This window comes from Haemorhous mexicanus, chromosome 1, assembly GCF_027477595.1.
Source record: "Haemorhous mexicanus isolate bHaeMex1 chromosome 1, bHaeMex1.pri, whole genome shotgun sequence".
Classification (NCBI taxonomy): domain Eukaryota; kingdom Metazoa; phylum Chordata; class Aves; order Passeriformes; family Fringillidae; genus Haemorhous; species Haemorhous mexicanus.
In genome coordinates this window covers 123,863,559-124,151,916 of record NC_082341.1, presented here as the reverse complement: position 1 = coordinate 124,151,916, position 288,358 = coordinate 123,863,559, and the positions used below count along the sequence as shown (strand labels likewise).

The following is a 288,358-nucleotide window of genomic DNA, read 5'->3' as shown; positions in this document are numbered from 1 at the left end:
CTGATCAGGCTGGACCCCCTGGTGCTGAGGACCAGACATTCTCTACATTACACGGGTCTGGGTGGGTTTTGCTTTGGACTGGCTGATCTCATCCCACAGACTAAAAACTGATTTGTGTTTGGGGTGCATTGGATGTGCCCAAGAGCATCCCTCAGCTTATGTTCAGTCAAGTTCATGCACCCTCAGACCACACAAGCCCAGAGGCTGTGTCACAGTGAGAACCACATGAGTGTGGGAAGGGACTCTCAGGTTCACTGCAGAAGTGCACTTCTGATCTGAATTAAAAGGTTTGTGTAGCTTCTCTCCCTCCCCCAACACTAGTACCTAAAGAATAAGGTGTCTGAAATACTTCAGCTGTTAAACAGCATGTCTGCAGCAAAGGCTTCTTCTTCGCCATCACTTATCATTGATAAAGATACTGAGGTTCTCTTGGAAGAGAATGTGAGACTGCTGTATTTGTGATGTCTTGTTTTTGTAATTTGTGGGTATAACAGGGAGTAGTTCCATCCAGAGCAATCCAAGGAACCCCTTTCTTTGCACATTTTTAAAAGTTTTACTCAGCCGTTGGCTCCTTTTTCAGAAGAATGCTTTCACATTGTAATCAGATTTGTATTGCGTAAAAATGAAGTAACTACACCACACCCAACACAAAAATAGAAAAGCAGGAGCTCTCAGTACCCATTTCTTCCTTTAATTCATTTGCAAAGGTGTCTTTTGAACCCCTCCTTTATGGAAACCAAGATGTCAATAACAAGAAATAAGAATTCTCCAATAACAGGCTTTCACTTATGAAATTACTATAAATGGAGTCATATTACCATGAGTGGGTTTAAGAAATGCAGGGCAAGTCCCAGCAGCCCTGGAGAGGTTTCTGAGACTGAGCTGAAGATTTAAGAGGAGGCACCTGCTTGTCTGCCCGTGGCATCTTCCCTTGTAGTAAACTGAGCACAGCTGTCGCAGCTCCTTGCTCAAGGGCAGAGGGGAAAGCAGCCCCTTCCACACCACACCGTGGTAATCTCCACACTACCTTGGCTTTCTGGTTTACTGAAAAAAGGTGAACAGAATCAGTGAGAACAATTTCAATGTTTCAGCAGCACACTGCTCCTCCTTGTGCAGGTGACACTGTCCAGCCAAGTATTCAGCTGGCTGTCACCTACCACAGGTATGTCTGGCTACTTCTGGGTGAGAAGACTGATGTTCCAAAACAGAAGTGCTCTGATAAAGATGCTTTGATTAAGGTAACCACCTTTTGACACGTACCAGCTTCAGAGAATCTCAAAGCAATTTTATATTGGATATGCTTTCTGGAAGCACTTCAAGAGGTATTTTAGGAATTTAAAGTGCTTGAGGCATGAAGTAAAGGCAAAGAGAATTGTCTTGCTATAGGCATCATGACAAAAACAGTTGCTGGAGGCAGGAAGCTGTCTCTGGTCAGGGCAAGTGGGATTACTGCAGATATCTGAGGTTCCTGCACTACAGCCCTTCATACAGCACCACTGAACACTTGGTTAACTCTGTAATGCAGTTGTTCATTTAATACGTATTTGTACTATGTGTTTCTTACTGTTCAAGACTGTACTCCTTGAGCTAAAATGCTACCTCAGACTTTTCTGTTTACAAAAACAAGAAAAAAAAGCACTGGTTTTCTCCTTTTTTTTTAACATTGTTCAGTGGTTCCTTGTTGTGCTGGGACTGCCTTACCCAAGCTTCTACTTGACATCCTTTTGGTGTGAATATTTTAATCTGCTGCTTGGATGCATTTACTGTGCTGTTTCCCAGTTGAGTAGTAATTTGGAAAAAAAGCTTGGAAATCTACTACTAAAGAAATATTTCATTATTATTTATTTTATATTTATGTTGTCTCTAATTATAATATTAGTAAGATTTATTAACACCATCTTTGCTGCTTCTGTAAAAAAATATTAAAAGCAGATTATCTAGCATACCAATGTAATTTATTTTTCTGTACAGCTGGCAAAGATTTAGAAAAGACTATCTTAACTTCCACCATTTTTCCAAAATCAAAATGTGATAGATGAGCTATATATGAATGGTGAGATCTGAAAGTGACCTTGTTTTTTCTCCAGCAAACAGGCAGACCTGAGCAGCTTAAATTGTAGTGCTCACTACAAGCAGTTTATGCCTGTATTAACAGACTACATAAAATATGTAATTACCATGTTAAGCACAGCAATATGAATCTGCTAGGAATGGACTACAAATTTGGATTATTCCAACATTCAGAGTGTAACCTAATAATTGCTAACCATCACTGATCTTGCTACAGCCTCTTTTATGAGAAGTCAGAAGACCATAACTCATTTCATGCAGACCACATTAGTGTGGTTGATTCCAATTCTAGAGCCCCTTTCTGCCACAGAGGAAGAGAAGTTTCAAAATAAAACAGAACAGTGAAAATGAAAAAGAATCCTTAAAATACACTGTATTAAGGATGTTTAGGTGATGCAGTAAGCTCCCTTCACTCTGCCATTAAGCCCAAACGGGAGATTCCACATGCTGCCTGAGTTATCTCCATGCTAATTTGGGCTATTGACTCTTTCTGTTGGATTTACTTTTGGGTGGTTTGCATTGGAAGGGACCTTAAGGATCCTGTAGTTCTGACCAGAAACATTTTACTTTTCTCTCCATGCAGAATGGGAAAGTTTTCTGAGTGTCACATAATTTTCACTTGTCCACACTGTTGTCATTGTCCAGCTGTGTTTCAGGTGTAGACTTTTATTTCAAAGTGCTCCATCTCAGCAAGCCTTCTGGTACAGTGGGGAGAACTTTGATATTGGCAGCTTTTTTGGGTATTACAGCAACTCACCCTACAATCAGGATATTTTTAAATAGACCAAAAAAAAAAAAAAAAGCCATCAAGATTGAAAATGTTGTTGTGAGGATTGTACTGCAGAAAGATTTATTTGTCCATATGCCCATGCCAGGTAGGTATATTTTAAACAGATACCAATAATGATCTTTGGATTTCCAGGTGATAAACATCCTGCAATGAACATTTTGCCCCAACATCTGCAGAGCACAAATGTCAGCAGATAAGAAAATTCATGATCAGTTTATGCAAGCTGGTGCAACTCCGTTGACTTGAATAAAACAAAGTGTATTAACGCCAACAAAAAAAAAAAGAGAAGAATGCCAAATGCTTTTGAAAGGTATTTTAAAGAATAGTTTATTATTTAAATATTTAATATAAATCTTTCTCTCTCCAGTCGTAAACACAGCTTGCCTTGAAGTTAAATATCAGCCTCTCAACACAGCTATAATTTATGGACAGCATTTATTCCTTGGTGAAGTATTTTACCTCTCTTTAGTTACATAAATAACCTCTCCAAGACCTGTTAATTTATTCATTGCCTGTTAATCCTTATTTGTCACCCTTATTTTAAAAATATACATTTATCTTCTGCTAATGAGAAACAGGAATAAAAGTCATTCTCAGCTGGTTCAAGGAAGCATCAGATTGTGCAGAGTGGTTAGGTTGGTGTGCAAAGCTCAAAATAAAGTGCTCAGTCATAGCCCTGGAATCAGAGAACAGCAAATTTGGGAGGAAAACAGCAAGAAAACAGAGAGCCTTCATATATATAAGGTATTAATATAAAATATAAATAATGGAATATAAAATGGGATAGGATATGAATAGAATATATAGTATATGAAATAGAATATATAGTATATGTAGAGATAATGTAAAACAGCTTAACTGCATTGGTCCTTACAGAAATATTTCACTATATAGATGATGCAGAGAGGGCTTCTAGGAGGTGATTTGTGTCTTTGTCAGTCTGAATAGTCTTGAGATGTCCATCTCTCACCATGGGCTGTGTCAGGTGAGGTGGCCTGGCATGATGTGGAACAGGGCTGTGCCTGTACCACAGGTGATGCAAGCACCTGCTAGGAGATGGCTGCTGACCATGTGCTTTGCCAAGACACCAGTGGTTATCATTTTGACAAAGTGCTCCCTCTCAGCTGTACAGAATTTGGTTTTGTGCCTGGTCTGTTAATGAACTCATGTCAGTAGAAAGGGCAGTGTTTTCTTGTGTGCCCACAAACATCTTCTCCCCTGTGTCTTCAGGCTGCCATAATACAACAGAATCATTCTGTCAATTCACAGCATCCTTGTAGAAGGTGTGGGAGGGTTGCAGCTCTGCTCAGGGAAGACCTGTGGAATTGGCCTCCTTTTCAACTGGTTTGAAATTGTGACAAGCTCAATAGGTGCAGTTAAACTAAACATTATTCTCCTAACCAAAAGCAGAATTTTTCTTGGAGAATTCTTACTGTGGCATGCTGCAAGGTCAGGGTATTAACAAACTAAGAGGCACAGAAGTTTCTGTAGAATTCCAAATTGTCCCACAAAAATAATTATTACCACAATAAAGAAGTAAATCACAAGCTTGCATTTCCAGATATACTCAACACATATCTCCAGCATCCCTGAAGTCAGAAGTGATTTTGTAGAGAACTGACACAGCTTTAATCTAGTGGAAAAAAATTATTTCTCAAGAAGCTTATAAAAATGAGAAAATACAATTGCCTTAATGGCTGGTGCAGCTGCATTACAGGAGCTGTCTTCAGAGAATAAATAATTTCATTGCCACTAAAATATTTATATCCCTCTCCAAGCCTTCAGTTTGATTTTGTTTTTTAAACAGTATTCTGCATTTGGTGTGCTTTTGTTTTCTTCAGCACTATAGGTATCAATTTTCAGTGACAGGATAGCAGGTCAGTTTTGTGTAAGATATTCAGGACTTGTTTGAAGAACAAGAGGTAAAGAATTTGTTTTAGAAAATCCAGGTCAAAGGAGAGTCTGGTTGCACATATGCATATCATGACTAAGTTCAAAGATTCAGACCCATCAAATTATGCACAGCTATCCAGTTTGTTCGTGTGGATGTGTTATACTCTTCCTTCCCATCCGTGCCTTGCTGTTAAGTGAGACTGCAAACTTGCCATCGAGTATAAACATGTTTAAATGTCGTATCCTGACATTTTTTTCTCAAGATGTGTAGCTGAGTGATTGCAAGAACTGTGATGTATGTATTACACCATCATTGGGGATTAAGGCTGTCCTTAATCTGCCCCTGAGAAACCTTGTGCCAGGTTGGAACCTAAATTTATGGCTATGAAAATGCAGAACGATGAAATGTAATATCCTGACGGGCTAGACAAATGCAAAGGCATTGGGAGTCTTGCACAGCCTCTATAAAGAGAGCCCCAAGTCCAGCAAACTGAGTTTGGCTGGCTTTTACACCCCAGCTCCTAAATACAGCTGACCATGGGTGTATCTGAGAGGCCCCTGATAGTACATAAAGCCACTTCACTTTTATTTGATGGGAAAAAAAACCCCAACAACCAACCCTCCACTTTGTCACTTCCCTGAAAAATAACTGAACAAAATTCAGTGTGTTCAAGATGGAGATTTTCAAAGCAAAAGCACCTCTACATACCCATTGGGCTTATGTTCCCAGCCTTTAAAATCAGTAATGAAGAAGATCATTGTGGTGATCACATCAAAATTTTTTTGGCTGTTTTTGTTTTCAGTTTCCTGATATATACAAATGCCTCCCCGTGTTCGGATCCTGCAGGCAATTAGTGTACTGTTAATCTTACTGACGTGTAAGGTGACTTGTACATTCACATGCAGGTCCTAGATGTGGTTCCACATATATTTTCTGTCTTTATTCTTATCTGTCTTATCTATGCTTCTGACAAAATATTGATAGAAGTGCTGCAAGCAATCATCTGAGGAGCTGCTGCTCTGTGAGGAGAGAGTGTGCCAGGGAGGGCTGGGAGCACACACCCAAGCTGGCAGCATGGGCTCTCCAGAGGGGCTGGTTCCTCCCTTTGGGCAGATTATCAAGGAACTCGTATGGTATGAGAAACTAATGGATGTAACCTCTGTTTTTCCTAACAAAAAGGCTCAAAAAAAAAAAAAAAAAAAAAAAAGAAAAGTTACAGAGCCTGAAAACAGTTTAAATGTATCTGTTATCAAAAAGATTATAAATAGCATCCATAAAGCTGCTTGGAGCAGCTGGTTAAGTGTTTTCCTTTTTGTGTGCTAAAATTGTCCCACCACAGAAGGTTTCTATACCTTGATTGTATAAATTCATCACCATGGAAAAGTGGTCCTTAGGAGAGAACAGTCTGTGAGTCATCATAAGCTTTCTTGTTGTAGAACTACATCTAGTTTCAAAGGGTTGTTTTGAACTCTCATATAAAAAAAAAAAAAAAACAACAACCTTTATCTGAAAATCATGAAAATATCAACATTAAAAATCTGTTATACTTAGTAAAATAAAACTCCTTATTGCAGGCACATGTGCACTTAATTTGTTTACACCTAACAGGAAATTGGATTGCTATCTGTAAGGAAAGATGGGTCAGTAAATACACTGCAATTTTAAGTATATGTGGTGTAGAATTGTAGCTGCACTTTTCAGTGCATAATTCTTAAAAGTGAAACAAAAAAGTTTTCATGGAAATTACTTTTCTCTCCTTCTGCTTCACACATTTGGTTCCCATGTTCACTGAAAATGTAATTAAACAGTTTTATTTTCAGATTTATTCCGAAAGATTTTTTGAAAGTTGATTTAAATAAAACCCATTGCATAACTAAGCATCCAAAAACACCTCCAATTTTTTCTAAACAAGTTACTGCACAACACCTGACAGTGCTAAAAAGCAAAGTACATTTGTTAATATTAGCTACCCAACAGTGTAGGTTGCTTCCAGGGCACACCCAGACACGGCTCAGCAGTGTGCACCCTGCATCCTTCCTCAGGTGAAGATGGTTGAACACAGGGCAGTAGAGTCACACAGGATTCAGCTGGAAGCCAGCTGGAAGTTGTGCATTAAACTGGGAAGTTCTCCCAGGTGCAGTTGTGCCTTTGCAGGCTCACTGCTAGGTTTGTCTCACTGCTCTCTTTATTCAAGGCAGATGGCTGAAAGCAGAAATGACACAATGTGCCAGGGGTCATGGAGACCAACCATCCAGCATTTCTAATTCAAAGACTGTACCATACATCTCTGCTTCATATATATTTAATCTGCTCCTTTCCTGCAGTATCATTTCTCCTGGGAAGATCTCCTGTTTGAAGAGAAATTTGCAAATACCATTTGACCTCAGTCTAGGTGTGCAAGGTGTCCCTTTGCTGCGGGACTCTCCTCATTGCTGTCCTCAGAGACACTCTACCTGGACACAAAGTATTGCATCTCAAGTCAGCACTGTCACCTTGCTCATGTCCCTGGGGGGAAATCAGAGAGCTCCCTGTGAGACTCAGAGTTGTGGCAGTATTTAGCAGGTAGCATCATGTGTAATTTTTTCTGGGCTTAGTGTGTGCAGATTTACAATTTCTTTTTCAAAATAGCATCTTGAATGATGAAGAGTTCAGCACCCACATCTCTATTATGCTTATCTTAGACACAGGAATAGCTAACTGTCCTGTAATGGGAAAAAAAAAAAAAAAAAAGCCTTCCTTTTCTCTTTCTTAACCCAGCAAGACTCCATGGAAATCAGTGGAATTATGCCGGCCTATTGCAGTAACACCAGCAAAAAGAGAATTTCTTTACAGGATTTTACTCATTTTTTTCAGTAAATTTCCTGTATTCCCCAGCTTTGAAACCTGCAGATCCTGTCCTTCTGCAAAATTGTGGAGAGGCATTGTCCTTTATTTGGATAGTGACACAAAAAGTGAACTTTCCATGAATGAAAAGATATAATCATTATGTGGAAGCAGACTAGGCAAGAAGTGATGATAGAATAGTTTGGGGAAACTTAGCATGCTACAGACATCTCATGCAGCAGTATTTCACACCATAACATTTTTTACTCCATAAATATTTTCATCTTTCTTGCTGTAACTTGCATAAATGAATAAATGCATAGAAAACACTAATGATAAACCCTAAATTAAATCTAAGCTCACCATCTTGACATTTACTTTTTAAAATATGTATGAAGCAATTCCTGTGATCTTTTTTTTATACACTTACATGCTTACAAGTTATTTGGGTTTCAGGGCTAAGTACAGTAATGAGTAAAGGCTTCCTCCTCCTATTGCTGAAAGACTTTTTACAGTCATGAGGGCTTGAGGATCAAGGTTTTAAATTGAACTCAAGAGATTGTCTATCAGGAATAACCAAATCCTTCCAAACTTGCTCCCATTCAGCAGCAGGAATTGCTATATGCCCTTAACCCTCATTCTCTATGCTTTGAATGATCATTACCTGCAAAAAATACAGCGTTTTTCTTTATTTAGAGTTATTTTTTGAAGCTATTTATTCAAGAAAGATTCAAGACATGTTAGGAAAACTTGATGGACTTAATGGCTGAATTAAAAGAATAGGGTGAAATGCAATAATTCAAGTTTAAGATCATACATACAGGAATTTCTCCTTGTTACTGCAAATCCTTTGGTTGGATCAAGGAGAAAAACCTGCAATGTAGCATTCAGCCACAGGATGACTGCGATTTTCAGTGTGTTAGGACCACAAAATTGAGTTTGTGTGAGAATTTTCAAAGGAGTAACAAAGCTTACACAGTGCTTTTGGTCGATGTTCAGAAGCAGAAAACCATGAACAGGTGCAGAGAAGAGCTACAGGGATATCTGATGAAATGATCTCCAGATAGCTCATCAACCAAAATTCTTCTCTATTAAATTATTTCTCCAGAGATGGAAATAATTTTGGATTGAATATTTTACATGCATTATATGTATTATAATAAAAGGAAAGAGTACAATTAGAAAAGACCTGCTGGTCATAAGGTCTTCCTCTTTGCTGTTCAAGGAAATTATGTAATAAATTTGGCAAGTTTTTTTTTGGTTTTTTTTTCCCCTGGGCCACCTATAAACATTCTGTTAAAATTAGAGGAGAGAAAAAATAAATTTGAAACAAACACAAATTTAAGTGAAGAACACAACTTATGAAAATAAAAGTAAGATTTCTTCTTCTCTGTTTTTCAATGATAGAAATATTATCTGATCCTTGAAAAGAAGCCATCAGGGCAGATGAATTACATGCCCCATTCAGTGGTTTTCACACAGTTGGAAATGTGCAGGTATTTGACTGCTGTGGCAAGTAAAGGTCAAGTAAAACTATAACTTATAAAAAGTGGAGTCCAGATAGTTTATGTTCTATAAATTAAGGATTTTCTATAAACTTCAGGCATTCAAAAGGAAGGGTTGAAAGCTTATACAGCTATGTAGTAAGCTATTTATTAGTATCAGAAAAATAGCTATTTTACTTACTTTTGGGTATATGGAATTTTTAATATAAGCACACTTTTAAAAATATCCATTTTAAAGTGTTTTGTTCATGGTAGTGCATACTGAACTTGGGCAATTTTATCAGAATACCACCAGTTTAAAATTTTCATTAATGACAGTAGAAGATTGCTTTCATTGAAAATATACTTTATATTTTCCAGGTTAGTAGCTTGCCTGGACAACCAAAAGTGGGGGTTATTTCCAGCCTTTGAGCATATTTCAAAATTCCACAGCTGTCTCCAAAGCAAGAGAGCATGGACACCTCTTGTTTGAACTCCAAAGCAAGAGAGCATGGACACCTCTTGTTTGAACTCCAAAGCAAGAGAGCATGGACACCTCTTGTTTGAACTCTTTGCTGTTATTCTGCAAATATCAATACACCAAAAAAAATATGAGATGTGGAAAATATTCTATTATATGAAAAAGAAAAGGGTTTTTTTTCAACATCATTGAGGGCTATGGAGCAAATGCAGAATGATTCAAGACTTAGGAAGAGTTGTAGAATTTTGTTCTATGAAAGCTGTATAGAGTGCTTTCCACCTATGGTCCCTGCCTTGCTCCCCTTACTATGGCCAACAGGAAGTTTAAAAGCCATGGGTTTATTTATGTCTCCATACCCTCACAAGTTTAAAAGATGAGATCATCCCTGTTTATAGGGGTGGGGAGCTGAACCATGCCTGCCCTGCCAGCTCTGCAGCCCAGCCTGTCCATCAGGCTTTGCAGGCAGGTGTGTGCCCAGTCTCAGGCTGGGTGCCAGGCTTTGGCAAGTCCCTGTGCTCCAAGCACTCCCACCACAACAGAGCCCAGAGTCTTGCTGCATCCAAACCAATCCAGCACCAAATGTCTCTAACCAAATACAGGGTCTGTGGTTTTTACACATGAATGGATGCAAAGCATGTGGAGCTCAGCATAAGGAGCCTTCTGCCAAGCTGGCACTGAACCTCACTGGAAGTGATCTGAGGTTGTTCAAGGTCTTACAGGAAGTCTAGGTAGAAAAATGCAGTTCTCTACCATTGAACCTTCACCCTTCCACTCTTGGTATCTAAATTCTCTAACAACCTTCTGACATATTTGATGTTCTTTCTTTCACTGAGGCCAAAAGCAAATCTGCTGTACAGAGTCCTGAGATACTTAATTTGGAAATGGTTCCTGCAATTGTCTCAAAATATACACGGAGCTTAGAATGAACTGAAGCATCTCTGAAGCTCAGAAAAGCCAATGAGCTTCTGTGTGGACTTAAAATGATGGCAGCTGCAGGAATGTGCAGGCTCTGGCCTGAAGTGATCAAGACATGGATAAATGATGGAATATGACAATGTGAGAAGCTGGAAAAAAATTCAGAGAGCACTGTCAAGTACAGCTGGTTCTTACAGAAGGTAAAGGAGGAGGTGTTTGAGAAAAGGTTGAATTTCACAGGTAATTGAAACGGAGTACTGGGGAAGTTTTTTGGGCAACAATACCTGGGTAACCCTACCAGTGATGCCACGTGAAGCTGAGATTACCTAGAAATGCCAGATTTGGGAACCAATACAGCAAAGCTGGGACCAACTGGGGGAAAGTAATTGGGTAATGGTAATGGGTTGTTTATTTGAGAGGAGGTAGTGAAAGCAAGGTAGAAGTGTGGTGAAAGGAAGGATGAAGAACAAGAAAAAATGTATGCACCTGATGTAATCAGATCTGCTCTGGACACTGGCTGGGGAGTAATTGTTTGCTACAGTCTAATCAGGACATTAAATCCAGCTTGTCTGGCCCCACCACACAAGTTCAACATGCCTCTGCAGGATGAAAAGGGGAAGCTTTCCTCTTTGGGCAGAGGAGCACCCAGATAGACAGATAAACTTTCTGGTCCTGCCAGGCCTGACAGCATCACCATCTACTCCTTGCTTCCTTACAAAGCAGAGAGCAACTCACTTTATTGTCATAAGCCATGGCAATAAAGAAGTAGATGGGGTTATAGCAGAAGCTCCTTTCAATAATATGTTACCAGAATGATGATTATCCTTTCTTTAAAAGTAGCAGTAGTTCAAATAATATGTCATTGGAAGGATTGTATCCAAGTTAAACAATCATCAGCTGTTTCATGCAAATATGTTATTACAGTATGTTTCTCAGGAAATTAATATGGATGAGTATCCATGCTGTTTCATTTAAGCAGATTACTGCAGCCTCCCCCCCGGATCTTAATCCTGCACAGTAAGCACAATATTTCCTTGTCATCTGGTTGCTTAATTTGGTCTGTTTGTTTAAGTGTTTATTGGTCTTGTTACTTCTTATTTTATTTTCTGCCCCGAATCACTGCCTTCGTTCTCTCTTCTTTTGCACATGACTGGATGACACTCGATGAAAGCAAGACAGCATTCATTACCATACACAGTTCATTTTTCTTTTTTGAGACAGAGACATGCACTGAAGCAATTGGTTCCCACTTCTTGTGTTTAAGCTAGGTAGCCCTATAGCCAGTGTTTATGAGGCATGGGAGGCCGGCTTTTATTGGAAAAGCTTTGTTCTTTAGTTGGAATGAAAACTGAAATTTTTGCAGATACTAACATTCCCCTACCGTATGTCCCTGAAATGAAGCTGTGCAGAGGAAGACTGCTAGTAATACAGCATTGCTTTAGTCTGTAAAGTTTCCTGCTGGGTAAAGAACCCTTTTTGCACCTGAAAAACATCTATGAAACTCAGATATTCCATGCTTGGGAATTAGCATGTAAGTTCAGCTTCCCAAGAAGTCATCTATGCTATGCTGATAAATATAACACAATAACAAACTTTGCCTCCTCAGCATTTCTGCCTATTTTGCCTTTCCCAAGCACCTATTTTTTGTCAAAATGAATAAATTAGCTAGCTCTTTCTTATACTAGGAATGGTCTCAGTTTTCCTGCCTTAATAGCTAAAAGGCAGAAAATATATACATTGCTATTTAGACAATAGAAATGGTGTTCTCTTCTGTTTGGATCAGCATCTGCTGTAATACAGAAAACCATAATGAAGGGCTGAGGAAGTTTTGTAAAGTTCCCTTTCCAGATGTACCCACCAGGTCTCAGGAAGAAGCCCAGCCTTATTTGTCTATCTTGATTTAGTAGCACTGTTGAATCACAGTTAAAACTCTTCATCCCAGAGAGAAAGAAAAGCATTAATGTTTTATTGTTTCTTAACCTCTTGACTATCAGAATTTAGTGGAGAAAAGGGAATGAAGCAATTGATCTTTCCTCAAAAATGAGATCTGATGGCATATTGGGAGTTGACAAGAGGCTTTCATACTGTAGATCTTTTCAGATGTGTCATTCAGCCTTAATGAACCTCTAAAGTGCAGCAACTATGGCAGCTTGTTCTCAAGAACTGTAATCCCTCCTCTGCTATTAGGAATGGATGCCTGTAAGTGGGGATTTATTTTCTTTCTTATTTTTCTATACGTATTTGATTTATAGCATATCACTTCTTAAACTGTGTTTAAAATACTTGTAAGGCCTTTGCAAACATGCTTTTATTAAAATCCTGGGGAGAGCAGAGATCTATTAAGGTTCACATTAGTCAGGAGAATAAAACAATAAAAAGGATTTTCCTGAAGGAAATGAGGAATTTACATAAATGCAGTTCATGCCATGTGACTTCATCAGGAAAGTTTCATGAGAGAGAACTGCTAATTCCATCAGTAAAGAAGTCATAGATGTGCTGCAAAATAGTTTCTTTGGATCCATCTGGCCTGTTCATAGATGACTAAAACTATGAATTAAATGGGGAAAAAAGTAAATGAAAAAGCCAATGAAATAAACCAAGAATTTCAGTCCCCATTGGCATCAGGAAGTATTGCCCTTCCCAGGGCCACGTAGCATATTCTGTGTTTCCAAAGCAGCTGTGTCATTTCTCATGCTGTTCCTGAAAAATATAAGTGGGTGATGAAGGGAAAAAAAGAAGTCATTGCATGTCAGTGCTGGCCAACAGCTGGTCACCCATTTTGCTCAGCCATAAGGCTGTCCCTGGGGACATCAGCTGTCTGGCTTCTACTCTGCTCACCACACTCATTCAGTCAGTTCATTTACTAAAGCTTGTGTTCTGCTCTTGGCAAAGGCTTTCAACACAATTTTGTGTTTACACAAAATTTGAAAGATCTCACTAAGTCCTAGCTTTAAATTCCATTAGCCTAATTGCTAGGGGTAAATTGAAAGTTTGTCATGGTGGATATAAATTTCTACACTAATTTATACAAAATATATCTCATCTTGCTGTTTGTTTAGAATTTTTTTAAAATAAGGTTGAAAAAAAAAAGATTTAGAGGCATCATGGTTAGAAAAATAACCTTACCTGCATAAATCAGCAGACTGCTGACATATGTCTGCAGGCAGCAAAACTTTCCCTAGATAGATAAATATATATAATCACTTGTTTCTTTTTCCTCAACAGCTCAACATAAAGGATGGCAGGGGACCTCACCAGGTCCTGAGTGTTTGGGGTGCATCTGCCTTTTATGAATCACATTAGTACACAATTTGATAGATTTTAAATAGTGGGTAGGTTACTGAATTTCTACCCTAAGTTCAGTGGGTATTACATAGCATTTAAGGTAATAATTGGATTTCTTTAATGTGAAATGTAACCACAAAAAATGTAAATTAAAAAAATGCCCTTAGGACTATGGGTTTTGACTGTAGATACCTGAATTAAAGCTAGATTTCCTATCTGTGCTTTGCTGAAGAATGCATAATGATTATGCCCTGACTAGCCAGCCTACAGAAGTGGGTGTTAGCAGATAGTTCTCAGGAATCCATTGTATTCCCACAGCTTGCATGCACAAAAATTGAAAGGGCTTTGCCATAATGGCTTAACCATCTTTTAATAAAATACTGAAGTTACCACAGTAAATTGCTAAACTGCTTGCTATGAGCTCTCTATCAGCCACAGCTTGAAGCATTTCCCAACCATGTGTCAAGTGATCAATCTGTCACAACACCAATCCTTTCCTCTCCAGGGCAGGTTTTCCATCACTTTGGAAAGAGCAGAGTTGCTGAGCTAATCGAAGGCAGTATGAATTACAGGATGAATTCAAGGCCATACCTCAGTGATACCCGCTCCTTCAAAATTCCATTACAGCTGTGTAACACATGCTTAGCTACTTATTTCATTAAAATCTGGTTTTTATATGTTGGTTGTACCAATCCTTCCAGAAATGTCTGATGGATCTTTATTAGCTACATCAACTTCCTGGGCAATCATTACTTCTTTATTACTTTTTCATTATTTTTTTCTTAACAGCAATTTAGTCCTTAGAAGTGAGTAATGGAAAAGAATATTACTCTTGTATGTATGATAAATTAAAAGCATCTATTTTCCTTTAAAAGATGCAGCAGTTGTAGTACTCTAAGAGATTTATTCCCCTCTGTGCAAGCTCCAAAACAGGAGGTTAAATTTGGCTTAGAAGCATAGTAATTTCTCCTAAAATTTTTGGGCTGCCAAATTATAAGGGGGCTTTCAGAAATCTTTTTTTTTTCCTTAGGCATAAACTATTTGTCCAGTAAGGTCAATAGCAGACAAGGCAGATGGACTGAGGTCCACACCTGTGGGCACATCAGTGTTACTGCAGCAGTAGCCTGGAGTCTAACTGGACCAAAAGCTTTAATGCCACGTGAGAGTTGGAAGGCTTGGGACCTGTCAGCAGGGATGAGAACCAAAACTGGAGAGCTGAGACAGAAGGAAGGATCAGTGGCTAACCAAGGGCAGCAAATGTTGACTGGAGAGAAAAAGACTAAAAAAGAATAGAGGGGTAAGGGAAAATTATTTCTAGAAACAGGTAAGCCACTTGAGAATTCAGAATTTATTAATAGTGTTTTCTTCTGAACTGGCAGTATTTAATACTTACCTATGTATGCATTAAGGATTCTTGTAGCAAAGGTGAGTCCTACCAGAGCTGGAGCTGCAGCTCATCAGAGGCAAGACCTGGTGCCTGAGAGCAGCAGCAGCTTGGGAGCCTTCCTAGAACAGTGAGCCAGGAAGGGCACACTCAGCAGTGGTGTTTCTAGTTGGCCAAATATCTTCTCAGCCAACCTGAGAGAGACCTTCTCAGAACCTTCAGCAAAGTAGGAGAGCTCACAAGATACTTAAGAGTAAAAACTCTCAATGTCGAGGGAAATTCTACTGTTTAAAATCCCCAGATAACATAGAAACTGTAGGTAAAGAAATTGTTTAAAAGGCTCCTGGATGGAACTGTGGAAATAAAGATATGCATGACTGCCAAGGTCTCTTGGAAGAAAAGTGCTGATTATCAACAGTACAAATTAAAAACTCAAAATGTAGGAAAATGCCAGAATTCACATTGGCCACTTAAAGTTATTTCAGTCTTCTTGTGTATGGCTGATATTTTAGTTACATGATCACCCCCTCTATTTTCTGTGGTCTCCAGCATCCCATAGGTCATGGCACATTGTGGTCATTGAAGGGTCATTCAGTTTCTTGTTTCCTGTTTGCAAAATTATGTCCATTGTGATCATAAATCATAGAATGGCCTGAGTTGGAAGGGACCTTAAAGGTCATCTGGTTCCTGCCCCCCCTGCCACAGGCAGGGACACCTTTCACCTGAACAGGTTGTTCAGAGACTCATCCAGTGTGGCCTTGGACACTTCCAGGGATGAGGCATCCAAAGCTCCTCTGGGCAATCTGTTCTTGTGTTTCTCACAGCAAATAATTTCTTGCTTGTATCTTACCTTTCAGTTTCTGTTAAAGAAAGTGAATAAAGTCAGCTACTATTATCTAGAACCTTCTGAGCATGTATGAGCAGCTATTGGCTTCACACAATCTATGTAAGTTTTCATGGGTAAAGCGAAAGGCATGCCCCAATATGAGGATCACCTCCTTTCTCAAGTCATCTCCCCTCTTGAATGCATGAGAACAATGAACTTTTCAAAGTCCATTAAATGTTTAAACATGAAAAAACAATGTATTTTACTTAATCTCATCCTCTGAAACAGATCAATCATTTTGGAAAATGATTTTTTTGTTGTTGTTCTGAGGCAGATGTTCAGTATGGGACATGTCAGCCTGAATGGTTTAACTAAAAAGGAATGAACAAAACATTTGGATGTAAATGGAAGGTCAAGCTAACACTGATCTGTAAAGAGCAAATAATTTCTATGGAAGTGCATAATCCAGCAGCAAGTTTAGAAGTAGAGCTCCAGCTAACCCAGCATTTTCCAGGTGCTGAAAAAGAGCACAATTACAGTAGCTATCTGAACCTAATTACTGTCCCTTTGTACTGCTGCAATGAGTCTTAAAGTGCCAATTCAATTTTCTGTTATTGGCAGTGATAAAGTCATACGAGTTGTTCCTGAGAGCAAGAGGGAAACACAGATCCTGAGGGCTGCATTCAACAGGCTTAAGGTGAGTTTGATTATTTTCATCTTCCTTTTCTGAACTTTTTTGAAGACTGTAGTGGATTCACTGATTTGCCTTTCATTTGGCACTTCAAATTATTTTATTGTCTGGAAAGAAGTCTTTGCCCAATAAATTCCTAATTTACCAATAAAATAGCATAGATATTAGATTCATAATGCCTGACAAATTTAACAACATTTACTTCCTTAAAAAGATACAGGTGCCATACTTGTAAATTTGTTTTCTTTGCTCTTCCACTTCTTGCTAGCATATATAGTTGTTTCATGATCTGCTCAATTGTTATTTAAAACACTGACTTAGTTCAAGTTGTGAACACACAGAGGAACATGAAAAAGGCTTCAGTTTAAGAATCTCTCTGGCAGAATAATTTTCTAGAGGCAGATGACAGAGTGTCTAGGACAGGGAGCCAAAATCTTCCCTGGCCTTTCCCTGCAGATATAAATGAGAAGCAGCAGTGCCACTGCAGCAGTGCAGCACAGGAGCATTCTGCAGCATGCTGCTTTGCTGGCACAGCTTACCAAGGCAGAGGCAGCATTTCCACAGCAGTCTGGCCCACTGTCCCAGAGCACGGGGACTACCTGTAAGCCAGGTCTATAATCCTGAAAAATGGACTGTACCATGCACATGCACTGCCCCCAGGCACTGTGGGAAAGGGATAAGATTCATTGATAGTCACCAAAACAGCCTAACCCAAGCAGAATCAGTGAAGTAACAACTTGATCAATGCTGAGTGCCACAGTATTTGGAGCATGTGCAAAAGCTTTGGGCTGCTCACTACCTTCAACTCCAGCAAACTGTGAGGCAGTCTGTGTGTAATTCTGCCTCTGTTGTTGAAACTTACATAAATGATTGCATTCTCAGTGAGGAACAAATGAAGGTGCATATAATTTTCTAGTCCAATAGTTAACATCTGGGATACAAGTAAATCAAGTCACTGTCTGCATACCAAATAAAACAAAACTAAGGTGTTAGAAGAGCTCTTACACCCTTTCATCTTTCAGTTGTGATGAAGCTCTTTTGCTAGTGTTTTTTTAAAGAAAGAGGACTGAGCTGCCTTAGGTACCTTAGGAGAAGGCTTACTGCTGTGAATACTCCAGCAGTCAAGACATCAACAACTTAGTAGCATTAAGTAGGAAAGCTGAGACTGTCTTCATCACATCTGCCTTTCTTAACGCTGTGTTTGGTTAGTTCCCTGTTCAAGATGCTGTACTTTGCAACCCCCATTCTCAAGACATCCAGCCTGTGCACATGTTGCATGAAAACTTTCAGTGTTCCACAGAGGCAGTGTCAGGATGCCATGGATTAGACACTTTGCACTGCAATGCCCAACTCTCCTAAAGAATATTGTCTCACATTTATTTCTGCACTGCTTATTAAGAGCCTGACCTTCACCTGTGAATGTTACTGTAACACCCCAAAAAGGATACTTGTTTTACTCCCAGTTAAGAAAAAAAACCTAACCATAAACCTGAGCAATACATGTGGAAGCTGGTTTTTGCATTAATTTCTCCCCTCTGGATGTTGGAATATAAAGAGGGAGCGCATGTGTTTTTTTCCTTTCTCCTCATATTGTAAAGCCTGCAAAGCAAAGGGGTTACTCACCTTCCTGTAACTGTTTCTCATTACAGAGCTCCCTTAGGCTCCCAGAAAGAGATTCCTTCAAATGAAAGTGGGAGCAGTAGAAACTTGAATAAATAATTGCATACTGTAACTCTGAGAGCAGGATAATAAAATTTTGGCAAACTTCAGCAGAATCTGACTAGTTAATTAAAAAATGATTGATTCTGATGGGAAACTAAGCTGAGGAGGTTGAAAGGATGACTCAAAAAAGAGAGAGTGTAGTGACACCCAGTTTCATGAGCACAGGCTGGGTTTGGCTGCATGTTGGGTCTCAGGGCTCCTCCATCTGCAGCTGCTCCACTGCCCATCTGCATGGGGTGGAAGAGACACCCAAGTGGATAGCAAGTAATAGACATGTTTAACACTAATTTATCATATTTCCACCCTGCAAAAAAAACCCTCAAATTATTCCCTCATGAAGAAGAGGATCAATAATGACACTCCTCAGAAATGCCCAGTCCTTACAATACCAGCAGAAGTCAGTTGTGGCTGCAAGTCACCAGCCAGCCCCACTGGAGAACCATGTATTTGGAGTTGAGCAATTTTTAAGTCTCCATGTCAGTTCTCCCCTGTCCTTCTCTCACTCCCAGACTTCCAGAGTTGAAATTCAGTGTACAGTGGATTTATGTTCTCTTTTTCAAATATGAGCCTTTAAGCACAATGCTGATTATATGCTCTGGAGAAAATGGAAGACAGTGCACAAAAAAACCCAAAAACCTCAGCAGTGCAAAATAAGCTGCAAACAAACCCCAGATATAGTCCTGTTGGCATCTTAACACAATATGCCTGACAAACAACAGAAATATGAGCAGGAGTGTCAACAGAGATGTATGAATTGCTATAATTACAAAGACTGCACTTTGGATTTTTTCAGTTTTGAGTCAGAAAACCAGAACTAGCTTAAAGACACATCTCCTTTGAAACTATTTTGGTTTGAGCAGTAAATTAATACCAACCTGTGACATTACTCACACATTCTGTTCCTCAAGGGGGAAATAAAGATGGAACCAGGATCTTTTCAAGATATTACAGTTTTGTTATGTACTCGGTGTTGTGCAAAATTCAGTTTTCCACCTGAGTTATGATATGGCCTGATAGTATTCTCTACCATTGTCAGTATTGTAAGAATAAGAAAAGTCAATAAAGGTAAAACTTATTTTTGTTGTTGAATTGAGAAGAGTACATGCACTTAGGTTTCAATTCAGACATGTTTCTCTACCCTGGAAAGTCGGTCTATTAGAGATGAGGTGTATTTCAGAGGGCCAAAAGTTACACTCTCTAGGAATGTCAGGATTAATCCCCATTAGTCAAACAGGAACTGTGGTGCAAAAGTCATCTGGGGAGCCCAGTTTACCCCTGGTGTGATCCATGCACAGCATAAATATTTTGAATAAATTCCCAGGACAGTGCAAGCACAGAATGGATTCTGTACAAATGGATTGTATGCCTGTTGCAGGATTTCCTTGCACAGAACAGACCATCTGTGGTAATAAGGCAAAGGGAACATAATCCCTCCTGTCCCAGGCTTCCTCCTCGCTGTGTCTGGTGGAGGGAGGTTTTCTACAGACTTGTGGTGTTCTGTGCTCATTCCAGCCATCCTTTAAATTGACACTTGTATTGCAGAGTGATTTAGCCTTTTCTTCTGGCATACATCTCATAATCCAAAGAATTATAAGAAAAACTCCTTTCTGTTCAGTTCATATGACACTATCCTTCTGAAGGGCATTATCACAAAGAAGCTTGAAAAAATGATCCTGATGATCCTATTGCAATGTATTTTGGTGTCAGGCAGAGAATAAAGCAAATGCAAAGATACTCCTCCTTATTGTCTACTGATTTGGACAAAGGGAAAAGAACCAAGAAGAAAATAAACCAGCAGTGAAAGAACAGCAATGTGTCATAAATAAAATTTCACTAATTTTATCTGCCAGCTTCTTAATTACTGTCCTTACCACTGATTTTTCCTGAGTAGATTTTGTCATTTACAGACAGAATTGATCCTGTCATTGCAGTTCAGGGAATCTGAGTAGATTTTGTCATTTACAGTCTGTTCTAACACCACAGGGCAGTGGGGAAGGAAGTGGTGAGAGCTCTGCCTTTTGCCATGCTGAAGCCAGTGCCATAGAGGTCAGCAAGGTCAATCCCTTTTGGGAAAAGCACCAGACACCCAAAGAATACTTTCCTGAATAGGCATTTACAGAAACCTATCCTGAGACATCCTTGAGGGATCATCTGGGAACTGGCTATATGTCTTGCTGTATTTGAAGTATCTTAGAGTGTGTCCCCAGGGATTAACTTGGACAGTGGCAGTTGAGCTAAAACAACCCCCAAAATTCATACAAGAGTTTCAGGACTACTGAGGGTTTTTAGTCCACATGGAAACCTCTTGATGTCAAACAGGACTGCTCTTCTAACAATACCTGAGCTGTAAGGTAAATTCACACATTTTCACAAAAGTTGTAGCCCCCAAGAACATCTGAAACCTAGCATCTGGAGCTCCTCAGGAGGGATATTTGCCCTCCTTTTTTAAGGGAAAGGATTTTAAAAGTCCATATAATGCTTGGTGTAACAAATCCCTGAATTCTACCCGAATTGTCCAGGCTCTGCTGCCGTATGAATGCCATTGCCTGTAGTGAGTGAATAATGGACAATGAATGTTTCATTCCACACATTTTACTTTTGTTCATGAATTGCCCAGTGGCAAATCACATTAGTCATAATCACTTACTAAGTAATTTCCACAAATTAGTTTTGGTCTGTAGCTCCATTGCCCACAGTACTTTGTTATTAATCATTATTATAAATTGATTCCTTCATAGGCTGGTTCTGTTAACTTTAAGGTGACAGAATATTGCTTTTTTTCCTTGGTGGGGTGAACATAGCATGTAGATCTGCACAGCCAGTAAAAATAGCCAGCTGTATGGATAAAAATTTTTCTGCTCTGAGTTCTGTAAAATTGCCTGAACGTGCTTGTATTCAACCAGTAAACTCAGCTACAGGAAAGACTAAATATAGAAGCCTAAATATAATGAGTCAGATCAGCTCAAAGCAGAAGGAGAGGGCTCTGGCCCAGACCACTCTTGTCTCAGCCAGGCTGAAGAGACCTCCCTGTGCCTCCCCACCAGCCCCTCACTGTAGGACTACATCTCTCCAGAACAAGTTCTCAGGAAACTCTTGTGCATCATGCACTGCTGGGTATGCAGTTGTTTCTTAGGGTAATATGTGTCTGAGGTCAGAAGAAATGAGCAGGTGGGGAACAGAGAGCCATGCTCTTTTTTAAGGCAGGAGATGGCAGTTTCTGGTTTTCAATGAGTGACAGAGATAGTAGCAGCTGTCAGATGCCATCAGTATGTGTACAGGAGCATCTCTTGTCTCCAGCTTGTTCCTACAGCATTTCTATCAGTCTCTGTGGGGAAGAAAAATAAGACCCTGGTAATTGTGCTTCCTACCAGCAGCACCACCCCACATCCTTAGACATGTTTGGCGCAGACCTTGTGGCAAAGCCCACTGGGGTATGTGAGTGGGCATATGTGAGTATGACAGGGATAAATGATGCTGGAGCTCCTACCTTGACTTTCGTTAAAGATATATAGTATGCAGCTATACTATACATGTATGACAAGTACATAGCATAGCAGTGCTGAGGAACATTTTCATAGGGTTGTTATGGACTAAAATGCAGCAGGTACTTTGACACTTCAAGTGCAAACTCAGGGAATTATTTATTTTCCTAGTTGTACATCACTGTGCAGCTTTTAGATTGGCTGCTGCTGTAATGCCATCACAGGTGCCAGTCTTGAATTTTACACTTTCTGTTGCCATCTTCACTGTTATAAATAATTTCTCTTTTTATATATATGGTACGAACCTTTAATCCTGACTTAGTGTTTAATACCAGAAATACCTTTTTGCAGGTTCACTGTTCCACTCGAATAATTTCCAGATTATTACAGTGAGCAACAAATGAAAGGATGATAGTATCACAGTAACATGAATATTACTGCCCATTCTCTGTCCCCCAGGACTCCTCTTGTCCATCTGCTGTCCCTCTGCTTTGTACACCTCTCCAATGAATGCCTATTTTCTCCTGCTCTTTCTTGTTCAGAAGACAATTTGAGGAGCCTGTTGCTGATTTATGAGCCATTTCATGCTTTTAATTCTGTTGGATCTGAATGACAGAAACAAATGTCACATTCCCAAGTGCTTGCAAAGAAACACACGGGGATTTTCTTGGGTCCTCAGATGCAGCAGATTCTGCTTATCTGCTCTGGAATTTTCCGTTGTAGGCATTATTTTTGAAGCAGCACTTCATTTGAGCCTTGAGTGATAACTTCTACTCCATCAGTGGTCTACAAGCACTTTTTATCACATAACGCCTGCCAGACTGGGATCGGGACTGTTTGTATAGGTAGCAAAGAAGCAACTGCTCTATGAACATTCCTGGCATAATAGAGTTAGACAACTCATTCTTCAGTAGTTTTTATAAAAGAAATTCCTGGGCACAGCCAGGCACTTCTTCAACTTTGGGGGGAGCCAGCCTAGCAGTCCTTGAAGCCCGAACTCCATTCCCTTTTGTTTGTTTTCTAGCCTGTACAGCAGCTGCTTATCCATTGTAATCCCTGAGCTGATCCTGTCATTGCAGTTCAGGGAATCAGAAAAAATGTCTCATAGAGGAAAAGGATCACTTGGCTATAAATCTGATAGTTTACACCTCCACAGGAAAATGCTTTTTAAAAGGCTTCAGAGGACAAAAGACTGTTTGAAAATGCAGTAAGAAAGCCTGTCAGCCCAAGCGGAGTATTCTTATTTGCAACAGGAAAGAACTAGCTCAGCAGCCAGGGCTGCCTGCATTTTACTTTGCACCTACAGCACATGATGCTTTAGATACTTTAGTTTTCAGTCTAGATTTTACCCTAGCTCATGGTTAGGGTTCCAGTCAGAATATTTCAGATACACAAGGAACATCAGGTGACAACAGAGGGTATTCATCGATATATCAAAATACAATTTTGAAAACCACTTGCCAGGCTCAGAAGGAAAATGTTGTTGCAGAAAAACTAAAGTGGGGAAATACAAGATAGAGTAGAATAGCCCAGGTAGTGAAAGTATTGTTCTCACAAGACACAGAAAGCATGGGCTTTCTGAGATGGAAGGAATCTGCTTCCTCTGAGGAAGCCTGAGCCTGAGCTCACCAAAGTCACCAGCACACTCCCAGTGGAAGCAGAATCAAATCTAGGGCTTACTATTCCATTTCCCATTCAGTGCAGCAACAATTGCATTTGAACCAAGCTATAAATAGCTTAACAATAAACAAAAGAAGGGTTTGACCATTCTTTTAAATGAGTCTGTTAAAGACTTTTTCACATCTTTCAAATAGCCCAGTGGCATCTGTACTTGTAAGAACAGATATTCAGTTACTATATAATTGGGTATGAGTTTTATCTCAGTGACTCTCTTGAGGAATAGCCTACAGGTTCTTTTCAATGTAGAGCCCTGTGTAAAATTATACCAGTGTAAATAGAGTGGGAAGACCATTACTTCATTATAGTTCCACAAAGATTTGCAAAATTCAAAACTTCAATCTGTGCATTGTTCATGTTCTGTTCCTGCCAGGTTGTTGCAATCCCATGAATCATTCCCGATTTATTGGCACAATTACTCTTACCAGCCTCACTGAAAAGCAAATAAATACTGAAAAGCAAGAGCCAGTAAAATGTCTAGTGCACTCAATCAGAAACCTAAATTACTTTGCACTGGGACTGCCTTGTAAGTCCTTTCAGAAAGCACAGGGAATTCCACACTGGATTGCCACTGGACCATTTTGCAGCACATAAATGGTAGCTGAACCTGACTGGCAATCAGAACTGCCAATTAAGTTCCTTAATTGGCAGGAGCAAGTGAGCATGAAATCAGTCCTGGTCATGAAAACTTTTGCAAGGTTGAAGACATTTGAGAGGAGCAGTTCTGCACTTTCCAGGTGAGCCAAAGCACTGCTGTAATTAGGCAGCAGTGTCAGAGTGAACAGGAGTCATTCCTGCATGCTTCTTTCTTTTCAGATGCACCAACAGAAGTCTAAAATTCTGTTGCACACTGTACACGTGTGTGTGAGGGGTGTATGTGTACATACATGTATAAGTGGCTGTGTTTCCCATGTATTATGGGATAAAAACTCAGGTGGTCAGACCTCTGATGATACAAGTAAGACTAAAGCAGTTTTACTTCTACTCTCTGCCTTCTACAATTGGATTTATAATTGAAAACTTAGATAATGACTTTCATGACTGTTTAGGGTTTTTATGTGTCTGTCCATGAGAACATGGATATAAATGGGAAACACACATTTCCTGAAAGAGCCCATGAGAACATGGATATAAATGGGAAACACACATTTCCTGAAAGAGCCCATGAGCAAAGAGCCCCCCTGCTTTCATTATTGACTGCACTTTCCCTTTTACAAGAGACTCAGAAATGCCAAGCCATTTCAACTGACAGCATCATAACAATAATTATATTCTGAACTTTACAGTTGACAGCATTTCTCAAAGAAATCCATTCATGGTGATGTTAAGGATAAGGCCAGCTTTAGCACATGTATTGCTGGACACAACTCAGTAGGAATAGAAACTGGAATCGCTAGGTAATAAAACATAAAACAAAATTACTGTCTTCATGGGAAATAGCACAGATCAATCATAAACTATTTTCTCCAGATACTAAATGTAAGTTATGGCAAAGTTATTGTAGTTATTTTCATGACAAACATCAATCATCTCTTTTGATTGATACATAATTGCAGACCTGATGAGAGCACTAAGCATCTTCCTTTCAGGCTAAGTGGAAGAAGAAACTAAACATCTGCTTATGAAAAGGTAGTGAGGGACAACTGGAGGCCACTGCCCAAGAAAATGACTTTAATTTCAAAGACCAGGCTAAACCCCATGGGTTGAAGAAGCTGGGGATTTATTTCAGTGACTTGAATTTAAAAAAAGACTATAGGATTTATGCAGCCATGAGAGTGTTTGTGGGGAAAAACAGTGAGACTCTTTTCTTCCCAGGCTTCCTTTCCATGGGCATGGAATGAGCTGGAGGAAAACTGAACTAGTGAATAAAAATCTTCCTGTTCTTTTTTCTGTCTTGGCAGAGCAAAAGAGTGTTCTGTACACCATTTGTGATATGTAGGATTATACTAACAAAGTGTTTGTATTCTTGGAAAATTATTTGCATAATTTTAACTTTGGAAGAAATTCTGAATCCTATTAGTTAAGCACCCAAATCTCTTTAAAATATTTGTCCTTTTGCTTTGTGCTACTTTTCATCACTGTACTGACCAAAACCTAGAGACATGAGTAATGAATTCAGGGTTGCTGTACCTTGGAAGGTGTCCAGGTAAGAGCTGATAGATTTATTTGAGCTGTCTTTAACACCTCAATTTAAAGAGAAACTGCCTACAAAGAAACCTGGCTTTCCTAAGAAAATATTGAACCACAGGGACTTTAATGGGACAAGCGAGGTTGAAAAAAGAACAGACAGTTAAAAAAGACTACTTTTTATGTAGTTAAAGTTAATAATCGCTAACACTTTCTTTTTTAAATAAAGCAATAATGTGTTTAAATGCTTTGGGAAAAGAGACCTGCCTGTGTGCTCTTACATACAATTTTTTCCTCATAGAAAGCAACAGAATGCTCATGCCTCCAGTGAGATTCTGGGAAAGAGCATTCCCTATGCATCTGGGGAGCCACCACTGTCCCTGAGAACAGGTACTCATGGTCACACTTGAGTGGCAAGTGCTGAGTAATTGGTCTCCTGGTCCCAACTCTGAGCTTCCTGAAAAATCTTGCCTGGGCTCTGCTTATTATCCAGAGGCTTTCAACATCCCAACACCTTTTAAAGGCAACCTGCTGCTTGAAAGACAAGAAAAGATGTGCAAATAAGAGTGTTCTGCAGAGGAAATGAGAGTATTTAGGTTTGCAACATACTCTAAAGCATATTGCTTTTCCTCTAGCCTCAAGATACCAGGTGAATTTTGAGATTCAAATATTTGGCTGTACACTCGGGGAGTTTTGTAGGTTTTCTGCAAAAAAGAAATCTTGTAGCTGAAGAATCTTCCTCCCATCTAGCAAATCCTACCACCTATACAGCAAATAGAAATCATTTGGCACTGGCTGGCACTCCATAATACTGTATAAGGCTCATGTGTAGTGTGTGGGGGTGACAGTACCCCCTCACAGAGAGGGCAGAGGGTAGGACAGCACTCACTAGCCAGCAGAGCCCAGCATGGAAATCCAAGGCATATTTGTGAGAGGAATGGTGTTGAAATCAGAGTGATGACTTCAATAAGACCCTCAGTATCCATGGGAGATGCAATGATGAAGTGTCCTGAAGTTGACAGTGAGTAGAGGATAGTTGCACTTGCTCAGTCCAAACATGCTTGCTCCAAAACCCATCTTCTGTTTGTCAGTTTTTATGTGCTTGTCACACCAAGGACAAGCTGACAGCTGCAATATATATAAGATGTCTGCTGGAGAGACATGTTCCTTGTTAAATGCTTTGTAAGGCAAAATCCAGCCAGTGTCTGAAGTGGTGTTCTGGACAGCACAGGTAACATCTCCCAGAGAATCTCTGACTGCTTTGTTTACATTGGGAAGGATGAGAAGTGGGAGTCAAAGGAGCCAGATTACCCAAACAGGGAACTGAGATGAAGCAGAATGATTTGCACTCTAAATATGGGATTTTTTTGTCTCACTTCCAGGACAATGCCAGGAGTGAAATATTGCATTTTCACTGAAAGAGGATAGTGGCAATATGCCACAGGTTTCATTAGTTAAAAGAAGATTGCTTCTGCTTTTGATATTCACTTACAGGCAATGATGTGAGGAACAATTAGAATACCTCAGATCTTAAAGAGTCTGGTGATGTCATAACTAATAGTGTGAACATTGGTTGGTTTATCAGCTCCATGGTGATGGAGAGTTTCACCAAAATAAATCCTGAGTGACTGTCAAGAACAAAGACATATTTCAGGTGTATATCAGTTGTGATTTGTTGGAGTTTTTTTCTATTTCAGTTTTGTATGCTTAGATATTGCAGTTGGCCAGAGGACACTTCAGTTGTTCTTAGCTTGTATGTAACAATTTGGTTTTATTTTTATGAAGATGGCTCAAGCTGAGCTGATTGATAGACTGTTACTCTAAGAGCAACAAAATTACCCTTTCTGATGTATATTTTTTAGGAATAATTCTTAAAAGTCAAATACACATATGGCATGCTATTTGTAAAAGTCAAACACACATATTAACCATGTGTGAAATTACCCATGTTGAAATAGGGGGGAATTTCACTGGGTGCCTATAATTTATCAAAATATGAAAGCCAGATAAACTAACAAACATAGGGTGTTAGTGCAGTGAGATGATCTTTATTTGTAAGCAGCATTTAGCACCATTTAATTCATGACTTTGGTTTCTACTGACCATCTGTCATAGCTGCTGTCAGCTTCACAAGCCTCATGAACTTTGCCAGTCCTGTGTTAGACTTCAAAAGATGCTGCACCCAGCCACCACTAGGACTTGGATCCAGAGACCATATTGTGGCAGCATGAAACAAAGAGTGGTTTTGGCAAGAGCAAGAAGAGGCTGGCCCTGTGTTTCAGCTCTGCTCCTTCCAAAGTAGCAGGCATTTAATTGCATTAACTGAGCTGAGGTCAGCATTGCTTGAAGAGGTAGCACCAGGTTCAGCATCAGGTGCCCTCCTAGGATACTCTTGCTCAGGGTCATTTGAGAAATGGTGAGAACTAAACCTGTCTCCCTGGAATCTCCCTGTTGCAAGACTGTACTCCACTTGCAAATGAGGTCCATAGCAAGACCAGGTAAATGCATTTGATGTTTTCAAATAGCTTCTATGGCATAAAAGAAGGGAGAAGATTTTAAAGTATAAATTATAAAAATCTTTTAAGATATCTGGAACGCAGTAGACACTCAGAGCTGTATCAAGACGTTCATCAGTGCAGCCTGGCACAGCTGATTGCAACAAAACAGAAAATACAAGACAAAAAACCAAAAGGCATTCATCAAGCATTAATCCTTTTTAGATTCTCTTTAAGAAATGTGTGAACATGTAGTCAGTATCAATTTCCTTCCTTGTATTCGGCTCACAAATGTATTTTTAAGGCCTGTGGATCTTGGCATGCCCCTTTGTTGTGTTGATACAGAGACTGTTGCTGAAACTCCTATTTTTAATCTCCTATGAATATCCAGAAGCTGTGGAAAGAGTTTTGTTGACTTGTGTTCTTTCCACTGTCCTCACACTGGCTGAGGAGGAACTTTGCTCACCTCTGTTGAAGAGTAAGTGCTAGTACACTATTTTATTTCAGGGTGCAGAACACTTAGTTTCAAATCCCTTTGAATAAGGGATTTGCAAGTTTTCTTGCTTTCTTGAAAATTCATGCCCTAAAATTTCCAAGTGTATTTCAGATTTGGCAACAAAATGAAGTAAAAATGGACAAGAAACATCCCTTATGTACGTGCAGATACCGATAGCACAATAGCAACAGTGGTTTGGTAGCTAACATTTTTTACAAGATTGTAATTATCTGATTATCTTAGTTCTGTTATTTTGACATTTAGGATAAAATTATTGTGTATTCATTGTGTTGGTGACCTCTGATCAGCTTATTATCCAGAATAAAGCTCGAGTATATTTCACAAAAACAAGTGGTATGTGCTATGCCTTCTATATCTCTTTAGCATTTTTTATTGCTTTAGTGAACACAGAAAATGCCTTGCAAAATAAAAAAGAAACTGCATAGGAGTTGGGAATGTATAGTAGTCTGAGGAGGTGCATGAAGCTGGAAGTAGCTTTTGTTTTGATCTGTTTGAGGAGGCATATTCTGAAGACTGTTCTCAGTTCCCACTGGCAAATCTCCCAGGAGAGTTGTGGTAAGCTGGACACAATCAACCCTCAAAATCTGCTCCATTAGCACAGGCGTCGAGCTGGACCAGCCCATGCAGTTCTGCTGTCTTTACCATGCCTGGAGGGTTGGCCCCACCTTCAAGCATGCTTTCTCTTGGGCTTCCCCACCTACACTGAATGCATGTGAATTACAGGTTGGTTCCTGCACTACAGGTGGACTTGTGGCAGCCCAGCAGCCCCTTCCACATCGTCGAAGGCGCAGCCGCTGACGTGCGAGTCCCGCAGAACGCCACGCGGAGCCTGCTGCCCTTCCTCCAGCAAGCAGACATCCAGTACACGTAAGCCCACGCTCCACTTCCCGTGCCTCGCTCCAGAGAGCTGGCCTTGGGGCAGGTCTGCACCTACCACGCCAAGAGTGCTCCAAAATACCTTCCACATCCCAGCAATTAGGCTGGCAGACAGCTCGGCATTGCCCAGAAAACAACCGCTTTAATGGCAGAGCAGCAAATCTCCCACAGGCAGCAGCTTTAATTAAATGTCCTCCTTTGGAGTCGAGCTGAAGTGTTTTCAATGTATGTGAAATCACATCTGTTAAGAGAGGGTTGGTAATTACTAATTCTGCAGCCTGCTTTGCCTCTTTCTTTATTTAGCACAAGCAAGGTTTATTTACAAGTGAGCTGCAAATGCAGAGGCAAAACTTCTGCATCAATTATACAGGAGCTACTTCTATTATTCTCCATTCCTAGTGAGCAATGCAAGTCATACAGTACAAATGCAGTACTTTTAGTTTCACATATTATTTATAATTCTCCTTAAAAAATTCAAGGTAATTTTGGAGTATACTTATCCTTTCATATTTATCCATATGGTATACTGGACAAGAGTAATGATCTTGTTTTAAAGCTTTCTCAATGGCATGCCTAAGCATCTGAATAATCAGCTCATGACTTCTCAAACATTTGCTGAATAAAGACCTACATGAGGTTATTTATACTTATTTCTCAGTGATAAAAGGATGGTGTAAATCATAATGTAGCTGTATTAGTGTATACATATGTATAGTACTCATCCAGAATGCCATTTTTATTATAACAATGCTCTCTTCTTAATTAGTTGTTCTAAAAATACAGAAACAAACATAAGGAAATTAAGTACACAAGCTCCATAGCTGCAGTTCAGAGTGACTTTCATGTGGGTTCAGCACTGCTTTGGTTTTGTTTATGTTTAAAACTGAGATGGGGCTTTTTCTAATTGTTTTCCTGTGCTTATAAAAAAATGTTCCCTAATTACTGTGACCCAGCAGTTGTATTCATGTCTGCTGCTGTTTCTGCTCACAGTAATCACCTTCAATGAAATGACAGAAGGACATTTTATCTGTGTTATAAACACTCTCTGTACTTGAAGACCTCTGCTTGGGTTGCAAAGCAATGTGCAAGCACAAGATCTGCCAGAGCAAAAGGTCTCTGCAGTTTACCTCACAAAACATGCTACAAACACTGGATTAATCTTCCACAGAGAAAATCCCTCTGACTTTTGGCACACAAGTTGTGTGTACTTGGAAGGAAACTAAGCAGCATTTTACCAGGTCCAGACTTGTCCTTTTCTCTCCCTCTTATTCTCCTCACTGCCTGTTTTGGATGGTCCCAGCCATTAGGAACAAAACCCTGCAAAGCATGTGCTTGTCCTGACAAGCCTCCTGAGATCTGTAACTACACAAAAGCCAGGAGGATTCACCATGAGAGCAATAACAGCCATAGTCAGGGAGCAGCAGGAGCAAGCTGGCCAAGCACAGCCATGCCCACAGCACAGCTGGGGTGGGGACCACAGCCCGGAGCTGAAGTGCAGCTCCACAGCCAAGATTTTGTACAGCTCCTTTTCACATAGCCGATTTTCACTTTGTTTTAAAAATTATTTTTTCCCCACACACACAACGGAGTCAAATTTCTACATCCCTTTTGGAACTGAAAAAGTCTGAGCCAAACTCCAGGTAAAATTTCAGCTTGATGCAGTGATGCTCACCTAAATTCTAACACATTTACAAAATCAGGAAGCATTTCAACATCCCTAATAATCACCAGCACTTGCCTGTAAAACAGGCTTATCTCTCTTAGGATTTGACTTCCTGACAAGATGGCCATGAAAACAAGCCAGGCATCAGATAATCTCTCTTCACCAACTTGCCTCGGTTGTTTTTTTAGGTGAAGAAGCCACTTACGTTGCAGTCAGACCTGAGGGACTTAAGAGCCTTTGTGTTAAAAGCACACACAGAACATAGTCTTTTAGAAGTAAAAAAAAAATTATCAAATCTCATTCAGAGTACAGATGCATAAGTTAAAAGAATGAGCTTGATTCTGGTAGGTGCTTATACTAATCAGAATTCTGCGAAGCAGTCCAGCATTTTTTTTAACTATTAGATGCCCTAATGACTTGAATAAAAGCACTCCTTTAATCAGCTCTGCAGTACTGGTCCTACAGCATATATAGCACCTCGCAAGTCAAGACTATAATCCTTTAGTTTGCTTAATGAATGTTGCTGATGTAGAACAATGTAATTCCTAATTACACAACTACTTCACTCATGCATTGGAAGATGGGAATAACCTTTACTTTGATTCTATGTGCAGATAGACCTATTACCTTTGAGGCATCTGCTGCAGAGCCTAGTTAGGAGCAGAGTAAATGCCATTTCTTTCCATCTTTTTCCAATCACAGAAGCTAATGCCTATAAAAATGTAAAAGGTTGAATGTGACTGTCTTTTTATGGGAATGGTGAATTAGTGGCATGGTGATTACACATTGCCATGCTTTAGGAGAAGAGGGCATACAAGGATGACTCTCAGTTTTATAGTAATGTTGTTACAGATATCTGTGACAGTATTCCCAGCTTCTGCTACTCTCTGGTGGGATGGATGGATGCTTCTGCTTCTTCATTATAATTATTTTTAGATGTTATCTATATTATAATTTTGTATTTGTGGCATTTTTTATTTTTGCCATAAAACAGAAAAGTTTCGGCTTACACAATTTTTCCTGCATTTTATTCTTAATGCAAAGAACCTCTCACTTTTTATGCAAGTATATTTAAATTTCACTTAGCATTTTTCATATTTTTCCTGAGTTATTTTAACAAAACTGGCAAAAAACTACAGCAGAGTAAATAATGTAAACAACAAAGTCCACTTTAGATTTTTTTCTTGCTGTTTTTTTCTTGTTTCAGACAGAATGATAATGCTACCAAGTTTTTAATTTTTTTTGTTTTGCCTCTACAACTTGTAGATATATGTAATGTTCCATGACACTCCCAAGAGAAAGTGTGTCCATGTTTTCCTTAGCTTACAAAGATTTTTGAAATGATTTGAAATCAGTGTTTGAGGATCCATGATCACATAGTATAATTGAATTATAAAACAAGACCGTAAATATTGCTCCATAAACAAATGAAAGAGGGTGCTTCTTCACATTGGCTACATTATTTACATCATTCTGTTTCTGTCATTTAACAAGCTTATTGTGTTTTTGAAGGCACTGTTACTTTTCAAAGCAGCTGGAGTATTTATTTGGCAGCTTTTATTCAAGTGAGCCTGAAGCACTCTATTGTCAAAATGTAACAGGTGAAGTAAAGTCAGGATGGTTTAACTTCTGCTATATTTCTTTTAGACATGATTTGTTGTTCTGATTTAGATTGTGTGTTCTTCTAGTTTTTCAATAATACCACTATCTTTTTTTAGGATTCTCATATCAGACCTACAGCAAGCAATAGAAAACCAAACTGGAGGGAGGTCCCATAGGAATCGAAGGTCCCTCCCTGGGTATAACTATGAAGTGTACCACTCCCTGGAAGAGGTGAATCAAAATTCATATTGTGCCTCTTATCTGCCACAATGTTGTGTTTAGTAAGGCTAAGGTTTCATTCTCCCTACAAGTTCTGGTTACCTGTCCATCTTCAGGAATATTCTAAGTGTTTTTTCTTCAAAAATAGGCATTTCCTTGAAAAAAAAAACTATTTAATATTTGTATTCAAGGTTTATTTTTACATGTAACTGTCTTTCAGAGCATCTGAGTTTTGTCTTTAAAGTAGGTCTTTTTCTCTGGTTGAATAAGAGATTTGAATGAGTGATTGGTCACACTAAGTCATTTAATTAAGCAATACAAGTAAATGCTCAAGTATTTGCACAGGAGGTACAAGTACTTAAAAACACTTAGATACAAACTCGTTTCTGGGGAATACTACCCTGGATGATGGCTGGGTAAATAACTCCTGTTGATTTTAGTGTGCTCACGTATACAGTTTTATTCTGCACAAAAACAAAGTCACTAGGCTGAGCATGGAGAGTGCTGCACCACAGGATCTGGTGCCCACTAAACAAATACTGCAGGTAGCATTGAGTCCTGCATAGGAGTCTGTTTGCCATTGTGCTCTGGCAGGGAGAAACATGGACCTTCTTTCTTCATGCCATTAATATTTAGTGGCAATGGTGGATTAGCCACATCCCCATATTTTCAATGAAGCGCTTATGTATTCCAGTAATACCCAACAATGAAATGGAAAAAAAAATCCCATGTGAAGGCTGCATCCAGCCTCTGGCTATAGAGCTATGAGTGCCAAATAAAAGTGTGGTTAAAAGTGTGAAAACAAGACAAAAATAAAAACTATAGGGAAATCAAAAAATAGAGAGAGGACAGAGAGCTGAACCAAATAAATGTATTGCAGTTTCTTCCCATGAAATGCAAAGATTGAATGATTTTATTTTTGTGTTTGCAGATCGAGGACTGGATGCATTATCTGAATAGAACTTATTCAGATCTTGTTCACTTGTTCTCTGTCGGAAAATCCTATGAAGGGAGACCACTGTATGTGCTCAAGGTAAAGATTAAATGGTCATTAATGAGACTAAAATCTGGAATCAGGGACAGACACTGTTATTTATGTTACAGCATATACACCAGAGACACAGCTTAACAGTGTTTCCTAAGGGTGAGTTGCTAAAATCTAAGTATCTCTCTGAATGCCATCTTTAATGAAAAATGGAAAAAAACCCTGGAAAACTAATAGCTAAATCCTATTTACCTGGATTGGATGTGCATGGAGAAAGATAACAGGACAAGTTCAATTAGGAGGATTTGGATTTAAGTGGATTGGAAAGCTTTTTGTTTATAGACTACTAGGAGAGCAGTTATGCTGGAGAGAGATCCCAGAGGACTGTGGAGCCCTTCTCAGCATGTGCCACACATGCTGCTTCTTTACCTACTGACAAAATTTCAGGGCTGCGTGCTCTCAACTCACATGATTAGGACCAAAAATTAGAGTGTGTAAGCAAGATGCAAAAAAATCTTACTTTCAATGTATTTTCTTTTCATCTTCTATTGAAGAGTTCTGAAAATTTGATTCACTATCATGCAATTCATGTAGTGTCATTGTTCTTCACCCTACTCCATGTATTCCTCACAAAAGAGGAACTTACAGATCTCATTTCTGCCGCAATTTTTTCCCATAAGTCAGCCTCATTATTGTGGCACACATGCCTAACATTATCCTGGCCATACCTTTTAAAACAGTAAATTTCTGTTCCCTTATATGTGGAAATTCAAAATGGTTTAGCCTCTCTCATATTCTATTTTCTCATTCTTGTGTTTTCACTCATGTGATGCAATCTGTTGGTATTTTGTGAATATTCACACTTCAAGTTAGGTAAAAGATCACGGCCCTACAAGAAAGCTGTCTGGATAGACTGTGGGATTCATGCAAGAGAGTGGATTGGCCCAGCCTTTTGCCAGTGGTTTGTGAAGGAAGTAAGTGTTTCAAGTTTACAGTCATACTGTTCTTGCTGTTAACTTTACATTTTTGCTGTAGCAGATCTAACACACTATTAATATGGAAAGTAACTAGCTATTATACCTCTTTTTTAAAATTATTTGTGGAATAATTAAGTGCCTAATAAACAAAGCTGTTAGTGACAGCCAGACACAGCTAGGCTCAGGACAAAAATGTGCCAGAAACATACTGGCAGAGATATGAAGCAGGATTTTATTCCAAGACCTAAAAGTGTGAAGGTTTTCAGTAATTTTGGTAATTGCCCAGGTAAATCAGTGCCAGTGTGTATTGCTTCAGATCATTTCAGCAGTATCTTTGTTTTAAGGACTTAGTTTAAAAGAGATATTTCTCTTTTGTGTAATTCCATAGGAATAGAAAGATAAAGTCACAGAATCACAAATTAGAATCACAGAATTGTTTAGGTTTGAAAAGACCTGAAAGATCATCAAGTCCAACTGTTAACCAAACACTGCCAAATCCACCACTAAGCTGTCACCCCAAGTGCCACATCTACTCATCTTTTAAATACCTCCAGGGATGATGACAAGCATTTCACTGGACAGCCTATTCCAGTATTTGACAACCCTGTCAGTGAAGAAATTTTTTCCAGGATCCAAGCCTCCCCTGGCTCAACTTTTAGCCATTTTCTCTTCTCCTATCACTTGTTACTTGAGATGAGAGGCTGGCACCCACCTGGCTACAGCCTCCTCTCAGGTAGTTGGAGAGAGCAATATGAACCCTCCAGAGCCTCCTTTTCTCTAAAGACCCTCAGATCCCTCAGCTTCTCCTCATCACATTTGTTCTCCAGACCTTCACCAGCTTCAGTTCCCTTCTCTGGACTCACTCCAGAACCTCAGTTCCTTTTTTGTAGTGAGGGCCCCAAAACTGAACACAGGATTCAAGGTATGGCCTCACCAGTGCCGAGTACAGGGGGACAATCACTGCCCTGCTCCTGCTGGTCACACTATTGCTGATACAGGCTAGGTGTCATTGGCCTTCTTGGCCACACTGGCTCATGCTCAGCTGCTGTCAAACAGCACCCCCAGCTCTTTTCCCAATGGGAATCTTTCCAAGCACTCTTCCCTCAGCTGGTAGCACTGCATGGGGTCTCTGTGACTCAAGTGCAGGATCTGGCACTTGGCCTTTCTGAACAGTTGGTCTCAATCTGCCAAGAATTCATCTACCATGCTTCCACGATGGCAATTGTCTAAGTTTTTCTGCTGTGCAATGGCTTCCAGCTCCTGTTTGTTACCCATCTGGTGTGTATTGGTATAGATGTGCTCCAGTTGGGCTACTGATCCCAATGCCCTCTGCAGGGAAGAAGCCCTAATTCTTACACAATGGGTATAGGCACTTCTGTGGTTTCTAACACATCAATACCCTTCTGGCTTTGCTGCCAAATGGATCTCCATCCCCAGCCCACACTGTGATGGCAGACTGAAGGACCTGTCTAGAACAACATCCCTCAAATATCCGTGTGGTGCCCCCACGTTTATCAAGCCTGGTTTTATTCTCTTCAACCTTCAAATCCAGTTAAAAGCTTTTTCAATGAGACCTCTTAACCTATGATGAAAGATTGTTTTCCCCCTTTGAGACAGGTACACCCTGTCTCACTGGGAAGCCTGCTGTTGTGTAAACCAACCCATGGTCAAAACCCCCAAAATTCTGCCAGTGACACCAGTCTCAGAGCCAGGGATTGATCTGCTGGCTGTTCTTCTTTCTAGATGGATTTCACCTGAAATTATGAATTTCATATTATCTGAAAAGCAAGTGATCCTAATGTTTCTTTGATTCTATCTTATTTGATTTATTCTCCCTTTATTTTTTATGTCTAGTGTTTAGTCTCCATACTTAACCATTTGCAGTTTTCAAAAATGAGAGGTGAAATCAAATGGAATTGGAATTTTGCTTCCAAATTGTCTGGTTCTGTTTTGGTTCTGGCTCATTGGTTTTTTAGGGTTTTTGGGGTTTTGAGGTTGTTTTTTTGTTTTGTTTTGTTTTTCATTTGTTTGTTTGGGGTTTTTTTTAATATCAGCACTTAAACTCTTCTAATTTGGGATTCATTACAGATGCATTATATGTTTACAAGGTTTTGCCAATTCCCCTAGCCAACAAACTTTTGTTCAAGATAAGACATTGGCTGCACAGTGGAGACTACCTTGCAATGTGATTGGCAGAAGTCAAAAGTGGCTTAAAAATACCCCCACAGATATGCTTTAAGTACTTTGCATGCCATGTTTTTGCACAAAATAAGGGTTGCAATTCACTTTTACAAGCTTCTTCCTATAAACACACAATTTTCTAACTTTTCTTCCCACCCATCTCAGTGTAATTCTACAATGTATTAATACCTCCTCTGATTTTGTGAGAGTAAACTTCTGCATCGTCAACATCCTAATGCTGAGATGGTCATATAAGCATGTGTGGCCTTCCCTTGGGAATCCCAACAGTGCATAGGAAAGGTACAGAAATAATGAGGCCACTACAGTTTGGATGAGCCTGTCACTAAAAATAGGCTAAATGAGATTCAGGAGCTGGTCTCTAAATTTTGGTTTGCAGCAATTGTGTGTCATCTTGTTAGGACTTTTGTAATGTGAAGAAGAACTAACTTGCAATTTCTGAGCAGCATTCCTAGCCAGGAGAACATGCTGCAGTAAGGAGAGAAGCTGGGGCAGAAAGGCCCTGGTGGGAAGCCTATTGTTTAAATTCCTCTCTCTTACCAAAGTTTTCCCATAAAGCAGTACAATGTGGCAGTAGGGTAAAAAAATCACAAGACTTCTCTGCAGACCTTATAGCAAAATATAGGCTATGGGTGTGTATATAAAAACCTTCTGGTTGTTATTTGAGATCTTCAGAGAGTAGCTTGTAAGGCTGCTTCTCTAATTATGTAAAAACATTTTCCTGGATTAAAAGTAGTCTCCACAGAGCTCCTTTAGACTACAAGAATGTGTCACCTTTTTCTGCCCATCTCTTCTCAGAGCAGTATTTCAATCCAGCATTAGAGCAAAAAGCATCAGGAAGAGAATACATTATGCTCATAGTGTCCATCATCATATTAAAAACGACTGGCTAAGGAGGAGAGATAAGATGATTAGGTTGCTTGGTTTAGGATATTACTTTTCTCATTGTATGAATTAGAAATTTTTAGTAAGAACTCTGGGAAAACTGAACATCTTTCTGGGCTTCAAACTCTGCAATTCTCTTTTGCTGGCAAACTCCTCCCTTAAGCACCTCTGCAGCCTGGCAGCCCAGTTTTCCATCCTCCCTGGTACTTATGGGCAGTTCTGAGAAAGGGCTGTGAGCTTGGAAACAGATTTTTCCTGGCATATTTGTTGACTCTAAGGAATAGCACCAGAAGTCCATTGATTTAAGGCAAGCAAGAAGTAATGCTGGATTTACATGATGTTGGCTTCTTTTCTAACAGGAACAGCTTCCATGCATCCCTTTACTATGCAGGCAGCCTGAAATGTCTTAGCAAGCTTTCACTTCACCCTGTGATCTCTGACACTTATTTTTATTGAAGTATATCCATGCTCCTGTGTACAAGAAAGCTTTGCAGGCAATTTAGCTTAGGAAGAAAACCCTCCCTGCATGAATGTCACTTAACATTCATGCCTCAATCTGAGTGCCTCAAACTTTACCAAATACTCAAATTCAGTTTGGGAACCCTCAGTATCTGGTTTGCACCTCTAGAAGTGGCAGTCTCTGGGTGACAGTGGATTTGCTGCAAGCAACAGGAGAGCACCTCCAAAGGATGGAGGTGCCACTGTGCAGCTGCTCATGTGTTTTTTCTGGGCATGGCAGCAGCTCCCCGCTGTCTACAGGGAATCTGGAATTGTTCAGCTAAGCTGGACCTGGCTCCCACCTACTTAGAAATGCAAAAAAGCAGACTAAAGCAGATCAGGCTTGGGAAGTGAGGAGGTAAGGCTGGAGCATGGGAAGGCAAGAGGCTGCCTGCTGTGCAGAACTTGTTCTGTATTTGGGCAATTAAAATAATTAGAAAAAAAGAAAATATTAACAAGAGAAAAAATATAGAGAAATTACATATTTAAAAGAGAAAGAGAATGCAGCAGGATATTATGTGATAATATATTTCAAAGTACGAAAGCAGCCTACTCACATTTTGAAACAAACAAAAGGATAGCAAAGACTATGGTTTGGGGAGTTGTGGGTTTTGTTTAGTTTTCTGTGTGTTGTTTTGGTTTTTTTTTTTTTCCTTATAATCTACTCCAGAATGAGCTCTAGCCTTGGCTCTGTGTTCCATAGGTCTGATGTTAATAACAACATCACTGTTTGTTTCTGTGGAAGGCGCCCCTAAAAGTCTGTAGGCTCTCAGCTAAAGATAATCAGATGTTCTGTCAGGATTAGCTGTACTCCTGGCCTCTGGCAAACCCCACCTCATTGTCATTGAATTTCAAGTCAAGAAAGGGGACACCCTGCACACAGGACCAGAATTTTAGGTACCTAAAATTCAGACACAGAGAAGTGTCTGCACCTGTACCATAGAGAAATAGCAGTGAGGTTGCAGTAGAATCCCACCCAATTCAAGCCTTACTCAGCTGGAAAGTGATGGAAAAAGGACTCTGAAAGTGGAAACATTACAAGACCTGTGGTGGAGTATGGAAGCAAGACAAACTGTAAAAGGAAACAGAACTGATTACATGTGGGCTGCTTTGAAGGCAATCTGCAAAGATAAATGAACCCAGAACTTGTGTCCACAGCAAGAGATTCAGGGGAAAAAAAAAAAAAAAAAGAAGAAGAAGAAAGGTTTGTTAGCCTAGAATTTTAGAAAGGGTACATGGGATCTAATACATTAATATGTGTTTGTAAATATTATGAACTGAAAGATACTCTAATACATGTAATTACTTTGTAGAGAGCAGTAGACTTTAGAAAAAAATTCAGATATATAATGCATTTATCCAAAATTAAATAGCCGTCACAGAAACAAAGACATAATACCTATAGCCATTTTGCAAAAATACAATTATATATGTACATATTTTAAGTAAGAATATTTAACTCCTATTCATTGAGAAAGGAGAAGTAGAATTCAGTTATCAAATTATCCCAACCTCAAATTTAGGATTTTACAATTTCATTAAAAGTCTGAAATATGGTTCACAGGCTGCTATTCAAATTAACATCAAAACTAGATTCTGTTTCAGTTTTAGTGAAAGCAGATGAGGATTCCCATTACATCTGGTTTGACTTTCTTCCCTCTAATAAATGCTGCCATTTGATCCATTTCAATGATGTATAACCTTGAGATGTCTTTCATACAATATATTCAGAAAACAGCATAGTTGAGATGTGACTTTGAGTTGTGTTATTCTTTATTTCTGATGCAGTAATTTTTATTTCAAGATTAGAAAATTCAAGAAATGTAATTAAAAATCTTCAAGAAGCATGCACTGACTGTTCTTCTTGACAAAGTGTTTTAAGAATCCAGTGTCACCTGTAAGGTCTATTAAGATCAAATGCATCTCCCTAAAGGAGTGACCTCATCAGGGCCCCAGATGAAGGTGAAAATAGTCTCACACTTGGGAAATGCAGTGACCTTCACCACCTTCTTCTCCCATCCTCAACAATGGTCACAATTATTTGAGTTCCCAGATTATTCAGGATTATGCATTTGGACTTCATCACGCTCCCAGGGAGCAAGCATGTAGCCCCAGAAAAAGAAATAAAAAGGCTGAGGGCAGTTCTCAGAGGTATTTTGTTGTTTGTTGGGGTTTTTTTCATGCTGACATTGGTATTGATTTATTCCAAAACCAGGCTAGAAACTCATCTTTTCACTCCATAATAATGAGCCAAGAGAGACACACACAGACTGTCTAAGAAGCAAAGCGCAACATCTGCCCCCACTATTCTCAGCCTGAGACTGATTTATGAGTCACCTCGTGGGATGCATATGGGATGCATACTGCCAATTAGCCAGCCATTAGGCTTGTGGACCAGGCCCCAGAGAGCAGTCTTTACCAGGAATTTTGCAGCATTCAAGACCTCAGGTTCTTCCTCAAGAATGTTTATGAAGTGTTTGAGTGCAGCCAGCTAAAGGAGCAGCACATAGCCAGAGCTCAGTCAGGACAGCAGAGCACTCAGATGCGGGGCCAAGCAGGAGACACAGACAGTGTTAAAAAGGGTTGGCTCTTCTTCTGCACTGCTCAGGCCATGTGCTCAGAAGGCAATAAAGCTGTAAGTATTCTTACTTTAAGATCTGCTGAAAGCCAGTGTAGCACTTATACTCATTCTACAAAATTCCACAGTTCATGTCCTGATGGACAAAACATCTGCAATATCCTGCATCGACAGTCAGAGCAGCACTCAGTCATTCATGCCAGTGCTGAAGCCCACACTGGCAGGAAAACAGCTTCACATTCTGGATCATTGCTGGGTCTTGCTGAGCTCCATCAAAACCAGCAGTCCTTTAGGATTTAGAAAATTTCTTTCCCTGTGTTATCTGTAACTACTTAGAGCCTTGAAATACTGCCTAATTATCAAATTCAAATATCAGTTTTTTCAACCACTTCAGAAATAGTCTGATCTTGGGGGTGTGCAAGATAATTATGTGAAGCAACACAATAATGTTTCCTAAAGATTATACACATGATCTATCACTTGTCAACCAACTAAAGTCTTTTGAAGAGGTACAACTGAAATGCTGTGTTCCCACATCCCCGGGTTTCAGACTAAGATTAATTCAAAGGATGCTCATTACACCTAAATTTAGTTATTCTTTGGGAAAATGTGTTCCACCCACTGTGACAGGCTTTCCATCTCCGTTTTTTGGAGTTCTCCAAATGGAAATTTTGAACCATAGAGGAAAGAAAGCAAGGACCTGACCTCTCCATATAAATCAGAGATTTGTGCCAGTCCTTTCCTGGGTACAGGTATGCCAGTGTTCCTAAAGTATCTTTGACTGATGGTCCTCAAAAATCTGAAGAGCTTTTGAAAAAGGTTTAAATATTCCAAAGTGAATGAGAGGCATGCAAGGCCAAAACAAACATTATACCTGTAGCTTTTTCCTTTCACCCTTTAGCTGGATGTTCTTTCCCTTCAGCTAAAGCTCTTTAGCTGATGTTGGCTTGATGTGAAATATTTGTTGCTCTTTAAATAATTGCATTTTCTTACTCTGTGAAATCTTCCTATCTGGGTTTTCCTCCAGTTGATCAATTTTTAGTTTACCCTTGGTTTAGGAAAGGCAGAAACTTCCCAGGGCTATTTACCCCCCTGCAGCCTCTTTCACAGGTGCCAGTGGTGGTGGCACCACAAAAACTGGGCTTTTTTCACCTTGAAGGACCAGTCATCTGGTGACAATCTCCCCATGAATGTCTGCAGCTCTTTCAGTAAACACAATACAATCATCGGAGCATAATTTTTATTGTTTACCAGATTCTGGTCTCCCCAGCTGTCTTTTTAGCTGCCTAATTTCAGAAGGAAAAAAAATGGACTTCTCTGAGTGCTCCCTCTATATTCATTATCTGAAGGAAAAAAATCCATCTGTTTCATCCTGCCATATCTATATTTGAAACACTCAGCCTTACTTGTCTTTAGCTAATTCATCCTTCTCTGCCAGGAGCTTCTGCCTGAAACAGTTTGTTTTTTCTCCATCAGAGAGATCACCTCTTCCAGCCTCTTCACTCAGCACTTCATTCATCAGCCTTTCAGCAGCAAGAGGCACTGGTACCAATGCAGAATTTGTTTTATCCTCATGATCTTTTTCCATCCTGCAAATGCTGTTCCTGCCTTTTGAAGTTCATGTGCAGTGTTCACACCTACGTGTAGTAGTTTCTGCTTCTACTCAACGTCTCCCTTCCATTCCACAGCTGTTTCAGTTCTGAATGTGTTTCCTTTTTTTGGCAGCCATCCTATACTCCACTTCTCTCTGAGTATCTGCATCTCTCTAGCACATGCTTGCTACTGAAAACCTGCACCAATTCTGAGGGGAAGGAAACTGAAGTAGCAGTGAACACTATCAACAAGAGTTTCTTGATCTGGGGCCTCACTCGTGATGCCTTTTTTTTTTTTTTTTTTAATGGATAAAATCTAAGCCAATGCCAAAAAGATGGAGTGCAGTACCGTGGTATCACCACAACGAGGCATGTGATGCATTGTTTTAAAGGCAACTGTGGCAAACCATTTTTATGCTGTGAAGTATCTCTGTCTCTTTTGATCCGTGGTGGAATTTCCCAGGTTTTATTCAACAGTAAGACAGTTTAGGGAAGGTTCTTTCCTTTGCTGTTACACCTTCGTGATAACAAATTTAAAAAGCAGTCAAAATTGTTTTCAGTTTTCTAAAAGAAAGTACTATGTTATTTTTGTGTGCACTTTTAGCTACTCAGCTCCATCTTTCTGCCTACCCATGAACTTAAGAAGGTAAAAAGTGCTTTAATTTTGCTTGCAGCTATTAATTTTTCATAATGTAAGTAGATCTTGAAAAAAGAAAAGTAACACTGCAGCTGTGTTGCGCCTGTTATAGGAATTCCTCAATGACACTTGCTCCTGTAAATTCTTATTTAAGTATTCATCACTAGGACATTCAGATTCTACCCCCTGAAGGCTTTTAGGCTGTTGGATATGTTCTTCTTCAAGACATGAAAAGAATTCACATTGTTGTTCCAACACATTAGTTGCCCTAAGGAAGAAATTCTGCTCTGTACTTTAGCAGTCCACTGCTGTATGATGGTACTGAGTAATTAGGGCCTCAGTAAAACTGGTGATATGCAGAAACACTACTGAGCATGAAAAAGGTCTGTGAAAGAAAATTCCACATGTTGGACAATCTATTTGTTCCAGAAATGGAATTACAAGCAATTAAATAAGTATTTAATTGTGTCTCAAAAATTTAATTAAAGCATGTGTTCAAGTGAGTTCTCTTGAGCTTCCCTCAATATGTACTACCATGGAGCACCTCAATTAGGATGCAAATTTCAATAATTACATTTTTCAGAGGCCTATATCTTGGTGAGCACTAATTTCATACAATTACTAGTAAAGAAATCTGTGTTGCTCCTTTCAAAACACTCACAGTGCTTCAGAATAACTCAGGCCTTTTTTTCCCCAGACAGGCAGTCCTTGACTTGTTTGGCATCAAATAGGTTTTTGTTTTTTCCTTTTATATTACCTCTCTGAGTGGCACCAAGAAGTTGTCTCTCCAGTTTCTACTAAGATCTGTGTATTTATGCATCTTCTTTCCCACAAGATCCTGTTCTTGCTTGAGTGGTCCCAGCCTTGCACAAGATTCCTGGAATGGCTGTTTGCTTCTCTAACATGTCAATCCCACAATCATCTCTCTGCCTCTTCTCTGCTTCAGCATCTTTTCCTTTTGCATCCTTAAGGAGCTACACAGTCAAGTCTTTGGGATTCTGCAGATCCTTCTTGTCAGACTCTTTTTATGGGTGTTAAGGAGTAGTTGCAGCACACTCCCCTTTCTCAGTTGTTTCTGGGTTTCTCCTGTGGTAAATGCCTTCAAAGAGGAAGGAGGGTTTTGCATTGTATTAAACAAAAGGGATAAATCAGACACAGTTCAAGCTTCAGCCTTGAAAATTTGACCTTTTGTTTTAAGCCATTTGTTTTTAAATACTCAGCTGTATCTTAGCATTAATAATGGGCTTACTACTCTGCTTGTGATTTGAATGCCAAAGCAGGACACTAGCAGTAAAAGGGAAAACAGAGATAAAAAGCTGCACTGCTTCCAAGAGCAAAGACAGAGCTAATTACTATCTTGCCAAACTGATAAAGTGGCAATGAAGGCCAGAATGGCAGATCATAGTGTCAGCCTGCTAAAGTGTAACATGTGCAGATAAAAGTAAAATATTATGTATTACTGTCAGCAAAGGTGTTTTAACTGATTTCTTAATAATGGCACGGAAGAGTTAATCCTGTTTTGCCAGAAGCAGTTTTGTGCAATTTCTGGCAGAGCAGTAAATGGAGTCAGTTCTTTGGGCTAAACTGTTTAATTCAGTATGATTGTTTAATTCAAAATCAGAAAGAGCAAAAGCTGATTGTTACCTTAAATTTAATAATAATTAATTGTGTGATAGCAAATCCTTATTAAGCTTAATTGGGATTTCAGAGTTTCTCCCAACCCTGTCTCCTTGCTTTGTCCTTCTCACTCAATCCCTTGATTTTATAAAAAGCCTAACTGCATCCTAAATCCATTTTGCACTCTTGCCTTTATTGCTTTGGCAGTTTACAATATAGCTCTTTTGTTTACTTCGTCCCCTAAATTAAATTTCCTCTGGACCATATCCTCAGCCAGCCTAAGCTGCTGTAGCTCTATCAGCAACCATCACTCAGCTGATCCAGATGATGGAGCCCCATGCTGTTAATCCCTGGTGCTTTCCCCACCCCCAGGCAGATTGCTTGCACGGTGTTGGCAGCATTCCTCTATCATCTGTTCGCTCACTAATAACACGATTCAGCGTTTATTGGGCTGCTCTGGCTCTCAGCACACTCAGCAGCAAAGCTGCTATTGATTGCATGATGGGGAAGCACAACCAACCCATATTCTGAGAGCTCTCTGCAAACTACAATGCAGTTAATTCACTAATGGCTCCTGCTCACCTTGCTCGTGTCACAGCGGAGAGAAAACCTTTCAGCACTGCTGGGGCCGGGGCTGGGGGAGGTGGTTCCCATGATCAGAGCTGGGAGGACTTGAGAGCCACGACACAAAAAGCAAGTTGTGGGCTTTGCTCCAGCAAGGACACACCTTGGTAACTGTAAGGCTCCTTGCCAAAGATTATACTGTCTGTGCTGCCTGATTACAAACATCAAATAAAAATACCAGATAGAAGCAGAACAAAAAACAAAGTATTTTCAGCAGAAAGAGTGAATATGATCTCACACTATCTGCTTGCTTTCAAAGAAGAAAGCCACTCTAGATCCACTATATTTTTAATGAAATACTACTCTAAAAGGGTGACAAAGTTATTTTAAAACCCCATATATTCTTTAAAGAACAGAACTGAATGACATATTTGGCTCTAAACCAACATTAAGACCTTCCATTTTGAGGATTATTACTGGGGACTATAATGCTTTCCAAAGTCTCTTCTAGTATTTTGTCAATGACAACAGGCATTAAAATAACATAAAGTCACTATAAAACTTGACATTTTGCTGCCTATATTTTGTTTAGGTTTCTAAATGGTGGTGCTTTCACCTAGCAAGGAAAATATATTCTTCACAGGATTTAAAACATATTGTATATTAAAAAAATCTTTATTCAAATATTTTAATTATGCCACTTTTTGCAAATTTGTAAAGGTTCTGAAAAATATGCAAAATTCATGAATGCAATTTTAAGCAGCGTATTACCTTACATTAATTAATTATCTGTTGTTATTTTAAGGAGATGACTTTAAAAGTGTTTTAAAGATTTTAGTCTTGCAGCATTGCAGTTTAAAACATAGCATATAGCCCAGTGTAACAAAAAGCATAATTACCAATGTAATTGACAGCACACAAAATACAGATAAAAACACATACCAATTTCATCATCACTGGTATGCAAATACTCACCATGGCTACACAACCTGAGCTTAATTTGCTAATACTGTCTAAAAATAGAAAAGCAGTGAAAAATCAAGGAAGTGGTGTGTGGTGCTTTATTTTCTCCTCAGCTAAACTACTTCTCCCTATTACTACTTCTGAAATAAGCAAGATAAAAATGTTCATTTTCTTTAATTCACAATTTGGAGCATGGGTTGGTTCTGTTCCAGCTGTAAGAACAGTTTTACCAGCTTAACATCCATACTTACCAAACAGGCTCCCAATCCTGTCCAGATTTTAGTACAGGCCCAGCCTAATGCACACAGTAGCCCTGTTTACTTCAATACATCACCTGCATGTGAAATAGCAATAACACACAGTCCTTATTTTCATGGTCATTGCTTTTGAGTAACCATTGATTTGAGAAATCAACATTTTGACAAAACTAATTTTTTTGCAGTTCCCTTAACACCAATTTTTTTATCCAAACCTATTTGAAGACTAGATATGGCTTTTTAATACAAGTAAATTGAATTTAAAGGCAAGACCAGCTATGAATTTTTGGGGAATTTCTGGCAAATGGACCAGGGAACTCATGACCTCCTCACTGGCTAAGGCTTTCTCCTGGGCAGTCCATCAAGATTCCCTTCAAAAGCACACTATCATTCTCTTCTCCCCTCCAAACAACATCTCTTTCAGGATCTTATCCTAAGGTGCTATGCTCCACACCACCCTGTCCCATTTCATTCTGTGCTTTGCCTTGCCTTCTGGTTCTCACTGTCCCCTCCCCTTGCCCGGCTGGAACAGAGGAGCTCGGTTTGGAGCAGTACTGGTGACTTGGCTTTTCACAAGGATCATGTGCTGCTTTGGATCTGAGGGGAGGCTGAAGGACTTGCACGTGCAGAGCACTTTGGGAGGGTGAGATGAAGCTGGGCAAGGAGAAAGTGCAGTTAAACAGGGGGGCAGTTAATGAACCACATAGGAGAAGTATTTAGAAGTCCCACTAATCCCCTCAGTAAAGAAAAAAAAAATGTCATACTCCTCCATGAGTAAATTTCAGCCCCAGACTTGTCCAAATGTATGGTTATTTCTTACAGATATTCCACAAAAAGCATCCATCAGCTCCCATGGCAGCTTCAGTAATTCAAACAGCTGCATCGTCAGGAGCCCAGAAGTATTGAATTCCTGTACTTCACACTGTTCCCAAGCATTTGTCAATTGAAAAGCATTTAGCTTAGTTTATTTCAGAGCAAATGTTTCCCTTTGCTCCCCAAACACATGCTACTCTTCAGATCTGAAGGGCCAGAAATACTGCAGAGCAGAAGGCTGTAATCACAGCTGCAGGAGGAGAACAGCCAAGCTCAGGCATCCCTCTGAACCCAGCATCAGTATGATATGCTTTCCACCTGCCACATGAAGCACTGGATTTCTCACCTTATAAAATCAAGACTTAAACTTTGAAGGATGCAGATTGATGCCCAGCTATGTCAAGGGACAGTATTTGCAGGAGAATGTGGAGTATAAGCTCCCTGGAACCAGTAAAGGAGCATCTCTGGCACTAGCAAATAGAAGTGCTGAGGAGCCTCTAGTTTTGCTGCATTTTTCAAAGATGCAGAATGGATAAAAAACCAAAACCTTTCCCTACCTGGACTTCTTTTACTAACCTATACACTAAAGGTTCTCCAAAAATAGAGAGGTGTCTAAATTGTAAGGGAATAAACCGCCTGTATTGATAATTGTGCATATAGTAAGCTACTTTGAATGTAAACAAAAGCTGTGTTGTTAATCTGAGCCTTAAATGCTTCAAGACCTTATCAAATCACCTAGTGGAAACAACAGGGCTGCACTGTCTTACAGGAGCTAAACTCATTTCTTCAACTAAGAATCGGTTCCACTGACTTTCAGCTCTTACTTCAAGAAAAACTTTGCATGCATTTTCTTCTCTGTAATATGAGATGTATTTTCTTGAGTATTGAAAGCAACTGAGAAGGAGAGAGAATAGGGTCTTTAGAACACCTTTTTCACATGTTCACACACTGTCTGAATCACATTTACAGGAAGATGTCAGCCCTTCAGGCACAGCTAGAAGGATGTCTGTGCTGCCATGAGAGCAGACCTCTGTACTGCCAAATGCCTCGTGACTGTCATAGTCCACCACAATACTTAATTGGGAAATTATTTTTATTATGGAAACTATTTTCTTTGGGTTTTCTGCTTTAGGCTCTTCAGACACACCAGACTGATCCTGACATGAGAAAGATGCTAACTCAGCTGTATTTCTATATCATGCCTGTATTTAATGTGGATGGATATCATTTCAGCTGGACAAATGTAAGTAATGGCAGTAGTATTATTTGAAAAATTATTCAGACAAGAAAGATCAAATAGTTATTACATTATTCAAAGGTGACTCTGCATAAATCTGGTCCATCACTTTGTGCCTTGGAAATAAATGATTCCATTTAAGGCAGAATACTGAATATGTTTACCAGGGTTGATTTGTTATGTGTACAAATAGATTTTTGCCAAAATAGAGTAATTTTGCTATTTAAATATTTTGTAACTTATGCTAGGATCGATTTTGGAGAAAAACAAGATCAAAGAACATGAGGTTTCACTGTCATGGTGTTGATGCTAATCGAAACTGGAAAGTGAAATGGTGTGGTAAGTATGGAGATACTGTGGTCCCTCAGTTCAGATTACCCTGTATTTACTTATTCAGCAGAGGTAATTATCCAAGTAGGTTAGATCACATCTGTTGTGTTCTCTTTTTCATAGTTGAAGATTTTTTTTCCCATAAAGCCATAAGCCAAGGCTCAAATCTTCCTAATAACTTCTAAAAAAATAAAAGTTCTCAAACTTGGAAAATCATCAGCAAAAACTTGTCATGGAGAATGTGGCAAATTTTTTTAAATCACACATACAGCTATTCTGTATTTTGGCAATCATATAAATAATTTGAAGCATAACATTGAGAATGAACCATGACTTTTCAAGATTTACCTGTAATCTTACCTTTTAACTGTAGCTTCAGGGAACATTTCAAGCTTCATTTTATTCAATTTGCCATTTCTCTGAAATTATTTAACTTTGGAAATGTCAGACTGACTTTGCTGGCCTCAGTGTCCTTAAGGCCATTATTATCAGTGAGTTAATAAAGAAAGAAGGTGCTTCTAAATTCATGGAGATACAATTTTAAACTCCCAGCAGTTCTATAAGTACTTCATTAAAATTGGCCTGAATTTTGCATAGAGAACGCAGCGGTAATGAAGTAACTACCAGAAGATTTGGAATGGATCCACCAAGGAAAAATGGTATTTTCTTAAATCTTGCCTAAAGATTGTGCAATTCACGCAGGGGTAAGCAGCCCCTAAAGGTTCTAGTGTAAGGAAGTAAGAACACTTAAATACAGCAATATATACCTGCTGACCTGCTGTCCCATCTAAAGGCACTTCCTTTAGCTCCCTGCGCAGCAGTTGCCTCAGCCAGCATTAGCCCACCTTCCTTATTTATATTACAAGCTTGTAAAGACAAGAAATTGGGTTTGTTTAGTGCAAGGGCCCTGCCTTCAGCCCATCTCCTCTTCCTCTAGATGTTTCCACAATACTCTTGCAGTAGGGGTGAGCACTGGACACTCAGGCTTGAAACAGCTGGGTTCTTTAAGCAGAGCTTTGAAAATTGTAAGGCTAAAAGTGATTGTGGACAGATGCATACATCCAGTCCAGTATGGACCTGTGAGATTTGCTTCAAATTGTTTTCAGCTCTACCTGCTCTAAGGAGAGGACCAAGACAGAAGCATTTACAGAAAGCCTGTGTTAATTAAGAAACCTTCTGTTACAGAAGACAGGCCCAGGGCTGCTATCACAATCTTTAAGGCAATTTTATGCTGCAAAAATAACGTCAAAATGAACAAGTCCTGCATCACTGTTACCATGGTTTACTTAAGTGTGTAAGCCACAACTGCAGGTATTTTTTGGGGACACCCATATACTGTTCAGAAAATAGGCACTGGTATAATTGGAATGATCTGTTCTCTTATAATGTGTTGAGAGATGTTAGGTACTTATCAGTGCAAAATTAATACAGAGTGCATTTTCTTTCTAATTCTAATTTATTTTTCTTGGGTTCCTCCTCCCTCTTCCTGCTCCCTAGCCACTGTATCAAAACACATTTTTATTCAGTCCTAAAAATGTTTGCTTAGTTTTAATTTAAAAAACTGTTTTTACTAGGCTTAGTGAAACTGTAACAATACTCACATGTGTTGTGTGCTATAATCCCCTACTTGTTGCATTTCTCCCCTGCACTGACATGAAAGACAGGTCCCCACCCCAAGTTTAAAAAATAAAAATTCTTTCAAGTCTGCTTCTCATCCCAAAAAGCACATGCTCAGCTTCCTGCTTTGGACCCCAAAGTCTGTCTAATTGTCTATTTTAATGAAGAATAAAAAGGTCTTTCATCAACTGGGCTGACTGGTACTCTGATGACCCTGACCAGTCACCTCACCCGGCATTCTCATTAATATCTGATATTAGATGAGTCAGAGAAGAGTCTGGATCATATCACACTTTGAAGCTTTGTAATCATGGTGAGTTTAACATTTAAAACTGCATATGCTTGTAAAAACCTTTCCATTAAGTTCAGTTGCACTTAAGAGTTTTCTGACAGGCTTGAACTTCACGGTGGGGCTTCCAGGCAGGTGTGCTGTGGCAGATTCCAGCCTCAGCAAAGCCACCAAATGCTATCAGCAGTGAGCTAGTCAGTGCTGATAACACAGCATCCCATCTGCTTTCCTCTTTCTTTCTAGTGTAGGACTTTGATGTGAGCTTTATGACTCTCTGGGGACCAAGCCAAGAGCCGTATCACTGCTAGATTTCATGTTGCAGCAACCTGTACTCAAAAGAGTGCACACAAATTGCACACAGGCAGCAAGAACTCTGGGTAGAAATGGTCCTTGAGATGCACACACATGTGCAATAACTAGTACAATGGTTTAATGATATTGAAATAATAGCAACTTTTAAGGAAATAATCAGGTACTTAGAATTAATTTAAGTCATAGGGCAAACCTAGTTAAAGCGGTTGCATCCAAATCCCCAAGACAGCAACAGTAGGAGTTAAAATTTCCAGCACATCCCAATTTTCAGTGCACCCCACTGCTCACTGAGGGCAATATCCCATACTGGCAGAAGTGGGTGCAAGGAAGTTTGAAAATCAAGCTCCAGCTTGAATGAGCTCCAGCTCATTCATCCTACAGTCTTCCTTCTGTACCAGAGCGCCGGTTTTATCAGTCTTGGCACACATTTCTGTTCATTGGTCTCATGATGGATGTTGGATCTTTGTCCTCCCCTGGCATGCTATCAGGTACAAAAACAAGGCAGCATGGTAACATTTTACACAATTCCACTTGCTTCTCATGACTGTAACTTAGAAATGTCCAACTCTTTTTTCATTCTTGAGTTAGTTAAAGAAATTCCAGTGTGAAAATTGAGCATACCCTTACATTATCCAAGGCCACCATGGAAACCTCCTCTTTTTATCACCAGCTAGCTTCTTTTAAGGTAAAGCACTAACTACCTCTGGGATGGTACATGGCTCACCATAATAGGCTGAACAGTTTAGAGAGGTTTTTTCCTTCCCTGGAAGTCTCTAAACTGAGCCATATTTTACCATTGGGTCATTTTATCATTAGCTTGTAGGGATCCACTGTTTATGAACAGTGTTATCCATTGCCATGATTTAGTATACAACACTGAAACAGGAGATGAAGTATCCATTAAAAAAAAAAAAAAGGGGCAAAGGCTTTGGAGACTGTTCAATAGCTCTCCTGCAGCTACATTATCTGATAAGAAATCAAGTGCTCTTGGGATTTGGATGTCTTGGTGGCCATCTGTTCTGCATGGAGAAGACCATCTGCCCTCTCTATAACCCTTCCATATCCACTGCAATCCAAGCACTAATACCTTTGAAATCCCCACCTGTGGCCATTGAATGGTAGCCTCAATTTTTATCTTACAAATGAAACTGCAGCATGAAATTCTTACATTTCTTTTTTTTTTTTTTTTTTGGCATTAGGTTGATTGCATAACCCTGTTTTAGTTGATAGCATTATGCCTTCTCACACACAGCTCTTTTCATATTAATTGAAGGTGGCAGTACTTACTATACAAAGGAAAGCTAATAAAACACTGTTGTTGTAAGTCCCTGATGGCTCCAGGGAAGTTTGCAAGCAAACTATTATTATTCTGCAGGTCAGTCTAAAATGTGTGGTATTTTGAAATTGCAGCAGATAAAAGAGCAGAGTACATTTGCATAAATATTGTTCTTTTAGGCCCAGGCCCTAAACTGTAAATGAGACAATGGCTTAGATCCAGAATTGCTAAATTATAAAGGAGCCACCACCACATCTCCTTTCCTTAGTTTCATCTTTCAGTACCTCATGGCATATTATATGTAGGTTACTCTTGTGCAGCTTGCTGCCACCTGAGCAAGTTGACACAAAGATATCCTCAAAACTGAGCCCCTGCCCCAAACTTGAAGTTAAGCCCTGTGCAAACTGAGGCAATTTCTGTTTTAGCTGACTGAGCAGTCATCCCATGTGGCTTCTCTCTTCTCATCTTTTTTCTTTTTTTTTTTTTTTTCCCATGAGGTTTGCAGGGGTGAAAATAGGCAGTAGTCAGGAGCTATTATCATCTTTTTTAAGATAAATCCTGTTGAGGTTTTCTACCTACCATTACAACCACCACTGTCATAGAGAATACAACAGTAAGTAAAAGCTGTAAAAGGCTAGATTTGCCCTGGGAGTGACCAATGAAAGAGGTATAGCCCTCTGATTTCAAATAGACCAACTGAGACCCATCAATAGTTTTAACACTGCAATGCTGATGCAAAAAGCCAGGAAGAAAATGCAGTGAAGTCAGGTTCTCCTTTTTCATTTGGAAAGAATTTATCCTCTGGGGAGGATCACCTGTAGCTGGCTGATTGGGAGCTTGGTGTGTCTATGAGATGAACAAGCAGATTGCTGCACTGAGGTCCCCCAGGCTCATGCCCATCAGGCACAAAAAAGCAATTTAATTTGTTTATTGCTTTTCACACTTTTGTACGTGGGCCAAAAGAGGCTGAGCCAGAAGCTGACCCCTGGAATTTCTCTGTGATTGTTCACCACCATCTTTCTCTTTCAACCTCTAGATGAAGGAGCTTCACTACACCCATGTGATGACACTTACTGTGGTCCTTTTCCCGAGTCTGAGCCTGAAGTAAAGGCTGTTGCTCACTTTCTCCGCAAACACCGGAAACAAATAAAAGCTTATTTGTCCTTCCATGCCTATGCACAGATGCTGCTGTACCCTTACTCCTACAAATATGCAACCATTCCAAACTTCAACTGTGTGGTAAGTTCATTAAAGCCTGGAGAATGTGCTCCAAGAAGACTTGTTTCTTCAATACTCTGCACATATATAATATTGAGGAGTATTTATTCTGGATCCACTTGCAATCACATTACTGGTTATATAACCTTCACTCGCCATGAGTCAGTGGTGATTTGATTAAAATGGTATCATGCCTTTCATCCATCAGTCCCTTTAAATTACTTTATAGGATAAATCCCTAATTTTAATTATAGTTATTACAATTTTATTTAATTAACTGTAATGGGAATTACACAGTTAGGTCCTTGGGCATCTAGCTGAAATTATGTCTCTTCATGCTCAGAACTTAAATACTAGGAGCACAAAGAAGATCATCTTCAATGTTATGAACAAAATAAAATTGAAACTGTTTATGTTTATCAGTTCAAGGAGGAATCTCTTAGATTTCACCAAAATTAAAGTTTCAATTGCACTATGTATCATTCAGGTCAGACATAGTGTTTTTAACCCTTTCAGACAAGCAGGTAATTAAAATCAGGAGCTTCTCTATATTAAAAAAATAAATTAAAAATAGTTTTTGATGTAAGCCTATTGATTCACAGATGAGTACATTTCATGTATTCCAGGCTCATCCAAATGCAGAGCTATTCCCTCTGCTTGTAGTCTGAGGTCTGTTTTAGCCAGCCTCCTGCTCATAAAACCCCCCTTATGGCTTATTCTCTGAGGGACACATGGCTAAGCTTTGCTCTCTGTTTGCTCCTGCTCACAGACCCACATTGCACCAACCAGTTCCAAGCCTCTTTCTTTCACCCTCAATCCTGAGTAAAATTACATATTCCATTTATCTCCCATTTTGACCTTGAAAGTTACAATTACTTTTAACTTGCTGGTTTAAGCTAGTTTTCTCCAAAGGAGCTTAACTGCACCTTAGATTTATCCTATGCAGAATGAATGATGTCAGTCCCTGGGGCTTCACTGAAGTTTCACTCAGCTGTTCCCTCAGGAGGCTGAGCAGCCCGGACTCCACAAACTAAACTCTCTATCTAGGTTTATTTCTGTTGAGACACTTAATTTCAGTTGCTATTAAACATTCTTCTGTCTGATGCCATTCCTGTGAAACAGAGCAAATTAGAAGTTAACTTAGCAGCCAGAGGAGCTAAAAATATGAGACTTGTGGGGAATGATCACCAAACCCTGTAATGACTGTGGGTAAATTTATGAATTTTTTTTATTATTATTCTACCTTCACATTCTTTTGGGTAATGACAAGGAGAAAGGAATTCCCCAAGTGAATTGATGACTATTTAGTTAGCAAAAAAATCAGACTGGGAATTTAAAATCAGCAGTTCTCATTCCTTTGAGGATCAGCAGGTGCAAGTATATTTTTTTTTAGGAACAAACAACTGAGAAGAAGGTAAAGAGGTAGTGTTAAGAAGAATCAGCAGCTTTTCTGCAAGTATATGATTACTGGGTATCTGACTAAAATGTCCAGAGTAATATAAAGCAATAGCAGATGCTTTAGATGGGAAATTCATTGTAATGAGAAGGAAGATTTATCTGAGAGTTTTTACACATACCAGTATATATTGTTGTTCATGTTGCTTAAGGGATAATTCTATTCTGAGATTGGGCATAACTGCCCCTCAGCTCATGCACATTCTGCCTTTCCACCCATTGCTTTTAGACCAAAGGATCCCAATTTTTGATGTTTAGAAGGTGTTCCTGAGGTTGCAAGACCTTAGATCAGGCTTCTCATCAGAGGGAGCGGAGCACAGACCTAAAGGAACAGAAAAAGATGCTATTTTAAACAATTCCCATGGACAAATGAAAACTAAATACCAATTCTAAATATCTTGTCAGTATTTGAACTTCATACTTCTTTTCATTGTGGTCGATCAAAAACAAGAGAGAGGTTGAAATAGGAAACTGACGTTATTTCCTGTTATTTATAAAGCTCATTATAGGGATCATAGTGAAAATTAAGGGAATATTTGTTGGTTATTTATTAGTGTGCTTTAATACTTGCCTAAAGCCAAAGGCTCCATCACCTGGTGGCTCACAAATATATGGTTTTTAAGTCCCAAAAATGATGACTTAGGCTGAGGTTTTGGATTCTCCAGTTCTCTTGGAAATTGCAATGAGCTGGAAAGTGATAGATCTCTGTTTCCCGACACTGATGGAACGAGCATTGCTGGTCTACGTGGGCGGAGTGCAGTGAAAACAGTAAGACCCCACATGCATAGCAGATAAATAGCTTTTGGTGCTAACAGTGGGCTACAATGAATTTTGAGCAGAAGAAAGGCTGTTTCTGTCGGGGTCAGATCATTCTAGTGAGCTGTCAGTTACCATTTCAATTAAAGTGTTCAATTATTCAGAGCTGCTTTGAAACTGGAGAGCTGTGTACTGATCACAACATGCATATTCTGTTCTAATTTAGTCACAACTCTCTTATTAGCACTCTCCTGAAATCTGCTCTTTTAAGATGCTGAAAATGAAAGTACTCTTTTAGATTGAAAAAAACACCAGCAGAAACACACATCCATCTCAAGAGCTTTAAATTTCACCTGATTTTCATCCTTTTTCTTCCTGTACTGTCATTTGCCTTAGTGTTTGCAGGGAACTTATATGGCATGACTGAGTTTGTGTACATCTCTGCAAAAATCTGGTAATTTTATGTGGTATTTTCTCCTTGAGGGTGTTCAAAGACTGGTTGCCTGGATTTATTCAGGATCCAACCTGCACAGTATGATGCAGTTGAGAATGGTCCCTTGTTGGGGCACATGGGTCTAACAGTGGAAGCCAGCTGCATTCCTCAAGGCTAAGAGCTTCAAGTTCACAGTGCCCAGGGATGTGTGCCCACGTGGTGGACATGGACTTGAGATGCTCCTGGTCTGACCTCCAGATAGTTTCTGCCTCTGCACAGAACTCATTACTGTTGTGCTGATTTTAAATGGGCATTGCCAAACTATTTCTTTGAAAGATTTCAACAGGATTATCTGTTGTCTCATTGCTGTACAGTGTGTAACTCATGCACAGGGAGCCTTCTCATTTGTGGCTATGTTCTACTTGCCATGGTGCCTTTATCAGAACTTTGTTCTCCAGCCTTCTCAGCTCTCCCAGCTGAGCCCTGTCTCCTGTTCCCTTGGCATCAAGCCTCTTGTCAGGCCAACCCAGCTCCTCACCAAGACCCTGAGATGGTAAGCACAGCTGCTTGCAGATTTTGGTTGAGCAACAGTGTCTCGTACTTGGGACAGAGCAGGCACCAGACAACAGCTCCTGGCCGCAGCTGGAGTTCCCTTCCCGGGCCCTGTGCAGCCACAGCCACCACGGTGAACTCACACTGCCACCCCACCACCCCAACAGGGTCCAGCAACTCCAACCCCATCATGGGTCTTGTGAGTCACAACTCAGAAGTCAAGGCATCTGGAGGAAGAGTGCCAAGTGACAGCACTTCTCCCCTCTCCCACAGGACAGGCACTTCTCGTCTTTGGTGTTGGGGTGAATCAGAGGTTACCCCTTACACTGGCTGGCAACCACATCCCAGCCCTGCAGAAGTTCTAGCAACACTGAGTTAAGCAGTCTTTGCCTCCACACACTCTCCAGTGGAGGTGGCAAAAGGTCAAGCTGAAAAGGGGAGAGTCTCCAGCACCATCGTCCTTCTGCGAAAAAACCAAAAGTTCTGGTTGTGCCTAACTAATGTTTGTAATGGAGTAAAAATGTTCTCTTTCATTTGCTAAGAGGAGTTAAAATAAACTCACCAAAGCCCTACCTGCACACCAGGAAGTGAAAAGGAATTTATTTTTGTTTCTGGAATGACATTTAAAGCAGTTTTCTCTGGCTTCTCTACTTGGACAGACAAAGCCTTTATGGGTCAGACCAAGGATTAAGTCAGAATCCCAACTCCTGACAAGGGCAAACAAGTGGAAGGTTAGGAGAAACATACCAATGGAAAGGCAAGTAGAGGGTAATCCTTCCCCAGTGTATTCAATTACTGCCTGATGAATAACAAGGACTGAGTTTATGAAAACTTGCATAAACCAAACAAACCTGTTCAAGGAAATAAAACAACTAAAACAACCATTGCAGCTTCATGCAGTGGTTCAAAGTCCAGAGTTTCTAGCTCCAAAGATAATAATTTCCTGTTCTCTATAAAGAGATGACTGTGTTTTCCCAGCCTGCACTGTAAATTTGCCAATATCCTTTTCTTTGGGGTAATATTCCTTTTCCGTTCTGTGTGTTTCGATGCCTTATCCATATGTGACTCAGAATTTTCCATGGGCCAGGCCTTTTGCACACAGTTTCACAGGACGAACCATGAACCTCCTAAACAGCCTTTCAGCTGCAAGCTGCTGCAATGCAGGCACTGATTTTACCTCTACAGGACTGAAATCACATTTCTGAAACAATGGAAAGAGCTCTCCGAGACTAAATCATCAGGCCCCAGAGAAAGTTAAACCAGCAGTGAACATTTACCTGCTGATCAGAGATTCAGGAGTGGAACTTGTCTCCTTCCTTCTTCCCACTCTGCTCACTGAACCACTGTGAGTGTCAACAAGACATCATTTCTCCTTCACAAGCCCGGCAGAGACAAGGTTTAGTGAACTGGGAAATTCATCTTCACTAAATGCATGCAGGCTTTTAAACTGCATTAAAAAAAGATTATTTCATCTCATGGTCTTACATGTCATCTAAATTTGTTGTGTTGCTAAATTGACATATATACCTATAATTACAAACAACATCTGATCATTCATGGTGCAGAGAGCTCTTTTATTTAATACAAAACCAAGTTTTTCAGGGAATTGCTGTCATTAAAAATAAATAATGCATTTATCCTTTACAATAATTTTAATTTAGCTGCCACAGACTCGTGGAATACAGCATTGTGCCAGAGGTCAATGATCCATTGACTCAGGTTCCAATCACAATACAGTATTTAATTCAAAGTCTAATTTATGTATTTGATTTTCTTCTCCCCAGGAATCAGCAGCCTATAATGCTGTTAATGCTCTTCAGTCAGCCTATGGTGTAAGATACAGATATGGCCCTGCATCCAGCACTTTGTGTAAGTTTCCCTCTGCAGGTTTGTGACTTTGACCTTCCTACAGTAAGAAGGAGAAAACCCTTATTATAACAAAGAATGTAAACACTATTTAAACTGAACTTTGTTCCGGTTTTGCGTTGTGAGGAAGGCAGAAGAAAGTTTTGCAACTGATTCAGTCAGCTGATTGCAGTAAGATTAACTCAATTGATGCAATAAGAGATTAAAACGCACTTGAGAGTCAAAAGCCAGCAAATAACATATTCACATCATATAAAACTGTGGGGTTTTTTAAAAAGAAGAACTAAGATCTTAAAAACCATATCTTTAGCAGATACTGCAAATGCACTGCTAAGTTGTAACAGCATATGTCAGGCAAGCTCTCTGTACAGAGGTAAAAGAAAAAGAAGTTCAACAGGTTTTAACAAGACACTTTTTTTCTTTACTGAAACCTTGAGGTCTGAATGCTGTGGCTAACGATAACAGACATAGAAAAAAGTGAAAAGCTAAAGACTTTTCACAAGTAACCTCCTGCATCTCCTCTGCCATTGCTGTGTTTCAGCTACAGTTCCACTTATCACGGGTCTCCATCTCACAGCATAGTCATCATCTTGTGCTCATTACACTGCAGTCAGTCAATGTGTCAAAGGAAAAGCAGTGTGAATTGATGAGAGAATTGCACAGATTACAGCAGGCCACATGAGAGATTTATCTGTATAAAAATATGTGTCTTGGATAATCAACATATGGAGATAACGAAAGCATAAGCAGCACACTTCTTCCTGAGGAAGGTTTGTTTAAGACATCACCTATGCAAACGCTCTCATTCTGTGGGGAAATGTTGAGAAAGTAAGACAAATTAAAATAATTTTAAAAGCATTTTAAAAAGAAGATGGCAGATTACCAACTTTCCTCCTTCTCACTGCAAATGAATTGCCTAAAAAACCCAATTTAGAGCTAGGAGCAGCAGAAATCTCCAGTGCAGCTGGGAGATCTTTGTGGAAAGAAAGCTTCAGACTGTGTTCACATGGAGTCGGGAACGGTTTGAGGCTTTATTCCAGATATTCAGTTTTATTAAATTTTTGCTTTACACAAAACAGTTATAATATTTTTTCCTATGAAAATGAAGGGACTAATCCATATTATGCTAAGCACATTTCACCAGGTGCTGAGTGTTCATGCTATTCTCTGAAGGGTGTTCAGGATCAGGGCAAGCAACAGCTGGAGTTGCAAGAATACTCACTGAGTCCCAGACACAAAATGCCACAAGAACCCTCTGGGGATTTCAGCATGACCTGCATTTAACATTTTATAATGCTTTCTCTGAATTGTCTCTTTCAGATGTGAGTTCTGGCAGCTCTATGGACTGGGCTTACAAAAATGGCATCCCATATGCATTTGCATTCGAGCTGCGTGACACTGGCCATTTTGGATTTTTGCTTCCTGAAATGCTGATCAAACCAACCTGCACAGAGACCATGCTTGCAGTTAAAAATATAACTCTTCACTTGCTGAAGAAATGTCATTGAGATGGATTTCTAGGAGCTGGAAGTAAACATTTTACTCCTAGTGCTGATGCTTTTCAATGTGTTCAGTTGCCATTCTAAGTTTGGCCACTTCAGAATTCAAGAAGCTAATGGGAAATTTGATATTGTTTCTGCCAAATTACCTTAGTGGAAAATGGAAAAAAAAAAATCATTCAATATCTGCTCTTCTAAAGTCCATAAAGCTGATATACTAACTTAGCTACCAGTTTGGTGCAGAATATTTTTGCAATAAAACCTTTATTCTGCAATTTCCGTGAGGCTGGTCCTAAAATAAAGGACTGCTGCTTCCAGGCAGTTCCAGGCCTTACACCTTTCCCTAAAATGAAGACGTCCCAAGGGGTCTCTCAAACCAAGGGATAAAGTTTACATTCATGTAAATATACCCTGTGACCCAACACAGGCCTGTATCTACAGCAATAAATGCCTTAGAGGGGTAGCTGGCTGCACTGCAAGTGGCAGTGTGGCTTCCTTCTGCATGTATACATACATACATACATACATACGTACATGCATACATACATACATACATGCACTTTTGTGATTTTTTAAATTCATATTATGCAATAATTTGAACCAAGGTTTCTTTTAACTGTTCAGAGAAAATCTACTTTCAAATGTATATAATTGGTGTGGACTCAAAATCAACATATTGTCTTTGAAAATGTAAGTTTCCTAGGATGTGTAAGAATTACAATGAAATACTATTGAGCTAGACAATGTTCTGCTTTATGGAGAGACAAAGCAACTTGCCATGACTTAGAACTTGAAGCTGGCAGTCGACTGCTACATCTGGGCTCTGCTGTAGATAGTGACTGCCCATTTCCACCAGCCAAGGATTTAGCCTTAAACTGTAATTAACTGATGTTTTATTTATCAATATTCTTGCAGTGAATATTCTGTGGCTCTTTGGCCATGTGGCTCTTCTTCCTGGAAGCTGCATTGTTTTGCATGTTTTAAAGGAATTAATAAATTTTTAATGGATTCTTAAGTGAGACAGAGGTGAAGGTAGAAGCCTTACAGCTGAAATAAAGTGAATAAGCACTATGTTTGAAAGAATAATGAAAGCACAGAGAAGATAACATGTTGAGGGATTTTTAGTACTTTTAAAATACTATTTTTTTTATCTTATTATATCTGCAGAAGCATATATTTTACTTAATGATTTTTGAATTTAATCTTATGCCACTACATATTAACAAAAACATATTTGTTAATAAAATGGTCAAAGACTTTTGAAGTATTCTTCATATTTTACTTAAGTGTTAAAACTTTAGTTCAAGTGTGTAGCAATTTTGCCTATCTGTAAAACATTCCTGACACTAAGGATGGAGAATTTAAAAAAAAAAACAACTAAGTTCTCTCTAAATAAGCACTTGAACTTAGCAAATGGGCAATCTTTATAAGTCTTATAAGGGAAGTACTGTATTTAATTAAGCATATCATTGTTTTCAGGACTGCAAAAGGCAATCAGTGAACAAAGATGGCAGAATTGCATTCTATTTGTCTAACATTTTGTTAATAAATGTGTTTATTTTACACAAGTTTCTGAAGGTTTGTTCACATTTGTTTAATTCAGTCTTGAGTAACATAAGTTTCTATTCTGGTTTATTAAATGCCCAGGAGACAGAAGTCCTCAAAATAATAATTTCTAATTGCTTATGACCATAACCATTAAATATTTTGAAGGCAGCAATAACTGTCTTTTGCTATGTACACATTCCTGACCAATGGCCTTAATAGCAGTATAAATGATTAGCACCAATCATTATACATTATTCTGAATTTAGTTGACAAGACTGAACTTACTACAAAGACATAAGAGACTGAAGAAGAGAATGAATGAGGGATGTCTAATTAACATGAGGCAAATTTACCTCTGAATTGCTACACTACAAGCATGGATCAGGAGCAGCCAGATTCTTGTGTGATGGTTTGATTCCTGCTCGCAGTCCAATAGTTCACCATATAAATATTTCAGTTTCATCTTCATACCATTACAACTGCACTGGCAATGAAAAGTAATTGGACTCTCGGAATAAGGAAGGGAAACAAACTAATATCCTCCTTTAGGTACCAAAAGGACCTAACATTTTAGACCTAGTTGACCTTCTTGGAAAGGAACAACTGTAAGTATTCTTAGATTTATCTAGGATGCTTTGACATTTAGAAGTACTTGATATCAAGCCCTTTCTACGAGTAAAGCTACACACTAGTATATGGATGGACACTGCTTGAATACTATCTGTGACATGCAACTGAGAACTCTGAGCTGAGTTGTTAAGACCTGTGCAGGGTAATTTAATGCCCCATAGCTGAATACAAGTGTTAACAGTCTCTGAGCCCTTTAATTTCAGGGTCATTAAAGCTGGTAGAAAGACAGTCACTAGGAAAGAACAAACTCTGTTTCCTGAATTAAATTTTTGTAAGATAATTTTTCATCAAAAGAGTGATTCTAAATGGAGTACTTTACCCTAAGGAAAAGACTAATGGCAACCAGCTATTTGGATATGAAATCATATATCTTTTGTGACTTATAAATGCTACTTCTCAAGAATAGCTCTCCTTTATCTCTATAATTGCTTGCTTCTCTTCCCTTTGTACTTTTCAGCAATTTTTATTAACTACAGGACAACAGAATTGAAAGCTGGTTTTAAGAAAAGTGAATTTATTTTATGATCATAGGCACAGTTTATCATTCAACACAATAAAAAGTACATGAACAGCAAAACACTGTTTTAATAACCAGCAGGTCCATGCCTCTTCAAGTCACCCTTACCAAAAACAAGTATCACAAATTATTTATTACATTAAATCATCATTCATAAATTGATTAAAAAATGCCTTTAGAGATCAAAAAAGTATTGTTGCAAACCTTGAATAAAGACCACTGCTGATGAGTGAAGCTCCTTGTAGATTTTCCAGAAGTTGCTTCAGAAAGGTCAGTGTATTCAGTCACTCGTAACATATAAAGCCTATGGAAAACTGCAGTTCCTTTCTGAGAACTGCAATACCTTTTCTGAAATCTGAATTGGAAGAGTCCAAATGACCTTGAATGCCAACATGCATTTATATGCAGAGTCAGTCTGCTTGTCTATAGGAAACAGCATTGTGCAGATTGAGCTGCCTACTGAAGGACTGCAAAAAATATCCACTGATGGACAACACTGTCTAATTCTTCAGGTTGGGAACATACATTTTCTATGGAAAAAAAGTTAATATTCGACTGCTTCAGTTTCTTTCTGTTAAACAATCCCTTCACATTTTATTTACATTCATTTTAATGGCAATTAAAGAATAAGATACATGGTAGCATGGGTAGGGTAATAAGTACTTTTGTAAGCACTTTGACCTTTCCTTTGGTTGTGCAAAACTACTACGTCATTTCCATAGCTCACTGTTTTGTCTCAGTCACATTCAGTCTCACACAAGCGTTTGTGTTTTTGAATTCTGTGCCTAAAAGCCACATATTACCATCTTTAAGCAGTTCTTCACTGATGGTAAAACACCAGAATATCTCAGATGCACAGAGATACAACTACTGCTCTGCTGTAGAAAACATAATGAGAACAGAAATTTAAATAAATTACAGAAAGACTTTTTAAATATAAACCCTGTGGCATTAGGTATACTTCCTAAAAACATTTTTAAATGCTCGCAACACAAAATAATTTGTAAATTTGTTGGAAATTTAAAAGTTTTCTGTCCACAGAAAATGTAGATTATTTGTCATGTGCTTAATGTATGCCTGACTCTCATAATTACTCAGGATAAAAGAGAGCTGCCTTCTGAGTGACTGCTTTGATAGATTTTCCAGCCCTGTCAGCACCACCAAGTCAGGAGTACTGACACTGTTGGTGGGTCAGTCTTGGAGGAAGTGGAACAACTCCAGAGTGGTTTTCACTTTTCTTGGCTGAACGCGCCTGTCACCCCAAGCATGATGTGCTGGTTGAGCAGCTTGTCAGAAATTCACAGCCCTAGGCTGCTCCTGGTGTCAAAAGGGCCTGCCTTAACAACAAGGTCTTCTGTTAACATCTGCAAGTTTGGGAACTAGCAGTGAGCTAACACATGATTCTCCTTAGAAAATGATGTTTGGGGCAAGGACATTGAGAACTGGGAAATCTTTAGTCCCTGAATTCTTGTCCTTGCCTGACAGGCAGGAGCAGTCAGTCATGCAGAAAGTCTCAGGTCTCTCCACTTGTAAGGTGGAGGTCCTTTCAAGTCCTCTTGTGAGAGACCACATCAAACACATCAGGGCTTGCCCTCGGATTCAGACATCAGGGAATGCACTCATAAATAATAGATTCAAATGTTAATTAAAAAAATCTGCCACTGTCCCCAGCCATGCAGAAAGCATACTTTGCCTGTGTCAAGGAAAATCCATCCATTGCCATAAAAATGTGGGGTAATATATTCCATCAATCCTGCCTGCTCTGAAAGTCCAGTCACTTTAACACTGCTTGGCCTTTTTGAAAAAGACATTTTGCAGAATAGCCATAACAATGAAATATTTTAAACTATCCCCAGGCCTGTAGGAGTGTATACTTTATATAAAATAATAGGTAACAGCTTCTGAAATAAATATTGTGGCATGAGTGGGAGCAGGTTTTAGTCTTTTTTGCTGACTCTGACGTGCCAGGCTATTCCTCTGCATACCAGGACGGATCAATATTGGGAGGAGTGTCTCTTTTTTAACCAATTAATGAAACCTTTTCCCCAATTCTGAGCAGAATAGCAAGTTAGGCTGAAAATACATACAAAAGAGTCGGATAAAGTTGTATTTTAAAAACAGGATTTTCAATTTTCTTGAAAATAATGCAGTTGTTAAAATCATGGCCATAGTTTTCAGGTGGCTTATTGTTTTCAGCATGTCATAACTGAAAAAAAAAAACATTAATAGCAGCCTTGAAAGCTGAGCAGAGATGCCTGATCTACTCACTATTTAATTTCCCTTGTTTCATTTTGCTTTGTTTCTGGATTGAGAAAATCTGTTGATTGGGCTGAATTGATGGAGTGCAGTCAAAAAGCTGAGAGTAAAGGATTTTTCTGTGCCTAATGAGCTAGAAATAGCTACTTAAAAAAAAAAGAAAAGTAGCTTTGTCTATTTTAAGTTCTTTACACAGACTAATTGCTTTATGCTACTTGAATTAAATTATCACATTCAAAGAGATGGTTTGGGAAGATCTATTGTTATTTTGTTGTGAGCTAGCCAGTTTTCTAAGGGTTAAAATAGTGACATGGCTTACAGTGTTGTAGGAGAACCAGAGCTGCTCTTTGGCCTTTATAGCATAGAATCTGTATTTGAGCCTTCTTTAACAGGACAAATTTGCTCTATCATGCTACGTGCACCTCCATTTTTCTCTCTCCATTTCAAAAAAGAAGTGAATACTGTCTGCTGGTGATGACTTCAAGCTATAAAAGACCCTAACTTTTGGTACTAAATTTAAAACATGAACCTGTTAACATGTGTGAACTTCCCCACACACCTACACAGAGCCATTCACACACAAACAGTTTGTCTGGCTGCACAATGTGTACTGTGTGATGGTTTATGTAATGGTGTAGCTGCAATTCTTGGCAACCACAGGGCTTCTGATGGCAGGTAGCATGTGTTCAGCATCTCTCCTCTGCCTGCTGGAAGCACACATAAGTTCAGCTCATCTGGCCAGTTCCCTAAAAGCCCTTTCACACTATCTCACTGCTGCAACACAGGAAGTTCTCACTTCTGCAGTGTGTCTCTGTGGGTTACCTGCCTCAACTACTGACAAACACACTATCTACAAGCTCCCCTCATGGCACACGTTGTGTGCTGCACCCTATAGAGCTCAGAGGTCAGCTTTTGCTATTATGAACATCAGGGCAGAGGCTGTCAGAGGGTGTTATGCCCCCTACTCCAAATGTAGATTGCATCCCAGAAAGCTTTCGTTACCCTGTGTGTAATGAAGAAGTTCCCATACCATTGCCTAGAGTGAACAAAGGGGTGTTGAGATTGTGTCTGGAAAGTCTGGAAGTGTTAAAGAGAACACTGAAGAGCCTACAGGCCTGTACTAACTGCCAACAGGATTTTTGAAACTGCTTCAGCCCATGAACAATTCTTCTATACATTAACCATTTGCAGGAATACATTTTTAAAATAATAACTTGAGACCAAAAAACACTTTATATTACATACATTAAATAATTTCTTTTGAAGTTTTTGTATTTATTTTAATGAGTTTTCTTTTTTGAGAAATTAAGTCTCTTGAGAGAAGCTGAGGTATAAATAATATGAAGTTGCTGTCATGCTGAAGGCTGCTTAGAGAGCCAATAGATGCAGCCCACTACCTGTCAAATACACACTTCCCAACACCACAGATAATAAGTGCAACCTTCAGCAGAGGCCTCAGCAGAGACTTTGCTGCAAACATGTCTGAAGACCAGGATATTCCTCAGACAGCAGTTTTGATGCAGAATGGCTAATGAATGTTGGGAAGCTTTTCTGCAACACTCTCCTCTGGAGCTGAGAGCAGGAACATCACGTTTTCACAGCTGTCAGGACTGCACTTTTCAAAAAAACATTACTCTGTGTCAGAGTTTTAATGGAGAAAGGAAGGTCCCCATTCATTTCACGCTCCTCTGCACAGCACCAGGGAAGGGCTCCTTTGCTGCTGTGTCTGGCTGAAGATCCACTGGCACCCAGCCCATCAGAAACAGGGTTGTTTGAAATTGATGGAATCTCTGTCTTGTTTTTCTTCTGCCTTTATGAAAATCATAAACAACCCATCGGTGTTAAAGCCTAAATATGCACAAGAATAACTCTCTCTCATTTTAGGAGTCTGTTGAAGGTCACACAAAAAGGTGATTTCTTAAAAATTCCTTTTTGGATTCAGCAATTTCCATTCTGTTGAAAACTAACAGTTTGTATGTACATGAGGGAAAAAATAATCCCAAAAGACAAATGATTAATGGAAAATTTTATCCAAAACTAAACCAAGTACAGTATGTACCATCTTCATGGCCTAATTCTGAATGCACAGAGGAAAGGTGGGACATTTGGAGTATGTTTTCTATTTTCACTTGGTATCAGGACTAAAAATAAGGGCAAAGGAGAGAAGTCTATAACACGGAATAGAGGAAAAGTCCAAATTAAGCAGCAAGACTATGCCCTAAGAGCAGCAGAGATTAACTAGTATAAAAAGGCATTTTTATTTTTAAACAGGAATAAAATCACTGAAGCACCAATACTTTGGAAAGATGAAAGAAAATAATGTTGAATAATGCTGATATTTGAAAAATCCAGAGCTGCTGGGTCAGATGACACACTGGGAGAGTGAACAGCTATCAGTCACCAAGCAAATAGGTGGAAGAACAAAACTTGGAAAAAATTTGGCAAACAAGCAAAGATTAATCATTTTAGATTGAATGACACTCTGTGAGGAGGATAAAAATAACTTCATCCTGAACAAGTAAAGTAAACAGATACTGCCAGGATTATTTCTACAAGTAACAAGCACAGAAGATGAGAAGGACACTAAAATGAAGAGAGTCACTTCTCTGTTCATCTGCTGGTGTCAAAGCCCATAATCAAGCTTCTTTTACCTAAAAAATTACCTGCCTTTGGACTGCACCCATGAGGACAGTGTTAATTAATATTCAGCAATCTTTAGACATCCAAATTTTGGGTGTATGTAGATATTAGAAAGAGGTAAAAGGTATCTCTCTAGTATTGCTTACTACCTTACTTGGCAATACCAGCATTTCCCTCTCCACGCAAGTTTGCACTTTGCCTCTCCAGCTGTACATGTGGATAAAGCCCAACACAGCCAAGCCAGATTGGGAGTTGCTGTGTGAAGAAGCAAAGCAGTGGATTCTGTACAGAAGTAGCAGAAGTTGTCTGCATTATATTTGGGGGGTATTTCCACAAGAGAACATGCATAAGTATTATAGAACCATGGAGCTCCTATAAGGCACTAGAAACTAAAAGAGGGTTAAGATTAGCATCCTCTATGGAAAGTCTTGCTTGCCATAGAATTCATCAAAATATTGATCCCAGTGCATTTCTTCTTTCACTTTTCTTTAAACACCCATAATGCCATGCAGCAATGATTATTCTCAATTCTCCTGCATTTCAATGCACTTTCATAAGTACACAGCTTTTCAAGAACAGATTGATACCATAGCTGAATAGGATAAAGTTGCAGCACAACCAATATACAGTATGAAACTAAAGACATAATAAATTCCAATCAAAAAGCATCACTGCAACCCAGGAGATTAGATTTACACAGGAATGTTTTTAAGGAAGCCTTTCTTAGGCTTCCCTAAAGCTCGACAATGTGTATCTATTTAAATCACACTTCATGCTCAGATTTGCTGGAGCACAGAAGTCAAGGCTGCAAGGAATGTGAAAACTATTGGATATGTATCATTTTACTTGCCATTCAGTGTGGGAAATTATTTTAACACAGCCAGAGTCAGTCTATTTGCCTAATATATACCTATTTTAAAAAGGAACAATCAATAAATAATCCTTAAATTCTGCAAATTTGTTATACAAAAAAATATAACATATCACGCCTCACACACTTAAATCATGAACTCTCACTGTACTTCACATTAGGTGTTCCCTGACAATTACATACACCACCATAAAAAAGATCCAAACCTTTAACAGCACAGTCAGTATAGTTTAGCACATTGACAAAAACTGGCAGTGATCCTACAGCCAAAAGCTTTACTTCAGATTTGTGAGATATCCTAATAAATCTACCCATTCTTAACATGTCGGATAAAAAACACCAGGTACCCTTGTACCTTCTCCCGGGCCATGGTAATGCAGGATACTAAAGAACAAAGAGGTGTTAGAATTAAAGGCTTACCAATGCTGCCATTCACCTTCTGTTTTTCTGTATTCATTCTCTGGGGTGGCAGGCCTCAACTTTCACCTGTCTGGGAGAAAAATTTCATGGTCTTTCTGCTCTGAAGGTGGGATTTAACCCATCTGACTTCTGTATCAAAGCTATTTATCTAAACTAAATCAACTTGGTTCCCTCTGTAGTTGGTAGAGAAAAATAAAGGATGTAGTGGATGACAGGTCACATCTACCTTAGACTTGGTGCCATCGGTACTGATTGAGTTACTCATTAGATGTCAGTCTTCTTGCATAGCAAGAGTCAGCCTATGAGCCTTAAAAATAAATGTAATTTACTTTAGCTATAAATATTTGTCTAACAGAAAATAATGTCAACATAATCAGCAAACTGTCTATATGTATTTCTGTCACACAACTTTAACTCAGGCAGGCCTAATTTATTCAGCCACCACAAGTGAAGCCTGGCATCTTTCAGGTGCTGTGGACCATGAATGCTTCTCCTTTTCTGTCTCTCATGTCTCTTTTAATCCTATCTGCTATTTTTGTTACTCTAGATTCACTTTTCGTTTCTTCCTTTTATTTTGCTGGAGAGAGACCCAAAAATGAAAGAGCCTCCATAAATAACAATTAGCCATCTAACACTAATCTAATGAGTTAGCTGCTTGGTGAATTCTTCTTCTTTTTTTCCTGGACAGATTTTTTAGAATTCAAATGAATGCTACTATACAGAATACAGAAAATACCAAAGACACATAGTATACCAGTACATGAATAATCAAGCAACACAGAGTATTCAGATTCTGTCATGGGGGGCAGTTCCAAATCTGTCACTGGAAATAGAAATTTCCAGGGTTGTTAAGACCTTGTGGATTTTACCCCAGCAGCTCCAGCAGCTGCCTGGCTGTCAGCTGCCTGCTGAATCCACAGTAAATGCCCCTGTTAACAGTCAGTCTCCTCTGTTAATTATCTCTTTTCCTTGTTTCTGATATTTAAAGGATACTGAGTTTAAAGTGAAAATTTTATCTTAATTTTTGTAATAATGTATAAGAACTCCATGTTTGATGCAAATTATTAGTAATGGAGACTAGTAAACAAATATTCAAAGTAAGCTATAACTTCTTCAGCTTCCCACTGCAAAACCAATCTTTTTCTTGTAAAATTCAATACCTTCATTAGAAAGAAAACTCATTCTGATATTTTTTCTGAGCAAGTAAAATAAAATGCAGTCACAGGTTGATGGTAAAACATTTATCAGAATTGCATGTATGAAATAATACTTTCTAGTAAATGGTGTAGTAAAAGCAACCTCAGAATTTATGCGCAGAACTAGTGACTACAGATTTTTGTATTGTGATTTTTTTTTAATTAATGTTTTGCAATAAAATTTATGCTTGCAAATGCACCAGACTGGTTTAACACTGTATTTCACAGAGTGACCACATTTATCAAATATGCTCAAATTTGCAAAGCTTGCCTATAAAACATTGCTGTTATCGCTTGGATTTTTAAACCAGAGCACAGTCAGCTTCCACAGAGGGCTCACTCCTATTTCAAAGGACACAACCTCATTCTTATACAGTACACTGTGAATCTAAAGCAAATTTGCATTTTAATCTTCTACCTTTGATACAGCACCACAGTAAAAAGTGAAAATGGGAACCTAAACCTCCACAAACTCGGGGAAAATTTTGATGGGGCCTCATTTTATGTGACATAAATACCTCAAATTGCTATTATAAAGTAATGAGTAATGCATGATTGTGTACCCTCCTTTAAATATTTCTCCATGAACTACTATTCCTTAGGATTAAGGCAGCTATCTTGAAGGTACCATACATACTGCTGCACTAAAAAAACCAAAAATTCCAGGCGCCCATGCTGAATGTTCTGGTTTCTAAGTGTCCACACCAGGACTGACTTCATGAATGTGAGAGAGTTCCCTGCCAGCATGTCTCATTTTGAAAAACTGCATCATATTGCATCCTTCTTAGATCTGTTTTTATGCCATTTGTGCACATTACCATCCTTGTTATTACATCCTTCTCCACAATTATACATTATTTCTCTTCTAGAATGGCGACCAAAGAGAAGCAATGCACTGACAAGAGTTTAAACCAGGAAAAGTTAAGGAAGGAGAAACTAATGAATAGAAGTGGCTTGTCAAGGGAGGATTTTAAGGATGACACCTGCAGTAATTCAGAGGCATGACCCTCATCCCATGCAGACCAATTCACATTCCATGCTGTAACCTGCTACTAAATAAAGCAACTTTTATTGTTAAATGTCCCAAAGCTAGCCAAGGAAGTAAGTTTGGTCCAGGTATGTACAAAACACCATAACAACTATCATTAGCATTGATTTGTATTGTTATGTATCTATTACAAGGGCCTTGTAGAACTATCTGCTGCATGTCCCACAAACTATGATAAATGAGATTTGTACCAGCCCAACAATGTTTGACTTTCTTAGCTACAAAAATTATAAATTGAATTTAAAAGTAGTAGTACCAGTGGCACAGCAAAATTCTCTGATAGCTACTGTCCATACTTCTGTATGGAAAGACTTAGAATTATAAAACAAAGAAACATCACAAAATATAAACCTCCAAATACCCAGACAGCAGCAGCTTTCAATGTCATGAAAAACCATCCATCGTACATACTGTGAAGCAGCCACTTCAGTTTTTCATGATCCAGACAGCACATCAGCTGTGACATTTGACTTGAAACTAGAAACATAATGGGAGCCTAATCAAAATTGTGGCAGGTGTTTCAAAATGTCTTGTAAAAATATTTGAGTACACGCCTAGCAAACAGTAAGCTAACTGGCATTTTAGAATGAATCACTGCAGTGCTTCTTTTATATCTTTCTTTTAGGCAAAAGTAGCTCTAACTTCCATTCAATTTTATTTTTCAAGTTATTCATATTAAAAATCTTTCATTCATGTCATGAAGACCACAATTTATAGAGTATATGCTCAAACATCAGTTACTGCATTTTTGACAGGAAATGACCCACTGCAGTTGCTGGAGGAAACAATCAGGCAGATTCAAAGCTCATTTCATGGCATTTAAAAGTGGTTATTGCTTCAGTCTCATTGTTTCACACCTTAATTCACATAACTTTTATGACCTCTCCAAGTGTTTCAACACAGATATTAAAACACTTGGAAACCACCCGTGCTATTCATTTGACTTACCCTGCCCAGAGATTTTTCTCCAGCTGAATTCCATTCAACTTTTCTCAGTTGATTTTCATTTTCAACTGTTCTTTTCAACTTCCATTTTCAACTTTTCTTTATTAATAGCTTATTGAAAGACATCTGCATAAACCTTTGAAAACACTCAAGTTTATAAGCTGGATGCCTCTTTTCCCCCAAATCTGAGGTGAATTTTCACTATAGCACTTAAGTGCTACAGTGAAAATTCACCTCAGATTTGGGGGAAAAGAGGCATCCAGCATATAAAAATTAGATTCAGACTAATACTTAATGCACTCTATATCTAGGCTATTTAATTACTAATCTGTTGGAAAACTGAGCATGCTTTACACTGATCATGTCACATCAGTTACAAAGACCTTCAGGAGACTGAAGCTAGGATATAAAGGTGGAACAGTTATCATTTTCAGTAAATTTGTTACTTTTCTCATTTGTCAGATTATTCCCAATTTTTCAACTGACACTTAAGGTTAAGAATGTGGGACAAGCTATATACTATAGCAGTCCTTCCTATTACAGGTGTTTGAGGTGGTAACTAATAAACCAGGCTCACCCACAGAGCAATCCAGGAAATCTGTAATAGTAGTGACAGCATTTCCCAGGAAAAAAGGCAATCATGTTGTGGCTTCCTCCTCTTCAATAGTTTCTCCTTAGAGTCCAATAATAGTTCCTTAGCAATTTTATCTTCTGAAGTTGGCTGGGAAAAGCAGTAAATCAGGGGATCTTACTGCAAGAATTTCTATACATTCTCCAAATGTCTTCTTTTGCAGTGCAAAGGTTCTCAGGAAATTGCCAGAGCTTTATATTCTTGCCATTTAGAGACAGAAGTATTTGCCATCATGAAGGAGTCAATATACTGGCTTGAATTTACCTTTGCATTTGCACAGTCTCACATACAACAATAACTGTATAGTAGCTTCATAGTTCAGGGTGAATACGTGCTATTCATTACTATGTTCCCCAAAAAGCACCATCTTAAACAGTGTCCCAGAAAATCACCTTTTCAAACAGTTAGGGCTGGTACAAACACAATCAGGCCCTTAAGTTAGAAAAACTACTGAAGAAACTTTTAAAAATCCTTGTATGACCTCTTTTTAAAAAATGCATTTCCTTTTGTCTGTAAGATGGATACTCATACTCCTTCATTTACAGTATTAGGGAACAGAATGCTGAGGTGCCATGGAAGCTGGGAACTGAACTATTCATCTGTTGGCAGGAGCAACATGCTGAAGAACAAGTAGAAAACTCCTATAGGCAGGCTAGAAGAAAAGATATTCCTGCAGAAAAAGAACTAGAAAAAGGAATCATATCCCATCAAATGCACTGGTATAACTTCCAGCATATAAATTCAAGCTACAGCCAGGGGCCTTTGATATCTTCTCACAGATTTCAGCCTCAATTCAAAACTTTATTCCATCAAACATAAGAGGTGGGACTTCTTTCTTCACCACTCTCCAACATTTTTCCTACATGTCACAAACTGACAAATGGCATGCTTTGCTAGGACTACGTTTCCTCACTTAGCTGTAGTATCAGGAATGTATTTCAATACAGCAAGAGTCCATATCTTTTAGCTTTAAGGTATGAATTTGTCACCCTGAAAGAGCCTCCTCACAGTGATGGATGTTTATTTTCCTACTGGTCACTCCAGGGTTTTATATACCTTTGTACAAATGTTTGAAAAAAACTACCTACTGGTGCATATTCCCTCTGCTAACAAACACTTGCTTTTTTCCTCATTCAGTGCAACAGTGGATATACTGCAACCTGTTAAAATACTCACTCTATGAACAAATGGACCTCTTCAGTTCCAGAATTTACACAAAGAAAGTCCAAAACAACATAAAAACTCTTAAAATATTGAAGCACATTTATGGTGAGTGTCTCTCTTGCAGTTTGGTTGATAGACTGTGATCCTTTGCATAATGGATACACTGAGCATTCTGGATTATGCTTCACCTAATTTTAAAAGGGTGGCAGCCCCATGAGTGCATAAAGGGACTGAGAGGAATGCTTGGTTTCTACCTCTGTATTACACAACCAAGCACCAAAAGCAGACGTGTTAAATCTTATGCATTCAGTAAGAATCTTGGAAACTTCTCCAACAAGGTCCCTGCAGTTGAGAACATAATCACAGCTTCTCTCCTGTTCCAGGTTCCCATCTGTCAGATCCATCTGGACTCTGATCCATTACACACTGATTATCTGCATCTGGTACATGAAAACAGGATGGGAACAGATGCAGAGTACTGCAAAGGAGCTAAAGAAGGTGACAATTGAGCCACCACAATTAAAGGTTCATATGCAGTGGCAGGAATGCACTAGTCCTATCTATGGACCTACCCATCCTATATATGGGGTTGCATACAGAGTAACATCCTATATATGAGGTTATATACAGGGCTGAGTGCTCTCTTGAACCATGGAAACAAGCAAGAAAACTTATACTAAAAGTAGTAGTTTAAACCATACTTTAAGTTGGCATACACCAATACTGTTGCAATTAAAAAGGCAAAAAAACCAAAACAAAATAACTCCAAAAAACAACAACAACAAAAAGACCACACACAAAAGAACCCCAAAAAAACAGCAAACAACCACAACAAAAAAACCTGCAAAACCAAAGAACAAGCCTGACCTTTTCTTACCTATTTTTGTGTTCCTGTTCTTGTGTTATCCATGCCCCTGAGCTGACACAAACATCTGTGAGGTTGCCTGTTAAATTGTGATTTGAAATATATCTGGATTCAAAATAGTCTATTTCTTGTCAGGTTAATTTCAATCTAAGTAAATTCTGAATATAATTCAGCACATAAATCACCACACAGCAATGCAAATGCTTACACTTACAAAGAAAGTAGGAAACATTTAGGTAGGAGCAGGAAGGATTGCGTGTTCTAGTAGTAGATCTGTCTTATTCTAACTTAAAGTGATCACAGTCTAATTATCATTGTGCTGTTTCAAAGCTCATCAATATGATTTATGAAGACAGTGCCACCACAAGCAGCAGTTCTCCTCATCACCCACATTCCCCACTTCCTTTCTTGTGTAAGATTTACTGAATATTCAGGTAAGTGTGATCAATTCACTGATCCCACTGAAAACTAACTTTCTTGTAAAATTGATTTTTGGCTGAACCACAGGTGAACTAACTGATGGCACAGTTGCACAGCTGGACCAACACAAGAAAGTGGATGGGAGCTCAGACAGGTGAACAAGTTCCCTTTGGGAGGCAGGACAGCTGAAAGTCATTAGATTTTTCTAAGCATAAAACTTCACTTTTACTATTCCCTTTTACTGCTCATCTGACTTCTAAGCAAAGGCTTCTAGTCCTGGCTTATCAGCATTTTTAAACAAGCACTACATACAATTGTGGTACATAAAGCCAGCAGAAGCAGGTGCTAATTGTCCCCGCTCACATGGAAAGTTCTCTACAGTTTTTTACTAAACAAGTATCTAATGCTCACTCAAAACAGTTTAAATATATAAAACAATATAAATAGCTTCTAGAATATTCCAATTAACTGACAAATAAAAATGTACTAGATAGTAATTTTTGTAGTGTTTCTCAAATACACTTTTTTCTCTTGTGTTGCTCCATGTTTAAATGCTAAGGCTCTATGAAAACAGTGATGGTTTTGTGCTTTAGGGCATACATACTACATGCTTCTTTTAGGTTGGACAAAAAACATTTCTCAGGTTTGACTGGACAACTATAATATTTCATACATCATGTTGCCAGCAGGCTTAGCAGTTTGAGCAGAAAAATCAATAAACAGTCCTTTTCCATATCTTCAGGACTTCAGCAACGAAATAGGAATCTCTACAGCTATGAGGATTACAGTTCTTTGGTCAGACATTTACTAGTAAAGCAAAGATCTGCATGCTGAAACCAAAACATTTCAGGCATTAGAATCTGTACACAACAGGCATTTTGGATTTCTTTTCAAGGCACTGCTGTCCTACAGCATAATCTGTTCCTCAGGGCTCTGTAGTAGGCCCAGTCCTGTTTAATAACTTTATCAAAACCTGGACAAGGGAATTGAGTGTACCCTCAGTCACTTTGCAGAAGACACCGAGTTGGGTGGGAGTGCTGATCACCTGGAGGGCAGGAAGGCTCTGCAGCTTTGGACAGGCTGAATCAATGGGCCAAAGGGAACTTTATGAGTTTACTTTGGCTCATTGATTCAACCTGTCCAAAGCTGCAGAGCTTTGGTTATGAGGTTTAACAAGGCAACAAGGCCAATGTCAGGTCCTGCCCTTGGAACACAACAATCCCATGCAGCGCTACAGGTTTGGGGAAGCATGGCCAGGAAGATGCCCAATGGAAAAGGACCTGGGGGAGCTGGTCGACCGCAGCTGAACGTGAGCCAGCATCTGCCTGGGTGGCCAAGAAGGTCACTGGCATAGTGTGGCCAACAGGACCAGGCAGTGATTGTCCCCCTGTACTTGGCAGTGGTGAGGCCACATCTTGAACCCTGTGTTCAGTTCTGAGCCCCTCACTAGAGAGAAAGGCATGGAGGTGCTGGAGCATGGTCCAGAGAAGGGCAAGAGAGCTGGGGAAGGGTCTGGAGCACATGTCTTGTGAGGAGCAGCTGAGAGAGCTGGGATTGTTCAGCCTGGAGAAAGGGAGCCTCAGCAAGGCCCTTATCACTCTCTACAAATACCTAAAAGGAAGATGTAGCCGGGTAGGTGTCAGCCTTTTCCCCAAGTAACAAGTGATAGGACAAGAGGAAACGTCTCCAAGTTGCACCAAGGGAGGTTTAGATGGGGTATTAATAGAAATTTCTTCATCAAAAAGGTTGTGAAACTTTGGAACAAGCCTCCCAGGGAAATCATAAAGTCACCATTCCTGAAGGCATTTAAAAGGTATGTAGAGGTGGCACTTAAGGATGGTTTAGTGGTGGACTTGGCAGTGCTGGCTTTACAGTTAGGTTCAATAACCTTAAAGGTCTTTCTCAACTTACATGATTCTAGTTAGGGATCCATGTAAGATAAATACTCTAAATCTTCACCTTTTCATTCTCACGAGTTTTCTCATTCTCCTTTCACTAGAGATAAACCACTAGCTTTTAAAGTAATCAGCAAAAAGTTAAACACATTCCTGTAATCTCGGTAACAAAATCTTCTCTCAAAATGCTTCCTCAAGCTGCATAACTTTTTTTATAATTGACCAAACATTATTTTAGTAGCTGGCTCACCTACTAAATTAAGCTGTTATGACAACTACCTTTATTCAAAGCACTGGGACCCAGTACACAAGGTGATCACCATTCATATCTTCTCTCTAAATGAACACATGGGACTTTTTCTCTCCAATGCATACATAATATTCCCCCTGGGATTTCCATCCTTATTGACTCAGCTTCGGGAAGAAGCTGAATGTTAACCTAGTGGACAGGGGATTTACAATAAGATCTCCCTGTGCAACTTCAGAAGCAGGCTCTACACTGTGGCAGAGTTTAGGTAGTGTTTTCTTGTGACTAGAATATAGATGTAGATTACCAGCTGTGCCAAGTTACAAATTGAGTCAACAGAGCAGTTGTTTGAAACTGAGAACAGAATTTGAAGATTGAAACCACATTAAAAAATACCTAAACCAAAACAAGCATTCATATTAGAGCAGGAATGAAAGAAATGGAACTGAGTCTCTTTTTGACAGGTCTTTTTCTCCAGATGCTTCAGCAGTAATTCTATATGCTCAATAAAACACATTTTACATGTAAAATTATCTTGTGTGTAGAATATGGAAATAGACATTAATATGAACAAAACAGATAACTGCAGTGCTCAGTGCTCTTTACATGCAGATACCCTTTTCCTCATATTGCAAGTCTATTTCTGCTAAATGGACTGTGAAAATCAATAGTAAACTCCATTTGCTACATAACTTGTGAGCCCTGACTAGGCTAAGGGAATCTGGACTCAAATGATTTGTGCAAACCTACCAACAAGAACTCCATGGAAATTCTTAACTTCTGCCATGTGGTCACTGGCAGGCAGCTTTGAAAGACCAAAGTAATTTTGAGATCTCCATTTTTGAACTTGGATCTATGCATAAAAAAAAAAAAATTAGTTGATAGGCAAATGGTTTTCCCTAAATAAATTACTATAAATAATTCACGTATGCTTAGCAATTTTGCTGGTGAAGACACAGTCTTTTGAATAAATCAACACAATCTGAATACGGTCTTTTTTCAGGAATCAATGTGCTTGGTGATCTGACTGCTAACTCTCTCATAAAACTGTCATAATGCTAAAATCAGATGCACCATCCTATTATTTTCTGTATTGTTTATCAGTTGGGTGGCAAAATATCCAAGAACCAGAAGAAGCCACTGGAACAAATACAGTAATTTCAGCAGAGTAAGTGTGTTTTGCTCAAACAGATAAGTCTTGCATTCACCTCTAGCTTTAGCAGGAGGCCTGGTCCAGTGTGTTCCTTAATAAGTCAAATAGAGGTACCGGTAAGGCATAAAGTCACTTTGGCACACATAATTTCTCATTTGGGAAACTGGGTTAAGCAACCCTGGGCAGCATTAACTGCCTCTGCATTGGGAAGCTGACAGCACTGTACCTTTACTAATGCAGCTACCAATGGCTCCGTTGTACATAAGGAAACAGGTGCTCAAACAAACCTCTTACAAGGCCTTAGCACACTGGCATGACAGCCTGGGCAAACTCTTTTAAATGCTCCATGAGGAAAGTGTCGGGATTAATTTCTGAAGGTTGTATTCCTGACTGATGCAGTGGGACCAAAGGAATAAAGAAGACTGGGAAGGTTTGCTGAACGCTCCATAAGGAAGGTGTCAGGATTAACTTCCAAAGGTTGACTGATACACAAGAACCACAGGAATGGAGAACAGACTGAAAAGGCTTGCTGGGGATAACCTCTTTGCGGTGTGCTGGCTCTGTCCTCAGAGGTCAGAGGTGTCCCCTGGTTTCCACAACCATCCCTCCTTTCTGCACACTGATGCTATAGCCCTGTCCCACTCTGCTTGAAAGGTACATCTAGAACTTCTGCTCCTTCATTTCTAGATTAATTTCTAAGATTTTTTTTTCTAACCAGATAAAAATTTTCTAAACCAGACCTGCTTTCAGTTAGCGCCAAATTCGACTTTTAAATACTAGTCTACTAGTACCTCTGAGTGCAAAAGGTGGTCCTGTTATGTTTTTGCCGCTTACCAGTTAGGCAAGGTCTACCTGAGCTTTTTATTACTTTTTTCAATGCTCTATACTCCTAGTGCACGTGCAGTGGGAAGAAAGGCGGGATGACAGCACTTTAGTTAAGAGGATGCAGGCGATAGAGGAAGGGCACCACGCGAACCCGCAGGTGCAGCGCCCCTCTGCACCCAAGGAGCTACAGGACCAGGCGGGCCGGGCTGAGGAACAGCCCCGGGGAGCCCGCACACCTCCCACGCCCCAAGGCGCTTCTCCCGTCCTTTCTCCCTGGATGCCGGGGGCTGCTCTCCCCTCGCTCCCTTTGAGCCGGAGCCCCGGGTGTTTCTCGTCAGGGGAGGCGGCCGTGGAAGGAGGGCAACTCTTTTCCCAGGGAAACCCCTTGACCCAGCCCCGGCGAAGCCCGTCCTTTAGGAGCAGGTGGCGCATCCCGGGAGAGCCTTCCTCCTCCTCCGTCTCCTCCTTCACCTCGTAGCGCTGGTGGCCCGGAAGGGAAGCCCTGCCCCTCCTCCTCAACCAGCTCCCAGGTGGCAGCGGCCATCTCCGTGAGTCCCTCTTCGCTGCCTCCCGCGGCTCCGCTCCACCTGTAGCGCGGCCGCGGGGTGGGCAGAAGGCGACTGCCCCCCGCCCTCCCGCTTCCCTCCGCCCGCCCTGCCTCCCGGGACACCGCCGCCGCTTCCTCCCGCTCCGGCTGCGGCCCTGACGTCGCTTCCTTCCAACATGGCGAGGGCAGGTTGTTGCTGCGGCCGCCGCCGCCGGTGCTGATGGAGGCGGGCGCGGGCCGGGGGCGGCTCGGGGACTGACGGGCGCCGTCCGCGCACACACGCATCGGGGGCGGGAGGAGAAGGGAGGAGAAGGTTTCGTCTTCCCTCAGCCGCGGGGGTTGGCTGTCGGCGCCGCCCGGGCCCACCCCAGCCTCCCCGGGGGAGCCGCCGAGCGGGTGTTGGGACGCCCTGCGAGGGAGCCCTTCCCCCGCGGCCGCCGCGGCCCCTGGCAGCACTCCCGGTGGGAGAGGCCGGTGCCCCGCTCTCACTTCCCCGCTCCACCCTCCTCCTCTCACGGCTCGATCGCGCCCATGTATGAAGGGAAGAAGACGAAAAACATGTTTCTGACCCGGGCCCTGGAGAAGATCCTGGCCGACAAGGAGGTGAAGAAGGCGCATCACTCCCAGCTGCGCAAAGCCTGCGAGGTGGCACTAGGTGAGGCGCAGCCCGGGCGGGCGGGGAAGGGGCGGCCAGAGGTCGGGGTGCGCTTCTAGGCCCGCTTTGCCTGTGTGTGTTTGTGTTGCGGGGGGGGCTGTGGGGCTTCTGAGGGAACGGGATAGAGGGGCTGCCCGGCAAGGAAGGGTCGGGGGCGGTGCGGTTGCGGGGTGAGCCGTGGCACAGGTTTGGGTCGTGCAGCAGAGCCCCCCGGAGGTGTGGGCGCCTGTGCTGCGGGCGAGCATCGCCCCTCGCCGGGAGCGGCCCCGTGCTGACAGCAGCGGCGAGGGCGCTGCGGCGCCCGCCGGGCTCTTCTCCTCCTCCTCCTTCCCTCCTCCTCCTCCTCCCCGCTCGCAGGATGAATAGGCAGACACGGAGCTGAGCTGACCTGGAAGCAGACGGCCGGCGGGGAGGGAGCAGGTGACAGGCAGCGGTGAGGGCGGAGGGACGGGTGAGGAAGAAAGGGTGGCGGAGAGCTAGAGACAATGACATCGGGCCATGTCTGGAGCTGGTGGCTCTTCGGAGCCGGGAGAAGGGGTGGAGAGGGAGAGGATGGTCCAGGAGACGTGCGAGGGAGAGCCTTAGTCGAGTTGTTCCTCGTGGAGAAACAGCTGATGGGGAAGAGAGCTTCCTTCCTTCATGCATGGCAGAGCTGGAGCGGCCCCGGATGATAACAGATTCACAGAGTTGTTAGGGTTGGAAGGGATCTCTGGAGATCATCTAGTCCATCCTCCGTGTTGTTGGATTCCCAAGATGTGGGAGCGTGTACTTCTTCGGGCCGAGGCAGGGGTGTTGGGTTTGTAGTGCAGCTGTGTCAGCGCCGCCTCGTCTGGAAGCGTGAGGGAAGCACCGGTGCTGGATAGTACAAAGCACATGTAGGCATCCAATTACAGGCAGCTTAAGAGGACAACTTGGGCTTCACGATTCTGACATGATGAGCACAGGCGGGCCTTGACCCTATGTGGCAAAATACTGACGTACTTACTGAAAGACTTCTAGAGAAAAACCTGTTTCGTTTAAGTAATACGTAAATGGATTATGTCCCTCCCTTTCTAGTGTAATTGTTTCTGTTTTGGAGATAATTATCTTGATTTTGAACAGTATTGTATGATTAAATGGATTTGTTTGATGAGATAACATTAAATTGAAACTTGCTTGTTTTAAAAATGAGTATAAGTTATTTGAAGTTGTTCCCTTGTCATTCTGTTAATTAGTATGTTAGTGCTTACTTTTTTTTCTTATTAAAAAACCCATCCTTTTCTTGATTTCTTTGTCTGTGACAGATCCTGACAAAGGGAGGGGCAGAAATAACCATACTTCAGCTATTTATTTCTTCTTAATTAAAATCGATGTGAAATAGGCTTTTTATTACATTTTTCATATATCACTAGAGCAGTTAACAATAATCTTATGATTTATGCAGATGAGATTAAATTGATAACCCTTTGGCCCTTCTGTTGACTTTAGACTGTGCATTCAAGTTAGAAATAAAGCAGAGAATTGGTTTTTTATTGTTAAACTGAATTTCTATCCAGTGTGTGTGTCATCCATAGAATTAGACCCTGGTATTAATCTTGTGTTTCTGCCGTACTTTATTTCAGTAGCTTGATCTATCTTAAGTATCATCCAGATCCCTCCAAGCATGGCTCCATTGTGTTCTACAGATTATAAAGTGAGCCCTCTGGACTGTACAGTCTGCCTCTTGTGTCATGTAAATTGATTTGTTTGAGAAGACCCTCAAGCACACATCCCATTTATCTTACAGCTTCATTGAATCCTTCTTCTGTGGATCTGATTAAACAGGAAAACAATCTGATGTGGGTATAAAAACCATTAAGGCAGGAAAGAAGAAGTGGAAGGTTGTGTGTACTACCTTACGTATATACAGGGGCTTTATGAGCTTGAAAAATAATCAGACATGGTAATTTTCTGTAGAAAAGCCTCTAACTACTATAGAGGCTTATTGATTTTTTTTTTTTCTTTTTTGGTTGCGGCACAACAAAATACAGTTGGTGATTGTAAATTTAGCATGGTCCATTGTCTGGATCAAAAGTGGCAATATGTAACCCCTGAGTAGAGTAGGGCTCATGTCTATCTATAAGAAAATTTTTGGAGAAAAGTCAATATCATCCATGTTTCACACAGAGTACAGTTAGCTGTTAAAGCTGAGCTATGATTTTTGTAGCAGTGTTTGAAATAGGGTGCATGTGTTGTGCTCTGTTTCTTAAGCTCCTCATCTGTTCAGAATACAGCTGGATGCTTCTTTGCCATCTTAAGCAAGCGTTATGGACTTACTGCTTTATTTTGAAGAGCAGCAACATTAATGACAAAACATAAGTAAAACTGTAATTTAGAGTTGAATTTAATTTGGTGCTAAGTCTGGCAAAGTCTAATTTTATGGTTTTATTGGATTTTTTTTAAATGGTAGTTAAATAATAATTAGATTTTAAAAATCATGGCAGTACTGTCATGTCTCCAAATCCATATCTTGCAAGTCAACATCTTTTTTTTCAGTGTGAATATTTGATTAGTCGTCACTGAAGTTATCTGTGTGCTCCATTTTTTCCAGCTGCCTGATTGTAGTAAAATGTTGCTTTAAATTAACTGCTAATAATAGGTCAGATATTCTAACTAGTAATTGTTGCTAATTCAGGCTTTTTTAATTTCATTCTCTAAAGCCACTGTTGTTTTATATTATTTGTATAAAATGATCTGCTGTTGAAGTATTTGGTAAACAATGATCAGAAGTACAGTATCTCTGGGCAGCAGGCAAACTGATAGTAGCTCTGCTTTTTTAGATTGAAATTAACAAGCAGTATTTTAAGAATTCTTAATGCCCTCCCTTTGTCATTTTTAATCCCCATATATTTTCTTATAAATCTGTTGCATTCCATTAAGATTATTCATCATCTGTTTTTAATTTGTGAGTCTTAGGGAGAAAAACCTTGCAACATTCCAGACCTTGGTAGTTTGACCTCTGAACAGGTGTTAAGATGAGGTCCTTCTAGTATGACCATTTTTCTGGTGATTAGAAGATAAGAAAGCAAAATACTAATTAAGTAACACAACCTGAATTATAGATGTTCTTTAGCTTTTTAACAGGAATGAAATTAAGCTTGATACATGTATTTGATGATTCACCAGGTTGTGTCTGGGTTTATACAGAACAGTTGAGTTTAATTTAACTTTGTCCTTTCTGAGAGGTTTTTTTCTCTATGTGGAAAACACAAGATTTATTTAGTCTCCTAAAGAAGTGCAGTTAAAATAGAGCTTTGTATTGTTTGCTTTCATAGCAACAACTCTTAATCTGTGTAAGAAATGAGTTTATCCTTGAAACTGTCCATTTGAAGAAGGCATGAAGCAGCAAGCTGTCAGAAGGTTTATTGGATTTAGAAGCTTCTTTTCCAGTGAGTTACATTCACTGCTGTTTCTGTATTGCTTTTTTAGCCATGCTACAGTCTAGGAAACCTTACTGTAAAAATGCTGTGTTTGCATAAACAATGAGAGGTCTTGGGGGAAAAAATCCTCATCTAAACATAAAGTTTTTAATAGACTGAACAAAAACTGTTAGTGCTTCCTGTCAAAATCTGGAGCGTGGATTTGTCTGCCTGAAAAGCTGGTTTCAGAGCACTAAGCTGGGCTCACCAGAGTGGCCTGGTTGTAAAAAGTCTGCTAGTTCAACTGCAAATCAGGAGTCAAACAACTCTTCCATAAAACTCCAAGCCACAAGTGATAGAAAATGATACAGATAGTATGTATCATTTTAAGATATGTACTTTAAAGAAAATTATGCATATGCTGCCTGGAGTTCTGGAGCTACCAACTGAAGAGGGCCAAAACTTTGTTCTGAAAGGTTCTTTAGTGCTCCTTGTGTTGTGTATTTTAGTCTGTCATGCAAGGATCTCGCTGAATGATGTAGTGGTCTCATGCAGTGTGAAAGTAGCATCTCTGTTCAGTTTGTGCTGCCTTTATGGGTGTATGTAGGATGATAGAGCAGTGGGCTATAGTTAAGCCTTTAGTTTCTCTGGAAACTGGTAATGCTTGGAGTAGAACTAACCTAGGGATATGAAGGTTCATCTGTCCTTATCTGTGCAGATCTGCAAATGACCTCGCACCTACTTAAGTTTTTCTGTCTCCCTTTTTACCTTTCCTAGTTTCATCTTGTGTCCTTTGCATATACAAGCAATTGTGATACATGAGAATGAGTGTGGTTAATAGGTATTGTGTACGTGTAGGAAACTCTGGGTGCATTGGAGAATACCTTCCTACGCTACAATGAACAGTTAAAAATCTGTTTTGAAGACCATAATTGTGTTACTGCACTGAAATTAATTTTACTGTAGAAGTTGTGGATGAGCTAAATTCCTGTCGGTATTTTGGACAGTGCTGTTCTTGGTAGGCTGCCTTCTATTTTTTATGGAAACTAGTTGTCCTTCTGTAGAAACTGAAGGTCAAAAATTTTGGAGTTTTTTCTTTGCTGGATACAAAGAGATTGGTGTTGCAATATTGTGTGTTGTCTTCATGTGCTATAGGCATTTATTTCCACAATCTACAAGTCACTGTTGTCCATAAAAAATTGTTTTCTGGTTGTAATTGTCCTTCTGAAGATTTTGTTTGTGAGGAAGGAGGATAAATGGAGATTTCATGCTAGTAAAAACCAAGATGTATGTGTTTTTTTTGAAAACCAAAACCCCTGAAAATTGTGGCTGCCCTTCCCTCTTATTGCTTGCTTTACTGAGCTTGGGCTTTAACTAGCAGCCTTTCAGTGTGGTTAAAATCTCATCTACTTTTGCAAAGATTTAAAACTTGGCTTGGTAACAGTAAGGTTTGGTTTGCCCTATAAGCTGTTTTCCAGGTTGCCTTCAGCATTTGATATGTAAAGTGCTGTTTATGTAGAGTTTGTGGGGCTAATGTAAGGAAAGTTGTGTGTGTTTAGCTATTTTGTTGTTTCAGATGTAATCAGATCTTGGCTGTGCAGAATGACAGTGCTGATGAGATTTAATCTCTTTTGAGAAAGAGGTGTCTGACAGGATATATGTAAAAACACTTTTCTAGAAAACATGATGGATTGTATCTAGGTCAGTAAAATGTTAATGGAGAATGAATATCAAATACTTGGGTTTTGTCTTGGAAGGTAAAAATAGTATTTCTTTTAGATAACTTTGACTTTATCCTGAAATATGTGTTCAGTTAAAGCCTTTAATATTTTTAAAGTTTGAACATTGATTTTCATGATCTTTTAAAATTTAATCTTTAAAGGCTTCAACATATCTTTTTGTCACAGGACAGCTTTTAAATACCTGTGTTCTGCTGCATATTTTAGAACCTTAATTAGAATTTTGAAGCTTAAAATGAGAAGTTGTTGCCTTGTGACCAGAATGCATCTGTTCCTGTAAGAACTACCTTTACTGTCTTGTGGGGCTTTGGTCTAGTTGATTTTTCTTCCTCTACCCTTTTCTAGTGTAGACTTTTGTGATTTTAATATTTTCCTTTTTTTTTCTTGGTTCTTGTTTCCAGCTAACCACTGTGTCATTCAGGATGACAACTATGTTCTTATGTGTCTTCTTCATATACAAATAAAAAAACTGTTGAGATCAGTTGTACATTCCAGACTTTCTAGAATCCTTCAGAAAGCAGTCAGTATTGAGATATCATTTTGATAAGATTTTCTAAATATGTAAACTTGTGCAGTTGTCAGGAAGGATTTTGATGTTTATGTGTGTTTATAAAGAGGGAGGCAACAACCATTGATGTTCTAGTCAGTCTCTCCTGTTCTTGGTAAACATCCTGGGTAAAATCATGGACTTAGAAAGATGAGTAAGGCTTTCCTTTCTTGGGGGGCACCTAAGTTTTAGTTTGTACTTTTAATGAATGCTGCCAGGAGCTTGGAAAGCAAGACCTGCAAACTTGCCCATGACTCTTATTGTATTCTGCAACAGCTAGTGGTAGATCAGTGACTTGAATAGGCAGGGGAAAAGAGTTTTGGGTTTTCTATATCCAGCTGGAAAGCTTTCCTGTGTGATGTGTTAATTGGTGGTTTGCAGGGAGAAAATATTCTGTGAAAATATTCTGGTCTGTGAAAGACAGCTACTGTCAGTTGAGCTTTGTAGCCTGAAAGGACTTGAGAAACAGCTCTGCAGATTTCGATGAAGAAGGGAGATATCATGGAAATACAGCTGAGTAAGAACTTTGATAATTTTTATCTGTAAAGGAGGCAGACCTTTACTGTGTGTAAAAGGCAGAAATAATGTGTAGTAGCTGTGCTAGTCGGATGCATACAGACATAGTTCAGTTAGCCTGTAGTTCTTTCTTGTAAGTAAGTAGTAGAAGAAACTATAAGTTATACCTTGGCAAAACAGACCTTTAAGAAAAATCACATACAAGAGGTCTCCAAACGAGGGAGAACATAAAATGCTTCTGTGGGATTTTATACAAAGAGAATATTGTACAAGGATAATTGAACAAATAGGAGCTGGTGTTTCTATGAAAAGCACTTTATGTGGTAACCAGAAATGAAGAAGAAAACACAAAATGCCAAACCTACCAAACACTACCACCCAGCTTATAATTTTTAGGTTCTGTAATGGAATGCAGGGGAGTGTTAAAAAAAATCCATTTTGAGGGATAAGGTAGATGATACTTGTTATATGATGCTTTTCATTTTCAGTATAAATGTAGAGAGACACTAAAAATAGGTCTGTCAAGCCCCAAGAGTTTGAAATACTTGGCACAATTCCCTTATTGATTTCTAATCAATCTTGGGACACTGAGAAAATTCCAAAGGACTGGAAGATATCTGCTGCTGTGCCAGCATGGTTACAAGGATGAGCTAGGTAATTACTAGTGTATTGGCTTAATGTTGATCCCAGGCAAAGTAATGGAGTGACTGATACATATGTCAGTGAGAACAAAATTGGCAATCAGTAAAGATTTGAGAAGGATTTAAAAATAGTTTTCAAAAAAGGCAGGTCATCTACCAATTTTAAAGTTTCGGGGTAGATTATAAGGCATTTTAACCACTTATTAATTAGTCTTCTGTAACTCTTATGTTCTTCAATTATTATCTTCAAATGATTAGAAGTAAAAATAGCCAAACTGGTAGAAAAATAGTTGATAACACTTCGTTTGCATTGATAAATACTAACAGATTTTGGTGTGTGGGGCTATTTTGTGGTTTTTGATTGGTTAGTTTGGTTTGGTATTTTTCCCCACCCTGTTTTTCATCTTGCTTCTTTCTAGTCTACCCTTGGTCTTAGCTTTTAGGTATTCTTTGTGGTCTTGGAGATTTTCTTGGGTTTCTTCAGGGGTTTTTGATTTGGTGGTATTTGCTGGGTTTCTTTAATTTGAAGTTTTAAATGTATTAGTAGATTATGAGATTTTAATTGAGAGGCATGAACATTTAAACAAATTTGAAGTCTTGAGGAATCAGAGCTTCTGTTATGATGCTGTGGTCAAAAACAGCTTAAAAGCTGGGATAAGGAAAGTGGATGTTGTACTAACTCACTAACTCTGTACCTTACACAACTTAGAGCTGTTTTGTCATGCATGGATGGGTTTTTTTTGTCTTAAGTCCACGCTTTTTATTTTAGAATTGTATAAACAGTTTAATAGCATAGCTACATTTTTCCAAAACCAAAAGCAAAGGTATCTTTTAATAGGACATTTAGGGCATGATTGGTTGGACATTTTTTTTTTAAATGACTTTCAGAAGGTTCAATTCCCCCCCCCCCTCCCGCTGTCCCTCTCTTTCTGGTACTGTATAATATATTCATGTGGTACAAGATTTGGTAGTTACTGATTTTATGCTATTTATTACTTTGTTTTGTTCAAATGGTTTATGTCTGCTGTTCAGTGCTCTTCAGGCTTTTTTTCATTTCATGTATTTCTTATGTTAGAAAAAGTAGGTTTTAAACAGAATTGAAGTTCCTTGCCCTTCAGATAAATGGGTTTATTCAAGCTCTCTTTTTTTGTCTACTCAAACACAGAGGGAGATAAATTTCAAGAAAATGATTCATTAATAACAGCAGTTCTGCACATACTGCCTTTAGCACTTGCTGTTCTAATAATCTCAACAGGGTTTGTAATGTTATTCCTACTTTTCAGTTAAAAATGAAAGTGTAATTAGGTTGGTAAATATTTTACATTAGGATATTTTAGCCAGTGCTGGATCCAGAAGCGTTTTACTCTTTTTTTTAATTTCACTTGGAGTCACTTGAAGTTACCCCAAGGTGTCAGTTTGCACTGCAGTTGGTTTGAATGACCAACATCCTTCAACATTGAAATGTGCACCTTTGCAGTTTGAGAGAAATGAGGGAGGAGATATTTTTAGACTTTGAAATTGTGATAAAACTGTTGAGGTTTACTGAAGAAATTAGACAGCATTTTGTACTATAGTCTAAGCTGTCCAGTTGAATAGTATGAGGAAGACTTTCAGAGTTTCAAATCAGTAAATTAAAAATAATTAGTGTGCCCACTGGTATGATTTCGTTGGTAGCTTCCCATCATATTTTAGTTTTCAAACTGTTCTATGAATTGATGCAGATGTACTTGCACAGAGCATTGTAATTTTAATGCAGGTTGTAAGAATAAGGGGAATGCCCTTCCAAGTGAAGGTATTTTTTTGCAAAGGTGTGGTTCTGTGGTGTGTAAAACTGACCTGCTGCGTGCCTGGGAAGTGACCTTGCAGGTGTTAACTGTGTGTATAAAGATCTGAGTGGTACTGTTACCTGGACTGAGAGTGCAGGAGCCAGTATAAAGTCAGAGTTCTTTCTGCAGCTCAGGAAAGCTGGAAAAGGCAGAGTCTTAACTTGGCTTGCTTAATTTGGCTGATGGACTGTGATGTGCTCAAGAATATTGGCATGGGTCTTGTGTGGAGTGTAGGAAAGTGGATAGGAATAAATTAACCTTTGTTTCCATTATTCTGAAATGGAGACAGAGCCTTATAACCTTAAGTAAAATTACTAGAATAGAGCAACTGCATTTGCATGAAAGTTTGAAAGCTGGATAAAAACTAAGTGTCTTAGAAGTGGGATTAAAATTTTGTTCACCTGCATCAAAATGAGACACTTGGATGTTCTCCTTGTGATTTAAGACATGAAACCTGATTTTGTGTGATTATGTATATAAATAGATGTTAAAAGCTTAGAAATTTTGCTATAAAGAGAAATAGTTTGCTTCTTTAAAATTGTACCTAACGCTGTGGGATATATAGTCTGTGGTAGTTGGTGATGTTCAGAGAAGCTTCAGGTTTGCATCTTAGCTCCTTTTCTCTTCCACTCTGTGCCTAAGTTTGACCTCCATCACAGAGTCTTGCTCAGAAAAAAATCCGTGTTCAAATTATTAACATGCTTTTGTACTGAAAGAAAAGCAACACTTAGACCATTCTTTCCTTGTTCACCTTATCACATGAAAGCTGAAGCTGCTGTCTGCTTGATTGCTCTCTAGGCCTTTCAGTGATGAGTTTGAGACAGGTAGCAATTTCTTTGACTGACTGCTGTAGTTTCTAACAGTTTTTATTTAAGAGTAATTACTTATACTTTCTCCTTCACTGATCTTGTGCCTTTCCTACTTGTTCTTTAGGAGCACTTTAGGACATGTCATTAAAAAACTCTGAATTTAACTGAATTGTTAAATAAAAAGAATTTGCATAGTCAAGGCAAATACATTTTTTCATAATACTGTATTTAGAACTATGGGTGCAGTGGGTCCAGTAAATATGGAACTGAATTCCTGAAATTCTTCAGAGTTTGGTAAGCAATGGTAAAAGAAGTACTTTCTTGTAGCATGGTTGGCAACATGAGTTAGGGTTAATAATACTTGAGTAGAGTTAATAACACTGTGTAGTGATGGCCTTTTAAGTAGCATTCTACTTGCTGCCTTATGGGCATCTGAGAAAAGGAAGAATAGTTGTCATATGAGTAATTGTCTTAATTTATGCAGTCTGAACTTCTAAAAACACTACTGGATGAAAAATAAATTGTAAATAAATGTAAAGAACATGGAAATTAAGATTTAATTGTATTAATAATTAATGTATATGTGCTGTACTGAAGGCAGTCACACTGGAGGTTTCAATAATACTCATATTCTTATTTCTTATGTTATTTAAATATCTTAGTCTGACCTGCTTCCTATATCAGCACTTAATGAAGAAATCAGGACTTCAGTAACAGTATGGTCACCTTGAATGCTTTGTTTGAAAGAGCTTGTGACAGGGCTTCTGATTTAAAGTTGGAGCTTTCTAATACAAGTTCAAATTTTTGTTTGGGTTAAAATTACGAACTTGATATGGTTGTAACCTTTTTGGGGGGCATACCACAGACATAAAAATAAACTTAAGTCCATAGTTTATTGTCATCCTTTTTTGTTTCCTCTATCAAATATAACTATGAGTTGTGAATTTTGTAAACAGTCATTAAATTGGAGTCTTCTGGCCATCATTTTGTAGCTGGAAAAGATAATTATTTTCTTATAATTTAGAGCTACAGTTGTAGGGAAATGGTTTAGTGCTCTTTTAATTAGAAGGTTACCAGTAGTGTAATTCATGTATAGACTTACATGTGACCTTTTAAAGTTTTAGTGTCTGAAATGAATAAGAGTCTTGCAGTGTCACATGTTTTGTTGCTTTTGAAGTTACTGTAGTGAGCAGGCTGCTTAATGGGAGTGTGTTGGGGGTTTGTTTTGTGGGGTTTTTTTGTTGCAATTTCCCTTGGAATCATGGACCTAAAATTACCTTCTGTTTAAGTCTGAAATAAAGTTTAGTAATCTTCAACTTTTAAATTGCCATTTAAACTACCCATTTCCAAAAAGGGAAAAAGTAATTGCACACAAATATCTACAGCAAGGTTATAAATAAAATGTAGATTTTCCCCATATTATGAAGGGAACTTTTTATTTGATTCATAAACCTTGACACTGCACAGGACCTTACTGTCGTTGGTTGTATCTTGTTTTTGACAAATCATGGTTCTGGTCATTCCACAGAAGAGAAAAAGACCTCATGCACATTGAAGATGTTACAGCAAATGATTGTCCATGTTGTCAAGAGAATAATTAAAAAGGCTGAAGCTTCCCTTTTTGCAGGATGTAGGAAAGGTTACTACCCATAGTTTGATCAGCTTTAAATCTGGATTTTATTTTTAAAATATTCTAGCAAAGTAAATACCTATTTTGAGATTAAGGTGCTCACATGACTGGCTTAGCATAATCATTTTATTCCAGGATTTTGTTTATTCCATGAGTCTGTTCTGTATGTATATTACAACTATTTAATATGTTGTATACTTGTGTTTATGGAGGGCCCAGCAGAGGTGTAATTACTTTTATTGCCTTGGGTAATCTGTGAAACTTGTATATGATAGTAGTTTGTGGTAGCTGGCTATACTAGAAAAAAGTATGGAATAAGGATGTATTATCACTGCTTTGTATGTGTGCTTACTGCTGAAAAGAAAATTAAAAGAAAAAGGAATGTTCAAAGCATCATGTTACATGACAAAGTCTACTGAAGAGGTGGGCTGTGTGAAGAGGGGGACATGCAGCTTTTGTTCATACTGCCAAATGATCCAGAAACAAGACTGAGAAACATAATGACAGTCTTGTTCTGCAGCAGCCTCTCTTTGCCAGAATAAATACAAATCATTAATAAAACATTTATTTCAGTCTTCATTTGTCACCAACCAAGCAAATGTCAAACAGAGCACAGTAGAAAATAACAGAAGTCTCAAGAAATAGTTTCATCAATAGGTAACTCTGTCAAAGAGGAATGTGTGCTTGCTTCTGTATGAATGCCAGACGTCATTAAAAATAGCTGAGAAGGTATCAGTGGTTTTAAAATGAGGCTGCTGTCTTAGGCCAGGAATGCAAAGGGATAATTTGTGGAAAATTCTTAATTCCATAGCATTAATTATGAAGGTAGAAATATTTAATTTGCTGTGCTTGACAGAAAGCTTAGTCATGGTAGGTAAATAAATTAACTGCATTGACAGGTAGCACTGAGTTAAGGTGTACTGAGCAGCTCTTGTGTCCTTCTTGAGTAGTAGCCAGGAATTGGTGTAAGATGTAGCAATTGAGCTTACCTGTAACTGTGAGCAATCCCATCACTGTATGCTTAAACATAGTCTCAAAATCAGCTTTGTAGCAGTAATGAAAAAACTCACTAAAGACCATGGGTTTTTTATGTCAAAAAGACTAACACAGGATGGAGGGATCAGAAAGGGGAACAAAATGTTTAGAGCTGATTGTTTGTCAAGTGTTTTGTTAACAGTTAATACATATCAGCTATTGATAAAAGGTCCTCAAAGCTTTGTGATAAAGCCCGTATGAGCTAATAGCAAAGAAAACACACCCATATCCATATTGCTTGTAAGTGATAACAGTATCACAAAATTATTTGGGGAATACAAAGGTACTGAAGAAGATGAAAACTTACGTTTTTGCTGTTTGTGGAAGCTGAGGAAGTTTCCTACAGAGGAATTAATGACTTGGGGAAAAAAAATCTCAATTCGATGTCTAAACTAAAGCTCCTATTAACTTGCTAGGATTAGGAGTTTTTAAATGGCTTCAAATCTGAAATTGCTGGATTGCTTAATAGAACATGTAAGATTTAAATGTCATTACTTGCTAACAAAGGAATGGGAGATGCTAAATGTGACTAGAGCCAAGTGGTTGGTTTTGTTTGTTTTTTTTTTTTTTTTTTAAAAGGTGCCAAGGATATGAGGGATGAAGAAATCTTGAGAGCTTGAGCCTGGCAAGTCTGAACTGTAGCAAAGAATAAAGCTTATGCAGAACAGAATGGATGTGTGTGCTGTGGTGAGGAAGAATCAGTGTGGACTTTTCTGAGGGGAAACCTACCATCCCAGATCTGCAGGGCAGAGTCATTGAGTGTATAGATAGAGTTTAAAGTAGTACAGTTTAACAGTGAACCTCAACCAGGTTGCTTACCCAAGGCTCCTGAAGGTTCTGAGCTCTCAAGGATTACATAACCTGTTTTCCCTACTGAGGTATTTCAGTTCTGTAGAGGTTTGCGATGTTTTGGCGTGAGTGGTGAGATTACAAAGGTTAGTTAAGGAAAATACTTAATAGAGTGAAAACAACCAGCCAAAGGCAGCAGTTGTGCTGTGCTGACCCACTCCTTGATCAAAGGGCACTGTTTGGGTGCTCCTAAACGCAAACTGACCTATATGGAGGAGGAAAATGGTCAAAACTGTGGGTGCACACACATGGGCTTTAAACAGGACTTATATCTCTCAAGAGGGTGCATGGCGTTGAATTACTGTGACTGATTCCATCAAAATATTGGCTGCTTTGTCAAAAAGACTAATATGAAAACAGTAGAGGAAAAAAAATGAAGCTGTTAGGCTGCTTTATAAAGATACCACATGTTCCATGTGCTGTTTTGCTCTCTGCTGCTTTTTTGATGCAGAAGTCAGCAAAGATGATTGAAAGTGTGGAATGTCTTGCAGAGGTGATCAAGCAGACTGTACTTCTTGTTCCCTGAAGGGAAAAAAATGAGAGATGGAAGTAAAGGAAGTTTGTAAAATTGTAAGTGGCACAGACATGAAGAGAGAGTAATTCATTGTAATTTCTCATAATGCAGATACAGAGGGCTTGTAAAGAACTCAGCTTATTTAAGTAAAGCAAAAAAAAAAAATCTTTCCTACCGCTTGTAGTTGCATTCATCCCAAAAGTTAAAATTATTTGAAAAGTGATTAAGTGAAAATTTAACAAGGGTTGTCAAACCTGCAGGAACAGTCTCTGCACAGGAAGAGTGTAAGCCACAGATGGCTAAATACTGGTAGGAGGGAGCTATTGCAGCATTCCTGCCCTGCTTTTGTAATCTGCATTTATTTGAGCATATGCTGTTGGCCATTCCTGGAATCAAAAATGAAGACTCCATATCAAGGGTTTAAGAAAAACTTGCTGTTCTTGTATCTTTCTCTCTGTTACAGTCAGATATTTTTAGATTTAATTTCTGGGTTTGTTCGCCAGTTCTCAAAGCTCTCACGAACTTTATTTAAAAATCTGGTTTAGGGTTGATCTGTTTTTGTTTGTATCTTTGGACACTGATTTGCTTATGTATTTCATGAAACGTTCATTGTATATCCAACTTTATTAGATGTCTTCATTCCTCTTGTTTGAATTTTTTTTTCTATTGTGTCTGCACCTTATGGTGAAACAGCTTTTGAGCTGAGTAGTACAAAAGTTCAAAACTAGATTCTTTTTTTAAATTTATGTATGAAAATGTGTGGCTAGCTACAAAGAAAAAATATTCCATCTTAATTAAATGGAATGGAGTTATTGCATACAAATCCCTGACTAAGGCCTTGAAATGATGATTGAAAATACTGATTTTCTGGGAATGGCATAATAAACTGAAGATACACTCATTCTAGAATTAAACTTTGCATGTAGGTGTAAAAAGCTGTGTTATATCTGAAGCAGGAAGAACAGAATACTTGTATATAACACAAGGAGAGCTTGACTGTTGTAGAATATACTGTAGCTTGATTCTTTCCAAGTTAGATTTGGTTAGGCCTTAACATTTGGATTCACAAAGAATCCAAGTGCATTAAGTGAAAATAGTTTTTGTTTCTTTTAGTTTCTGTGAGTTTTGTAACTGCAACACTTTATGTATGCAACTGTAATACTGTCCTTAAAATATGAGGGTATTTGTGCTGAGGAGAAATTGAGAAACTGACTTTAAGTTAAATTAATGGTTTTTTCTACTTCTGTTACTACCTTGTTCGTGCTGTCATGAGTGTAACCTTTTGAAGCAGGACCCAGTTAAAGAGTAAGATGCCTAAGATTAGAGACCTGCATATGTATCTGATCCCCTGTATTCCATGATTATTGTTCAGCTCTGCTGAACAATGCTTTGGAGAATGCTTGGGCAAATCCTGGTCCATCTGCACCTCAGCTTCCTCAGCTTGTAATTGCAGTGACAACTTGGTGTTTACAACAGTCAGGCAGACAACATGAATGAAAACATGCAGGAAGAAACATCATATATATCAAACTGAATCCTAGCTGGAATGCAACATTTTGTATTTCTAAATGTAGATTCTGTTGAATGTTTGGGGTACTTTTTCAGTTGTAAATGCAAACAGTTAAAATGGTGATTACATGTTTAGAGTTAGATACTTAATAGGCATATTTCTGTTAAGTCTTCTATTTACTGTATTGCTTGACTTCAAGTGAGTGTGCAGAAATTTCTCTCTTACAGGGATTGATATGGTGGAAGAAACTAGCAGTTACATTGCAGAGGGGCGAGATAATTTCATACTATCAGATCTTTGATTTTTTTTTTTTGAGTTAGACTACTCATGTTTGCCTGCTTTGAACTTAAAGGTCAAACTTAAAGATGATCTTCAGAGGGAAGCTCATTGTGTCACTTCAGATGAGATACAAGTCACGGGATTTTGTTCTAGATGTATTTCATTTCAGATAAGCTTTATCAGGCAGGTGAAAATGAATTGATTAAAAATGCTGTCCCTACTTCAAATGTAATCTTCTGTCTGCAAAGTTTGTTTCCACCTCTGGCATACATATTTATGGTTTTTTTAATTAATATTATTTTTGACAGAAACCCGCACTTTTCCAAACAGAGGAATGTTCTTGACTTTCTGATTCTAAGACTGAGGGAAACTAAGCTGTTCAGTTAAAGAAGTGGAAAGAGGGGAAGCCAAACTTGATAGGAAAAGTCACAAGCTTGCCTTACCACAAGCTTTTTTTCTTTTTTTGACCTTATACTACATTTCCTATCTGATGGCTTTCACCAGAAATGTCATATGTAGTCAGTTACGTTGCTTTAAGTTTGCAGAAGAACTGAGGCTTGCTTTTGACTTTTCAAAATTTCACAGGGCAACATATCAATCTGCTGTGGCAAATCAAGAGTTATTGATGACTTGCATTCTCTAGAAATAGGCAAACATGCTTCACAATTTCAAACAACAGAGCTACTGGTTTTCTTGTGGTTTGGAGGAAGCATAAACCCACCCTACCCAGAGAGTGTCTGCAGCTCTGCTCTGGCATGCAGCACAAGCTACAGCTCTTCTGACTGGAAATACTCAATGAAGTGAAGTAATGAATGCTTGAGAAAATTGATAGGAGGACTGGATGTACTGAGTCTCTCTGCAGGATACACTGTTGAGAATTTCTGTCTGTCCTGATTTTTCACTCTGTTTTCCCTTTGATGAATATGCTGACAAAATAATGTGTGCCATCAGTTGACTCAGGTAAACAAGAGTTGGGTTGAGTCCCCTTATCTTGCATGAGCTATTCTATCGAGACTGGTGGAGTTACATATTACTTCAGACTATTAAATTTTGTCAACTTTTGAGGCTTAACCTTGCCCCCTCCCTTAAATTTGAAACTTAATTCAATTAGTAGATTCCCAGCTCTTTTTAGGGAGGTTACAAGTGTTTGCAGGAATTCACACAGAGTGCTTTGTAATGTCGGGTTGCATTGACAGAGGTGGTGTAAATGAAGTCTTGCTTCTGACAAGAATTATGCTGATTATAATCACTTTGTTGCAGAATTTATCAGTGCTAGTCGGTTTAATTTACCTTGTTATGTGCTGCTTAAATGGCAGTTATGCTTCTTTGCAAGAGTATTTGAAAACTCACTCCTGAGGCAGAGAAGCTGCTTTTTATGATTTTGTTTTGTCTGTCTCCAAAGACTTGCAGTGCTTTTCTTAGTCCAGCATGTGCTATTTTCATGAGAGATACTGGTAAGAATCTTTTGGTATACTGATCTGTATACTATTGCACTTAGTGAAATGGCTTTTTCTTTAAGTTTTAGTAATTTGGACCTAAATAATTGTAGTGTGCCCTTTGGTCAAACTGTTGTAGGAGGTCTGTCTTGTTTTGGTGTTTCTCTGTAGTATTTTTTCCTCTCATATTCTTTACTAAAGAAATAAGTGACCTCCCTCAATGCACATTTTCATGTTTCCACATTGAATTTAATTTTCTGTTCCGTTATTCTAATCTTTTGTAACTTAACAGTCTATACTTTCCCAGCAGTAGCAGTAATACTGGGTAAAGCATTTGTTTTCTTCCCCATCCTACCCTTCACCACATGGTAAAACCAGGTGAAGGAACTCAATTCATGTTGTGGGATTTTTTTGAAAAAGTCTTTTAAAAATTAAATTAAAAATATCAATATTTATGTTCTTAATCTGGTTTTGCTTTGTTACATTTTAACTAGTAACATTCATCTGCAGTTCTACAGCAGGTGTGCAAGACAGTTGTACTGACTTAATATAGGTAGATGATGCAGCCAGGAGGAAAGGAATGTTAAGTAACTTATTTTTTGCTGTTCAGAACACTGAACATTACTGTAAATTTTTCTTGCTGAATAGTCTTTCTTTGTTCTGAGTTGTAGTTGACTCATTTGTGTTCATAGCACACGTGTGCTACCTTCTTTCTTTAAGCAGCAAGTTTTACAAAAAAGTAATAAAAATATCAGAGTGAAGTTAGTTTATGCTGTTTTCAAAATGTGCCGCCTGTCTCCATTTGAATATTTGTTGCTGTGTTGCTGGGGTTGTAGCCTTTAGAAACAGAATTTACATGAGTGTTTTAGTATGGGGTGTGAGAAAGAAGAGTTAGAAAAACTATACACATTGTGATTATGAGGAATATACAGCTGCAGGCTTTCTCCCCCTTATGTGATAAAGAAACATTATTGTCCTGTCAGAACTTTATTTCATTATAAAAATAGCACTAATGTTGATGAGACATAGTGGGTAGACTATATAGACTTTTTGCAGTATATTTATTCCAGTGCATTTTTTGGTGTACACTGCAATGGGCAATTCTGTTCCAGCTTTTCCTTCCCAAAACATGTGATGCTCATGAGGTATGGCCACTCAGGGTCATGTAGATCTACAGTGAGTTGAAATAGTGCTCTGACCTAATGAAAACTAAAATTGTCATGCTATTTAAATGCAGTGCCTTGGTAGCTATTGTGTAAGGAGAGTGCAGATATGCACAGACAGTGGAATAGGAGGAACGACTTTTTTTGGTGGTCGCCCTCAGATGGACTGGATTAAAGCACATTGGAAAACTGTCTCTCTGGGCAAGATCCTTTATATAGTCTGGTTAGGTGATTATTTGGTAAGCAACCAAGATGCTTTTATGTTAATAGACCTTTTCAGCAACTTGTACCACCAGTTCTGAGCACAAAACCAATTCACAGAGATTGTGGGTGGAGGTGCCAAAGGGTGGCACAAAGTATTTGAAAGGTATGCCCTGCTTGATTAAACTAAATACGCATGGCTATCATCTTGTAACTGTTTAAAGATTTAAATAAAAAGTCTATATCCATTCTTTGATATTGATCTAAGAAAAAACACACATTTGGGTGTGGCTGGGAATTTACTGTAGATTTAATAAAGTATGACCCATATAGTAATGAGGGGAAGCAGAGGATTTGTAGGAAGTGAGCTTTTCAGGGGCATGTTGGAAATAAATGCTATTAAGAATGAGCGGTGTTCAGTTATCCTTGGTAATGTGTGACCTATGTGTGTGTCACTGCTCCTCAAGTAGTGAAGCAACTTGACAGTAGTCTCAACTTGGTTTAGCAAATAGAAGGATTATTACAGGAAATCCAGTTATAAAACCCCTGTGGATTGAATTATTCTGAATTGATTTTAAGCAGAATAAGGCCATTAGAGTAGTTTCTGCTTTTGTATAATTTGCCAGTGATTCTATATTTGAAAATGTCATATGCGATAAACTGAAGGAGCCGGTACTAAGTTTGACTGAACCAAGACAGGTTGTGCATTCAGGTTTCTAAATTTTCAGCAGAGTTGTATATACTTGAATGTTATATTGTGAGCAGGGCTGGGGAGAACCTGTAGTGCTAGTATTAGTGCCATGTAAAAATGGCTAAAAAGAAAACTGAGAATAAAGGAGAAGGTTGCTTCAAAGATTAAAAAAACCAACCAATAAGGCGCATGAGACATAGCAACTTTTTTAAATGCAGATATAAAAGTAGAGGAACACTTGGACAGGATTTGCTGTGAATCTAGCATATCAGAAAATAGGGCATGGGAAGTAACAACAGATATTGTTCCTTTCCTGTATTAGCACTCTTCAAAGGAGTTAGTATCATCTAAAGTTGAAGCATGCTACCAAAGTCAGTGTTTGTGACTTCTGAGTTTTGACTTAGTGTGTATGTATATGTAAATATTTCTTTACATGATTCAAAGGTTACTCCTCCATGTTTTTCAAAGATAATGAGATATGACTTCTCATACCAAGAAAGCATTTCACTTGATTAGAGGATTTCAAGATTTTGTAGAGCACAACGAGGAGGATTTATACAGAATTTCATCAACAGTTATCAGACTCAAAATATAACTGCTGTTTGTTTGGAATGCTGCTTCTTAAATTAACCTGCTTCCGTGGTTACTCCTTGGAAACCTGTAAACATGAAGTTGCAACAGTGTAATATGTTGGAATGGAAAGCCAGTGGAAGTGTTCAAATGTACTCCTGAGATTCTTTTATTTGTCTGTACAATAATTATTTTCTGTTATATACGTGCTAAACGAGACCACAGCAGTGATTTTCTTAAATCTGAACAGAACTTTGCTGTTTTCTGTCCCTGTGCCATAGCTGTGTGAGCTATAATTTTACAGACAGAAGAAACTAAGTATACTGAAAAGGTGTAAATAACCCCAGCAAGAACCAGCAGTTGTACAAATGTTGGAATAAACTCTCATTTAAGGCATGTGCTAAAGTCTGAGCTCAGGAATTTTTAAAGGGAGGGAACACTTGCGATATTTTACAATGGAGAGAATGTACACAGGTAAAATTCACACTTTGATGCTATATTGTGCTTGCATTTGCATCTACATTTCTTCTAATCCCATTTTTCTTTAGGCTAGCTGGATTAAAAAAAGAACAAAAGCTGCACCCTAAAGGCTTAGTGCCAATATCAGCCTGTTCTTGGACTCCCAAAACCAGACTTTTTTAGTCCACCTTTTCTAGACACTGTGTTGAAGAGGGTTTGAGGGAAGGGAGGGGAGATCTCTGTTCATCCTGGAAGGTATGACAGAAAAAGCTATTTATAGGATTTAGAGGAAGACATAGTGCTGTGATATGTATCTTGGGAATTCCATTTAAGAAATAATTTCACCTTTATAATGAGTGGTTTGTTCTTCAGGCAACCCAAAATACTAATCACTTCAGTACTGTCTTCCTATAACAAATTTTCATTACACTATTACCAGTTTTAGGCAGGTCAACCTGATTTGATAATCTAGGGGAATAGATTAATACAGTGTTAAACTAAACTGTTTAATTATTCTGTGCTGGTTTGAGATCCCAGTGAGGCTTTTTATAAAGCTTTCTTTTTTTCTCTGTTTGCTATTGCATACACTGATACTCCATTGACATTGCAGATAGATGTATTAAAAGTTCATGAAGTTAATTACACCTCTTAGTAGTTCATTTATCTGCTACAGTTAAAAATTAAATAGGACAGGAAAATACCATAGTCTGGGTTGGACAGTTTTCCATACTAGAAAGGAATGTAAGGAAACATACTGAAACTGGGGTAGTTCAGAGGCAGTGACATAAAGGCTATGGGAGCAAGAACAGTGGTCACCTGGAAGCATCAGTAAAATCTGTGTGTGTGCTCTGGACACTGTCTCTTGGCAAATCTTAAGCTTCGTGGAAGATCTGTAAGTGGCTTAGATGTTAGGGATAATGTTTGGGTGAAAGCAAGTGCTACATTTGCAGCATGTATTTTTTACATAAATTTACTGGTTTTTCTTGGATGTAATGACTTAGCAAAAATTGCCCACAGAGGTCATCTCTGGATTATCATTTCTTTAGGATAGTGGAGCTTGAGTTAAAACCAGCTGTATGTTTCTCCAGTTCCATTATTTGGGCTCCTATAATTATTTTAGTTTTTTTCCTGGAGTCTGTTAGTGCTTTTTAGGTGTTAGTAATTTAGCTGAATAGACAAGAGACTTTTCAACACTGCTTGAAGCCAACAGATATCCAGAAATGAAGTAAGTTTGAGGTATTTCCTAAGAAATGTATTCTCATAACCCAGTTTGGGAAAGAACGTACTCAGCATGATCTGTTTGGAATTTCTTCTCTTTGAAGGAGAAACTGTTTTTTTTTATTCCTGTCATATTTATATGGCTTTACTACTGTAAGTTCAAACTTGGTACTTTTTAAAAATTAAACTTTTACGGTATGTGTAATAATCTCATTACATAGTTGGGAGAGTAGTTAATTAAAGTTATCTTCAAATAAATATTAAATTTCTAGTCTTATATTACAGAGTTTTTATATACCTTGAAATGGAGAAGGACATTTTCAGTATTGTTAATAAGGGAAAATGTGGGGTCTTTAAATCATTTAGTTGCCACAATATTTTGTATGATACTGGAGACAGTCACTAGAATACTTGCGTGGAAGAATGCAAGCAAAGTCAATTCAAGCAAAGCTTTGATGCTTTAATTTGATTTCACCTTTTTTAATATAGATAGCGGTGTAATTTAAATTCATCTTCACTGCTTATTCCTTGGATCTTATCCACCTGCTTTGACTTGAAAGAATTGAATATAAATTGCTTCCTTCTCACAGTAGTTTTCTATGGTATAAGTCATGTGAACTCCAAACATTGACTTGTTTCCTTGAATTATTGCAGCCTGTGCTGCATTGGTTAATTCTACCTTCTGATTACCTAAGGTGGTTACAGTTCTTTAAAATGCCTCTGCTTTCTGTCTTGAATTCGTTATATATTTAATAAGTTTTTATTCTGATGCTCACAGTGAGAATTAGGCTTTAGATGTGCAGATCCTTGTGGAATTAAGAATTATGCATGTGCTTCTCTGGCAGGTAACAGCAGTTTAGAATACAGTATTATGGGAATGTAATATGTACTTGTTCTTGAATACAATTCTGATTCAAGAATGGAAAAACAGAATGAGATGTATTAAATACTTTTAGATGTATGGGGTTTACCTGTCATCATCTTTTATAATGAACTTGTAAAGTATTTTTCCACCTTATGGTAAATAGTTTGCATTTTTCCCAATAGCAGGTTCCATAAGAATTCTTTTTCCTGTAATCTAATGTACAGTTTTATGTTGAAAGCATGGAATTTAGCTCTGTGTAGCATTCCTGAAGATAACATTTTAGCTATTCCTTTCTTGATGAGAATGTTATCCTTGACTTCTGCCAGAGTATCACTCTAGAATATTTTTACTTCACTTAGTATGACAGAAGGAAATAATACCTAAAGATACCCGTTGGAAATTTAGGTTATTAGAGATGCTTTTAAAGGTTTAAATCATACTTTAAATTGGATACAGGAGGTAAACAGTGAATTATTCTTAAATTGGAGTTTTGTTCAGTGTTACAATCCAGTATTGCCCACAGCACCTACTTGACCTGCTTGGCCATTTTGATGTTGCTGTTTGGTGTTACTTATAGTCATTACAGAAAAATATGTTGATTTCATAGTTGCACATGAGATTAGCGGGTTATAAGGTGTTAAAGGAAGAAAGGAAAAACTGGAAACTAGTTTGGGGTTTTTTATACTGAAAACTGTAAGCAGTCTGAAGAGAGCAAGGAAAAGTGTTCCAATGTCATATTAAAAGTAGTGAATTAAAGCTGGAGAGGTGAGAATGAAATTATGGATGCCTGTTGTGGTTTATCTCTGGCCAGCAACTAAGCCCTACACAGCCTCTCACTGGCTTGTATCAGAGAGCTGAAAGGGTAAAAGTGCAAAAACTGGGTTGAGATAAAAACAGGTTAATTGGAAAAAAAAAAAAAAAAAAAGGAAAATAGGGAGAAATGACAACAAAAATCAAACACAAGAAACCTGTGATGCAAAAAAATGCAGTAGCTCAGCACCAGGGGACCAATTATCAGCCAGTCCCCAAGCAGCAGCAGGGAAACTTCACACACACCCCCTGCCCCAGCTTATTGTTGCTGAGTGTGACAGCCTGGGGAATGGAATACCCCTGGGGTCTGTAGGGGTTGGCTGTTGTGGTGGCATCCCCAGCCTACTCACCGGTGGGGTGGAGTGAGAAACTGAAAAAAATCCTTGACTCTTTGTAAGCACTGCTTAACTAAAGCATTCCTGAATTATCAACAGTGTTTCCAGCACAAATCCAAAACACAGCACCATCTTCAACCTACTGTAAAGAAAATTAGCTCCAACCCAACCAAAACCAACAACAAAGGTGTTAGATGTTTTCAGAGATTTATTTGAAATTATGATGGTCTGTAAAAGTGTGGATGAAACGGAAAATTATGTTGAAACTCATGTAGATGACTCATTTTGCCTGTTTGGTGAAACGGTTGATGCGTGCCATTGTAAAACTGCAAAATTACAGATCTCTGTGATCAACTCTAGCTTCGTTGTGCAAAAGCTTTGTGTATTTCCATTAATTCTGTCATAGAGGTCACAGAATTCTATAAAGAGGTCTTCTGGAGCTGTGTGTGAAGGGGAGATTCAGAAGGGGTTTATTTTGTCAGTTCTGCTGCACTTTTAAATAATTACAAATAGTTCCATTTTAGGGCACGTGATTATTTCAGTACCATAGAGTAATCTGAGCTGGTTTTTGTAGTAATTCTGTGTTTACAGAAAATACAGAGGAAGCTGTTGTCCTTCCCTACAGTTTTCATTCCCTTTTTTAGCATCTTACATCCTATTCATTTCTTCCCACCCAGAATGAATGGTGATTCTGAGATATTAAGCTTTTCTGTCTCTGAGATCCTTTCTGTTGCAGTTTTGGTTGTGTGTTTGGAGAGAGGGAGAGCAAATTAAGGAATGTTGTCAAGCCTGGCTTCATCTTTCTTTTCTAGCTAATTTTTAGTTCTGCAGGGATTACTTTTTCCCATTGAAAAGAATGCATCAGTAACTGTTCTGGTTCATCTGTCTTTAACAGATTAGTTACCTAGCATGAAAATTGTTATTTACCTTTATTATAATCTGGTTTTCTGCTGATAATACTTCTTGAATTTTTGTATGCTTCCTACTGGATGTAGTTGATATGTGACCGTGAAATTGTACTGTGATTAACTTGTGTTCTCGTGTTGAGAGCAGAGGCAGCAATCAGACAGTGAAAGAAATTAGGCTTTCTCTATTCTCAAGGTAAAAGTGAAGTTCAAGTTTGCTGTTTTACCTTGTTCATACTAATAGTATCATATCATGCTTCTCTGCAATTACAAAAATTCTAATCTTGTAAAACTAATTGATGTCAGCCACTGTAAGAACCTTTCTTTTTATTTAACATAGGTTATAAAATCAGTGGTTTCACATGAATAGACTTAGGCAATGCTGCTTGAAATGGTAGTAACATTTAATTAGAATGACACTTGTATAAGCTTTTTACCTCTGGTCAGTTTTGTTGGAAACTGTAAACTTGGAAGTCATTCAGTTTTATCTGTTGTTTGATAATGTTGTTTGATGGACAGCCTTCAACATATCTCAGGGAGCAGAGTTCCTGGCTGAGAATGCTAAGGTGGGAGGTACGATAATGAAAGGTATGAAGATGCTGGAAGGGAGGAAGAGAGTTTCTTCTCCTTTATGTTGATCAGGCATTTGTCTTCAAGTGAGTAAAAGTTGTAATGAAACATTGCAGACCATGAGTGTTATTATTGCTACTTACTGAGGAATGCTTAGTGTCTAGAATATGGAATTATTTTTATGTTTTGTCTAGTCCGGGGTAGCCCAGATTTGATCAACTTCTGGAGTAGCTGTTTCTGGGATGAACCAATGACCTGCTAACCTCTCAGTGTAAATATGACTATCAGTTTTACTAGAAGTAAGAAACAGATTTTAAGGTGATGTGCATTGCATATGTTCAGTTTTCTCGACGTTGAGAAAGTCAATTAGTAAACATATTTGCTATGAGTGCTTTGTGATAAAATACCAAGCATGAGAACCTGTTTTGGGTAAGTGAATCAGTATGACCATGTGAAATGGTAAATGAAGTACAGGAGGCAGACAAAGTGTGTTTTTGCTGCATGGGAGCTTGTTTAGAAAGATTAAGTTGGTATGGTTTTTGTCAGAATCAATCCATGCCTCTAGTTCAAGGCCTATACACAAAAATCAAAGTATAGTGTTTGATTTAGTTGATTATGGCTTTGCATGTTTGAGCAGGACTTGATACTGGAATAGATCTCCTGAGAAGATTTCTTAAAAAACACACATACCCACATTCATTCTTGATCCTGTACAGTTTATTTCAAGTATGTTTTGCTTCAGCACTGGAAAACCTAGGCTTTATGAAATTCCCTGTGATTTAAGCATGCAAAATTACTAGAGAATAGACAAGACTAGTCTTGAATCAAACATGTTTCCTAAAGTTAGTTTCAGTAATTTAAAATTATTTTGAAAATGTATAGTTAAAAAACTGCTGAAAATGTTGGCCAACTATTCATCCTTCTGTTATAATATGTTTGAAAATATTAGTATGAAATAGAGTGCTACAGACTTTTTTCCTCTCCCTTAGTCATTACTGTGGTATTTAACACTGTTTAAAACCAAGTGTGATAATTGGTCATTCAGATTTCATGTAAGAACTAGCAGTGGCGGATTGTTTGGTTGTGTTTCTGTATAACACGTATTTATCAAGCAGTATATATTTTGTATCCTTTATGGGTAAATTAATAGTTTGAATAATATTTGTGTTTTCCTTAGTATTCCAATATGCATCAGCTGTGAAAAGAGCTGCCCAGTGTCTTCACAGAAGCATTCCAGGGACATGATGTTTAGCTGGCATGACTGGATGCAAATTTAAGCATCCAGTTTTGAATATAGATTTGCAAAGTAATTATGATACAGTTTGCAATCAATGCAGTTGGAGAGTACAGGTACTTATGAAACTGTAAACATGTATTTTCTGTTTTATAATAATCCTGATTTCAAATGTTTGCCTCAATAGTTTTGCTATCCAGTAGTTTTCTGTTATTTAATTTTATAAATGTGCTTATGATGCCATTTCTGTAACTATGCCTTTGTTTCATTTTTCAGAGGAAATAAAGGCTGAAACAGAAAAGCAAAGGTATGTGATAGTTCACTGTATTAAGTGATAGTGCTTTTAACGTCTTAAAATGTGTACCATATTTATTCTGCACGGGGAGTACAGGCTCTCTCTGAAAAACATTTTCAGCTTATTTTGGGTGATTGGTGGTATCTGGAAATGTACAGATAGTGCTGCTTTATGTGTCTGGCTGTTCTGCTGCAAGGTACAGGGCTTAGGAGAAGAAGCAGAAGGTAGCTTAGAGGGAGCAGGGTGGTACTCTCTGCCTGGGAGCATAGGAAATAGGGATTAAAGCTGGAAAAGATCTTTGTGGATGCCACAGAAATTTCTTTCAGTGTATTGCTGGAAGAGCCTTGAAGTAGATTCAGAGAAGGGGGAAGAATGCATCTAAAAGACTTGAAGTGAGTGATCAGAGGGAGGAGATTGGGGCGAGAAAGTGGGAGTGAGCAGAGAAAAGTAATGTAACTGGCAAAGACAGTGTCTGGAAAGGACCTTGTTGGGAAATAGGTATACATTTGTGAAGGCAGTTCTTCTACTAGTGATGGTAAAACCAAAAATTGACATTGAGCAGTCTTTTGCTGTCAACAAACTTCTAAGTATTGCTAAGCTGTGGGATCTGTCATTGGCATTTTGTTACATGTTCCACAGGATTGTCTTCCTCATCCAGTGTACGTTCCTAACTCTGAGTCAGGACCATGAGGTGAAGACTGTTCATACCACTTGTTGAGAGAATTGGATCAGTGGGTGAAACTGAGGATGAAAGTGTTCTTGGGCAGCTGGGTGCTGCTTGGAGATATCTATTCTGTCCTGTAACTGGATTTCAGTTTTGGGCAAATCCTTGAAGCCGCAGCTGTCACAGTTGGATGCTAATGATTTCTGCTTCATCTCCTGGATATTTGAGCAGAAATCTACAATTTTGGTTTGAATTTTCACTTCTATCTGTAATTAAGTCAGTGAGAACTTTGTTTCAGAAGATGTAAAGGAAAACTTAATATCAAATATGCTGAAAAATTTAGTCTTGCAGCTTATCAGATTGAGCTTGTTGTTTTGCGGAGATTGTACTGTGTCTCATTGTAAAACTTAGGGGGTGCATCTGATTGAGATTGTGCTTTGCTTTCCCCCAGCAAAATGAAGTCAATACAATGAGCTCACAGTAAGATTGTCAAAATAAATTTCATATTTATGTAGTGTTTAGAAAACATTGCATCCAGCCCAACAAGATTGTCTCAGACAGAAAGTAATAATATTCATTTATAATAGGTTTTTCTTAGAGTGGTATAAATAAAGTAGAAGTCCACATTGTGAAGCATGATAAGAAAAAATGCTTTATGTTAAATATTCAGTGAGAGATATTTATTCTGGGCATTTATTCTGAATAAGGAAAAGTAATATCCAGTCCTGTAGTTAAATATCATACTGAAACTAATGAGACAACAGAATTAAAATTATTTATACAAATGTGATTGAGCCATTACTGAACTTCCAGTGTATAATTTCTGCCCTATCAATATCTGAAGTTGTGATATTTTTGGAGAATGTATGTACGTCTTATCTTCCTATGGGCATTTTCTAAATAGATTTTGTTTTCTTCGGCGCTGTCTTTATTTTGACAGTAGCCTTTTGCTACTTTGAAGGCTTTGCTGGACTTGGAAATTGTGGATGGACTTCTCTATTCTTACTGTAGAATCAAATTGTTTAGGTGCAGTAGAAAATACTGTTTTTCTAGGCCCTAGAATAGAGAAACTTCTTAGTCTATTAAATTATTTTCAGGGTCTCTACTTCTGTAATTGAGATTCATATGTCCTAATAAGGGATTTCTAATGATTAGTGTTTAAATTTTTCCAGTCCCTGTTCAAGGTAACTGATATCAGTTAACCTGGAATGAACTGAAGAGTAGATAATTTCCACTTTCCAGAAATTTTGTGTGGAAAACAGCTCCTTTTGTTCTGCTATTTGTTTTTTAAACAGAACTGGTATTTGGTAGAGGGGTGGAGGGGAAGGGAATAAAAAAGTACAAGCTGATTTATGTAACCATTACACAGCAAATGCTGCCAAAATAAATTTCCAGATCCATTATTTGATACATACCTTAGCCTTTCTCTATGGCTAATACATAAATACCAGCATATTTCATAATTCCCATGCTTTGTGGATGCCTTGGGGGAAGAAGGTTTTGGGAATAGTTGCTGGGTTTAGAAGCAATTCAGTGACATTAAGAAGTCCTTTTGAGTTTCTCTTCTCCCCTCTCTGCTATCCCCTTCCCTTACATTACCAGCAGTGTGAAGAGCTTACTGAGTTGCTTTTCCAGAGACAAATGTGCATCATCTTCCATATTTAATATCTTGCCCATTTTAAAATAGCTTTCAATTCAGAGAATAGGAGATGCTCAAGGCTAATGTAGCAGCTTGCTGTGGCATGAGTTCTTCATTTTTGGAATCTCACCATGGCCTGCTCCTTGTTTTGAACAATTCTGTGTTTATTTCCAGACTGCTCTTTTTAACTTAATTTTAATGGTTTCAATGGACATAATCAGTAGATGAGGTACAGTCTTGTCATAAGACACAAGCGACAGATATCTGCTCTTTCATTCCTCAGAGTAAAGCTTTTATAGGGAGTATCAGAGAGATTCAGGAGCATAGAAGAATCATGTACTTCCTCTGCAACTTCTGATTAGGGTGTTGTTCAAAAGAGCTCTGCTTCCAGCAAAAAAAAAAAAAACAGGGCAATACATAAAGTTATGCATTAAAAAAAAAAAAAAGCCCAAAACAACTCTGGCTTTCTTCAGAGGTTTCTTTTTTTTTTTTTTTTTTTCTTTCAGGAAAAAAATGTGTAGGGATAAATTCTTAAACCTTCAAAAGAGATGTTGCCAGTAAAAAGTGGCATCTTAATACTAATTACTCAGTCTTAAGTCTTGAATTTGGGTGCCCTTTTTAAGCAACCTAAACAAGATCTTGAATGTGGTGACAGCTTTAATCTCAAGGACAATCCAGCCTGCTCCTTGAAAAGCTGAAACTAATTTGTATTGATTAGTTTAAGGCCCACTCCATAATGTGTGGGACTGCAGTCATGCTTTGGATTTATAATGAAGTCTTAGCAGTTCATTCTTCTACTTAGGGAACATGAAATTGAGTGCATTCCTTGAAGCATCTGTTTTAATTAGCAATGTGCCTGGGAGCTGTATCTGCTTTTCAAGCCTGTGTAAGACAGTGTTGTTTACCTTTTATCTAAAGATACCTGTGAGTGAAAAAAAAAAACCAAAAAACTTGTGAATGCTTTATATAAAGGTGATGAGTTATTCTATGGAATGAAAAATCTAAAGATTTTGCTTTGAGCCAAAGCAAAACTGCATTGATGCACTCAAATAAGTGAAAAATGACCCATTCCTAATTATCCTTTTGTGGTATTAATGATCACGACCTTTCTAAAGGTGCTGTAATCAATAAAACTTCAACAGCTCAGAATTTTCTTGCTTTTGTACAGTTAGTAATTTCAGATGATTTACCCAAGTGAGATATGTTGGTAACCACTCAACTCTTAAATTAAGTGGTGTTAGCTGAAGCAGAGATTGAGATAAAGGTTCAGCTCATTTTGTTCTGTTAGTTTGTTGCTTTTGCCAGTCTAGTAAGGCAAGTCCTTTGGTATTTGAGAGGAAGCAAGTCTTTCTGCTTCCAAACCAGCAGGTACTGCTGGATTGCCCCTTAGTGGGCAAGTGGTCAATTTGCCTGGTCCACAGAGGAGCCATGAAGTATAAAAGGTGTTAAGAATACTTCACATATTACTATTGTTAGAAGTTTGTCTTTCCTAATGTGAATTTTTTCGATGTTTTATTTCATTCATAAACATTGTGGTGGTGAGAACAATTTGTGTGATCACTTTACAGTATTCTAATACAGTCATTCTGTTTAGTCCCCCTCATGGAGAAGCAAAGTCTGGTTCAAGCACTCTTCCACCTGTGAAATCAAAGACAAGCTTCATTGAAGCGGACAAATACTTCCTACCATTTGAATTGGCATGCCAGTCCAAGTGCCCCAGGATTGTCAGTACATCTCTAGATTGTTTACAGGTCTGTATGAAGATGAGTTTTAACTATCAACTGTGAAATCCTGTTGCTTTAGAGGGGGAGTAGTTATATGTAATAAATAATGTCATGGGGTTTTTATTATTTTACTCGATTGCACACACAACCAAATAGAATGTGTTTCTCACAAAAGATGAATGTATGCCGTATTTATTATGTAGTGTATGTGTATGTTTCTTTGTGTATATATGTTTTACCACCATTTCCTGGTTGGTTTATTATGTACAGCAACCTATTTTCATGTGTTTAAATGTGTGTTGAGCTAACACAGTAGATATAGCATTAGCAGATTAATTTTGTACTATTTATAATTGCAGTAAAATATTTACAATTTGAGATGTCTAGTCTCTCAAAACTCTTGACGTTCCTGTAATGTTTTCAGAGGAAATTCTGCAGCATTGTATTTAGCCATTCACTCCTCCAGAGCAGCCCAACAGTGAACTCAGTTTACAGTCACAGACGTGTGCCTGGCCTGCTCTCATACCATGATGCTACTCTGTGTGGCATGGGGATATACACATACTCTCGTACCTAAAGTGTTAAGAATAGAATTTTACTAATTTTGTAATAAATTTCACTTCTAAGTATTGAAGACCTAGGAAAAGCAAAGGATACTAGAACACCTAACACCAGAAGAAACTCTAAAAAATAGAACACTAGCTAGTGGCTCAAATAGAGAGCGTTTGCAGGTGGTTTATCTGGTATAAAAGGCATTTGTATATTGACTGTATATGAAGACTTCTGTGATGTGAGTTTTTAGTATCCTGTTTGAGAACATTACCCGCTGAACAAAAATTTAATGTTAAACTTGCTGACAAACTTTGTATAGCAGTTGCTGACTGAAAATGGAATAAATCTGGAAGATATGTAAAAAACCCTTGATGTTTTATGATATGTGGGATAAAAGGTACTGTTTTATTTATTCTGTGCAAGTTAGAACTATCAAGTGAATTTATGTATTATAATAAGAAAAAGCTGGCTAAATTTTTCTAAGCTCTTATTTATGTGGGTTTTTTTCCTCTCTCCAGAAACTTATAGCATATGGGCACTTGACAGGGAATGCTCCAGACAGTACAGCTCCAGGAAAAAAACTAATTGATAGAATTATCGAGACAATATGTGGCTGTTTTCAAGGCCCTCAAACAGACGAAGGGGTTCAGCTACAAATAATAAAGGTAACATGTTTAATACTTCCTGTATTTATAGTGGTGGCAGCAGGAAGACATTATTGACCTCAGAGTTCAGAACAAGAAGTGCTTAATTTGTAAATGTCATGGTAGTGTTAAAATATTTTCTTCATCCTGTTTCTTGGAGGTGGAAACTCCCTATTCTTTGCCCTTCCCCTAATTTCTTCCACTGCATTTTGGATTGAACTCATGTTGTGACCTCAAGTCTAGTACATAGAACACAGAGTGAAATTTATTCACAGCAGACCTGTGGAGCCTCTAATTGTGAGGAATTACTGTCAAGCAATCCTGCACTCCCAGTGGGGAAAATGGTAATTAAGAAGCAGATTTTGAAATCCATTTTAGAATTTGTTGCAATTAGACCTGGCAGTTGGACATTACCATGGTAGCTTTGTACTGCTGTGTCATACACTTTTGCTTGAAGGAGGTCCAGGGTTTGTTTCCACAGTTTATGTAAATGTTGCATGTGGAGTTTGTACAAATGTTTCTGGGGAACCTGTTTTCTGATTGCAGCCATTAATTATGGGTATTTGTTTCAGGAAATTACTATGCCAAGTACTAGAATTTAGTTGCTTAGTGGAAATGCTGTACCCTGTTCCTGTAACAGCAGTCTTTGAATTGCTGCGATGGTGAACAGCAGTGAAGAATACATTTGAAGTTAGTTAAGCAAAATGGAGCATTTGTTACCTCATAATCTTGTGTATATGTATCCTGAGGCATTGGCATTTCTTGCAGATTGTACTTACTTGTATTAATGCAGAGAATTTACTTTGTTCTTCTCCTTTCTGTAGCTCAGACCTTCTCTGTTCTTTCTTGCACTTCACTTCTCCTGCAGATAGTTGTTACAAATGTTTGTTCATGCTGCTGTTCTCTATATTTGTTGTGTTGTTTTGACCATACGTTTAAGATGTTTTCCATCCTGCGAAGGGAAGTTTTTATTGATTTAAACTTTCAGTGGCTGAAACTGTTATAACTCTCTCTCATTGTAGCACTGTCTCCTTGAATGCCTTCTTATTCCAATCCTCCCTGCCTGAAGGGGCTTTAAGAGCTAATACTCCTTCTGTTCAGGAGAAGATTTGAGGAAGTTCTTCAACAATTGCAAAGTTCGTTAAGTGTGTACACTCTTTTAGTGCCTTAATTTTTTTTTTTACTGTTTACATGTAGCTAATTGCCATGTTAGAGTAACTGGAAAGTGGAGAGTGCTGTTTTGACTTTGACTCCATCTTTGTCCAATACAGAGAACACCATAAAAGACTTGAAAATTTTAAATAATCTTGGCAAAGACCAGAACTTTTGACTCTGGAAGCATAATGAAACTTCTAAGTCAGTCATACTCTCTTAGGCCTCCTAACTCATCAATTCTGAGATGAATGTGGACCCTGCTTCTCCAGTATGATTTGAAGGATGATCTTCTTAGACTCCTCTGTGGTTCTGGTGGTTAGTGTGTTGTCTGAAGAATCTTAATTCCATCAGGGAGATAGAAGGCGGCAGACCTGGATCTCCCGCTTTTTTGTGCTGGTGTTCCCAGGCTGTTACCCATAACATAAGCAGCACTCCCACAGGGCAGCTGCTTCACCAACACCACAGTGAAAGCTGAGAACACTGATCACTTGGACACCTTCCTCTCTGGAGGATTGTCTTGGTTCTGCATGCAGAATGGGTGGCCCTTGTGTAGTGTGCTGCCCTCCCTCTGGGATCTGGGAGCCATCATGGGGCAAGAGTTATTAACAGGCAGTGCAGGTTTCCTGCTTACTGGGTGGCTTTCCGGGGTGGAGTCATTTTAAGCCAGTTCCCAACTACCAGAGCCACTTAGACATTCTGAAAAAACCTTTCTACTGACTACCAAGGAAATAATCTTGCTGACACAGAGAAGTGCATTTTGTCTTTTTTTAGCTATCTAAGCTTTAGAGTCATGTCCTGCAATGAGAGAGACCAGTTTCACTTTTCTGCTGCTATCGCTTGCATGTCCTCTTCTCTTCTGTAATGCCCTTGTTCTTCATCTGCAGACTCTGTGATGAACCAGAATGGGAAATTGACCTTTTCCTTCCTTTCCCTTGTAGGGAAACCTAGTTTGATTTGGTATAATTCTGATGTGAAGTCATGCAAGTTTTTTGTGTAGTTGTTGTGATGGAGATTGTTGTGGCAGAAACAATGCAAGTAATGAGACTGCTGCTGCAATTAAAAGTGGTTTATTCAAATTGTGTGAAATAACATCTCTTGATTGAATCTTTCTGCCTCCAGGCTTGCTTTCCTAAGGCTGCTGTGGCATTTGTGGTCTATGAGTGCAGACTTGCACTGACAGTTGCAGAGGTCTTGAAGTTCTGTTTATGTGTCTTCTGGCCTTTTGGTGCCTGAAGAACTAAAAGTATGGCAAAACTTTTTTCCTTTTTTTTTTTTTTTTCTTTTTAATCTGTAAAGAAGGAATAAGGATGAGGAGACAGTATTTAACATGATATCAACTGATATCAACTGTTTACACTCATGTGTTTTCTTCCCTTAGTTTGCCATATGAAAAGTATATGAGATTATATAGGTACTTTTACAGCTTAACTTATGTTTGTGTGTGCTTGATAGCTGTAGTTGAAAAGTTGAATGTTATTTAGTGACTTTTTCTTAGTGTCACTTAAAAATGATTTATCTATGCAGGTTATTTGATGTATTTGTTATTTTTTGCCTTAAGGAGTTCAGTTTCCTCTGTTTTTCAAAAGTCAGTCCATGCTAGCACATTATTTTGTAATAAGTAAATGTTTGGACTGCAAGTTAACTTTAAAAAAATTGAAAATAACTCTGTAGACCCTCTCAAAGGAAACGGAATTATGTGATTCTAGTAGCTAATTCACACTAGAGAGAGGAGCTAGGGCTACTTTGATTTATATGCTGTTCCAAGTACCCAGGAGTTTCCAGGCAACTGAATTACGAAATCATGACAAAGTAAGCCCGTGCTGATCAGATGACAGCTGTACTGTGTCATAAATCTTCCAAAGATAAGATGATCAGAGTTGGCTGAGAGGAGGAAAAAACTGACCCTGAGTTGAAAATTTTTCTCCTGGTTGTAGTTGTATTATTTTGCTGTAACCATGCTGTTCTTACAGAATATTCAGTGTGAGAGGAATCAGAAGTTTAGAGTTATAGATGGATGCTGGATGTTTTTAGTAGAGGATTATTGTTAATTTAGTTTACTTTTAAAATTACATTTGTTTTGCCTCACAAAGCATGATACCTCCTGAACTGTTTTAATGCATTTGTTTTAAATAATAGAAAATTGACTTGGCAAATGTGCTTCAGGCTAAAAGAAAAAATACTGTGGGTGTCGCACTGTCATGGTTTGATGCTGGTGCAACCACCAAACTCCCAAAAACTCACTTCCTTTTCAAACTAAGACACACACAAAGATATGATATTCTGTAACTCAGGAAGTTATCCTGGGGATTTTTCTCCTTTACCAAAGTCATCCAATGGTTGTTTATAAAAATTAATAAGCTTTATTTATAGTAAGTAGGTGGCCGCACAGGATTGTTGGGTCTTTCCCAAACACAGAACAATAAATATGAAGGACTGGAGGGCAAGCATAAGGAAACAAACTCACAGTCAGGATGGTAGCCAGTAGTTTGAGGGCAAGGGAGGCTTGTTGGCTGATGGTATTTTTGCAGGCTTTGTGAAAAAGAAAGCTTTTTTGGAAGGACCTGAAGGAGAATAAGGTGGCTCTCGCCTTTCACAAAGGTTTTCTTCTGTTTCTAAAGGGCAGCGAAGGAGTAAATAAAGTAGGCTTTTTTTTCCTTTCCTTTATTTATTAGCTCACAATGAGGATACTCTGGGAGCAGATGAGCTAAGTGTGACCAGAAGGAGTGGGAACTCAATTGCAAAAAGCCTTGAGCAGCACAACTTTACATGGTAGACAAGAGCAGCGTAATGCTGTGACTCGGTAGGAGTAGCTTGCTGTTCTGACCTCTGCAGAGAGCCATTTGTCTGTCCAGGCTTTGCTCCCAGACTTTTCCCTTAGCCCATCCCTTGTCCTAGGAAGCATTTAATACTCTGCATCTATTGAAATCACTTTTAAACAACCAAAACCCCAAAACTAAACACCAGAGAACCACCTGAGGGTGCTTTTGTTTTCTATGATTTTTACTTGTATTGATTAGTTGCTGTTGAAATAGCACAGGTGGCTTCATGCTCTGGACCTATTGCAAAGTAAGAGTAAGAGTGTGGTTGGGAGGAAGGCAGAGCTTTTGTTGCTCCATCTCTCGAGAACCTGTGTTGTGTAGCAGTTTTGGATTTTGAGTAATCCTGCTTCACAGGTGGTTAAGGTGATTGTCCTCTACTGATCTGTCACCCCTCTCCCCTCTCTTCTTCCTTGTGTTGGACATAGTGGTTGTTTGGTCACAGAGTAAAGGGGAGTAACATGAAGAAAAGTACTAAAATGAGAAAGTGAGTTCTAACTTGTGAGCTCACAAGGGTTTCAGAGGACAGTACTGCCACTCCTGCTCATAACATGTGGTTTCTCAGGGTTAGCTGTCATGCCATTGTGATAAAGATATCCTCTTCTATGATAGAGAATCAGGTAATGTTGTCTAGGGCATATCATCAAATTGAGCCCTAAATGGAAACTGTCAAGAGGGAAGGATGTTCAGAAAGTAATTGTAAAATTCTTTCTGTCTTCTGTTTGTTCTCGTATTTCTACTGGATTGGCATACTAGCAGAAGAGAAATGGCACTGAGATGTGAAATTAGAATAACTAATAGCCTGAGGATTACTCTCAATTTTAAGGAAGATGGAAGATATTAGCAAAAGATCAAAGCTAAAAGTGCTTATCAGTTTGCAAATGTGTATGGTAGTCATTAAGATTAGTATCTAGTGCCTGGGAAGGAAAGAAACCCAAAGAAGTGACTATCAAGAGCTCTGTAAACCCTTGTATAATTTGATATCTGCCATGTAAAAACACTGATTCCTTGGATTGCACAGAAAATATTATTCAGAGAATTTGGATTAATATATTAAGGAGATATGTCTCAGTGTGTGTTTGAAGCATTTCTTTGCTTCCACACCTCTAATCAGGTGGTGTGAAAAGGACCAGGCTCTGCTATTCATAAAAAGCATACGGAAAAAAACTTTGGAAATTCAAGCTGTTAAGCCAATTAAAACAAAAGAGCACATAATCTATCTGTAGCCTTGTCACCTTTCTCTACTAGCTGGCTCTACTTTCTGTTATTAAAAGTTGGGTGAAAAAAACATAAGATTTCACTGAACTGAGATGGAAGTTAAAATTGAATTTTCAAATATCAGCTTCTTACTCATCCACATATAAGAAGGAGACAGAAGATGACACAAAGATGACATTAACTTTGTGAATGACATCACCAGAAACAGAGCTAGAGACTGGAACCCCCTGCACCTTTCAATAGTGTCCTGAGTGCTAGGCTGCAATAGACCTTGTCTTCCAAGTGAAAAGCTGTAGATGGTTCTTAAACTGGTGTATTATTAAGTATGTGTGTGTACATGTATAAGTGGTATAATTTGTAACTGAGTGAAAGAAATATTAACTAATCTAAATATATACTGTGTTGGGTCTAGACGGTAGTGGTTTGGAAAAAATTAGCTGTTCAGCTTGTTTTGAAGAGTAACTGATTTTACTTTTTAAGGGGTTTGAGTGAGAGATGAGTACTAATTCTCCACTTCTTTCTGCCTTGTGTGTGTAGAAGTTCTGACAATGTCAGTAAGAGATGCGAGATGTGGTTTGACGAGTAAATTATCCAACACCTGAAATAACTTTTGTTTTTTAACTGTGACAAATTTTAAAAAACAGGAGCTTTCCAGTGCTTCCTGTTCTTTCTTTCTTACCCTAAATGTCCCATTAAAAGTTTTTAATGCTCAAAATTTCCTCATTCCTTCTACTGGATTACAGTGATGAATACAAACTTTTGCAAACCAGGCTCTCCCCCTTCCTTTCCACTCTCCTATACACATCTCTGACAATGTTTTCAAACCCTGTCCTCAGGTTTTATCTGCCTCTATTTCTGCCCTATAATCCAGCCTGCCTCTGCCTCACATAAAGGTAATTTGTTCCTTACTTCTGTGTTATCTGATCTTCCACAGGCTTATGTGCTTTTGTTTTTTTAAAGAGAGGCAGATATTACCAGGATCAGGAAGAAATACGCAAAGGGGCCAACACAATTTTCTAGCATCTACCAGAAAGAGCTGTTATAAAGGGCAGTTATCTGAGTATAGCTGTCTAACCTCATACTCAGTTTTTGTTCATCACATTTACATTTATTTCTAAACAGCTGTTGGACCCTTTGGCTTCCCTTCCAGGCTTTAATGGGTCGTCTGTTCCTGTTTTGTGTCTAGAAAATTTGAGGATGACTTCTATTAGCTACCTCTCTGATGGTTCCTTTGTTTGCTTCTTGCTGTTACATGCTATGAAACATGTAATACTTTGATATGTTGATGAAAAACACTCAGTTTAATATAACTGGTGTGATTTTCCAATATGGCTGCCAGAGTATGTGGGGAAACATAATTAAATTGCAGTTCAAACTATTTATTTAGATATATTTTAGAAGTATTTGTCCAGTGTTGGTATTTATTAATTTGCAAACTTTTTGACTGATAAATGTTTTGACTGGAAAATGTATATATGTGTGTTTATTTAGGCTTTGCTCACTGCAGTAACATCTCAACACATAGAAATCCACGAAGGAACAGTACTACAGGCTGTAAGAACATGTTACAATATCTACCTAGCAAGCAAAAATCTTATCAATCAAACTACAGCCAAGGCCACTCTAACACAAATGCTCAATGTCATTTTTGCACGTATGGAAAATCAAGCAGTGAGTATCTCAGTACCTTTATTAAGAAACTACCTCTTGAAAGCAAACCAGCTTGAGACATTTGTTTCATCATTATTAAGGCTTTATGGCTTTTCTAACTTGGGTACTTCAGGGAAAAAAAAGAATCTGGTATCTGATACTTTTTGTCTTGTGTTTTTCACTCTGAAGTTTGTGGAAAATATGGTGTTTGGGTGGGGGGGTGGTGTACAGATGTCACAGAAATTATTCCCTTTCTGGGGATTCCATAACAAGGGACCACAAAAAAGAGTTTGCCTTGATGTTTATCCAAACACACCATGTTTATTGTCACATCAGCTCCCTGTGCTTCCTAATAGGGCAGGCAGACAACTCTTGGCTCGGTGGTTTATGTAGTGTGGTCATCCCTTCTTTCATAGTGAAGGTATGAGCTACATGCATAGCTGGGAAGCAGCCCTCTTGCAATGGATTATCCCATGATGCTGAAGTTATTTATAACTAAACAAAGATGCATTTTCTTAAACTGTTACTGTGTCAGCAGAGACAATAGAGATGTCATATTTATAAATAATGCATATATCTTATTGTTTTATTTTGATGGTGAACTTCTTCTGTGTTTGCAATGCTTTTGTAGCTTCAGGAAGCCAAACAGATGGAAAAGGAAAGACACAGACAGCAACACCATCTCCAGCAGTCTCCAGTAAGCCATCATGAGCCTGAATCACCTCAGTTGAGACATATTCCAGCACAGGCTGATCAGCTGTCCAAAGACCATGAGAGAGAGCTTGACCACAGCACAAACGATGTGGACAAGAACCTTCAAGAAGATATTGAGGCAGAAAATGGATCTGACATTTCTAGTGCAGAAAATGAACAGACTGAAGCTGACCAAGCCACAGCAGCAGAAAGTAATCAGTGTGTATTTCTGTTTCATGGAGGGAGGGGAAAGGTCTGTCTGTAAAAAGAAAGGCTTGAGGATTGTCTTTTTGCTCAATCCCAAATCTGGAGTAAGACATAAGTTTTCAAGTAGCTGAGTAATGCAAAATGCCCATTTGTCCTTGTTAGAACTGTCCCTCAAGAGCACATTTAAGTCCTGCACTCTGTAGGAGTCTGTATCTAAAATTCCTTTTTGCATCTGTAATATTGTGAAAGTTTTTAAGAACAACATCTCAAAACCCTCAAATTTTCCATGTTTTAATGTATATGAAGATGCAAAATTGATGTATTTTGTTGGCACAGGCCTGTAGATTAATTGTCATTTACAATGAAAATGCAGGTTAACCACTGGAATTCTTGCATTCTTCAAATACCTATTTTTGATACATCCAGACATTTATTCTGAAATATTAAGTGCAAGCAAAGTACCTTCTTAATTTCAGAGTTTCACATTAATACTTGTTTGTGTTTGTTTTTCTTTATAAAGATCTTTCTAAAGCTGATGGAGGAACTTACGATGGTGAAGGCAATGAGTGTGAAGAGAAGGCACAAGAAATTGTAGAAAGTATTGTGCAGGAAATGGTGAACATAGTCGTTGGAGGTATTGTATTAATATCTGTCTAGTCAATAGCAACTGTGGTCTGGTTCTTGGCCTTAGAATTATTTTACCACTTTCAGATATTTAACTAAAATTTATCATCCTTTAAATATGACCAACCTGCTAAAGACAGCTGTGCTGTCAGACTTTAGCAGCGCATTATTTAACAGTAAAATGGACAGGATTTCATACATTGATTTACACTCTGTATTGGCAACTAATGTTCTTTTAAAATACAAATTCTTGGTGGTTTTTTGGTTTTGTTTTCTTAATTATTATTTTATTTTATTTCTATATGAACACTCTTCAGAAATGGGTCCCTCTCTGTAATAGCAGTGTCTCACCATATTTTTCAGTTTGTTGTAAATTGTTTATCAGACTAGTGAATGATGTCCCATACCAATACTTCTTGGAAACTTGGTAGAGTGGTGACTATGACAAGTTAAGTTAATACTAAATTTCTTACCGTAATTTTCATTATTGGGAATTAAGAATATTTGCAATTTTTATAGTTCTGTAGTGCCATGTAAATTCTGTCTTAAGCTCCTCCTTACGATTTTCTTAGTATTTAAATGTTGGTTTTAAAAGCTATTTTTAATCTCATGTAATGTTGGTTAATTATTTTTGCGTCTTTTCTGATAGATGTGGAAGGGACTGCAGGTGGTGATGGCACAACTGTATCATTAGAGGATGGCAGTGACAGTGAAAACATTCAGGCAAATGGAATTCCAGGGACTCCAATTTCTGTTGCTTATACACCATCTTTACCCGATGACAGATTATCTGTCTCTTCCAATGATACTCAGGTACAAGCAGATATAATTGGGAAATACTGAAAAAAAGTGTTGTGTTTTAAATGTTGCCCAATGCTTGTGCAGAGTGATTAGTATAATTCTATAAAGTAGGTTACTAAGATGAATTTCAAGAGTTAAGTCATGTTACTCTACTTCAATGCACTACTTAAATGAAATTTTTCTGAATAAATTTTGCATGTGATGTCTTTTTTATCCCAGCATGTTTCTAATTGTCCCATGGAGTTACTGTTCAAGAGAACTCAATTTCCTGTTTCATGAAGTGCTTCTGAGAAACTGTAAAACTAGTATTCAATAGACATAGTGAAACATATAGCCAATTATACACATGCCCATGTAATTTTTGTGTGCTCTTTTCAAACAAGAAATAGAAATTTCAAGCTGATGGCACGATCTTGATTTCAGATCAAGAGTTTCATATCTGAGAGGATTTGATTTTCATTAACAAAATGGATATGAGAATATACTCACTCTCTTGTATGAGACTTGTGTACACTTGTCAGCTGACCAAGATTATTTGCTATCAGAGTGTACTGAGTAATTAGGTTTGAGAATAATAATTTTAAATTCAAAAAGTTACAGTCATGTAGGCCATACAAATAGAAGACTTAACATTAAACATGTTGCTTATGTATGGAACAATAATACAGAATTGCAAGAAATTAGTAATAGGGGTGTTTACTGTACCATAGACATTTTATCAAATGTATCTGGCAGGAAGTAGGTAACTATTTGTGCTGTATTAAAATGTCTGGTGTTTGGGTCTTTTTAAACTAGTTATCAACTGAAAGTGCCTGGCAGCAATTCCCTGCAAATTACCCTACTTAAATTTGACCTATGTAATTTTTTGACACTTTTTAATTAATTCTGACTTCTTTCTGAGTAGGCCATTTTTAGTGATGACTTTCATTTCAGCTGGACTGCAGAATTTTTTTTTTAATCTTGAGACCATAAGGTTAAAATGAGTTGGTTGTATTTGTATAATGTATAAACTTTTTATTGCTCAGAGGTGGGGATTTCCCTACACACCCTGCTAATGCAAAATGGAATACTGAAATATGTTAACTTCCTTAGGAATCTGGAAATTCTTCAGGACCTACCCCTGGTGCTAAGTTTTCCCACATTTTACAAAAGGATGCCTTCCTTGTATTCAGGTCACTGTGTAAACTCTCCATGAAGCCCCTATCAGATGGACCACCAGATCCAAAGTAAGTAGAATTTAAAAGTTTTCCTAATGAATCTAACAATAAAAAATAAATTATATAAATATTTTTGTGAGTCCTGTTAATGAGAAACTAACAGTATGGTGAAAAGAACATAAGAACTTTGGAAAGGTACTTTTATGTTTTAATGCATCTTTTGTATATCTGTTCAGAAGTTTCTTAACACTTAAAAGTACAACACCTAGTTGTACTTTTCTAGTTGCTGTTTATAATGCATTTGAAAAGAGTTTGTATAGAAGATTATCAGGTATTTCTGGTCTTGTTCACATTACTCTGCTTTTGGTACCTTCTAGGTTTGTAAGCATTGCTGGTTGTGCCCCATAATTTCTTTTATCTCTTGCATATTGCTCTTCATCCAAAACATAACTCTGTGCTTGCCACTGGGAAAAAAATTAGCTCTACACTAGCTGAAACCAGCACATTTGTGTATCCAGTACACATCCTCAGCTCTACTTAACATAAACTCCTCACCTGGAGCTGATAACTGGTTATGATAAATTCATGTTGAAGTATTTCGTTCTTTTGTTCAGGTTGGACACTTCTGTCAGCCTACTTAATCAAAGCACAAATGTTTGATAACAAAGATTTTATTTGGCTGTTTCTTCTGACTGAAGATACCATGTCTTCAGTTTCATTTATAGAACTGTTGGTTGTAAAGCAAATACAGAGTCCCCTCTATAGGTGGGTGCCAGTAAAATTTGAGTGTCAGCAGAAAGGTTTGCCTTCTGATCTTGCATTTATATGCATATAATTTATATACATTTGATTTGCACGTTAGGAACACCTGCTAATAATTTTCAAGAGGAGTGCTTTTTTGTTCTAAGAAGTGTTAAGAGATCAAATTGAAACTGTAGTATGATTTCAAATGACAGTGAATGGCCTGGTATTCTTCAAAATAAAATCAGCTTCACTGTTCCGAGTCTTGCTTTTAAAGCAGGTAACTTTAAGACAGTTTAGTTACATCAGTGGTGTGTGATGTGGATTTAGTAAGTTGAAAAGATATTATGTAGTCAGAAGGGTTTGAAGAGTTAATCTAGGAACCTTTTAAAATTATCTTGCAATGTACTTTGGAAAGTCAGGACATTAGAGAATGAAAACTGAGGCATGAGGGTTTTTCCTCACTATTGCTGAGAATTGTCTTTCAGGAAATGCCTTGAAAATCCTGTGGTTTTAGTTTGTACTCTGAGACTAAAGCTGTCCATTTATTAAAGGTTTTAGTGGATTAACTCCCCTTGCAAGAGCAGTAATAGCTATTGAGGCACTTGGGGAATCTCATCTGAATCCATGGAGTCCTTGACATTCATATTAAAACTGGCGAAGCTCTTCATACAAAAACAAATTGGTGAAAAAGGCATTTAGGGCAACCAAAATTCACTGCAAATACGTTTGAAGATATCCCATATTTGGTGAACTGCCTAGAATTTTCAATGGTTTTGAGGCATTGATGGCTTTTTGAACTATTACAAACATGCTGTAATTGGAAGAGGAGGCGTAGGGTATCTATGGCATTTCAAGAGTCTTATTTGCCTCTTTAAAAATCTTACTTTCAGTGAAACTTGTTGTGAGTTCTGTAATGAAGATCTTTTTAGATGAACTTGAAGCTTTAGCTTAAGATCACAAATCTGGGACTTAAGATCAGCATTTTGCTTTCTGGGAACCTGGTTCATGTCTTTGTTTCCTTTTTTTCTGGAATAATAAGATGGGGGTGAAATACAGTTCAAAGATTTGCTTGCTGGTTTTTGTTTTCACCTTAAACCTGTTGTAGATTAAGTGGGCTTTACATAGCATACAAAATTGTTATGGTCAGCATGTCCAGGATTTCAGGTGGGAGCTGGCACTTGCTGGAAGTAGGCAATATTTAATATTTTATTTATGACTGAAATTCTCCTCATGTTTAAATTCATATCTTCCATAGCAAAGTATAATCTGGTCATGTGCTATCTGCACACCTGGTACTATGTGATACAAAACCAAGCCTTTTGCATCAAAATAGATTGTTATGTCAGTGTCCATGCAGTGCCTGCATCAAGTGTTTCTTGAAGAACTCTTACAGAGAGCAGCTTTGGATTGACTTTGACCTGTAGCCCATTAGGAGAAATATGAGGGACTAGTTCCTCACTCAGTTTGACTGGCTGTTTTCTTCTCAAAAGCATCTTCAGAAGAAAAATCTGCTGTTGGAATTACATTTTGAGTTTGAAACGTTTGCAGTTTGATTTCCCTATCTGACTTTGTTGGGCGGAAATCATTGAGTTTATTTATTTGCAACATACTTGATATGATATTAATTAGCATTTTTTGTTTTAACTAGACTGGAATTACTTTTTTTTAAATTAGGTTTTTAAATTTGCAATATATAGCAAATATCCAGCTACTCTGTGTGTCATAGATTGACTCGAAGCTCTCCTTACTGTGTCTGGGCTGTACTGGATGAAAAATTTCCCCTGTGTTTCATAACAGTCCTCTGTCAGGGGTAGCTGTTTAATGAAAGCTGGGGACTGTCCTGTTGGGAAGGCCAGTTGTGTTTATACCCGCTCTTCAGAAGAGATACAGCCTTTTTTTAAAATGATCAGGAGTGGGAAGGAGCATCAGGAGTCTCAGGAGAGAATGGTTTTACCTGGAATGTTATTTATTGCATTGGATTTCAGTAGGTGCTGATTTTCTTTATGCTTTTTTCGTGTGGTTTCAGGGGTTTTTGGCTGGTTTGTTGTGTTTTTTGTTTCGGGGTTTGTAGAGCAGAAATAGTAGCCCTGTTTCTGACCGGAATTCTAGTTTACATGAGTCTGTAAGAATGTTGCTGTGGAGCCCTTGGCAACACTGCCCTGGCCTGACTTTGTGATTGCCATGCTTCAAATAGGCACATTTTGTGTCTTACCTGCTCTCAGAGGGGGGTGGGCCCAGTGACTGCTAAGTGCTGTATTTGACAAAAGAGATTTCAGTGTTGGCAGGAAGTATTGTGTTTATAGTCCTTCAACTCTTTCCATGCTGGTGGAAATAGAGGAGGAGAAGGAATTTCCACCTTTTACTGCAGGGTTTGGTAGATGGGCTGGATTTTAGATGGGATCTTTCAAAGCTCTGTTAACAGGAAAGAGGGGTCCTTCATCCTCTGGCTAAAAGGGCAGCATTGCCTCTAGTCCTGCTGTTCTGGGTGCAGAAGAGAGAATGGTTCAACAGTAATTTTTCCTTTTCTGGAAAAGGTCTTGCCTGCATTCTTGGTTGAAAAATGAACAATTTAACAAAAAAAGACCCAACATCTTTTTATGACCCTTTCTGCACACTGGTTGTGTCAAATTTGAGTTTCTCTCATTGACATTCCACTTGCAAAATCATTGTGGTTTGTACTGACTTTTCAAGAGAATGTTTTTTTTACTTTTTATGGCTTACACTGGGCTGATGTGCTGTATTGTTTTGTTCTAGATCTCATGAACTGCGATCAAAGATTCTTTCATTGCAGTTGCTTCTGTCCATTCTGCAAAATGCAGGACCAGTCTTCAGGACAAATGAGATGTTCATTAATGCTATAAAGCAGTACCTCTGTGTTGCACTGTCAAAAAATGGAGTCTCATCAGTTCCAGAAGTTTTTGAGCTTTCACTTTCCATATTTCTTACCCTCCTGTCAAACTTTAAGACTCATCTAAAGATGCAGATTGAGGTATGTTACATTAATTTATAATTAAATGTGTGGGAGGTGTTAAGTGAACATATGTTTATATTTGTGTAGCTTGGTGTTGCTTAAGTACATTTGTTTTCCTTTGTGACTCACAACTTTTGTGTAAGACTTGCCAGATTTTCCTTCTTTTGAAGTTTTCTGTTGGGTGTGGCATGGTACTATTGCAGAGTGTTGCTGAAACTCAGAATTGAGTAGGTTTGTGGCTAAGTTCAACCAGTGTTCAATGTTATGATTAAGAAAGCTTAGCCCAGCTCTGCATATTATAAATTAAGAAAATGAACACACTCAGGAAAAGACTGTGTAATACATGGTTTTGCAAAAGATCTTTAGAATAAAAACTAATGTCATGAAGAGCACTGTGGATTTTCTTTGAGATCCCTTGAACAGATTTCTTTCTCTGAGGGAGCTATTCCATTATTGTAGCCGTTTCCCTTTACTTATCAGGGCTCTGTCGATATATGTCCCGAATAAGATCTCATTTCCTCTAAAGGTGTGCACACAATTTTACTCCTTGGACTATAAATGGAGAGAAGTCCATATTCTTTGCAATAAATTCTCAGAGTCCTGGCAGGCATTGTGATTTTTCAGTGGGTCTGTTCTAAATCATAGGGCAAAGGAAGATGTATCCCCATTTGGGCCATTCACTTTAGAGTTGGACTCAATGATTCTTGCAGATCCCATCCAGCTTGGAATATTCTATGATTCTACATGTGGAGGGTTTGTTCTTGAAATCAGATCTTTGTGCATAAAGTACAAGCAGCTTCTCAGAACAACTCTGTTCAACCACATGGGTATCCTCTTGTGGTGTCGCACGTGTTAACGATCTTAATTCTCTGGTGAATAAAGTAGTACTGTGTGCAGTGTGTCCCTGCTGTTTATTTTAGTAGTTTCTTGTTTGGGGATTCAGGTGTGAATACTGAAGCTGACAGATTGCCCCATCCATGTGGAACTTAAGTATGTGAAGAGATGCTTAGATATGTTGATAAATCTTGCTGTTATAAGGACCTTGAATTCACAGAATTCACTTCATCTGTAAATGTCATTGGATAAGTTGATGTGTTATGGCAGCTTTGGAGGAAGAACCTCATTTTGACACTAGCATTTTGGAAAATTATTGTGTTATGATCACTTACCAGGTTATTTTGATACTTCTTTGGGGAAAAAACAGTCAGATTTACAGTGTGTGGTTGAGCATAGATTGGATAGAAATGATTGAATGTGCTTTGAAAATAAGATTCATTTTAAAAAGCTTCAAGGCCAACTGTGTGCTCAGCAAGACTGTAGTGTGTGTGCAGGGTTTGGCACATCAGACAGTCTGGGTGGAGCCGTTCTCAGTCCTGCAGCCTGCCTCCCAGAAACTGTTGGACTTGCTGTGTTCAGAGAGCTTACAAGTCAGCATGTAGGTGGTGAACACATTGCGGTCGGCTTCCCTGACAGAAATTTGATAGGTTTCCATCACTGTCAGCCTTTCACAAATTCCTAATAGAAAATGAAGACATACAAGGCAAACTGGATATAGGATGCCCTGCAGTAATGTAGCAGGTTCTAGAGTATGCTAAGGACCATCACCACATACCAGGGCTACATTTCCTCCTTGTGAATAGCACACCTAAAAACTTGGTGCTGCTGAAGTACCCATTTTTTACAAAGTACAGGGTACAGCAGTTTCTAGAAACTTCTTTCTTTTTCCTGATTGTGAGCTAAGAATTCTTCTTTCAGCTACTGATCCTAAAGGTTATTCTGAAGATGTGGGTAGAAATGTAGATAACTTCACATGCAGTTTGTGTCTTGAAGCTGTAAGGAGAGCCATATGCTCTGATTTACAATATGCAAAATCTATATATTTTGGGATTGAGGCTGCATTTTTCATCTGTGTAAGAATTTTCTGGCATGTTTGAAAAGAAAAGTTTCAGATTCTGTTGAAAGTCACCCTCCTGTGGCCTGTTGACTTATATATTTAGCTAACACTGCCCTCTGACAGTAAAATAGTTTGAGTTGTACCTTAGTTGTATTGTAGCAGTAATTCTGAAGGGGTTAATGAATATATTTGCAGCAAATCAAATCTTAGCTATTAGAGAAGTTGGGGTGTCATTTAGCTGTGCTTACCATTACCACCCTTTCCTAACTGTGATTACCTTAAAACTCATACTTCAGTTGACAAAAGATACTAAATAGCTGCTTTCTGGTTTACTTTTCCAGTATGTTATGAACAAAGTCTCACCTCTGATGTGAATTGCCATAAGTTATATACTGATAAACAGCATTTTTAAGTAGCTGAAATGTAAACCGTAACTATGGTTTTGAGAAGTTCTTCATTTCAAGATATGCTTTTCCAAAGGTGACACCGGAAGCAAGAAGTTGGCTTGGTCTCAGAGGCATAAAGATCTGAAGTGCCTTGATAGTATGCAGTGCTTCCAGCTATTTTCTCTTCTAGCTTAGATTTGGGTTTAGTTTTTGTCCCTGAAACCTTTTTCTGCTTCATCGGTGACTTCTTTTTTAAATTTCCTACCAGAAAAGAAATACTTTTGCTAGTTTCAGAGAAATATAAAATCAGTGTCTTTCAATAAAAAGTCAGAAAACACCAAATGTATAACTGAGGGTTACTCACAGCATGACATGTTTTTAGTTTTTGTCTTTCTCTGATTACATAAAATTGTGGCTAAAATTAGTCTAGTACGCTTAAGTATGTTTAAGCACATGTAAGTCTTGGAATTGTTGTGTGTTGAACTCCTCAGGTTTCATAGGGATGCCTTCCTTATAAAGACAGTTAGCTGACATTGTGCTGTGTGCCTCTGTTTCTCTAAAGAGATCAATAAAATGTAACTATTTTTAGCACATTTTGCTTGAAGAGGTAGCTTACCACCAAAGTTGCCTAAAAATCAGTGTTGCGGTTTTTCCCCAGATGTATGACTTAAAGTGGAAACAGCCTTATGTTTTTCTCTACCTGGCTAATAGCATAAAAATCTCTGTAAAAAATCTGTGCTATGAAGGAACAGTCAATATTAAAACAAGGGTAGTTATATATTTGGATATTTGTGTGATGCTATTGGAGCAGTTAAGTGGCTTGAAACTCTCAGCAGTTGTCTAGTAAAACTGTTTGTTGTGGATTTGGATCCACAGGTGGCTGTGAAGAGCTGAGCTCTCAGAAGTACAGAAGGGTGATGTAATGTCCTGTTCACTTTTGAGTTCAGGGGCTCTTACAGCAATTGCTGCTGCCCAGGGAAGAAGCAAGAAGCTTTAGTTCAGCTGCTAAGCAAGCTTGGCTGAATTAGTCAGCCTATAGTGCTGATGAGTCTGGTGAGGAACTAATTGATAGGGGATAAAATAGTTTCTGTTCCAAACAAAAGCACCTGTACTAAAATATTTTCAGGGCAAACTTTCCTGTATTCTAGTGAAGAGTAGCTTTTCTGTTAATGGAGGTGCTGCATGCTGTGTCTGACCAGTACCTTTCTTCCAGTAATAATCTAATATTGTAGAGTGATTCTTTTGTGCCAAGACGTTTCCCTTCTCATGAAGGTCCAATACTTCAAATTTGCATAAGTAGCTGTTTGTCATGTTTGTGCCATAATGTCATCATCATAAAGTATTTTTGTCATGAGGTAATACCTCTTCTTTCAAAATCCCAAAGGAACTCTCAATAGCAGTTTAGGCTTCTTCTTAGGCTGAATTGTCCTTCAGGATTTGACATTATTCCAAATTCTTCTGCTTTTGAATGCTTAGAAATAAACCTGGGCAACACTGCAGAAGCACATAAGTAAATAGTTCACATTCCTAATTTGCATGTATCAATCATAAGCTGTATTTCTTCCTTTCCTCCTTTTTTTTTTTTGCCTTTTCATTATTTCCTGTGCTTCTAAAGTGCTGCTTTCAGAATTATGTTGGGATTTTGACCATCAAAGTTAGTAACTGTTTTTTAATAGATTTTTTCCTCCCTCTTGCTGGAATATTTTTTAGGTTTTCTTCAAAGAAATTTTCCTGTATATCTTGGAAACTTCTACTAGCTCATTTGATCATAAGTGGATGGTTATACAAACACTGACAAGGATATGTGCAGGTATGAAGGACTGTTGTTCTCTAGATTTAGTTTTTTATCTCAAAGAATAAAACTATATTTGCCTTTCATTGAATTACCTAGTTTTTATTCCAAGGTTGACAATGTCACTTTTTATTTATAGATGCTCAGAGTGTGGTGGACATCTACGTGAACTATGATTGTGACTTAAATGCAGCAAATATATTTGAAAGGCTGGTTAATGACTTATCAAAGATTGCTCAAGGAAGGGGTAGCCAAGAACTTGGCATGTCCAATGTTCAGGTAAAACTTGTACCAAACTTAATGAAGTTTCATGTTTCTTGGCATGATAGCTTGAGCTAAACTCTCCAGTCCACTAACTAATTGTTTATGAAATCTTTTCTAGGAATTAAGTTTGAGGAAAAAAGGATTGGAATGCTTAGTATCAATCTTGAAATGCATGGTGGAGTGGAGTAAGGATCAATATGTAAATCCCAATTCCCAGACAACCCTTGGTAAGACATATGATGTGTTTCTTCTGCCTTTAGTAATGAGGTGCTACAGGACTTCAGTGTGTTCTTCCAGTATTCTAATGTTGTTAATGTCCAGACTATTTTTCCTTTGGTAGGGGCATTGGTAAGTTTGGTGTTATTTAAACAAGTTGTCTTGGTTGTCTTTTCCTAATCGTGTGAATTCCTAGAATGCTACTGGACTGAAAAATGTCTAAATCCTGTTATTCTCTGTATTTCTGATTTTAAAAGTGCCTCAAAACTTTCTTTGAAGCTCCCCTAATTTATTTAATTTCATATTGATTAAATAACTGCTAAAGCAAGCTGAATAGAGAGAGAGCATTTTTTACTTATTTACTGGTTATTTTAAAAATTACTTATTTACTGAATACTTACTTACACATTACATAGCTGTAGAAGTTTGAATGTTGTAAGCTGTGAAGTAACTAAATAATTACTTGTTTTAATATTGTTTTCATCCAACCTAAGGTTATGCCAGAATTTTCAGATTAGGTTGGTAGGTGAGCTAGTAAACTTTCTAGGATTGTTTAGCATGGCTGTCTTTGTGAAGTGAGAGCACCAGCTCCTTGGCATGCCTAAATTCTTTCTGACACTGTGTTTCAAAAACTTAGAATATTTTCTCCAGGTTAAAAGTGTCACTGGATTTAAAAATAAAATAAAAAAGCTGAAGTTGGTTTTCTGAGGTGTTGGGGTTTTTTTCCCCAAGTGCCTGAAATTATAGTTTAATTTAAGACTCAAATTTCAGTATGTAATGAATTGACAGAATTCTCCTTGATATGTTGTCGTGATTTTTATTTCTTTTCACTGTATGTGTTTTGGATATATGTAACTAACCCTTTCCACCTTATAGGCCAAGAAAAACCCACAGAACCGGACAGCAGTGAAACCAAACACCCTGAGACAATTAACAGATATGGAAGCTTAAATTCTTTGGATTCTACTGCTTCATCAGGAATTGGCAGTTACAGCACACAGATGTCTGGCACTGACAACCCAGAGCAGTTTGAGGTCCTAAAGCAGCAAAAGGAAATAATAGAACAAGGAATTGACTTGTGAGTGCCCTTTTATCACCCATGGGAGGGTGGATTCTTTTGGAGCTATGAAGATTCCTGGGTTTTTCTTCCTTCTCCTCATAGATACTCATCTTGTGTTAGGAAAAAAACTCTGGATGTAACAGCACTTCCTCTGGTGAAAGAGTGCTGAATGGTGTCCCCTTTGGAGCCTGTCAACAGTGTTTTGTGTTAACCTAGTTCCTCACAGCTAGAAGATGAGTACTCTGAATGTTTGTTCTTTTTTCTCCAGACCTGCTTGTCTAAAAATAAGGTTTTTATATTTGGATAAAAAGAACATTGAACTCGTGATCATTTGAATGTGACCTGTTTCAGTGTACATGTTACTGGTGAAAATTCCTATGTGCTTATGCTGATGAGTCCTTATGATTAATTAACATGTCATAATTAGAACTGGAGGATAGTGTAATTTCTCAGTGCAGTCTGACGTGAATCTTCCGTGTGATTTTATCTTCATCGCCTTAATCTCCTCAGTGAGGTCAGTTTTATGAAAAAAATCAAAGTTTCCTGTTGTACTGTTCTGGGACTCTGCACGAATATGCCTTATTCCTTCAGGGTTTTAGTTTCCTTCAGTTCCCTGGTTCTATGTTTTGTATGTTTCCATTTTTACAGGCAACTAATGGATTTGTTAATTGTTTCATACAGATTAGGATAAAAATCAACAGCATAATTGTTCTTTTCAAGATTTTGCTGTCTTTGTAGAATATTTTTTTTCTTCCTGAGTGCCAGAGTAAATGGAAATGGCTCATTCCTATCTAAAATACTTAATATGTAGATTTTTCAGCATCTTATCTGAAATTTCTGAATTTCTTTACTTAGGCTAGTACAGCTTTTTGCATGGGTAAGAGGATTAACTCTCATTTCATCTTGCTCTTCGTTGTACAGATTCAACAAGAAACCAAAGAGGGGGATTCAGTACCTGCAAGAGCAAGGAATGCTTGGCACTACCCCTGAAGATATTGCTCAATTCTTGCATCAAGAGGAAAGATTAGATTCAGTAAGGAAACTGTTTTCCTGATGGTTGTCTGTGCTCATGCTGATGTGTTTATACTAATTGCAAATCAGCTGATAGTGGTCAGAATGTCTATTACATTATTGTGGAATGAAGAAAAGGAAACCTCTCTTCTAAAATTTGTAAGTTCAAGGAATTTGAGTTGGAGGGAGCCGTCGAGCTCTAGCCTGTGCTCTATGCATCCTGTGGTTCAGCATCCTATAAAGCAAAAGACTGACCTGCATGAGCTGACTCAAAACTTGTACTTAGTTGCTAGTATAGCTTGAAGCAACTTAGTAATCCTATATACTTTAGTACGGAACTGCCAGAATTGTCTGTCCTTCAGAGATGGTGAAAATAATGATCTGGTGCAACAACATTAAAAGCACTTTTTTCTGCCCCCAGAGGAAAGTTAGTTAATTGAGATTAGCTCTTTGGTTTTATTTACAGCTGGCAGTTGCTGCTGGACTTGGAAGAGTCCTGCAATATGGGTGGGAATATCTCGTGTTAATATTGTCATGAGAAACCTAACTTTCTGAAACAGCAGTTTTCACCATTATGCATAAAGGCCACACTCATTGGTGCCCGTGTTTGCAACTGTGGCTGAATTCACAAATTTCAGTATGAAATGTTGTGAATTGTGAGATGTTTTAATGTCTGATTTAGAATCAGACATTAAAACATTTTTTAACCTCAGTTTGCATATCCAGAAATCTTTATCTGAATGCATGCTCTTTTTCATTGTACTGTGTTGTGTTGATGGGGATCAACTCAGATGTATTTTGAGTACCAGGTATTTTATTAGAGCATCCCTTGCATCTGTTTGAGATCAGTACTCTAGGGAAAAAAAATTGAGTTTAGTGAGCTTTTTGTTCCTGTAATAAGTTTCTTAACTACAAACATCATTTTAGCAGAGTACAATCATTAGTAATACTAACTTTGACTTGTACACAAGTGGAATTTATCTAACAAACAAATGGCATGTGAGTAAAAGCAGAAAAGGGAGAATGTAGGCAGATACATATGAGCATGTAAGAGCATTATGATGGAATACATGGCCAAAATACTTTGCTTCAGACAATAGAGGAGAAGCAGGAACATGTCTCAGTTAACTGCAATACACGCCTCTTTTTGTACGACATTTAACTGTTGTTATTTATTTTTCAAATATAAATGCACTAGTTTGTGTTTTCTACTCTTATTTTAGACTCAGGTTGGGGAGTTCCTGGGAGACAATGATAAATTTAACAAAGAAGTCATGTATGCATATGTAGACCAACACGACTTTTCGGGAAAGGATTTCGTTTCAGCTTTGCGCATGTTTCTAGAAGGATTTCGTCTACCCGGAGAAGCTCAAAAAATTGATCGCTTAATGGAGAAATTTGCTGCTAGATATTTAGAATGTAACCAAGGGTAAGATGCACTTCTTCTTCAGAACTTTGGAAAGCTGAGTAATTAGTAAAAAATCCTAATAAATTAAATTTGCTATTCTTTCTCTCCTTTTTGCCTTCAGGCAAACTCTTTTTGCTAGTGCAGATACTGCCTATGTTTTAGCTTACTCAATTATCATGTTGACAACAGATCTTCACAGTCCACAGGTAAGTTGCTGGAATAACTATCTGTGTAATTCGTAGGCAGGTAACTTTCAGGCTTTGTGACAATGTAGTTGTTAAAGCTTGATGTCCAATTTAAAATCAGTATGTGTGTAATAAGTAAGGTAGTGTACATTAGTGCATCTTTTAAGTAACAGTGTTATGTTTCATGGGTGTTGAGGTTTTGAAGTTTTTTTGGTTAGGGCTTTCTGTAAGGTAGCTTTCTGCATGATAGATAGTTTCGTCTGTATGACAAGAAAAAGCTCTTTTTTTCCTTTCTTTTTTTTAAATGTACATCTAATTTGACATACATTTGATCTGTGGATCCTACCAAATGTTTGAGTGTTGGAATGTCCTCATGGCTTTGTGGTGTATTGTAGATTTGACAGTGTAGTCTTGGATGTGTTGAATACTTTAAAATGTCTTCTGAATCAGCAGGTTTATCCTTGATGGTAACTTCTTGTGGGCTGGGCATTTTTACAGGGAGCATTGTAAATTATAAGCTTGCCTCATTTGTTGATAATTACGCTACTTTCTACATTTCAGGTTAAGAATAAAATGACAAAAGAACAGTATATTAAAATGAATAGAGGTATCAATGACAGTAAAGATCTCCCTGAAGAATATTTGTCTGCTATTTATAATGAAATAGCTGGAAAGAAGATTTCAATGAAAGAAACAAAAGAATTAACAATACCCACAAAATCCAGTAAACAAAGTAAGTAGTGACTTTGCTAGCTTTCTTCAAGGGTTGGCTCTTCAGTTTCATAAAGTTCTCCTTTTTTAAACAGGAGTTGAATGAAGCAAACACCGCTCACTTAACTCACAGGGTCCTAGCTTCTAATTTCATATCCTCTTCTTTTTAACATAAATGTGTGATGCTAACCTCAAATCTGCATTAAATACAACTGCTTATTTTCACTTCCCTTTGCATCTGAATTCCTGCCAGTCAGTGCATTGACCATGGAGGAGGCAGGTGTTGCTGTTGAGCAGCAGCACAGGGAAATTGGAGGACTCTGAAATTGCATGGTTGCCAATAGGTACAGAGCAGCACACATTCACTTTGTGTGTCTTCTTTTTCTTAAGTAACTGTTGTGATTTCCTGCAATAACCAATCTGTCTTCAAATATTTTGCAATATTTGATTCTTAGGGCCCTAATTCGTACACTTTATTAATTATCTTCTCCTCTCTCAGATAACAGAAAAACTTTTTGTGTTTCACACATTATGAAGATTGAGATGTTACTCATTCTAGCTTTTCTACAGAGAACATTAAGAGAGATTTAACTTTTTCCCAACATATTTGTATAATTTAAGTCCTAGGTTAGCTTTATGAACAAGATTGCTTGCAGGAAATTTGCATCTGAAAAAAAGAAATACTCTTGTTTTCAGTATTCATTCACTTAACATAATGTTTTATTGTCATTTTTAAAAAGATGATTATTACGTGCTACTTGGATTTCACTGTCTTCATGAGATTGAGGTTCTGTTATGGAAATGAAAAGGCTTCATGTAGTTCTCACACTGAAAAAGGGTGTCCAGTTATTTTTATTGTTATTTTCTCTGCTGATGGATTCCTATGACATAGCTCTTCATTTTGAATTTAACTTAGTGGGTGTCAGTTGAGGTGATGGAGAAGAAATCTCTGTTGTTAAAATCTTAAAATTCTGTAAAGGTTTAAAAATAGTTTGCATTTCAAATACAAACTAAGTTTAAGCTTTAAGTTAAATTAAAACTTTAAGTTAAATTTTATCTATATTGTAAATGAAATATGAGAAGGCTGGTGTGATAATTTCAGAAAGTAAAGATAATACAAAAATGCATCTGAATATTGTACTTAATCAAAAATGTAAAATTATTATATTCCTAAAGATGCACAAATGAGAGAAAAAATGTGTTTGCAGGTGTTGCTAGCGAGAAGCAGAGAAGACTCCTGTATAACTTGGAAATGGAACAAATGGCTAAAACAGCTAAAGCTCTTATGGAGGCAGTGAGCCATGTTCAGGCCCCTTTTACCAGTGCAACACACCTGGAGCATGTGAGACCCATGTTTAAGGTGAGGTACATGTTTAGATAATCATGTAGAATATCACAGTTTCTTAATACAAAATGCTGACTGACAGGATTTAATGAAAATACTAAGGATTTGCATCTGCTGTGTTTTGCTCATTTTGTGAATTATTTAACATGCTACAGAAAAGAGAGGATTTTGAGCCTTCTAATCTAGTTTCATTTATCTGGAATCTAAGAAGTTTCTGTGCTGATAGAAGAAGCATCTTAAGGCAATGGAGCAATTATCAGGAAAAACTTTTCTCTAATGTTGTCTGTTGCAAATTAATACTTGAGAAAGCTAGGGCTCTGGTCTGGTGTAGGGGAGGAAGCTGGACCTGTATTAAACTATTATTCTAAGCACCTGTCTGCTATTGTGTAAGTGCAAAGCTGTCTGCATCCCAAATGCCTTTTCCATAGCAGTGATTCAGATTCATAGACAGAGCATGTTCAGCAGTGTAGGATGCCTCAGTGTGCACTTGGATGAGGTGTCTGCTGTACCTAACTGACAGCAGTCACCTGCCATTGAGATAAATTGTTAGGGCTTTACCTTACTCTTGTTTGTGCCCTTGTTCAAATCATGGTGCTCCCATGACCCCTTTGTGAACTGCTCCAGGGAAGTCTCAGACCTCTACCACTGAATAAACAAATGTTTCCCTGGGGGGATGTGCTGTGAGGTTAGGTGGAGCTCCAGGCCCAAGAATCACAGAACATTTAGGTTGAAATAGACTCTTAAAAGCTTGGAATCCTGCTGTTAACCCAGTGCTGCTAGGTCCACTACTAAACCATGACCTGAAGTGCTGCATTTATATGTCTGTTAAATGCTTCCAGGGTTGCTGCCTGCACTTCTTCCTTAGGCAGCTTGTTTCAACTTTGTCAACTGCATCTGTGAAGGAATTTTTCCCAATATTCAATCTAAACCTCTCCTGCTGCAACTTGAGGCCAGTTGCTCTTATCCTTTCCTTTGTTACTTGGGAGAAGAGACCAACTGCCGCCTCTTTCACCAGCTCCATTGTCCTTCTTTAGGCTCACTCCAGCACCTCCATGCCTTTCTTGCAGTGAGGGCCCAGAACTGAGCACAGGATTCAAACTGTGGCCTCACCAGTGCTGAATACAGAGCACTGTCCTGGTCCTTATGGCCACCCTTGCTGGCACAAGCCAGGATGCCATTGGCCTTCTTGGCCACCTGGGCACACGAGGATCTCGCTGGAAGATCGTTGTCTATAAGGCAAAATTACGAATTCTTTGTCACCTTATTAAAAAAACTAGCATAGTATCTGATTTGTATGGAGGAACACTAAGCACAGACCTTGTTAAAAATTTACTTTTAGGCTGTTCAGGGTGTCACATAGCAGAGGTGTACTATACTTTCTCTCTGCTGACTTCCTGAAGGCTAAAATTAAATAATTCATGTGCAGGCATCTGTAAAATTCATAGTGTGATTTTCTTCAAGGTACCAGCCTAATACTTCCTATCCTTTACTGTCTGAAAAGTGTATTTTCCAAGTTCATTTTCAAAGGAGCAAAATATGAAGCACCCTGGTTAAATTACCACCCTAAACATGTTTCATGAAGGTACAAAAAATAAGTTTTTACTTGAAGTTACTTGAGGATGTTCATGAACCAATACAAGTACTGAGGACGGTAGTGTAATGTATTGACCAGAGGGCCCTCTTCTGAAAAACAAGTGAGAACTGTGGAATTTGAATACCTAATTTCACTTTTTTTTTATTCAGACTTAAATTTTCAATAAAAATTTAGAAATTTCTGGGTATCTCACCCATTGATCTCCGCATAAAATTGGTCATTGTAACTGTGTTTACAGGTACATTGGCTGAATTCTTAAAACAGCAAAAATTCACTTTATGCACCCATCTAAGCAGCCCAGAATTGATTGTCTGGTTTTGAGGCTTGATTTTCACCTGTATTAACAAAACAGCCTACAAATAACAGCATACATCTAGTTACAAAGCACAGTATACAGATATTAGATACATTAGATAGTTCTTAAGAAACTATTTCAGTTTTGTGTTTTTTTAAGATTAGTTTTGGTTACAATAGCAGGGAAAATTAGGAAGGCATTGGAAATAAAGATACATTTCTGAACATAAAATTATAGAATACTTTGGGTTGGAAGGGACCTTTAAAGGTGGTACAATAGGGAATTAAATCCTGAATCTGTGAATTCATCCAATGCCTTTAATGCTGTCCCACAGTTATAGTTTGGTATGTTCAAGCATTAAATGCTTTTTGAAGGTAGTGCTTTTGGAGCTGCTGGCTTAAATGAAACCAAAGCTCTGTGGTGCATCATTTTATTATGAAATTAAGTGTGAAATCTCTTGCTCCTTGCGGTTCCCATTGACTCTGTATTTCATCTGGGGTGACTTCAGGTAAAACAATTTCTAAAACCATTCTGAGTTCCGTAGTGTTTCCTCTCCATAACTCCATGTAGTTACTGCAGGATCCTCTGCATCTTCTCACTGTTTTTTCTGCCTTTGGGAGGGGGAGCCTTGACCACAAGGAAGGGACTGTGTGGTCTCTCTTGCAGTACTCAGTGCCACCTAAGGCAAGAGGAATGGGAAACATCAGTAGTAGCTTAGGTACAAAAAGATGGAGGGAAAAGGGCAATAAAATTAGTAGCAGAGAGATAAGGCAAGAGGCATGTCCTCTATTTTGTTGTTGTTAGCTTACTATAATTTTAGTGTGATTAATAAAGTTTGCCTTATTTTTACTACCCTCCTTTTTTTGTTGTTGTTTTTTTCTGGTGTTATCAGGATAAGCTAGTCTTACTTAAATCTGTACTTTTCATCATAAATCTGTTATCTGGTGTGTTGGTCTTACAATAACTGTTTACTCTATTTTTCAATGCGTATAGATAAAAGTCATCCTGCGAATGCTAAAACTCAGACATCTAATTGACATAGCTTTAGGATTTGGTTTTTACAGCTATCTGAAAATGGCTGTATGTTTGTTGCTGAGGGAAAGGACAAGTGCTTTGGAGGGGAGCTCCCCTCTGCATTACTTTGGCCTCATTCTGTGTCTCATACCTCTTCTAACCACACTTTTTACTATTACATGTTTCATGTCTGTACATTCTGTTTCCTTTTTGTCAAAAAGCTTCAAGGTTGATTATGTAAGTTAAGAATGGAATTTACACTTCAGCAAGATGGTGAAACTATAACATTCCCCTCAAGTGCCAACAATTGCTGATAATATGACACTTGCTTTGCATACATTGCAGTTGGCATGGACACCTTTCCTGGCTGCATTCAGTGTGGGTCTGCAGGACTGTGATGACACTGAAGTTGCCTCTCTTTGTCTGGAGGGTATACGATGTGCAATCCGCATTGCTTGCATTTTCAACATTCAGGTAAAAAATGTAAGATTGAGACAATGCTTTGATTTATGTACCAGCTAGATGTTAGTGGGATTCTAAGTGTCTTTGCTGCTGAAGCTGTGCACTGCAATAGATAGAAGCTGCCTGGTTCTGACATTACTATTTCATCTGATATTTAACTGGAAGTGTACATGGAGTGACCTTTATTTTTCCTGGTGTTTTTTGGTAAGTGCTTCTGTGCCTCTGTACTGAATATTTGTTTCCCTAGAAATTGACTACCTTTATGTCAAAGTTATTTTATTTCTAGCATTGTTACAAAGCTGTTTAGACGTGTTGTGTTGTTTTATAAAATGAGTCTCTCTGTCCTGTAAAATAGTATCTCTGTGAACTGTATTTGAAATATTGTTCTCAACTTCAGAGAGATTTTATTAATCCAAGATGTCTTTAAATGGGTACCCTTTTAACAGTAATGGCACTGAAAATGGCATTCCTGATGTAATTGATGAATGGATCTTGCATGAAGTGCAATGCCACGAATGCCAGACTCTCTGGCTCCATAGGGCAATGGTGATTAAACTTGGGCTTTTTTTGGCTTTTGTTTTTCTATTTAGAAACCATTGGTAGGGAAGGTAGAATTATGTTATTGTAGATTACTAGTTAATAAATGGAGTACTGCTCTGCCGTAAGTCTGTTATAGAGATAGCTGAAGAGAGGGGCAGGCAAAATCTGTATGGTTGGCTTTGTATTATTTCACGTGTATGCTGAAAATGCTTACCAAGAGAATACACACCAACCCAGAAACCAACTCTGTAAGACTAAACAGAAGATGTTGAACTATGATACAATAGGGACTACTTTCCTTCCTTCTCCCCTTGTATTTGTATTTGGCAAATTAGATAACTTTTTACTACTGATGTGGAAAAGCACATCGGGACCTATGATACAGCTGCTTAAAAAAGGTCCATTTGAGATCATGTGAGGTTTCTTTCCTTTGTTTTTCCACCTAATTTCTGCATGACCACCTGTTCCCGAGCTTAACAGACATAAAAATTTGATTAACAAAGCCTTTCCTGGAGCCTGCAGATGTTCAGTGAAACACACTCCAGTTACTTTTGTTTTTAAGCTGCAGAAGTGGAACTGGTACCAATACCAGTTTCGGCAGATGCAGAGTTTAGCTCCCAGTGCTGCAATGGTCAGCCTTGCTGGGGAGGGCAAGGACATGTTTGCTCCAAGATCTCTGTGATTCAGTTGTACCCTTCCACTGGCTTGGGACATGATTGAACTGGAGGTGTTCCAAAAACAAGTTTTTACGTTTCAGAAAACGGGAAGCATTGCTTTTCTATTCTCAGTATAAGCATTATTACTTCTTGGTTTTCTGTGGAAATTCTGTTTTGCTGATATAATTAAAAACAGTACTGCTTTGTTGGTGATTTCAGTATTACAGAATAATTCTAGTTCACAAAGTCTTGGTTAGGTGGGATATTGTCTGACTGTAGACACCAGATAGCTGTGATGGTTTGAAGGAGACTGGCATGTCTGTACAAGCGCTGGTTTAAGGATCTTTTCTGTTGGAAAGAAGTTTTTCCTCATGTGCTTAACCAGAGATGGCAACTTTTCCAATTTTGGTTGTGTAAATGTACAGAAATTAAGATTGGTGTCTATTAAGAATTAACATTTACACACCTTGAGAGATAATGGAAGGACCAGGATTCCCTTAATTTTAAGAAAACTTCCAAAGTACGCATTATAACAGTAGTGAGTAAACATCTAGTTTAAGTTATGCATGTTCACCTCTAAAACCTCAATTATAGATTCTGGTTTTAATTATTTATACTTTTAATCTTAGACTTGTCACACAGTCTGACTTTTGTCTTTAAATGTCTGAGAAAAGATATGCATCAAAAGGATGTACTTAATCTACTTATATCATCAAGTTTCAATTTCTGAGTGATGGACACATTATTTAGTTGTTTGTCTTCGACTGTGCTGGGTTAGAAAAAGGGGGGAGGGGGGAGTACCTGCATGAATGAGTAGGACTGAAAATGGAAAATGTTGTTTTTACAGAAAATATGCTGTTCGTAAATTGTAAAGCTTGATTGCTTAGTACTCTTTCTTTGAGACTTCATTTTTCTGTGCTTCTACATAATTTTCTTTGCCTTTGCCAGCATACCCTGCAGTAATGGTTGGGTTTGAATGTGTCAGCTATTCTGTGGTCAGTGGCTCAGTGGCAGTCTGTCCCTTCTACCACAGCCCACTGTTGTGGTGTTAGTGTTTTCTCTGTGGAATCCCATTCTTTCTGGGTTTGGGTTTGTTGGTTTTTTTAATATTTGGTTGTTTTCTGTTCTGAATGACTTTTTACTTTAAAAATAGCCCTAAATATCCAAACAGTTAAATATATTTCATAATTGTCATTTGTTTATCTGGTGTACAACCATTTCACTTTACAGCCTTCAGTTTATACATAACAAGAGAATAAAATGCAGTTGTGGGCTCAACTGTAATCCCCTTTTTAGCATTGTAATTGGTTCATGTGAGATTTGAGGAGTTCCCTTTACTGCTTATAGACACCATACACATAAAAATTGGGTAACTGGGTAAAATTTTCTTTTGAGAGATCTGTCTAGATTTTGGTCACTTGCTGTTTACCCATGACACTTCTTCAGAAGCTTCTCAGATGCTCCAAATGGTGCAAATTAAATCAAATAGATTTTGAACAATTCCATAGAATTGGCATATTGGGCCTTTTAGATAAATTTTTTAGATATTGTTGACAAAAAAATGCTAAAGCTTTAGTGAGTCTGTTTAAGGCAGCATTTTCAGAGTAGGTCTGAGTATGGTACAAGAATATTGAAAAATTATCTAATTAGCAGCATTTCTTCTGAAATAGCTCCTGTTTTCCCCAAAAAAGACCAAACCAGAAATGTAAGCACATCTTATGTGTCCTATGCTGTCAGACATTACACTTCATGTTCCTGAATAGAAGGAACCTGATTTCATCCCACAGATATCTTCTTACTGGTGAAGAACTTGAGATATTTTCACTATGCTTTGGAAATTCAATTCTAGGAAGAGAAAGGTAAATGGTATAGTTGATGAAATCATACAGATTGTACTAAGAACAAGAAGTGGCAAAAATATTTATGAGACTTCTGTTTCTTTCCTTCCCATTTGCAGCTTGAAAGAGATGCCTATGTTCAAGCATTAGCAAGATTTACGTTGCTTACAGTGAGTTCTGGTATTACTGAAATGAAGCAGAAGAACATTGACACCATTAAAACTCTCATCACTGTGGCTCATACAGATGGAAACTATTTAGGAAATTCCTGGCATGAGGTACAAGTCATTTGTACTTGAACTGTAAGAAAGCATGTTCACTGATTTTCAGCACAGTAGTGTGCTTGTTTGTGCATAAACACAGTGGGGTTTAGTAAGTGCTGCATGTATATTTCTTAAAGTAGCAAAACATTTCTAAGTGAGAAAAAAAACTGAGAGAGACTAATCCAGTACTATTTAAATTTATATTCATTTCAGGAAAAAAACAGATTTTTTTGACCTCAAGTATTGGAATTTTTTCCTTCTAAAGATCTTTACTTGTTTTTTACTATTTCAAACTGCTTTTGGTTGGTAAACAACTTCTTTATTCTCTGGAATAGATTCTGAAGTGCATCAGTCAGCTTGAACTGGCACAGTTAATAGGAACTGGAGTAAAACCTCGCTACATCTCAGGGACAGTGCGTGGCAGGGAAGGTTCTTTTACTGGAACAAAAGATCAGGCACCTGATGAATTTGTGGGGCTGGGACTGGGTAAGTGATTCAGATATTAAGTATTTCATTTAACTGGTTTTATTCAGAGAACTATTTAAACTTGTTCTGTGTTTTTATGTGAGTTTCTGACAGAAGACCATGAAGTAGTCCTTGTAAAACTTATGCTTTGAATAGACTTACTCCAATTTCTGGAATATTTAGTTTGCTCTGTTATTATTGTTAGGGTGGAAAATATAAGAAGATTATATATGTTGTTCACTTCTATTAAAATATCACTTTCCAACTAAAAATGGATTGCAGATGGTATGACCAGGTTTAATAATATTGCAACATTAGTGTGCCAAGTATTTTACCAAGCAAGCAAGTCAGTATGTGTAGGTTAAGCATCTGTTGTGGAGCTTTGTGAGAAATACACAGAATTCAAACCAAGTGGGAGATTAATTTAGCTTAAATTCTGAAATTTCATTTCTTTCCTTTTCTGGTTACTTTGGTACTAAGTGCCTTTTTTAGGCTTGAGCACCACAATATGCTGAAAAAACAAGATTATGTTCTTATCTTCCTAGAAAAGTATAAGACTTACCTTAAATTTATCTTTAGAATCTTGGGAGTTTTGTTAATTTGTTTAAGTGGGAACACAGTTAAAGATATATAGGTGTAGGGTATTTAAAAACTCTGGAAGCATCAAAGTGTACATAAAAGTCTTTTTGACTCTGAGAAAGTTTCAGTTAGAATGTGATGCTCACTATCTCTTGCCTTTTGTACTTCACTCACAACCAAACAAAACCTTTGTTTTTCATGTAATTTTTTTTTTGAGTAATGATAATTTTCTCTTTTCTCCTGATCTTAGCCCCCAAACTAGTTCTAATCATCCAGGTTTGTGTTCTCCTCAGAGAGTTTTTCTTCTTCTATGGTCATTCCTTTTGTTTCCCTTTTGCTCCCCTTTGGCCTGCCTCTCTGTACTGCCCTCACCTTGCCAAGACTTGATGAAGGGAAAACTTGGGCTTGGAAATCAGTGAGTCTTCCAACATCTCATACACTGTGCTTCTACTTGCCCTTCCAATATGCGTCCTTCAGTATTCCCTGATGACTTGTGCAGCTTGGCTACTTCCAAATCCTGGGGCAGTTTCTTTATGCTGCAGTGACTGGCCTTTAAAAGTTTTAAGTCCTCATAACTCAAGAATGCAAGTGGTATTCAGGTGTCCCTAAATCATACTTGCCACTCATTGGTATAGGTCCAGCTCATAAAGACCTTTTGCTGCTGTCAGCTACATTTCTAGGGAAAACAGTTTATGCCCAAATGCATAAAATGTTTTTCTCTGAATTCAGTTTCTGGAATGCTTATTACAGTGCACATATGGAAACTTGACCATTTTTTTTTCTAATAATATTGCTTCAGTCTTATAGGAAAATGCTCTAAGGGGCGGTTAGAACATTTTCTCAACTGTTTTAGTTATTTCACTTCTTTCCACAAATCCTTTTTTGCAGATAGCTTAATTTTCTATGATTACTCCAAAGTACGCATTGGAACTATGGGTTTCAAGCAAGCTTTTTAAAAACCTAAATTCCTGCGCAGAACACGTAGTGTGTATGTCCATATACACAGACACATATTTTACAGGAAAATAGTTCTTTAGAGTGAGTCAAGTTGCAGTCTGGTGACACAGAAACTCCATCTTTCATACCTACTTGCAAAATCAGATGTGGATAAGCAGCAGTGCTCACTCTTTTTGCTGAAGTTAATGTGTTTTTTGAAATAACAAAGATCAACAAAACCAGACCCAAAAGCTCCTTTGCTCATTTACTACCTCAGCAAGGATTCAGGTGTGGCTGTTCAGGCATCTGCATTCAAGTGTCTTTATCTCTTGTATTACCTTCCTGTTGTGGCCCTTTTTTGTTGTACTTGGAAATTCAAAACGTCACAAGCATGGGGGTTGTAAAAGTGAATGCATCTGATCTATTGCTCCTTTGGTAGGAATATTGCCTTATTTGGAGTTGTAATTGTGAAATCCGCATTTCTCCTGTGTCAGTTTCTGTTCACAAAGTTGGAAGACAAAACTTGCTGCTGTGAGTAGGTTATAGCCAAAGTGTATGGGCTCCTGGGTAACCAGAAATCCTCTTTGGACAGGGGGAATCTGAGAAATCTCTTATTTTGTAAAGCAGAGTTTCCTAGCTGACTCCTGTGTTTGATTGTAAAAGATTTCACAACTGTTAGAGTGTAAGTCTGCTGTCTGTTCAGGTTTTCAAGCATTGAATTACAAATCCTGTGATAACAGGGAATCCTCACATAAGCTGGTAAAGTTGGTTAAGGCTCCAACTCCTTGGAAATAGCCCTTCTCTTCACGCTCAACTGCTCATTTGATCATTTCTTAGCTGACTCATTACCAAGATTCAAGCTAATTGACACTGACAGCTTGTGTGCTTAATGAGAAGTCTTGATCCAACCCAGTGGAATTATACAGTGCTGAGATACTAGCATGGGGTTATGTATGTAGGTACAGAAAAGTTGTTCCATCAATGCCCTAGAAAAGTACTTCAGGTGGGTAAGGTTATATAGATTTGACAGACAGTCATCTCCAGCCACCTCCAAGTGTGGATGGAACACATCAAGGCTCTGAGGCAGGCTGAAACATGAGAAGTTTTTCTCTCAGCAAACCTCTGAGATCAAAACTACTTGCCTTCTTTCAGTCTTCTCTTCTTTTCTATATTGCTTAAATTAAAAAAAAAAAAAGCCCTGCATACAGGGTATGTGGAATTACCCTAAGTGATTGCAAGATTCCTGCTCTTTTTTTGATGGTGGTTCAAGGGGAGTTTGGAGATTGCTAAAAATGTCAGGATTTTTCTCACTGCAAAGTTAGCAGTTTCTTCAGAGCTTTCCCAGATGTGGGTTACAGTTTCCAGCCTCCAAAATAAATGATTGCTGGTTTTACTTATAGATATTTCTCACTATTTTTGGGTGATAATTTTGCTGTAATTGAGATGTAGCTTAAAGATGGAATTTTGGTGGAAGCTCTTCTTTCTGGATGATAAGAAATAAAATCTTTTGGGTTGGATTTACTCACTCGATGCTAATTAAGTGTGAGAAAATTCTCCCCTAAGCTATATTCTCAGTCATATGTGTGTTCTAAGTTGTGTGTTCTAAGTGGCAAGATTACCAAAGTTTCATTGAAAAATTGAGGAAAAAAAGGTGATCCTTGTGGGTTTTATTTTTTCACTTCTATCTTTTGCTCCAAATGTGGATAGTTTTGGGGGACTAATATAATTTATACATGGATAGAGATATAATAATTAGGTAATTAGGATAATTAAGACTTGCAACTGTTCACTGAGATAGCCAGCTCATGCAAGGCAAATTCATAATGTGCTTCCTTTTTTTGTGAATTAAAAATATATTTAATTATACTGGTAGTGGCACAACTTTTATTCCTCTTTCTTCCCAACTCATTCTGTATTCTCTTTTACCCAATTTTCATTTTTTTCTCCCTGTAGTTGGTGGAAACGTGGATTGGAAGCAGATAGCAAGTATTCAGGAATCCATTGGAGAAACTAGCTCCCAAAGTGTTGTTGTTGCTGTAGACAGGTACTGTATTAAATTTCTTGTTGACACCTGAAGGTTTTCAAGCAGCATTTGAATACCCTGTGCTAAGAAAAGGACCTTACTAATTTAATAATTTATTTGGAAAAAGCCTTCATAAAAACTACCATGGAGAAGTGCTTTTCAGTTAGAGGGGGTGGATTTTTTTTTTTTTTTTTTTTTTTTTGCATCATGGGTGTTTGTGCAAGAAAGAGCAGGGCAAAGATGAGGCAAGAAGCTTTTTTACTGATAAAAAAATTACTGCAGAAGACTTACAGAATGGAGTCTGCTGTAGTGGCTGCTGAATCTTAATTTGCTGTATATAGTAACAGATTGCAAATCTCATTTTGCCTTAGTACTGAGGGCATTATTGTCAGACTCCTTTTCTCCTAAATGTAATTACTGACTCCTTGTTTTTCTCTAGGTTATGTAGATGTTTTCTGAAATGACCAAAATTATTATTCCAGTCTTCTGTTCTATGAATCACATTAATTTTAACTGGATTTGGCTAGGCAGAATACATATTATAACATTCCCTGTTTATATCATACAGTAGTGATCAGACTGAAGTGTTCATGGATCTTGCTTTCTCAGCATGTAAGAAATCAGAACATATAATTTTCTTAAAGGTTGTCAAAATTGATGAAGAGGTATCATTTTGAAGGCTTGCAAACATTTCTATGGTTGAAGTACAGGCAGCAAGATCAATGTCAGTTCAGTGAAAAGTTGTCTTGCAGTAAAATCGCATCAAGTGCACTGGAGGCTTGATGTCAAACACACCATAGCTGTTTAGGTTTGCAGTGTGCTTCCCTGCTTCATAATGGGAAGTGTTTCAAATATCTGCTTTTCATGGCAAATGGGTGTTAGGCACTCTGGAGACGTTTGGGTTCTGTATTTCAATCGGGGATGATAAAGCTGACAGTACTCTCACTATGTCTTTACAGTTGTAAAAACTAATTGTTTTTTAATAAATAAAAGTAATCAGAGACTGTCTATATATTCTTAAAAAAAAGACACCAAGGCTTGAAAACACTTAACAGGTGCTTTTCTTAAGAAACTTTAACCATGTCTTTACCTGTACTTTACAGAATATTTACGGGATCTACCAGGTTGGATGGAAATGCTATTGGTAAGTTTCATCTCTTCCCTACCCCTCCCCAACCCCTGTAAACTGGACCTTGGAAAAATACTGCATTAAAACCTGTGGTCATTTTACAGTGGATTTCGTTCGCTGGCTTTGTGCTGTGTCTATGGATGAGCTGCTGTCTGCTACCCACCCTCGAATGTTTAGTCTGCAGAAGATAGTAGAGATTTCTTATTACAACATGGGCCGGATAAGGTTACAGTGGTCTAGGATCTGGGAAGTTATTGGTGATCATTTTAACAAGGTATCCCTGTTAATGCTTGTAGTGCATACCTCTTCAGTTATTGATACAGATTATTTTATTTTGAGCTTTTATGGAAAATCATGTGCTTATATGAAACATAGTGGTTTTTCTGTAAGCTTGAACCAACAAAAATTGTAAAGCAGGAAAGACCTGCAAGAAGGCAGAGGTACACAATATAATAAATATAAAAACAAAAGTATACATTATGTTATTTATCATTACCTGAGTCTAGAACTGGCTGCTGTTAGTTTTGTGCTGTAATTTTTGGGGGGTGTTTCATGATGCTTGGTTTAAGAGGTTGTCTTCAAGTCTAAATTGACTCTATTAAATGAATGTTTGACATGCATTTTTAATACAGCTGTTGAAGTCTTTTAGATGGCTTGCTTATTTTTAGGAGGTTTTAAATGCCAAATTATTTAACATAGAAAATAGCTGGAATTAGGGATTATTGAATTGCATAAACAGTGTGGTTTCTGAAACTGACTTCTGTTTAATTTCACTAATTTTTCAGTACTGCTTAGTTCTGTTATCAACTGTAGAGGCAACTTACGCTGAATCCATATGAATTCTGATGCAAGCTTACTCTGCATTTCTATTCTGTGTTCTCAGGTTGGCTGCAATCCCAATGAAGATGTAGCTATTTTTGCAGTAGACTCATTAAGGCAATTGTCAATGAAGTTCTTGGAGAAAGGAGAACTTGCTAATTTCCGATTCCAGAAGGACTTCCTAAGACCATTTGAACATATCATGAAGAGGAACAGGTAATAACATATTAACTGAATTGCCTGGGATCACAAGCATCAACTTTTGCAACTAATATTTCAAATTGCTTTTGTAAAATCAGTCGTTAGAGAATTACACTATTCAAATTGATTATGTAATTTAGGTTAAAAAATTATTGTTTATTATCCTAATTTAGGTCTCCTACTATTCGAGACATGGTTGTGCGGTGTATTGCACAGATGGTGAATTCCCAGGCTGCTAACATTCGTTCTGGCTGGAAAAACATTTTTTCAGTGTTTCACCTGGCAGCCTCAGATCAGGATGAAAGTATAGTGGAACTGGCATTCCAGACTACAGGACACATTGTCAGTGAGTATGGATAATATTCAGACATCATGGAAGCGGGTGTCATTCCAGAGCCCAAGAAGCTTTGTGGACTCATAGTAGAGTGCATAGCAGAGCCTGCATAGTAGAGCCTGCTTCATGTCTTGGAACCAGTCATTTACACTTTACAATTGGTCCTCTGGGAAGATGCTTACCAGAGTCATTCAGTTAGAGTAGAGTTAACTGGTTTTCTTTATGCCTTTAAAAAAAAACTCATCTGTTTGTTGCATTCTATAGTAAAACAACTCAGGCCTTAGATAATTCTATTTAATTGAGTACATTTTTATTTAGGTAAGGTATTCTGATGTTTCCCATAGGGAAAAAAAATATACATATTTTACTAAATTTTTTTAGTAAAAATTTGTTTGCTTACCTTTTTCTGTTTTTCTGAATTGTGTTTGTGTAAGGCCGGTTTAGGAGAAAGTGCTGAGCTAGGGGAAGGCTATGATAATTTTTTTCTCTCTCTCTATTCTAATCTAGATCCCAGGCTTTAAGGGATCTCTTTGTTCTGTCTGAACATCTGCAAGTTTATAAAACTGTTTCATCTTCAATGAAGCACCTTTTTTTCATCAAAAGCAGCTATTTAAAAACAAAGCAACATGTTGCTGGGCAGGAGGTCCATTAGTTAGATGGAACTCCATACTTCATGTGTCCCTCTTAAACTGTGGGGACATTCTAGTGTTAAACAGTAAGCCTATTGCTCTAGTCTTGCTTGTTACATTTCCCTGCTTTAGTCCAAGGACTGCCTTAATTTATTTTAAATACTCACTGTCAAAATGAAATGTCCTTTGGGCAATTTTTTTTTTATTCCTTTTTTTCTTTAGTTTTTCTTACTACTCAGGCATTTGACAGTACCAATCAATGAACCAGTCTCTCATGACTTCTGTTACAGACAGTTCATATTAGAATTAATAGATTTTTAAGCATGACACTTTTTTTTTCCCCTGTTCACACTTTTCTCTCAGCAATCGTGTTTGAGAAACACTTCCCAGCAACCATAGATTCTTTCCAGGATGCAGTGAAGTGCTTGTCTGAATTTGCCTGCAATGCAGCATTTCCAGATACCAGTATGGAAGCGATCCGCCTCATTCGCCACTGTGCAAAATATGTGTCTGACAGGCCTCAGGTATAGTCTGTGTTAAACTGTAAGTGCTTTTATAAAGAAAAAATAGTTATGCTATTTTTTCACAGGCTTTGAAAGTATCAGGGATTTTTCTATTCTTCTTTTATTCCACTCTGCCCATCCCTAACACCCAGTTCAGCTCGCATTCCTGAGAGCTGTTGGAAGTCATTGTATCTCAGGATCTGCTCTCTGCTGGGAAATGTGAAGAAATGGATAATGGCATAAGCAAAAATGTTTGATATCCTCAAAATGTTATGGTTAGGTCCTCACTTTCAGAGCTATCTCTGTAAAAAGTGAGAGCAAGAAACTCACACTGAACTGCAAGCAAAAACTGGTGCTTGAATATGTAATCTTGTCTGTTTTTTTAAGTTTATTCATCATAATATACTAAGCATTAGTTTGAAAAATACTTCACTTTCCCAGTGCTACTGTTTTAATTGCCAACTCATCTCAGGTATCAGGGTATAATACTCTTGCAGGAGAGATCGTTGCTTACAGTTCAAATTGAGTTTTATTTTAAAGAATCTAACTTCTGTGACTGTATAACTCTGTTTCCTTCTAAAGGCATTCAAGGAATACACAAGTGATGATATGAATGTAGCTCCTGAAGACAGAGTGTGGGTGCGAGGATGGTTCCCAATTCTATTTGAGTTGTCCTGTATCATCAATAGATGCAAATTAGATGTAAGAACCAGGTAACAATCAGTATTTGTAATTCAAATTTTAAAAGGCTTACTTTATGCTTTTGAAACAAAAACAACTCTTGGTAAATGCAATCACTGTAAAATTACTTAATTCAGGTGATACCACTGTAGAAACAACAAACACCTTTTAAATAGACACTGGAATATAGGAATTAAGCCTGTGTTCTGTACATTTGAAATTTTGATTTTCTGTTATAATAAGTTATGTAGTTGTGGTTGCATTGTCTGGCTCATCCCACTTACCTTGGGGATCTTAAAACTGGTTTTATACCATGATTCATTAAGTGGTTGAGGATCGCAGAAATGGTTAAAAAAAGCAAAGCTGTACTCTGATTTCATGTAAAACTTGCCTATTTTCCTGGAATATGATTTTCTCTTGTAAAGCGTATTCAGTTATAGTTCTGATGTGAAATATGAGGGGTTGTAGACAAATAACTTTAAATTTACACATTGGCATGGGAGCTGTGCATCTGGACTCCCTTTATAGCTGGTGATGGTTAATAATTGTTTCTAGACTTTTGTACTTTTTAACTGGAAATATTTTATTAATTTTTGTGGCCCTTGGTAAAGGAGCTGATTTACTATTTTAATTTTAATTCACCACAGCTCTCAAAAATATTTTTGGTTATTGCCTGCGACAATAAAGTGCTTTTTTACAAGCTGATTTTCTACTTATGTTTTGGATACTCATGTGTATGCATAATGTTCTCAACAGCATTTGAGTTTGTTGTTGCTGCTGTAGTTGTACTTGGTCTTGTTCATGTCTTTCTGTAACTCTTGGTGTAAGTTGTTCTTTCTTCATTTCAGGGGCTTAACAGTAATGTTTGAAATAATGAAGACATATGGCCATACTTATGAAAAACACTGGTGGCAAGATTTGTTTCGGATTGTCTTCAGGATATTTGACAACATGAAACTGCCAGAACAGCAGACTGAGGTGATAAAAGTGGAGGAAGATAATTTACATGAGAACTACATTTACAGTAGAAAACTTGTAATATAGCTTAGTCAAGTAATGTAGGGTAAACCTCAAAACTTGGATGGTGGACCTGTGGTTCTAGTAGCCTTGTTTTGTTTTAATGGCATTCCGTTGGCAGGTGTTGTCACTTTTTTCATTTTTTAAAGCCATATGTGTAAAAGACCTGGTAGTTTACACTAGGACCAGCAGAAGAATAGAATAAAATGCAATGTATATAGGGTTTCTAAGAACTGTAGCTTTTATGTGTGATGTTTGAAATCTGAGACACACAACATGCTCGCTTGAGTGAGGCTTGTAATCAGCAGTGAAGTCACAATTAGGGGAAATAAGTTCTGTTACTTCAAAATTTTTGATGACATGGTGGGGAAAAAAAACCCCTTAGGCCAAAGTGAAACCAATAAACCCCACAACCAACCCACAAACAAACGTAAACCACCCAAAACAGCACTGTGCTCTCATTGCACACTTTTGACCAGCCATTCAGGTTTTTATCTGCCAAACCAGAACCAGGTACTGCTCTGAAAAACAACTGAAATGGGCTTTAAAATGTAACCAATGTGTAAATTATTAGTATTGGAAGTTAGATCAAAATTGTCTATTGTTTAGGAGGCTTTGTCTGGCTATTTGTAATAGGACATATCTCACTTCATTAAATTTTTTCTCCCTGGAAAATGCTTAAACACAGCTTTAGATTGGTGTTAAATCATTGAGCTAGGATTGGATACTAAGACAGGTGTTTGTTTGTCTGTTCCTGTAGTTCTTTTTAAACCTGCTAGTTTGCAAAGCAGGAGTTAAGGCTCCAAATTTTGAGGTTTTGAGGTACAGAAATTAATTTCATGTCACTATAAAGCAAATTGAGTAAATACAAATGTTCATCTATATGTTTATCTATAAGTTTCACCTTCAGGTTGTAACTCTTCTTTTTTTGACTCCTAGAAAGCTGAATGGATGACAACTACTTGTAACCATGCACTTTATGCAATTTGTGATGTATTTACACAGTATTTAGAAGTACTTAGTGATGTTCTTTTGGATGATATATTTGCACAGCTGTACTGGTGTGTGCAACAAGGTAGGAACTGCACGAATTATGTTAAAACAATGTTAACATTTTACTCTGTTGAGTGTGAATGAACAAATACCCTGTTTGTCTCTTACAGACAATGAGCAACTGGCACGATCTGGTACAAACTGTTTGGAGAATGTTGTCATCCTTAATGGTGAAAAGTTTACCCTAGAAATCTGGGATAAAACTTGCACTTGCATGCTGGATATTTTCAAAACTACAATCCCTCATGCGTAAGACAACTGTTAATACTTTGTAAAATAGTTTAATTAGATGATTTACGCATTTCAAACTCTTAGATATCTCATGGGTGGGGTGAACAAAAAGCTGTTAAGTGTGGACTAAAGAGAAACAGACTTACTTGCAACGTGGTGATAAATTAGGTGTAGGTATTCTTCAGTATTATTAATGATGAAGTGTTAAAAACTAAAATGCGGTATTAGGAGATAAGCAAAAAAACTCTCCAACAACCCCCAGAATGTAACATGAATCAGTTTTAAGGTTTTGGATTTTTGGAGAAATACTATCTGATTTTTTTGTTATTTTCTTTTTTGTAATAAAAGATGCAGGCTTTGCTGTTTGTAATTACATGCGGAGCTTTTGCCATAAAATACTAAAATACTGCAACAGTCTTACAGATTTAAGTCTCTGTGGTTGATGGTTAATTTCCATCATATGTTTATATCAATCTTAGTATTTTTGTGAAAATTTTCTTGGCTATTTGGCAATTCTTTCCATTCATATAATAACTCTGTGTGAGGTTTCTTGAAGTAAGGCTGCACCATTCCAAGTGCTATGTTTCATCCAGTTCATATTCTTTGCTTCTGGGACCTACTTTAGGCCTGAAGAAAACTGAAGCAAAAGAAACCTTCTGCATGTCAGTCTTTCCTTTTCCTCTAAAATTCCTCCAATTTTAGAGTTGTATATCAGACAGCACTGTAAGAGAGCTTCTTTCATTCATTAAAAGATAAAATCTGTCACTACCTCACCTGTTTTTTTTAAGTAAGTAGGTATACGTTAATTCCATAAAAAAATAAGTATAAAATGAAGCTGAAATATTTGGGAGCTAGCAAGATACTTCTGCATTCTGGTAACTGCCAAAAATAAAATTGGAAGCCCCATCTCTGGATGTGGAAGTCCAGCTGAATTAACCCTAACTCATAGGGCCTGTAATTGGAAAGGTTTTGAAGTTAATATTCACTAGCAAAACATTTGCTTTGGTTTCAGCTTATGATCAAAACTTAAATTTCTGGGTATTCTTATAATTGAATATTAGAAACCTTTCTAGAGCAGCATTTTGAATATCTTAATATTTAGACTTACTCAAAATAGTCTTGTTGCCCTTAGTTATAACTAATTTGAAATATGTGCATTATTCACTTTGATGTTGAAGCCCTTCTGCTTCTCAAATGGGTTCTTTTCCTTAGGAGAGTATCCAACTCCTTCCTTTAACTTACTCTTTCTTTCTCTTTTAATCTTTCTGTACCATCTTTTCAGAACTTCATTATGTTTTTCCTTTTTAAATTTCTGGGAGGTTCCCAACTTTTGTGGTATTATTTTGATTTTATGTGAGGGTACGCATCTTTTTTCTCCTTCTCTTTCGGAGTCCTAGGAGGATGCTTCTTTTTTGCCTCTCTTTTTATGGCATCTGGTTCTTTTTCTGAGACTCCTGGTTTGGCTGACATTACATATTTTATTTCTTAGACCCTCTATTAGCCCCTTTTTTTTTTTTTTTTTTTTTTTTTTTGCAATGAAGCTTTTTCTCCCATCCATAGTTTTTTATTATTTTATTTTTTTGACAATGCAAAAAATTTTTATTCATTTTATTATACCAGCTTTAATAAAACCACCCAGTTTTAATATTCAGCTTGTTGTGGTGCCTGCCTCAGTGCTTAGAGAAGGCAAATGATCTTTTTACCTTTGTTTTTCCATGCCTGGAAGTAACACAGTAGTTCATGTTGAAATGAAAACAGACAAATCACACTCTGGTATATATGAAAACTTTATGGACAAGTGCTTTATTGCCAGTTGTCTTCAAATAGTCAGAGGCTGTGACTCTCTGGAGTGTAAAGTATCTTCTGGCAGAAGTTGTTATTAGTCTGATCAGGAAGGTTTACTTTTTTAACATTCATATGAAACATCTTCCAGGTGTTGTGCAGCTTCTCTAATTTAAGAGCTGCAACATTGGCTGCACGAGTTCTTAGTTGCAGTGTCAGCCTCTGCTGGTTCTTGGCAAGTTACTTTTCTGCTAAGAGAGTTGATCATATTTCCTTGTTTGGAAAATGTACTGTAATATTTACTCAGCTACCAATTTCTGCAAGGATCAGTTACTAGAAAACCACAAGCCATGCTGCTGCCAAGCTTCTACAGATCACTGAGGTGTTGATAGCTGAAGATACTAATAGAGAATGACACAGAATGGCTAAAGCTGGAAAGGGCTCTGGAGGTTTTGTGACCCAACCCCTGTGCTTAGGCATGGCCACCCCAGAGCACTTTTCCCAGGACCATGTCCTGACTTTCAAATATCTCCAATGAGGGAAGCTCCACAGCCTTTCTGGCAACCTCTGCCTTGTGCTTGATCACCTTCACAGTGAAAAAGTGTTTCCTAGTGCTCATAGGTAACTTCCTGTGTCTGTACCATTGCCTCTGGTCCTGGCATTGTGATTCACTGGCTCTGCTTTGCCCCCACATTTCAGATATTTATAGTATGTTGATGAGATGTCCTGAGCCTTTTCTTCTCCAGGCTGGACAGTCCCCGTTGCCTCAGACTCTCCTCAAGGGAGAGATGTTCTAGTTCCTCCTTCACCTTTGTGGTTATTGCTGAACTTTCTCCAGTAGGTCCATGTCTCTCCAACTGGGGAGCCCAGGACTGGCCACGGTGCTGAGCAGAGGGGCAGGATCCCCTTCCCACCTGCGGGCAGCTCTCCTCACACAGGCCAGGATAGCATTTGCTTTCTCTGCAGCAAGGGCACCCTGCTCACTCATGTCCAGCCAGGTTTCCCCCAGGATCCCCAGGGCCTTCTCTGTGGGCCAAGCTGCTCCCCAGCTGGGCAGCCCCAGCACGTCCTGGGGTGTGGCCTTGTTCCTCCCCAGGTGGAGAACTTTGTTCTTCCCTCACGGAACTGCACAGGGTTCCCATCAGCCCATTTCTCCAGCCTGTGGAGGTCCCTCTGCATAGCAGCATGTCCCTCTGGTGTATCATCCACTCCTCCTACTTTTGTGTCATCCAGCTTCCTCAGAGTCCTCTCTGCCCCCTCACCCAGATCATTAAGATGGACAGATTGAACCCAGTGTTGACCCCTGGGGTGTACCACTGGCCTCCAGCTGGGTTCTGGGCACCTAATCACCATCCTCTTGGCTTAGCTGTTCAGTCAGTTTTCAGTCCACCTCACTCTTTGCTCATCCAGCCTATCAATTTTTTACTTTTTTTAATAGTTTCTTTAATCTTTCATTTAGTTTAATTTCTCTTCTGTTTATAATTTTTGTTAATTTAAATTTTCTGAAGCTTCATAAGAGTGAGTCTTGGCTTTCTGGTGCTGAGAAATCCAGTGTGAGTGCCCTCTTGTCTTCAAAAAATTCAAGAGTTAGAATTGGTTCCTTGCACAGATTATGGTAATCCAGCCTCTACCAGCTCATAATGGCTCATTAACCTAATGTCTCAATTTATGTTTTTGCAGTTTTCAAGAATCAGTTCAGTTCTCTGTTCTATTTTATTTGTTGCTTTATTACATGCCTCAAGATTTTATCTTTTCTTATCTCCAATTTTAGTTATCCAGTATTCACTTTTCTGGAGATCAGTGGTATATTCACTTAGGATGCTTAACTTGGTGTAAAAGCTCTTCCTTAGGAAATGCAGACACAAATGTCCAATATGTGTTACCTCACACAGATTGAGACTAAAGAGTTTGAGATCATGGCAATGACAACTCCAATCTTACTTTGCAGCAGTAAATTGGACAGAGCAAGGAACGATGGGACAACTTAGGTTATTTAATCCAATTTCCCTCAATTCTTGACAGGCACAGACAGTCTCAGTGAGTTACAATTAGTGTAGAAATTCTTTAATGCTAAGGTTAAGATCCTCAAGACAGCTGTGTCCTATAGGAAATCAGCAGGGAAGAGATCAGAAGTATTGTCAGTGATTTGATACCTCATAACAGGAATGAATCCTGAGTGGAAGTGGTGAATTTTTAAGTGGAAATAGAAACATAATCCTGGAATATACCCCAGACAGACAATGCAAAACATCTCCAAATGTTCATGAGGTTTGTTCTGGAGTAGATTCATTTCTTATTCTAGGTCAAACTTAAGGCAGTGTGGGAGAAGGGGCCCACTAATGGCACTAAAACTCTGCCTTAAGACAAATCCAGTATTTCTGAGAAAAGCTAATCCACCTCAACATAGTCCACTTGCCCATCCAAGGTAGTTGGCAGAAATGTTGAAGTTCAACAAACACAGTTTAAATGTGTGAAAAAATAAAGTGCACTTAGAATTGAAATTAATGCAAAAAACCCACATCATGTTGAAGGGAGTTTTTAGAGTGTTGGTTCTGATTTATATTTGAAACTTAGTAAATTTGGGACTGGTGTTGTGTTTTCAAGGCTGCTGACTTGGAGACCAGTCGGTGGGGAGTTCTGCTCGGGCTCTCCTTCTGATGCAAAAGAAAAACTGGTAAGCTGCTGAAATAAATAAAACAATTTAAGATTGCAAGAGCTCAGTAAAAATGTGTTGTGATGTAGAACAGGTGAAAAATATACTTGGTTTTAAATGCATTTTTCAGTTTTGATTTATGTGAAATTTTTTTTCCAGCATAAGTGCTATTTAATGTTTAAAAATGGCAAGTAATTAATGATAAAGAAGTTTATATTTGTTTGCAGCAAAGTTGACTTCCATAAGTTGGCTGTAGGTAATGTCCTGTGTCTGGCAGGTTTCTCTAATACTGTATTTGGGCTTTGAGTTGTTTCATGGTTTGAGTGATGGTTTTCTTTCATTTTGATGTACTGGAAAGAAGAGAAACTGCTGAAGAGGGATAGATTGACAAATTGACTTTTTTTTGCCTCCAAATTTTCTCGTGTAATAAGACCTTAAATATCTGTTTAAAGTAGAAAATTTGTATAACCACCAGATTTCTTAGTGTCGATTGAAGAAACTGATGTGAAGTCTAGATTGGCCTTCAAGTGACAACTCCTGTAGCTGCTTTGTTACTGATGAGAATTAGTTTAGCTTTTGGACATTCTCACAAGATTGCTGCATCAAGTTCTTTATAGATTAATGAAGCACTTGATACAAGTTGCTCAAGGATAATGGTCAAATGAGCTTTACTAAGAGAGCCTGACTCCCTCCATTTATCTTTATGAAGTGTTACCATGATTCAGCTTAAACAGAGCTGAATTAATTCAGTTTAAATGTTTGTGAAGGCCAGTACTCATTATATGGGTATTGTATGACTCATTTATACTGGTTTGATCAAAACATATTGGCTATATTTTTGATCCATTTCTGTCAAATATAATAGCATGCATAAATGGCAAATAAATGTCTTCGTTTTGAGTAAATTAAAAGATGTTTTCTCTTTGAAATAGTTTAAAATTAATGTTTTTAAAATTTTTTTTTCTTCAGTGTAAAAAGATATTTTGCAACTTCAGGATTAACAGAACTTGTGTAATAAATTATACTAAAGGACATACTAATATTTTGACAGTCTCATTTAGTAGGATAAAACCTTTGTAGGCTTTCGATATTTTCATGTCATTTTTATTTAGGTTGCTCAAATACAATGGATTGTTTTACTATCAGTAGACATGATACCTATTAAAATACATTTTTTTACTTAGTGGAGATGAAAACTTTGGTTATCTACTGATATGAGGAGCTGAGATGTTCTTTACAGGAACCTGGCAGCACACCTCCTACTCTTGATGTGGTAAAAGCTATAGTAACTCTTGGATGACAGAAGAAATGCTTGAAGGGATTACAAAAACCTATCTGAAAAATGCTGCTCATTGCCTTTTCTGTGTACTTAAGTATTTGTTCCTTGTTAAATTTTCAGTTGTTTCTTAGTAGCTCATCTTTCTGGTACGTCTTTCATGAATGCTCATAGCAAGTATGACTAAAGTGAATGAAAGTGCAGTGTTGAAACAGCAAATGTCTTGAGCTCTGAAGAGCACAGCCCTGTTACCAATTATGAGAAGTTTTCTGTAAGTTAATTACTTAATTTTCCTTTTTTTTTCTTTTCAGGATACAATCTCCCAGAAGTCAGTAGATATCCATGACTCCATCCAGCCTCGATCTGCAGATGGACGCCCATATCAGCCCAGCACAGGGGCCACGGTAGCGGAAGAAACGCCTAAAGCCAGGCCAGCAGCAAGTGTGTACTCTGCAGGGGTTTGGAATTTTTATCTGTGTAGAGTAGTATGTACTGGATGTGTGATGTATTAGTTACAGTCCCAGCTGTGATTTCAGAAACATGATGTGAAGAAATCACATTGTTTAAATTTTTGTATTCATGTGGTATGACAGAATTCTCTTGGACTCTTATGGGTCCACATTTTTTGCCTGTGTTTTAAAAATCTTGGAGTTCAACTGCAAGCTTCTAGGCTTTTTACCCAAAGCAAAATATTAAAAATAGTAGTCTTCTTTCAGTGCTGTGTGAGATTTCTTTTCTCAGGAGCAGAGATTTTTCAGTGCAAAATGCAACAGAAGCAGTAGCTGAAAAAGAATTCTGCCTATGATTTGAAGAGAGTGTATCAAACTCTTATTTAAGATCCTTGTGCAGTTTTGTTGCTTAAAATGTTCATGTGGTACATTAGTACTTACCACAGCTGCAAACAAGCATGGTGCCAATGCTCTACTAAGCCTCTTGCCTGGGAACAGTTTGGCTCTTGCTATTGCACTGGAGGTCCAAGTCACTCGTTTTGGTGATTTTTAGGTAACACTAAACCAGGTTGATGCAACGTGTCACAGACAACTTCAGAAAACAGTTTTTTAAGAAGTTCCGGTTGGTAACATGGTGATCTCTCCTGGTGTTAGTAATTCCAGCAGGTGGATTCCAGGTTTGGTTTACACATGTGCTTGAAATTAAACTATTCTTCAACATGCCCTCAAAACAGCTCAGAAAATTCTTTAGTTAACAAGTAACTTTCTTTCCTTTAAAGAATTTCCAGAACAGAAGTTATTTGCTGCTCTTTTGATCAAGTGTGTTGTACAGCTGGAACTCATTCAGACGATCGACAACATTGTGTTCTTCCCAGCAACCAGCAAAAAAGAGGATGCAGAGAATCTAGCGGCAGCACAAGTAGGTGGAACTGATAGGTACCTCTCTTTTTAACACCTTTTCCTTCAAAGCTTTTAAGGTGAAGTTTCTTGAACTCCTGTAGCATCTGCTAATTTACAATTTTTACATGCATTTGAGAATTTCCATTGGCCTGTTGAGATCTTTTACAACTTTCCTTAAATTGCATTTGCTGTGCCAGGGCAGCACTGTGGAGATTAAAACATGTATTGCTCAAATGGATTTATATATCTGGAATGTGGATACAACTTTTAATACAGTCTTAAGTTTAAGTACAAGTACAGATGTAAACAGGGTAGGATTGAGTTATCACAGGAGCTTGCTGAAAACAGTTGTGAATCAAATCTTTTTCTTCCTGTTTCCCTTTCTTCAATAGAGAGATGCAGTAGACTTTGATGTCCATGTGGATACACAGGATCAAGGGATGTATCGTTTCCTAACATCGCAGCAGCTTTTCAAACTTCTTGATTGTCTGCTGGAATCTCACAGATTTGCTAAAGCATTTAATTCAAACAATGAACAAAGAACTGCTCTCTGGAAAGCAGGTGGGTCAGTCCCCTTGAAGAAATACTTTGTGACAGGGTGAATTGACCCAGAAATAGGTCAGGAGAACTTTGATGCCAAATGTAAACGTTGAAGCTTTAGCTCTGTAAGTGTAGGATTCATAAAGGGAGGAGACCTAATCTGTGGAGGTGCAAATATCTCTGGTTTCCTAAAATTCAAGGTTTCACTGAGGTACAGCTGCCAAGCTGATTCTTGGCTGTAGGTGTGAGTCCCATGCTTGGAAACTGCAGGCACAAACAGGTTTCGCAGCCACTTGTAAGCTGATACTAAAAATGGGTGCCAAACACAATTATGGCACATATAAATAGGTTAATTTTCAGCAATGCTCCATTGTAATAAATATTATGAGAAGTTATTTACCTGAGGTGGTTCTTCTGTCAGTGTGCAGAAGATGCTTAGAAAGAGAAGCAGGGGACTATAAGAAAGAATGTCAGCTGAACCAAAAATCTAAATGGATGCTTGGAATTCCTGTAGGTTTCAAAGGCAAGTCCAAGCCCAACCTGCTGAAGCAGGAGACGAGCAGCCTGGCCTGTGGGCTGCGCATCCTGTTCCGCATGTACATGGACGAGAGCCGCACCAGCGCCTGGGAGGAGGTGCAGCAGAGACTGCTGAAGTAAGGCCCGTGGAGCTGAGCCTGTTGTGTCATTTCTGATGTTAAAGAAATGGAGTGGGTTATGTAAAAGGATAGACCATCTTTGTTTGCTGTGAACTTCTAGAGCCAGCATGGGTGTGTGGTGGTCACAGCTGGTATTAAGAGTTTTATGTTCTGTGGGGAGTGCTGTGCCTCCAGCTACTGATGCTGTCTCTCCTTTTTGTTCTCATTACTTGTTTTGCAGGGAGAACAAAGATTTCTTTTCACCTTTTTTTTGGTATCATGTGGATAGGTGGGGGATCTTCTTTAAAAAGGAAAGCAGCTATCATCTAAACCCTATTTTTTCTTTTACTAACCTCAAGTATTTTAGGGAACTGGCACTGTTTGTTCTCATTCTCAGGAATGGACACTGGGCTCTAGCAACCTTGTGAGCACACAGAGGCCTTTGGTTCCTTGGTTATTGATCCGAATGTTTTTTGTTTATAAATTTTTTCAAGCAACTGTTGGAATAAGGGAGGGCTTTAAACCTCAACAGCAACACTTAAGGCTAGTCTGTGAACCTTAGGACGTTAAGGTTCACAGACTAGGAAGCAGAGCTGAAAACAGCCTGGTTTATGTCAACATGAGGTATTCATAAAGGCCATGTAGCGTTTTGTCACATACCTCTCAAAGAGCATTTGATACTTTTCAAATACATTCACAGACAGTATAACCATGTTTTGTCAGCTTATTTATTACTGAAGTCCTAGGACTTTGGGTTTGAGTTGAACAAGGTCACTGTTTTCTGTCATTAACCAGGCTTAGAGCAGCCTTCATAAAGTAATGCTGTACTACACCAGGCCTTTACACTGCCAGAATTTGCAAAGCTTAAGCTCTCTTTCTGCAGTAGAGCTCAGAAGGAAATGTGAGTTGTTATTTTTCCGTGTCTTTTGTCTCCAGTGTCTGCAGTGAGGCTCTGAGCTATTTCCTCACTCTTACATCAGAAAGTCATCGGGAAGCCTGGACTAACCTTTTACTCTTATTTTTGACTAAAGTCCTGAAGATAAGTGATGAAAGGGTAAGTAACTGTTTGGAATGATGTTTGAGATGACAGGTACAGGTACGAAGTAGTTCCAGACTGGTTCATCACACACAGTTACAGAATTGTCTTTAAAAGCCCCCTGCTGCTCTGTAGACACTCTTGTGTTGAGGGAATATACATTCAAACTGCACTTGACAGATACTGACACTAATAATTCAGTGTGAAGGTGCAATGAGTGATAAAATAAAATGTGTCAGAGAAGTTTAAAGATGCTGGAATCCTTTAGAAGTGTGTGTCAAATTGTTTTTACCCCTCTCCTGCTGAGGAAGACAATTAGCGATGATATTTCATTAAAGAATTAACTCTTGTTTCTGCTGCCAGTACTGCAGGTACACGTACACCTTGACCTTCTCCAAAGCAGTTGTGCAGTAAATAAATCCCTGTTTAATCTCCCTCTAAGAACACTTGGCTGAAATAATTAAGTGATGAAAAAGGCCAACTGCAAGAAAAAAGCTCATAACAGAAAAATATTTCCTCTTGGAGAATAAGCATTAGTAAGGAGCTTTGTATAGCTGGTGAGCATCTGTCAGAGTATATCACAGCTGTCTTAGCCTTATTCTAGCACTGCTAATTTCAGTTGTAAAGGTGTTTCTGCTTGTCACTTTGCGGGTTTCTCACCCTCATTTGGAAGAATATTTAAAATTCTGATTTTGCAGTGTGCTTTCTGAGGTGTACCCATGTATAATAGAGTAATTTCTTGTTTGTTTTCTCCTCAGTTCAAGGCCCATGCCTCGTTCTACTATCCTTTGTTGTGTGAAATCATGCAGTTTGACCTTATTCCTGAGCTTCGGGCTGTTTTGCGAAGGTTCTTCCTGCGGATCGGGGTGGTTTTCCAGATATCCCAACCACCAGAACAAGAGCCTGGAATAAGCAAGCATTAGCAGATAGGGATGCTCTGTTTCAAAGTTTATATTCCTCAGCTAAATAAAAGAACCAGGTAGCTGGGCCATTCTGTCTGGATCTCCATCTAAATGGTTTCTTTCTCTGGCAACGTGTATCCAAGGGTTAACGGTACAGACGCTTCCAACTGTAATTAAGGCTTGCAACACTCCAGTCCCTCTCTTTCCTGGCGGATTCTCATCGGTTTCTCTTGCCTGGCTCCTGCTGAGCACAGAGCCAGTTTATAGCACAGTCCTCCTTGTCAGCACGGGCTGCAGTGTCCTTTACTGTCCTAGACAGCAGCATAGCAACAGATGTTTATGGCGGGTGTGAAAGTGAGATGTACCCAAAGAAACATATATATGTAAAGGTTTGAGCTTCTGCGAGAAGTACAACTCAGGAGAGCTGTATTTTGAAGGATAAAATGTTTATAGTGAAAAGAAAATGGAGATTATTGTTCATGGAAAAAAATATTTAGCAACTATGTCTGATATTCTAAGATTTTTGCACACTCAGGCTGTCTGAGACATTGGTAATCATCCTTCTGTGAAAATGTACAGAGATGCAGATCTGTAATATAAACTCTTTAACACTATACAGTTCTTCCCAAATTATTTTATTTCTGTAATACTGATTTGTTGAAAGCCCATAACTCTTCCTTGTTTACCAAATGCACTAGAAGTTTGGGTTTCTTTTTTGGGTTGTGATTTTTTTTTCTTCCTTTTTTGTTATTTTTGTTTTGTTTTGTTTCATTGTAGCCCAGAAGTTATTGTTGCCGACCTTTGTCAAGAACAGCGGTAGAAATATCATGACTGACATAACTACCTGTAATATACTTGTTTTAGGGCTTTGAAATATAACGAGCCATTGAAATGATGATCCTTGAAGGACTGGAACTTGAATCACTGCAAACAAGTCTAGGTTGTGTCTGCTGTCAGATGTTTTTTGTTTGATGTAGATTTCACTCTTATGTACAGAATTTAATGTTGGATATATTCAAGTAACAAATCTGGCATGGTTTGGGGATGGTTAAATTTATTGGAAATGTATTCATACTGTGAATTGTGCTCTGATGGTTAACAGACGAGATTGTCAAGCATTCTGTATTACAATGGATGTAGAAATTTTTTTCAGATGGACAAAATGTATATGGTACAGATATGTAAAGTTTTCTATGTAAAAAAAAATTCTGTACAACTTTCTGTACAATATTTGGTTCTCATCTGGCATATTCTAATCAGGTTATAGGTCAATAAAGTTTTTGAACTCTTTCATCAGTGCAATCAAAACCAGTCTAATCCACAGCTACTTGTTTTACAGTTTGCTTTGCCTCTCATGCTTTGAAACAAAAGGAGCAAACCCCAGACCCTGGGAGCAGAAAGCTGGGTGCCTCTGGGTGACTGGAATGCCTCTTCTCACTGTTAAAAACAAATGCAGGGGGAAAAGGAATGGTAAATTAAAAAAAAAAAAGGTGGGCAGGGCTGGTGGAGAATAAAGGTGCTACATGAACTGGTCAGCTGGACCCTGTGGTGCTGCACAGATAGAAGCTCAAAGCTGCACTTTGCTCTCTGGGGATTAAAACACAAACACCAAACAGCTGCTGGATAAAGGGGGAAGGGAAGGGCTGGGATTGCAGTTCTGCTGACTTGGAGCACATCAGCCAGCTCAGCCATGTCAACGTCTTTGATTTTGGTAGTAAGAGTGGAATTGTTCTCCAGTGTGCTCCCACAAAACTCCTGACTGGCACAGGAGAGCAGTGTGAAGAACAAGATGTGTGAGGGAGCCTTCTCTCTTTCAGGGCAATGTATCTGCCACAGAAATTCACAGCAGGTGCCAAAAATAAGTGTAAGCAGTTCAGTGAAATAGCTATTGGAAAAGCCAGAAAAGGGAATTTAAATGCTATGACCTGTGGTTCAGAGTTTGCTCACAAAGTTAATTGGGGTGGAGCAAAACTAAATAGCAATTATCGGAGTAAGAAGGGGTTGAACTGAGGTTATTTGAATTAATTGCAGCCTTTCCTCTTGGGCTGAATTTTACTTGTTCAGTTTGTTGTGCAGTGTTTTAATCTTAAACTGCTGTGTTAGGCCAGACCTAGGGTCTTTGTCTGACAGAGACCAGTAAGAATTTTTACGGTGAGTATGATGTGTCTCATCCTATTCATTGTTATACTCTCCCTCATGCATTTAGCAAACTGTTCTGAGACCATTACCAGGGTGTCCCTGACACTGCTGCCCTGAGCACTGTTTAAACAGCCACTGTTCCTTGTGTGTCTGCCCAATTTTCTTTCTAATCATCTGCGTGCAATCATAGAGCAATGAATTATCTGAAAACTTGGGCAGTTGTGGTTTTGGGGCTCTTTCTGGTTTTAAACCTCACTGCTTTATTGTTTTGATGTGTACTCCTCTTTAGTATAAAGACTTTGTTCTTTACAGCCTGGCCTTCTTAAGCCATATTTATTGCTCATGTGGAAAAGGCCCCTTAGCTGTTTAATTTTGGTTTACTGGGAGCTGAACTTTGGTGTCATTGTGACTCTTGTGCCTCTCTTTAGTTCTTGCAGCACCAGGTGTACTCTGGGCATGGTGTTCAACTTGCAGCTCTCTGAACACTCACATATATGGTTATTGTCAGAAATCTGGGGTCAGGGGCAGAGAATAGGTTCTCTTTTAGTGATCTCAATATCCATCAGGGCTGGGACTCCAGATACATTTATTTTGCAGGCAAGACTGTCATGATAAAAGGTTAGGGATGCAGAAGGGCCCTGCCAAAAAGCTGAACTTAGGAGAGGCAGAGAGCACTGAAGAAAGATCTGGAAAGGGAAGATGCAAAGGATTCAGTGTCCTGAGTAGTGCCCAAGGGAGGGTGGCAGCAGTGAAGAGTGGAATTCATGGTGCTAAGGGCTGCTGAGCAGCGAGGTTAAAGTAATTTCAGTGGTTTCAGGCCACAGCACAGGTGAAGGAAGTAATTCAAAGAGGGGTTGTGGCACAACCTGGCCTTGAACTGGAGGAAAGGAATGCCAGGTTCTGATGGTCTGTGGCAGTTACGAAACTTACTGCAGTGAAATGAGGGTGGCTTTTTAGGGAAACACTTCATGCTTTTCCCAGGGGAAAAACTCCAATTAAAATTAAGGAAATAATAATTAAACTGTAGGTAGTTAGATGAGGAAGAGAAATTCTGCTTCTAGCCTGGAGTTGGTACAGTGAATGTGTCTTAAACTTCAATTTGTGAGGCAACTGGAGAGAGCCATCAGGGTGACAAAGGATAAAAGCCGTAAGGTGGGCTTTGGCATGAGAGGGTGGTTAAGTGTGTTATTATAAATCATTTTCACAAAGTTATTTCCTCTGTCTCTGGGAAGTCCAGACTGAAGCAGCCATGCAGCCCAAGGTACCTGCTCCAGCCCAGGTCAGGGATTGCACCAGTGCCCCTGCTTGAGTGGCCAGAGCTGTCAGACCCAGACTGTTGAACCTTCTTACTGTTGTGCTAGAAAATCAGGGTAAGAATTACCCTGATATGGCAAATCCTCTCTGGGAAGGAACGTGCTAAGCCCAGGAAGCTCAACGCCACACAGGTTTGAAAGTACACCTGTCAGCAAACATTGCCTGCCATCATCATGGAACTGCTGTAGCCTACAGACAGTTGACAAAAGCTTGAAGATGGCAGTTGTAGTAAAAATAAAAGACCTTTGTAAAAAGTTCTTGCTTTCATCAGTGGTTTATTAGGGTCATTTTCTCCCCTGTTGATCAGATTTAGGCCTCTGGGTGGGAATTTCCTAACAAAAAGGAAAGTTGCAGCATTACCCCTGCTTTACCTTGGTTGTGTAGCTCACTGAACTCCTAAAATCTTGCTCCATGTCCTTCTTGCTAAAGCTCTGTGCTCTCAGTGAAGAGATTTTCCATGTGTTTTTATTTCTTTGGAGACAGCTTTAACACTCCAGTTTGTTCCTGAGTAAATAAAAGCTGAAGCAAATCACAAATTCAGAAAATTGAAGTCGGCTTTCACAGTTTTTATAACAAAAATAATTTTAGTAACAAAATACTTTATTAACTCTTCAATCAGAAACATAAATATATTCAACAATATCTGTATTTTCAGCACACAACAAGTTAGGGAATGTAAGACACATTGTTTATAGTCATTTTTTTTCCATGAAAGTGTTAGCTGCGCTTTCATGCGGGACAGCATTTATCCTGTATGAAAACCAAATGTCCTTGTTCAAGTTACTCTTTGGGTAAAAACCTAATGCCCTTCTGCTCTTGGGCTGCTCTAAGGCCAGAAAGTTTTGGAGTTTGACTATAAACCTAAAAAACATCTTTGATTTACTATCAAATTCACACACACCACACTCTGGTTCTGAGGCTGAAACTTAAGTTGCGTAAAAAGTGCAAAAGCTGCCAAGCTATTCCTCCACGTCCCACGTCACGGAATAGAAAACATCCCTGCGCTCCATCTCCGTTCCACTGCAGCATCCGATCCTTTATTATTGCTATTTGCAGTTACTCACACAGCTCCTCACTCTGCACAGGGAGAGAGCTCTCTCTCCCTGCGGCATTCCCTGGCAGGGCCGAGCGCTCTCCCGGGCGGAGTCAGCCGTGCGCGGTGGAGAGGCCGTGCCAGCCCAGCGGGAGCGCGCTCTCCGGGGACAGCTTTCCTGCGCTCGGCTGCTCCGCCAGCAGCCTCCGCAGCGTGGCCGACGTGCCCGGCCGCAGCCAGGGCTCTGAGGCCACCGTGTCAGTGGAGCTGGCCTGGGACTGGGCGCGCTTCAGAAGGTCGTCCACGTCCCCTAAGGAAATGTCATCACCTGAGAGAGGAGAGCAACACGTGTGTTAGACTGTCAGACGGACAGAAGCTCTTCCCGTCACGACACGGGGCAGGACTGGCTGCAATCAGTGCAGCAATAATGCTTTAAATGATATATACAATAATGCTTTTAATTGACATTTCTACTTAGCACAGATTTGCTGATGTTCTGGGGAACTGGGCCTCAGTAGCTCCCCCCGAGCAGCTCAGCGAGGGGATAAGGATACAGGCAGAGGTGGGTGGACTCGGCAGAGGGTTCTTGCTTTCCAAAAAACTTCTATTTAGGGAGAATCAAATCTGTCAGTGCCTGCGTGCATAAAAATGCATGTGAAAATAAGGCCATTCAATTACACTGGCCTGACTGAACCTCGTATAAAGTCTCCTACTGAGGAAGAATTGTTTTAACTTGGTTTAATGTTAAGTGCAAATGCAAGTGAGCCTGTGCATCACAGCCCAAAACCTCAGTGAATGTCATGTTGAAACTGGCTAAGTTGGGATCTTCCAGCTACAAAACAAGCCCCACCTAAAAAAAACCAGAACTGCCTGGCCTGTGAACTTGGGGTCGTTATCACTCTGTACTCTACTGTCACTTGTTTCAATTCTGTCAGCAATTATACATACATCTAATACCTTAAACAAATAGTTCTTAGTGTGGATTATCAAACAACATACATTTTTACTATATATGAAAGGGTATAAAGATATAAGTTTCTCCATGCTGTTAATTTTTTGGCTTCATAGCATCTAGTTTTTTACATACTTAAACAAAACAAAACAAAAAAAAAAACCCAGCAAATCCCCTCTATAACAAGTGAAAAATGCAATATTTTCCTCTTAAAACTGAAGCACATCAATGCAGAGGTTCTGGTTTCTTGGTGATAAAGGTGGGCAGAAACATGTTTAAAGACTCTGGAGTAGGAAAAAAAAAATCAACGTTTTTGCAGAAACATCCTAATTCAAGCAGAACAGAATTGTATATTCTTTAGTGATTAAATAATTCACCTAAGCAATTAATAATGCAATTTAAGTATTTAGATGATTTTACAAATTTCAGGGTTTTATTCTGCAAAAATGATGACTTTTAAAAATGAGAATTTAAACCAAAGCTTCTGTGAAGATTCTCATTAAAAACTGAAAGTTGATGGTCTAAGCATGGGTGTGAGAGCCCAAGGCCTGGAGAAGCAGCAGGCAGGTGTGCAGGGGTGAAGGGAAGGACAGAACTGCACAACCCCACACACACTGGGAACAAAGGCTCAGTTTCCCTCTTTGTCTGTTAGGTGGGATTGCAGGTTCTAAAACAAAATGCCAAATACTTTTTGTTCCAAAAGAACTTGGCAGGAATCATTAGTTCTGTCACATCACACAGACAGTGATCTGATCCTCCTCCAAGCCCTCCCAGTCTGGTTAAAACTTGTCTGCAACACTAGAAGTGAGAGCAGACCTCCCTCTCTCTAGGGCCTGTCATCTCCTGTGCTTGCAGCTGGCAGAGTGAACCTCTTTGTCTCCTCAATCCTGGGTCAGATCAACTCTGCCATGGGTTGGAACCTACAGGTTTTTGCATTTGTAGGTTTAGAGGGGTTAACAGCACACAGCAGGAAAAGTGATACCTAAAGAAAATAATTTTCTGTTTGCTGCTTTAAGAGATGATACCTAGCAATAAAGATAAGGTTGTTTAGAGACAGACAAACTGGGAATGTCCAGGCCAGAGGGCTGCATTTCCCCACGCTTAACTACTTCTGCCTTTAGCAAAGCCTTTAGATCTGGCAGATGCCAGAGGCAAGATCAGCTGTTGTGCCAGAGGTAAGATCACAGTGCACATCACTGGATCAGACTCACTTGGTGCTGCTTTTAGAAAGCACAGCTGATCAGCTGCACTGCAGAACTTCTTCATCATGAATTTCAACACTTCACACACTCCCTAAGAAACTGTCCTTAATTGGGACACACATCAAGAGTCTTGATAATTCAGTTTGCATGTGTGGAGGCTGAGGGTAAGGAAAGCTTTTCCTTAGCATGAAATCCTACTTTAGAAATGGAATGGAATCTGGATTCCTGCAGAACACCAACAGCAGCACATCCTGTGTGCCCAAACCTGTGAGAATTCCCTCTTCTGTATCTGAGCCTGCTCTTGTTTATGCCCATAGGAACACACATACATTGCTTGACAGAGACTCCATCACCCAAATATTCACCAAGTCTACACTGATGGGAATTTTTTTGGATGGGTAAAAATGGAGGAGAAGGCCTGACTCCTTTTGTCTAATTTTCCAATTAAGAAAACAATACTAGGATGCCTTTAGGATTCCCACATCAGTCCCACAGGAGAAAGTGAACTGCTGAGAACAGAGCCTCCTCATTGAACCAGATCAGCTCTTAGAATTTAGAATTTATCAAAACCTGTGAATTACCATCTCTGATCATTTCAAGGGAAGATAATCAGGTTCCTTAGTTATATGTTTGAGAGATTTGTTTTCTCTCAGCAGTGTCTCTGAAAGCAGAGGAGAAATGACAGTCCTGGCTGCTGAGAAAGCAAGAGGATGCCACAAGGGCTCTTTAAAACTGTTAGGGAAAAGGAGTAAAAAAGCTTGGCTTCACTCATTTTTTCTGTAACATCCCTGAGCACAAGGAGGGAACAGGAGGGCAAGCAGCAGTGCAGCCTGAACAACCACAGCTGAGCAAGAGGATCTACTGCTGCCTTTCCAAGAGGCACAAATGCCAAGGATGAGTGATGGGTCCCCATGTGCTCCAGAGAACAAGCTACATATAGACATGTAAAAATATATATATATATACACACACATATCAAAATTATATTTATCTAAAGGCTGAAGCTCTGGAGGCTGTGACAAACAGAAGGCAAGCAAAATAAAAAGTGTAGTGCATACCATATGAGGTGAAATTACAAAAGAGGTGAAATACAACAAAGAAACTGAAGTAGTAGTAGTTCACATAGCAAATATATCTGGGTGGAGTAAAATTAGTAAAGATTTTATTTAGATTATAGAAGAAAATTAGTATGAATAGGGTTTATTTTTTAGTGACTTAAAACCACAGTGAAATGCTTAAAACAAACAAAAAAAAAAAAGATGAAGTGCTTGTAAGAGTACCCATAGCAACAGAATCAAAAATACTGCCAGCATCTGTACTCTCTTTAAGTTTATAAAAAGGATACTGATACTGTAATTGCCTAGACAGCATAGCAACTACCTCCCCAAAAAAAGGGAGATTTCAGACTCGTATGAAAGAATCATTAGCACAAAGTGTATGAACTAGGTCTCAGTCCATGTGAGAAATTAAAGGCCATTAATGGTTGCCATGATTGGTACTTCATAAACAAAAGGGATCTAGATCAGGCAGCCAGCATTTGGAGATGCTCCAAGGCAACTCCCAGCACCTGATGTAAGAAACTTGGAATAAATTCAAGCGTGTGTGCAGTGAAAGAGGTATCAGTATCAAATACTCACATACTCAAATACTGAATGATCATTAATATTAACAAACCCCTAGAAAATCAAATTAACTAGAAACTGAAGTACTTCAGTACTCTGGCATATCTTCATGCTGGCTGGACCACAGACATCTGACTCCCAGGAATGCCAACAGACTCACACAGGCACCTCATCATCATTCACCACTTGGGTGTTTTATTTCTTCCCACTGCCATTCCAGCTGTGCAGCTGGATATCCCCATCCTGCTGCCCACACTGCAGTGGTGCTCACAGGACAAGTAGGAGTGGCTGATCAGCAGGAATAAGAGAATCTTTTCCTATTCTCCTCCTCTAAACTCAGTCTAAACAAGTTGTGTTGAGGCATGCTGGGGAAGCCATTACCAGCTACAGAGCTCTATAAATAACTCCTGTGTTTGATCTGGTTGTTCACTGTTCATGAAGCCTATTATTATTAGTTCCTTTAATTATTGTAATTACTTAGTGTTCACCACATCACCTCTGCTACAGGGAGCATACCCAAGGAAGGAGATTTCTGCTGGAGCTCAGTCAGTCTGTGCAGTCGCTCCTCGTTCTTGCCTTTCACCTGGTCCACGTCAAGGCTGAAGTTGGAGTGCAAGGAGAAGCTGTCAGGCTGCAGCAGCTGCGTCTGCCCTGCTGGAACTTCCTCCTGCAGGGAATCCAAAAATGCACAAATCCTTCAGTTAAACAGCATCCTTTTTTTTATAAAAAGGGCAAATAACTGCACGTGTGCTCCCTCAGGAGCCATAACACGGAGTCGCTGTGGAAGCACAGGAACCGTGTGACGTTACATCTGCCAGTTCTTACGTGTACAGCACTCTCCAAAGCTCTCTGCTTCAGTCGTCTCCTCTCCCTTGCAGAAAGTGGATGCTGTGGTAATGAATTCACTTCTTCTAAGGCAGAAAACATTTCCCCATTAGCACCTGGAAAAACAGGTGAAATAATTTTCAAAGGAATCGAAATACCAGAGAGTGCTCCAACCTGTTTATGTTTTGAAAGAAGCCAATATGCTGTACGTGACTCCATCACAGGAACGTATTCATTACAAATCTTGTTTATACCCAGACCTTTAAAGCAAATCAGTACTCAAGTGAGCACAGCCCCTCTACTTGAAAGGGAGAACACTTGGAAAATCAGAGTCATAAATAAATTTGTTACATGAAATACATAACAACATTACATGGACTGACAGTGTTACATGGAATATGGTAACACAAAATCTATGCCTTAATCACACATCCTTGGTCATAACTCTGCCTTTTCATGTAATAAAATGTTAGCATCTGTTCATACAAGAAAAAATAACTCCACTTTTTGATCATACTTGTATCACATTACAGTGGGAGGAGTTTAATCTCTTTTTATAACACACATGAAGCCTAAGGTCATGTCTCTGCTTCACACCTATTTCCCCCTCTTTTGCTGACTCTGGAAACTCAAACACAAACTGTTTCAAACAAGTGCTTTTGTTTTTTCCTCCAGGAGCAGTAACCCCAGCCTGGGGCTGGCTGGTGGCTTTGCTGCTGCTTGGTGCAGACAGTGGGCTCTGTTTCCTACTGCAGTCCCTCTGGCATCTTCAGGAACAGAGCCTCCCAGGGAAAGGAAGGACTCTGCTCAACAAAACCTCTACAGAATCCACTACCATCAACTCCTTGTGACAACAAAGTCGTGTTTTGGAAAAGTGGTTAGTCCAGTATATCCCATAAAATTTAAAAATAAAATTAAAGGACAAATGTGTGTAAATTCTAAACATAAGAATTAAACAGTTATTTTGATTGAAAATTTACATACTTAGGTTTGAAAAATAAATTTGATTGATATCAAACAAGTTCAGAATAATAAAAAGAGGTCTTTTTAAAAAGTCTTTTCTATTGTCAGTTGTTTTTTTCCCTAAAAATACATTTTTTATTCTTCTCTCATCTTGTCTCTTTCCCAGTTTCACTAACAGTACTCATGCTCTTACCACAAATGTTTCAAATAAAAAAATCAAAGCATAATTTTGAAACAGTGTAAGGCTAACAAATCATTTATCAAAATTCCAGCTACAAGACCAGTTGAACTTCACTATATTCAAAATTGTGCTATTACCTGGAATATAAAAAATGGTTTAACAGTGTGAATTTGTCACAACAAAGGATAAGCTTAAGAATTTATTTGTACCATTAGTGTATCATCAGTATCAGATGCTACCTGTTCCTGGTAAGCATCCATCATTCAGATTCTGTTGCACAGAGGTGCTTTTAAATCACTGCATTAACACTAATGGATTCTAGGGTTTACAATGAGGCAAAAAAAGGAAAAAAGAAACTAATTTATTTCTAACTGCCTCAAACACTTGATTTCTAACTGCCTCAAATTTCTGAGCCCTAGGATATAAACTCATATGTATTGCTGACATAACAGATGTCAAAATTGAGTTGGATTTTAAACCCAACCAAAAAAAAACCTCAAGCAAAACAGAGGGTAGTGTTACACTCCTTTCAGGAAATGCCAAACACTGTTACAATATACCCCCTGTATTTCACCAAAGACCCTCAGACCATGTGAGCAGCACAACTCACAGAGAAGGCAGCCCACAGAGAATGACAGTTTTTATTTTTAATTCAGGGATGGAAATCACCAGATTAGTATTCAGCATGTTAGTGGCTATTTATAAAGCCCAAACAATGCAAAGGATAACACATTTTTAGTTAATGCATACAGCTCTCTATTGAAGAACGTGGTTTTCATCAGCCAGAAATGATCTGGGGGGAAAGGAAAAAAGGGGGTGGGGGGGATAAATAATGTGTTAGGTTAACTCAAACACCTCACTAAACTGCAAGCACCAGGTGGATGGGAAGAAGAAGGGAAAGGGTGAGAGCACTATAAATATCATGAACCTTAGGAAATAACCAAGAACACTCCATTTCAGAGCTGGCAGCCTCACAGCAGATGAAAGGACACAGTTCACAGAAGGCACAGGTTGGATATTTATCCACACAATAATGCTGATGGTGAACAGGGATTCAAAAAAGCTAATTCCAGTTGGCGAAAGACAGCCTGTGAAAGGCCCAGCTTAGCAAGGCTTATGAAATGCAATCAGCCACAGCTCAGTGGAAGCTGGAAGAGCCCTGCATGTCTGCTCTACACCTTGTGTTCCTCTCCATGAGCCTGTCCTGGCTGAGATGGGATATTTGGCTCCAGCCTAGACTGGTGGGCTCTCCTGAGGCATCCTTTCACCACTGGGCTGTACTAATACACAGTAATCCTTAACCTGAACAGGAAGGTATTGCAGACTACAGGGAGAACCAAATGCACTGAACAAGGCTGAAAGCCCCACCCTGTGCTCTTCCCAGTGCCAGGTTCTACTCTGTACTCCAGGACTTGCATGTTAACAGAATGGGCTTGAATACACTTCAAATGAAAAATTCTGCTTTTAACCAAAGCCAGAGATAATAATCATCAGTTTATAGAAACACTGTTTCATTAAAAGTACCTGCTTCACTCTACTGCATCTCCCTTACAGCAAAGAATAAAAACCTTGCAAGATGATTTCCCATAGATGACTGAAAGAAATTTCAAGATACTGAAATTCCTGCTAATGGAAAATAACATGTAAAGGCCTGAGCTGGTTGGGTTTTTCTAGTAACTGGAAATAAAACAGTACTTTTACATCCATGCATATAAAGGTTGAATAGAGACATTACATGAGGCAGTCTATACAAAAATCTTTAGAAAACTAAAAATCTTCTGCTTCAGATGATGAATATGAGACAATGTCTATAAGTATAATGTTGCAAGTGAAATGAAATAAAATGTGAACAGCAGAAAAGTGACCAATTTAGCATGAATTCCTATTTTATACCCATATAATCATACTTAAAATCAAGCATGCTTGTAAATCAAAAGAATAACCATGAAAAGAATCGCTGACTGTCTAAGACTTTTGTATTTCACTGTGGACAGACTAAAATTGTAAGCTGTGATTGTCAATAAATTATTTGCAGCAGAACAATAGAAAAGCATTGCCAATGCTACCATTGTAACACATTTCCTGAATAAATATTAGCTTTTCCTTATCCAAAGCTGGGAAGATGTCAAAAAAAGCCCCTTGACAAGACTAACTTCCCAGACAAAGCATGAAGAGCAGAGAAAGATGCTTTCTCATGAAAAGATGTAAGGTGGTAAAGGGCAACTAACTGAGCAGCAGCATCAAATTTAGGTGTCATTACACAAATTTGCTGCAGTAAAATTTCATAAATCTCTGCATTTTAATTTGGAGACATAACTTCCTAACAGTAATAATCATTTTAGAGACACAGCTTTAGACTACATCATGTGTCTGTACACCCACAACATGGTTAAGGGGAGGCAGAAACTCACCAATAAAAGCACTATCCGATTCCAACAGTGAATTTTTCTGGAATTCATTAGATTTGTTCCTAAACTACAAAATAAAACAGAAAAAATGGAAAGTCAGAGGCTTTAATACATTTCTGGGGCCAAATGACAATTAATGTAAATTAATTGCCAAACTTCTGCAAAGCAAAGAGCAGCTCTACAGTGTTAATATTCTACTAACCCTGACTTTGTGGTTCTAAAACCCAATACATTTTAAAAGAATTTTTATTCTTTTAAAGCATTAGGGTTTGGGGTTTTTTTTTACTTTTCAGTATAAATCCCATTTGCTGAAATTGCCTACACATGACAACTGTTATGGTAATTTGTGTAACACAGACATTTCCATCAAGAAATTGATCTGTGTCACTCTGCATAAGGTTCAGAACAGTCAGTGCTCAAAGTAAGCTTTGCACTTAAGGTTTGTATGAAATATTGATCAAATGAAGAATGATTTCTTATGTTTAACTTATCCCACCACATACAATCTTTGACATTACAGCATTAAAATAACAAATTTCTACATCATAATATCAAGCACTAAGACCAATACTCATAGTTGCAACCATTTATTACAGAAATCCTACTGAGGGATAATTTATGTTGAAAACCACTCTAAAATCAAAGCAGTAGAAACCATCAGAGGAAACAGAACAAGAGAAAACAAATCTTTTACTGCAAAGCATTGCTCTGAATGATAATTTCAGGCATTAAATTACAACTATAAAGTGCATTAATGTGATTATTTTTTAAAATAAAAACTGTTTCATTTCTGCATTTAGTTACAGTATTATCCTTGAGGTCAATGCCTTTGCTGTTGCACAGTCTCCTGTCTTTCACTGCTTCACATTCCCATGAAATACAACTGAACTCAGTTATTCAGTATTTGGGATTAGTGCAGGATTCTAATTTGATAGCACTTTATTTGGCTCTTTTCACCAAGTCAGAAGACAAAAGTTGGATCTGAGAACAGATCCAATTCTTGACTGGCCAAGTGCATCACTTAAACCACCTGAATTCAGAGCAACTGCTTCTGGCTTGGCTTTTTCTACTAATTCTCAGCAGCAATCTAACATCATATGAATATAAAATAAGTACCAATGAATATAAAAGGAAGAGAGTTAAAGAATCAGGCCATCTCTATATACAAAGACAAGCAACTTGTATGTCAAGTTTAAAGAAGCTGTTGTTGGTGTGGACCAGAAAAAGAAGTAAATTTGTTTGCTGTCTTGTTAACTGTCATTTTTTTCTCCAAATCAGTCAAAGACACAATATTTCTCACACTTGAAAAAGTAATAAAATAAAAAACCTTTTATTCTTACCAGACCCATGGTTTGTGGGTAGCTGTCCAAAGCAGAATCCTCTTGATCATCAAAAGCTACACAGACAAGAGACAAAGGGACAGGGTTGACATAAAAATAGTTAATAAAAAACCATATTTTATCAGCTTATTATTGCAAAAATTAAGATCAGTATGCATTACATCTTTAAATATACATAAATTGTGCTGAAGGAATGGGTTTTTAAAATGTTTGAATGCAACAATTATTCCAGTTTCCTTATGTAAATTTAAATAGAATCAGAGAAATCAAACAGAAATCTGTAGTTTATTACTTCTAATCTGTGTTTTGGCTCCTGGCAGGGAATAACAACCACAGCAGGGACTGCAGAAAGCCCCAAGAGTAAATGTACATTCAACATGCTAAGCACACCACACTTCCAGCCTTCAAAGAGAAGTTGATCCTGACAGAGATCATTTCACAGAGGAGAGTGATAAGAATTTATGTGCTTTAATCTCAGGATAAAAATCTCAGTTCTGGAGAGCACAGAGAACCATCCTGAAAGTTAAGCTAACAATCACCCAATGCATGCTGGAAATGCAAAGAAGCAGAACTGAAGTTACTTTTCTTATTTAGTTTAAATTTTCAAACAAAGTATTTCAACAGATTGGTTTTGAGGCAGAGATGCAAGAAACAGCACTTTACTCAGTGTGTAGCTGACCTTCTGTCCAGCATCAGAGCACTGTCAGTCCTCCTGGCCTGACGCCCAGCCCACTCCTGTCACACTGCTCCAGTGTGAGCACCCAGCACTGCAGCACAACAACATCAAACCTGCTCCTGGGGCTTTCCCTCACATCCCCCAGAATAATAATCATCCAGAAGTCTGCAAAACACTGCCTCCTTTACAGAGACACAGCTAGCATTTAAAAACTTGGCATATTTAAAACATTGATTTCTCAGTTTATAGTTTCATTAACAGTCAACATATTCCTCTTTCACATAAAGAAAAAAACAAACAGAGCAGAGGGAAAACTGTATAAAAAACATGTAAGGCAAAAAACACTTACACATAATGTGGGAAAGAAGGTATGCCTTTGCCACAACAGCCATAACACATTATTTCACCCACAGTATAAAAGTACATCCTGCTTTAATCCATCTTTCTTTCTGCCTTAAATCAGACAATAAAACCACTCATCTGTTTTCAGCAAGAGGAAGGTGATGTATTTGTCTCTGAAGAAAACAAACTGGAAACAGAGAGATGGCAACTAATTCTCTTGCTAGGTACTCAGTGACAGACTACAAAGTTAAATTATGTTGTTAAGCAGTAGGAGAGAGAAAAAGAAAAAGCTGTTTAAGGAGCCTCTAGAAGCATCAGTAGAAAATACTTATAAAAATCAGCTGCCTGTGTATCAACTAATCTAACCTAACCTGAAGAGGCCTTTTCTCAGATGTCATCATGGAAGCCTACATTATCTATAAGCAGAAGTCTCAATGACTCCATGTGCTTGAAATTAATGGAAAAGGCAAATTTGCTTTCTAGATGGTGGAGGATTCTCTGCAGAAAACAGTAAATGAAAACTTTCTCAGACTGGTCTATTAAAAATATTCTAATGTCAGAAAACCAGAACCAAGCCCCAGAGAGATCTCAGCTGAAGCCAGTGAATTATTTTTCAGCATTTCAGTCAATCTCATAAAGAGGAAGACTGAAGTCAAGCCTACACATTCCATTTAGGCATTAAAAGATACTCACAACCATATCATTAACACAGCATGTGATACAGATGTGCTTATTTGCAGCTGTGATGTTCTATTATCCACCAGCAATATGGCCCACATTGCTTGAACACCAGCTCATCTGTCCAAGATAGAACAGGGATCATCTTTAACACTCAACAGGACACTGAACAAAACACAGCTGTCACCCTTCACATCTTGCTGTCAGACCTGTTGATCTTACAGGTCTGGCAACAGCTAACAGGTGCAAGCCTCAAAGCACCAGTGACCAGAAGAGGCATTCAGTTTTTCCAAAGCAGTATGCAAAAATGTAAATATTTTCCTTCCACGTGTGCTTGGTTGTATTTAATGCCCAACTTTCACCTAAAGCTAATAAATCTGAGGAGCAATTTCATGGGTGACTGTAGCAAGGTGGGGGGCTTTGGGAAGATGCCAGGGGATCCCCTGTGCTGGGCACAGCTGTTGCCACAATGGAGCTGCTGCAGGACACAGCAGGGTCTATCAGTCATGTTTGTGATGACTCTGCAAACAAATTTGAGCAAGAGCAAATCAAAGCATGGCAGCAGGACTGACAGATCTATGAGAAGCAGCCCTGGAGCCACCAAGCCAGAAAAGGAGGAGGAGGAAGTGCTCAAGTGCCAGATCTGAGATTCCCCTGCAGCCCCTGAAGGACACTATGGTAGACCAGAAAGGTGCAAGAAGACAGAAGCAGCAGAGAGAAACTGCTGTGTAATGGCCAAAATGCCCCCTTCCCAAGCCTGACATCACTCATTGCATCACAGAGCTAACTTGGTACCTGGGGTGGTGCTAAGGAAGGAGAGCAGGGACACTGAGGATGAAGGAGTGAAACTGGGCACAGGAAAGGGGCAGAAAAGGTGCAGGCTTCATGCTTTTTATTTACTGCTACTCCAAGTCAGTAATCAAATATTTAGGCTTATAATAATTACGTTAATTTTCCCCAAGTCAGGTCTGTTTTGCCCACAACAGCAGCTTCTAAGAAATCTTCCCATGTGCACCTTGGCCAACAAGCTTTTATCTTCCTGTTTTCCCAAAGGGCAGGAGTGAGGAGACATAAGCAAGAGAGCAGCCATGAAGGAGTCTGGCTGCTAGCAAAGGCTAAGCCACCACAGAAATAAAGTTACTTTCTCTTCAAAAATTTAGTTAGGCCAGTCTGAATTACAGAGGTAAACACTTTTCCAAGAAATCTGCATCTTGCACTCAAAACTGAGTTCATTTGTATAGCTTTAAGCCACTCTCATTATAATTTTAAAACAACTTCTAAAACAACTGGAAATACTGCTCTTTCATGACTGTTTGTAAAAGATACCTGAATGAACCTTACATTTGGAATTAATTGTAGTATGCAAAAAAAAGGGACAATACATCTACTTTTCACTGCTTCTGCAATATGCAGCCAAAATATTTTCCATGTTAGGCTGCTATTGTTTACTATCTTAGGATCATCTCTATTTAGTGATACATGCAACATTTTCCTTCCAAAACCTTCAAGTAGTTACAGTATCTCACATGTGGTTTCTAAAGCAAAGGCTTTTTATGGATACAGGTTTCTGAAACTATAAAATAAATCAACCCAAGATAATGGAAATTAAAAAAAAAATTCATCCATTAAAAGGAGACCAAGGTGAAGGTGCACTGGCTGTATTTTGAACCATTCACAGTTCCAAGTCATCCTACTTCCTCCATCAGAACTCAAGAATTGCTTCATGGAGCTCATCTGCTAACACTTTTTTCACAGTTCAGCAAAAGAGTTTCACTATTCTGTAGTTTTCTCCAAGAAACAGTAACAAAACCACTTTTCCTTTAGAATTTTTGAAGTATGAGGCACCAGTTAAATTACTTTCAGGGAACCAAAGAGAAACAGTCACAAGTAATTGAGAAACCCCAAAACTGAGTACAACACCACAAAAGCTCCCCCAAACACTCTGTCTTTTTATGTTTAGATTACAATAGACTTTCAGTGTTCTGGTGTTTTGGTGTTTCATACTGCAGGGCTGACAGTGCACTTGAAAGATGTAAAACTAGTGCTTAGTGGGTTTTAATTCTTATCAAATACAAACCACATCATTTCAAAGATTTTTGTTTACCTCAGAGCATTCATTCCTTACCTTCTGTTTCTCTCCTCATTCTCATTTTGTCAAGTTTCCTCTGCTGCTCCCTCAACAGTGCCTGCTGTTGAATCTCTAGAGTCTGGTCATCTTTTGGAGGATCAGGATACATGTGCCTCAAGACCATACGTGTTTCAGGATCTAGAGCAAAGAGATGAAATTTACATTGATTCCCTAAATTAACATTTCTGAAAAGCATTTTTAAAGAAATATCTAAGTCATTGAAAAAACCATTAAAAATAATAGTGTCAACAGCCAAGAGGATGAGCAACATAGCAATGATTTTACAATTTTACTATATTAAAAATACATCTTTTCTGGTAAAGAATAAACAGAAAGTTACACAGAAACATTATTTGTTGGTTGGTAAAATAGTCAAACTCAGTCTATTTTCCGTAATATCATGGTATCAAATGCACAAGAAGTTTGAGCAGCAGGGACAAGAAGACAGGTCAGTGCTCTGAGTGATAACACAGTGTTGTGAGGCCAAGAATTCCATGGAATGGCAGGAACAGCCCCCCAGAGAGATACAGACACACAAACAAAATACTGCCCACGAAGGGCATTGCATGGGCAGCAGCTCACGAAGAGCCTGATTTTTATTTTTGTCTTTGAATCCTGCATGCAATGTAAAGTGGAGAAGGAAAATGTTTCCCTACCCTTCTTCATCAGTAACAAGAAGATCTACCTGCCTTTGTATTTAAGTTCATTAAACTCCCAGATATTCTGTACATTGACAGGATCTTGTGCCTCCTTCAAGGAAGGTCGCCGAACCGGAGCCTGCAGACGAAGCCTGGCCATCTCAAATATGTCCCTTGGATTCTTCTCTCTCCTCCTGCTGGACAGGTTTGTAGAACAAGCAGAAAGCAATTTAACACCACACTATTAATGAGTTGGATGGAAAGATAATATTGATAATGTTCAGCACTTTTATCTTTAAATAAAGCTATCAAAACAGGAAAATATATTTGAAAGTAATGACACTGCATACTGTGTTATAAAAAAGAGATAACCTACTTAAAATAAAAAAACCCTCATACTTTAAAGAGTGGAACTAAGGCTGGTAATTAGATGCGTCTTTTCCAAATAATTGGTATGATTAGCTAATGCATTTTGGAAGAAAATCAAATTTATTAAATAAAGAAAATATGATTTTTCAGTAAGAAAAAAAGTACTTCCACAACAGTACAGTATTCATGAGCATATTCAGCAGCTATAGTACTGCAGTTTACAGGCACAAATTATGCCCTAGAAAAAAAAGGTAATGAGATATAATTCTGCCTTAGACATCTGTTTTAGACCACTCTTCAAGACAGAGCATTGCAACTTCCTATCTCACCAACACAGCCATTCTTACAATAAATTTTAGCATGAGTCTTGGAAAAAACCCAAACACATTAAAAAAAAAAAAGAAAAAGAAATTATATACAAGTTCTACCTTGGTATTTTCATTCTACTCATGTATATTGGTCAACTACACAGTTAGTGCCTGTGAACAATCTAGCTTTTGAAACAGAAGATTAAATTCTTACCGTGTAATTGGTACATTATCATGACTGGCCACATTTAGCAACTGCTCCTGCAGTCGCCTCTCTTCACTACGAAGCTGTTTCCTCATCTCTGATAATTCATTGATCACATTCTTCCTTTCCTCTGGAATTTAGCACAAACAATTTAAAAATAAGTCATGTCAGAGCAACTTTGCTGTCTACTTACAAATGTAAGTAAAAAATAAAGGGAAAAAACAGATATGAGGAAATGTGAATTTTAAAAAGGACTGTACAAACACAAGAATCACAATATTTAATATACTAGAAAGATCAGAATTTATATTTTAAGACAGCACAAGGATGAGAACCCCTGAACAGCAGAAGACATACAAATGTCACTGGAAATGTTTTGCTGTGTTTAAAAAAGGAAAAGCTATGGAATACAAGTGGGTGTAGCCAGCAAAAAGGCTTAATTTGAAATATGCAAACCTACATAGTCCTCAGATAACAGGAACTGCAGTGGTATCTGCAAGCACTCAGTATCATTTTTTTTTCCCTGACTCAAAAGTTGATATCTGTCTGCCTAGTGCAGATTCTCTTAAGTGGTCAAGAGTTCTAACTTCAATTTTTACTACATGCTTATGTTGACTTTTCAGACCTGCTTTGGGTCTATGCTGTTTTTTGTGGTCAGGATAGCATTCCTCCACAAGTTAAACCAGTTTCAAAAATTCTTCATTTTCCAAATAACATACTTAGAGTTGGATATTTGATTGACTTTTAGACTTTAGTGTCCAGAACTTAGCAGGCAAGTCTTACTAGTTTAAATCCTCAGAAAAGAGACTCAGTTTATATGTCTTTATTTCTCTCTTGACAGAAGGTGTGAGTCAATCAATTTCCAAAGGCTGAATTAAGAAAGACTCTGTCTTCCATTTAGTGGAAAATCCACAAGTCCCTGGAATGGCCTCAGGTACTTTCTGCTGCAGGCTAGCAGCATTTGTAGGACATCACTTACATTTTATTTCATCACACTCACTGCTACATTTACATATACAAGTACATTTCTTATATACTTGTAAAAAAAGTATCAGCAGAAAGATTACCTCTTTCCACTCACAAATTGCCAGGATAACTAATATTAAAAAAAAACAAAGGAGATCCTTCCACCACATCTGAATTTTAGAACAACCAGTGAAAGCTAAGAGGAACGAGGAGAGGATTAGGCAGACTAACAAAGGTAGGTAGAATTTAAGAATTAGAGCTGCAATGCTCTACACTCTGTTGATCTAATCTTATTCAGCCAAATCAAAACTTTCCCATTTTGCCATATTCTGGGCACATTGGTACCACACTGTTCCAAGAGATCCAGCACTTCCCACGCAGACTATTCCATTATCAGAGTTTTTTACAAAAATATATTTCCTTACGATGACACATAATGAATGCATTTTTATTTTGTCTTAAAAATTTAGACATACCATAATAATACATTAATAGTACTAAGAGAAAGAAAACACCTAGACAGAAATGCAAACTTTAAAGGACTCTTCTTTTGCAGGCAAGAAAAGGAACTGTAAGAGAGAAGAGTTGTGCTGTAATAGAAAGTGAGCTTGCAATGAAGACAAACACCCACCTAATGAACGCAGCTGATTTCTTCTAGCAGGGACAGGTGGAGAAGGAGCTCTGGGCTGTGGAGGATCCTAGTGACCATCACCAACATGAAATGTAATTTGTAAAAGGAAGAAATTGCAGTACATTTTATTTCCTTGTTTTACAGCTAATTTACATTAACAGCTGAAAGTCAGAAAAGTAAATTTACAGGTTGTGAAAGCCTAATGTTTTTTTAAATCTGATCTTTCAATGTACAATCCAAATTACTATGACAATACCTATAATGCACTATACAGAGCTCTAAACAAATCTATTCCAAGTACTGCTAAAGAAATAAACTGACCTACCTCCACAGCATTCTTCACATTTAGGAAATTTAGGGATAGCAATGGTTTAAAGTGTGACGTAAAATATTCTCTGAAACTGCACTATTAAGTATTTAGCTCAGTTCAGACAAAGAGTAGGTAAAAACAAACAAACAAACAAACAAACAAACACACACTTTCTCAATAAAAAGACAGAAGTATGGTCTTAGATTCAAATATCATAAGCAATTATTTAATCCACTCTCTTCTAGGAGAAGTTTATTTTAAAGGCCAAAAAAGCCCCAGAGAAGACTATCAAGTAAAAGAAATGAGAGGTCTCAGTACCATGACGGTAAGTCATTTGTAATGCAGAGAAGAAGTAAAGCATATTAGGAGTAATAATATTCTTGTACTTTGAAAAACAAAGATTACACAAGAATGTCACTAGCTACAAATCAACATTAAACTTCATGCCTGAGCAAAGTTCTTCTGTAAGTGAAAATGATGAGCTGCTAGATTATATGTAAACTTTCTTATTCTAAATCTTGAGACCATCAGACCCCTGGTAAGGGTCTGGACAGTGTATGTCCTCTCTAAAATAAGGTACTCATTCCCAAGAAAATGCACATGCAGAAAAAACCCTAAGGTAACACACCTCCAAAAAAAATTCTTCAATACTTGAAATAAAATGTAACCTTAAATTTCAGAGCTCCAAGACTGATTAATGTAAAGGCTGTCTCGTTATCCATGGCATTCTAGTAATAACTGGCAAACTTGAAAAGCCTGGCATGATTTCATCCCCAGAACTGTTTTAAATAAAGCAGTAGAAGTTTGCTCTAACAATCTAGTGCTATAACATACTTGTGCATAGTAAGACAGGCGGCTCTCAGCAGAGGGAATCCTCTCCTCTTTTCTTGTTGATTTGTTCTGCAGAGCGGGAATGACGGGTGAAGATTGTCGTGACAACTGCAGGGAGGAAACCAAGACTGAAACTGCATCCCTACAGCTTCTGAATAAAGTGTTATTTTGGACAGGCAAAGTTTTGTTAGTGTTTTCCCTTTGAAGAAAGAAATGTTCCTAAGTGCATAAAACAACTGCAAAAATTATTTCATGTGATTTCTGTTTTCTACCTATTGAAATTTTAATACTTTTTTTCTATGCTGTAGGGTGGGATTTTTTCTTAATTTATATTTCAGTTATATATCTTTTTTCCTCTAGACACTTCCTTTATATCTGTCTATTTCAGAGAAATTACAGAAATTTAGTACAAATTTTATAAGAGAGTTTTATAATTTACTTAGATTTTGTCCATCAGAATTCTATGTGATGGATTTCTTACATATCCAGATCAAAGGAAAATAATTAAATTACCAAAAACACCATTGGTTAAGATGAACAGTCCTACCAGCCCTCCAATAAACAATTTTATTTATATTTATACCTCAGCAAATTCAGGTCACAGTATTTCACAGCAGATATAAAAAATCAACTATTGAGTGCAGATTATTAATCTTACTTTTACTATTTTTTAATGCAAATTTAGTCAACTACATACTACTACTGTAGTATGACTGATTTTTTCTCTGTATATAAGTATACTGCAGTTTGATAAACTGAGAGAACAACACTGAAGGTAGAGGCCTAAGAAATCATGTGATTTCCTTAAAATCCAGTTATTTTTAAAAGTTTTCTTAGAAAGTCACTTAAACATACCATCTTCTTTTCCTCTTCCACCTCTTCTTTCTCAAAATATTGTCTAAGTTGTTCCTCTTGCTTTTCTTCTTTTTCTTTTTGTTGTTTTTCTGCCTCTTTTCTCCTTACTTCATCTAATTGAATTACTTCTTTATTTTTCAATCTTCGCTGTAACATAATTAATACATTAAAAAAGACTCAATTACTAATTTGTTTTCTTTCTCTTTGAGAAGTTAAAATTACACATCAAAGTGATTAGTATGAAATAAAAAAGCATATTTCATTAGTCTGACTTCAAATATCCAAATTAAAATATATCTCATGCAAATCTCAAACAGCAGCAGCCCCAGCTTTGCTAACTTCATTAAAGAGAATTCCTAATAACTCCTATAAACACCAGTTTGTGACCCCAGATCTGCCATCAGCTAAGGCTAAACTGTAGGAGTCATTTCCAAAAATTAGGATTCAATTAAAACATACTGCAGACATGCACCACACTATCACAAGACCACAGAGAAATGACCATCTGGTTTCAGTTTTAGTCGTGTGACTGTGAATAGCAGTGACACCAGGTAGCTCCCTACTGTCTGCTACAACAGCTCTGGTATCCAGAAGACAAGGGTCATCCAACTAATCTGCTCATACTAGGGAAGGAGAATTTAGAACAGAAGATAAATGTTCTGTCTTAGAAATTTTCAAATGCTACATCCTAATCTTATCTTCCATAAGCCCATAGGGCACTAAAAGACTCTTCCTTCTCTAATGGCCTTGTGTCCTCTTCCTACAATTATTTATTATATTCTAAATAATGCAAATTTATTTTTAAAAAATGAAAACCCAAGAAATAAAAAATTGGGGTATGAATTAAACCCATGGCTATTGATTTAGGTTTGAATTTACCTCCATGAAAAGTATTTACTAGATCTGCTTGTCATTCATCCAAAACAAACAGTATTCTTATCTCAAAGATATCTCCTTGCCAGTTCAAAAAAAGTCTTTACAAAATACTCCTGCATGGGTACATTTTTCAAATAATTCTATGAGAACTAGATTTAAGACAAAAACTGGGAGGATATTTTTTTAATTCACCAGTTTGATAAAGCTTTTTATTGGCCTCACCACCAATTTCTTTTAGAAAGGAGGGCACCACTGTCATTTATAAAACTACAGTTTTTTTCTTGAAAGAATTAACAATATTCAAGTTTGTAGTATAGCATGAAGAGTGAGAAGGATGAGCTAGTTAATGGGGACAATCTTGCACCTCTCCTCTGCCTAATGCAGACCCATTTACAAGCAAAGACCACTTCACAGGACACTTCTTGGCTTACCTTCCACACAACAAATATTACAAAGGGTTAGTTTGGAAAGAAGTCAGTTAGGATGGAAAGAAGTCAAACTATCAAAATACTACACCTCCTCATCTTTCCTCCTTCTCTCCTCTAGTTCCTCTTCATATGCTTTTTGAATTCTCATCCTCTGCTCTGCGAGTCGTTTTTCCTCTTTTTCTTCTTCTATTCTAAGTTTTTCTCGCTCTGCTTCTTCCCTACGTCTCTTTTCTTCAATCTTAAAAATAAAACAAAGAAGTATTCAACTATCAATAGGCAGTAACAACCTGATTAACAACATTTACCACCATGATTTTTGCAGTACCTACTTGCAAAATCAAAAGCTATATGGTGCAACTGAAAGAATCCTAGAGTCTGTCCTATATTTCAGCTTCAGAATTCCCTTAAAATGAGATTCTATTTTACTATTTCTTTTTGGACATCAGAGTCACCCCTCTACAGAAAAACTACTTATAAACAATACTAATAAAACCAGAGTATTTCCAAACACTTGCTCTGTTCAAGATGTGCTGGAGTAACACTTTTATTCACTGGTTACATAAAGGAAGATGGGAAACCAAAAAGATATGGTAATTATCTTTTCCATTCCACAATTGCAGTATTATTAGGCAAAGCACTGACTTACTGAAGCAAAAAATCTGCCCATTCTTTAGTCTATTTGGCAGCCCTTTCACGGAAAAAAAACCCTTGATCTTTTCTTTTCAATAGATCCACATCAAATACGGTATGACTTTAGTAGTGTCTTAAATTAACTATTATTTCCTTGATAATGGTATTTAATTACACTGATATTTAATTCCTGCAGCATAAGATTAAATGTGAAATATTACGGACAGAAGCCATAAGCTGGTTGAGGAACAACCAGGTTTTACATACCCATCAATAAATAACTACACTATGACTGATCACCATTCCATTTTGATGAACATGAATTTTTGTCACGTAGACCTCCAAGGACAAATATCTTGGTTTCTGTAGTCATTTATGTATGCAAACCTGTACTCTATGCACAGTTTCAGAGCTCAATACCGTATTTAGAGAGCTGAATTAAAAAAAAAAAAATAGAGCCTAGATTAAAGAAGCCAACTATTAAGAAATGCTTGTCTAAGTGATGATACTATGTAATCCAAAATCAAAGAAACTCTGTAGTATGTAGCTTTTAGTACACCTCTTGTGTGCAGAATTGGCTGTGATAGCACAGGTAAGGTCTTTGGTGGGAAGTGATGATTTACTCTGAGTGCAAATCCTCTTTTTACAATTTATTTCAGTGGATGATATCTGGCATGAGCATTCACCTGTAGACGCAGGAAGTTCTTGTAGGATTCCTGTCGCTTAAGCTGCTCTGGAGATGGAGGTTCACCAAATACATTACCTCGAGCAAAAGGAGAGGCCTGTGCAAATGTAATACCTAAGGGAAGGGAAAGGTTACAGATAAAAAACAAACTAAAGACAGGAAGCCAGAGTGAGGAAGGGGGAATCCGAGCCGCTTGCTTCAAAAGGAAGCTTACGGTAGTCGTAACTCAAGGCTATAGCTGGGCTTGAGAGTTCTTATATTTTCTGCCTGCAATAATTGCCAGGTTTTAACCATTTAATACCATCCAAGTGAGCTGCATTTCTACAAAATAACACCTACTAAAGTCACCTATTCCATTGTTCAATCTGCAGCTTAGTATCTAAGAGCATTACCTGCAAATGAATTAGAATAGCAAATACTTTACACCTCGTAGCTTCACTGCTTGCAATTCCTTTGACTTAGAACATACAGTTATGTTCCTCAGGTTTATTCACTCTTTAAAAACAGAGCATCCTAACAGAACAAATATTTACACAAAATAGCAAAGGATGCTACAAAAACCAAAGCCCTAGACTGGCAAATAAAATTCTAAGCAGTCAGAAATCTGAATTCTGCCAGTATAAAGTGTTTTCTGTACTATAAAGTTTGAAGTGTCAGGTTTCCTTTAGCCCTGAGTTACGACCACGACATAACCATACTGTCCTCAAAGCTCTAGGTAGGATTAATTCAGATACCACACAGAGCAGGTTTTGCAGAACAGATACCCTACAAGAAGCAGAGGAGAAAGAAAGGAAAGTAAAGGAAAAGTCGAGTGGGTATTGTTAACTTTCCAGCTCATGCAGCATGTTCTTCACTCATATCATGTCTGCTCTGAAGGATGGTGCCTCAAAGATGTGCAAGAGCAGTAGTTCCACTGAGCTGAGATGAACATTACATTTCCCTCCATGGTAACACCCAAGTCAGATGAAAGCATAAATAAGACATTAAAGTATTCCCATAGGAATGCACATGTATACTGCTACAGCGTAGCCTTAGGAGCACATGTTCACATAACTTTGAGATTATTTTTCCTTACATGGAAGCAATGCCTGAATCCTTCCAAAAGAGAACTAAATGTACACGGGCTCTTTCATGATGGAGTTACTTCTATATAAAAAAGCAGAATAAATTTTATTTACCACTTAGAATGCATGGGTGCAAGACAGACAGGTTACTATGAAAAGTATCAAGGAAAATGCCTGCTGTGTACCAGCTACTATCCTGCAAGTTCCTCTTTTAACAGGGCAGTGTATCAAAAAAACCCGCACAAGCCAAGTAACCAAATACACCAAACATATACAAAGCCACTCTACTATGTGGCTGATCAAATTCAAGGTGCAAGACTATAAAGTTCCCATCACTGATCTGCACCACCTCCTAATTCCAAAATAATTGATCTAAACAAGAGGCTCTTGGCTGTTTAACATTATTACTTTAACAGCCTTCCTGTTTCACTTCTTACTAAATGGTTAAATATACAACCTGTATATTGTAATACCATGTGATTCTTTATTAAGAAGTGCAACAATTCAAACAAGAAATGGAAAAGTAGCATCTAAGCTGAGTTGAGAAGACCATCACCAATCCTGGCCTTTGCCCATGCTAAACTAGGGACAGGTCTGGAGTAGCACAGTGGTCTCATTTGGATGTCTCACAAAACATAAGAAGATAAAAATGCATTAGTTTCAAAATATGAAAATAAACCAAAGTTCATACAATTTGGAGGCAGTGCACAGGGCTCCATATGTACCCAATTTACCTATCACTTTTAGAACTTGTTAACCTAGTAACTGTACCAATTTCACTTTAACCTCTAACATCATACACCTGAAGACCTCCTTTTATTCCACACTCTCACCTACTACACAGCTGTATTTTAATGTGTCATTTAAAAAGAACACAGACATGTACAAAGATTTGATTAGAAAACACCAGATCTGGAAAACTAATATACTGATCCTGACTCTTCAGGGCTAAAACAGCTTTTTAGTTATCATTACTGACAAGACAGATAAGATTTTAAGAGCACAGAGTGACAGTAATGAAGAAATTTGGGAAAGAAGCATAATACTGACTTCACAGGTGGAGAGCACTAACACTATCATAGGAGTACCAGAAAGAGGTAAAGACTATGGAATTTTGATCACTAAGACTTATGGATAGTTAGAGGAGTAATACAGTATTCTTAAAAACCTGCTATTTTATTTGTAGATGCTTCTGAGTTCTCAGGTCTCGAAGAGGCCAAATTTAGGTCAACAACAGCCCTTTTATCTTCATATGGTCTTGGCTCTGGATTATGATATGCCTCTTCATTTCGCTTGTGCATGACATTCAAGTCCGCTAAAGGAAAGGGGAAATAACTGTTTATAGTGTTTTAATCTCATAAATGTATGTTCACTATAGATTCTCCAAAATACAGGGGGTTTTGACCAGATTCCACTTTTCCTGAGCATATCAGCCATGGGAACAAAAAATTCAGGCAAAGACAAGAACACAGAGGCTAAGGGTGAGATTCTGATAATTAGGTACTATTAACTAACAGATTAAAAGATTCATTTTGTCACTTTTCTTTTGTCAGGAATGATTCTTCACAATAAACCTCCCTTCTCCCCTGCCTCAAAATGCTATTAATTGGAAAGATAAAAAACTCAAAGACAAAATTGACTGTCAAGTCTGTGTTGACAAGCAGATATTTAGAAACCACCATTTCTTCTATCGTCTTAAAGCTGAAAAATACTTTTGAGTTTAGTATTGATATTTTAAGTGCAGAATCTCTCTAATTACCATTGAGGGAAATAAGTGCAATTGAAACACTGAAGCATATTTTGGTCTTCATGTCTTCAGCAATAATCCAGATGCAGATTTCAATATGTAAGCAAAGCAACATTATGCGACGTTTACATCAAAATTTACACGGTGCCTGATCAAAGATGTTAATTTCAGCTGATTTTGAAATGTTACCATACTACACTTAGAAGGCTCATTTCAAAACAAAAAAGCACTGCACAGTTTTCAGATTACCTTTTGAAAGTGTTTCTGATAATTATGAATTACTGTAGTAGAACTTTAAAATCCATGCCTCTCTGTAAAGCAACCTTTGCATATATCAGAGTCACAAAAGCTATTTGCAGACATTTTAAAGAGGATAATAAGACAAGTCATACCACATAAAAAAGACATGTCAGAAAGCATGTCCTGTTTCACAACACTCGACTCATAGCTTATCCATCATGCTGCCAAGCTATGGTGGGAAAAGTATTTTACATATTTAATTCAGGAAAACAGGGTAAGAAGCTTCTTTCTCTTGGTTTCTCATTTACAGATAAACTTCTCAGCAGTTATGTGCAGAGCTCAGGCCACTATGAGACCTCTACATTACCAGTCACACCACTGCTGAAGCCTAGAGGAAGAAGCCAAACACATAAATACAGTGCCTGAAGTCAGACAGTATGAACACCTCTATCTGCCCTGAGGATAAACACAAGCTTGGATCCTTAATACAAGCTTCTAAACTTTTAATTTGGCCACAAAATCTTTAAAAAGCATTTAAGCTTTACTCACTGCTCTCAAAATATACTATTAATTTTGACATATGTTGCTCAGGTACCATACAACTAAAATAAATTACTTTTGTATATAAACTGTTATCCAGTAAATATTTAATGATTTACTAGAAGGGTAGATGAACAACTTGGATCATAGCTATCTTCCAGCTCCCTACTCCCATCTTGTATAAAACAGCTCTTGGAAAAAAGCAAGCCTTATAAAACATTACTGCTGAGTGCTCTTTATATAACCATTTACCAGCAGAGATACTATGGGAAGGATAAATATTCCACTTGGCTTTGTATATTTATATAAACACATTTCCATTTTTTGTATCACAAATAGAGATTTCTAAGCCAAGAAATCATTTAAAAAAAAAAAAAGAAAAAACTAAAAACCTGTTTCCTAGGACATGCTTAAATAAAAATCTTCACAACAGACTTTAGCATATTTGTATTGCAGATGATCCTGACAACTTGTTTTCCTCCTTCTCCCTTTACAACTGCATTGTGTCTCTACTTAAAGTTGACATATCCTGTGTTTCCCTTTTTGTTTGGATTGTACTCTTTGAATGATTTGACAGAAATCAAAATAATAACTCAATTATTCCTGGAGTGCATCTCCTTGAAACAAGTCTTATTGTCAAGGGCTACCAGTGTTACAAAACAAGGAATAATATAGCTGAATTGAGCCCCTACGATAGCAAGTAAACATCAGTCTTGAAAAGACAACCCATAATTTTCACAAACATACTTATCAGATTTCCTTCTGCATCTTTGAGAGGAGCACCACCACCACCTCTTCCCCAGGGATTGTAATTCTTCATTTCTGCTTCTAACTTCTCCTTCTCCTCTCGCTCTTGTCTGCGTCGCTCTTCTCTCTCTCTTATCTAAAAACAATCCAACCAAAGTTAGTTGCACAATAATATCCCATTAAGTAGAAGTTGAAGAAAAAGTTAACAGAGCAAACTGAATGCTCTCATTATCTATTTCCCTCATCTAGAGCAAGAAAATCCAAACAGTTCACTGTCTACGCTGCAGACAGTGCATGGCGTTCTGTTGTGCTTGTCCGGTTGTGCATAATCAGAGAAACATCCTACACATAGAAAACTTCCAAGTTCCAGAAATGTCCACATGTGACATTTGCACTAGATCAAAAGTTCCATATCTTTGGATCTTTGATACAGATGTTTATACTGGCTGCAAATTATAAAGGCAAAATTCTACAATATTATTGCACTTGCTTCTCTCAATCTGGTAGGTTTTGTTTAACCAAAATTTAGACTGGACATGACTCCTAATAATAAATGCCTACACAATTCTATAATTACTCATAAAGTAGTTTTCAGTGGTAGTTCACTATGATCTATGTTGTAACACAAGAATGTTCATATGCTTCGTTCTTCTTTTTCTTCAAATCATTTATGTAATTAAGTCTCCTAATTTATAGAATTTATAAAGTGAACAGCTGTTAAAAAGTCCATCTTTTACTCAAAGCTTTTTAAACATTAACTATTTATTTACTTGAAATATATTAATGTATTTTTCTTAAGTTTATTTCTCATGTGCATTAGAAAAACATTTCATTAGATAAATATAATTAGATAAAACACTATGGGGTGGTGAGGCACTGGAACAGGTTGACCAGAGAAGTTGTGGATGCCCCATGTCTGGAAGTGTTCAAGGCCAGGTTGGATGGGGTGTCACACAGCATGATCTAGTGGAAGGTGTCCATGGCACTGGGGTTGGAACTATATGATTTTTAAGCTCCCTTTTAACCTAGGCCACTCTATGATTCTATAATTTCCCTTTATCAAGTAATCCCAATTCCATAAGAGATATAACGAGTCAACAAAGACCCATCCAGCTCCTTCAACTGTTTATAAAAATCATCAGTCAGGTTTATGTATAGCAAAAAGGATATCCTTATTGCTTTCAACCATAACAACTATGAAAGACTGTATCATGCCACGTTTATTATACCTTTATGTCATATTGTGCAGTCTCTCATATTGCAAGGTAATACTTAGGACTAGAGTGAGAAAATGCCTTCAGAGAAACACATGTACAGTACCTGACACTATTCCTTAGTGGTGATTACATTCTTTATTTGACCTTGGTTGGCAGCCTTTCCTTTATCCCTTATGCACAAACATAATTAGAACTACAGTATTTTTATATGTATTATTTACCTCTACCAAGGAAATACATAAAAAATAAGATAAGAAAACCTTAAGTGCCCCTGAGCTGGGTTCTAGGATAATTTCTGCAAAAGTAACATGTTTCATCAGGGTCAAATACATTTTATAACTATAAACTCCCACACAGTGCGGCAGCAAAAGGCCACTAAAGTGAGTATAGGACTAAGGTGTCTACTGGAACAGGAGATACACTAAACAATTTTTTGTATCAAAATAGAAACTAAAAAGAATTGAGACACCACCTACCAACACACTGGAAATAAACATGAGGCAAACCTTTGAATTAGTGCCCAAATGATCATGAAGAAATTACAGAAATTAAGACTGTTCCTAATAATTAGAGCAATAATGGAATATCAGAGCAATACAAGCCATTCCTTTTAAGATGCAGGTTCTTATTTTATGAAAATAATTATATAAAGATACATGCCTGGAACTAATCTGTTTGCTGTAAGATTCTCAACATTGTCTCTGCCTCTGACAAAAAACTTGAAGAGCTTACTGTCCACCTGAAGAGCTAAAATGAGCTAAAGCAGAGTAAGAGGAAGGAAGTGACGAAAGGAAGGAGAGTTAAAAAGCTTTTTATTTGTAAGCTACATAAAAGTCTTGGAAAGAGTACTATAGTTACAACCATTATATGTCAAAAAATAAAAGAATGGAGAGTTAGAAGCTTTATCACTCAGTACCTGCTGTTGTAATTCCTGTTGATAAGATAATGTTGCCTCTTTGGAAGGCTTTGTTTTTTCTTCAGAATACACTCCTCTGCTTCTTTGTCTGTCTCCTGTATTCCTCTGTCCAATATTACTTCTAAATTGAAAAATCACACATATAAAAGGAAAACATCACAGGGTCCAGAGTGGAGTAAAAATTTTTTTTAAAAATCCCTTCCTGAAGTATTTAAGAGCTGTTGTTTCCCATAGCCTGGCAGTTTATAATCCCAAACATTTTCTTAAATCCATATTAAAATAGCAGTTCACTGAGTTATTCTTTTACTATCTAGACAGAAATCCTCAATTAGAAGTTTAAAGAGTTGTCTTTAACACGTTTTATTTCAAAGGCATATCTGTTCCCAGCAAAATATTACCAACACAAAAAAAATACAGATAAATATACACAAAGAATACAAATATACATAATACTTACACAGGCTGCTCTACTGGAGCTTGGCCTAAAGGAGGATCCAGACTAGGTGTGGGTTGCATTCCCATCATTCCTGTACCATCTGCACAGTCAAAAAACAAAACAAACCATATTTTAAATGTTGAATGCTCGGATATAAATATTTGCCATTATCCAAAAGAACAGAGTTCACCACTCAAACTCTGAGTATAGAACAAACAGAACTCTCAGCTTCTATAACAAACTCAGCTAACCCTTAATGCCCTCTAAAGCAAGAAATACAATGCCAGGGTACAAATCTATTTCTTAAATTGAACTAAATCCCTTTAGATTTTACGAATTACCTCATTAACATATTCTACCTCAAATAACAAAATTAAATTACTCGCTTAATGGTGACACATCCTCATTCTTTCCAAATGTCATTCAAATTAACTAGCAAAAGAGTTATTTTTCTAAGTTTTTTCTCCTTTACTTTACCTTTTCTATGAAAATAGAACAAAAAAATTTTAAAGTATTTCTTTTTTTTTCTCTAAATAATAAAAAAAGAAAACAGATAAAAACGAGCACAACACAATCTAGTCCCTCCCTACACAAATCACAATAGTTTCAATCACGAAATCATCATGAAGCAAAGACAAAAAAGGAGTTCTTAAAATATAAAAGTAGACCACTTCATACAGTATTTTAATATATTTAATGTATTAATAAATATCTTTAAAATATTGATAATTATATCTGAAATTGCAACAACACCTACACATGTAATTAATTATTATTTAAGTGATTTTAGAAAGTAATATTTTAATTATCAATATTATAAAGAAAATTATCGGGGAGGAGTAACAGCAAAAAATCTGAGACTAGCGCTTGTTCAAGGGATGAACAAGATGTCAGGAAGTCACAGCCCTGTTTGTTGCTGGAGAAAATTACTTCATTCAAAAACAGTATTGAATAAAAAGGCTTTTCATTCAACACACATCTTAAAAATGAGTTTAATTTGTTGTTACAAGTTCTACATTGTTCATCATTTAACTAGATTAAAAGTAATCATATGAATCACTCCAACAACCAAGCCACCTAAAATCATCAACTTACAGTATGCAAGAGCAGGATCCAAAGGATTCCTAGCCCCATAAAAGTAATAAGCATCATCATAAGGTGTTTTATAGTTGTCTGTCAAAACTGGTGGTGGAGGCGGTGGCAACGGTGCAAGCCTTAAAGAAAAAAGGGACACAACTCCTTGGTTTGTTGTACAACTGAAAATATATCATCAGAAGAAGTGGGGGGAGGAGAGAAGGAGGGGGAGGGAAAGAGAATGAAGCAGGGATGGGGATAGAAAGAGAATTCATTATGGAAAAATTCTAGATTTAGTTCAGCTGAAGACCTCTCATTAGTGGCATGCAGGAACAAGATGCAATAACTCTCAGCAGGGAATTAACCTTCCCTGAGGGAGTGGTACATGAGCCCAGATTATTCCAGAGATCTAAAGAACACAAAACAAGCACGCCTTCTTTAAGTGGCTCAGCTAATGGTCCTTCCTGGCTACATCAGTGAAGAAAACAAGGCAAGATTGGTCCAAGGGTGAATAGCACCGCACAGCTTCAGCCACGTGCCTGGAGCTCCTTCTCTCCCTGAACAGTTTAGTCACAATCTAAGCACCTGGTGGAAGCTGTCCTTGCCTACAGCACATTTCTGAGTTCAGCCCTGGGAGACCGATTAATTAATGGGAGCCAAACTGGTGCCATACCAGCCTTCTGAAAACATGGACTCTGCAGGGCATGGGCCCAAGCATTCTCACAACATGATTCGATATTACAGACATGGATAATCCAGCCTCCATGGATGCTTTCAAATAAACTATGAGGAAACCGACATTAAAAGTTTATTCCAGTGCAAAGTAGTTAGCTTTCTGTTAATTATCAAAATATTATTTCTACCTTCATCAGTTCCTTGGAGAAGGATCAAGGGTACTACTGAGCTCTACCTCAGCAGTAATAACATGCTAAACAACAATCTTATTTAACATGTAAAATGAACATGATGGTGAAGCACCTGGGAGCTACCATTTCCCCAAGACTGCTGACTAGACCCCTCTGAAAGTCTTTATCACTCTGCGAATCTTCATTCACTGGAGAGGCTGAACGGGCTGGCATTGGAGTCTGGAAAGCCACCCTGGGCCTTTCAGGAGGTACCTTCTCTTCAATAGCTCTTCCTGTGAAGCCAAACTGCTTCAATCTATTTGGCTGAAGGGAAAAAAAAAAAAAAAAAGTAAGAAAAAGAGAGAGGAAAAAAAATCAAAACAAAATAGTTACCTTATTACTAGGAAATAGTCTGAATCTCCATTTAAGTTGGGTTAAACACTTTACTGGATCCCAACTTCTAAATTTCAAATTTCAAATGTTCAAATTTCTAGTAACTGCATTTTTTCCCTCCCAATGATCCTTTTAATACTGGGAATCCAGTATTAAAAGGAAATCCAGGAAGTTTATCAGAGATTTACAAAAAGCAACCTTAGCATTGGTTTCAGGAAGTATATAAATCTAGTTAATGTCCAGAAAAAAGAACATTTCCAGAGGTGTCTGTAGAACAGTTTATCTACAGCTGCCAATTTTCCACAGAGACAGTATTCTCATGCACAGAAAAGTTTCTGAAATCCCTCCCCTCCACCCCAAGACTGAAATAGCTCATAATCAGTAAAAACTAAAATCAAATACACAGTGAGACTTCTTCCAAGAAACATTTCCTTCAATACCATTATTTTACTTTTTGAATTCCTTTGATCTTATTAAATTTTTAAATCACAAAAATTACAAGTTTTTGGAGGGAGTTCTTTTTAAAACAGAAGTAGCAAATGTTTATTAGTAACTGTCAGCCTCAGAAAAAAGTCAAAAGCAACAAGCAAATAATGTGAAGGCATGCAAGTCAGTTTCAGAACTATGCTATCACACCCAGAAAGCCCTGACAGCAACTGCTTTGCATAACTATTCTAATGTTTGCTTAAATAAGGCAATATAATAGAAGAAGGGAAAAAAAATCATACACCGTATAAGTAAAAGAGATTTTGTTCTGAATTTACTGGTCCTAATATTGAAGTTCTTCAACTAACATGCATTTGGAGAAAGTAATACCCGAAACCAGCTACATATTAAATATCTACCAGAAAGCCATATACCCTACAATATGGAGATATTTCAACAAAATATTAAATCTTTACCTCCTCATCATTTAGCTGCAAGACAGTGCATACAAGGCAGTTAGTACTCACCAATCAAGGAATACAGTGTTTAGACACAAACTCTCAAAATCTACTAGACATAAATATTTTCTTACAGTATTTAACTTCAGATTTCTACAAGTGAACACAGAATTGGATAACAGATACTAGCTAAAGCAACTGAATTTTATAAAGCAGTCTACAGACTTTTTGTCTTTTCAAATCCAATGTCTTGAGCTGCAGAACACTTAAAACAGCCTTCCTCACTAACAACTTTAATATGAAAGCATTCCCAAAGTGCCCCAGATTTCAGCTCTACCACTGATTTCAGATATGACTTCATTACTCAGTTCATCCTGGGGATTGTTTCAGTCTAAACAAGCAGCACATACAACAGTCTACATTTATAGATTCTTAATCAGGCATTGCTATTTAACCAACCTGTAATTAATCAAGAAATGCACCTAATTAGGATCTCTCCCTGAGAGGCAATTTAAGGCTAACAGTGACTGATGCCTAATGAATGTAGCAATTCAACTTAATTGAAGGCTTTCAGCTAAATTAGTGCTTTTAAAACACTATGCATGCTGTGTACTTGCTCTAGATAGAATTTGGTTCCTATAACAGGCACTCTGCAGACTCTGACTGAGATGTGTATGGTATATTGAGTGCTGCAGCACAGCATGCTTCCGCATAGTCAGCTTTGATTGCACAGAACTGTTTACACTGACCTTGCAGCCTGCTGAGCCAGAAGAGCCAGCATCCTCTGCTCAGTTCTGCCTCCTCCCCTGCCTGCCTCCCAGCTGTACCCTCTATTCCTCTCCCTTTCACCACGTGAATTCCTGATCAGCCAGTTGACCCTTCTATACCAACTAAAGCAGCAAAAAAGATTCAGATTTTTGCTAGATAACCGAGCTGAATGAGTTTGAAACAGGGACCAAACAAGCATGACAGACACTTTGTGTGGTGAAGGCAGGAACATGCAACCAGACAGGTGTTTTCCCTCCCCATTTAGGAGTAAGAATTTTGATTCAGCTTCATTGCTTGTCTGTGTGCATTCTCAGTCTCCTGTCTCCCAAGTTTCATGGAAAGAAAGAAATGGTTTCACAGATTATTCAGAGCTGGAAGGGACCCACAAGGATCTGATTAATAGCATGTTACAGCTAGTTATTCATCCATCTTCATTTTCTAGCAAAGAGGACCTTCTTTCCCCTCTACTGAACCCTCCAAAAATGGCACAAGTTTCAGTCTGTGTCAAAGCATTCCCAAAAAAGAGCACTGGTGATAATTTAAACCAGTAACCAGTTAACTTAATAACCAGTCTATTCTTGCTTGAAAGTTACCACCCTACATCCTAAACAGCACATCTCCACCATATCCAACCTGCAATGGCTTTGGATACACAGCAAGTAGATGGAAATCACACAAGTTCTGTCAGTCTCTGCAACACTATCAGTCTCCTAATAACGCTACTAGTACTGACAACCTCCTCCTGGATGCATGCTAATCAAAATTCTTCATGTAATCATCACTTTACTAAGGAATTGGAGACAGCAGTAAGTTTGCATTAAGTCTTACAAATAACACAATACCAAACAACTTGCTTTGTACCAAATCCTATAAAAATGTCCATAATCCTAAACAGTATATTGGATCACTTTAAAAAACCCCAAATTTTAAATTAAAAACTGTTATAATGAGATCAACTCATCTGCAAAATAACCTTTTTTTTTTTAATGGTGAGAAAGCTTTCTGCAGCATACTTTGCATTCCCAAAGAAAGGTTACTACTGTGTGCATTTAAGAGGCTACCACTGGACACTAAGTAATTCTTTCTATGATACCCACTGTTGGTGAGTATCAAATTTCTATTTGGACACAGCAAAAGAAAATGCTCAATAATTTCCATGAAAATATTTTCCTCTGACTTATAGCTCGTGCTGCTTTTGGCTGGGGAAGAGTTAATTTTTTCAACAATGAAGGATGTGGGGGGGTGGGGCTGTGTTTTGTATTTGTGCTGAACATGGGGTTGATAATATAGAGGTGTTTTTTTTTATTGCTGAGCAGGGCTTACACAGAGCCAAGGCCTTTTCTACTTCTTCTGCTGCCACACTGCTGAGGAGCCTGGGTGTGGCTGGGGGACTGGGAGGAGACACAGCTGGGACAGGCAACCCCAACTGACCAAAGGGATATTCCAGACCATAGGACATCATACTCACTACATAAAGTGGGGGGAAGAAGGAGGAAGGTGAGGATGTTTGGAGGGATGGTTTGTCTTCCCAAGACGTGTGATGACTGAACACCTGCCTGTCCATGGGTAGCTCTGAATTAATTCCTTGTTTTGTTTTGCTGGTGTGAGCAGCTTTTGCTTTCCCTGTTAAACTGTCTTCATCCCAACCCTTGAGTTTTCCAGCTTTTACTCTTCCTATTCTTTCTGTCCCCAGTCCCACTGGTGGGGAAGTGAGCAAGCAGCTGCTCATGAGGCTTGGCTGCTGGCTGGGGTTAAACTATGACACAGCCTCATCATCCTGAGCTGAGCTTCAGTTTTGTTGTACACTGATGCCCTGTTAAATAGACATTTATCATTTTATAGAAACTCCACAGAGTTATGTGACTAAGCAACCACAGTGTGTATGTGAAAAAAAAAAAAAAGAATAGGCTATATAGATGAAAGAAAATCCAAATTTCTTGCCTCCTTTTCTGGGTCTTGAACTCCAGAGGCAGCAACTGAGAGCTCAAGTTCCTTCTCACTGTTTTTGTAAAAAAAAAAAAGAATCAAATCAGAAAGCAATAACAACTATATTAACTATATTAATTCTTTCATTTCACCTAGTTAAAACCCAACTACCATAAAAGGAGAAACCACCACAATTCTTTTTCACTACAACTTTTCAAGACATTCCTAAAAAATTTGTCTTTATTCACATTCAAGAAGTTAATATGAAACACATTGAAATGAGTGATTTAAAAGTGCAGCAATAAAAACCGAAATTTTGAAATTTCTGGGCTCAGGCTTGTTCTGCATGTACAATTTTTGTCACAATGAGACTGTTAATAGTAACCAATTTTTAAGTCCTTCTCTAATATCGCTGTGTGTTTTTATGTATCTAGACTATAACTCAGTAGATAGTGACTAATAGGTAAAGAAGAATTAATATTTTATTGTTCTGCATAAGCCAGATGATCAAATACTTTAAAAATGAGAGGTTACTTTCCAAAATTGGAGGGCAAAAACAAAATCATTTTCAACTTTGCCAACTACTTAGGAAATCCTGTACCAGCAAAAAAGATAACTTTGGTTAAAGCTTCCTTACCCTTAAGAAACTAAAAAATCATTTGTAAAAATGAAAATGTATCTGGGTTTTCTTCATTCCACTGAAAGCTTGTGAATATGTTCATTAAAAACTAAAGCTCTCATGACAACGAGTTTAATTAAATGCAATATTACTCAGCTGCCTGGAATCCCTTAGTTATGAAATTGCTTCTTACCACACTGAATTAATGGAATGCCTTTAGATTTCAGCCATTATCTTTTAAAAAGACAGTAACTTGCCATTACCGTCTCTTATTCCGCTGTTGCTCAGCCATCTGTTGCATTAGTTCTTGCCTGTATTTCTCCTTTCTCCTCTGAAGAAGTTCTCGGTCCTGACCACCTAATGGAAATGACCACACATTTGTGTAAATGTTCCACAAAGTACACTAAAGGAACTGGACAAAAACATTGCATTTTGGCCAATTTACAAACTGAAACACAGCAGACCATACAAACACTGTATATCTACTGACTGAAAAAAAAAATTATATCTAATTTTAAGAGACAATTTTTTTGGAGTATGATGATCAAAACTACTAAAATTTTCAATAGTATTTTCATTACTATTTTCCTGTTTTGGTAAGAAAATATAAATTTTCCTAATTTATAGGAAAAGGAAACTATAAATTTCAAAGCTATTTGGTACAACAGCAATTAAAAAAAGTAACTTAATTTTTTTTTTTTATCTAAAGTTCACCGAAGGAAGATACACTACAGCACTCCAAAATTATGAGGTACTGCTCTGCATAAAACTGAACATTAAAACTGAAGGGAGTCAAACCCATGGGGAGGAAAGCAAATTGCTCCACTTTTAGGATGGTTCCCATGACTACTAAGAATTAGCAAAGTACCGACAGATGTGTGTATGTAAAAGGAAATGGTGATAACAGCTCACATATATTTTAAGGAACACAAAAAACTTTTAGTTTGTGGTGGTTCCCCCACAATAAGTGCAGAGATCTTCTCTTATTTTAAAAACGAACTCCCAAAAACATCAGCAGCACCTTCTGTATTGTATGACTATCAGCCACAAAGACTCTTAACATACTCTGTACACAAACTGGCTGGACTTCTCATGAAGCAGACCTGAATAATAAAAAGAAGGAAGCTGGAAAGAAACTAAAACAAAATCCAAATAAGCAACAGCAACAAAACCTCACGCATGACTCACTGACTTTTTTATTTAACTATTTTGCTGGGACTACAGAGTGACCAGGATGTGCAAGATAACCTCAGGTTTTGTGAGAGTCTGAAATCACTTCCCATTCTAAAAAAATTCAAGTTTTAATTTACCTAATCTTTACACAACATAGTTCACAATACTCTTCCAACCAGGACTGCTAGGAGTACAAATTCACACCTTTGTGTCCTCAAGTTACTTCAAATGAGATGACTGGGCAGACCAGAAAGTGATCCCTATGACACCACTGGTTTAATGTTGCCTTTAAAGAATTCCAAAAAACTGACCTGCTACATATAGCTTTGAAGATCAGATCAATTCAAATGAAAAAATTAACAGAAATTATTCTGACAACTGTTAATCTATTTTGCCATAATTCCAAGCTAGCCTTCAAAAGATCCCATCTGAAGAACTACTGAAGTTCTTTTATTCTTGCCTTACAGTTTCCTGAACTCAGCTAAGAATGCTATGTTCTCACCAGTATATCTCTCTATTACACTCAATACTAGTGTTTCCTACTAAATTTTCTGGCTATAGGAGAGATAACCAGAATTATTTTTCACAGTAGCATTTCTCATATTTCTGCAATTAAAATTCACTGTAAAGCTGTGTCTCTAACAATACAGGGGTTAAAATTTCTCCCATACTTGATTTTGGAAAAATAATTTAATCACTTATCTGGGCCTTAAAATGTTAATGAACTCCAAGTAGAAACTTGGGCACTTCAAAATTAATTATTAAGTAAAAAATTAATTAGTAAGTTACATTAAGGGAGAAAAGGAGTATGTTTTGCTTTATTTTCTCTATGTAAATAACAGTTATTTACCAGTCTTGGAGACAACTAGCCAAAGGAAAAACAAATGCTCATTTTTCTAGTTTTTAACTATTCACATGGAAAAATAACATATTGTCTTAGATTGCATGGTAATGTGTGTATTCTATTTGCCACCTGTTAGCGGTGGGCCAGTTATCTTCTGTTAATTGGGCAGTTTTCTTGATGTCTTCCACAAACCAATCCTCCCTCCAGGAGATATCTTCTGTTAATGGGCCACTGAGAGTCACTGCATGACTGATAAAAATCACAGCATCCCACTGTGAGAGGTGCCGCCCAGAGGGAGGAGCCAAGCATTCCAACCTGGATATAATCTGAGATTTTGGGACACCAGGACAGCCTTTCCACAGCATTCCCAGAGGAGCAGCTGCCTTTTCCACTGGATTTCCAGAGAAAGACCAGGCCCATCTACACCACCACTGGATCTTCAGAGGAAAACTATACCCTTCTACAGGATCACTGCTTCAAGAGAACCACACCTGACACTCCAGGAGGACTGCAGCCACCATTCCAATTGGACTGCTACCAACACCCTGACCAACAGGGTGTCAGGTCATATTCTGACTCTGTCAGTGTTGTTTTGTGTTAGTGCATTGTTTATTTTATTTTCTTCCCTAATAAAGAAATGTTATTCCTGCTCCCATATCTTTGCCTGAGAGCCTGCCTTAATTTCAAATTTATAACAATTTGGAGGGAGGGTGTTTACATTTTCCAGCTCAGGGAAGGCTCCTTCCTTCCTTAGCAGACACCTGTCTTTCCAAACCAAGACACATATGCAAAAAAAGTCTAACTCAGTGAGGTTATTAGTGAGGTTTTTATACATACCAAGAACAAGGCCTGTTGCATATCTCATTTCACCTGCAGACTTGGCCAGTTCACTGGCTGAAGAGCTAATCTGTATCTGATTTCTGGCAAAGACAAAAAAGAAAATGGAGTGATCAAACTCAAGAATTTCCTACACAGCCTGTGGGGAACTATGACAGACTCACTTGCATCACTATGTGACACATTTGTGACAAACAGTTTTCCTACAATCCAAAGAAATATCCCAAGCAAAAGAAGAAACTGCTTGGCAAAAAGGCACTTTTCACAATTCCCATTTGCCTGTGGTTACTGAAGTCATCAGAAAAACTGACTCAGTTGAGCACTTCACCCAGGCTGACAGACTGAATGGTGCCAGTCAAGAGTTTATGTAAGGACTTTACAAGTGTTCTGCTTCTGCCTCACCCTCTTAGATCATTTCAGGGTGTGCAAAACCAAGACAAGAGGAAGAAAAGAAATTTTAAAACTACTATGAAAACAGGATTCCACAGTATTTGACCCAATAAAAGTCATCAGTTGGAGAATAAGTGCTCTATTAATTCAAAAAGAAAACTGGCATGCAAGCTTCAATGCCCATTTTCAGAGAAAACATGTCTTGTTATACTATATTCTAGCTGCAGGAAAAACTATCAGGCATTTCAGACAATGTTTTGGGATTTGAAGTCAACATTTTCATCTCACTATGATTTTGCAGTGCAATTATCAGAGAAGTACACGATATACCACACCTAGAATCTCCAGCTCTTGAGAACGGCCGCACACGTGCTCTCTCCTTTAATTCATCTTCATAATCTGCAGGTACATCTCTTACCATTCCATTCAGATAGGGCCTTAAAGAAATAAAACATACTCAGCTATGCTTGCCCAGAAACAGCCAATCTGAAATGGAAGGTTCAGCAGTTTTGTGCAAATGCATTTGCTGCCTGAATGCACACTAGACAGCAGAACCAGCCCTGAAAATATCACAAAATATTCTAGAAATAATTCATTTTGCTTGCACTGTCAGGGCAGCTCTCTGTCTGGAATGTGAATTCCCGAGCCTGCTTTCCTGCAGCCCTTACCTAATGAGCCTGGTTAAGAGTTTTGAAAGCTAAAGGGCTTTTGACACTCACACCACATTAACTGAAACAGATCTTGCTGCTCCTAATCCCCAGGAGCCAGCAAAGTCTTCAACAGGTTTTGGCACACAGCTATTGGCTAAGTCTGGTGAAACAGCCAATTCAGATATGAAAAGCTGCTTCAATGACAATCTACACTTCACACCTGATAGACTTTAAAAGAGTGAGGTGACTTTTGTTCAAGGCAAAAGACTGGCAACACCATGAATACAAAAATTCAGGAGCTAAAATTTGAGTCATCTACATAAGAAGTGAAATCATTTGATAGAAACTTAAAAGTAACTTCAGAGATGCCAAATATTGTATAGACACAAGAGACCTGTTCCTGAAAAGATCTGGGGTAGGCAAATTTATAAACTTTTCTTGACTTGCAAAATAACGGCTCTATAATGAGGACTTCAAGTTATCATGACAAAATAGGGCAAAAATAGGTATTCAATGAAAAACAAAGTACTCAACAAATGCTATCAAAGTTATACTTTTTCCAGAGCTGGAAAGAGCCATGGACTTTCTATTACACAAACAAACAAAACAAAAACAAAACAAAAAAAAACAAAACCAAAACTAGGTAAACATGGGGAAAAAACCTCATTCTTTTACATAAAAAGAAACACAGCTCTGTCAATCTCTAATTTAAATAGAAGCCAATAATCAAAGGCAAAAGGATGCAAGCAGGTTATTAAACATTGATCTGGCATCTTAGCAACCCACCAGAACAAGATGAAAGAACATTTATCCTCTTGTCATAAAATGGTCTTTCACTATCAAGTTCATCTTTATGACAACAATCAATCTACTCCTTACAAGGCTGGTCACATAAGACTGAAACACAGCCAGGAAATAGAAAGCCAAGTCTCCAGCGTAATAAAAGGATGTAGGAAGGAAGCAAAAAACAAACCTTGGAATTTAAGAGGCAAGCTTTTTTTGTAAAAAGTAGCCAGCTTAGCAGGGCAGGCCCAGACATGTTGACCAAATTCGATCAAGAAGCTGCTGTCTCCTGTTTACAGGACAGACCTGAAAGCTGGGGATGGACTAAAGCATTCCACTGCTAAGAACTAAAACATTTTGCAATTCTTCTCACTTCCTAGTCACCATTTCTGTTTGTTGAAATATGTCACAGACCTTGTGTCTCCATCAAAACAAAAACCCTTCTGAAAAGCCCTGTTATGAACATCTGCCTCTCCAAATTAATAAACCTGATATAAAACCTAAGAACTTAAGTAGAGCAAATAAAAATATGCCTCTTTTTTAATTTAGTTTCCATCATGAATCAAGTGTGTTTGGGAAAAGTTGACTTTGCCTGAAATGTAGAAAAAAAATGCTAACTCTTCAGAAGCTGAGCTGTCACTAACAGATAAGTTCCTCCTTGAAGAGACTGAATTTACTTCATAGGAGGTTAAGTGCAATTCCTTTCAAAGGAGAAGTACTAGATTAATAAACACATTTAATAAAGAAACACTGAACATTAATTTTCAATAATAATTCATTAGTAGAAAATATACACAAAAACACCCAAACAATCTTGTTCAGGGAATTCAGGTAATGATCCAGCAGCTTCTTTTAAGAAGACGCTCCAAGTCTGTCAACAGCAAAGATAAGACTGTCTTCTCTATTCTCTTTTAAAAGAAAACTGGAGATAAAGCAGTTTCAGAGGTCTCTCCAAATAACTCACGGATTGCCTGGTGATATATTAGTCACAGATATTTATAAGCACCATCCATGATTTCTGCAATAACTAAAAACTAGTCTACTAATATTGAACATGATGTCTACTGTTAGTTCAAACACCATACTTGCTGATATTTTATTTATATAAAAAAATATATTCTGTATACATTCTTTGTGAAACAAAGTAAACCCTCAAACATTACCAAATGGTTACTTTTATTTAAATAATAGACTGTGTGTCCAACTGCATTAGACAGTGGCAAACAGCTACCTAATAAAAAGAGGACACTCGACCCTCTGAGTATTTACTAACAAAGAATTAAATACTGCTGTTAGTTTCAAAAATATTTTAATTGAATTTGTTAGACACCAAGTTAAGCTTCTAGTTATTTTTCTTTCTGAAAAGGTATAGGACAAGTCCACTCTATCCTGAAACCTCATTTGCTCATTTCTATCAGTAATACACTACAGAATGGAACAAATTTTGAATTCTGCAGCCTCTTCTCTGAATCTCAGCAGAAAACAGGTAACCTTGTTCCTCTCATCTGTTTAACCACTGTTTCCATTTGCTAGTCTTTTTCAGAAACACTGAATGAATAAAAACATGCTTTTTAGAAGCACACCAGAACACACAGTCTGAAACTTAGCAATAACACATTTATTAGAGTCTGCTTCTCCCAACTACTTTCAGACATTTCATTTTTTCCACAGACTTACTTCCTTTACAATTACTTTTTTTAAAGGCTGAGAAAGAATATCAAGAGCTATTTTTGGAGAAAAATTATTTTAACTCTCTTGGCATTTGAAACTGGAAAAGAAACAGGAGTTCATTGAATTCAGAAAATGCTTTTCTAGTAGAAGAGCATTTCCCCTCCCCCCGTTATTAAGTTGCATAGTATCCAGAAAATTATCCCTGTAAACAATGACTCAAAAGATCACTTAAACCATCCACCAACAACTAACAACAACACATAATAGTAATATTCAACACTGTTGAGAATGGTACAATTTGTCTTTGTTTTCCTAGAAGTGTTAATTCTAGAAAAAAGAAAAAGTGTTTATTTTGCCTTGCAAAAGAAGAACACTGGTGGTTCCTTCACTGAAGCAATTGCAGGAAAATAATTCTGGCAAAAGGCTTAACACAAATAAAAATAACTACAACACTCATGTTCCCAAGACCTGGAAAGGGAACAAATTAACACTTTTAAAATAACATTTGAACATTTATTTACAATAAATGTACTGCTTTATTTAGCTGTATAAACAAATTTCAAGTTTGGTGCTGTTTCACACCACAAGCCATCTGGTTTGAAAAGCAACCAGTTCTTGCAATGGAATACCTAAATGTGGCCAGAATGTCAAACCCTGGATGACTAGGAAGGCTATACTTTTTTTTTTTTTTTTTGAGTAAACTAGAAGACAAAGATTAACAATTTATGTCAAAGTCACCCAACTGATGTATCAGTTAACACAGTAAAGACTATGTAACACTGAACAGTACACAGTATCAGTTTTCTCCCTGAATGATTTATATAAGAAACCCTCTTTTGTTTGGTTTAGGCTTTCATAAATGCTTATTCAAACTGTGTAGTTATTACAGAGATTAGCACCTATTAAAACCATCAGGATTTGGTTCAACTACACAGATGTTTGAAGCCTGTCATTTAGCAAGACATGGATTCAAAGAGAGGATTTTTAAAAAGATAGACTTTACACATAGTCACACGTTCCAAAAATTGAAGTTCAAACCAATTTTGGAATCTGAACTGAACACTGACTTGCTGTAACTATTACAGACTAAGGAAACAGAGGTAACATTGGGTTCTCAGTGCAGGGGTTTGCTTTCAAATATATTTTCTGGCAAACCACTCTTCATAAAAATGAAATGTGGACTGCTGCTTCTGGGGTAATTTCTCTAGTATCCTTGGTCTGCTATGATATATAAAATGCCTCTTAATATATGCATAGTCTTAGGGACTGATCTAATTCTTTAACACTTTTTCTATAGATTATTGCAAGAGTCCTTTTTGTAAGTACAAAACTAAGTACAACAATCCTGCTCTCACATGGGAATCTTCCCTAATACTTAAAGCAAGTAAACCACGGCCATCAGCAAGCGCTACAGAAATAAAGAAGAAAATGGAATTAAGAATACCTTTCAGCATAAAAACCCCGGGGAGTTTTTCTGTCATAGGTGCTTTCAGATCTAAATCTAGGGTCCACTTCTGCATTTGTCTCGGGATCATAGTCCACTCTGTAGTATCTTCTACCAAAATCACCATCTTCATCAATTTTGTGATGCTTCCTAGTAGGAATTATAGATTGGCTAGCAAATCCATGATGTCTTTGATTGGGAACATACAAATCCTCATCAAATCTTTTATTTAATAGTCGACTTCTCAATTCAACCTCATCATTTAACCTGTGGTACCTGTCTTCCTGCAGCCATCTCTTACTTAGCAACTCTTCACGACCTTCTGTGGAAGTAAAAGCATCCTTCTTGGGAGGTTCTGCACCTGTATCACAGGGCTGGACTTCTGTATGTAATTCTGGCTGGAGCCTGGTAACAGCAATAGGTGTTTTATTCCTGCGCATCTCATTCTGTTTAATGGAAACAATATTGAGAGTTTAATATAAAGAAATCATATTGAGTAAAAACTTAGTTTTGTATTTCTTCAAATAAACTCAAAACAAGAAGAAAGGTAAAAGGTGAGCAAGGAAAATACTTCAAGAAGTGCTTAAAATCTAGGGTCTTACTCATTTTTCTTGGAGAAAAAAAATGTAGTCTTCCTTTTATCTAATGTCTTTCAGAGGAATGGCTATCAATACTAGACAGATCTTTTTTGAACTCCAATCTGACCTTCAGTTTTTGAGGTGAAAGAATCAAAAAAACCATTTCAAACTTTACTTCATCAAGAGACTAGGTTTCTTCATTCTATCCAGATTCAGGCAAGTCTGTAATACTTCTTACCTCCGAGCACAGCCTTTTAATCTGAGCATTTCTTTAATCAATTTCTCTACTCCTCAGGAAATGTCATTATGAGAACGGATAGTTAAGCAGATAAAAAAACAACCCTATGACACTCTGGACTAGTGTTCAATACACAGTCCTTACAAAAACAATGGTTTTGCATAAACCCTGTGGTATTTCTATGTACTAATCTTTGATCTAATCTTTCCAGTATAAAATGAAGACAACACTAACTCATACTTAACAATATTTAATGAAAAATAAATTAAGGATGTAAATGACACCAAACTGGGAAGAAGGATCAATATATAGAGGATATGGCTGCCACTCAGAAGGGTCTTGACAAACTGGAGAAACATGCTGACAAAAAGCTCAAGAAAATCAACAAATGCTAAGGCAAACCTCTGCATCTGAGACAGAACAGTGCCAGGCACCAGGACAGGCTGGGCACTGAGCACCTAGAGAAGAGCTCTGCAGAAAAAGGCCTGGGTTAGTCGTGGGCAAGGAGCTGAGCATGAGGCAGCAAAGCATGCTTGCAGTGGTGACTGCCAACCACACCCTGCACCCTGGGCAGCAGTATCTGTGCAGATCAAGGCAAGTGATCCTTCTCTGCTCAGTATTTTTCTAGTATTTAGGTTCTGGTGTAGTGTGCCCAGTTTCTGCCTCCCCTCCCCACAGACAGTGATGACCTGGAGAAAGTGCAGAGGGCGGCTACTGAGATGGTATTTGAGCTGTTAAAGGAGAAGCTGACAGAGCTGGGTTCATTCAGCCTGGAAAAGATTAAGGAGGGTGTGGAGGAAGTAGTAATTACAGTCCCCGTGTAAAAGGTGGTTACAGAGCAGAGATACCAGTATTCATGGTTTTCAAAGAACCAACAGCCACAGTTGCAGCAAAGGAAAATTACAATGGGATACAGAGGGACAGAAGTTCAGATCAAGCAGTTAAAGCACTAGAACGAGTTGCCCAGAGGACTGTGGATTCTCCATCCTTTCAAAACTCCACCAAACAAAGCCTGACCAACCTAATCTAAACTGTGAAGATAACACTACTCAGAGCAGGATATGACTATCTAAACTGTTGGATCAAATTTTGGATATCACATATATAATTTGACTCTCACTCCAAGTTAAATACCCCTCAGAGATGGCATAACCCAAACAAATCCTAACCATTTTTTTTTCTGCTTTCTCATTTCTGATAGTAAAATTGTTTCTACACCAGAATAATAAAAATGCAACTTAAAGGTCCAAGTGGATGACAAATAAAGCAAAAGGAAAAACCCTTGATAGATTTCATTAGGTAAGTCAGCTTAGGAAATCTAAGTGCCCAAACATGTAGAAAAATTTTAGAGATTTTGTTTTTACTCAGTTGCACAAAAATAAGCTACACTTTTGCCATTATTTCCTAGGGATCACTGCTGTGTAGCACTTCAAACCTTGAAGAAGGAAGTAAGAATGAGATATTGAATTCCAACACCTGAAGGAAGCCTGAATACTGTCTTATAGATGCCTTCACAAATAAAAACAGTTTTCAACTATATGAAACACAAGTGCACTTGAAGGAAAAGATGTTTCTCATGAGAAAACAATCTTTCCAGAGATAGACAAGAAATATTCTTCTAGACAGAAATTACAAATACAGGGGGATTTGCACTTACCAACTGTTGTAAGGAAGACAATAAACTTCCAGCTGTTTTGGGTACAAATACAAGGTCTTTTATAGAATGACCTAGCTTTCACACGACTGTATGCTTTAGAATTTTCATATTAAAAAGAAGTGGAAGGACTTCTTAAACCTTTCTTCTAAATCTTCTAAAAACTTTCACTAGATGAGAGTCCCAAATTATTACAGTCCATCACTAAACAAAAATATTTTAAAAAGGAAATTTACCTATTCTAGACAAAATTTTAAAGTTAAGACGACTTTATAGATCAATCTCTTGCTTCCAGATTACTAAAACAAAGGGTCTCACAACAATATTAATCAGACCTAAAAATCCCACTGGCTGTTGCACTAGTTTTGGTTGGGATGAATTTCTTCACAGTAGCTGGTATGAGGCTACGTTTTAGATTTGTGCTGAAAACAGTAGTGATAAGACAGGGATAATTTAATTCCTACTGAATAGCACTAACACAGTGTCAAGGGCTTTTCTGCTTCTTACACTGCCCCACCTGCAAGGAGGCTGCAGGTACATGGGAAGTTGGGAAGGGACTCAACCAGGATAGGTGATTCCAACTGACCAAAGGGATATTCCACTCTACAGGGGGTCATGCTCACTATAGAGGAAGGGGGATGTTCTGAGTATGGCATTTGTCTTGCCAAGTCACAATTGCACGTGACAGAGCCCAGTTCTCCTGAGAATGGCTTTTCACCTGCCTGCCCAGGGGAAACGAATAAATTCCTTGGTTTGCTTTGCTTTGCTTGCGTGAGCAGCTTTTAATTTACCTATTAAACTGTCTTTAACTCAACCAACTCCATTTCTCACTTTCACTCTTCTGATTTTCTCCTCTTTCCAACAGAGGGGGGTGTGTATGTGTTCCTAGCTGCTTACTGCCATACAAATCAAAGGCCTCAGCTCAGAACTGGACTAGACCATGTCTAGATCACTTTCAGCAGTAAAGACTTCTTGATTTTTATTTACAAATGTACAGCTCCATATTCCCTATGGCTGCTACACTTGCCTGGCTTTTTACATGACAGAGGAAAAAAGCATCGACAAACAAAAGCTAAGGAGCACTATGTGGAGTTCAGTATTTTGTTCAAGTAGATAGCTTTTCTGGATATCACTTTTATCATCAAAAACAACCCAGGGATTTGCTTCAGACACACAGAACAATGAAAGCATCCTTCTACCAGACAGACATGATGGAAGCAGGAACCAGAAGCTGCACCATGTGAGCTGTAACCAGGACTTGCTTAGATGCATTAATAAAAATGCAGCCTAATTGAACAACATTATTTGTGTATTTTGTCTGACTTTGTATGTCTGAGTCAATGATAAGACTATAAAATTGTATTACCTCTCTGTTTTTCTTCCCTAATTTCCTTAGCCTTTCATTCCATTCTTCTTTATCCCTGAGATACTGATTGTACTCCTTGTTTCTTTCAAGTCGTAATCTCTCCTAAAATTGAAAAGGGCATCATAATTTTGCATTTTAAGTAGCTTTTAACTTCATAGAACTGCAGTACTAAATGAATAAATGCAAACTGTGTGTTTGCCCTCCCCCCACCCCTTCACATTCTTTGTGATGTACAAGAAAGGCTTGAATTTCTTTGAAGCATAGCACTTTCTCTTAATCTGAAAGATTTTTCTCTTAATCTGACTTCTAAGTAGAAGTCAGCTCCTTGGACACAAAGTCTAATCCCCAGAGGCACTACTGTGTATCAAGGTCCATCTTTTAAACCAGGTAGGTTTCCTCCAGCTAAGCCTATTCCAAAATTTACTAAAGCCTCACTCTGACAATTAGGAATCATCTTCTAATTTCCAATTGAATGCATTTACAGCCGATTTTCAAACATACAGTTTCTTTCTTTAACATTAGTTGTGACTTCCCCCCCTCACAATTAAAACAGGATAACAAATAAAAGTGTAGACAAGACGTATCAATTACAATTTGAACTGTTGAATTCAAACAAGCAGTTAAATGGACTGCAAAAAGTCAAAAGTGTGAAGAATGCAAGGAAAATCAAGGAAAACAGGTTCTATGCTTGTTGTCCTAGCTGCTTTTGCAACATGATAACATTTATAATCAGCTTCCTCAGGTCTAAAAATGTACATGAACTGTACATCAACAGCCTGATAATATAATATGAAATACAAAAGTCTCCAGATAAAGCAAATTCTAATTTATATTATTTCTTGATTTCCCTCTTTAGACATGGGGTGTCTCTTTTATGACCTCATTCCAACAATCATATAAAGGAAAATAAGAGAATTATACTACAGTATTATGAATGAGTCTCTTTTCCACTGAAGCATTTTCCAATAACAAAGCAAAAGTATTTACAAAATCTGAGCATCACACATAAATTTACTTTCTCATGAACAAATTTCAAACAAAAATAATTTATATCTCAATCACCACATAAACACCAAATTACTAAAAATTTCGCAGATTAGACTAATCCTCTCCAAAACTGTTTCTTTTTTTGGGGTTTTTCCAAGAAAAAAAAAAGTTTTCTATAGGTTTTCTAACAGCAACAATATAAAGCATGTAGACAGCCAAGAAAGCTGCACTGTCTTTAACAGATGGCAAAACACTCAGCAGACAATTCAATATGCTACGTGACTGCACATTTGACCTAATAAAGCAAACCAATATGCAAATGTTACCCTCTCAATATTCTAACCAAAGTCCAAGTGATTAACAGGGCACAGTGTGACATCTCCTGGCAGCTTTTAGGTTCTGCAAGAGCAGCAAACAGATGGCTAAAAAGGATTCGACACACCTGCACAGAGCTGATATGATATACACCCATCAATGACTAGACATGTTTCTGTGGTATTCACATGCCTTCTGAACAGAGAGAAGCTGTGAGACAAGCAGAGAAGAAGGAAAACACAATTCTTATCTCACTTGCTGTGCCTGTGCTGTGCTAAAGCAGAATGCAATATGGAGATTGTTTACCCAAAGTGAGGATGTTTTGTTCCCTTGGCCTAGCAGGGCCAACAAGTGTGTGTGTGTGGGACTGTCATGGGACAGTCATGAGAGAGTCAGAGATGAGCGCAGTTCTCTGCAGTTGTGAGCAAGAGAGAGTGCCTGGCAGATTCAGTTTAGACACAATGTACATAGTGCAGTATAATAAAGTGATTCATTAGCCTTCTGATGATGGAGTCAGATGCATCATCCTCTCTCCCCTTCATCAGAGTCGCCTTTGATTTACAATACTTCTGCTGACTCAACTTCATGGATCAATTTACAAGCAAACACAAGAAGCTGGGACTATAAAGCCAACAGCATGAGGGCAGGAGATCAGATCAATAGTGATTGCTGAACAAAACCCAAGAACAACCACTAGAGGTTTTGAACAGATCAAGTGCTCTAAAGTGTGGATCAGAAGTAGTAAACCTCAAACTGGTATCAGTACACAATTATATCTACATAATAAAAACCAAATATCTAAAACTTATGAATACAGGTAACCTAGGATTAAAAATTAAAAAAAACATTGAATGAACAGACTTTTCTGAGAATTATTACTAATTACCACCTCCAAAACCATTCATTTGTGTCAGAAAAAAAAGAAAAAATCCAACCAAAAAACTTAAGTGGAAATATCTTTTCTGTAACAGTTTCAACACCCAGGTACATTTTCAAGTTATACTCCATTTAATTAATTTCTTTCATATATTTACCTTGGCAGATCTTCGCTCATCAATAGGAAGAGATAATCCCTGAGTATATGGATCTACTTCATCAGTAGTCTGATAATTTTTCTACATTAAACAAAAAATATAAAAGCATTCAATACATTTTAAAATATCAAATCTTAACTCATTAAAGAGTTGTTAGGTATTATATTTTCTGAAGTAATTTGAGCAATTTGATGAAATAATGACTGAAGACAGCCTTCACTTTCTGAAAATGTAGGATGTTCTTGGAACACATACATGAAGTGAAGTCAAGGAATGCAGGAAGTAAATGTCTTTGTCAAGTTTTAAGCTTGAGTTTGAAAGTGTCACTTCTCCCATGTTAAACTATTTCTAGTATTATGTAAGTTAGTCTCCATAATAAAAATACCCTATTTTTATTCAAAGAAACCCCACTCAGTTCTTTTGTAGCACAAGCATAAGTGTCTGTACAAAAATAAAAGGAATCTTCCAAGACACTTCCTTACTCAAGATAAAAAAATTGCTTTTTCTAACAGCAGAAAACATGTCTACCTCTTATTTTGCCAGATGGAATTCATGCTAACAGCAGCAAACCTCTACCTCAACAGTGTTTTCCACATCAGCAGTGCCCAAATTTTCCAGGATAATGACCCACCACCAAATCTTGTCATTCCCTATGGACCATCAGCCACTTTCAGAGCACAACTTCCCATCAAAACCAGTATGTTGCGGCTCCACGGAGATCCCTGGGCTGCAGCTTGGGACCTGGGCTGTGCAGCAAGTGAAAGTACCAGCCCTTCAAACCAAATACCAGCGCTGATGCAGGTTGTTAGAGTCCAGGCCTAGAGGATTTGTCATACATCACTCCTTTATTAAAAGCATACCCAGGCCATTTCCAGTCAATCATATGTTTTATAAATCTGATTAATAAAAAGGTCATCTATTTCTGTGTCAGGAGCTGAAGAGGGGAATGGTGAGATACCATATTCCACCAGCACTGTTTCCTTTCCTTATCTATGTTGCAATGTGGCCTAAATGCTTAGAGGAATGTCAAGAATTAAGAGCTCTACCTGCTCCAGTACAAACCCACACCATTATAAATAATATTTCAAACTAGACATTAAAAGATTTAAGGAATCTTTCGCTTAATAATCATGCAAAGATATTCAATCACCAAAACAACAAAATTTATATGGAAAACCAAGTTATTTCTATTAGAAAAAGTAAATCAATTGTAATCCTCATTATGAAGTAATTCTTTCCATGCATTTTGAATACATCTCTAGAGATTACCACTAATCTTACAAATATCTTTCCCAAAATCAGAACCTGATGTGGAAGCTGCATTTTTCTACATGAGCAAGACTAAGCAAGTTATTACCAAAAAATTATCACTGTGAGAACTGCTAAAAGTTTCACCAGTTCTCTTAAGGTAGGAAAAAGAAATTAGATTGCTATCTTAGTTCCTCCTCAGTCCTTACCAATTTAATATAGCTAACATTTACTAGACCAAACACACACACAAAAAGGCCTTGTAAACCATGAAGTCCAGTTAAGAATAAAACACTAGAAGTTAATGTAAAAATTATATTATTTGGGTGCTTTGCTAATAATTATGAAATATTAAGTTTTAACATGATATTCTAACTTTGAAAATAATCTGGAGTTTTAAATTAAACAAGAAACAAAAATTATATAAGGATGATTTTGGTTAGAGGTTAAGAAGACAGTTGCTATTGCTATTTAAGTATTCTAGTGCATGCTAATATAGAAAATTCATATCATATGCATGTTATTCAAAACCCCAGAAAAAACCAGCAGACTGTGTTTCTCTCACATTACCTCCTGGTCCTTTACTGATGTTGCTCAATCTGAACAATTTGGATGGACAGTATTCAATCTCAAAATTATAGATACATAAAAGTATAAAAATATTTTTTAAACTAAAATTAATTAAACAAAGCTTGTAAAAATAACACCAGAGGTGTAAAATAACACCAGAGGCTCTACTGCTCCCCTAAGCACCACTGATGAGTGGAGACAGGGAAGAAAAAAGCCCTGACTCTGGTTGTGATGATATATTTAATATTTATAGAAGTTACTATTTTATTCTAGCTTTATAAAATATGTATTCCAAGAAAAAAATCTGATCTCTTACTGCCTACATAACTGATAATCCTTGAAGCAAATATCTACTAAAATAAAAACTATTGTAGAGCCAGCATTAGACAGCAACAATGGCAACTGCATAAGGAAAAGGAAATCAACAAGTGTTTTAAAAACTTACAAATGGAAATATATGTAAGTAATCATTTTGCACAAAGCAAGCAATGCTGTTAGTCACAGCTAATCACCACAGCATGCATAAATGCACAAAGCACAAATAAAAGTAATGATTTTTTAAATTCCAAAAGCATAAAGTTCTCAAACAAAGCAAAAAGCAACTAATTTTAAAGAAAAGAAAATAATATTAAAGGCACCCTACCTTTCTTTTTGCCTGTGAAATTCCCTAAAAATCAGGGAAAAGATACTATTCAAAAGGAGTCTTTGAGTCAAAAATATTTGGCTTAATAAAAGATACTTCCTTTCTTAAAGCAAATCCATTCATTCATTTTAAGAACTAAAGACACTGGTAAATAGTATTTTCATAAAACAGAAATTATTTGCTTCCTTATTTTTTCTGATTCATGCAGAGAAGTACAGAATATTCCCAAGATGATGACATTTCATACATATAATTTCAATTTTAAATTTATTGTGACATTTAGTAAATCATGTTATGCAGAACATCAAAGGTTTTTCTTTATAAAAATGTAAAGAAGCTGTCAAATGGAGTCACACTAAGTACTTCTTACCCCAATCAGAGACCATAGAATACATAAGTACTTCAGGAAGTAACAGCTTTTAAATTCTTAAGAAAAAAAAAACAAGAAAGAAGCAAACCAAATAAATAAAATAGAAAGTCATATACTAAATAACATGTAGTCACATGGCAATGAGATCTGTAGAAGCCTAAAATACATAAACAAAACATTTTGATATTACTTTCACTCAAGTCTTCAAAATCAGCCATTGCTCATAATGAATGCTTCCTTAGAAGTTTTTCTACATATATTAATCTTCATTCAATGAAATGAGAGAATAACTTTAAGAGACTCACTAAAGTCAAGCAACCAGACAAGACACCCTACCTGAGAAAGATATCGCCGGTAATCTTGTCGAAGTTCCTCTTTGAGTTTATGTTTTTTTCGTTCATATTCTTCTCCAAGAGGCAAACTCACGCCATAGTCACCTGAAAGTTTAACACCATTAAATATCATTATTTATTATTCTGCATCAATACAAAGCAAAAGCTACATCTGCATTTTTATTAGACACAAGCAATAAAAAAAGAATTAACCATATGACCAGTAATTAAATGACAGCTGAAAAAAACACCTTCTCTGTATGAGTAGTTGGATGAAAAGCACAGAGAAATAGACTGGTATTTGGATAGTTTTCCTCTCATCCTTACAGTTTTTCTTCCCATTAAAAAAAAAAAAAAAAAAAAAAAAAGGCAACATAAGCTGAATTTATTTGAATATTGTGCATATTTCTTTTGCATGTTTCCAAAGAAATCTCCTTTGACATGTGAGCTTCTAAATTATTCTGATATTTTAAGCTGTGTTTACCACACAATAGAAAACATACTTCCCAAATGAAAGCAATAAGCTGTTTGTTTAGCACGTGAAAAATTTGTTTGCTCCTACACAACTACAGGGAATCTGACCATATGATAAAAATAATAATCTTTTTTCTTTCCACCTCAGCAGACCCAAAACACATTAGTACTTTTCTGAGATTACTCATAACAGCTCAGGTCTCATAACAGCTGCACTCTTAAAATATAATAAAATATAATGCTATGCAAGTCGTTTGCTGTTTCCCAAAATACATTTCAAAGTACTTTATATTAAACATCCTCTATGCCAGCAGCCCATCCCTGCAGTCACTTTCACTACACTCCACAGAGAGAAGTGGAAGAGAGAAGATGGAATTCACAGAGTGAATTCCACAAAATCACACAACTCATGACAAAGATTACAACTGGGAGTGAGTGTGTATTTTTATTTCATATATTTTTATTTAATATAGTTTCTCTAAAAGCATTTCTACATCTCATGATCTATGCAAAATTAGTAGCAAGGAGTAAAAGGGAAGAGAGGGAATTCAGATCAGTCCTAATTTATTGCAGGGTAGTTTGTTTGGCCTGGCTCAAGATACATTCTGACTTGTTCTATCCTCATGAGCCAGGAAAACAGTGTGACAGGGAAGAAGTGGCAAACATGACTCAGCCTGATATTCAGAACAAAAGAACCCAATACCTGATTAAATATCTCCTATGCTATTCTGAAACAGCCTGCAGAGTCCAACCATTAACCAAAATCTGCACGGGAACTTCTCCAACCTGCAAGTTCCTTTTCTCCTAATTTTGCACATAAGGTGAGTTCCATTTAAAAAAAAATAATGTACCATTTCAAACCTCAGAAAAGGGGCTATAAAGCAGAATAGAATACAAAAGAAGAAATAGTTTGTTTCAGCTTTGCCCTTGCCTTTTATTTTATGCCTAATTGCTGTTGAATTAATTCTAGAAAACCAAGAAAAAGATAAAAAGCAACTAGCAAGTTAGAGGAAAGATTCATTCCGCAATTTCACAGATGCCACTGAAATTCAGTACCAAAAAAAAAGGAGAAAAGGAGTGCAAATCCAGTGCTTTGGTTCAAATACATGAAGCATTCAAACAAAAGGTGGTTTAAAATTAATTTTGTTACTAAGAACTTTTTTTTTGGCCATAAGAAAAGCACTGAGATAAAAATTATGGGTAGTGCTGGGGGATATTTCAAAATAGCCCATTTCAGAAACTTACTCTTAGAGAGCCCAGCAGAGCAAAATCACTCCAGTTAATATACATTCAACCTAATTTCATGCAAACTTTTTCTGAATTCTTATGACCAAATAAGAGATATACCTTCTTTTTAACTGTTTTTTTTTAATTTTGTTTATTCTGTATTTATTGTATCTAGTTGTCATTTCACATTCCATTAACCACAAATAATCACACTGACAATGACAGTTTCTAAATGTTACGATTTTAAATGCATTTTTACAAAAACATTTCCATGTATGTAATGTTGAGAAATAAATGCAACTTTATTCAGTCTGAGCCTCAACATTACTGCTAGAACTATAAAATATACTTCATAACTACCAAGGAACAAGTCCCATCTGATTTAATCCACAGGAAATTACAGTGCTTTAAAGCAGAGCAAACCAGTAATACCAGCAACCATCCATTTCAGCACCCAAATGATTATTATAGAAAGTGCTGGGCTTGGCTGGGGTAGTTAATTTTCTTCATAGTAGCTGGTATGAGGCTGTGTTTTGGATTTGTGCAGGAAGCAGTGCTGATAACACAGGGATATTTCAATTACTGCTCGCTCACACTTCCTGCTTCTCACCTACCAAGGAGGGGACTGGGGACACACAAGGAGTGGGGAGGGGACATGGCTGGGACAGCTGACCCCAGACCACAGGGATATTCCATTCCATATGGCACCATACTCAGCAGCAAGACTAGGAGGGAGGCTGGTGGGATCTTCTGTTCAAGGACCTGGGCACCAGTTGGTGGTGAGCAATTGTTTCACATTTACATCACCTGTCCTTCTTGAGTTTTACTTCTTTCTCTTTGTTATTTTCCTTTTCATTACTTTCTTTTTTCAATTATTAAACTGTTTTTATTTCAGCCCATGAGTTTTTTCCCTTCCACTCTTTCAGTTCTCTGCCCCACCCTGCTGGTGCAGAGTGAGTGAGTGGCTGTGCTCAGTTGCCAGGTGGAATTAAACCACAACATGGCAACCCCTACTTTTTCTTTTCATTTAAGAGCACCTGAATGCCCCTCATCTGTAATACTTCATTGTGTTAGTATATTCAGGTGTCAACAGTTAGGTCAAATTCACAGTAACAAACACAACATGACATGCAATTATAGCTCTCCAACAAGAAATTAAGCTATTTTAATATTAATAAAGCTTAACTGTCTACCACAGCCAGAGGGGTACTACCTTTTGTGTTCTGTTTTCTGTATCATATGTTTCCTCAGTCAAGAAAAGAATTATCAACACCAGGAATAACTTGCTAACCAAATAAACCAAATAAAACTGCCAAAAATATGTGATAGATACTTATTCAAATGCCGCCATCTAACCAAGTTTATGCATTATCACTTCTGGAGGCAAGGAACATTCAATTATCATTTCAAGTACTTTTAAGTGAAATTTTCCTCTACAGGTCTTTGAGGAGCTTGCCTTGCTGATGGCTGGAAGTTCTATTTAAACAATTTCCCTATAAAAACCATGGTTTTACTTATGCAGCTAAGACTTCAGACCTACAGATTCACAAGCTCAAGCTCCATCCCACTGGAAGCTGTAGAATTACACCAGAATTACAGAAGGCACAGTATGAAAATTGATGAGATACTAACCCAAGGTGTCTACACAAGAAAGAAAATAATTATCAACAAGAAATAGGGCACAGAAAAGCTCTAAAGCTCTCAGGACAAACCTGAGCTACACAAGTGTAGCTAAGAAAACACAGTAGTGCCCATAGAAGGGAGACAGTAGGGCAAGCAAGGAAAGGTGGCACACTGCAGAAACAGGAAAACGGAGAAAAGAACTATCACACATTTCCAATCAAATGTCACAAAGAACACAGAGAAAAGAAGAAAAAGGACAATATATAAAGAAAACAGATATTAAGCTGGTAGCCACATCAAAATAAATCTATTTCACCTGGTTAAGATTTCAATCAAAATTAAGTACTTGTTCCTTCCTTGCACAAGGAATAACTACATTGTAACAAAATTACAAAAGCAATAGGAACAGTTTAAACTGCCTGAAAGTCACTATTTAAAAGAAAAATTAGTTCAGCTGTGTGCATCTTAGCCAAGTTGGACTAGGACTCTTAAGGGGCGGAAAGAAAGAGGCCCTGCTTCCCTGGAATGTACTCTTTTGCAGTAAAGTCCAGATGAAAAATGGAAATTCAAAGATTTTGCTCCACCCAAATACAACAGGAAAGGACACATCACCTATCAAGGACTGGCAAGAAAGTTTTTTGGGTTGTTCTTTTTTTTGTTGTTGTTGTTGTTAATTTGGGGTACTTTTAATGGCACTACCTTGCAAAAAGAGACAGCTTTTGGCATATTTTCTTGCCCAAAAAATTAATTTAAAAAAAAAATCCTAGCTACAAAAAATTCCATACAATGCTAAGACTTTTGAAAGACTGAAGAATTATTATGCACTTGAATAACAATGATCATCTTAATGATTAAAGACACAAAGCAGTAATATCCTTCCAAAAATTGTCAAAGGTAATTAAATGCTACTTAAATCTAGAAGACACAATAAAAAATATATACTATACCTAAAGAATAGTTCTGTTGACTATTTGGAGGTATATTTTCTTTAGCCATGGAGATTAACATCTTGCTAGTTTCAGAAAGCTTCTCTGATTCCTTACTCTGAAAAGAAAACAAAATGCCTTACTGCATCACAAAGTAGAGGAAATATCACATAAATGAACAACGTTTGTAATGTAATTATTAGCATTGGAGAACAGAGAGGTTGAAAGTAATGCTGGATTAACACATAAAAATTACTAATGGGAAAGCTATGATAAGAACAGATTTTTTTGTTGTTGTTATTTGCCTTTTATATTTCATAGTTTTTAGAACAGAAATTTTGAAGATATTTATACCTTCCATTCCCACTCCAACATCCATGCTCTGGAGTGGGCCAAGGAAAGATTCCTGCTAATCAGCTTCCCTAGGGAAGGGTGAAGGAGTAATAAAAGCCACATACAAAACTTTTCTCATTTGCAAAACACAAATCTTACTGTGTATGCCTGGTGGCAAACAGGTTTTTAAAAATCCACATAAAGATATGAAGCACTCAAGTTGGAAATTACTTTGAATAGATAAATCTTTTATACATTCTTTAACAACAATTACAACAAAAAAAGTCTTAAGAGCACAGTAAAAACAAGCTTCAGTCAAGACTTTGGTAACAGAAGTATTTAAATTCAGAAAGCTTTTTAATACTCTTACCCTCATTTCCATGTAAGGTGGATCATTTTCAAGTTCTGCCTTATCTTGTGCCAACTTGGCCTTCTGGTCTTCAATAAATTTTTCCAAATCCTCTGCCATCATTTCTAGGTTACAGAAAAGATGGAGAACGTGGCATTTACATGAGAGCCTCAAAAATGTGAATGTAAAAATTTTTAATTGCTTAAGACAGCAATTAAAAATAACCAAATTTGTCCCTCAGAACGACTAGCCTTAAAATATTTGCTGGGTCAACAAAACAACTGACTTGGGAAAGCCGTCCATGGAGGAGATGACTTGATGTTTCACCAGAGAGAAAATTCAAAGATTCCAGATTACAAGACTGAAGATACTTCTCTAATCTTTTTTCCCTAACATGGTTGAAGTATTTGTGGGTTGTTTGTTTTAACTGCAAGTCTACCAATGACCCTTCACTACACACTAGGACAAACTTACTCCTAGTGAGCTATAAAATCAAAATTAGAAAACACAGAAAAGTAAACATGGGATGAAGAATGAAGGAATCATTAGAAAAATGTACAAAAAGTGCAAAATACATGCACTATCTAAAATAAGGACCAAATCACACAATTAATTCTGTGCTTAACTTACTATCATGAGAAGAAATTGCTAAGAAAATTATGACCCTCAAATCACTGCATGCAGCTCAAGCAAAAGGATTGCTTATGCTGGATCCTGAAAAATCCCATCATATCCAGTATCTAAATTCAGAGAGCAGGATTTTTTGAGGCTAATTCAGTATAAGATTATATGAGGTAAACAAGAGCTCAGTGATAAAGGTATATTAGAAAACAGTTTCAGGAAGAGGATTGAAGAACTTAAAAACAACAGCAACAAAAAAACCCCCAAACCACCACCTCAATAATAATAAGGTGGCACACAGATAAACATAAAAATAATGTGTCCAGAGAGACTGGGATAAATTCTCAGTAGAAGCAAAATGGAAATAAAAAATGCACAAATTCTATAAGAGAAGGTGAAGTAACTGCATGCTAACTTAATTTACAGAATACATTTCCTTTATGTATTCCTTAGAATGTACTCCTTTAAACTTTTTCTCTTTTTTGATTCATAATATTATAATATTGTTACAAAGGAGGCAGAACTAGGCCAACCCATTTACAATTCCTAGTGATAATACAGGACAATCAATGCCAAAAATAAATCCCCCCATCTGATTTGTCCTAAATCTTTAATCTCATTAGTTCTGCACACTGATAAAGGATAAAAGAAATCTGAAAGAGGATAAGTTTCCAGGCATGGTAAATTTTATTTAGCATATTAGGTTACTTAACAATAATGAAAAAAACGGTTCTGAAAGGGTGAAACAACTTGTCATACTAAAAAAATTTATAAGTTGGTCTCATCACCTATCCAGTGCTGCACAGTCATCACGAGGAAAATTACCACACACAGGAGGCACTGTGAGCAGCCTTTCCAAAAGCTCACAGACAGTAACATCTATATTTCCTACCTCTATTTACAACAGTATTTATAAACTCCAGCACTGTTTCCAAATCGCTGTATGGGAATGGTACCAAACTTATTCTGAGAGCTGGCATAAGGAAAGGAGCCTTTGCAGTGTATTTTCTAACAAGCATGAAGAACACAATTAATATTCCAGCATTCTGCACTCCTATCATATTGCTCAAAAGAGCAACATAATAAATTAAAAATCAAAGACAAAACAGTTACAGTTGAACCACACAGAAAGTTCAACTGGTGTGAAGAAAGCTGGCAACTCCAGGCCCTGGAGAACGCTGAGCTGACTAATGCTACAGCACTGTTGATTCAGCATACCTTTAATACAGCACAATTGCCTGGAAGTGTAGCCAAATCCTTCTTAAAAATATCTAGACATTTTATGTCTTAACATCCTTCTACTTGAGTTGATCTTCTTAAAATATGCACGAGTGCAAACTTTATGAGATAAGCAAAAAGAACATATTATACCAAAAAAAGAAAAATTTCTTGGTTATTCTAAGCAAAAGAGTGACAACTTCCATGTGAAGCATACACTGTTAAGTTCCAAAAATACACCAGCATGTAAGCAAATATCCTACTGACTATTAGTCAATTTTATCATCGATTGTACCATGTGAAGAGATTGTGACTTACCACAATAAAAATAAAGAAAGAACACATTTCATTTCTGTCTGAGATGAGGGCTACCACAGCCCCCAGGTGTGCAGTGAACTATCTTGGAGGTGACAGCACTGAACTCACAGGGAACTGTCAACTCCACACTGGCTTCCCACAGCTGCACAAACACACTTAGGCACAGCCTGACACTATAACACCAATTCAGAACAAAATAATTTATTTTCAGTTTAGCAATGCATTTGAGTTCTTGGTGTGCATTTCTAGATCCTTGCAATTACTAGTAAAAGTAGCAGATTCAAAACCAAGCTGGGAAACATCGCTCCATGGGCATGTACAGAGCACAAAAGGAAAATCAGAATATGCTGTAAACACTTAAAAATCTATCCATATGCCCTCAAAATAAAGAGTGTAAGCATATTATTCTAGCTTTTTGGAAAACCAAGTATTTTGTAAATTTCTAAAAAATGTTTGACAGGATGTATCTATCAGCCTTTCTTTAGCTCTTGCAACTTTAAATCTTGGATAATTTGCATTCCCAAAACAATGCATTATTCAAACTGAAATTCCATTAAACATATTGCTGCTATATATTCAAGTACTGCCTGAAAATGTCCCATAAAAATATTTTTCCACATTTCCTTCTTTCAAGAAGATTTTAGACTTTCAAAGACTCTTTTCCTTATTCAGAGTTTTCACAAAAGCAACTCTGAGTAATTAGAGTTACCTAGGTAGACTTCAACTTAAGCAAACATACTAAGCAATAGAAAGCATGCAGATATTCAAGAATAAGTCAGGTTTGAACATGAGATTTTTATTGGATCTATGCCCAAAGAGAGTTAATAATGTATGTCTCTCTATTCAAGGTATCCAAAACAACTATGTGCATATGTATTGTAGGTACTTTATTTACCTATGTATTGTGTAGCTATTTAACAGCTGAAGCAATGTTTACTGCATTCCATTTTAATCTTTCCTTTCTCCTCCTAATTGTTCAGAGAAACGCACAAAATTTAAAATCAGCATGTGCAAGCAGATTTCGTCTCTTCTATGCCACCATAATATTGAAATATCATCAGGAGCACTGGCAAAATGGCAATTCCCATCCACATTAACTGCAGCACGGGTGGCAAGGAGGGAAATGCTTTGAAAGAGCAACAATATGCCACGTTTAGTAATCGTACTTACAAGTTACAAGGCCATTAATTGAGTCATTAAGAAACACTGTTTAAATTTAACCCGAACTTCCTAAGGAATCAGTACTGACTGCTTCTGTACCTTTGTAAATGGCACTTAGAACAAGCTACTGCTGCCAGAGACGCGCTCCATGGACTTTTCTTTCAAATTCATTGCTGAAAAAGCACAGATTCCAGGGTCTGGCCATTCACAAATAATAAACTGTTGACTAAAGCAACGCGACTTTTCCGAAACTGAGAAGGCAATCTATCCTCTGAACAACCAAGCAACAAGTTTCGCGAGTTACTTTCCCTCCACTACAGGGCTTATCTATTTTTCAGAGCACGCAGTTTGATCCAAAAAGACACTAATTTCGAAAAACTTTCAGACGCAGGAGATGAGATGAGCTTTATTTCTCCAAGAGCGACAGCTCGGGGAAGCGCCTCTCCCTCGGCCTGCAGCACTCGCTTTCCCAGCTTCCCAGCCTCCCTCCCTCCTTGGCAGCACCTCTGGGGCACTCCCGGAGGCTCCTCCGCCCCAGGGAGCAGCTGCGGGGCGGGGATGCGGCACTCGGGGCTCGGCCCCTTTCCGGATCGCGGCGCCGTTGTCAGGCAACGGCCGCACAACAAGCGGCCCCACCGGAGGGCCGGGACCAGCCCAGCCGAGCCCAGCCCAGCCGAACCCCGCCGCCCCCGCGGGGACCACCAGACACGGCGGTACGCCCCGGGCTTGCCCCCGTCCCGCTCCGCTCCGGAGCCCGTCCCGCTGCCCAGCGAACCCCCCTCGCTCCCGCCGCCGCCCGCTCTGGGCTGTGAACGATGCGGGCGATGGAACCGCCCGGCGGGGCTACGAGGAGGGTCCCCGAGCGCCGCGCCGCCCCCGCCGCCCGCTCACCGGTACCGGCAGCCACGGCTCCGTCCGCGCCCAGCGCGTTACTGCCGCCCCGGAACCCGGCGGGCGGAGCCGCGCAGCGCCCCCCGCTGCCCCGGAGGGCGGCGCGACCCGGCCACCGCCTTCTCCCGGGCGGGGAAAGGCAGCGGGAGGGGAGGCGGCGGTGGGCGGGCTTCCCAGCATCCCAGAGTAGGGTAGGTTGGAAAGGACCACAGCGGGTCACCCGGTTCAACCTCCCTGCCCAAGCAGGGTCACCCTAGAGCACACGGCAGAGGATGGCATCCAGACGGCTCCTGAGTATCGCCAGGGAGGGAGACTCCACAGCCTTTCTGGGGAATCTGTTCCAGTGGTCGGTCACCTGCACAGGAAAGCAGTTCTTCCTCATCTTTGGAGGGAATTTCCTGTTCATCAGTGTTCTTGCCTCTTGTCCTATTGCTTGGCATCTCCCAGCAGATCCTGGCTCCATCCTCTTGACGCTTCCCACTTTTGATACTTATATACATTGATGAGGTCCCCTCTCAGTCGTCTCTTTCTCGAGGCTGAACAGGCCCAGCTTCCTCAGCCTTTCCTCGCGAAAGTGATGCTCCCGTCCCTTAAACATCTTTGTTGCCCTCCGCTGGACCCGCTCCAGATGTTCCGTTTCTCTCTCGTACTGAGTAGCCTCGAACTGGTCACAGTAATTTATAAACTATAAATCAATAAATAAATGGATAAATAGTGAGAAAGGCTTCGGCCCGGCCGGGGTCGGGTTTCTGCGGAGCCGCTTCACGCGGGTCGGGCCCAGCCGCGTGCAGAGCCGAGCGCGGCCGCTGGGGGCGCAGCGCCGCCCGCGCCGGGCCTGCGCGGACCGTACCACCGTCCGTCCGTCCGTCCCCCCGCGCCGCGCTTGGTTCCGCCGGCGGCCCGGTGTGGCGGAGCGGGGCCGGGAACGGGGCCGGGGCGATGGCGGCGTCGGGGAGCGGCGCCTCCGGGAGCGGGATGGCGCAGAAGACCTGGGAGCTGGCGAACAACATGCAGGAGGCGCAAAGCATCGACGAGATCTACAAGTACGACCGCAAGCAGCAGCAGGAGATCCTGGCGGCCAAGCCCTGGACCAAGGAGTGAGTGGGAGCGGGGCGGCGGAGCGGGCGGGCGGTTTGGGCGGTGAGCACCGGCCTGATCTGATGGCTCTGCCTTTCCTTCCGCTGCCTCTGCCTTGTTGCAGCCACCATTACTTCAAGTACTGCAAGATATCTGCGCTGGCGCTGCTGAAGATGGTGATGCACGCCAGGTCCGGCGGCAATCTGGAGGTGATGGGGCTCATGCTGGGCAAGGTGGACGGGGAGACCATGATCATAATGGACAGCTTCGCCCTGCCCGTGGAGGGCACCGAGACCCGCGTCAACGCGCAGGCCGCCGCCTACGAGTACATGGCTGCCTACATCGAGAACGCCAAGCAGGTAAGGAGAGCTGGCAGGGGGTGTCTGACCCTCCCCGTGGAGATCCTGTGCGTCTGGTGAGCTACAGGAACATACCTGGGGGTTGCAGGCTCCCTCCCTCCCCCAGTGAGGAAGTGCCTGCCCGATTGTCCTGTCTCTCCTCAAACATGACAGTAAGAACTATGTCAGCAGCACGGAACACGGGCCTGTAAACATTTTCACATACATATTTTCCTGACTTACTGTAGGTCATCAAAGGTTGGACACGATGATCTTGGACGTCTTTTCCAACCTTAATGATTCTACAAAAAGTAGTGCATTCTCCTTTCCTTTGTAAATTATTTTCATTGCTGAGGAAGTGTTTTTATGGCTGAGGCTGCTGGCTGTGTGAGAGAGTGTGTTTCTAAAATAACTGATACTTCTTTCTAAAAACAGTATACAAAATTAAGTATATGTGTGCACTGGACATACTTAGTATTTGTAGATCAGAATTATGACGTTTACTCTTACCTTCTTCTGAGATCTTACTGTATAGTATGCTGCTCTTTTCCATTTAAAAAGACATATTTGTGAAGAAGAGGCCAATGAGGGAATAAGTAAGTTTCAGTGCAACTTAATTATTCATATTTATCTTTGGAAATTTAGATTACCAGACTTGCTTGTCTGTTTCCCATCTTTGTCACTTTCTATTCAGAGATCCACGTCATATTAAAGTTGACTATAAGCAGACTAAATTCTCGTGTGCAGAAAGATAAAAGAAATACAACTCTGCTCTGTGGCTGATGTGGAAACCAGCACAGCACATCAGAGCACTTGCTGATGTGCCTCTTCCAATACAGGACAATTCTATACTAGAAATAAGGGTTGAAATAACTTTACTGTCCAAGCTCAAACAGTTTTGATACCCAGTTGACCCACTGATTTTTAAACCAGCAAAAATTAGAAGCCCCTTACATACTAAGTGGATATAACAGAGGAGTATTTGGGCTCTTGGAGAGTTGGACTTATATTCATAGCTTTACATAGAGTTGAAGATATTGAAATAGATGTGCTGAATTAGGCTGAATCATAACATCAGCAAAGAGTAAACACAATGCAGAAATATTTATGTTCTGGGGATTTTTAAATAATTCATCCGTGTGAGAAAATGCAGAAATAATTAATCTAGTTTGTTTTCTCTGAAAACAATGTTGTGATGCTAATATTCTTGTTGCAAAAAGTAGGTAACTTGAAGAGATGTCTTTGCCTAAAGATACAGTCGTGCTATCTTTAAATAAAGATGTAGTCATAGAATCCCATTCTTAGGTAGAAATACCAAATTTCAAAGTGGTAAGTATATAGCATAAAATTGTAAACAGCTTGTCTTATGTTTAAAACAGTCCAGGTTTCTGTAGGAGTTCTTATGTGACAGGAAATGTTTATTTTCCCATTGTTTATGTTGTTCAGTTTTGTCTGTAGTTGTTCTGACGATTTTGAAAATGAACTTGTGTGCAAATAAAATAACTCAGCTTTCCTGGTGCTCTGGCAGAGTTTTCATGCTGGCTTTCAAATGTTTCATATTTGATTTTAGCAAGCACTTTTTCCTGGAACAGGGTTTGCCAAAATCATTTATCATGATTTATCATTAGGTGCTAGCTAATATATCCCCCTATAGAAGTGCTTTATAGATGCTGCGGATCCAGTTAGTTGATTCTCCATGGACAGGATCTGGTGTTAATGTAGTTCAAATGTATCATTTGGCTTTGAAAAATAACACACTTTCTTTAGTGTTATGTTGGTCTCTCTCATGGGAGTTATAAAGAAAGTATAAATGTTCTTCACCAATTAAAAAATAAAGTAGGCAGTTTGTGGTGTTCTGTCTCATCATTACTGGAGCAGCCAGTTAACAGTTCCTTAGAGAGGATTACAAAAATTAGGTTCAATGGGTGTTTATTCTCCTGGGTTTTTTTGGCTTTGGTCCTTTCTCTTCCAGCATTTTTAGAGATAGCCAGGTGTATTATTTGGAAACTCCTATTTTGAGGTTTTATCTGATAAAAAGTTGTCAAAAATTAATGTTTTGGCTTTTAAACTTGTCTCCAGGCGATAATTTCTGTCACTTCTGGTGTTTGAAAGCATGCCTTCAAAGTAATTTTTTAAACCTACCACTTATCTAATAGTATATGCCTGTGAGATGTGTTACCATACTAAATAATTAATTCTCTACTGATGTTCCCTACATTATATGAGGTTAGATATACATGTGTTATATCACTAAGAAATTTCTCAGCCCTGCTGAGCAGCTGCAGCTCACCATCCAGCTGTGTGGAAACTCTTCTGTACTCCAGCTGTCACTGAAGAAGGAGCTCTAGGCTCCTGGAAGGCCTTTGTTCCGTGGCAGCAGCTGTAGCAGAGAATGCCAGTGCTACTCATATGGTTTCTAGGGAATATTTCATCGCGAGTGGAAATTCCTGTTTATCCTGCCGCGCTTGCAGCGTGCTGGAAGTGCCGCTGGAGGGCGGCCGGTGCTTTGGGAATGGAGCTGAACACCGAGGCTGTTTCCCTTCCTTGCTCGTTTTTAGGTCGGACGCCTGGAAAATGCCATCGGCTGGTACCACAGTCACCCCGGCTACGGCTGCTGGCTCTCGGGGATCGACGTCAGTACCCAGATGCTTAACCAGCAATTTCAGGAACCCTTCGTAGCAGTGGTTGTAAGTACTGGCTGGTGGTGATAACCCTGCATAGCAAATCATATCGAGGGGAATAATTTTTGGATTTCTGCCTCTCAGCATTTCAGCAGTGTGTACTTTGTATGATGGAGGTGTTAGAGCCACACTTAAACTGGTGCCACTTCTTCTGCTTTGCTGGCCACATACTGGGCAAACCAGTCATGTTTGCCAGACCATTTTCACTGCATTGTTTCAGTTGTATTATCGGTCTTAAGCATAAGGGGTTTTTAAGTATTTAGGAAAAAAGGAAAATTAGTTTGAAAAAATAATTCATTGAAGGCTATTGATACTCCCATCTTTTTATAGAATCTCATACAGCAGAAGAAGTACTGTTTGTGACAGGACTAATAACAGTTTGCATGAATTACATTTCTGAAATAAAACTGCTATAAACTTAAGCCTGTAATAAATAATAAAATGTATGTAATGAGTATTACCTGTATTTCTGCAGATTGATCCAACAAGAACAATATCTGCAGGAAAAGTAAATCTTGGAGCTTTTAGGACATATCCTAAGGTAAACAGCTAAAATTATCTACAATTATCTAGTGTGTGAACACTGAACTGTCTTTAAAGGATGGTCTGAGTTTGGTCTGCTGTGCGGTACTGAATGTTCATTCCAAAGGAAAATGTGTCCATACATTTGTTTCTGCATGCCTTTGGATATTGGATTACATTTATAAAGGCTGACTTTTAGTTTGGTTTTCATAGAGTTTTGGCAGTGTTATATCAATTACACTGTCCAGGTTGTGGAGCTGTCCCAAAATTATGTAGCTCCATATAGCTGGTTTTTAATGGATATAATTGTAAGTAGCGTTCATCAAAATTGTTTTGTGTTAGTTCTTCTCTGTTTATTTTTTAGACCTAAAACCAAATATTAATAGCATGTTTAATATGTTGTAATTTGCTTTTCATTTTAGAAAAGGAAGGTTCAAAACTATCTACTTAGCTTTTTCAAATAAATATTATGAATCTTCACAAACTAATGTACAGAAAAGTTAATTAAATAGTAGGGATTAGGCATAAAACTAAGAAATCGCATCAGCATTGGAGATCTAGGTCTCCAAATGCATCCTCTCATGTATACTTCTGGCTGTGCTGTTTCAGTCCAATGAAGTTCAGGTATGTCTTTTAAATACCCAATTATGAGTGACTCATCAAGAACTTCAGACAGCCATCCAGTAAAACAATTACCAACATTTTTGCATAATAAAAATTAAATTTTGTAATTAACAAAAATGATTGTCAGAAGTCCAGGCATTATTTTTGTGTTGATAAAAACATATCTTAGAATAGTTTGTGATTCAGGGAATATTCCCTTCCATGGGCAAAATCACTTCATAAATACTTTGAGAATTTTGAACAGGGAGAAGAATCCTGTACCTGAAAACCAAGTCACATCTGGAAAATGCACATGAGAAGCATATTTTTAGGGAGTTCTCACGGTGGACTGCAGGCAGTTCTTGCTTAGTCAGTAGCTGTGAATTGCACCACCTTGGCTAAACAAGCAACTGAAACTCTAAGGCATATCCATGGATGTTTCTTCCCTCTTCTCAAATCTTCCCTCAAAATTTCCAAGAACAGGTAGAGAAATACTGTCTTAAGAAGAAGCTTGCCCTTTATTTGATCTAAAAAATTATCTAATCATAGCTTGCCTTGTTACTCATTTCAAAAACTCAACTATGACCACTAGTTTGCTTTTGATAAACCTACAAATGTAATGACCAGTACAGCTAGTAAAACCAAATGTAAACCTGAGATCCAGGAAAATTCCAAATTTCAGACTACCAGGAGAAATGTAATTTCCTCCAGACAAAAAAAACCAAACAAAACAAAACAAAACAAAAAAAAAAACAAACTAGAATTGCATAAACTATAAACTTTTTGTGAAGTTTAGGCATTTTGAAAAGCCTCAGAATTACTGTGTCATTTTTGCCATTTGTTAAATTTTTAGGGCTATAAACCTCCAGATGAAGGTCCCTCTGAATACCAGACTATTCCACTCAATAAAATAGAAGACTTTGGTGTACATTGTAAACAGTAAGTAACAAAAAAACTACTAACTTTTTTTTTTTGTCTTTGTGTTTAAGTTACTGATTCAGTATGGACAAATAAATTTCTTTTAGTGTTTCAAATCTTGAAGTTCACTGTTGCTTTAGCACTCTTGTTTTTGTGAAAAAAGGGTTACTGGCATTTATCAGGAGATGTTTTAAGGGAGAACTCTGCAAAGATCAAGATGAACCTGGTTAAAAGCTTTAGCAGCTGATTCCTGAACACTTTTAAGTAGTGATGCCTTGTTGAGTCAGATGTCGATTGATCAGCAGGACTCGGGGGGCTGTAATCCCTCTGCTCTTCTAAACAGGGGCAAGTGTTGTGCAGCTCCTTTTCTTGCATTACTGGGAGTCTTAATTTGTAACACCACTAAAGCCAGGCTTTCAAAATAGGTGTGGTAGGATGTAAGATTGTTTGCCTGTTTGTAACATTTACTGCTACCAGGCATTCCTCAAGAAATTAAAAGCAATACATTCAAAATTACAATCATCTGTAAGTTATTACTGTATTGAAGAACCCAAGCATGGAATAGGTTGTTAAGAGAATAATTAAAAATTCTTGCAATCTTAATTAACAGAACACAGCAGTTTGGGTGGGGATTATGTATTAAATCTATATATTAATTACTTATGGAAAATCGTACAGAGAATTGGAACTGGCAGTAACTTTAAGTGCTTTGAATTTTTGAAGATATTTGCCATTGATAAGGATTTTTTGAGTTGCATGTACTTTGGATGTGACAGTCAAGCAAGACATACTTAGATGGACACTTATTTTGTTTGCATGTTTGTTTTTAAAGGTATTATGCTTTAGAAGTCTCATACTTTAAATCATCTTTGGATCGTAAATTGCTTGAGCTGTTGTGGAACAAGTACTGGGTGAACACTCTCAGTTCTTCTAGTTTGCTCACTGTAAGTACCACAGTTGTGTGCATTCATGAGTCTGAAAGCCAGGCCCTCTGCTGTAAAATGCTTAATAGAACACTGATAGATACAGACCCCACATTAAGAATCTGTCCAATAAAACAAGAAGAGAAGGTTTCCCTAATCATAAATACTGAAATGTTCCTCATATCTGCTCTCTAAAAGTAGAAGGTGGGAATAACACATTTAATTTTACTGAATTCTCTCTATACATTCAGATTTTGTTTTAAATACTTTTTAGCCTTCTATCTGTAGAGCACTGCAATGAATAACGGTGTTTAATAAGTAAACACTTAAGAAAAAATAAACAATGGAACTGTTAAAACTAGGTTACAACAGAAACAGTGCAGGTACACCTTCAGTGTAACAGCTGAGCATCAAAACCTTTCCTTTGCAGAAGCCAATTTTTTTTTCTCTTGGTCAAAACCAACTGAGTTTTACTTACTTCTGCTTAACTTAGGGCATGAGTTGAAAGTAATAAAAAGAACTCAATTCAGGCTTTAGGGATTGAGCATTTGTCAGATGTTCAGTTTCTGTTCTCTTAACCATCACTCATGTTCTATATCAATTCAATTGCAGATATAGATTCAAATATGCAGCACTGCACGTTTAAAAACATTTCTCAGATGTGGTTTATTTTGTGTACAAATGCTTGGATTTATAGGTTAAATTCAAAATATTTTTATTACTTTCTTTCTCCTAAGAATGCTGACTATACCACTGGCCAAGTCTTTGATTTGTCTGAAAAATTAGAACAGTCAGAAGCTCAACTTGGAAGGGGCAGTTTCATGCTGGGTTTAGAGACTCATGACAAGAAGTCAGAAGACAAACTTGCAAAAGCAACAAGAGACAGGTAAGATAACACATTCGTGTGTTCTGCATGTAAAAAGTATTATTTGGTTTTAAATTTTCTCATGCCTGTAATTGTAACCTGAGAAGATTAAAGATAAGAATTAGGTTATAGAGAGAAATTAAAGACTCCAGAAGTGATAGTTGTTTTTGAAAGTTAAAGAAAATCTTGCCTCTATTAAACCTACAATGATTTTTTAATCTTAGGGGGTTTGGAATAAATTTAACTCTAGTTTATTAAACAAAAAATTGCTGTAAAATTCCATCAGTATCTGACAAACAAAAAAAAATGTTTTCTGTCTGATGCAAAATTGTAACTTTGAAAGAAATTAGCACCTTTTTATGGTTAATCAGGTTAAAACTACCAGTAAGTAAAATTATGGTTTAGAACATGATTTTAAGAACTAGTGTTAACAGTCCAGTAAGTTTAGTTTACACTTGTCTAATACTTTTACTAATGTAAAAATTATGAACTCCCTTTTTCGTATTTCTTAATTAATGTATCTTTTTTTTAAGAGATAAGAAAAGTTTGGGGTTTTGTTGTTGTTTTTTTTTTTTTTTCTAAGAAGTACCTTACAGGTATTCTGGCCTTTATATTGAGCTACCCTACCTACTTGCTGTTGTTAAGTTAATAAACTTCATATTAGGTGTACAACGTTATTTCAAAGAAGTTGCAATATTTTCCCTCAGTTTTCCTTATGTTTATTGGTGATCAGCTCTCTTTATTTTGAGCTTTGAAGTATACAAGTTGCTTCTCAGTAATACAAACATCTCTTTCCCAGTAGTCTTAAGAATTATATATGTGCTTAGACTGTATCATCTTAGAGTCACCATTTTTCCAAGTAAGATATTTTAACAGAGGTTAATAGTATCCAACAGCTCATACAGCTGGGTTGTTCAAGTACATTGTATTTGGCAAATTTCAGACTTTGAAAACCAAGAAATACTGCAGTTTATATGGTGGCACAAACTCAGGTCCATCTGTGGAGAAGGCAGAACTCACCTGCATGCGTCTTAGGAGTATTCTGAGTGAGATGTAGTCATTACATTGAATAAGGAAGCAATTCTGTAGAATCCCTTGGAACAGAGTGCAAAAACGGAACAAAGTCTCGGGTGTTTGCATTTGCGTGTCTTCAGATGTTGAGGCTTTCTGTCCCTCTTCCCCATCGCTTTATCTTGACAACAGAACAGTGTCCTGGGATTCTCTCCCCCGACACGCCTTTGGTTTTTTTTCTGAAAAGTTAACAGCTCTTAAAAGTTTCCTAACAAACATGATCGAGTTGGAGAGAGGTTGACTTTATAACAATTAATACTCATTTAGCCTGTTTTAATTGCAGAATACATTTGCAGTGGAGTTAATGCTGTTGCTAACTCATAGCAGCCAGGTTCCTGTCGGGAAACAGAATAGCAATGCTTTAAAGACATAACGAGGAGGGAGTTGCTGACAAGTTTGCATTTCTGTCTGGAGTTCCATAAAACTGACTGCATTTTATTTTCCCCTTACTCTCACATGTTTACAGTTATTCTAAGAAATAGCTCTTTCTCTGATCATGCTACTATATTATTTGTTACAGCAGTTTTAGGCATTTTTCTTTTCTGTTTTTATTTAGTCTTCATCAGTAGTTAGTTTATAAATTGTAAGGGATTGGAAGGAATTGTTTTTGTCAAAAATTCTGCTTTCCTGTGCAACAAAAGCTACCATAGTTCCCAAAACTGAGTGTAACATTTAGAGATGCATGTTTTTCTTCAATTAATGGTCTTTCCTAACAGAAAAGACAGCAGAAGGCCTGTGCAGACACAGGACAATTAATTTGGTGTCACCCTAAATTACTCTGAAGAAATAAGGCTGCAAAGATCACTAAAGGATTGTTAGACATACCTGCTTTGGGAAGACGGTGCTGTAAAGCTTTATCATAAAGGTGCTTACACTGGACTGTATGATAAGTTCTCTTATTGTCCATGCACATTTTCTAAGGGAGCACATGCATTAGCAAAGTTGTGCTCCAAGTCAGCTTGATTTCCCTAGGATTCCTTTATCTGTCTAATAGTAATTTGTCCCTATTCTCCATGCCTTCAGTCCTGACTAATCTTTTGTATTTTTACAGTCTGTTTTTATTTGTTAGTTTGACACTACATTGCCCTATGGCAGACACTGGGGAAAACTTGGATCCATAGGAATCCTCTCAGCTCTTTGAAGTTTTGCACATTACATATTTTGACCAATAACTGATTTGTTTTATAAACTTTTCTTTAATGTTCCATGTAAAGTTTCTCAGAGGAACCATGGTTACTGTACACTACTGTCCTGGGCTTGGGCAAAGGAGATAGAGGTAGAGAGCAGTGAGTGCCTGCAGGTATTGATAATACCACCTGATAGCTCCATTCCCCTAAGGATTTTTTTTTTCTTTGTTCAGATGACCATAGAGCCCACTTGCTATTGTTAATGTAAGATGTCATAAATTGCAAGACAAAGTTTTCTGTTATTTCTGTGGTTTTGTGTGTATAGTTAGTTTGCTTTTTAAGTAACAAAAAGGTATTGGCAACAATGGCTAAATTGCTGTATGTGACTGTTCCTTTCTGGACAGTTTTTAAGATTCATGGGGTTATGGGCACCCTGAACTTCCAAAACAGCTGGATATCTTCAAGGAAAATGACAGTTCAGTTCAGTTTTTGTCCAACATTGAATTTATGCTTGTTTTTCAGCTGCAAGACCACCATAGAAGCTATACATGGATTGATGTCTCAGGTTATTAAGGATAAACTTTTTAATCAAATTAATATAGCTTGAAGTGCATTACCAGTTGATATGTATCTCCAAAGCAGAAAATACCATTGTTTCTTTTGCTTGGACTTGTTCAGTTTGGGAAATGAAGCTGAAGTGGAAAATTGTTCATTTAATTTGTAGTACTTTAATATTTCCCACCTGTCTGACCAGTTTTAAAGAACAAAATGTTCCAAAATGTAGTGCAACTTTTTGTTCTTTATCATAAACCAGTTTGCAAAATTGTTCCAAAGGAAAATAAATGTGACTTACTGGATTTTGCTCTTAGATATTTATCTCTATTATCCAACTGCAATAAAAGAATTTTGAAACTAAATGTGCGTTTTGGGCCTTGATATTTTTGGCAAATGTTTATCTTCTCTTACTCTTTTTCTTATTGTTCTGTGGAAAAGTTCTGTCTGCACAGATTAGATAGGTAACCTATGTAATGTAAGAAGTTTGTTTCTCAGATTTTCATATCTGTGCTTAATTTTAAGAATTGAAATCCCACTTGTTTATCTTTCAACAAGTTATTCAATTTAATGGAGCCTTTCCTGATTGAGGTTTACTGGTCCAGCCAGAAATGATTTCTTTCACCGTAATGAAACATTTATGCATGGTGTAACAGTATTTTGCTTCCAGCTTCACACTCATGATGGACATTTTATATTTCTAAATAGTCAACTATTGACCAGCTCTGCAGTGGAACTCATAACATGGTTATATACTATTATTGTTCTCCTGTAACTCACCTTCTATTGCTTGTCATAGTCACTTGTTGCATACAAAGGAACAAAATGAAAAATTACCTTTGAAATACGCATTAGGTTAATTTCAGGGCACAGATACTAAATGCATTAATCATAATTTCTGGCTTACAAAGTGGTGCTGCTGCAGGGCTGATCTAAGTTTGTTTTGGAGGCTTTCATACTGCATTTCCATAATACAAGATGTTTGGATTCCTTTTAAGTTTTCATCTTTAATCCTGAGTTTCCTGGGGGTTTTGGAATGTTTACTTTTGGGATAATTTATGCTTTCTACAATATGCCACTATGCTTTATACCTTAAGTAACTGAGTCTCCTTTTCAACCTTAGCTCTGCCTTGATGTGGATTTTGTTTTTGTTTTGGTCTGGAAATTTTAATAGCTATTACTCATTTAGGCCTTTTCATCCAAAGAGATTCCAGTGGATTTGAAGTTAAGATGCAAGTTATACAATGAAGATTTGTAATTCAGCAGGGAAATGCAGATACCCCGAAGCAGAAGTTCATCAAGAGTTTTAAAACAGCAGCATCTAACTGTATAGGAAAAATATGTTTAATTGTAGCTAGTAAATTTGAGATAATTATCAGATGTGCAATTTGGTTGGAGAACAGTTTCATTCTTCTTTCAGCATGATAGTGGTGATGGGGAGTCAGGAGAAGAAAGCTGTGGTATTTTAATAAGGTATTTATTTTCTTGGAAATTGCACCAGAAGACTCCTGTACAAACAAGCACAGTATGTAATCCACAATAGTTCATTTTAAGGTTCAAGAAAGACAAAGCAAGTGTGCCTGGCCAGTAAACTTTTCTTACTTAATTTTCTTCCATAGGTCTTTGAGACTTTAAATTGAGCACACAGCCATTATCCCAGTCAGTGTGTGTTTACACAAAGAAGCACCCTGCTTTTGTGAGATATCTTATATTTCCTAATAGGTATCTCTGTTGCTACTTAGTAGAATTCTCTTTGCATGATCCAAAAGTTTTGCACATCTTGTATCTACCTAAAATATAAAATAATAGTTTCATCTCATATTAGTCTATGACTATTTAAACTCTCCTTGTTTGTGGTAGCAGTGAACTGAATTTTTCTGCATGTAGGCTCACACACAATGTTTATAGACACAGATGGCTTCATTCAAAAGACCCAGTTGTTTTATAAACTATAGCAATATGAATGCTGATGTTTAAATGCTCATGTGAACAGTTGTCCATTGAGTTACGTGTCTTGTTACTGAGCATATGGTGTTATAACTCAGTTTAAAATTATACATGTAGTCTGCATAGGATCCTTTCTGCAGTGTTCAGGAACCAGAAGAACAGAGCCTTTGTCTATGAACAGCCTTTTTTAATGTTAGCATTATTCCAAGTTCTGAGATCAGAATTCCATGCGTTGAAGATGATTGCCACAAAGGAGTCATCCCCATCTACACTCACAAACAGGTGTACCCTGAACAATGGAGAATCATTATTGGATAGATGCCTTAATTCTACCAAGCAGTCGTGAGACTTCAAAAATATTAGTAATGAGGGTATTCTTGAGAATAGTACACTTTGTTCAGATACATCAATTTATTGTTCTCCATTTGCAACCACTTTGTATTTAGAAATCAGTTTATGCAAATGAGTGCCACATATCAGATAGCTGACAGTTGATATAATGCAGTAAGTACTAAAGCACGTACAAATGGGTTCTCTTTGGTAAGATTTTTGAAGACAGGAATGAATTCCAAAGTACTGGGTGCCTTTTACATTTGAATCAATAAAAATCTTAATGAACACAAACAATTTCTTCATCTAACAGTATTTGCCAACATACTAAACTTACAGAATGCTGAAAATGCTGAATTGTATTTGAACTTCTTCCCTATCCCGTTCTGTTTTTCTTTTTTGAAGCATACCTGTATGCTCACCTTTCTCATGTATGCCAATTACATTTTAAAATAATTTATACATACTAATACCACCAAAATCCAAAGAAATCCAGGTGTATATGCAACAATCAAATACAAAGGACTACTCTGAAATTCCTGATAAAATACTGGTTTGCCGTATTGTGAATAGGCTAAAAGCAAAGGCATTCAGGTTTATTCTGTGATTACTGGGACAAAGATTATCCTATCAGATATTCTACAGAGCTTCATTATCCTATGAGATCTGCTACTCCTTTGAAGTCCCCTTCAAATGTTTGATAAAGAATGGAATGGCAGCTCCAATAAATTAATTTATTGCCTGAAGATTGAATGGCTTGGCTTCTGTTGCAACCGAACAAGAAAAAAGATATAATGTTTTTTCTTGCCTTTTTCATTTTTAAATTTACTGCATGGAGTAATGCAGCTGTGAGAGACTGGCTTCTGCTTCTGCTTCCCTGTTGTCCTGTCCTCCAGTCTACGTAAAACAAAAATAGGCAAGAGAAGGTGAGGGGGTACGGGAAATGCCCTGCTGATGGACCATCTCCAAAGACAGCTGTAGGAGTGCTGCTAGGGGAGAGCACCTGAACCTGGCCACTTTTTTACCTGTTTTGAATGGATCTAGCAGCTTTCTAGAGTATTTCTAGTTCTAATAGCATGGCATGGAGTGATTAACAATTTTGTTGGCTTTACCCTCCACCTTTATGTTTAGTAGCTGTCATCACATTGTCACCTCAGCCTTCTCTCTAAATTGTTACATTTCAGCTTTTTTACATTGTCATTATAAAGCTGCCACTTGATAATTTTATTTGCCCTCCATACATCCCACATCCTAATTTGACTTTGACACACAGAACCCAGACTTGCACTGTACTCAAGATTTGGGTGCACCAAAGTTTTAGGGAGAGGCAAAGTAGTTCTCCCTCATTCCCTTGTCTTGCTTGTAAAAACCTAATTAGGTGATCAGGCTATTTATTAGGGTCAATTTTTTTTTTTCTAAATATGTATAAGCTGCATCCGGCAGTTCCCATTTGTATCCTGAATCACACAGATGCTCAAAACCTCAGCCCTTACCCTGAGGGAAAATGGGAGTTAGTAAATGTTCAGTGTTTGCCTAGATCTCTTACATTAGATATCTACTGGAGAGTGAGCCTTTCTGAAGGCTTATTCTAAAGGGGAATTTTAAATAAGAAGCTCGGTACACTGAAGAAAGACAAATTTTAGAATATGTTTCAGTCCCAAAAACTCTTTCTGGCACCATTAGCCACAGGTGTCTGGGTTTTGTCACAAACTCTAATCTTTACTCTTAACAAGCAGCCTCACTCAAGTCAAATATTTTTGCTTCAGAAAAAGCTAATAAAAAGGCTGACCTTAAGCTTTTGCTTTTGAGGAGTGTCACAAGTTCTTCAGTTGTTCCTTACCTCACATTCATGCCAGGACAGAAGAAATATTCCTTGAGCTTTTCATAAATTATCTTTGATTCTAGTACTGGAATAACAGGCATCTGTGACCTGGTTACAAGAGCTCTGTTCACTGTCTATCTTTGGTACTCCTTGAAAAACTCGCTTTACCCCTGTTCAGACTCTGTTTGACAAGGGACTCTCTCATTTTCCTTGCCTTTGGTGGCAGTGTGCGCATGTGGCTCAGCTTAAATAGAAAGAATGAGTTCTCTTAAACTTAATATTTAGTAAATGAAGCATAATGTTCTTGCATTTCTATCACTTGTGCCTTTATAAAGTTTTGACTGCAGCTGGTTTTGGATATTTGGATTTTATCCTAACTTGTCCAGTGTTTCATGAAACCTCAGTGTGACAGATATATTTGCTTTAGAAAGTATGAGGTTTCCATGAACCTGGGTACAGGATCACTCCTGCACAGCGTAGTACATTGCCCCAAGACATGCAGTGTTTCTAAAGTAGTCCTCTATTATGAACTGTAATGCCAGTTATTATTTAATGTTGATTATGAAAAGTTGAAGAATACAAGCAGTAAAGCTCTAATTGCTGACATGTTACTACTTTGTTTATGAGGTTAAAAATATAGTAAATATAATTAAACATTAATCTTACTTATTTTCTCCCTTTTGCTAAATTTTGGAATTTTTAAAAATTTTATGTCAGTGTTTTGAAATAAGCTTGGTATGTTACTTTCTCTTTGATAAATATGCTATTTATTTAATCTATTTTTATGGCTTTGCCCCAAAAATTCCAAATCGGAATTGGACTTTCATTTTACAATTTCTCACAGAGAGGGATCAAGCACTGGAACTGGCTTCCCAGGGAAGTGGCTGAGTCACCATCACTAGAGGTATTTAAAAGACATGTATGTGTGGCACTTTGGGACATGGTTTAGTTGTGGACCTGGCAGTGCTAGGGCAATGATCTTTCCAATCTTAACGACACTATTATATTTAAAATATTTACTGAAATCCCAATATAAGGTATTTTGTATATCATACTGCAAACTAGGTTAAGATAAAATGATTAAAAAAAATACTTTAAAAAGTTAAAAGCTAGAAAAATGTAAATACTACACAGCTGAGATAGCATCATTTTAAAGTGCAAGTCCCTAAGAGTTGAAAATTATTAAAATATGAGGTGATAAAATATAAGATTAATTGCATGCACATAGAACTTTTTTTGTGTGTCAAGTCTTGAAGAACTGACATCAGAGAGTATCCAGTTAGTTGAAAGATTTTTCTTGAGTTAAAAACAATTATGCTAAACCTTTAAGGAATTAATGAAGTGTCTTGTTCCTCAGGGTGTATTTTTATGAGCTGTAGTTTTACTTTTCAGAGCCTCAGAATAATATCCACTAGGAAATATGTAATTTAGAAAAGTTAATTTTGACCCTCAGACGAAACCTCTAGCATATGAAATATTTGCTGTGACGTTTGGTTTGTTTTTAATTATGAAAAATTGCTTCATAGAGGGCTTTCTAAAAACTATAGTATTCTGGGAAGTAGTATGGTCCAGTGGATAGGTCACAGGACTGCATCTCAGGAGAATGGGGTTTTCTTCCTGGCTTTTCAAAAACCAGGAGAGCATAAACTTTAGCAAGGCATTTTTGCCAGAGCTAGTGTCTGTTTCCCTCTATGAAATAAGAAGACTGATCATTAGCCTTTTAAAAATGCAGATAATAAAGCATACGTAAGTATTACTGGGTTTATGCACTAAAGGTCATACATCTCTAGTTTGTCAGACATTTTACCTTTAATAACAATCTGTAATAATGCTGTTAGCAAAGAATGTTTACTCTGTTTTGCATAGTTTTTCTCTTCAGATCATCACAGATAGGAAATGGCTAAGCCCTTTGAGGGATTATAAATGTATTGTGTTCAGAACTCTTCATTTTCAGCTGAAACATGTATTCAATTCCTATGTAAATTTGTCCATCATTTCCTGTGTGAATTTCTGTTTGTTCTAGCCCAGATTACCTTAGGGCTTATGCGCAACTGCAGTGGCATTACTTTATTATAAAAGGAAATTAATTTATATGCCTGCATCTAATGGCATGCAATCTTTAGTAATTACAACCATCTGAACTTTCTTCTCCAGCTGAAGACAAGTAGCATTCACATCATTTGAGATTAGAATTAAGCTTATACTTTAAATCTGTTTCTAAGGGAGGCATTTTCAGTCTGAGTTCTACAAAGATCTAACGAGAGAAAATGGCAGATACTGTTTCAACTGAAACAAGATCTATTTTATATGGTGATACAAGCTCCAAACTAGCTCGTCGTTTTTCCATGTTTGTGTGGAATTCTTCCTTTTCCACTTTAGGACTTCCTATGCTTCCTTCTTAGGACATCTAGGTAAAACTCTGAGAGTAGCAAAAATGGTTTAACACAAATATTTATGTAAATCATCAGCTGGGGACAAATAACACATAAATAACATTTTACACTATTTAAGAATAAAGAATGACTGTGTGAGTACTCAGATACCTATACAATGTTTGACAAAATAATGCTGAGATCCCAGTATATCTTTGGACTATTTCTGAATCATTGCAGCATATCATAATTTTTACTTTCTATTCTTGATTAATCTGTTAAGCTTCATTACAAAATTTGCCAAACTGTTATTTCCTCTATGGTGAAAACTTGATGTTTTGAATTATTTCCTATCACTCATCTTTGGAAACAGGATTTTGCATTTCCCAAATCTACATTGTCATCTCTGCTGGAGGTAAGATACAATGTTCATTAAAAGAAAAAATAAACACTACAAAGATAAAATGTTTGTCCTAACAAACAAATATTTTTCTAATAACTTCACCTTTGTTTCCAGGCTCCAACAGATTTTAATGCTGCAGATCTGAGATGCCACTTCATGGTCTTTGGTGACTGGAGGTGCTCCAATCCCGGTTGCTTAATTGTTCTGATCATGCAAGTGTGTGGTGCAGATGATCTGAAGAGGCCTGTCCATCTCCATGTGAAATTAGCTGTAGTAGTACGTTGCATAAATAGAAGCAGCTCTCTATAGCTTCAACTTACTTGTTTTAAGTTAAGAGTTTTGCTTGCCCCAGCCTGCATACTGGTTGGGTTGCACAAAACAGACTTGAGAAACTTAACAACTTGTGAGGTTGGAGTAGTTGTAACCAGGCAATCATGGTTTAATAGGATAAAAACTTGTACCTTATTTCAAGTTCTAGATAGATCAAATGATACAAATGTAGATCTTAGCTGCAGACTGAACTTGGTCTGTTGAAAGGCAGTCTCTTTAAAGATAGTTGAACTTTCTCTTTCCTCCCTTATGTTTTGTTGTTGTGGCTTGGGGTTTTTTAATTATAATAATTTCAAGGTATTTGTTTACTCCTCATAAGCATTAAAGCCTTTCATTTATCTCTGAAATTCTTTGACAAAGTTGTCTGGCTGCCTAGAGCACCAGGTTTTGCTTTTAAAAGGAAAAAAGATGTGAAGATCTCTTGTCTATGTTGCTACAGAAAATGAGCCAAAGAATTGAACTGTGGCCTCTTGTCAATGTTGTATGTTCTTTTGGATGCAATGCTCCTCCATTAAAGACTTTTTTCTTCTAACATGGTTTGTTGGCTTTCTAAAAGGAGGTCTAAGGATGTGAATTAATCTTGCAAAAGGAAGGCAACATGAAAGGTAGACTTTTCTCCTATTCTGAACTTCCAGAAAACCTTTGCAGAGGGCTCAGTATTGTTGCTAAATAAATGCAGAACCACTGTACTGTGCATGGAAAATAGGGAAAGCAGGGTGATGTGTAAGTGTTCTTGGCTTTAGGAAAAAGATATTGTGATCAATGACATCTTGCATGCAAGTAAAACAAGGAAGTAACCTATGCCCTGTAATGACATTTAAATAATTTCAAGCAAAAAGAATATAAAATCCCATTCTTTCCTCCCACCTTTCTTAGGATGTGGGAACAAAATGCTGTGTGTTCATGTTGATATGAGATGGGAGTTTGAGATGGTGGCTTCAGGTCTGCAGACAACAGTGTTCAAACACAGGAAGCATGCACAGGAGGATGATAACACTGCTAATTCACCATTTTTATAGATACTTATATCATTTTGTCACTTAGAGGTCTGAATAAGATAACTCCTAACATCTGTTGATCCAAAATGAATTTGTACTCAGTACAACTTTAGAAGCCAAAGTCTCGAGCATCAATATTAAACTTCTTGTTTTATGGTAGACTTTTTTGTCTAAAAATAGCGTGCTAGCTAAAGAATAGAATATGCAGCGGCCAAACATTCATGAAACATTCATGACTTTATCCCATTTATTAGTGTTAGGGCTGAATGGGCTTTACATAACCATAGATATTGGTATTGGGACCAGTCACTTTAACAACTTTGTTGGTGACATGGATAATAGGACCAGGTGTACCCTCAGCAAGTTTACTGACAACACCAAGCTGTGAGGTGTGGTAACATGCTGGACAGGAGGAATGCCCCTTAGAGGGACCTTGATAGGCTTGAGAGGTGGGGCCATGCAAACTTCCTGAAGTTCAACAAGGCCAGGTGCAAGGTCCTGCACCCAGGTAAGAGCAATCCCAAGCACAAGTATGGGCTGGGCTGAAAAAGGACAAGAAGTCTGACATGTCTCAGCAGTGTCCACTCACAGCCCAGAAAGCCCACCTGTGTCCTGGGCTCCATCAAGATAAGTATGGCCAGCAGGTCAGGGGAGGTGATTATTCCCATCTGCTCCACTCTCATGAGACCCCACCTGGAGTACTTATGTCCAGGTCTGGGGCCCCTAAAACAAGAAAGGCATGGAGCTGTTGGAATGTGTTCAGAGGAGGGCCACTAGGTTGATTACAGGGCTGGAGAACCTCTCCTATGAAGTCAGGCTGAGAGAGCTGGGGTTGTTCAACCTGGAGAGGCTCCAGGGAGACCTTATAGCACCTTCCCACTACCTATACAGGCCAACAAGAAGAACAAAGATGGACTTTTTACAAGGGCATGCTGTGATAGGACAAGGAGGAATGGCTTTAAGCTGAAGGAGGGTAGCTTTGGATTAGCTATTAGGAAGAAATTCTTCTTTGTGAGGGTGGTGAGGTACTGGAATAGTGGTTAATGGCTGCCCAGAGAAGTTATGGATGCCTCTTCCCTGGAAGTGTTCAAGGCCAGATTGGATGGGGCATTAATCTGGTCTACTGGAAGGTGTCCCTGCCCATGGAAGGGGAGTTAGAATGAGATGATTGTTATATGGATCTTTAAGGTCCCCAAAACCAAACCATTCTAGGATTCTACAATTCTATGATTTCTCAAATATCGGAGCCACCACCACAGCCCCAAGAGCACAATGACAGCCACAGCCCAGCTCTGCCACTGCAGTGTGGCAGTGAGGAGCGGGTGTCTCTGGGCCATGTCATTCTGCTCCAGTTCCTGCAGCAGCCGAGTCATCTCCTGTCTCAGCATTTCCTCACGCTGCCGCATGCGCTCATGTGTGGCCTCATCCAGCTCCCTGTTGACCATCCGCGGGTGCTGGATGATGATGTTCCGCACCACTTTAAAGAACACTCGGGCAGCCATGGCCTGCATGAGGAGGGAGAGAAAGGGTCAACTGGGTCTGGGAAGGAGCAGGGAGCAGGTAGGAGAAGGGGTGAGGCTGGGCTGGCAGGGGCTTGGGCTCTTGATGCAGGGTGAGAATACACATTTCTGTCCCAGCTCTCGCCCAGCCCAGCCTCCCCTCACAGGCTTACCTCTGGTCCAGGCCCTGAAAACCAGCCCCATTGTGACCCATCCCCTAGGATGTCATGGGGCCAAAGCCCATCACAGACACTCCCAGCCCCACCCTGGCTCTGGCTCTGGAGCTCACAGCTGTCCCTGGCAGCCAGAGCCTTGATAGCCTCAAAGGACAGACCCGCCTGGCAGGACAGGTAATAGGGGTAGGATACAAAGATGGCTTCTTCATACTAGGTGAGAAGATGCTAGAAGTTCCCTTCATGTCTGATAGAGCCAATGCCAGCCAGCTCCAAGACAGCCCCACCACTGGCCAAGGCCAAGCCCATCACTGATGGTAGTAGCACCTCAAGATAACATATTTAAGAAGTGGGGAGAAAAACTTGTGCAACACTAGCAGCTAGGAAACAGAAGTGAGAATATGGAAGAGAAACAACTCTGCAGAGCCCCAGGTCAGAGAAGAAGGAGGGGGAGGAGGAGGAGGAGGAGCGCCAGGCACCAGGGCAAAGATTCCCCTGCACTCCACAGCGAAGACCATGGTGAGTCAAGATGAGGCCCTGCAGCCCATGGAAGTCTGTGGTGGAGCAGACAGACACCTGTGGATGTGCCTGAAGGAGGCTTTGACTCGGTGGGAAGCCCATGGTAGAACAGACAACAGTGTAAAGAACCTTCCCCTAAGCAGGAAGGAGTGACACTCCCCACAACCCCCATTCCCCTATTTGCTCTGCTCCATGTTTTTGAGAATCTTATATTTTCCACCTTTGAAAACATAAAACCCAAATAGAAATTAACTGGAATGAGTTATTTCAGACATATTTTACACAATAAAACATGTTTGTTCCTAACAACATTTTGTGTCATTTTTCCTACAAGAGAAATGAAGTCCTAATCTCAGTTTCATAGGAAGCAAACACCCTGAACCTTCTCCAAACTGGATAGCCCCAGCTCTCTCAATTACTCTTTAAAAGAGAGATGCTTCAGTCATCTCTACAGCCCTTAGCTGGTGTCTCTCTGGTATGTCCCTGTCTCTCTTGTACTGAAGAGCTCAGAGCAGGATATTGTCATTATAAAGCACGACACAGCACAAAGTACCACGACTCCATCAGAAGGGTGCAAGAGAGATTTATTATAGCAACATGTTGCTTTTATACTTTTTCAAGATATTACATTCACTTAACATACACATCCACTGCCCATTGGTTATAAGAAGGAAACAAAGTTCTCAGTGGGTGATCAAGGAGCCATGTCACTCTGTTAGCCAGCCAGAGTCCATATCTTTTAACTTCTTCTCCTTCATCACGTCTCCATGGTGACAACCTTGGTATCTTCCTCAGGAGAGATACGGGGCTTTCCTTCATCTTCAGGAGGCCTTTGCTGGCTCACAAGAACAGCACAGAATGTCTTTCCTACAGGACAAAAGCACTCCAGGTGTGACCTCCCCAGCACTGAATAAAGAGGGTAGGATAATCTTCTACAATTGGTAATATTCCTCTAAGGCAGCCCAGGATACCATTTGCTTTCCTTGCTGCTACAGTCTGGTGTCCACCAGGACTTCCATGTAATTTTCTGCCAAGCTGCTTTCCAGCTGGTCTTTGCTGGTGCTTGGGCTGCTCCTCCCCATGGGCCAGGCTTTGCACTTTCCCTTGGTGAAATTTTTTGGGCTCCCCTTGGCTCATTTCTCCAGCCTGTTGAAGTCTTTCCTCATGGCAGCACAACCCACTGGAGTATCAGTCACTCCTCTCACTTTTCTGTCATCAGCAACTAATTACCACACTAAAAAGTGTGATATAATTGATTAAACAAAACAAAACCAACAACCAACCAACCCAAATTGGAATAATGTTTCACCATAAAAAAAATTCTTAAACGTTTGCTAACATGTTTTTTTGTAGAACTTTGCTGTCAAATACAGTATTCACTCCATTTATAAAACTATTAACTTCTCCAATTCATGCATGAGGAAAAGGAACCATACGATCTTGATTTTGCCAGTAGTCTATGCTCACAAAAAAAGCCTGGCATGGAGGAAGAAGAGGCAACACCAAACAGAGAAACTGCTGGTTAACAAGATTTAAAAACACAAAGCCTCATTAAGACATTAATAAGAAAAAGAGCTCTTTGTAGGGGTGGGCAGTGTGAGGGATGTTGTTCAAAGTCCATTTGCATTAGCAGGTTTCAAAGATTTCTTCTGGGACAAATTAGAGAGCTGGGCAATCACCAACAGCAGGGAGTTTAAAAAGGCAAGTTCTAGATTCTACACCTGGGATGGGGCTACCCTGGATGTACGTACAGACTGGGAATGAGAGGCTGGAAAGCAATGCCACAGAAAGGGACCTGGGGATCCTGGCTGAAGAAAGCTGAATGTGAGTCAGCAGTGCCCTGGCAGCCAGGAGGGCCAACCATGTCCTGGGGTACATCAGGCACAGCATCAGGCAAGGGAGGGAATTGTCCTGCTCTGCTCTGCACTGGGGCAGCCTCACCTTGAGTACTGCTGTCCACATAAACTGTGTTTATTACTCAGTGTGCAACAAGCCAATAATAACACACTTGAGAGGGACATTGATTATTTATTTCCAAATTGCACAAGCCTGAGTGCCAGGTGGAATTCCACAAATCAAGCATACGGACTACCAAAATGTTTTACAATTTATACAGTTTGGCAGATAAAGGAATTAGTGTTCATTGGGTAATAGTCACATAGTTTCCTTATGAATTAATATTCTACTACTGGCTAACAATTCTCTTGCTTCTTATGCCAATTAGTCCACATGCCCAATCTTTCTCTTCTTTTGGGTCAGCGGTCTCCCAGTTGGAAGCTGCAGATCTCCCCCTGCTGGAATTACCTTTCACTCAGTTGGAGCTGATCTCAGCACAGTTGCTGAGTTGACTTTATTAGTTATTCCCTTATCTTCAGAGTTCTATCAGATGTCTTTGTAGGTAATAAATTCTGCATTCTTTGTGTCCAGTATCAGTTGGAATCCTTTTTCCCAAGCTTTGTTAACCTCCCCCTTGGTCTCAGATCATTGAAGCATGCAAACCCTTAAACTTTAAGAAGGTAATTCTACGAACAAGTAATTTGTTCTTCTAGATATCATAGATATCACAAATATTACTTGGACTTTGCTTGTTAGCTGTTGTTTCACAAGTTAAACCTCCCTTGTTGATTTGACTTGAAAATAGACAAAGATCAAACATGAAATAACATCCATTAAAAAGTTTTGACATAATCCACATTTTGTAACAGTCCTGTGTGCAGTTTTAGGCAGCACAATATAAAAATGACATGAAGCTGTTGGAGTGGGCCCAAAGGAGGGCACAGAGAGAGGATAGTGAAGGGCCTGCAGAGGAAGCTGTATGAGGAGCGGCTGAGGTCACCTTTTCTATTCAGCTTGGAGAACATTGAGGGGAGACCTCATTGCTGTTCACAATTTCCTCATGAGGGAAAGTGCAAGGTCATGCACTGATCTCTTTTCTATGGTGTCCAGCGACAGGACTTCAGGGAATGGCCTGAAGTTGTGTCAGAAGAGGATTAGGATGGTTATCATGAAAGGTTTTCCAACCAGAGGATGACTGGGCCCTGGAACAGGCTCTCTCGGGAAGTGGTCACAACACCAAGGCTAAGAAGAGTTCGAGAAGCATCACAGCAGTGCACTCAGGCACAAGGTGTAACTTTTGGGGTGCCCCGTGCAGGAGCGGTACCCGATGACCCTTGCGGGTCCCATTCCGACTCGGGATATTCCCCACCTCCCCCAACATGGCCACGAGCGCGGCCGGCCCGCGCGAAGCCGCGGGGGAATCCCCGCTGCGCATGGGCAAAAAGCCCCGCCCCTTCTCTCCCTTTCCTCGGCGCTGATTGGTCCGAGGGGCGCGCGCCTCAGCCGGTAGCGGATCCCCCGCCCCTCGGCCGTTGGCGTGCGGTTGCCGCGGCAACCAGGAGCCGGCGGCGCGCGCGGGCCGGGAGCTGAGGGGAGAGCGGAGCCGGAGCCAGAGCCGGGCCGGGTGCGCTTCTTCCTCTCGGGAAGGAGCCTGGAACGGGTCTCGGCCCGAGCCCGCCATCAGGGCCGCCTTCCCAGTGGTCGTGCTGGGAGGCGGTGGGTGGCGGGGCCACGGGACGGGGAGGGCGGTGTGAAATCGCGCGGCTGTAGGTAGGAAGGAGGTGGGGGATCGAGGGAGGGGAGACCTGCCCGGCTGCCTCTCGCTTATTCTGCTGGGTTTGGAAAAAAGTCTGAGAAGAGGCTCTGAAAGGTGGTTTTTTATATAAAAAGCAAGAAACTCACAGTAGAAAAACAGGCAACCCACAATGTCCTTTCAGCTCTTCTTCATCCCCACTTTTTAAAATAAAAGTAAAAAGCAAATCCCGTATAGATAAAGGAGAGCTACTGAGCTTCAGATTTGCTTACTAAGAAAGGAAGTTTCTTCTGTCTTCACAGCCTCGATCTTGGCTTCTCTTCAGTTTCTCCTAATTGTAATGTGGGCAGGGAGGATTCTCTGTGCGAGGTTTGGCACTGGGATGCTTTTTGCTGTCTCCTCTGTTGTTCTGATCCACTAATGTGGGGCTTTTGTATACAAGCTATAATACATAATATACATTGGTATATTTACTGGCTAAGTAGGTGGCCTTTCTATTCTGTGTCATAAAGTTCTATCCATTAGGGTGTCTTTATCCCCAGATCGTTTATGCATCCCGTTCAATATTAGCTGCTTGACTTCTCCCCTCTCCCCCATTCTGTCATTTATAAGCTCACTTATGTGAGCCGGAGTTTGGAAAAAAAGTTGGTATTGTGAGAGCCTCTGTAATATGACTTAGTGGGAAAAACTCACAGTTTTGTGTATGACAAAAATGCTGTGCAGATATATAAAGAGTTCTGGAGCTTAATACCACCTCTCACAGCCCATAAAACCTTTTATAGAGTCTTCTGTATTTTCCAATTTATAATCAGATTATGAGCTTCCATTAACTAGCTACTATGTGTGAGAATTATGCCTACTGTGGAGCATTGTGCTCATATTTCTGTATGAAAAAGACAAAAACTAGGAGATACTATTCTTAAGCAAACTGAATCAACAAATCAAATAGAAAAATAGTTTTAAATATTTATTAATGCACCAAAAACTTGATAAAATATCAGCAATAAAAGGGGTAAGATTTTATAAGCAACGTAGTATCACTGTAAATGAAAAGAGCGTTGGTGAGGATATGTCTGATTGAAGTACACATGAAAGCTTTGTTGAAGATCTGGGGTACAAGTAATATAACATTTTCCTTTTTGTTTTTAAGGTATTCTGTAATATTACTTAGAAGAGCACGTGGAATACAGTATTAAAAGAAACAGAAGAACAGCTTGACCTATTACAGAACCATGGTTCGACTAACAATGGACCTAATTGCTAAAAATGCTGGTCACAAGAACCGTAGTGAAGAGGATTTTGGACAATATGTACAAAAATTAACTCATCTGAATTTATCAGATAAAAATATAGATTCAATTGTAAGATTTCTTTTTTATTATTCCTTTTAAACTGGCTACTCTAATGCTTTGTAGTTACTGTTAAGATGAGGTGTTCATTGTTGGAGAGACAAACAAGGAAAGCCAAGTTTTACAAATTTGTTACCTCACAGCATAATCTTTTCAATCTCTCTGTGATTTATTCCTTAAATTTCAGAGGAAGTCTGAGAAAGGAAAGGAGAGTTCAGGAACAGGAAATAACCCGAGTGAGGTTAACAAATTTGGACTGGCGTAGTGGCTTTTTCAAATTAGCCAGGTTAAAAATATACTTTTTTTTTTTTTTAATTGCTCCCTGGGGCTTACTCATTTAAAAAATAATCCATGAGCTTTTAATTTTCAAAGACTAAACCTGCAAACTTAACCCAGTCCTCCTTCCTCTGAGTTTAATAATAGGAAATGTATACACATTTCAATAAGTTCTGAGTTAATTCACATCCCCTCAAGATAGTGAGTAAATTTTGAAACTGCTGAGCCCTGAACAACTACATTGTTGTATGTGGTGAATTTCAATTTCTGCTCTAAAAGTGTGATTTCAGTCAAGAAGAAATTGCTTGTTCTGTGTGAACAGATGCTGCAAACAAATGGGTGTATTCAGCCCATTCCTATGCACAGCCATAGCAAGTTAGTAATTGGATCAGTCCATTTGATGAAGTCTGCTTCATCAGCTGCCACAGCAAAGTTCTACAGAAACCTTCATGGGGAGTTGTCCTTTAGTTGTTTCATAGGAATGTGTTCAAATAAACTCAACATTTGAGTGTAAACTTGAGTTCAGAAACATATTAAAACAGATTGAAGCGCAAGGTTTTGTAAAAACCAGTAATTCTTTGCCAAGAACTGGTTTCCAGTTACATCAGTGCAGTTAAATGGGGACGACTACACAAAAAATTGTGCTTTTCTGAAATCCATCTGATGAAGACAGGGAAGGGAATGAAGTCACACTGGATGTGGTATATTTGCTGGTGACGCCTGTAGTCCTCAGATTCTGTAGAGCAAAATAGTAATGACAGGTTTCAGTCTTTAATCTGTAGATAACTGACAATATATAATAACTCTGGTTTTCTAGGAAAAATAGTTTTTAGAAATGTTTACTAAAGGTTAAAATTTATAAATCATGCATCAGAACTTAAATATAAGAACAATCAATAGCTTCCAGAAGCAGGCAGTGACTGAAAGTTAAGCAGCATGTTATTGTTTGTTTCAGGGTGACCTCTCTTTCTGTAAAAATCTGAGAGTTCTGTATTTATATGATAACCAAATCAACCAAATCCAGAACTTGGACTTTGCTTCAAACATAACGCACCTTTACCTTCAGAACAATCATATTTCAAGTATAGAAAATCTCTCATCGCTGAAAAAACTTGAAAAACTGTAAGTTGAAAAGAATGTATTTATTTTACTAGTAAAAAAAATAGTTACGACACTTAAGAATTTTTTTAAATTATGCATCATTAGAGTCCTTTCAGTTCTTAAATTTTGCTTTTCAAATAGAAGTAATTGCTTATTGGTTTTTTATGAGATGTTCTGTGATAAAAGTAATGACATATCATCTTGACATATATATTTACATTTAAATGATTTTATTTTTTAGTCTAGTAATATTAATAATAATAGCAGTAGATAAAACTGCAAAAAACTGCTTGAATCAGTTAAGTGTATATTCTACTTGTATGCTAGGTTATTTACTTTAGCTATCATAATTTCCAGGTATTATTCAATAATGCTTGGAAAATATTTTTTTCGATATATTGAAGCCTTGTGTTTGCTCTTACTTTCAAAGGATATTAAATCTCTTTTGTGTTCTATCCTTTAGGTATTTAGGAGGCAACTATATCACTGTAGTAGAGGGTTTAGATAAAGTAGGAGAACTGAGGGAGCTACATATTGAAAGTCAACATCTCCCTTCTGGTGAAAAGCTTCTCTTTGATCCAGTATCTCTTAACTCCCTGGCAGTAAGTATATTTTGAGAATTACAATGAACCAATTATCAGGAGATCAGTATTTTTAGAAGAAATTATTAGGAGCTGATCATTCTGTGTTTTCCTCCTTTGCCAACTGGTGGCATTATTTCAAATTCTACCAAGAGACTGCCACCCTAATTCTCTTATAAGGTGTCCAGCAAATTCTACTTCATCGTTTTTTCATTATGAAGGATGAAAATGAGGATCAAGAGAGAGAGAAAATAAGGAAGTATGTGGATGCCCTACACCAACAGAATGTGAATTAACTAAAAAAGGGGTTGGAATTTATTACTTAGTTTTCTTAGTCTGTTTCATTTGTAGTGAATTAGTTTGGTGATATTTCAGTGTTTTGATTGGTATAGTTGTTTATTTATTGCCTTTTGTATTTCTGTAGAAAAATGGAATGAAAAAAAGAGGCACAAACAGATTTTTCTTCCTGGATATTAAGAACAACACAATCAAAAGCATTTAGTTTTAGTTCTGCAGTTCTTCTATGTTGTGTTATGTCAAGAGTTCAGGAAATCTCTTTGAAGTTGTCTTTCAACATGTTAATTGCTCATAAAACATATAGTTGAAGAGGTTAAAAAGAAGGATTTATTTGCTAATGGATGTAGTTCTGTACTATAAAAATTCCTCTTGCTGTATCTCCCATAGTGTAGTCAGGGCTTGATAAGCTTTTTTTTGTGAAGATGAAAAACTCACTAAAAAGTGAGTTCTTTTGTTGACATGAATATCATAAATATTTGACCTAGCTCTATCTTTTTCCTGTTTTGAGATTATGTAATCCAAGACATGCATTGCTGTTTTTCTTTAATAGAAATGAGTCATTACTGTGAGATCATTTGTGCTTTGTCCCTTCTACATTGGAGAAATTATCAAAGTAAAGGGAAGTTTTACAGCTGTAATCTTCCCAGGATAATAATGTATCATAAATTCTTCCATGTTTTTCAGCAGCCTGGTCTAGTTTTTATTCTTTGTGGCTTTTATTTAAGGCCTTTTGATGTGTTGGTTTGGTTTTGGTTTGGTTTTTTTTGGTTGGTTGGTTGGTTGGTTGGTTGGTTGGTTGGTTGGTTGGTTTTTTGTTTGTTTTCCATGAAGCAACTTTGCATTCTTGATGATGCAACATCTTTGTAGAAGCTAAATGTAAAAATGTTCTGTTTTATCCTTTAGGTTCTAAGTGTTGGGAGCCTTTTTAAGGCATTGCTTTTTACTTCTTAATCTGTTTCTGGCTCTTTTAATGGTGTCAGAGATAAAAGAGATAAAATCATGAGGCTGTATAGCTCTGTGTGTACCACAGGCCAATGTTTGGATGATGACAATGTCATGAATCTGAGTGAGAAGACTAAGTTTATGAACTGTGTTTATCAGGATGATACTGGTAATTTCCATCTGCATGGTAGGTCTTGGTCAAATTTTTGAAAGGGGTTAGTTTTCCTGTATAAACTGCTGAAATAGAGATTTTTCCAAATCATGGTCTTATTTCTTGTATAATTCTAAACTCATTGGGTTCGGAGTCCCTTGTCATTGTCTAGAGATATATACTTTTTAATTTTATGTGAAACTACATTAGTATTTCCTGAGATAAACAGCTAAAACACATTTAGATTTTTATCTAAAATGTAAATATCTCTGTAACTATTGTCTGTTACAAATGGCAAAGTGCAATATGTGGCTCAGTACTGTTCCAGAAAAGGGGTAAGGATCAGAGGTATGGATACCAAGAGGTTTATAGGATCTAGCCTGAGAGAAAAGCAGTGTAGTCCAGCTGTTAAGAGATTATGTGGGGTAGCACATATGGGCTTCAGCTCTGCAGTTCAGATGAAATCTTGTGGCCCACAGTATAAGAACATGGACCTGCTGGAGCAAGTCCAGAGAGGGCCACAGAGAGGATCAGAGGGCTGGAGCACCTCTCTTATAAAGACAGGCTAAGAGAGTTGGGGTTGTTCAGCCTGGAGAAGAGAAGGTTCCAAGGACACCTTATATCAGCATTCCAGTACCTAAAGGGGGCTTATAAGAAAGTTGGAGAGGCGCTTTTTACAAGGGTGTGCCGTGATAGGACACGGGGTAATGGCCTGAAGCTGATCAAGGGCAGGTTTAGAATAACTATTAGGAAGAAATTCTCTGCTTGTGACTGTGGTGAGATGCTGGAACAGATTGCACAGAGAAGTTGTGATGCCCCATCCCTGGAAGTGTTCAAGGCCAGGTTGGATGGAGTTCTGAACAACCTGGTCCAGTGGAAGGTGTTCCTGCTCATGGCAGGGGGCTGGAACTAGATGATTTTTAAGGTCGCTTCCAACCCAGACCATTCTATGATTCTGTAAAAATGCACTCAGTTTCAATGTATGTTTCATACTTCAAAAGTAGAGTTTGTAGCACTTGCAGAACTCTGTAAAGAATTTGAACATGTTTTAAAAAACCCAAAAATTTCTTTATTTACTAAGAATTTCTCAAATAATTGAGAAGCAATCTTACTTTGGTTTCACTCCAAAACCAAAATAAATTACATTTTAGGACAAGGTGGAGCACCAACATAAAACAGTCTGTATGGTGTGTGGAGGTGGTGTTTGCATATTTCTTCTTCATATGTTTGTTCATCTTTTAAGATAATTTTCTGTAATAACTTACAACTTGACTCATACATGGCATGAAAAAAGTATTTTTCTGCTTTTCTTCCTTCAGAAATCATTGTCTGTATTGAATATCAGCAATAACAACATTGATGAATTAGAAGAACTGGCAGTTTTGGAAAATCTTTCTTATCTAAAAGCAGTAGACAATCGACTTAAACATATGAAGGTATTAAAGTAAATATTTGTTATATTAAGTATGGGTGTTCAGGAATTAGCCTGAATAAAGAAATTAGCCTGAATAAAGAAATTTTACTTCTGCAGTTACTAAATCTGGCTTGTCAAGCATGCTCTCTTTTATCATATAAAAATCCTACTGAGACTAAAAATGGAGAAGCATTTACCTAGGATGTAAAAATTTATCATTTTATTAATTAATATTGAAATGAATTGGCTTAAATAGTAGCCAAAATCACCAAGACAAAGTCTTGATTGAAATAAACTCTTTCATTTCTGGTTTGCATAAACATTTTATTTCCTAAGTAAACTTAACTTTCATTGATTAGTAATTATTAAAATAACTATTTTTATTACTTCTGAGAACACAACATATTTTTAAGATTGTTGAGAGAATTTGGCAGTTCTCTTTACTAAGGAGGAGATTGCAGTATTTTCTATGCATAACCTATCAGTTATCTAGATGAATTTACTCTATTTGGACTCTTCATTTTTTTACACTATAATATTAAAAATGTTGAATTATGCCCTTCTTTTTTACTACAGAACTATTAATGCTTTGTATTTCAAGTCCTGGCTGGCAGTTGTGATTGAATTTACATCAAAATACAATTCATGTAGGCTTTTGCTCAGTAATTAAATTCACATTGAATATGTTGGTTACATCAAAATAGCAAGTAGCTTTTTTCAAATAGGCAATCTTCCCAAATCTTCCCTTTTTAAAAGGAATCAATTTGTGAATAAAACACATTACAAAAAAAATTATATTGGCTCTTTCTTTCTTATAAATAAAATATACTTCTGTTGTGATGATCTTAAAAGAAAATTGTCATAGCCAAAGAACTAATTAATTTTAAGAATGAGGATGCCAGTTTGGATACAGCATTTTCAGTATCTTAGAGGAAAAACCACTATCCTCTGAAACAGAATAAGGAGAGGATAAAATTACTGCATTATTCAGTAACTGTGTATGTTATTTATTCTTTATTAAATTTCATCATTTAATCATCAGGAAAACCAGAATTACATTTAGCCAAACCAGTTAGACCTGAAGATTTCTATGTTATATAGTAACAACTGTTGAAAAATTATACAATTAGCATTTGAGTTTGCTATTCATTACACTCATATTAAGCTCCAGTATATTTTGAAAGTGACTGTTCTGTGTGTTTTCTAAACAATCTCCAAGTTTTGAAATATATGGAACAGGGAAAGTGTTTCTATTCATATCTTCGCAGATCTGTAAAATTAATGAACATATTAAATGTGTTTAATATACATTGTAATGCAGGTGAATGTCCAACTTTCCAGCTACAATTACTGAGTTTTAAGGGATTACATTTTGGTAATCTTATCACTAATATAAATTAAAAAAAACCTTATCATTAATATAAATTATTTAATAAATAAAAAACCAAAGTGTTGAAAAAAGCAGTAAATAATGAAAATTATTTTTTAAAAAGTCAGTTTTAACTTTGTGTAAGAGGCTTTAGCCCACAGTGGACATCTAGCAGGAGAACAATCTTATACAGCCACTGACTGTTCAAAAAATAGCTGAGGGAAGTTTTGAGTATATTTCAATATTTTTTGCATTCCTGAATTTCATATTGCATGGCATATATTATTCTAGAGCTGTGAAAGCTGCAAGGATTTTAGGGTTATACAGTTCTATACACTTAATTGGTTCTGCTGGCTGAACTTGTTACATGCAGCAAAGGCTCTTTCATTCCCACACGAGCTGCCTCCCTTCTCCTCCCTCTTGCCCCTCTGTTATCAAAACCCTGATATATACCTGTTTTTCATGCCAAAAGCACTATATCCCCTGTTTTCCCTTTCTTGCTTTGCCATCACTGCCTCAAGAACTTCCCCAGGAATGTCTGGCATTGATCAGAGATTGTGTCAGAGCCACATGACAGGGAAGTGTTGGAGAGCTCTGTACCCAGCTGTGCTTCACCTGGTGGGAAGAGAAGCTGTAGAGGAGCTACCTGTGTCTGAGCAGATCTGGTGAACTGCAGGAATAACATGGAATCACTGAGAAAGAGGAAAATATGAAGGGCATAAGAAATGCATGAAATGCAATCTTATGTAGGCTTTTCTCACTTTTGTGTACTTAGTAGAATTATTTTATATTTTAAAATTTCTTTCCGTTTTTTCACTTTATTTTGAAAACCCATATTCCTTTGATTTCTTACCTATGCCACTTTGATTTCAGCATAGTTAAAAATTAGGACTAATAAATTCAATAAATTCAAGCATTTAAGGTCGTGGCTAATAGAGGGCTTTGTTAGCATAATTAACAGACATCAAGGCATATGACCTTGTTTCACTTGACTGAAGTTTATATAATTCAGTCTGAGCAGTAGGCAGATGAAAATCAAGTAATTTTTCTGAATTCATGCAAAATAACTATGACTGGCTACCGCATGCAAAAAGTATGTCTCAGGTCAGTTATCAAAAATATAATTGATTTTAATAGAAGTGGCTTTTATTTGTTTTCTGTTGCTTGCTACTTCATTTATTCATCATATTAAGGTTCTGGTTTGCTTCAGTCAGGATCACAAGGTCTTCTAGACCACAGTGTACTTGGGTTGGAATTAGGGAAATTTTTAAAACACTATGTCAATTAAAAAAAAAACCCACAACTATTCCTTTTTACAAAAAGCCAGAATATAATTTATTTATTAAGTTCATTAATTTTGGAAATATTATGAGTTGTGTGAGTCTTTGGATAGATAGAAAAAAATATAGCTAGAAATTCCTGGAAAAATCTGTATTTCCCAAGTCTTTAATTTATTCAACCTCTGCCCAGTATTGATTATGACAAGAGATATCACAAAAGATGAATTCATTCGCTTTAGAATTGAGTCAGGAACAAGAGAAAAATTATAGATTTTCTCAAATAGATTATGACAGGTAATCAAACTGGTGACAAATGGCTGTCTGTAGATGTAGCTGGGGCAGTTGGATTAGACGTTTCCAATAAAAACGGGAGCATACTGGTCAAATACCAATTCTTAAATGGCCACTGTTAATTGGTAAGGAAGTTATTGCCAGCACTACAGCTGCCTACTCAGGCACTTGCCCTTCCCCCTCCCCACCCTCCCCGATGGAATATAATTTGCTCGTCAGTATTTTGTAGCAGACCTCAAAGTGATAGCATGACATGATCATTTATCAAACGGAGCCTGCCCAGAAGAGTGTCTGGTCCCTTTAGTACAGCTTATTGAAAGGCTGGGAAGTGAAAGCACTTTATTAGAGACAGGAAGGCAATGAACAACTAGAGCGTATCGAAAGGGTAATCATATTTCAGCACAGGATTAGTGTGCTCTTAGATAAACATACACTGGAGTAAGCATGTTCAGGGTCATTTATCAAGTAAGTAACAGCTAACAAAAATCTACAGGACTCTGTATACATTCATCAAAGTTAAACTGTATACATTTTGTTTCAGTAATAGACAACTTTGTGTTGCAAAACTATTACTAGGAAAAATTCTTTCTAATGAAATCTAGAACACATTATAGACTTCAATTATAGTATCTGAATACTTAGGTAAGGATAAATAAATATACTTGCTAAATGATTTTTTTTTAGTAAGTCTAGCCTAAAATATTTTGCCCCTAAATTTTATTTGTGATTAAGTGTTAGCGCCTAAACTGTGGGTGTTATCATGTTGCTATCCTCATACATACTGATTAAGCTTTGCTGAATAACATTACAAGAATTATTAACATTTCTTCATGTGGACTAGTCCTCAGAGTTTCTTGCATTGTTTTATCAGTCTTGATCCTCACAGAACCAAACTTTTGCTCAATAGTTTTCTAAAAATTCATTTTTATCACTAAATAACAATAGATGATATCACCATCATCATAGATAGACCAAAAGTTACATGGTTTGGGGGTATGAGGCTGTGCTACCACTTTCTCTTCCACATGATTTTTCTAAACATGTATTATATAACTGATAGAATATTTCCAAGAAGATTTTCTACCAAGGGAGATGAGCCAGCAAAAGCAGAATTCTCCCTGCTTGTGTTACCCAAGCAAATTTCTAAATTTGAAGGAGCTAAGAGATGTCCACATTGCTAGAGACTTCATTGTTGGCATCAAGCTACGTAGTTTTACACTCTCTGCGGTTTCAGTAGAATTTTCCAAATTATTACAACAGCAGAACATAAATCCTCTGTCCTATTTATACCTATTGTCTTGAATCCCTCTTTAAGCTTTTCACACATACAAGAAAACTTGTCAAGAGTGAGAGTTAAATTAAATTTTGGAAAGAAAGTATTTCAGAAAGTAAGGTGCCTAGTAGAAAGGACCTATCTGATAAACTTTGCATGTTTTCAACTTGAATTTATTGTATTTGAAAGACAGAGTAGTTTCATCTAGGTCATACTGCCCCTGGGTAACCAGACAGAAACAGAGAAGGAGAAAGGTATGTTTCACTAATATCACTGTGTAGGCCAGTTCTGTAACTGACCACCCACAGTTAGGTAAGAAGGGGATTACTGTTTCTCCTGTAAAATACAGTTCTACATATATATAAAGAGAGAGGCAGTCCACTGTGGATTGCATGATTTTTAGCTTTTTTTTTTTTTAGTCTGTACTTTATCTGTGTAAAGTATTTATTCTTCCACACAATGATACTCTTAAGGGCTCTGTAAGGCCTTGGGGATGCACTAACCGAAATTGTGTATAATACGAATTTTTTCATTGCTAGTTCCTAGGCTTTGGGTGCTTATCAGTGGGATTGAAGTGGTAATTTTCCATAGCCGGCATTACTGTATCCTTAAAAATGCAGCATCTTCCAACATCACTGTTTCCTCTGTACAATTTTGATATATTCAGGGGAGGCTGTGGACCACTCTCTTTGGAAATGCACATTCTTAATGTGCATAATATATGTGAATAGTCTCATTGAAGTTATTTCTGTGTGCAGGATTTGGGCCTGGCTGAACAAATCACATTACTGTTGAATTTTACTCTGGAGGGGGAAACATAATCACAATGTTCTGTTGTTTCAATTACAGGATTTGGAGGCTGTATTAAAAAAATGGACAAAGCTACGCAGAATAGATCTTACAGGAAACCCCATCTGCCAAAAACCAAAGTACAAGGATAGGATTATAGTACAGTCACTGACTTTAGGTAAAAAATTAAATCAATAGCCCACCCATAACCCCCAGTCTTTTAGGAATCAACTGAAAAATTAATTGTTCTTGGGTAGCACTCTGCATGTAAACACAGGTACTGCTATAGATATTTATGTCAAATCATGAACTTTTAATTTATGTAGAAAGCTAAAATGGCTTCTGTAATCAGCTTCACAAACCATCTTGTTTGGCTTTTGCTATTAGTCCTAGTAATCATTTGTTTTATAATAGATGATTGGTGAGATTGTTACAAGACAGTTTTTTGTGTTCATATTCCAGATGTTGTGAAACTGACTTTCAAAGATCAGTGTTATCTATTCCCCTATCAATTTGTAGTAGTTACTAAAGTGTTTGTGTTGTACAGTGCCATTTATGCAGATCCCACCTTACTGTGTTTGAATTTGTCATATAACATTCATCCTTAAACTTATAAGCAGTTCACACTTATGTTGGAGTGTACTTGTTAATCTTAACACTTATGGTGCAGTTTTTATTATTATTTTGGATAAAATTTTAGTATGAAAGGAAGAAACTGATTCTTCTATATCTAAATATTTATACTGTTGAAATAAGTAAAAAGAAATCTGCTAATTTTTTCCTTTTTTTGGATAAAGGTGGCAATTATTTTTAAAGTTATGATTACAGAACTTGGTTTTTCTCAGAGCACAAAATATTGGCCATTTAGAAAAAGAAAAAGCCTATTGGCATAATGAAAACAACAGCGCCTTAGGACAGTTCTAATGCAACCTAAATTTGTGGGCACACGAGGTATTTCATTTGGGCTGACTCAAACATGCAGATGCAACCAATGACTCATAGAGCATAAAGTTTATGGCACCTAAGTGAGTGAAGTTACCCTTAGAGAGGCAAATCTGTGTGACTGTCTCCATGATCAGTAGAATTCCTTGATTGCTAAGACGTGCAGTTTCCCTCTCCACCTGGATTTCTGCATCTATCTATACCCTGTGTAAGAGCATAATTTTTCTGCAGAACGTTATAGAAAGTCTTGCATATTAACCAGAAGTGAAATATGTATATTTCCCTTGAAATTTATAAAATTGTAGATTTTTTTTTTGTAATTAAGACATGTTAACTCTCTTGCAGCTTGAATATGAATATCAGTCTTTATTGAGTATTCTTTTCTTTACCAAAATACTAGAAAAATGAAAAAAGATTTGAAGAGAATTAATATGGAGCCAATACACATTACCTACAACTTTGTATAATCCTTTAGTTCACTTTGTATCACAGAAAATGTTCTCTTTTGCAGAATCCCTGGATGGGAAAGAAATTCAAGAAATGGAAAGACGTTTCTTAATAAATTGGAAAGCCTCCAGAGCTGCCAGAAAAAAAAGCAATGAAAGAATGACTGATGAACAGGCAGCCAATGTAGAATTTTGTAAGCAAACTAATCAATTACCTCATGCTTATTTAAAACTTAAAGAAATCATAAAATTACAGCTAAAAATAAATATACTAAGAATTGTTTATAAGACACTTGTACCAGTGATGAGTCCAAAATACTTGTTAATTTTAGCACTAGTTCATATATCGGTTTTTTCCCTCACATCCCAATCAGACAGAATTATGGAAAGGGGTTGCTAGTGCATTTTGATTATGTAAATATTCACATTCACATCCATATTTTAAAAATGTAGGGCATTATAGAATAAATATGCATAAAATATATCAGACTTTTAAAATCTATTTGCTTATTCTTATTTGATTTCTGTATATTGTCAGTCCTTTAAGGGCCTTTGCAAGATACATGTCCAGCAGAAGTCCAAGTTTTTAACTTGGAAAGAAAAAAAAAAAAATCTGGGCAGTAAAAAAGCCTCAAACCCTTTTTGAGGTTTAAAGGCAACCTGTTCTTCAAGTGGGAAAACAAATTAGTTTTGAAACTCAAGCAAAACCTGAAATAAACTTTGAAGTTTTTTAAAAATGGTGGGAAGGGTGGTTGTTACAGAGTTGGCTGCAGGTTAAAACATAAATGACTTAACAGCATGTCTTGCTGTCTTGAAGGACTTGGATACAGACATTTAACTTGAAATTATTCAAAATGGTTTGAATTACCATATTTATAAAATAAAATTGGGGGCATTTACACTGTAGCTTTCAGAAGATAAATTAAATTTCAGAAGATAAATGTGGCTTCCAAATGAGTCTGCTCATTGTTTGGAAGCCATATGTAAAAGGCAATGGTTCTGAAATGGTCTCCTGAAAAACTACTGTTATAAGGAGGTGCTATGTAATTGAATTTACTACCTTTCAAATAACTCTACCTGAATGGGAATACCTGATTTAATACTCACCTTCATCAGTGTTTGCAGCACCTTCTATAACTCCATTCAAAGTTTTCCATTCTCAGTTATCAAATCTGAGGTATTATACCTTAAGGTTCATTACATTGTTTTCTGTAATGAGATATATTGGAACCTGTGATCAATTACACTGAATATATATGGTTTGACTTGGGATATTGAATTAATCCTTTTTTTCTTTTTGTTTTCTGCAGCTGACTTTCAAACATCTTATTTCACAGTTCCTCTTCACCCCCGTCGCTCTGTGAAAGAAAAAAAAGAAAAAACAGATTTTTTAGATTTGGCTCACCAGCAGAAAGGTGAAAGAAAACCTCTGCCAAGAATCCGTGAAAGAAGAAGTCAGATAAAAACTCAGGTGCGTTTCTCAAACAACTTCCTTTTAGTTATGTTGGTTATTGCCTGTCTGAAATATTTTTTTAAAACCATGTTATATTTATTGTCTTTATTTCTGTAAAACACAGGATAATAGACTTCAGTTTCTGGTTACAAATCAGTGGACTAGCTAAGGGCAGTAACTTTAATGTTACTAGTTTCTGTCATATGCATTTAATTGTAATCATTTTCCACAAAGGTAAAATAATGTTGAAGTTGATTCTCAGAAGTTGAGGTGTGAGGACAATTGATGAAGGGTGATGCTGTGGACAGAATTATCTGGAGAAGGAGAAACAATCAGTTTTCATCATTACAGCTTACTTCTAACAGCTATGCTCCAGTTTCACTTGTGGCAATAGTATAGTTAAGTATTTGGGATCTAATATCACTCCTTTCAGATTTTCAATGCTGTTTTTAACGTAACAGTTTTATTGCTTATCAGCTGAACTAGCCAACAAAAAAACCCACATCATTTATACAATGCTGTTGATAAAATAAATAAATGCATGCAACTGACATGGGCATTTTTTTGTAATTAAATTAGTAAATGTAGTATTCTATTCTACATTCAAGTTAGAATTTATTAGTATATTTGGCAATTTAACTGAGCAACATTTAATGCTATTTTATTTTTGACACCTTACCACTTTCCATTCTATGAGTTTTGTTTATTCTGATTATTTGTTCTGATTTAAAATAGCTGCCTTTCTGTTGAGAAGAAGAATTGCAAATCACAAAGCTCCTCTCTTTCAAATAATAATTTTTGTTCATCACATGGCAATGGGTATATTCTGGTCTAAAAGAGAAACTGAATTTGTCATATATGTACCCGTTATTGAACTTTTCTTCTTTCTCAGAAAGCACAAAGCAGTGGAGCAGGTAAAACCAAGAAGTACAGAAACAATGTACTCATTATTATAAAAAGTAATATTGTTAGTACTTCTATTGTAGTACACTATTATTTTCCAGTGAATAGTACAGGCTTCTGAAATTCAGAGGGATACAGACTAGTACTCATGCATATAAATGTTGGGATTTTTTAAATTCTGTTGTAAGATGGGTTTGTCCACATGCCCAGTGTTCTGTCATCTTGCATGTCATCTCTATTAGCATCCTGTCTTTTGGGCCAGGCTGAGTAAAGCTGTGCTTTGCATTTACCATTCCCCTTAGTCCTAAATAAGAATGGAACATGTGTGTACAATATCTTTTCTCCTGTAAGACCTTCTGCTATTCCCTTTGAGACAAAGCATTCTGATTCTGCTTTACAATGGTAAAAAGCTGTCCATTGTTGAGCTTCTTTGCTTGGCAAATACTTTCTCAGTATTAAAAATCTGAAATACAATTGCAGCTCTTTTGAAATCCCTTTTGACCCTAAAAAGGCAAAGACAGCACCTTCCATACTTGATTGAAATGAAATGTCTATATTTTTATTAATTTACATTTGTAAGTTAAACAATTTAAGTGATTTTTTTTAAACTGTTAATCTAGAAGATTTTAGCCTGATTTCACAGAAAGGTTTGAAGAAACTGCAGTCACATGACATGCATTTAATATTTTCTAAAAACTTCTAAATGGGACTTTCATCTTAGATGCTGAAGGTTGCTGTGCCTTACAATTTCACGTGTAATCACTGATCCTGAGATGTATTCTAATCTTGTTAGTAGAGGAATTCCATAGAAACCAAAGTTTTAAAGTTTTGTGAATTCTTTAGAACATAAATTGGAAAAAACCCCAAAACCTCAAAAAATAGAAATATTCTTTTTCAGAGCTTATGCAGATATGAAAAAAAGACAAATCATAGTATTCCCTTGCCAGATCCACTAATTAGGGATTTACATGAATGTGCTCACAAGCAAAGGAAGGAACTTTTTTCGAACTGAACAAATACCTGTATTGTTTAATTGAAATGCAGTATCGGACCAAAGAAATTAGCGTGTTTTAATCCTAACCTCTGTGTTAGTCAAATAAATTATTCCAACAGATGTTTCCTCTTTCCCTATACATACTAGGTGATGTTTGACCTTGGCAACTGAAAAATAGGCATTAAATACCTTTCTAACATACATCTAAGATCCACTGAGGATTGCATGTAGCTTGAACAATGAAAAAAGCCACTTATTACTAAATTACTAAAATATGTCATTAATCTTTCCTTTTTGATGATATAAAAACAATAGCAATTTTATATTGAATTTTAAGTTAGTTTTGGACATTCAGAGAAAATTATGGATATTGGCAGGAAGTAATTAAAAGAAACCAAATCACTTAACTGTTTTAAAGATACCTAATACCTTCCAATGGGATACACCATTATTAATGTTCCCCGAGTAGAGAAGTTGTTGAAATTTTGATGTTGTAAACTTAATCTGTAATCAGCAGTTTCTGCCCACATTGCCTTACTCATGGAATTAAATATTGTGGTAGGTATTTGTAGCAATTCAGAACATGGTGGGAAAGTCACCTTTTGTCCCTCCATTGCATGTTATGGGATAAGTAATGTGGAAATATCTTTAAATTATACAGTCAGCATGTAATAAATACGCTGGATTGTGGCGACTAAGCATAAGCCACTCTGCTGCTACCATGCACATCATGTATATTTCAAGTTGTAGTACAAAAGGAAGGAACTTGCAGTGAACAGTGTTAGATCTCCCTCTTCTTAGGCAGATGCTTGTATGAACATTGTATTTAATTAATTAAATATTTTATCAATGCCCTGAGTTGCAGTGATGTGTGGTCTGTAATCTACATAGGATAATGTATATTTGATAACAGGTAGGAATGTGAAGGTTCTGCATGTATACTGGGTTTTTGTTTATATTAATCTAGCTAGCATCATAATAAATAGAATTATTACGGCCTATTATATGACAGGTTTTTGGGGCAAAATGATACTGAGACTGCTAACAGTAATGATATATACCCAAAACATAAGCTTTGCAATCATACACTTTGCATTACAGAATGGAGCTCTTTTATTTGAGAGGGAGGTGGGGAAATACATTACTTCTGGGCGACCTAATTCTTGTTTGCTTACTGATTATCAATTTCAGCAAACATCTGAATATTAAAAAATAAAAAAATATCCTCAGTCTTAGCTGCAGGAGAAATACAGATTTAAGATATAAATCAGGGCAGTTTTAGCTGTGCACCCTCGAGTTGGTTTTAGTAGCAAAGAGCTTACAAGCACTCCAAATGTATTCAGAATTAGGTGCATTGAATACTTAGAGGTACCAGCTGCAGTGCTTTGCCAGCGCTGAGAGCATGCTTAGAACAGACACGGAGTGCCTTTTCCAGCAGCCCTCTCACTGCCTTTCCTTGGTGATGGTGTTGAAGGAAAAATGTAAACATCTTCTTAGTGAGGTCTACAAAGTACCAATCAGCATTTTGTGCTGAGGGCTATGGAGGAGAAATGTAAGGAATTTACTTGCCGTTGAATTATTCAGCCATGACATAGGATATGAAAGGAGTCACCACAATGCTAGATAAAGTGTAAGGATAAAGAAATAAAGTAAAGTTCTGAAATTAAATAGGGTTGCTGAAGCAGAGCCATTTGAATGAAGGTCAGGTATTAAAAGTTTCTGGTTACTGTGGCCTATGTAAGGTCTCAGCAGGCAATTCAGCCAGTTTTAGTGGTTGGTTCCCCTTTCTTTTTTTTTTTTTTTTTTTTGGTGGCGAATATGCACTACCTGTAAAAGTGAGTGTAAATACTTTTGCAGAGACATAATTAATATTACGGTAATCTGCAGCCTAGTGGTATTTTTGGTATCCATATTTATATCCTTGCTGAATATGGTGCTGGATGATTCTCCCCATGATCATTCATACTCTGTTCAGAAGCAAAAATATAACTATCTTCACAAACATGCAAGACACAAAAAATGGCATTGTCTTCTGTCTAAACTTCTTTCAGTAGTGATAATTCTAAAAAAACCAAGAAAAAGTAGGTCTACTATATGCTAAAACTGTAGTACTTAACACTGCCATGTCATCCAGTGTCCTAAAGGCAGTGATAAAAGGCATCCCTTTTTCCTGTGCCCTGCCTCCCCACTCCAGTTCTCTGTGCTGCTGCCTGTGCCCAAAGCTGAGGAGGAGTAAGCATCTAAACCGCGCTAGCAGAACATGTGCACAGACCCCCTGTGCCCTTGAAAAGAGTACATTCTTTCAAACCAGACTGAGAGCACATTTGCTGGTGAGCAGATTGCCAGCTAGACTATGCATACTCCTACATGTCTGGCTGACCAGATAGAGCATAGACACATTCTTGCTGGGCAATCTGGCAGGAGCACATTTGCTTGCAATAGTCTGCTCCCTCTTCCAGGAGACAGGGGCTGTTTCCTAGACGGTTAGAAGACCAAATGGCACATGTGACTTGTCAGGCAGTAGTCAGTCAGCAACTTGCCAGGGCACATCTGGGGCTTCAGGCTGTCAGATGCTCTCAAGAACATTGAAATCCAGACTGTCTGAAACCTTCTTCATAAAATACATGAATATTTAGAATGCTTTAGGTTGGAAGATCATTGAGACCAACCATAAGTCAGAAACATTTTAGACAGAATGCAGAATAAAAGGGGACTACTTAGTGATGTTAGTGTGAGTTGTGTCTTTTAACTGGGTCTATCAAGACTGTATCAGGAATGAAATACTATTTTAGGATGGTGAACAAAAAGCAAACTCAGATCTTTGCCTATCTATTTTTCAGGGGTTACATGCTCACTCTAATAGTTACTAGATAAATGAAACATTCACTATGCAGTATTTTTTTTTCCTGTCCTTAGATCTTTGTTGTCAGTACTTTTAGAGTACTGTTGCGATAAAACCTCAAAACATCATAACATTTTTGGTCTGCTGTATTAGCATTGGACATTTTTTATTGTGTAACTGACTGACAAAATTATAAATATCACTTTAATAACAAAAATATGAATCTAATTAGAAAACTGTTAAAGAAGTAATGCTGCGTTTTCAGGTTTTTAAAATACATAACTGCATAGGAGTTGGAAAAAGTAATTTGAGGTTAAAATAAAGACTGCTGCTTGAATAGGAATGTATAAATAAATTCTGTAATTTCAGTATAATTCTGTTGAAGTCAATTCCAATAATCTAATTTACTGCAATGATATAAACACTCTTTCAATATTTGCCTTCCTGTATCCTGTCACACATTATGTAGGCACACTCCCCTCTCTGAAAAGTTGAAAGCAGCTGCTTTAACAAAGCTGAGGTGAAAACACAGTCACTATGCCCTCATCTAGCAAAATGAGCTACTACATTTTGGAGGACAGCACTGCAACTACTGATTCCTTAGTAGCAGCTATACCTCCTCAAATTCACTTCCAACACCTTGGGATATTTCCCATCCAGTTGCAAAGACTTGGATATGTCAGATTTACCTTAGTGGCTCCTAAATTGGTCATCATCTACTGTTGGTAGAATTTCCCCCCACCAGAAACTGTTCCTAGGACACCTAAGAGGTGTGAGACCAGGCCTTACCAGTAAAGATTCCAACGTTTTCAGTGCTTCCACAGTATTGTTGGTGTGTTAGAAGTACCAAAAGGAAAAAAATTAGACATCACTGCCCAAATACCTTCCCTTGATAATGCTATTATCATAATCAGAATACATGTAAACACACAGTGCTTGAGTTACTGATCTAAAGCTCATATTTGAACTTTTAATGCATAGCCAATGAAAAAATTCTATTTTTTCTGATGCTGTATGATTTGTTTCTGTATGCAGGTATAAAGCAATACACATCACTGCCTGTGATACAGCTTTAAAAGCCATACAGTTCAAAAGTTCTGAGATAGACAGGAGAAAAAATAGCCAGAAAGCTGTCAGTGTTCAAAATGTGCCCATTGATTTTTCAGGATGAGGATTTAGACATGCTCCTTTAATATGTGATAGTTATATGGTTGTATTCAGAGTGTAACTGGTAAAAGTTAAGTGCAGCTGAAAGTGTGGCGAGCAAAGTAGCTGACTAACAGAGTTCTGAGGCAAAATGATTAATTATGTGAACCTGATTATTTACAGTCACAAAATTATAAATGCTATATATTGTAACTGGAAACAATACTTTTTACTTTTTACTTTCCTAGGAAAAAAACCAGTGATTTTTTTTATTATTATTATTATTATTTTAAGTAATTTGGCCTTGAAGAATTCTAGGAATTCACTGCTAAAAAAGTTGTATTTGAACCTTACCTCTTCAATCAAACTACACTGTAACCAGACACTACAGAAACAACTGAATACATCTTTCTGTTCTCTTAATTCTGAGCAGAATTAATTGCTGCATCAAAACCAAGATAAATCCAAGCCAGCTGTGAAATGATCCATGTAATAGACTAATACTTTAAATCAAAAAGAGTTTTGAATCAATAAGCTCTTCCTTTCTTGGAGAGTTAATATGTTAGACTGCCATAGTAACCACTGATTACATGTCCACTAAAGTTGGATATAATCAGTTACACATAGTTTGTAGGAAAATGTTTTGGAATAAAAGACTGACTCTTATGTGATTCCATTTATATGAGAAATTGATTTGATTATTAAAAAGATTTTTTTTCTTATAGGACTTGAAAATTAAAAGTATTTGATAGACATTTGTGTAGGAAAAAACATCAATACCATTTTTGTCCAAGGACTAAATAATTTTTGTAATAAAGGGATGTACAATACCCCAAATAGGCAGATTCTGTCAATTCAGAATATTCCGATTCCAGGTTTGGCACTGGGAAGAAAAACAAAAGGGCTTTCACTGCAACAGCTGATAATCTTGCAATAGTTAAAGATCTTTTTTTTCTAATCGGCAGCATTTGATAACACTGCTTATAATTTTTATAGAAATGTTGAGAGCTCCCAGGAACTGTTAACGACAATGGGAGCAATAGGTGCTTTTGTGGAGTTGTGACATGAAGATCTCACCTGTCTCCTCTGGTCTCTCTGCTGTAGGTTGAGGAGGAAACTGAAGCAACAACAGAATTGTTTGAATTTTAAAAGCCAGAAGTTACAGTATGTGAAGATTTGGTCATTATTAATTTTCTTTTTCTCCCTCAAAGTTTACAAAGAAAGATACCGGTGTCCCTTTGGATATGTTGTCTGTGTCTTTTTAATCTCAAAACCAGACAAAATTAAGTATGTCGAACTTAACACTGCTTTCTAAGAACATTGGGAAAAATAAGGGGACTGCCTATTTATTTAGAAGCAATGCTTTGTCTCAAAAGCATGTAAAAACATCAGCACATGCTAGGTTAAACTGGTTGCCTAATTCTTATGCTTCCTCAAGAAATGGACTGGTTTTAGCCAGTGCCTTACCTAGCAGATGCTTCTTTCCCTACATGGCACTCAGCAGTTGTGCCGAGGCATGTGCACAGCAGAGTCATGGAGTCATTAAAGTTGAAAAAGATCTCTAGGATCATGCAGTCCAACTGTAAACCTAACACTGCCATATTCACCACTAAACCATGGTGTGGTGAACACCAAACTACACATCTACACATTTTTTAAAACTTCCAGGGACGGTAATTCCACCATTTCCCTGGACGGCCTGTTCCAATGCTTGACCACCCTTCCAACAAAGAATTTTTTCTCAACAGCTAATCTAAACCCTCCCCGGTGCAACTTCAGGCCATTTCCTCTTGTCCTGTCACTTGTTACTTCAGAGAAAAAAACAGCCCCCCACCTGTCTACAACCTCCTTTCAAGCAGAAAAAAGCCATTAGAACATCATTTTTGAGAAGATCTGTAATCCTAAAAACTAATTTCCATCATTTGGGTTTTTCCAAGTTCTGGAGAATATTGTGGAGTAGTTAGCAGAGGAGGAACGAGAAAATTAATGATGTCTGTGCTGATTAATTTTTTGATTGATAGTATTGTTCATTAATTTAACTTCAAATTCTGTTTGTTTGGCTGTTTTGCACTAATTTGAGTAAATAAATAAATGCTTGAGACTTCTGATATAGGAAAATCCCAATCCTACAGGTAAGGTGAGGTAAGGTAAGGAAAGGAAAGCCCAGATTACAAATTGCCCCTGGGAAAAGACCTTTCCTAATGCAGTTTCTCTGTGTGAATGGCAGCTCAGCATCTTGTGCTTACAGTCCTCTCTGAAATAAGAAAGGAATTTATCCTGAATAAGGAAATCAGGATCTGTCTTTTTGCACTGAATGTTTGGTGTATTTTGTGAACATTTATAAGGATAATTTGGTAGAGATGATTCAAATATATTTAACTCCTGCATGCAATCTCCCCTGAAATAACAAGATCTTCATCTTCATTATAAAGAACAAGATTTCCAAAGCTAAGACAGTAAATGAGGGGTACAGTAACTCTGAGGTGCCAGTGCTTCTGTTAAAGTGTCCTGGTTTAACCCCAGCCAGCAGCCAAGCCCCATGCAGCCACTCACTAACTCTCCCCATTGGGACTGGGAAAAGAATAGGAAGGGTTGAAGCTGGAAAACTCATGGGTTGATATGAGGACAGTTTAATAGGAATAGCAAAAGCCACACATGTAAGCAGAGCAAACTAAGGAATTTAGTCACCACTTCCCATGGGCAGGCAGGTGTTCAGCCATTGCCAGGAAACCAGGGGCTCATCACATGCTATGGTTACTCAGGAAGGCAAATGCCAAACATCCCCCTGCTTCCTGCTTCTTCCCCTACTTCAGATACTGAACATGATGTCATATGGAATGGAATATTCCTTTGGTCCGTTGGGGTCACCTGTCCCAACTTACCACGTTGTCAGTTCCCATGTCCCCAGTCTCCTCGCCAGCATGGCAGTATGAAAAGCAGAAAAGGCCTCATCTCTATGTTAGCCCTGCTCAGCAATAACAAAAACATCTCTAGATTATCAACCCTCTGTTCAATACTAATCCAAAATACAGCCCCATACCAGCCACTGTGAAGAAAATTAACTCTACCCAAGCCCTAAGGAACATATAAGGCTGGTGTATCATTTGCCTTCAAAATCTGAACATTCCAAACATGAAATAAAGCTCAGATGTGTAGCTGTTAGTCCCTTACTGAAATCAGTACTAACTGAGCACAATACTTCTTATTCTAGGTGTAGTAACAATGATATTCAGGTCAAGAAAGACAGAAAAACATACATTTTAAAAAAAAGTTGAGTCTTTAAGCAATTTCCAAAGAAAAATGTCAATAGTGTTGATGAGCATGTTCACAGTGTCAGCTGCTGATTGCTGACTCAAAGCAGCACATTAGGAAGTCACTGCCTGATCTCTACATTATGGTGTCATCTTTGCATCTTACACTTCCTTCTGCCTTACACATATCCATTTAAAACTATTTAATGGATTGTTGCTATTTGGTAATGTGGGTTATGCTGTGTAAGCCACCTAGAGAATGGCATACTTCTCATAGGTTCTGAGTATTTCTGGAGTAAAGATTTTTAACTTCTTGTACAATAAATAAAACATTGAAGACCTGAATTGATTACTCCTGATGCAACATGTGCCATGGGGCTTCACAGAGAGAATCCCACAGCCAAGCAACTCAAGTCTAGCTAAAGCAAAGACCTAAGAAAGTCTTGATACCCTGGTCTAACTCTTATGTACACACACACCCCCCCAGGATGGAGCCCTTCTGACACATATTTTAAAGTTAATTTTTAAAGTATTTTTTAAAGTAATTACTACTGAGAAAAGGCTATAAGAAGTGTATTGACACACTGTAATATGGCATATTTAACATAACTGTGGAATATGCTATGGTTCTACAATACATTACCAACATGGCATTTAAAACAAGGGGGAAAAAGTATTTAATTGGAAATCTTCAAAATATTTGTTTGGATTTGGAATCCATTATGCTAAGATTTCCCCAAGAAGCAAAAGTTGTGAACTACAACTTATTTTTATTCTCCTGTGTCTGTGTCCTGCCTTTGATTTGCTCCCAGGCTACAGCTGGAATCTGTGGGACCTGACCAGATACAATCTGTGGGTGGCTTCCTGCCTGAAGCTGTTTTACTCAGACAAGCAATGTTTCTGTTAGTTTCTGTCAGGAGCACCAATAGCTGCTGCACTGTACTAGCAGACAAGCACACTTGAGAAATCCTTATACAGAAATGGGAATGGAAGAAAATGAACAAATTGGAAAGCAATACCCTGAATGTTTGTGCTGAATTGTAGCCATAAAACCAGAAACTAATTTGACATAAAGAGAGCAGAGTGTACCTGGAAAAACATCGTTCTGTCTCTGGTAGAACTTCTTCTTACCTAAATCACACTGGAAATCTGTGACTCTGGCAGTTTTCAGATTTGAGATATACTGTGGAAGGTAAGGCAGGAAAAGTAATTCTCAGTCATTTGTCTGGGAAAGAAGAAGAAGAAACAGCTGCAGCCATTTGTTACAGCTTTAGATTTAAACAGTGGGTTGGTACAAGAAAATAATCACTGGATGTCTGTGCTTATAACAGAGGAGGTGTCATCTGATGGGAGAAAGTCATGATGGAGCAAAGAACAATTATTTTTACATTTCTATTTCTTTGGATTTTTAAAATGTGTATAAAGCACCCCTTTTTTGGTAACAAGGCTAGTAGCTGGAGTGGTGTCTCCAAACACTGCTCAATTTCTTACTGTGCAATCTGCCTAATCACACTCTGCAGTAAGGTGGATTTGGTGTTGTCTAAAGATGGTAATGGGAGTTCCACCACTTCTCTTCCCATGCCTTCCACTGGATTTCCTGCACTAAGGCAGGACTCTGTGTACAGTGGGAAACTCCAAAAAAATACTGTGTCATTAATCCGATCAGAGCAGAAAAGAGCACAACACTCACAATCTGCTAATTTAGGGTGGCTGGGAAGTCTCAGGATGTTGGGATACCTGCTGTTAAGTTCTCTGTCAGTGACACAGTTGAGTGTCCCACTGCCTAGTGAGGAGAAGTCCCTCTTGAGTAGGCATTTTTAGGTGGGCAGCAGACCTAGAAACCTCCTTGGGGTGTGGGAGGGCTGGTCCCCAGAGTTGTGTGCTGGAAGGCAAATCTCCCTGCTCCCTAGGGAGTCCGGGATCACTTCTTCCATATCCCACCACAGAGTCAGAGTGTTTTCAGTACAAGCTTAAGGATATGTTCAAGAACTGCTTGTTTGAGCCCCAGAGGCTGATTGAGCAGAGGGATGTCTGTCGAGTGCGTTTTTTAAGAGGTTTTGACTGCAGAAAGGATTCATCAATGCTCCCTTGGGCTGGAGGCAGCCCTGGAAACCTTGGGGCCAAAAAAAACCCGGCTTAGCAGGGCTGCTTGGAGGCTCCTTTACTGTCCTCCAGAGAACCAGTGTCTTCATTCTTTTGCACCCTGGAGGCCAAAGGATGATCTGTGGTGCCGGTGAAGTTCATCATCGTGCTCCTGTACATACTGACAAGAGTAGCTTGTCAGAGTAGCTCCTCATGGCTGAAGGGAAACCCCCACCGAGGCTGCCAGCACCAGGCAAAGGCAAACGTTGAGGCACAGTTTCAGTACTTAGATTTACAGATGAATTAAGTACTTAGAATTTAGTGCTTAAATTCAGAACCGACAGCATTCCTTGCCATCCAGCCCCCTCTGACCGGCGGAGGCGGCTCCTCAGGGCTATGGATGCCAGCCACAGGGCAGAAATCGTGGCGGGGCCTCGGCGGGGCGATGGGGCCGGGCGGGGCAGGGTCCCGCCCGCGGGCAGCCCCCGCCCGTTCCCCCCAGCGCGGCGCCCGTGCAATTCTCGGGCCGGAGAGTTTGGCTGGGATGCGCGGGCGGCTGCGGCGGGCACTGTGCGGGCGCTGCCGGGCGGGCCGGGGCTGAAGGCAGGTGTCCGGCTCCCTCTGCGCCGCTCCCGCCCCGCCGGGTCCTCACCGGGCTCCAACCTTCCCGGGACTTCCAATTATCGCTAATTTTTAAGTCCTTAATTTTCTTGGCTGCAAAGCCGGTAACGAATCGCTCAGACTTTGTTTTTCCACTGCTCCCGAGGCTTGATTTATTGTGTCTCTCTTATCGCACAATCGGGCTTCGTTCAAAATGTTATTCTGGGCTAATTCCATACCCCGGTATTTATTTTGACTGTCCCTTCTCATTAGGGTTACTGATTTTTAATCGCTCCCCGTTCCCTGTTAAATTCCCTCTCTGCCCGCCCGGGCTCGCCTCTTCCATCCCGTTCGTGTTTCCATCCCGTGTGGGTCGGTGCCCGGAGCGGTGCCCGGGCAGCCACGACCCTCTCCCCCCGCGGCTGCGGACGGAGCCTCGCCCGGGGGAACCCGCTCCGCCCGGGAACATCCGCGAGCCGGAGATGCGGCGGCGGAGCGAAGAGAAAGGGCTCGCTTTTAGCACGGCATCGCCTGAGCTCCCAGCCCAGCGATTAAATTTCTCTCCTCCAGCAAAACCGTTACTTTATCCTAAGAAAAACAGCACGAGCGGGGCGAGCGGCGGCGCGGGGCGACGGGACCCGCACGGACCCGGGGCCGGGAGCGGGGGAGGGCGGGGATCGAGGGGAGCGTGAGACGATGCCGCCCCGACAGCTCCGTGATTGATGACCCACCCGCCCGGGAAGGGGCGGTCGCTGTCGCCCAGGCTGGAGGGGGGAGCCCGGAGACCAGGTGCGACACAGCCCCGCCGCACCCACCGGCCGCGACGCCTTATAAACACCGGGGCCGGACGGGGCAGGACGCGACGGGACGGGACGGAGGCGCCGGAACCTCGGCAGCCGGCGGGAGCGGTAAGTTCATCCCCGGCCGGGCACCGCGGGGTCCTGCCGGGTCCCGGGTGGCCGGGATGCGGGACAGGGACGCAGCAGCCGCCGCGGGCCGGCGGGAGCGTGAGCGCCGGTGCTGCCCCCGCGCACCGACAGGCAAGTTCCTAATTCTCTGCTCCGCAGAAAGGGCTTTCGCTACTTGTTATACGGAGGGCAAGGCCTTTTTAAAACCGATGCAAAAAAATTCAGATTCACTGCATTTTGCCCCCTAAGGAGCAACGGAAAAGTTTATCTAAGGTTTCCACCTGTTTGTTTTCAGTTTGTGCGCTCTGCTCTGGCTTTTTCCATCTTTTCCTTGTCTCTGTGGGCAGGTTGCCTTCATCGCCATTTCATTCACACAGAATATAAGACTAAAAGAAATGTTGTGCTGGGGTTTTTTTTGGTAAAAGATGTCAAACCAATCATGTCTTTGTAGTGTCATGTAAAAACACAAATGCATCTGCATGCATTAGAAATACTGCACTAGAAGTGCTTTAGAAAAAACATAAATACTTAAACTTACTTTCACAACCCTGTCCTCAACTCTCTCAGCATACCAGGTGGCAAGTGGGTGCTTGCAAAAATTACTGTGATTATTTTAAAAACCAAACCTTTTTCTTGTAAAATTTTAAAAGGGAAAATGACTGTTGCCCAGAGGCTTTTCATTTACTTTAGTTTTTAGGAGCATTTTTTTGGACCACGAGGTTTTGCCAATGCCTGAGTTTGAAGCACCTGGAATGGATATTCTGATTACTCCAGGGTGAAGAGTGATGCTGCCCAGTCCCAGTGGGAAACAGAAGTGATTCTGGCTGTGGATCCAGGAACCATCATGATTTGGCTACACATATGTACATACCTACAGCAGATCCTTTGTTTTATGCAGCAGATTTTCCTAGGCCATTTGCTGTTTGTGTTTGATGGGAAGTCTGACAGCAGAGAAATTTAATTCAGAGTGAAATCTCTCATTTCCACAGCTGAAATTTTGTAGTTTTTTTTCCACAGGCCCAGGATTTTGTCTCATATAGATGTGAAGCTCCTAAACCAGAAACTTCTATTTTCAAGGGCACCCTAGGAGATGAGGTTTTTAGGTACGTGCATTACTATGTACTGTATGTCACTCAAAGTAATTTCAGTTCTAAATGTGGTTATACACCAGCACAGCAAAATCAAAGTGTGTAAACCAGCCCTAGTCCTGTATATCAGTAGAGGTGCAGGTATTTTTGCTAACCCAGTTTGTCCCTATCCTTGGGTAATTCAGACTTCTCCAGTAATTGGGGAAGACTTCCTCCTACCAGTGGGATTTTGATGAGATGGCAGTGAGAAATCCTGCTGTTAAACATAAATTGTTAGATTCTTCTGCCAGTGAAGATCATTGTAATTATCTTAAATGAAACTCTTGATGTCCATTTCCACAATGATGACTTTTTTTTTTAAACTAAAATGCATCCAGATCTGACTATGCCTTAACACAATGAACAAACACCAACAAAAAAGCATATAATTACTTTTTTTTTAAAGTTAGAGGCAATAGTCAATGTAAGGACCATTTTACAGCCCTCACTCAAGACAAGCTCATGGAGTCTTAATGTAAGATTTATTTTATACTGATCATAAACACCACAGTAAAAAGAACAGTGATATTTTTTCCCTTTGGTTTAGAGTTATAATGTGCATAGAATATTTCACAAATAATTTCAGTCTGCTGAAGAGACCATTACATGGTAATACTCTGTGAGCCACATAATTTGCAAATTAATCACAATTAATTACCCGAAATAATAACAATAAAAAATATCTTCTAAATACCATCAAATTGTAGCATTGCAAAAAGGTTTATTTAGAAACCTTTCCTTGTCTTTCATAGAAATCTTTGACCTCAGTGTGTGCTTGAAATGCTCTGCAAAATCAAGAGCTAATTCTTGTAAATATATGTATTCAGTCATTTACATGCATCAATGTTATTTAAACTTTCGATTACAAGGTATTTGGATGAAATTAAAAGGTTTAATAACTTGTTCCTGCCCTTGTCTAGCCAGGCTGTCACAGGAACAGACACTCCTAACACGTGAAAACCAAGATCTGGGACACCCACGAGGGCTGCTTGCCTGAGGACAACAGGATCAGGTATTATTCCAGCTAAGAAGGGCTGCACTTTGGGGAATATTGATTGTATTGCATTTTTCTGTGGAACAGAATGAATTAAAGGACTGTGAGTTGTATTACAGGCAGAGCTGACTGACCAGCTTTACAAAAAACTGAGAAAAGAACTTGAAGACACTTTTCAGCTTTTCTCTAAATATTTTTTTTAATGTTTTCAAAAGGTTATTTTGCCCCCCAATGGCCAAAATACATCTTACAAAATCCTTTTGAAGTTTGAAAATGTAGATGAGAAAGGATAAGCATGCAGCTTCTTTGGTAGGCTTAGGAAAGGAGAAGTCCGTTCATGATCCTTTAAAATGCTGGGCCAAATTTTGCTCTTCAAAATCTGAGTCCATGCTCTGTGTCTTCGCTTACTGATGCATTTGAAAATTATATTTTTCTTTCCATAGTCCATGGAGCACTGGTCACCTGTTCATAAAATGATTGCAGTGAAAATAGAAAATATAGAAAAATATAGTATGTATAGAAAATATACTAACAGTATAGAAAAACATAGAAAAATATACTATATCTAGAAAATATACTAACAGTTCCACATCCCAAATCACTGAGTTTTAAAAATTGCCTTTAGCCTAATTTTTAGTTGATTATAAATGGAAACCACTGTGGCAGTGCCTCTGGATGGTGCCTGTTGGGTTTTCTGAGAAGTCATCTCTGGGCTATGAGTGACTCAAAAAAGTTGCTCTGTGTAACACCGCCAAAAAAATCAAATACTGATCGTTACAAAGATTTTAACTTCTGTTCTGTACCCCCTCGGTGATGCTGAATTCGTAAGCAGTGAGTGGAAAAGCGGCTCACAGAGCTGCATTCCAGCTATTCGTAGCACAGGCAGTGCCTGCGTTTCTGACCATCCTTGTTTTCAGAGCAAGGCTGCTGGCTCCAGCTCACCGCAGCATCTTACTATAGAGATTATCTTGTTGCTTGCAGGGCCCTTCCCTGGCGGGCACGTCACCGATGGACTGTGGACACTTAGCAGAGAGCAGCGAGGAGATCTCCAGCCCGGGCGCAGAGCCCGATTCCTCTGCCGGCGGCAGCAATTGCTGCCCGCCGCTGGCGGCCGGGCTGCGGGCCGGGGCCGCTCCCGCTCCCGCTCCGGGCCGCCCCGCCGCCGCCAACGCCGCCCGGGAGCGCAGCCGGGTGCAGACCCTGCGGCACGCCTTCCTCCAGCTGCAGAAGACTCTGCCCTCGGTGCCGCCCGACACCAAGCTCTCCAAGCTGGATGTGCTCCTCCTGGCCACCACCTACATCGCACACCTCACCCGCAGCCTTCAGGATGAGGAGGAGTCACCGGGAGAGGGCTTGGGCACCCTGCGCGGGGATGGATACCTCCACCCTGTCAAGGTAGGGGAGCTGAGGGACAGCCACCGCCTTCTGTCAGTGAGCGAGTACACTGCCCTTAGACACGTAACTGAAACTAAAGATTTCACGTCCCTGGACCTTGCCTAGAGGTATTACATGGAAATTCTGCCTGGACTAACCGCTGTGCCTCGGTCTTAGGGGTCTGATGGAAATATCTTGGAGCTTTGTTCCTCCAACTTCAGGAACTTTGCACCAAAATATCAAATCTCATGTAGACCCAAACCTGGTTTTTGGAAATGAAGGTCAGCACCACAGGAGTCCTTGCATCTTCTTGGTCCCTGTGTGGAAACCGTGGTGATCCTGAGGGACCCAGCAGATCCTGCTGTGGAGGGTGTATGTGGTGAGGTGACACTGTCCCAACACTGTCCCACAGTGGTGACCCAGCCACGGCTGGCCTGCTGTGGTTCTGCTGCCACGCCAGCCCGGTGCCGACAGCGGTGTTAATTACCAGCCACGTGTTAATTACTTCCATGCAAGTGCTCTACTGAAGCATTTCTCTGGTTGGTACACACTCTTCCCTTTGTCAGAAAAAAATCACAACGATGCAGAAGGGATGAGAAAGGGGAACTGCTCTTGGAGAGGACCGGGCTGGAAACTGTTTCCAAATGCAGTGCTCACTGACTGATGGGGCTCAGACACCGCAGGGTGTTTTCTTTGGCTCCGCTCACAGGGAGTGAGTTAGAGCACTGGGGTGTTTTCTTTTCTTTTTAAGAGTCTGAATTCAGAATGATTTAATTAAGATTAATTTGTGAAGTAATCTCTAATTTCTAAAAAGTGCCTAATTCACAGAGAGTTCCTTGTTCACAGTGTTGGTTGCTATATTTTACAGCATGATGTGAACGTAGGCTTCTGAGGCCATTTAAATGATTAGCAGACTCATAAAGAAAGCAAAACCTCTATATCAATTAGAAGATGGCTATAATTTAAGTAAAAAAATGCTGTGATGTGTTTCAAAATAAGTTAAAAATAACTTCTGTTACTTCCCTCAGTCAGAGTGAAAGGACACGGGTCTCTCATGGTACTTTTTATGCAGCTGCCAACTACTACTGGCAGAAAAATACTTTTGAACAGTTATTACAGCAGTTAAAGGATCCACATGCCCATTTCCCAGGCTACTGGAAGAGAGTAATACTGGATTCACTTAAGCAATTATTTTTTTAATGAATATATTTGATGAATGTGTCACAGTCAAATCCTAGTATATGCTTCAAAAACCCCAAAATGCAGGATATGAGACAACCTTTAAAGTCTTTAACTAAGCTGATCAATTAAGCATAGTAAATGCAAATAGTGAGGAAAGTTAAATATTCAAGTACAGTTGTGTGTACACTGAATGAAAAATATGGTTAATGACTTTGAACTTGGATGGTTTATTAGTGACAAACTCTTAACATCACACTTGAAATTAAATTGCTGAATGAGATTGCACAGTCTTTCTAAGTGAGAATATGCTGCTGCTTTAGGTCTTTGAACTGAAGAGCTGAGATCAATCTGCAGTATTATTAATTGCCCCTTACCCACAGGAAAGATGCCAGTCTGTTCCCAAAAGAGTCTTTAAAAAACTGCATTCTTTTAGAACAATGTGCTGGCTGCATTTTAGGTATTTTTGCATCCAATGTGTGTAACAAGTTGTCTCCTCAAGCATCCACCTCTCTAATAATGACCTTGGTGCAGCAAATAGAGCTGGATGCTCCCTCCCAAGTTCTGAGTGCCTGGCTGCAGCCATCTGCACCACAGGGCTGCTTGCAGTGAGAAACCTGCTGGGGTTAGAAACTCAAGCTATCAGAATAAATATTTAACGCCAAGACTTCCTGATGATTCCAAAAATCAGTGAGTGTTAAGATGAGCTGTGTCATCTGAAACAGCTGGAGCTGACAAGAACAAGATGCTGAGAGTGCTGAAGACTGACAAGGTACAATTACATTAAATTCCCTTAGACCACAGCCTTCAGCAGCAGCCCCTGTGTTGTTGTGGGGCCCAGCCAGCAAGGACAGGTGTGCACATGGGGCTGCAATCCCTGCAGGTGTATCCCTGTAGCATCCCTGGTACCTTGAGAAGGAATTCTTTGTTTTATTCTACTAACAGAACATCCGTGACACAAACTGAGCTTGGCCAGCACAGCCTGGTCCTATCTGCTGGGGCATGGCAGGGTTGGGAGCTGTGCCTCACAATTAATTACCAAAGCAAATATCCAGGCTGAGTTCCAAACAAGCTCCAAACATTTTTCCATCAAATGACAAAACAGGAACTGTTTGGTGATAGCAAGAGTTTCCTATTTTCTTGTACTGTGATTCCATCAAATCTTTGCTGAGAACTGCAGTTGGAGTGCAAAGATCCCGTGTGTCTCAGTGCTGTGCTTGTCTCCTCTCTTGCAGAAGTGGCCCATGCGTTCCAGGCTGTACATTGGAGCCACGGGACAGTTTCTGACTCACTCGGCACAAGCAGACAGCGCGAACCATGGGGAAACATCAACATCTTCACAGATCTAACCTCCCTTCTTGCTCTGAAAAAAATGGTTATTTATTACACCTTATATAAATATATATTTAAGTTAAAAAACCGGTATCTACAGACAAACTGTAATTCCTGAATTGCTGTTTGTAGAGGAGAAGGAATTGATTCTTAAATGTAATTAATACCTCATTAAGTTGACGTGACACATCATTGGTTTCTATCACTGCTGCAGTCTGAATGAGGGGGAGCTGGTGGTGACTGCAGCCAGCATCAATCTGAGCAGCAGCAGCAGCGAGCTGCCAGCAGAGTTAAGTGTCCTTGTCCTCTTTGGGACAAGCGCTGTGAGAAAAGAGAGGAGGAGTTACGTGCTAATGGCCAAGTACAGGGCAAAACAGGCTTGGGTGAAAAGAGGAGGGCAAGGGTGAAAAGAGAAGGCCAAGGCTAAAAATAGCAACTGTAATCCCACATAGACTTTCTCCACTGCTTAAAGCCGATGGCAGAAATCCCCTGACCGCAGCTGTCAGGTCAGGCCTCCAGCCATGGGAGAGTCCTACACGTTTGTAGCTATTGCTGGGAATATGGGTGCACGTTCATGGAGTAAAAATGTGCTGGGAGACCTGTCCCTCCTGCACAGAGTGCTGCAATTCGGGCACTGCTTGTACCCACCCGCAGGACTGTGCTGCATGTTACAAGCTCAGCCTGTGTTTGCTCCCCTGGCACAACCACGTGTCTGCTCACCACACCACAGCTCATTTCATTTAAGGGGTTCTCTTGTTGGAGCAGGTGAACCCAAAGTGTTGGCTTGTTCACTTAAATATCTGTATTTAGGCAAGAAAAAAGTTGAAGCTGAATGCACAAATTCATCTGTTATATCTGTTCTGTAAAACACTGTAATTCTCATATGGTTTGTTACTGCTGAGGTAAGTGTTCTATTAAATATTATTCAGTGAATATTATATACTTTGAGTTGCAAAATCTGTTATCAGCTTCTTCTTCTTATTGTACACGATAATATTCTACATTTATAGATGCTGTCTTTATTCTGAAAGCTTCATGGTTTAAATTTAAAAACTGTATTTAGAAAAACAAAATTATTTGAACAACTTTCATAAAACCATATGTTAAAATCTGGAGCTCTCATCTGCCCCTGCAGCATTCTGAGCTTTTAACAAGGTAATATACCTGTAAGAGATTCCATTCAAGAACAGGAGAAAAAAATTTAAAAGAATCCTCAGTGACATAAACAGGGCAAGAGATATTCTTCCTTTTTAATACCTTTATTAAGAGTGATCAACTTAAAATGGGGGTTTTGGCAAACCCGTGGATTCCTGCCGCCACTCCCAGCGGTGACTCGGAAGAGTAGGACTTGTGCAGCTGTTCCCTACGGGGTAGAGCCGGGAATCCTGTCCTTACAAAGACAGTGGGGGTGAACTTATTGTTTTAGCGGGGATGTCGGTCCACCAAGTCCGACTGGCACCGTTTGTAGTTGGGGCGAGGAGTGACCGAGGTTCTCAGTGTCTCTGCCGGCTTCGGACCTTGCCCCTGCTGTCCAAACACCACCCTGATCTCTGAATTCTGCTTTGGCTCGTCTCTTTTGGGGTATTTTCCAGGATTTGGTGAGGGTCTTGTCCCAATGCAGTCTGGGTTTTGAGATAAATTTGCATGTCTCCTGAGATGCAAATTTCCCCCTCTCTCCCCACCGTCCGGGGGGGGGGTTGTCATCCTCCTGGCAGCAGGCAAAGGTGGTACTGAAAAACAAGAATTCTCCACAATAGAGAGTTAAACGTCGATACTCAATACAGGTGATTACAACATTTAACTAACAAAAGAACTCCTGGCCAGCAATAAGCTCCCAGCCCAACTCCAAACTCTGCAGCTCCTTCTCTTCAAAAACAGGTAACCCTTTTTTTGTTCATAACAC

At 38.3% G+C, this 288,358-nt stretch overlaps 6 protein-coding genes across 19 annotated transcripts; 5 read left to right on the top strand and 1 right to left on the bottom strand.

The window, feature by feature from the left end:
* Positions 1-16,532: 16,532 nt before the first annotated feature.
* CPA6 (carboxypeptidase A6) lies at positions 16,533-61,942 on the top strand. The gene is made up of 10 exons (XM_059844549.1): positions 16,533-16,649; positions 29,406-29,530; positions 32,921-33,035; positions 33,955-34,056; positions 34,878-34,982; positions 48,721-48,831; positions 49,074-49,164; positions 53,686-53,888; positions 58,848-58,932; positions 60,250-61,942. The coding sequence occupies exons 1-10, from the start codon at positions 16,533-16,535 to the stop codon at positions 60,435-60,437; spliced, it is 1,242 nt and encodes a 413-aa protein (XP_059700532.1). The 3' UTR covers positions 60,438-61,942.
* Positions 61,943-80,226: 18,284 nt separating this feature from the next.
* ARFGEF1 (ADP ribosylation factor guanine nucleotide exchange factor 1) lies at positions 80,227-165,199 on the top strand. 2 transcript variants are annotated; one of them, XM_059861655.1, is made up of 39 exons: positions 80,227-80,901; positions 106,907-106,937; positions 110,823-110,979; positions 112,023-112,169; positions 118,829-119,008; positions 119,619-119,892; positions 120,408-120,521; positions 121,161-121,324; positions 122,405-122,538; positions 125,968-126,202; positions 130,175-130,274; positions 130,396-130,535; positions 130,639-130,747; positions 131,613-131,814; positions 132,718-132,829; positions 134,031-134,236; positions 134,337-134,421; positions 134,962-135,133; positions 136,320-136,471; positions 139,705-139,833; positions 142,975-143,133; positions 143,454-143,604; positions 147,052-147,142; positions 148,225-148,265; positions 148,355-148,524; positions 149,134-149,285; positions 149,444-149,616; positions 150,597-150,757; positions 151,319-151,449; positions 152,266-152,395; positions 153,374-153,509; positions 153,598-153,736; positions 158,105-158,174; positions 159,741-159,870; positions 160,658-160,797; positions 161,171-161,339; positions 161,833-161,971; positions 162,890-163,007; positions 163,748-165,199. In XM_059861655.1, the coding sequence occupies exons 1-39, from the start codon at positions 80,778-80,780 to the stop codon at positions 163,910-163,912; spliced, it is 5,532 nt and encodes a 1,843-aa protein (XP_059717638.1). In that variant the 5' UTR covers positions 80,227-80,777; the 3' UTR covers positions 163,913-165,199. The 2 variants fall into 2 exon arrangements, with proteins under 2 accessions (XP_059717638.1, XP_059717632.1); XM_059861649.1 differs by having other exon boundaries at positions 139,705-139,842.
* Positions 165,200-167,926: 2,727 nt separating this feature from the next.
* Positions 167,927-229,888, bottom strand: CSPP1 (centrosome and spindle pole associated protein 1). Of its 13 annotated transcripts, XM_059861710.1 has the most exons (32): positions 229,466-229,886; positions 224,923-225,026; positions 224,241-224,337; positions 219,974-220,074; positions 219,268-219,291; positions 216,807-216,887; positions 214,471-214,572; positions 210,911-211,080; positions 210,635-210,784; positions 206,422-206,523; positions 205,697-205,779; positions 203,106-203,199; positions 202,239-202,296; positions 198,386-198,576; positions 197,429-197,547; positions 196,355-196,433; positions 195,898-196,018; positions 193,765-193,900; positions 191,659-191,805; positions 189,428-189,540; positions 188,200-188,349; positions 186,808-186,954; positions 185,956-186,060; positions 184,812-184,878; positions 183,224-183,344; positions 182,384-182,529; positions 181,692-181,832; positions 177,871-177,926; positions 176,534-176,597; positions 172,979-173,094; positions 172,670-172,820; positions 167,927-168,705 (listed from the first exon to the last, which is right to left on the bottom strand). In XM_059861710.1, exons 1-32 carry the CDS (start codon positions 229,608-229,610, stop codon positions 168,491-168,493), a joined length of 3,696 nt encoding a protein of 1,231 aa, XP_059717693.1. In that variant the 5' UTR covers positions 229,611-229,886; the 3' UTR covers positions 167,927-168,490. The 13 variants fall into 13 exon arrangements, with proteins under 13 accessions (XP_059717693.1, XP_059717659.1, XP_059717651.1 ...); XM_059861676.1 differs by having other exon boundaries at positions 182,384-182,526; positions 210,635-211,080; positions 229,466-229,888; XM_059861668.1 differs by having other exon boundaries at positions 210,635-211,080; positions 229,466-229,887.
* A 78-nt stretch (positions 229,889-229,966) lies between these two features.
* COPS5 (COP9 signalosome subunit 5) lies at positions 229,967-240,152 on the top strand. The gene is made up of 8 exons (XM_059861782.1): positions 229,967-230,207; positions 230,312-230,546; positions 233,084-233,212; positions 233,682-233,747; positions 235,185-235,270; positions 236,082-236,193; positions 236,910-237,058; positions 239,758-240,152. The coding sequence occupies exons 1-8, from the start codon at positions 230,050-230,052 to the stop codon at positions 239,840-239,842; spliced, it is 1,020 nt and encodes a 339-aa protein (XP_059717765.1). The 5' UTR covers positions 229,967-230,049; the 3' UTR covers positions 239,843-240,152.
* Positions 240,153-254,965: 14,813 nt separating this feature from the next.
* Positions 254,966-268,033, top strand: PPP1R42 (protein phosphatase 1 regulatory subunit 42). Its single transcript, XM_059856186.1, has 7 exons — positions 254,966-255,130; positions 256,350-256,516; positions 256,959-257,097; positions 259,786-259,902; positions 264,943-265,060; positions 266,336-266,464; positions 267,581-268,033. Exons 1-7 carry the CDS (start codon positions 255,002-255,004, stop codon positions 267,838-267,840), a joined length of 1,059 nt encoding a protein of 352 aa, XP_059712169.1. The 5' UTR covers positions 254,966-255,001; the 3' UTR covers positions 267,841-268,033.
* A 15,545-nt stretch (positions 268,034-283,578) lies between these two features.
* Positions 283,579-287,372, top strand: TCF24 (transcription factor 24). Its single transcript, XM_059856060.1, has 2 exons — positions 283,579-283,965; positions 286,359-287,372. The coding sequence occupies exons 1-2, from the start codon at positions 283,579-283,581 to the stop codon at positions 286,470-286,472; spliced, it is 501 nt and encodes a 166-aa protein (XP_059712043.1). The 3' UTR covers positions 286,473-287,372.
* The last annotated feature ends 986 nt before the right edge of the window (positions 287,373-288,358 follow it).

Excerpts from the sequence above, each read along its gene's own strand:
- CPA6 (XM_059844549.1), top strand. The coding sequence starts at position 16,533 with ATGAGTCTTAAAGTGCCAATTCAATTTTCTGTTATTGGCAGTGATAAA. Across the intron at positions 16,650-29,405 it reads CTGCATTCAACAGGCTTAAG|GTGGACTTGTGGCAGCCCAG; the intron begins GTGAGTTTGATT and ends CCTGCACTACAG. Across the intron at positions 58,933-60,249 it reads CCCTGCATCCAGCACTTTGT|ATGTGAGTTCTGGCAGCTCT; the intron begins GTAAGTTTCCCT and ends TGTCTCTTTCAG.
- COPS5 (XM_059861782.1), top strand. The coding sequence starts at position 230,050 with ATGGCGGCGTCGGGGAGCGGCGCCTCCGGGAGCGGGATGGCGCAGAAG. Across the intron at positions 230,547-233,083 it reads ACATCGAGAACGCCAAGCAG|GTCGGACGCCTGGAAAATGC; the intron begins GTAAGGAGAGCT and ends GCTCGTTTTTAG. Across the intron at positions 233,213-233,681 it reads AACCCTTCGTAGCAGTGGTT|ATTGATCCAACAAGAACAAT; the intron begins GTAAGTACTGGC and ends GTATTTCTGCAG.
- TCF24 (XM_059856060.1), top strand. The coding sequence starts at position 283,579 with ATGGACTGTGGACACTTAGCAGAGAGCAGCGAGGAGATCTCCAGCCCG. Across the intron at positions 283,966-286,358 it reads GATACCTCCACCCTGTCAAG|AAGTGGCCCATGCGTTCCAG; the intron begins GTAGGGGAGCTG and ends CCTCTCTTGCAG.
- CSPP1 (XM_059861668.1), bottom strand. The coding sequence starts at position 229,610 with ATGTATATAAGTATCAAAAGTGGGAAGCGTCAAGAGGATGGAGCCAGG. Across the intron at positions 197,548-198,385 it reads GGGGAAATGGTAGCTCCCAG|GCTTGCACCGTTGCCACCGC; the intron begins GTGCTTCACCAT and ends TTTTTCTTTAAG. Across the intron at positions 191,806-193,764 it reads TGCAGAAGGAAATCTGATAA|CGGACTTGAATGTCATGCAC; the intron begins GTATGTTTGTGA and ends CCTTTCCTTTAG.
- PPP1R42 (XM_059856186.1), top strand. The coding sequence starts at position 255,002 with ATGGTTCGACTAACAATGGACCTAATTGCTAAAAATGCTGGTCACAAG. Across the intron at positions 255,131-256,349 it reads ATAAAAATATAGATTCAATT|GGTGACCTCTCTTTCTGTAA; the intron begins GTAAGATTTCTT and ends TGTTTGTTTCAG. Across the intron at positions 265,061-266,335 it reads AGTACAGTCACTGACTTTAG|AATCCCTGGATGGGAAAGAA; the intron begins GTAAAAAATTAA and ends TCTCTTTTGCAG.
- ARFGEF1 (XM_059861649.1), top strand. The coding sequence starts at position 80,778 with ATGTATGAAGGGAAGAAGACGAAAAACATGTTTCTGACCCGGGCCCTG. Across the intron at positions 153,510-153,597 it reads GTACTGGTGTGTGCAACAAG|ACAATGAGCAACTGGCACGA; the intron begins GTAGGAACTGCA and ends TGTCTCTTACAG. Across the intron at positions 159,871-160,657 it reads TAAAGCCAGGCCAGCAGCAA|AATTTCCAGAACAGAAGTTA; the intron begins GTGTGTACTCTG and ends TTTCCTTTAAAG.